Below are 255,692 nucleotides of genomic sequence, written 5' to 3' on the forward strand. Positions count from 1 at the left end.
AAGTGACACATACGGGGACATCAAGCTGCCCAATAATCAGGTTAAACATTGCGGGATTAGTATCAAAGGATTCCACTGAAGTCAATATACTTCCTTGTGAGCAGTTCAAATAAAATAAAAAGCATAACATTAAATTAAAGGGGTATTCCTATCGCAACTAATATAGTTAAAGGACAACTCTGGGGATTGAGGGCGTGTAGGAGGGGACAGGAGATTGGAATGGAGGGGCGGAACAGCACCCGAAAGGCATTCTGGGACTTTGGAACTGCCAAACCAGGAAGTGAAGGAAAACTTAAAGGGGTTATCCAGCGCTACAAAAACATGGCCACTTTCCCCCTACTGTTGTCTCCAGTTTGGGTGGGGTTTTAATACTCAGTTCCATTAAAGTAAATGGAGCTTAATTGCAAACCACACCTGAACTGGAGACAAGAGAGGGGGAAAAGTGGCCATGTTTTTGTAGTGCTGGATAACCCCTTTAAGCTGATGAACGGAGTGCAGCGTAGTCTGCAGGAATTCAAGCGGTAACAGCCCCAGCTTGGACAGTACGCATAAAACTGACGATCTGGAGGCTTTTTTAGCATCGGAGTTGTCCTTTAAACTTGTAAGGTTTTTCAAGTTAAATATTTTTGCAAATACATTAATTTAGCAAACTTATAAAATGTAAATAGAGATAAGCGAACCGGGTTCAGGTTCGAGTCCATCCGAACCCGAACTTTCGGCATTTGATTAGCTGGGGCTGCTGAAATTGGAAAAAGCTCTAAGGTTGTCCGTGTTTGCACTATGTCCAGTTTTTGTTTTTGATACGAAGAAATAAAGCTTGTGAAGACTACTTTGGTGAGTGCACCCCATTCTTCTCTTGTTGGAACTTATGTTAGTCCTAGAGCTTCTAAACAGGGAGGCCTGACTGCTACTCGGGGCTTATTAAGGGGAAGGGCCCACATTGGGGATTCCCCGGCTTCCCGTGGGCCAGTCCAAGCCTGCACATTAGAGGGCCTGAGCCGCTTACTAAATGAGCATCAATCTTGTTGATTGGTGCTTATTTACGGAGAATATAAAATTACTTTAATCAGTCATCAACTGCACATCTGACGGACAATGATTTTTAAGCATCTCACAATTGGGTAATCTGTTGCTGTGGTCGATATTTGGCCCATGTAAAAGAGCCTTAAAAGGATATTCTTTTAAGGCCATTTTATATTGTCTATAGTTTGATAGAGACTCTGTACTGTTCATACTAATGTAGCATGTTAGCACTAGAATAGATATTAAACTTGGAGAAGCAGTCCGTGTCAGTAGTGCTGTAGGCGCAACATTCTGTAGCGGAGCCGGAGTCAATCACTGTTAGGCCATGTTCTCACTGCGTAAGACAACGGCTGTTCTGTGACCCGGCCAAGGGCGCTCCCAAGGTCCCGGATGTGTGGCTTAGGGACCACTTTGTTGTCTCCTGTGTTTACCAGTGTAAAATGGGTTGGGCCCATCAGTCTCTAGATGTGTTTTGGCCCTCCTATGCTGAACCCCTAGTTATGGCTTTATCCACATAGTTTTTGGCAAGTCGTTTCTTTTCTAGTTATACATCAACTATATTTCTGTAGGTAGGCCATGGGCTATTTCAGCATCGTTTGATGTTCTACAATTAGATCACTTGTGCATCTAAAGGAATTTATTGAAAAAACAGATCAACTGATCAGCAATAGATTAAAACCAATGAACCATTGACAGGTAGCATGAAGAACATTGGTTATCTTGTAACAATGGCCCCTGTCTAGTGGCTGGATATATTAGACGGCAAGGGAACAGTCAGTTCTTGATGTTATCGATTTTGAAACAGTGGGCAAGTGCATGGACCTAAGCAATTTTGATACGGGACAAACTGTAATCGCTGGATAACATCTAAGATGGATACACCTCACATATGGTGGATGTGAATGTTACCTTGACATTTACTAACTACATAAAAGGGGAACTCCGACACCCCCTCCTTAATTAACACACACTACAAAGTTATATAACTTTGCAATGTGTGTTAATAAGCTTCATGAAGCCGATCCGCCTGCCTTCTGCCCCCCAGAAGTGAAATAAAGACATATATAAGTATGTACGACATATATGTTGGGCCTGATCTTCCTCCTCTTCAGCATCTTCTGCTTGAATGAATGCGCATTGCAGCCTTTTCATTGGCTGGACAGCATGACATGGTTTTTATTTATTGCCTATCCTCACCATATCTATCACCATCAGTGATTAGTAGGGATCTGACACCTGGAGAGATCGGATGTTTCCCAGAGCCATGCGTCTGTATATACAGAAAATAGAAGTGAAAGTGGGCACAACATTTAATGCTCAAAAAGTGATTTATTGAACAGCAGTGAACTGTTTTACATTTTGGTTATAGTTGGCTTACTTATGGGAAGTGAGGAACAATTGGAAGCATGGAGTTGCGACCTATGAGATCCCACTTGAGCCCCCAGCTTCAACTCCAGAGTGCTGTACAAAGCACTGCATATATATATATATATATATATATTATATATATATATATATATATATATATATATATATACACATACACACACACTCTGATGTGGCCAAAAAATAAATCTATTGTGGCCAGAGGCAGTCATAAGAGTAACTGGCAGAGCAGAGAGCCAATGGCTGCTTGCTCTGTCAGTCCACTGTATTTAACTATAAGGGTCCATTAAGAGCCCTTAGTTGCAGGAGCAGACTACCTTCTGCTTAACCCCTTATGTACTGCAGTGTGTAAGTGACACAAACCTCACTTGCTGCACCACCAAAAAGGGTTAAAAGCAGAAGACAAGGAGATCTCTGCTTCAGCTTGTGCACTGATAACCCCTGAGCTCTGCAGGAGCTCAAGAGAACAGAGGTCAGGGGAAGGAGAGATCTCCCTCTCTTCAGAGCAGTGAAGGAGAGATCTCCCTCTCTTCTGCTTTTTAACCCTTTTTTGGTGTTTCAGCATGTAAGTGAACTTTGGGTCACTTACACACTGCAGTAAATAAGGAGTTAAGCAGAAGGATGGCTCTTATCTTCCCTGTGCATCCCAGGGCCCCTCTGCTGTACAGGCCCCATAGCAGCTGCCTGGCCTGCCTCTATGGTAGCTAAGCCACTAGCCACTACACAATATATGGAGCCATGTTTTTTTGGCTCCCTTCAGTAACAGAGTACTAGAAACCAGAAACCCCTCAAAGGACAACTCCAGTGGAAACTTTTTTTCCTAGTAATTAGAACACATAAAAAGGTTATATAACTTTTTAATGTGTTTTAATTACCATGCTGCCCCTATCCCTAACACCCCCAACGCCCATCCCCGGAAGTATTAAAATGCATACTTACCTGCTTCCTGTCGCCCACAGCCAGTGCCATCTTGTGAGGCCACATTGTCAGATGACTCACAGCTTGCTCAGCTCCAACTGGCGAAGTTGCAGGGAGAAAAAAAATTGCCGGGATCTTTTCTGCGAAAAACAGGAAATTTGAACAAAGCTGGACCCAGGAGTGAGTGTAAGTATAAAAACTGTGTTTGTTGTTGTGTTTTTTTTACACTGTGCTCGAGTTGTCCTTTAAAGGGGTACTCTGGTGAAAAAGGTTTTCTTTTAAATCAGCTGGTGTCATAAAATTATACAGATTTGTAATTTACTCCTATTTAAATATTCAGTCTTCCAGTAATTATCAGCTGCTGTATGTCCTGCAGAAAGTGGTGTTTTCTTTCCAGTCTGACACAGTCCTCTCTGCTGCCACCACTGTCCATGTCAGGAACTTTCCAAAGCAGTAGATGCCTTCTGGGGGGATTTGCTACTGCTCTGGACAATTCCTGCCACAGTCAGGTAGCAGAGAGCAGAGGCAGCAGTCAGACTGGAAAGAATACACCACTTCTTGCACGGCATACAGCAGCTGATAAGTACTGGAAGACTTGATATTTTCAAAGAGAAGTAAATTAAATAGAAATAAATAAGGACTTGTTGATTTGAATGAAAAAACCTTTTGCCTTTAATCTGGTTGATATGTACAATCTGTTTTACAAACAAGTCTGTTCCATGAAGTTCCCAACTTGCAACTTACAGGATCTAACGGGTCCAGTACTAACATCTTGATACCACAGGACTGGTCAGAGCTGTTATGATAGCATATATACAGTAAATTGCTACTTCTTTCCAGATAAACTGAAGAATATCTAAACCTGACCTTTAATTGGAATTCCAAACACCATAGAGTGAAACTTTTTAAGTTCACTAATTTAGTACAGAGGTTTTACAGTGGTGCCTTGGATTACGAGCATAATTCGTTCCGGGACCATGCTTGTAAATTCTTGAACCAAAGCAAATTTTCCTCTAAGAAATCACTGAAATGTAGACAATTGGTTTCACACCCCAAATATAATGATTTTATATTCTGAACAACATGTAGAACAGATGAAACAATTAGAAGCAGCTGAATATGTGATATTATAAGTTACTGTACAATATAACAATCAGCATGTGGAGTATAATGTATAGTAAGTGCATAAACCTGATAACACAGCAGCAGTTTGTAGATACAGGATGGAACTGCAGATCCCCATAATGCAGTAGCGTAGTACAACAGGCTAGAATAGAGAAGCAGGGCTGCTGTCAGAGGTCTGTGTGGTCACATGACAGCAATGGGGAAGGGGTGTGTGTTCAGCACGGACCAATCAGGACTGACAGACTGCAGGGAGCAAGAAAGGGGTTACAGCTATGAAGAGATTACCTTCACAGTCCTGTCCCCTGATGCAAGCCCCAGCCTGAAGTTGATTTGCTATGATTTGGAAGGTGAGGGAGACTTCCTGGATCAGAGTACAGGGCTGTAGACCCAGCTGTTCAGGCCATGCCCCCCCCCCCACACACACCCTCCCTCCTCCCACCCAGTACAGGGAGCTCTTAAACCAAAGCAATGCTCTTAAACCAAGTCACATTATTGAAAACCTATGAGCTCTTCTTGCAAAATGCTCTTAATCCAAGTTACTCTTAAACCAAGGTACCACTGTATTTTCTTTATGAAAGATAAACTTTGTTTGCTAGGACTTTTGTATCATGTCCTAGGACCACTAACTACCTCTAAGAACGCTTCCTCGGCACTAAGAAAAAAGAGAAGACGGACACAGTTCAGGGGAAATGAGTAATGTACCAGCGGTGGACTTGCCTGTGGATGTTCACAGAGGAAAGTGTTTAATATGAATAATACATTGCTAAAATGTGAGCTAGATTATGGAGCTACGCTTTGACCGTCAAATATTTCCGTATTGAGCACCTTATTAACAGCAGTCGTAGGATAGGAAAGTACACAGACTTCAGCTCTTACCATGCTTACAGTCCTAAGTGGGTTATATTTATACAAATATACAGATAAAAGCCGTACCGTACATCCTCCCATGCATTAGCAACGGCCGTGGCCGGCAGGCGTGCATTATGACTTTATTGTTTGCTTCTAGTACATTTTGCTACTGCAGTTACATACATTATTATGGACTTTTTATATTGAGAGAGACTTTATAAATGTATTTGTTTTATATTTTGCTGTGAAAATAATCCGTGTTTGATATTAACACATTGTATCTGACAGACAATCGCCATTCACAGTAGTAGTCACTGGACAGATGTATAGACATGCACCTCTTTTAGCAATGTGGGACAGCTCTTACTTCTCTCTAGCTAGCTGCTCTTAAACTAACTATAAGTCCTCGCCTCCTTATCATACAGGGTGGACAGGAGGGGCAAAGAGGGCAATTTCAAGAGTTAAAGGGCCAGTGAACCTGCTTATATGAGCCAGCCGCTCTTTACCTTATGATTGCAGGGCTCTACTTCTTATTTCTGTGGGGTCCGGTATAGTGGCGTTTTCTGATAAATGCCTATATGGTAATTAGCAGGTTCGGAGCATTTGGGGCGTTTCCCATCTGCCCAGAGCACTCGCTTGGCCTGCCTAGCCTGCCCCCTCACGGCCCACCCACTATGCATATTCATATATGCATAGTCAGGCTGCTTGTTACGGGCTGCGTCCTATGCCCTGCAGGAAGTGGTGTATTCTTTCCAGTCTGGAGAGCAGCAGAGGTTTTCTATGGGGATTTGCTACTGCTCTGGACAGTTCCTGTCACGGACAGAGGTGGCAGCAGAGAGCACAGTGCCAGAAAGTAAATACCGCTTCCTGCAGGACATACAGCACTTGATGTTAGGGCTGCGGCGTGTTCCACGTTGCTGCTGCACCTGCTCTCCCAGCTCCTCTCCTCATGCGGACACCAGAGCCCACGTGCCTGGTCCCAATGTTGGGTCCCCTGGGGTGCCTCCTGGGGCGCGTGTCAGCTTACAAAGACAGCATAATTGGTGCTGCACCCAAAACACTCCCCTATAAATCCTTGCACCTCCCTGACCCCTCTGTTGGGGCCTCTGCATGCTTCCCAGTGTGGTCCCAGCTGCCCGTGGTTGCTGCCCTGTGTCTGCTGCCAGTGGTTCCAGCCAGTGACTCTGTCCCGGTTGTAGCCATGAGTCCTGCTGTATTCCTGCCAGCCTACCTGCCTTCGTGTCTCCAGCTACACCTCGCCCACCGCCGCTGGCAAGCCAAGCCAGGGGTAGCGACCTGGGGGTCACCTGCCGCAGCAAGTCCGTGTCGCCTTGAGGCCCCTTAGGCCCCGCTCCACAACTCCAGTGGTTACAGTTGATAAGTACTGGATGACTTTTAAACAGGACACTGACCACAGGGGAAAAGGGTACAACCGGCCTTATAAAATAAAAGCAGGTGTGTCATCACCCCTGTGTGCCCTCCAGGCACTGGTGTCACAAGTTAACACCACAAGGTCCGGCTGTATCTCGGCCATCCACCACCGGAGTGGAGTCACATCTGACCACCTAACAAGTGACCGACCAATCCTCCGACCAACACCACCGGGGATTACACCACAGTTAGCTCCCAGTTATCTAAATTTACTGTTATATTAATTACAATGCAGCAGTGGGACAGACCCATTCTGGAAAATCCACAGTATGTTGGCTGCTAGCTCAGGCCGAACCACTGTCTGTTATAGTATATAGTAGTGGCAGCGCTCCAAGTAGATGAAAAGATCTGAAATATTTATTGTTCCAATGTAAAAAAAAAGCAACGTTTCAACCTCTCATTGAGGTCTTTATCAAGCAAAGTACAAGTTCTATCTGTGCCTATATATATATATATATATATATATATAAAACAATATGAGGTATAAACAGGATATAAATAAAATCATTGCAAACAAGTGATAGTAATTCCAATTACAGTGACAGTGACATAAGCATAGACTAAGGCCTTATTCACACAAGTGATTTTTATGGTCCAAGAATACCTCCACTATTTTTTCTCTGTGATCCAAGGAGAATTGTCCAAAACTGCATCCGTAGTGCATCCATATCAGTATCTGCAAAAATCTCAGTTAGAAAAAAAAAAAAAATAACTGGTTTGCTTAAGGCCCTATTACATGGGCCGATCAGTGGGAGCAAGCGAGCACCGACCTGTCAGGTCAGCACTCGCTCCTTGTTTCCCGCTCATTGCAGGAGATATTACACGCGCCAACAGCCAGCGAGGGGGCTCCCCAGACAATCTTTATTGGCGGTCTGTTGCCGCCGCTTCTGTTACAGCGGATCGTGGCTATAAAGTCGTTTGTCTTTCAACATGTTGCACATCGGCCATGTCGGCTGATCGTTGTCTTTTATTACACGAGGTGATAATCGCTTTGCGTAATAAAGCCTTTAGATTCGTGCTGTAAGTCCTGCAGGGAGTGGTGCATTTTCTCCAGTCTGACACAGTGCTCTCTGCTGCCCTCTCTGTGTATGACAGGAACTGTCCAGAGCAGCAGCAAATTCCCATAGGTAACCTCTACTGCTCTGGACAGTTCCTGCTATGGACAGAGGTGGCAGCAGAGAGCACTCAGACTAGAAAGAATACACCTCTTCATGCAGGACACACAGCAGCTGAGAAGTATTGGAAGACGTAAGATTTTTAAATAGAAGTACATTACAAATCTGTTTAACTTTTTGAAGCCAGTTCATTAGAATTTTTTTCACAGGAGTACCCCTTTACATTCTCACTGGAATTAATGATTAATGGGCAGCGATTCAACAAAATAAAATAGCAATTGTGTGACCAGATGAACATACAGTTTTTTATCTACAGTTTCCTGTCTTCATGATGTAAATGTAAAACATACAAACTATCTGTTGTTTAGATCTTTACACTGATTTCAAAGGATGCTTTAATTTATAGGGGAGTGTTTTGGGTGCAGCACCCATTAGGGACATGCTGTCCTTTTAAATCTGTGGAAGCCAGCGCGCACCCTAGGAGGCACCCCAGGGGGCTGAAGAGGAAGCTGCGCCGGGACCAGGCACGTGGGCTCCTGCGTCCGCAGGAGGAGAGGAGCCGGGAGAGCAGGTGCGGCAGCAGAGCGAAACACGGGGTGCCATCGCAGCCCTAACATCAACTGCTGTATGTCCTGCAGGAAGCGGTGTATACTTTTCTATCTGACACAGTGCTCTCTGCTGCCACCTCTGTCCATGATAGGAACTGTCCAGAGCAGCAGCAAATCTCCATAGAAAAAGAATACACCACTTCCTGTAGGACATACAGCAGCTGGAAGTAAATTACAAATCTGTATAACTTTCTGACACCAGTTGATTAGAATGTTTTTTCATAGGCGTACCCCTTTATAATCCCACTGGAGTTAATGACTAGATGAGGCAGCGAATATTCAACAAAATAAAATAGCAATTGTGTGACCAGATGACAATACAGTCTTTATCTACAGTTTCCATGATGTAAATGAAAAACATACAAACTGTGGTTTAGATCTTTACATTGATTTGAAAGGATGCTCTACCAGTTGTGTCATTGTTTGGGAATGTGTGCTTTAAGTGTTGAAGGGGCTTCCCATCCCTGGATCCTGTGGGCCCCCCGGTGTCTTACCAATCAGTCCCACTGTCCAGCCGCTTCTAGGTCCTGGGGCCGTGACGTTGCAGGCCTGCCCAGCCAATCAGGGATTGAGGTGGGACACTGCTGCAGCTGCTGATTGTCTGTGCGGGCCTTCAACATCACGGCCCCAGGACCCAAAAGCGGCCAAACAGTGGGATGGATCAGTAACATACCAGGGGCACTGCAGAAGCCAGGGAGGTAAGTGCACTTCATTATTTACAAACGACCTATCCCCACAATATTGGGGGTAAATTAAAGAGGTTGTCCACAAAAGAAAAAAAAAAAAAAAGAGTCCACAGGATAGGAGAAAAATAAGAGATCGTGAGTGTCTGACCTCCGTACCCCCTGCCAATCTCTGTATCGGGCCCCCAACTTCTTTGTTATGAATACAGCTGCGGGTACGGCACGTCACCCACGGCTCTATTCAATCCTATGGAGAGAGCCAAGTAAACCAGTAGAGCACCCCACCCGCGGCTCTATTCATACCATAGAAGCGAGGGCCTCGATATGGAGATCGGCAGGGGGTATGGAGGTCAAACCCCCACTATCTCTTACTTTTCCCTGTTTTGCGGATAGGGTAAAAGGTAAATTTTCACAAACAACCTCTTTAAGCCAAAATATTGAGGTGAAAATATTCGCCATAATATTGGAGTAAGTTGAGCCAACTAGAGGTGGCATAAAGAAGAGTAAAGTGTCTAAAATGTCTAGCGAAATGCACCAAAATATCATTGATTATGATAAATTTCAATCACCCTTCACAATAGACGGACACTACAACAAAGTGCAAAGCCAATGCATGAGAAAAATTAACTACGGGGAGATAAAATATCACATGTAAAAAACGTATGCAGTAGGTAAGAAACGTATCTATATCCTCAGCACCCCACCCCATAGATACTTCTAACCTGCTGATAGTTTCCCTTTAAGTGTTTGGGGCATGTGATACTATAATTTTGTTACTGTCAGCGTTCACCATTTCTGGCTATGTTCACACTGCGTACGAAGTTCTTACGCCGCCGTACATGTGCGGCTGAAACTACGGGCGTGCGAAAATTTGACATGCGGCCGGATGTGTACGCATTGCGAACATACACCTGTAGTACAGTTATGCTTCCCTAGCTTGTTTCGAAGCGATCTGAAACAGGTCATTTGCTTGGAAATCTTCGCCCAGCCCAATAAAACACACAGAACCTTTTGGATTGAAAAATCAAGTTCAATTTGACTGAAATAAGTACTTTGTACGGGACCGCATGGAAATCCACGCCCGTGAGTTGGAACATTTCCGTCCTCAAACAATGGTCTTGTTCATTTTTCACGGTGGCGTATACGATCCGGCCGTAAGTTCATACGTAGTGTGAACTGTGCGGCCGTATATCATATACTTTCAAGCAAACGCATTAACCTCAAAACTACGTACGTATATTTGCGGTTCGCCCTACGAGCGGATATATACGTAGTGTGAACATAGCCTCTATATGTGTCCATGTAAATTGTGTACAATAAAGTGTATTTTTAATGTGCGTCTCAGGCTTTGTATGCGCTCTTTTTCCATTGTGATAAGGCTGGCACATGGGCTTGTCCGGTCTAGTTGTACAGTGTCTTAGACTACATTAATAAATGCCCAGTGTATCCCAGCAACAGGAACAGTTGGCATTATCAGTATTTAGTGTGGTGTCTACGTAGAAGTACCCCCTACTTTAATATTAGGAGGAAGCGAGTATATATACATAACAAAAGTAACAAGTGACAAGTGGTATTAGTAAACAGCTCCGTGTCACCTTGCATCCTTGCTCCGTGACCTCTCTACAGGTGAAACTGATCCATTACTCATGCCAGGTAGCTGAGAAACTTCCTGGCTCTCACCAACACCACCTCCGCCATCCCTCCTGCCGCCCACACTAAATAATTCATGGTTAATAAATACTAGATTGCTGGAGGGAGGAGGAAAAAGAGGAGAAGCACTTGAAGTATTTTAGCAGTCTATCCAGACAACTTGTTACTATAAGGGGAGGTTTGTCCCAAGAAGGCTTAGAAGCTGCTAAGGAGCTCCAGGATCCCGCCAGCTTCTATACAGACCTTTAACCCTAATTATTCTATATATTCCAGGTCTAATTTGAAAGAAGTCATAGAAATACGCTGGAGCACGAAGCAGGAGCTATGCCCATATCACTAGCTCCCTGCCCTGCCCAAGCCACTCCTTCCCAGCAATGTAACTCAAGGAGGGAGGGAATAGTGAGGGGGGAGGCAGACTCATGTCACTATTAAATGTGAAACCACAGGAGTCTCAATAGCAAAGCTGTAGTGTGCAGCTTTCCCAGGGTTGTGCTTCATTCCCTATACACCCTCATGCTTCGTCCCCACTCACCCAGCACTTCTCACCTGCTCCGCTATATTCGTATTCCAAGTGTCCGAGTCACTGACAGCAGCAGACAGGACAGTAGTATAAGGATTTAACCAAGAGGAGGGGGGCTCCCCTTACCAACTCAGTAGCAGCTGGTCCTGCTTGCTCTCCCTATTGGAGCCACTTCCATGAACAACAGGATCTAAAGCTGTGCAAACAGCTTCTTGACTACTACCTTCTTACTTCCATCTCTTTGACTTGGAGCTACAAGTGAATGTGAAGAGGACTGCGGCCACATCAGACCAACTTTAAGGTAAGAGTCATCCTCCTTATCACACCTGCATGGACCTCCATCCACCCTTGAGCTTTCCGACAGGCCTTGGCGTGACTTAAAAGCTGCAATGATGGAAGTAGTAGTAGTTTGCCAAGAATAGCCTGCAAGTTGGATACATCTGCAAAGGTGTAGAACCTGTATAGTTCTAATAGGTTCTTATAAGTCCACCAGAGGAAAAAAGCCTGAGATAAGTGAAATAACTGGTGTGGTGTAAGCTCTTATGAGCCTGGGATAAACATATCTATCCTAAGATAATAAGAAAGGAATTACTAAAAGGTCGGACTAGATGGACCAGGTGGTCTTTTGCTGCCGACAGTCTTCTATGTTTCTATGAGTGTCAAAGTTGTGAAAAGTGATAGAATGTATCTAGTATGGTTTGTCAGCTTTAACAACTGTGATACAGGAGTAGGGAACCTTGGCTCTCCAGCTGTTGCAAAACTACAACTCCCATCATGCCTGAACAGCCAAAGCTAAAGCTTTGGCTGTCCAGGCACAATGGTAGTTGTAGTTTTGCAACAGCTGTAGAGCCAAGGTTCCCTACTCCGGCAAGTGTAACCCATCTAGAGATATGACACACCTGTATACCCAATGCATGATATAAAATATGTCATTTACATCATCTAACAAGCAAACATTTGTTATCCAAACTAACTACTGCTATGGGTAAAGAGATGGACTGACAGCTCTCAGTAGGGACCATGCAACCGGGCTGTCAGTACAAAGCACCAGCCACTCACCCTCCTCCTCCTCCTTCAGCAGCCAGAAACCATGTGCAGACTGCTGCTGCCTGACATGCAAAGCATCGGCATGAGTGCTTAAAGATCATGTGCGGTGTAATACAGCTTTAGGGATCATGTGCAATACACTGCTACCCAGCTCTAATGCCCTGTAAGGCTTTTTTAATATCAAAATAATACACAGTCAACGTACAGTAGCTCTACCAGTGGACACAGCAAAACATCCCCCATTGGCTTTCGCATGTCATAGTCCCATCAGGGGGCCATGTGAGGTGGTGACAGATACGCTAATTTCAGCAATATCTGGTATCTGGGAAGTTGAGTATAGTTTAATAGTGCGATATGAGACTTAAGTCCAATGTATTCATGATCTGTGGGCTCCCCGCACCATGCCGCTCCTGATTGACAACTTTTTCTGTATATCCGATATAGGGAGAACGCGCACAGTCAGCAGTGGGATGGTGGGGGTCCGTATTTCATGAACACATTGGACGCTAGAGTTTATTAACTGACTGATAACTGTCATGGTAAAATTATACTATACAGCAATATAAACCTGATTAAGGGTTACCCTGATTTAAAGAGATTGGTCATTACATAAGAATTAGACAGATGACCTACACCGAGATCTTATAGGTTAACAGAACACCATGAGGCGTGTAAGAGCCATACATAGGTCATGTGCGAGCGACCATAAGACTGATGCCTCCTAGTAATAAAAGGCTTCATTATATGTGAACAGAGACTATATAAAAGCGGAGAACAAGTTCTCAGAGATCACATGTAGTACAAGTCCTGAGCTCAGAGTTCACTTAGTACAACATTTCTCAGAGGTCAAAGCTGTTCTAGAAAGTAGAAGGAAAAAAAAAAAGTTTCAATGTGCTACACATGCCTGGGAACATACCAACATTGTTTGTTGTTTTTGGTGTAAGTCTCGTGCTATATTTAAAGGGGCATTCTAGGAGAAAACATGAATCATCTATCCAGTGTAGGTGGTAAATTGGGGGTCCAAATTTTAAAACTCCTATTATCATATATGACCTATATAGATGGACTCTTCACCAGGAAAGAAGGGAAAGGTTGCCCATTTTATCAATTGACGGTGATTAGAGATGAGTGAACTGAAAAAGTTGGATACAGCCCTAAGGCTGACTGGAAAACATGGATACAGCCATAGACTAAAGGCTGTATCCATGTTTTGCAGGACTCCATAGGGTGCATCCAACTTCTTCAGCCACCGGTATTCAGGTTGGACTCAAGGTTCACTCACTGATAACGGCGATCCTACTAGTCAGAACCTGCTTTTTTCTAACATGTCACCTGTACAGTGGATAGAAAAGAAAAGATTTCTATAGGAATACCCTTTAATATATAATTTAGTGATCTATTTACAAGGAAGCATACAACAGGTAGCCCGGACCATGGCAGTAACATCACAACCTAAAAAGGACTGTATTCAATAAAAATCAGTCAAAAAGTTTCAGAACTCCTGAAAAGACACCAACAGTAACAGTGACAGTATTCCAAAGCCACAGAATCCAAGGCTCAGTATACAGCCTATACAGCAGCAATGTTTCCACCTCAAAATAGCCTTGGTCAAGCCATCCACAATAGATTTCAAAATCTTTCAAAAACTTTGCAATTTAAAACATTGGTTCTATATGTGTTGTTACACAACATAAAAGTTAAGTCTAATCCGGTGCCTTAGATTCTGTGACATTGGGTCAGTTTACAATATGGGAGAGAATCGTTCCAAGTCATAATAATAAGCGGCCCAGAATTATAGTCTGGGCCACTTATTCCTTTATTCCTATCTTCAAGGATGTAATACAATTCTCTCCATGCTATATAGACATACATAGAGTGAATTCCATCGCATACAGTCAATAGCAGTATTGTTTTATCCAACACATTACAAACCATTGCTATATAACCATTCTTATAGGAAAACTGTTTTGTTTAAACACTTATTTTCCATTGGCCTAAATGCCTTGTAGATTGGCGGCTATATGGTCGCTCCTGAGTATCCTGAGGATTACCTAATAATGCAATAAAAGGATAACCACTGCTGTCGCCTACATACACAGTAACACCAATGGACACCAATGTTTAAAGGTTATTATTACTGGTTTCTAACTGTAGACAGTGAGGACATGCTGGGAGTTGCAGTTCTAGGCTACCAAGGTTATAGATAACTAGTGTATATGTGAGTGACTGGAAAAACTTTGCAGTGTCAGGTTGTCGGGCTTTCATCTTTCTGTACTTAAATATTCTTCAACATAATTTTATGAGATATTATGAAAGGTATCAAAGGTTATTATTACTGGTCTCCAAATGTAGACAGTGAGGACATGCTGGGAGTTGCAGTTCTAGGCTACCAAGGTTATAGACAACTGAGTGATTAGAAACACTTTGCAGTCTCAGGTTGTCAGGAGTTCACTTTTCCGTACTCCAATGATCTATGAAGTAACGTAATGCTTTCTTTGTTTATAAGTTCAGTGACTTCCACATAAATCGGTTTCACTGGCTACAAGTTCCTTGTATTGTATGAACAGGCATATGCATGAACAATATAACAAGTACTGGTACACTTTTTGGCATAGACTGAGAAGCGGTGAGCCTTCTTTGGAGATATCCATTAGATGGAAGCTGATGGGTCTGTTGTGTGTCATATTAATGAATCGAGGCTGATAGAATTAACAGAAGCCCGGCACATGTACCTCTTCTAGAGCGAATCTGGTGTCAGAGCAGACAGCTGTATGTTTATGATGTTTATGACCCCCCCCCCCCCTCTGCTCCATTTCTATTCAAGACCCATTACATGGCTGGCCAGAACAAAGTTTCCACATTATCCTTATCTGATTACTATAATGTATAACACTGCTTGTAGGTCTTCAGTACGCAAAAAACGCATCAACAGTCGTCACATCTGTGGCCAGCGTCACCTATATTTGTATTAACTCGTACAGTATGTTGTGTACAAGGCATCCCCGATGACTCCATGCTATATTTTGTATACAATATGGTGTAGACATATACGACAGTTCTGTTCCTATGTTCCAGTTCTTTCCGTAAAAATGCAAGGACACTGGCAGACCTTACTGTCTATTAGAGATTAGCGCAACTCCAGCATGCTGAGATTGATCAACGTTTGAATACCAGTGGCTAGAAGAGTTGGCTGCACAAGTAGGGAAAACATGGATACGTTGATAAGCCATAGGCTGTATCCATGTTTTCCCGGACTCCCTAGGGCTGCAACCATCTATTTCAGCCACTGGTTATCAAATGTCAGACAATCGGATTTGAGCATGCTCATCTCTGCTGTCTATCAACAAGTTGCCATTGTCTGATCTTTCCGGCTGATCCACTTTAGTTTAGACCTTGGATGAGCAGCACTACTATGAGAGTCCAGGGGCTGCTCGCCCCTCCTACTGTCATAGAAATGTCTGACTGAGCTTAAGGTGCCTGTTAATAGAGGCAGCGATAAGATATCTGCTGGCTGAACAACCCAAGTTATGGTCACACCTAGTGTAAAACATTTCCATCAACTTTGTCCAGTATGCTGAATAGTACTGCTATTCATCCAGAATATGGTGAAAAATATACCTGGATAGTTACAGTCAACCACTTTGATGTTTTTCAGGCAGTCCAAGGGCTGCATCCAACCTCTTCAGTCACCAGTAATTAAATGGCGCATACTCGGGTTAGGACAAACCCAATCGGGCTTGAGGTTTGCTCATCTCTAATAGGTACAATGCTATATATATATATATATATTGAGCTTACTTAGATATAGTCCACTTACACTCATGCTTACACGTGAAGACATGTTGCGGCCTCCACTAGAACTCTGAAGGTATTCTGTAGTATAGGTAAAAACATTTTATATGTTGATGCTCTTATGTAAAACATAATAAAATTCTTATCCTTAAAGGGGTACTCCGAGCTGGGGTTATTTTTAGGGTATGGCCGGGGATCTAATTCCACCCCTTGCCCGGCCATACTCTAAAAATTACCCCAGCCCGGAGTACCTCTTTAACTCTCCATGCTTCCCTGGTGTCCTCCTGCAGTGTCTCCAGGTCCCCTGCTGACCGCTGCCTCCATCACTTCTTAGTAGAGACAGCCTGCTCAGCCATTTACTGTTCGCATTGCTGTGTAATCTCAGTCGGTGATTGGCTGAGTCTGCTGTCCCTGCCAGGACAAGTTCATTTTTAAGTGCTGGATAACCCCCTTAAGACATTACTAGAAGATCCTTTAAGGCCTGTAAGTTACAAGATGAGACCTCTGTGCACTGGACTTCTTTTTCCGCGGCCTCCTCTAGATGCTTTATTAGATTGAGATCTGAGACAACTGGAGAGCATATCATCATCTTGAACTCTTTTTCGTGTTACTTCAACCATTCCTGAACAATTTCCGCAGCGTGGCAGGATGTTTGACTGTTGGTCATAAAGTAATCTGGAACAATGTTTAGGTGAAAGGTTATGTAACATTCATCTTCAATGGCTTTCCTTCTTCCCATAGTGCATCTTGATGCCATCCTAACCCCGGGTAATCTATACACATGTACCTGGCAGCTCATATGATGTGAGGGAAAATGGGATTCATGGGTATTATGACCAGTCTTTAGCTAAGCAGCTCCATACACAGCAAATTTTGGTGCACTGTTGGTCCTTTCACTTTTCTTTCATAGGGAATGCCCTTGTTACAGAATCAGCGCATAGAGCTTCAAGCGGATTCTGCCACATGCTCCCGCTTGAAGTTCCGCCCATCCCATAGGCTCCATTCTATGCTTAGGCAGATTCTGCTGCCAGCCCAAACAATTGACATGTCCCCAATCTTGCGTCACATGGCCTCATCCATCCTCCATCCCACAATGCAGTGGCCCTGTCCTCTTTGCAGAAAAGCACCCCCATTGTTTCCACCCCCTTACTCCACTGCTGGGACTATGTTCTTGGGCTTGTACTCTTTTTTCTGCTGCTTGCCTATTGTCCTGTAGCCCATCCCAGCCCTGTGCAGGTCCACAACTTTGTTCCTGGTGTCCTTAGACAGTTCTTGGTTTAGAGGTTGGAGTGTAATTGACTAAGTGTGTGGGCATCTTTTTTTTTTTTTTTCTATACAGGTAACAAGTTCAAACAGGTGCAATTGATACAGGTAAAAGGGGAGCTTCTTAAAGAAAAGTAACAGGTATCTAAGAGCCAAAATTCTTCAAATACTTATTTCATGCAATAAAATGCAAATTATTTAAAAATCATACAATGGCATTTTCAGAATCTTTTTCAAATAGATTCTGTCTCTCACAAATGAAGTGTACCTACGATAAAAAATTACACGCCTCTCCATTCTTTGTAGGTGGAGAAACCTGCAAAATCAGCAGCGTATAAGATACTTATTTTCCCTACTGTACATAAGTTGGCATGTTGTATGTGGGATGTATCCACTGCTGGTGCACACGCCTTTACAGTTTCAGCAGTTGGTGCTACAGCAATGGTCTTCTGTGGGATTGGACCAATTAAGCTATAGCCGTCTATCTCCATGCTAATCAAGGAGCCTTTGGTGCCAGGTTCCTTGCTTGTCCTTCTTTGAACCACTTTTAGAAGGTACTAACTGTGAGCACCCAACAAGACCTGCTATTTTAGAGATGCTCTGACCCAGTCTTCTAGACATCACAATTAAGCTGTTGTCAAAGTCCCTCAGATGCTTCTACTTACTGTACTGCTGTGTGTATGTAATCATTCAGCTGCACTTCCACAGGTGAGGAATATAAATGCTTCCTTTATCCTCTTTTATTCACCTATACGTCACAAGCAAAGCTCCGGCTCACTTTTCAGAGTCTTTTTCAGTCTGTTCATGTTGGACGCCTAACCAGTCAATATGGATGACTTTTGTGCTGCTTGTATATTGTTTTGGTACCTTGATTTAAGAGTAACTTGGATTAAGAGCATTTTGCAAGAAGAACTCACAGTTTGTCAAAATTGTAACTTGGTTTAAGAGCATTGCTTTGGTTTAAGAGCTTCCTGTACTGGGTGGGAGGGGGAGTGGGGGAGGGTATGGCCTGCATAGCGGGGTCTACAGCCCTGTACTCTGACCCAGGAAGTCTCCCTCACCTTCCAAATCATAGCAGATCCACTTCAGGCTGGGGCTTACATCAGGGGACAGGACTGTGGGGGGGAATCTCTCCATAGCTGTAACCCCTCTCTCCCGGGACAGAGAGTGCTGCTATACTGTGCCCACATATGCCCTGCTCATTCCTTAATGCTTCCTGAAGTCTCTGTCCGCCCTTGTGTTTCCCATCCTCTATATTACTGCTATAATGTGTCTGCACTCACACTCAGCTATACACACTGCAGCTGCTATAAAGTGCCTGCACTTACACTCAGCCATTCACACTGCTGTATAGAAAAGTTTCTGTCACTGTCTCTGTGATTCTCACTTCCTGTTTGGTCAATGCTGAACACACCCCCTTCTCCATTGCGGTCATGTGACCACAAATACCTCGGACAGCAGCCCTGCTTCTCTATTCTAGCCTGTTGTACTATGCTACTGCATTATGGGGATCTGCAGTTCCATTCTGTATCTACAAACTGCTGCTGTATTTTCAGGTTTATGAACTCACTATACATTATACTCCACATGCTGATTGCTAGACTTTACAGTAACTTATAATATGACATATTCAACTGTTTCTAAATGTTTGTTTCATTTGTTTTACATGTTATTTAGAATAAAAAAATCATTATTTTGGGGGTTTGGAACCAATTGTCTGCATTTCAATGATTTCTTATGGGAGAATTTGCTTTGGTATAAGAGTGGATTTGGATTACAAGCACGGTCCCGAAACTAATCATGTTCATAATCCAAGGCATCACTATATATATATATATATATATATATATATATATATATATATATATATATATAGTTTTAACATTCAGATGTAGCAAATTGCCACTTTAAAAAATTGCCACTTTCAGCATGTCAAAGAGACGTGTCAAAAATGTAAAATTTAGTAAATCATTAAAAGTCTACAGAGCCCTTCATTCACAGCTGGAAGTCATAAAGGGAGCCCATGTACTTTTTTAGGTATTGCTTTATCCTACTAGGCTGTATTATCTTCATGTTGCCTTCATGTTTTTATATAATTGAATACATCCCAGCCTTACTACAGTGTAAGTGTGTGCACATGAATTCCCTCCTCTGTATCGGTGGCTGCGGCTTCCTTCAGCTGGTTGGCCGGTGAGGTCTATGAATGTGATGTGAGGGAGGAGAGCTGAGCAGTTGGTATCAGTTACACCACTGAAACCCATATGGTGCTGTGTGTGTCCCTGTCTCTAAGGAATACATGATCTCAGTGCGGCAGGCCTGTCCTTGTGTGAATGACTTACCAACTCTGCTTTATTTAGTCCTTTCTTCACTATGGCTGAAAGAGAAGAAGATGTTAATAGAGGCCTTTTTTTCTGGATAGATTTCAACCAGGCAGCACACTGGTGTGGACAGGGTTCACCCTGGTGTATTAATAGACTGTGCATTTACTGCATTACTATAATGGGTGGTAAACAAATGACTGACAGACATAGCAAAATGTACTCCATATCACACAAAATCTGAATTTTGCATTTAGAGCACTTACTATCTATCTACTATCTATCCATCTACAGTATCTATCTATCTATCTATCTATCTATCTATCTATCTATCTATCTATCTATCTCCTATCTATCATCTATCTATCTATCTATCTATCTATCTATCTGTCTGTCTGTCTGTCTGTCTATCTATCTATCTATCTATCTATCTATCTATCTATCTATCCATCTACAGTATCTATCTATCTATCTATCTATCTATCTATCTATCTATCTATCTATCTATCTATCTATCTATCTATCTATCTATCCATCTACAGTATCTATCTATCTATCTATCTATCTATCTATCTATCTATCTATCTATCTATCTATCTATCTATCTATCTATCTATCTATCTATCTATCCATCTACAGTATCTATCTATCTATCTATCTATCTATCTATCTATCTATCTATCTATCTATCTATCTATCTATCTATCCATCTACAGTATCTATCTATCTATCTATCTATCTATCTATCTATCTATCTATCTATCTCCTATCTATCATCTATCTATCTATCTATCTATCTATCTGTCTGTCTGTCTGTCTGTCTGTCTATCTATCTATCTATCTATCTATCTATCTATCTATCTATCTATCTATCCATCTACAGTATCTATCTATCTATCTATCTATCTATCTATCTATCTATCTATCTATCTATCTATCTATCTATCTATCTATCTATCTATCTATCTATCTATCCATCTACAGTATCTATCTATCTATCTATCTATCTATCTATCTATCTATCTATCTATCTATCTATCTATCTATCTATCTATCCATCTACAGTATCTATCTATCTATCTATCTATCTATCTATCTATCTATCTATCTATCTATCTATCTATCTATCTATCTATCTATCTATCTATCTATCTATCTATCCATCTACAGTATCTATCTATCTATCTATCTATCTATCTATCTATCTATCTATCTATCTATCTATCTATCTATCTATCTATCTATCTATCATATCTTCTATCTGTGGTGATGCCCCGCTATGTGGCGTGACCAGTGACTTGCCAAGTGGTGAAGTGTGACGCCACTCCGGTGGTGGTTGGTAGAGATGAGCGGAACTTTTGGTCCGAAAGCCGCTCACTCCAGTGCGATGCCTGTGATCCTGGGTGCATAGTTGTGCTCCCGGGAATTTGGGGCCGGGATCCAGGGAATGTATCTTGAATTCCCTGGAAGATCTTGCCCGCAGATTCCCGGGATCGCAACTATGCACCCGGGATCGCAGGCATTGCAGGCATACTAATTGAGCGAAGATGCCGTCGGACCAAAAGTCCGACGGTTCGCTCATCCCTAGTGGTTGGTCGAGGCACAGCTCATCCAGTTGTTATGTTGTTGTGACGCCAGTGCGGCACACCTGCTTTTATTTTGAGCAAGCTGGCTTAGGCTACAAACCCACTTGCCGGATCTGCAGCGAGTCCCCTCACTGCGTATTAGCAGCAAGGCTCGCAGCAGATCCCGGCCCTATATTTTCAATAGCAGACAAAAACAGTACATCCCTGCTGCAAGTTTGTCCGCAGCCCGCCCCATTACCCCCCCGGCGGCCGGAGCTGATACTTTACCTGATCCCGGCTCCGGCTTGCTTCGGTGGTTCCCGGTGTCTTCAGCAAGCCGAAGTGGGGACCAGGTGAAGTATATGCTCCAGCCAGCCGCCCGCCTGCAGCCCCTTTAACACCTCCCACAGCCCCGGCCGCCCGATCGCCCCCCCCCCCTCGCAGCACCGATCGCTAAAGGTAAAGTATCAGCTCCGGCGGCGGTTAACGGGGCGGGCTGCGACAAACTCGCAGCAGGGATGTACATCTCTGCTGCGTGTTTGTCTGCCATTGAAAGTATAGGGCCGGGATCTGCAGCGGGGATCTATCCAGCCGATTATCGTTCCGTGTAATAAACACAACGATCAGCCGATGACAAGGATCATTGGCTGATCATTGATAAAGAACAGCGCAGTTCTTTCCACTGTTACCGGCCGGTGCTCAAGCACTGGAGGTAGGCCGGCCCGCCCCCATGAGAGGGAATTCCCTCCCCTCTATGACGCAGCTCTGTTAGAATCAAAGGATCCGCGTCATAGAGGGGAGGGAATTCCCTTCCACTGGGGGCGGACCGGCCTACCTCCAGTGCTTGAGCACCGGCCGGTAACCGTGGAAAGAACAGCGCCGTACAGAAGATTCGAAAAACGGACCACGGCACCGGCTTCCCCGTCACGGCGCCGTTCCCCTATCTCTGTGCCGGGTAAAGAGGATGTACCTGGTGGTACATCCTCTTTAAGCAAGGGCTGCAAGGACATCGGTAACGATGTCTATGCAGCCCTTGTTAAACGATTATCGGGCTTTGTAATAGGCCCAGTAGACGATTGCCTATCTAGCAGATCAGCGCTTGTTTACAGCTATTATCGGGCCCCATCGGGCCATGTAATACTACCTTCAGTGTCTGTGTCACTAACGTGCGTTTGTGTATGTTAGTGGGATCTCAAGTGATTGTGCATGGTGTGAGGATGATGGGTGCATAGTGGATTGATGAGGGGCGCGCTGAGGCTCTATTGTCTGAGAGACCGCCAAAACCTGGAGCCGGCCCTGACTGGACTGCAAGTAAATCAGAGCAATATACATAGAAGAGTTCCAGAATGTGACATATAATTAGGTGGGGGGCAGTGATCAAACAATATGTTTTCGCTGGACTGCTTCATGGGAGGAGAACTGTATCAGACATTGTGTGGGTGAAGTTAGGTGGGCTACTGGTAACTATATAGGGAAAAGATGACAGCATCTTGTGGGTTCATTTTGTCCCCTCTACCAGTTGTGTTGTGTTATAGACATACAGTACAATGTAAAGAGAGACTTTATATTCTGGAATAACTAAGGGAACCTTTTTCTCCACAGGTTGCCAGGCTTACCATGACATCTCTTCATGTTCAAGCTGAAGGTGTCATGATGCAAGGGAGGCAAGTCAGAAGAGCCCCTGACACTGGGTAAGATTGTGTGTGTGTAAAATATATAGTCAAAAATAGTGACAAAGTCAAGGCACTTAAAGGGGAACCCAGGCAAAAAAAGAGATTTCTTTTAAATCAACATATGTCAGAATGTTGTATAGATTTGTAATTTACTTCTATTTAACAAACTCAAGTCTTCCAGTACTTATCAGCTGCTGTATGTCCTGCAGGAAGTGGTGCTTTCTGCATAATCTGACACAGAGCTCTCTGCTGCCACCTCTGTCTAAGACAGGAACTGTCTAGAGGAGGAGAGGTTTTCTATGGGGATTTGCTGCTGCTCTGGACAGTTCCTGTCTGGGACAGAGATGCCAGCAGAGAGCACTGTGTCAGACTGAAAAGAAAACAACATTTTCGGCAAGACATACAGCAACTGATAAGTACTGGAAGACTTGAGATTTTTTAACAGAAGTAAGTTACAAATCTATGCACTTTTCTGAAACCAGTTGATTTGAAAAAAAAAGATTTCCGCTGGAGTACCCCTTTAACCTTTTGACTGCATGGACATTTGGATTCCTTTGAATATGTGTTGTATATTTATCAGCCCAGGATTGGATAGGTGATGGTAGGGACTTGTGTATCGGGGTGTGGACTTTCTTCCAGGGAGCTTCTTTTCAGTCTGACACAGTGCTCTCTGCTGCCACCTCTGTCCGTGACATGAACTTTCCAGAGCAATAACAAATTCTCATATAAATCCTCTCTTGCTCTGGACAGTTCCTATCATGGACAGAGGGGGAAGCAAAGAGCAGTGTGTCAGACTGGAAAGAATTCACCACTTCCTGCAGGCTATTCAGCAGCTGATAAGTACTGGAAGTCTTGAGTTTTAAATAGAAGTAAATAACAAATCTGTATAGCTTTCTGAAGGCAGTTGATTTGCAGGTGTTCCCCTTTAAAGTGTCACTGTCGTTTGTAAAAACTTTTGACATGTCACAGAGACATGTCAAAAGTTTTATTCGGTCCGGGTCTGAGTGTTCAGACCCGTACCGATTGGAAAAGCGAGCAGGTCAAAACTTGCTGCAGTGTGCTCCACTCCTGCTCTGTGCAAGAAAAAAAGTCAGGCTCCATAGACTTACATTATAAAGCCGACACTTTTCTAACACAGAGCAGGAGTGGACCACAAGGCAGCAAGTTCTGACCTGCTCGTTCTCCCAATCGGTACAGGTCTGAACACTCAGACCCAGACCGATCAAAAGTTTTGACATCTCTCTGTAACATGTCAAAAGTTTTTTTAAAAATGACAAATACCATCATAATAATATCATGGTATAGAGCAGAAAGAGCTGAGAAGATTGATATATATGTTTATAGGAAAAGACTTGGCATAACTTGATGAAGAGTCCAGTCCATTGAGTGACACCGCCCACTGGACTCCTTAACGCAGAATGGTCAGGGATTTTAATCAACATGTTACAAATTATACTGAATATTTTCCCACAAAAATATATATCAATCTGCTCAGTCTGTCCTGCTCTATACTATGATGGTGATAGATTAGACAGTATTGTCTCGGTGACAGGTTCCCTTTAACATGAGAAAGTGGGAGTGATATCAGTGATACGTGACAATACTAACTCAGACACCTCCCGTTGCATTAGTACGAGGCATTGCTGAAGCTATTGCCTTTCAGTCCTACAATTGAAATCAGTTGTCATTGTACATACTGGGCCAGTTCCAGCTCCATCTGGAAAGTAAAAGGCTTATCTTGTATTTTATTCAGCTTTATGAAGTGGAAATTTCATTGCTTAATCAATGTTTGAAGTCTGTTGGGTTGCATAATATCCTGAATCATAAGATGTATGTGGAGTAGTGACCTGAGCAGAAGTGTCAGATTGGATTGTGTTATTGTATCTGGAGGAGCTCAGTGTAATAGGCCGCCTTATCCCATGAGAACATTTACTCTCTGTGAGGTCTCCGCTGCTTCTAGGGCCAAGTGAGATTAGTTTTTTGATCTTTAAAAACTCTTTGTGGCTTAAACGTATACTGTCTGCAGATCACACATGCCAAGTGACAAATCCTCATTGCTACAGAATTCTAGATTTTGTGTCTAAAATCTATCTATCTATCTATCTATCTATCTATCTATCTATCTATCTATCTATCTATCTCCTATCTATCTATCTATCTATCTATCTATCTATCTATCTAATATCTATCTATCTATCTATCTATCTATCTATCTATCTATCTATCTATCTGTCTGTCTCCTATCTATCTATCTATCTATCTATCTATCTATCTATCTAATATCTATCTATCTGTCTATCTATCTATCTATCTATCTATCTATCTATCTATCTATCTATATCTATCTATCTATCTATCTATCTATCTATCTATCTATCATCCATCTAATATCTATCACCTATCTATCTATCTATCTATCTATCTCCTATCTATCTATCTATCTATCTATCTATCTATCTATCTATCATCCATCTCATATCTATCTATCTATCTATCTATCTATCTATCTATCTATCTATCTAATATCTATCTATCTATCTATCTATCTCCTATCTATCTATCTATCTATCTATCTATCTATCTATCTATCTATCTCCTATCTTTCGCCTATCTATCATCCATCTCATACTTATTTATCTATTGCTGCGTTTACACAAAGCGATAATTCGCTCAATCGATCGTTTAACGATTTTGAAGCAACGATCAGCGTTTAGACCAGGGGTGGGGAACCTCCGGCCGCGGCCCGCAGCTCCCCTGTGATGCTCGCCGCTCTGCTGGGGAAGAAGCCGGCATACACCGCATCCTCCGGTGTCTGTGACAGCTGGCGGACACCGGAGGATGCTGTCTGTGCCGGCTTCTTCCCCAGCAGAGCGGCGCGTGTCTTTAGTCTCTTGCGGGCCGCGCGCGATGACGTCATTTCATCGCGCGCCGCCTGCAGGAGAAGACCGGCACAGAGGACCTGGGAGAGAAGAGGACCTGGACTGCGTGGGAGCGGAGGTAAGGTGAGTGGGATGTTTATTTTTTTATTTGGGGGTTAACTAGGATCCCAGGGACATGACTGATGGGGGGGACAACTAGGCTACCAGGGACATGACTGATGGGGGGGGGACAACTAGGCTACCAGGGACATGACTGATGGGGGGGACAACTAGGCTACCAGGGACATGACTGATGGGGGGGGGACAACTAGGCTACCAGGGACATGACTGATGGAGGGGGACAACTAGGCTACCAGGGACATGACTGATGGGGGGGACAACTAGGCTACCAGGGACATGCCTGATGGGGGGGGGGACTAACTAGGCTACCAGAGACATGACTGATGGGGGGGGGGAATAACTAGGCTACCAGGGACATGCCTGATGGGGGGGGGGGAATAACTAGGCTACCAGAGACATGACTGATGGGGGGGGGAATAACTAGGCTACCAGGGACATAACTGATGGGGGGGGGGGGGACAACTAGGCTACCAGGGACATGCCTGATGGGGGTTAACTAGGCTACCAGGGACATGCCTGATGGGGGGGGGGGGAATAACTAGGCTACCAGGGACATGCCTGATGGGGGGGGACAACTAGGCCACCAGGGATATGACTGATGGGGGGGACAACTAGGCTACCAGGGACATGACTGATGGGGGGGACAACTAGGCTACCAGAGACATGACTGATGGGGGGGGGACAACTAGGCTACCAGGGACATGACTGATGGGGGGGGGACAACTAGGCTACCAGGGACATGACTGATGGGGGGGACAACTAGGCTACCAGAGACATGACTGATGGGGGGGGAATAACTTGGCTACCAGGGACATGCCTGATGGGGGTTAACTAGGCTACCAGGGACATGACTTGGGGGTTAACTAGATTACAAGGGGCATTACTGGGGGTTAACTACAATAGCAGGGGCACTAGGGGAACAATACTATGCCTTGTCCTGGGTGCTGCAAACCCCCGCTACTAACTGCCGCGCACGGTATGCGGCCCTCGAATGATTTTATTAATGCCCGACCGGCCCTCGACATGGAAAAGGTTCCCCACCCCTGGTTTAGACGAATAAATCGTTAGAAAAATCGTAAGAAAATTTGGAATTAAATCGTTAATGCGATCGTTTTTAAGATCGCTTAAGCCCATCTTTTACATAGGGTGAAACTTTAAAAGACTGTTTACACGAAAGGATCTGCGAATTTTTAGCGAATGATGAATGACGATTTGAGAACATGCTGAAAGATCAAAATGAACGATTTTTCGCTCATCGCTTGATCGTTTGCTGTGTTTACACGGAACGATTATCGCTCAAATGCGATCGTTATAGCAAAAATTCGAACGATAGTCGTTCCGTGTAGACGCAGCATATCTCCTATCTATCTATCTCCTATCTATCTATCTATCTATCTATTATCTATCTATCTATATATTATCTATCTATGTATCTATGTATCTATCTATCTATCTATCTATCTATCTCCTACCTTTCTCCTATCTATCTATCTATCTATCTCCTATCTATCTATCTATCTATCTATCTATCTATATATTATCTATCTATGTATCTATCTATCTATCTATCTATCTCATATCTATCTAATGTCTAGTTACTACTGATTATATTTATTTATTTGTTTATTTATTTATCTATAAAAAGAGAAAAAAAAAATCCAACACTATAAATACCCATATTAATGTACGTTTCAAACACTATCTCTAATGTTAATTTGGATGATTTAGGTTAATTATCTTTGGTGATGATGCCTATAAGCTGCATATTAAAGTTATAATATTGTCAAGGATCGCGTCTTTATGTTTTGTTTCCCCCTTATAAAATCGTTTTAATTGTTTATGTGATTATAACATGTATCTTTATTTTAGCTTTATTTGGGTTGACACATGTCTCTTCCTGTTGCCCCAGTGTCTAAACGTCAGCAGAAAATAACAAGGTTTAGCTTGTTAAAATATTTTTTTGTGTGTCAGCAATTTTTGGAGTAACATTATGATGCCACTTCATTCTGAATGATTTGACATAGATTTTTTTTTTTTAGAATTATTATTGTTAGAGGGCTGTAAAGCCGTTCTATAATATAACGCTGCACATTCTGGGCCCATTAGAGCTGGGGTTGTGTACAAGCTTGTTTCCTGATACTTTCAGGCCATACATTTAGTTTACACTTATATTTAATATTTATTGTTCTTAAAGTGTCACTGTCATAATTTTATTTATTTATTTATTTTTGCAGAAATCAATAGTCCAGGCAATTTTAAGAAACTTTGTAATTGGGTTTATTAGGCAAATATGCCATTATCTGCATTCAAAAAGCCTTTCCCCAGCCCCCCCTCCCCCCCCTCCTTTCTCTCTCTCATTCACTGCTCATTATCAGGAAATCTTGACTCTTTTACATCAGTCGGGCCCTGTCTGTTCTATGGAGGGAGGGGGGGGGGAGAGAGATTAGTTGCCAGCAGAGAACAAAGGATTACAGAGTGGGAGCTGTGTGAAAGCCGGTATTCAAAGGTCAGAGAGGTCAGTCCTAACTTCAGAGGGAATAGCCAGTGATGAAGCTGTAAATTAACTCTTTGTTGTCCTGTTTTGGTGCCTCTTCTTCCTCCACCCCTCCCCTCTCCATAGAGAACAATGAAGACAGGGGGAGAGCTCCAAACTGCTTTTTCATGATAAAAACGCATTTTTCGGCTAATAAACCCAATTACAACGTTTCTTAAAATCGCCTGTACTATTCATTTCTGCAAAAAAATTAAATGACAGTCACACTTTTAATTATTTATTATTTTCTCTAACTAGTTTACTATCTTTGTCTATCTATCTATCTATCTATCTATCTATCTATCTATCTATCTATCTATCTATCTATCGCTCTCCAGTTCTGGCCTATCATACATTTTCTGCTGTAAATCCCAGTTCCCCATGCAACTTTTCACCTGTAATATGATACTTGGTGACAAAACTTATTGTGGAACACAAAACCTCCCCGTCTAGAGACAACTGCAATGATGTTTTTAAGTTCTGTTCACATCCCATTTTTTTCTTTGGGAAATGCTCTGGACTTATATGTTTGACTATATGGGCTGGACATGTACAGCTGTATGCTATATAACTGCATACAGTATATTGCCTGTTGACTGCCATTGTAGTCCAAAGTACTCTATTTATAGTACATACAGTATATAAAGAATACCTTTACATGTACAGTATTCTACATGTTTGTGGGATGTATTAAAAAAGTAGTCTATATACGGGGAGATTTATCAAACATGGTGTAAAGTGAAACTGGCTCAGTTGCCCCTAGCAACCAATCAGATTCCACCTTTCATTCTTTACAGATTCTTTGGAAAATGAAGGGTGGAATCTGATTGGTTGCTAGGGGCAACGGCGCCAGTTTCATCTTACACCATGTTTGATAAATCTCCTCCATCTATATCTTTATCAATACTGTGACAAAAGGAAACCAGGTGTTAGCATAGCCTAAACAGGATTTCATCACAATACCATGAATCCTCAGTACGTTTAAAGGGAACCTGTCACCCCCCGTACCGGGGTGACAGGCTCCCGACCCCCCGTTAGAGACCCCTATACTTACCTCATCCCGCCGGGTCCGGCTTCTGGATTCGGTCGGGTCCCGGAGATCTCAGCCGCTGCAGCCCGGCGCGCGCGCTGACAGATGAGTCCAACGCTCATAGAGAATGACGGAGCGCTGGACTCTCCTGTCATTCTCTATGGGTGTTGGACTCATCTCTCAGCGCGCGCGCCGGGCTGCGGCGGCTGAGATCTCCGGGACCCGACCGAATCCAGAAGCCGGACCCGGCGGGATGAGGTAAGTATAGGGGTCTCTAACGGGGGGTCGGGAGCCTGTCACCCCGGCACGGGGGGTGACAGGTTCCCTTTAAGCCCATCCATGAGTGACATTTATTGTTTAGTGTAAGGTGGAACAGAAACTGGCTGACATCTTGTCATCAGTATACTAATATATGTCCAGTAGTCCCCATTGTATTTCAGCTCAGGTGACCCATGCATGGTGTGAACAGACCTCCATAGCAGATGACGTAGGTGGAAGTCTAGGGCGTTGTTTCCACTTACTAATTCTTCTGATCACCTTCCTCTTTGGAAATGTGTAGATGAGGCTCCCTGGAAGAAAGTCCACACACCCCTATAGACAAGTCCATACCATCACCTATCCAATCTTGGGCTGATAAATATACAACACATATTCAGAGGAATCCAAATGTCCATGCAGTCAAAAGGTTAAAGGGGTTGTCCAAAGAAAATCTTTTTCTTTCAAATCAACTGGTGTCAGGAAGTTATATAGATTTGTAATCTACTTCTGTTTAAAAATCTCAAGTCTTCCAGTACTTATTAGCTGCTGTATGTCTGCCGGAAATGTTTTCTTTTCAGTCTGACACAGTGCTCTCTGCTGGCATCTCTACAGAAAACCTCTCCTGCTCTAGACAGTTGCTGTCTCAGGCTATGTTTACACATAGGGGGACATTTATCAAGGGTTTTGTGCCTATTTTTTAGGTGAATAATTGCATTTTTCACCCATTTTTGGTCTGTTTTATTTATGAACCAGTATTCGACAGGTAAATATTTTTAGATCCAATTTTTTAAAAATCTGCCTGTTTTAAGTATTCACCCAAAAGTTTGTATAATCTGGGATTAGCGCCCAATTTATCAATTGCGACTTTTTAAAAAGTCGCATAAACTGGCGCAAGCTTACGTCTGGTCAGAACCAGATCAATAAAACTGCACAATTTTTTAATAGTTGCGCCTTTTTATTTAGATGCATTTACTATGGCAGTGCTACATGTTAATTAATCAGTAAAGAGATATTAGAACAAAATACACACCAATCACCATTAGAATAGTTGCACTTATTAGACTTAGTAAATGTCCCACAATGTCTTTTGAGCTCTGTTTAAAATGACGTCCGTTATTTTGAGTCTAAAATAACGGACGTCATTTAGCTGTTTGGCCACCAATGACTGGTGTATGTACATTATTCTAGTTTGGGGTTACTAATTGTCCTTTGGCTGTGGCTTAATTGAAAAGTCCATTGAATTTAAAAGTAAAAAAAGGAGAAAGAATGGTGGAAAAAGAAAAACTGTGTGTGAACAACTAATAAAAAACGTCCGCTGTTTGCAAAAGACGTCCGAAAATAATAATCATGTTTATTATTTTGACTTCCACGGTAAAAACGTCCGTTATTCAATGCACTGTGTGTAGTGGACGTCCGTCTTCTCATAGACTTCAATGCATTGCCATTGCAGTCAGTTAAATCGCGGCAAAAACAGATGTTATTTTAAATATCAAAATTGGCCGCCTTTTCCCTATTTTTTTGTGTGAACATAAATTCAGACAGAGAGGTCAGCAGAGAGCACTGTGTCAGACTGAAAAGAAAACATTTCCTGCAGGACACACAGCAGCTGATAAGTACTGGAAGAATTGAGAGAAATCTATATAACTTTCTGAACCAGTTGTTTTAAAAGAAAAAGGTTTTCGCTGGAGTACCCCTTTAACACCATCTTAGGAAAGGCCTGTATATTCTATATTTTACAAAAAATTGATAAAAAAGTAACAAACTGTGCAGAGGTTTAGATTGAGAGCTCTTATGGGCAGATGCCTTGAATCTGGACATTGCCGAGTTCCCTCCGACTGCGTTCAAACACATCTTTTAACCCTCGCCCCATTAACCTCTTAAGGACCCATGACATACCGGTACGCGGGTCCTTTAAGAGGGCGCTGCCGACCGGCCGCATGCGTTCGGGAGAGATGGCCTGCAGAAATACACTGCAGGCCATCTCTCCCTGTCTGCATGGGGGGTTGTTAACCCCCCCCCCCCCTATGCCGACAATCGCCGCTATTGGCTTATCAGTTCAGATCAGCCAATAGCAGCGATCGGAACCTTTCCGGGCCATCGATGACCTGGAAAAAATGGGGGTCGGTGCTGTCCGAGGACGGCACCGACCGCCATTACTGTAAAAAGTAATGGTGGTCACGGTGCCACCGGCCCGATCGCCATTCACGGCGATCAAAGTCCCCAAAAGTTACAAATATCTGCTCTGGACCCCTCAGCTGCCTAGCTGAGGGGTCCAGAGCAGGTATTTGTACATTACTCACCTGTCTCGGGGTCCTGATCAGCATCTTCCAGGTTCGCGGCGTCCTCGTCTTCTCGTCGGGTCTTCGGCTTCTTCCGTGCGGGCTTTTTCCGGCTCCAGCGTCGTCTTTTTTCGGATTTTGCGCTCTGCTGCCCTCTAGCGGCTGATAAGTGTAATACACTTATCAGCAGCTATAGGGATGTTCAGTATGTAATAAAGGTTTTTTTTTCCAAATTTTTTTTTTCTATTTTCCGCACCCTATCGCCGCTGAGTGTTGATCAGCATCGCCTGAAAGTGCGCTGCTAATCAGCAACTCCTCCTTTTTGGCGTAGCGTGTTTTTTTTCTATATCCTACTGCCACGGTCTGCTGATAAGTGCCGCACATAAGTGCGGCATTTATCAGCAACACCATTTTTGGCGTAGGTTTTTTTTTTTTTATACCTACTGTAAAAAAAACACGTTAAAAACACTACATTACACCACACTACATTGAATAAAGTTTTACACTACACCACTACATACCCCATATACCAATCCCTATATAAAAGTGGCCCCCGGCGTGTTTTCGGTATCGGACGCATACGCTATTAATGCCTCTGACACCGAAACAGCAAGGATGAATGGGGGGATCCTTCGTTCCTCCATTCATCCTCCAATGACGTATCTGGGGGTAGCGTAGCGTACGCTGCCTCCCAGACACGTCTTTTCCGCCAGTACCGTCCCAATAAGAGTTGACGATATGGCGTGAAATTCTACAAACTCTGTGAGAGTACCTCAGGGTACACTTACAGATTTAGGGTACGTGCACACTGCAGAATGGCGAAGGATAACCCTTTGTGCATTCCGCAGCTGGCACCCGCCGGCGGACTAATGCGGGCGTGTGTGTCTCCACCCATGTCATAGACTCCATCCTATGTATGGGCAGATTCCGTCGTCCGTCCAAAGAATGAATACGTTGGATGGAGAGCGGAATCTGCTCGTGCATCAGTCCGCCGGTGGGTGCCAGCTGCTGAATGCACAAAGGGTTATCCTTCGCCATTCCACAGTGTGCACGTACCCTTCGAGTGTATGAAGGAAGGGACACCCAAATCCAACCCCCAGATGCCCCCCATCCTCCGAGATAAAGGTTACCACTTTTACGGGGATAACTTTTATACCAGCACCCCCTCTTCTGGTCCCTCACTGCCCGAGCTACTGTAGCTTGCAGCACTTTCCGAACATATCAGAAGTAGTAATAAAGCCCTAATATTTAGCAGCCATGGAGCGGACCCAGCGCTTCTGGATATGAAGGACCCTGTATCGCACCAGGGCAACATTTTCCAGGTGACGTCCCCCACACTGGAAAACACGAGACCCCAGAAGAAGTGCAGAGTGTGGCGTAACAGGGGGATCAGGAAGGACACCATTTTCCAGTGTGACACCTGTCCTGATCACCCCAGCCTCTGCATACTGGATCGCTTCAAGGCGCACCACACGTCACTGGGGTTCTACATTATCTAAATTCTGTCCCTTATTCCTATTTCAGGGGTCATGTTGATCCGGGGATTATTCTGATCGCCATTATGGAGTCGGGAAGGAATTTTTCCCCTGTGATGAGGCTACTGTCGTCTGCCTTACAAGGTTTTTTTTTGCCTTCCTCTGGATCAACACAGGTTGAATTTGATGGACACCTGTCATTTTCAACCTTATAAACTAATAATTGGCCTAATACCCCCAAATAAATTAATAATTGTCCCTTTTCCCGAGCTAAATAGGTATGGCCGCCATTCCCATTAGAGGATGCCATGATGCAATCATAAACCCTCTGTGCTGCCAGGGCAGTAGAAACCCCCCACAAGTGACCCCATTCTGGAAACTACACCCCATAAGGAATCTAACAAGGGGGGCAGCGGGTATATGGCCCCCTGGTGACGGCCACATTTGGGACGTGAAAATGAAAAAAATGGTATTTTTAATTTTCACGGCACATGTTCTAAACATGTGCCCGTCACCAGTGGGGTCCATATGCTCACTGCACCCCTCGTTAGATTCCTTATGGGGTGTAATTTCCAGAATGGGGTCACTTGTGGGGGGTTTCTACTGTCCTGGCAGCACAGGAGCTTTGTAATTGCGACATGGCCTCCATCCTCCATTCCAGCCTCTAAATGGCGCTCTGTCCCTTTGGTGGCTTGCCCTGTGCCCATATGCCACATTATGTCCACATGTAGGGTATTTTCGTACTCAGGGGAAATTACCCTACACGTTTTGAGTTTATTTTCTTTTTTAACCCCTTGTGGAAATGGAAAAAAATCAAGGCTAGACCAACATTTAGTCCAATTTTTTTTTAATTTTTACTCTAAATCATTGATCTTGTCATGATTTTTTCATTTTCACAAGGGGCTAAAAGTAAAAAAAAACACAATGTGTAGAGAAATTTCCCCTGAGTACGGAAATACCCCACATGTGGACATAAAGCATCATGCGGTCGCAGGGTAAGCCTCCAAAGGGAAGGAGCGCCTTTTGGTTTTTTAAGGCTGGATTTGGCTGGAATGGATTTCGAGGGGCCATGTTGCATTTAAAAGGCCCCTGTGTTGCAAAGACAGTTGAAACCCCCCACAAGTGACCCCATTATGGAAACTACACCCCTCAGGGAATGTAACAAGGGGTGTAGTTAGCATATGGACCCCACTGGTGACGGGCACAAATGTGGAACAATGTGGCGTGAAAATGAAATATTACATTTTTTACACTATAATGTTGGTCTAGCCTTGAATTTATCATTTTCACAAGGGGTTAAAAGAGAAAAAAAAACACAAAATGTGTAGAGCAATTTCCCCCGAGTCCGTAAATACCCCACATGTGGACATAAAGCGCCATGTGGGTGCAGGGCAAGCCTCCAAAGGGAAGGAGCGCCATTTGGATTTTGGAGGCTGGATTTGGCTAGAATGGATGATGAACGCCATGTCGCATTTACAGAGCCCTCGTGCTGCCAAGACAGTGGAAACCCCCCACAAGTGACCCCATTCTGGAAACTGCACCCCTCAGGGAATCTAACAAGGGGTAAAATGAGGATATGGACCCCTTGATAACGGGCACATTTGTGCCGTGAAAGTGAAAAAATGAAAATTTTCACTTTCACGTCACATTTTTCCACATTTGTGCCCGTCACCAGTGGGGTCCATATGCTCACTGCACCTCTTGTTAGATTCCTTGAGGGGTGTCGTTTCCAGAATGGGGTCACTTGGGGGGGATATCCAGTGTTTTGGCAGCACGATCGCTTTGTAAATGCGACATGGCCCTTGAAATCCATTCCAGTGAAATCCAGCTTCCAAAAGCCAATTGGCGCTCCTTCCCTTTGGAGGCTCGTCCTGCGCCGCTTGGCACTTTATGTCCACATGTGGGGTATTTCTGTACTCGGGAGAAACTGCGCTACATGTTTTGTGTTTTTTTTTCCTTTTATCCTTTTGTGAAAATGAAAAATTGAAGGCTAGAACAACGTTTTAATGTAAAAAATACTTTTTTCTTTTTTCTTGACATATTGTTCGGAAAATCTGTGAAGCACCTGTGGGGTCCAGATGCTCACCGCACCCCTTGTTACATTCCTTGAGGGGTGTAGTTTTCTAAATGGTTAGGTTTTGGCACCCCAGAGCCTCTGCCAACCTGAAGTGGTACAGTCAGAAATGACCAAATATAACGGAGCCATTAAAATTCACTAGGCGCTCCTTTGTATCTGAGGCTTGTGGTTGCGTCAAAAAGCGCAATAGGGCCACATATGGGGTATTTCTATAAACTGCAGAAACGGGGCAATAAATATTGGGGTTCATTTCTCTGGTAATAGGTTTATAATTATGAAAAATATTGGATTACAATAAAATCTCTGCACAGAAAATTAAAATTTTCAAATTTCTTACACACTTAGCTTTTATTTCTGTGACTCCCCTAAAGGGTTAAAACACTTTCTGGATGGGCTTTTGATCAATATCTGATTTTGAAATTTTACTGAAAATTTGGAAATTTGCTGCTAATGTTTTACGCTTTCTATTGTCTAAAAAAAATTAATATAGTTTAATAAATGCTGCCAACATAAAGTAGACATGTTGCTAATGCTATTTAATATATAATTTATGTGGTATAACCATTTTCTGTATAAGCAGAAAAGTTTTAAAGTTGGAAAAATGCATTTTTTTTACAATTTTTCACGCTATTTTGGGTTTTTTCATAAAGATTCGTTATAAGTATCGACTCCAATTTACAAGAAATGTGAAGTACAATATGTCACGAGAAAACAATCTCAGAATCAGCCGGATAGGTAAAAACATCCCGAAGTTATTAATGAATAAAGTGACACTGGTCATATTCATAAAATTTGCTCCGGTCCTTAAGGGGTTAATACAGCCAAGCTCCCTTCTCCGCCTTTTTCCTTAAGTATTCCACAAATTTAACTTTGGAATATATGGCCATAACAGCCTCTTAATTAAAGTGTTTGAACAGAACAGTCAGATGCAATATGAATAACACATACATAACATTATCTAAGCAAATAAAGTAAGTCATACTAGGGAGATCTAGCAGGGCGCTATCCAGCATTACCGTCTCCGAAGGTTTTTTCCAGCTGACTCAAGGGCTGACAATGTGTCCACTAGTCCCCGGGACCTATACCAGTTGAAACCACACCATATCTTTCACTGTTACACCACCAACAAAAATTAGAGGGAGACTACCATCCCTCTGACGGGCCCCCATTTAACAGCTGCCCGGAAGATATGGATACAGGAACTGTCCAGAGCAGTAGCAAATCCCCATAGAAAACCTCTCCTGCTCTGGACAGTTCCTGACATGGACAGAGGTGGCAGCAGAGAGCACTGTGTCAGGCTGCAAAGAATGCACCACTTCCTGCAGGACATACATCAGCTAAAAAGTACTGGAAGACTTGAGCTTTTAAACAGAAGTAAATTACGAATCCAGATAACTTTCTTACACCAGTTGATTTTTTTGCCGGAGTAACCCTTTAACTAGCTGAATGATGGTATGTGAGGCTATACAGTAATATTTTGGCTGTATATTAAGCTTTATGATGGTTACATGTGAGGTTACTTAGAGGCATATAACTTTAAAGGGTGTTATGCTATAGAACTGCCATTGGAATAACCACTTAAAGTGGTATTCCAACAATAAACACTAAGGGGACATTTATGAAGACTGGTGTTAAATAAAGCCCCTTCCCCTTTTTCCTAGCCAAATTTACAAAGAGGCGCATACAACTAAAGGCCCTATTACACAAAACGATTATCGGCCAATAATCGTTTTGTGTAATAGAAGGTAATGATCAGCCGACATTAACGATGTCGGCTGATCGTTGCTGTAGTTTGTCTTACAACATGTTGAAAGACAAACGACTATGACAGCAACGATCTGCTGCCGTCGCTCCAAGGAATGAGCGGCGGTGGCAGCAGACCGCCGCTATCTGCTATGGGGTGCCCAGATGATCTAGCGATCACCCGCTGTACTCACCCACTCTCTGATGCCACGTGTAATAGCATCGGCCGCAAGCAGGGAAAGAGAAGCGAGAAAGCACTGATAGCGCTTGTTTGCTCCTCTCCGTCGCCCTGTGTGATAGGTGCTTAAAGTGTCACTTTAAGTGTCACAATAGTACAGGCGATTTTAACAAACTTTGTAATTGGGTTTATTAGGCAAATATGCCATTATCTGCATTCAAAAAGACTTTCCCCAGGTCCCCCCTCCCTCCTCTATCTCATTCACTGCTCATTATCAGGAAATCTCGACTCTTTTACATCAGTCGAGCCGTGTGTAACCTATGGAGAGGGGAGGAGGGAGATTAGTCACCAGCAGAAAGCAGAGAACAAAGGATTACACAGTGGGAGCTGTATGAAAGTGGGTATTCCGAGGTCTGAGAGGTCAGTGCTGACTTCAGAGGAGATAGCCCTGTGATGTAGCTGTAAATTAACTCTTTGTTGTCCTGTTTTGGTGCCTCATCTCCCTCCACCCCTCCCTTCTCCATAGAAAATCATGAAGACGGGGGGAGAGCTTTAAACTGCTTTTTCATGATAAAAATGCATTTTTCGGCTAATAAACATAATTACAAAGTTTCTTAAAATCACCTGTACTATTGATTTCTTCAAAAATTTATTCAAAAATTTAAACAACAGTGACACTTTAAGTAAACCCAGCTAGCCCTGCGCCCGTCTGCGCAACAAATCTTCACCTGATGGAGGCAGGTGTGGATTTGTATCATGATTTATACATGTGAGCAGGTGTAAATCATTATAAATCAGGCGTAGGAGGCCACTCCTCCTCCCCACCTTGCCACGCCCCCTTCCCGCCCATCATACATCAGGGAGAAGGGGGAACCTGCGCCTTCTCCCTGCCATACACCCAGGACGCAGGCTTTGTAAATGTCTCCCTAAATCTCTTATGATGACTGGAGCGATCTGACCGATTAAGATGTAAAGTTTGTTAGAAAAGGGTGATACATGACCTATTATACATTACATTGTGATCTGCAGTCACATAGTAGGATATATATATATATATATATATTCTTCTCCTTCTTATGACAGGTATAAGTATCAAAAGATACATGATATAAACGTTTGGAATTATCCATAATAATTAGTAACATCATTCTGTATATACGGTAAAGTTGTCCATTTACCACCATGTATACATTTATGCTGTTTAGTGTTTTATATATTTTGCCCTTCCTCCTGCCAATACAGGAATGGTATCTGGTTGCAGCAAGCACGATAATTTGTACTTTCAAATACAATAAAAGCCTATGAGGCTCAGCCAGCGCAGCAATGAGCACAAGATATTCAGCGGAGATATGGCGGCCCTTTCTTAACTTACCAGTTCAATGTGCTGCTTTGATAAGACACGTTATATTACATGACGCTGTTGTACTTTGTCTCCAGTTAGTTAGGTGCACTGGAACAGAAATAGTTTTTTTAATAGGGTAATTTTTTTTCAGATCACAATATGCACCGACATGATAAATCTAACTTGCTAATAGCTCCCTGTGGTGCACAGGGCGCTGAGGATGAATGTAAGTCTCATACCTTCATCCTCGTCACCTTTTCTATGTAGTCATCTAGTAAGGCTGTTTGAAGCTGCTGTGCTGCCCCGGGCGAAACCGCTACACTGACAATCATTAGAAGGAGCGGTCAGTAGCAGTAGCCCCGCCCCCAGTGCTCCAACCGACCTTTCTAGATGCAGTATTAGGCTATGTTCCCACAGCATAAGAGACTGGCTGTTCCGTGACCCGACCCGGCCGTTCCGTGACCATATAGCCAGTATACTTCTATTGTTATTTGTAGTTGTGACCATTATAATATGGATTTTCTTTTTTTATGTACTAAGGGAACATCTTATCTCATTGTACTGATACGTGGCTAATAACTATATAGCTAGAATGGCCATGTGTTATAATGTATAAAGCCATTCTCTGTATAGAATATTCATCTATACATTACTATCACTGTCCTTTTTATTTACCATCCTGGGTGTCACAGGAAGTCTGGGAAAGTAATTAGAAAGTCCCATGACAAACTTTTTAATGGGGCACCATCTTCATCCTGAGCACTTATCACTGTAAAAGTTAAAGGGGTACTCCAGTGGAAATAAAATTTCTTTCAAATCAACTGGTTTGAGAAAGTTATATAGATTTGTAATTTACTTCTATTTAAAAATCTTAAGTCTTCTAATACTTATCAGTTTCTGAATGTCCTGCAGGAAGTGGTGTTTACATTTCAGTCTGACACAGTGCTCTCTGCTGACACCTCTCCGTGTCAGGAACTGTCCAGAGCAGCAGTAAATCCCCATAGAAAACCTCTCCTGTTCTGGACAGAGATGTTAGCAGAGAGCACTGTGTCAGACTGGAAAGAATCCACCACTTTCTGCAGGACATACAGCAGCTGATAAGTATGGGACAACTTGAGATTTTTATAAAGCGGTAAATTACAAATCTATATAACTTGACACCAGTTGATTTTAAAATGCAAGCTGGGCCATGGGAATTGTTTGTACTCCGACCATACACCAAAACAAATTGAAGTTGTTGTCCAAAATGTTTTATTTTCAGTCTGACACAGTGCTCTCTGCTGACATCTCTGGTTGAGACCGAAATTCTGTCTCGGTTTTCTATGAATGCCCATAGAAAACCCTTCCTGGTCTGGATAGTTTCTGTCTCGGCCAGAGATGTCAGCAGAGCGCACTCTGTCAGACTGAAAATAAAACATTTCCTGCAGGACATACAGCAGCTGATAAGTATGGGAGGACTTGAGATTTTTTTAATAGAAGTAAATTACAAATCTATAAAACTTTCTGATATCAGTTGATTTGAAAGAAAAAGATTTTTGCTGGACAACCCCTTTAAAGACAAAAGTAGGGCAATACGTGACCAAATGTAATTTATTGTGCAAAACAAGCCTCTGGCAGTCCAAAAAATCACTGGCGAAAAGCCAAGATCTCCTTTAAATATGTAAAAATATACAGTAGAACAGTCATAAATGTAATTTGTCTCCTCTGCCACTGTGGAGGAGCGGAGCGCGGACGTCTCCACACCTAGGACACGCTGCCGGCACACCACCGGACACTGATATTCACTAATAGCACCACAGATCGGTGACAGCCACTGCTACACTGAATCATAGTGGTCCTAGTCCACCCACCGTGGTATTGTGAGTACTTCAACTATCCATAAATCAATGGTGTTTTCGGAAACTGCATCCTATCAGCATATCCATTTGTTAAACGTATTGCTATTTATCATATGTCAATCCATGTGCTTAGCACCTTATTGCCCCTGATGATGTCACTATAACAAGTTGACTGAAACACGTTGGGTGTAGGTGACAAGGCAACACAATTTCCCAATTAAACTACAGACTAATCACCTCTAAACTTGGGATTGTTCTGTTATGACTCTTTTGCTTTCACCTTGATAGTAATTATATTACTGACCAACATGGGTCATAAACTTATTTTTGTGTTTCATTGTGATACCGACACTGGTCATTGTGGGTGTATGGACCGTCAGGGGTCCTAGACTGGTTACTCTGTCTTACTAATAGATCGACACGGGTCACTTTGTGGACTTTATTGTACTGTGAACCAATGTCTGTGACTTTTTGATGTTTATAGGGAGGGACAGGACATATTCGGACGGTGTATAGGCCGGACTGGTCTGACCAACTGACCTGGAGATGGCCGACATTTATGACTGTTCTGCTGTATATTGCTATATATTTAAAGGAGACTTTGGCCTTCTGCCAGTGACTTGTTTGACTGCCAGAGGCTAGTTTTGAACAAAAAAACATGCATAGCCCTACTTTTGTCTTTATTCTGTATGTTTTGTGAAGGCCCTTATAGAACATTTTGATGGTGTTAAACACATACACTGGATTATATTAAATCAACAGATTATTTTTTTTAAGAAGTTAAACAGATTTTTAATTTACTTCTATTTAAAAATGTCCAGTCTCCCTGTATTTATCAGCTGCTGTATGTCCTGCAGAAAGTGGTGCTGCCACCTCTGTCTGTGACAGGAACTGTCCAGAGCAGTAGCAAATACTCTGCAGCATTGCTTCCTAATTGCAGTCCCGATGGCCCACCGACAGGTCATGTTTTGGGGATATCCTTAGTATTTCACAGGTGATATAATTATAGTCAGGTAATATCCCAGGTGTCCTTTCTATGGGATATCCTCAAAACATGACCTGTTGGTGTACCATGAGGACTGGAGATGAGAAGCACTGCCCTATAGAAAACCTCTCCTTCTCTGGACAGTTCCTGTCTCGGACAGAGGTGGCAGCAGAGAGCACTGTGTCAGACTGGAACGAATACACCACTTCCTGCACGACATACGACAGCTCATAAGTACTGGAAGACTGGAAATTTTTAAATAGAAGTAAATTACACATCTATATAACTTTCTGACATCTGTTGATTTGAAACAATTTTTTTGCAGGAGTACCCCTTTAATTTAAACCAAAGCCCCGAATCAGTGCTGTAGGCAGGACCCTCCTTGCTTGCCCAATACAGATGAAAAGTAACCTAGCCAGTCTCCTTGTTTTTGGTGCTGTCCTTAAGAATGGCTGGTGACCACCATCTTGTCCCAATGTTACCACATTGCTGAGGATCGGTCATCTGTGCGGGCGGCTTGTCTCATTGAATCTTGTGTTTGTCGTAAATGGAAGGCTTCCCATCCTGTATGGTGTGGCCTTCTATTGGAAGTACAGGGGGCATGCAGTGTGGTGAGGGGGCAGTACAGGGCGCATGTAGTGTGGTGAGGGGGCAGTACAGGGGGCAGGCAGTGTGGTGAGGGGGCAGTACAGGGGGCAGGCAGTGTGGTGAGGGGGCAGTACAGGGGGCAGGCAGTGTGGTGAGGGGGCAGTACAGGGGGCAGGCCGTGTGGTGAGGGGGCAGTACAGGGGGCATGCAGTGTGGTGAGGGGGCAGTGCAGGGGGCATGTAGTGTGGTGAGGGGGCAGTACAGGGGGCAGGCAGTGTGGTGAGGGGGCAGTACAGGGGGCAGGCAGTGTGGTGAGGGGGCAGTACAGGGGGCAGGCAGTGTGGTGAGGGGGCAGTACAGGGGGCATGTAGTGTGGTGAGGGGGCAGTACAGGGGGCATGTAGTGTGGTGAGGGGGCAGTACAGGGGGCAGGCAGTGTGGTGAGGGGGCAGTACAGGGGGCAGGCAGTGTGGTGAGGGGGCAGTACAGGGGGCATGTAGTGTGGTGAGGGGGCAGTACAGGGGGCATGCAGTGTGGTGAGGGGGCAGTACAGGGGGCAGGCAGTGTGGTGAGGGGGCAGTACAGGGGGCATGCAGTGTGGTGAGGGGGCAGTACAGGGGGCAGGCAGTGTGGTGAGGGGGCAGTACAGGGGGCTTGTAGTGTGGTGAGGGGGCAGTACAGGGGGCATGTAGTGTGGTGAGGGGGCAGTACAGGGGGCAGGCAGTGTGGTGAGGGGGCAGTACAGGGGGCAGGCAGTGTGGTGAGGGGGCAGTACAGGGGGCAGGCAGTGTGGTGAGGGGGCAGTACAGTGGGCATGCAGTGTGGTGAGGGGGCAGTACAGGGGGCAGGCAGTGTGGTGAGGGGGCAGTACAGGGGGCAGGCAGTGTGGTGAGGGGGCAGTACAGGGGGCAGGCAGTGTGGTGAGGGGGCAGTACAGGGGGCATGCAGTGTGGTGAGGGGGCAGTACAGGGGGCAGGCAGTGTGGTGAGGGGGCAGTACAGGGGGCAGGCAGTGTGGTGAGGGGGCAGTACAGGGGGCAGGCAGTGTGGTGAGGGGGCAGTACAGGGGGCATGTAGTGTGGTGAGGGGGCAGTACAGGGGGCATGCAGTGTGGTGAGGGGGCAGTACAGGGGGCAGGCAGTGTGGTGAGGGGGCAGGGCAGCTGATGTATAGGTGCACACTGTGAGAACCCAAAGCTAGAGAACTACCCCAGCTGGGACTAGTGCTTAGTGTCAAGACCTTGTATATTCTGGAGCCTACAAAAGGTCCTGATGCTGGCCAAGACTTTGGATATCCATCGGTCAGACCCGCCCTGCTAGACTGTGTGACTCCGACAGCATCTTTTTGTTGCCTCTTATAGAATGCAACACTTGTTTGTTTCCCAAACTATGGAGGGGATTTATCAACCATGGTGTAAAGTGAAACTGGCTCAGTTGCCCCTAGCAACCAATCAGATTCCACCTTTCATTCCACACAGACTCTTTGGAAGATGAAAGGTGGAATCTGATTGGTTGCTAGGGGCAACTGAGCCAGTTTCACTTTACACCATGTTTGATAAATCTCCCCCTATGTTTTTAATCTAGAAACTCCTTCCCTGCATCAATGTATAAAGCTCCTGAGCAGTCTGCGGCATGTTCCGACCATGGCTACAGCAGCATCTTTATACGGGAGAAAATTTAATTTTAATCCCTGGGCGTGCGGCAAGCAGAGGAGGGCAGGTAGTCATCTTGGCGGCTCCTCGCCTCTGTGTAGTCACTGCTCTCTCCCTGTCAGGACGCTCGGCAGAGATGATTGACAGGCAGAGACGCGCCAGTAACAAGCCTCTCTGCCTGTCAATCATCCCAGCTGAGCGCGCTGATAGGCACAGGTGGTGACTTCACATGGGTGGGGAGGCACCCAGATGACCACCCGCCTCTTCCTGCCCCGCCTCTGTCTCCTGCTGCTGCAGCCATGGCCGGTACATGCCGCGAGCTAAACAGCAGCTTTATACAGTGATGCAGGAAAACCAGTTGGGCTGACTGGTTCCCTTCAAGGGAATGTTCATACCTAGAATATTGCAGAAACTTAGAGAATATCAAAATCACCATGGCAGTAGCATAAAGAATTGGCATCACCTTTTCAACCCCTTCAAGGAGCTAAATATGACCCTCTGACATTGCGACACTGCACTTGGCACAGTACCCATAAAAGTCCCCTAATCTGGCATCATGCCAGGTCCCAGCATGTCAGATTACGTCTCCTATTATAATCACATCCCACGATTAATACAAACAGGACCTCAGGGTTTCCTGCAGACATATACGCAGACTTAACATTGTCCAGGACCAGGATTCTCATCCTAGATTTCCTCCAACGATTATGCTGCTCTTTAATGACAACCTTTTGCACTTCATCAGATTGATTCTTTCATTAGTTCAGACCTTCACCCTGGCATGGGGCCATAAATATCCTCTTTCATGAAAGCTGCACAAGCTCAGATGTCCATCTGATCTGTTATATAAAACACAAGAGGCTTCCTGCCAAAAAGGTGAATTCTCAGTCACCCATATATCAAAGAGTGACTTAAAATATCCTATCTTAGTGTGTTACTTCTGTATTTTTCATATATATATATATATATATATATATATATATATATATATATACAGTATAGTTTATTAGGACATATACATTGATATACATTGTTAAGGTAAATATTGGAGACCAATGCAAACATATTCATGACCATTGGTATTGGTGACCCTGACATCTGGTTATCTGTTATTGTGTTATAGTGTAGGGAGTTTGTTTTCCGTAGATTAGTTATTAATAAGCAGACTCCATCAGAAATCTTTATGTTATTTCTATGTTACTAAGGATTTTATGTAAAATTTTATAAATGTTGAAGGGATACTCCAGCAGAATTTATTTATTTATTTATTTATTTAAATCAACTGGTTTCAAAAAGTTATATAGATTTATAATTGACTTCTATTGAAAAATTCTCTAAGTACTTATCAGCTGCTTTATGTCCTGCAGGAAGTGCTGTTGCTATCTCTGTCTGTGTTATGAACCATCAAGAGCAGTAGCAAATGTCCATAGAAAACTTCTCCTACTTTGGACAGTTCCTGTCACAGACAGAGGTGGCAGCAGAGAGCACTGTGTAAGACTGGAAAGAATACACCTCTTCCTGTAGGAGATACAGCAGCTGATATGTACTGGAAGACTGGAGATTTTCAAATACAAGTAAATTAAAAGTCTATATGCAGTGTCCCAGAGAGGGCAAACACTGTCTTTTCTAAACAAGTGTAGGTCGGTACAGTTTTATGTATAACCTCTGAGACTGTAGTATGCACCTCCCGTCACTAGATGTCACTGTTTTTTTCCAACAAAGATATATATCAATCTGTTCAGCTCCTTCTACTCTATAACATGACGTTGAAAGATTAGGAAGCATTGTCTTAGTGACAGGTTCCCTTTAAGGGCATAACTGCTTCAAATATTTCAATCTAGTAAGACCTTCAACACCCTCCTAGGAGGAAAACTTTCAAGAGATTCAAGATTTTTTTATTATCAATAGGATAGGATTGGTTTGGAGCCAAATGATGGGATGCCTGCTAAACCCACACTTCATATAATAGTGCAGAGGATCTACTGATGTTGTGATCACCAGGGCTCCTTGTCTTTGCTCCAATATTTAAAGAGGACCTGTCATCCGACCCCCCCCCCCCCCCCGGTGGAGGCCCTTATACTTACCCCGTGCACGAAGTCCCGCTCCCGCCGCTGAGACATTGCAGTCAGAAGCCCAGCGCGCTTACCAACGCTCATAGAGAATGAGGGCTTCATTCATTCTCTATGAGCGTTGGACTCATCTCTGATGAACGCGCACTGGGCTTCCAACGTCTATATCTTGGTGGCGGGAGCGGGACTTTGTGCACGGGGTAAGTATAAGGGTCTCCACCGGGGGGTCGGCAGGGCTCTGCCCCGGCACAGGGGGTGACAGGTCCTTTTTAACATTTATCCTATGGATAGAAGTATAAAAACTGTGTTGTGTGTTACATAGAGGTGAGCAAATCGCACGCTCGGCATACCAGTGGTGGACGGACCTGAGCGTGCTCAAGATTCGTTCATCTCTACTGATAAATAATACTGCCAAAGACAAAGCTGCTGCTTCACACAGAAAGGACAGAAGAACAGGAAATAATTCTCCCCCTGACCCATTGGTACATACTGTATAGTGGTCGGTCATTCCCTGTCTGTATAGATACAATTCAGCGGCTGAAATCCTCTCTCCGTGCAGCGCTGTCATCCGTTTGCCGTGATTGCTTTCTTGGCTGTAATAAAATTAGACACATGTCATGTTAAGTGTATTTCTCCATTTTGATTGCTGGACATAAATGAGGACTACACGTCACACAGCTTCCTTCCTGTCCTGTTAATAAATAGCTGCGTACTCCTGAAATGAGGATATGTGTTCAGCCCCGGTTTCGACTGTATGGATTCAAAGTATGTAACAGCAATATCTTCATAAACGCAGTTATAAAATACTTGTGGTAGTCGCCCTATTTGCTAAACCTGTAACTTTTAAAGGGAATCTGTCAGTTGCAATTCAGGATCTACCTGCTGACACTATTAGGCTATGTTCACACAACGTATCTTTTCGTAAAAGTACGGGCGTTGTTGCAATCAGCACCAACGGCCGTACTTTTTATGAAAAGATATGTTGCTTGGTTTTGTATGGGATCCCGGCCGGAGCGTATACACATAGTATACACTCCAAACGGGATCTCTCGTGGCACCACAAACTGACATGTCAGTTTTCTGCGGCCGCAATTCATTGAATAGCGGTCGTAGAAAACCCTGTCAGTGCACACTATGAAGCGAGCGGCTCCGGCCGCTCGCTTTATAGTATGCAGTGAGGACTTCTGATACGGGCGCACACCGATGCGCCCCCATCAGAACAATGCGGCCAAAAAGATCATCCGGCCAGTACTGCAGTACCGGCCAGGCTGATCTGTTCAGAAACCGGCCTCTCCGTGACCCAGCCGGGTCACGGAACGGCCGGTCTCTTAAGCCATGTGAACATGGCCTTAGATAGCTGTTAGGTCAAGGAGACAGATGGTACCATTTATATATCCATCTGTGTTTCCAGGAAAAAGCCTCTTTGAGGATGACCCCAGACACAGCTTTTTTGTGGCTATTTTCTAATCTTCAAAAAGTTGCCAGAAAAACTGACAAAGATTTTTTTTCACGCAATTGCGTTGTTTATTTTGGCATTTTTTCTGGTGCTTTTGAATTTAGGTGTGACCAGGTTTTTTTTTTTTTTTTTTTGCCTTTGGCATTTTTGAGGCAAACAGAAGAACTTCCATTGAACTCTATGGGATTGAAACGCCACAGATCCCAAAAATTACCAAAGAGGAGAGTAAAACGCAACAGAAAAAAAAATGCCACGCAAGTATGGTATTTGATAAAATTCCATTGACTCACAGCTAACATGTGTCTGTGGCATATTTGCTTCCAAATCATTTAGCCACTGTGAAACCAGTCAGATTGTTTGTACTATAGAATAAAAGCATTTTTCTACACTCTGGAGGCACAGACGGATATATGAAAGGTACAAGGTGTCTCCTTCTTCTAACAACTATCTAACAGTGTCAGCAGTTTTAAATGTGAATTACAGCTGAAAGTTCTATTGTTGCCTTGTCTTCACTTTACCACTAAAGCATCAGTCCAACTTTTACCAGGGATTGTTATGCTGTGTTTACACAAAGCGATAATTCGCCCAATCGATCGTTTAACGATTTTGAAGCAACGTTTTTATAACAATCAGCGTTTAGACGAATCAATCGAAGAAAAATTGTTATTGCGATCGTTTTTAAGATCGCTTAAGCCCATCTTTTACATAGGTTGAATCTTTGAAAGACTGTTTACACGAAGCTATCTGCGAATTTTTAGCGAATGATGAACGACGGTTTGTGAACATGTTGAAAGATCAAAATGAACGATTTTTCGCTCGTCGCTTGATCGCTTGCTGTGTTTACAGGGGGGATTCAACGTAGCATCTTGGTTTAATCTACTACTAATAAGATTATCGCTGAAATGCGATCCTTATAGCGAAAATTCGAACGACAATCGTTCCGTGTAAACGCAGCAAGCGATCAATCGTTCGCTAAAAATTTGCAGATCGTTTCGTGTAAACAGTCTTTCAAAGATTCACCCTATGTAAACGATGGGCTTAAGCGATCTTAAAAACGATCACATTAACGATTTTTCTTACGAATTTTCTTACGATTTTTCTAACGATTTATTCGTCTAAACGGTGATCGTTATAAAAACCAAATCGTTGCTTCAAAATCGTTAAATGATCGATTGGGCGAATTATCGCTCTGTGTAAAAATAGCATTAGTTGATGCAATATAGCGTTATTTGTAAGTAATATCATTGATTTTGCGTTCCATCCTGTAAATGGCCCCCACTTCCTTGGTTTATGTTACATTTCTCTACATTTCCTTGATGTCATTATGCTGCATGTTTATAGTGATCTCTGTAAATTTCAGTAATGATAGGTTCCCAGGAAACTCATAAGTCCTGTTTAGAGACAGGGGGGATTCAACGTAGCGTCTTGGTTTAATCTACTACTAATAAGAAAAGAACAAAAATGGGCCTACAAAGGCACAGGGGAAGTGTGGCCACGTGTTATAACAAAAAAACGTACAAAAAGGGTCCACACAAACAGGCGTATAATGGCCACATTTTTGCAACTGTATTAAAGAGGTACTGTGGCGAAACAAATGTTTTTTTTCAAATCAGCTGGTACCAGAGACTTATATAGATTTGTAAATTACTTCTATTTGAAAAATCTCAGTCCAGTACTTATTAGCTTCTGTATGTCCTGTATTCTCTTCAGTCTGACACAGTGCTCTCTGCTGCCACCTCTGTCCATGTCAGGAACTGTCCAGAGCAGGAGAGGTTTTCTATGGGGATATGCTACTGATCTCTGCAATTTCTGTCATGGACAGAGGTGGCAGCAGAGAACTCAGACTGGAAAGAATACACCACCTTCTGCAGGGCATACAGCAGCTGATAAGTACTAGAAGGGTTGAGATTCTTAAATAGAAATCACTAACAAATCTGTATCTTTAAAATTAAAATCAGTTTTATTCTCCAGGGTACCCCTTTAACTCTATACAGGGTATGTTCGGACACCACAGATGGTGTTTGCTGGTTAGGGTTAATTCACATTATGAATGCTGGGATAGATTTATCAAAACTGTCTAGTAGGAAAAACGATTTCTCACACCAGGCTCATGTGGCTGTAAAAGTCCCCACCAGTATCAATAGCTAAACATTTATCAATTTTTCACCCAATATATGATGAATTTGTGCATTGTTTTCAACACTCCCATAGACTTCTATCTGTCCATAATTTTTGCAGATACATTTTTTGTGGGCTACGGAATCGTATATATTTGTGAACAGCCCAATTGAAACCAATGGGCCCTAAATTTGTCTGTAATTGTACGGAATGTGTGAATGTAGCCTTAGGGTCCATTTACACAGAAAGATTATTTGACAGATTATCTGCCAAAGATTTGAAGCCAAAGCCAGAAACAGACTGTAAACAGACATCAGGTCACAAAGGAAAGCCTGAGATTTCTTCTCTTTTCAAATCCATTCCTGGCTTTGGCTTCAAATCTTTGGCAGATAATCTGTCAGATAATCTTCCTGTGTAAATGGACCCTTATTGGCCTACTCCATGACAGCAATAATCGGCCGAATCGGCCCCATTCAGCCGATTATCGCTCGGTGGAATAGAGAAAACGATCAGCCGATGATTGTGTCATCGGCTGATCGTTTATTTAGGGCCAGACCTAAAATCATCGGTCCCCCACTGCGCATCGCTACGGTGGAATAGCGGTGTGCGGCGGGCGACCGACGATTTGAGAAGCAGCAGCATATATTACCTGGCAGGACTTCTCCTTGGCTCCGTCTTCCTCCATGGGTCCCGCGGCACAGCATCAGCAGCTGCTGATGTGCCCTGGGACCCAGGGAGGAAGACGGAGCCGAGGAGAAGTCCTGCCAGGTAATGTATGCTGCAAGGGCTGCAAGGACATCGGTAACAATGTCCCTGCAGCCCTGGCTCAACGATCATCGGGCCGTGGAATAGGCCCAGTAAACGAGCGCCGATTTAGCACCAACGTTGATCGGGCCCCCATCGGCCCGTGAAATAGGACCCTTAGGCTTCTAGGAATGATGTCAGTTTGCTATGTGGAATATACAGTTGACAAAGGCCATAGATGGGCAAAATGTGAAAATTTAATTTTTTGGAATGGAATAAAAGTACACGGCATTGAAGATATGCCAGTGCCGGGCTCTATCCTAGCTATGGGAAAGGCGTCATATAATAGGTTAGACTTTGATCTTCAGCCTTATGTATGTCCAGGGCACGAAGTAGAATCGAGCAAATAACTAGTTAATGTCACAGTTTCACTTGCTCATCTCTGGTGAATCACAGCTTGAGAATTAGAGTTTAGCATAAGCTGATTAGAAATGTGTATTTGTAGTGAGGTGCTCGGCACTGTAGTATATGTCATTGGACAACACTATAACTTATAGGGAACTGGGAGCTTTTATAGTAAAGTATATTAGACTCGGACACAATGTAAGGACCGCGGCAATTAAAATGGCTAACATCACATATACCCATATAATGAAATCCACTGTACTGTGCACTATAGATTCCTCATGAACATAAAAAGACAGATTAAAGGGCAGTTACTTCTCTTTGTTTCCAATCGGGACCTGGTGCACATTAGTTGTCCCCTTTAAGAATCTGTACAGAGATTCCTTTTCTGTAAAGCCAGTACATATAGTATACCAGTCTACCAGTGCTAGACATAATGCCACTCTTGACACATGACAGACGTCACCCCTACTGACAGGGCCGGGCCCAGGTTTTTGCAGGCCCTCGTGCGACATAGCCTCAGCAGGCCCCTCATCCGTCCACTATGCACCCATCATCCACTCACTATGTACAATCTATTGAGACACCACTAAGGTACACAAACACACATTATTGAAACAGACACTGACTAACCGACTGACTGACAGTTACTGACTGACTGATATGAACTGACTGACACACTGACAGACTGACACAGACATGCAGCACTTACATGCAGTCTTCTCCCTCCTCTCTTTCAGGCTGCTCTCCACACTGTAAGGTTGAGGACCTCTAGGTCATGTGATCAGGTCCTTCACCCTTTTCTCTCTCTGTCCAGGTCCTGCTCCGTCTCCTGTGTCTTCTGATGTTCAGTGCTTACCCTGCACTACAGTGAGCAGGCTGAACGTTAGAACACCCCAGCCCCTCTCCCTTTCTGGGCCCCTGGAGTAGCTGTGGGCCCCGGCACTTGCCCGGGTAAGCACTGTGCTGACACCAGTCCTGCCTACTGATCCCTAGATACAGCTGGGAGAAGTACACAGCAAAGTGCTTCACTCTGTCTCATTGCAGGAGCCCAACTCCTGCAACAGTAAGGACACAGTAGGAAGCTGGGTAGAGAAGCTCTTAGAAGCTTGCTGCTTCTTCAAGCTCTATATAGCGTCTGGGGGGAGTTCGATCAAAACTTTTGACATGTCTGTGTGACCTGTCAAACATTTTATTTTTCAACAGTAACTTCTTTAATGCCCTAGACCATCAGACTGGTGTCATTAACCCTAACCAGCATAAACCATCTCTGGCATCTGAACATACCCTGTGCAAGGCTAAGTTAAAACTGTTTTTAAATCAATTTGTGTTAAAAAAAATTATACAGATTTATTAGTCACTGCTATGTAAAAAAAATCTGACACAGTGCTTTTTTCTGCCTTTACTATCCCATTACAGGAACTGTCCAGAGCAGTAGCAAATCCCCATAGAAAACCTCCCCTGATCTGGGCAGTTCCTGACATGGGCAGGGGTGGCAGCAGCGAGCACTTTGTCAGACTGGAGGGAATACACCACTTCCTGCATGACATGCAGCAGCTGATTAGTACTGGAAGACTTGAGATTTTTAAATAGAAGTAAATTACAAATCCATATAAATTATAAATCCATTTTTTGCACCGGAGTACCCCTTTAATAAGTAGTGTAAGGCAATGCCTAAGCTATTCATCTAAATGATGTGTGTTTTATGACATCATACTGTATTGGATCTTTTGGTACTGCTCTATTAGATCTTTTTGTATTCTTGCCGACACTAGGTTTTTGTGGGCCTTGAGACACCACTAACATCCACAAACACACATTACTGACTACACACATATTTCTGACTGACTGGCACACATTACTGACTGACTGACTGACACACACACACACACACACACACACACATAACTGACAGACACACACACACACAGCACTTACAGTCTTCTCCCTCTGCCGGGTGATCTCCACACTGAGGTATTGAGGACCTGCAGGTCATGTGATCAGGTCCTTCATTCCTCTCTGTACAGGAAGCTCAGAGGTTTTGCTCTTTCTCCTGTGTTTTCTGATGTTTATTGCTCTACAGTGAGCAGGCTGAACATCAGAACACTGGCCTCTCTCCCTCTCTGGGCCCCTGGAGGTGCTGGGGCCCATCTAAGGTTAGCTGCCCATCTAATATCTATATGGGTAATGACTGTTCTCTGACGGCAGTTGTCAGGGAAGAGAAGCTGCATGTATTTTTTACTTTAACACCATAAACCCTTTGTTCTCATAGGAGATTAGCCTCTGCCAGAGATGTCCTGCAGTGGCTTATAGGCGTATTACACGGCCTGACTATGGCTTGATAATTGTGTGGCCAGGATTACATTAACCTCACTAGCGATGTCCGTGCAGCCCCTTTTTCTTTAATCACTTTCAGCTGCGCATTGCTTATTACATACAGAGATGTGCAGCCAACAGCAGGTTATTTTTTGACATGTTGAAACACAGCGATCAGCCGACAAGCGACCATTTGCTCACTCATCTGCTGATCGCTCTATTACACGGGGAGATATCTGCCTGATTTGGTCCCCCCCTTTAGTCGCTTTTCCCATCGAGAACATGTAAGGGTCCTATTAGACGGAGCGATCTTCAACGACTAACTATAAACAATCGCAAATGAGATTAACCTGAAATTATTCACCATACTACACAGAACGATAGTGGTTAGTTACGATCGTTACTATGATCATTATTGCGATCGTTACTATGATCGTTTACTCCATCTGATCCCAGCAAAACAATGAACAATGCACAATTACACTGAACGATTAGCGAACAAATACGGAACTTGAGCGAACAAATGTGGAATAACACCGATTAGCAATGATTTTAGGTTCAGATCTAAATCAATGATCAATGACATACAGTACAAACGATTTTTCAATAGTTGGCTGCAATTACACAGAACGATTATCGTTTAAATTTGAACGATATAACGATTTTTTGCACGATAAACGTCCCGTGTAATAGGGCCCTTAGCTAACCTGTAGAATCCCTTCTAACGTCCCAGGTTCACAGTCATCACTTAGAATTAGAGTTAGAGTTTTCACTGATATTAAATCTAATCTAACAATAATATTATAGCGAGATAAGCGCTCCCAGAAGGAAGTGGCACAGATAGCACTGGCACATAACTAGGGATACAAGTAATATAGCTACAGCATTGCATTGCTCAACACCTCTAAATGTCACGGGGAAGGAAGTTACTACGAACAGACGTGCGTCAGATATTTACTATGTACTGCAGCCGCTATAAGGGTATGTTCACACATGGCAGACTTATTGCACAAATCTCCATGACCGTCCCATTGTAGAACCTACACGTAAGCTACAGCAACAACCTCACTCACATATATAGAGCAGACTTTCAGTCACAGACATTTATTCAATACATCCGAATGAGGAATAAGGCTAATCTGATCTACTGTATCACCAGCTTAAAGGGGTACGTCGTTGATTTTTTTTTAACTTTTAAATCAACTGGTGTCGGAAAGTAATATAGATTTGTAATATACTTTTATTTATAAACGTCAAGTCCTCCAGTACTTATCAGCTGCTGTATGTCCTGCAGGAAGTGGTGTATTCTTTACTGTCTGCCACCTCTGTCCATGATAGGAACTGTCCAGAGCAGGAGAGGATTTATATGGGGATTTGTTATTGCTCTGGACAGTTCCTGTCACGGACAGAGGTGGCAGCAGAGAGCACTGTGTAAGACTGGGCAGAAAGCACCACTTCCTGTAGGACATACAGCAGCTGATAAGTACTGGAAGACTTGAGTTTGTTACTTCTGTCACCAGTTGATTTGAAAGAAATCTGTGACAGGAACTGTCCAAAGAGAGAAAGGTTTCCCATGGGGATTTGTTTCTGCTCTGGACATGACATGTTCCTGTTACATGGACAGAGGCAGCAGCCGAGAGCACTGTGTCACACTGGAAAGAATACACCACTTCTTGCAGGACATATTGCGGCTGATAAGTACTGAAAGCATAGCGTCTAACTATCATATAGAGTGGGACCACAGTGTAGGGGCATACTGTGTTTCTCTGCACAGACCTACCTATCCTAAAAATAAGCCTTAGGCCCTGTTCACACTACAGAATTGATTCCTGCCTTCAATCTCTTTGAACGGGAGGGCTTGCGCGCCCTTATTTTTTTGTTCCCATTTATAAAAGAAGTTGTGAGGAGTGCGGCAGAGTTATATGCTTCTGATATACTAGTGCTTCACCTTTAGCGTTTCTTAGTTAAATTGTGAATACCATAACATGTGGGAATTGCTAGTTAGGCAGTTGCCTAATAAAATTATTAAGATGTCTGCATAGGGCACTCACAGTACACATCACATTTGGTACCTCAGCTATATATTATAACGGTGATTGACAAGCGCTTGAAAGTGCTCATGGAAGTCCTGCACTGTTGTAACTGTGGTAGCTGGGACAGCTCGGCCTAATCCTCATGTCAGCTTTCTGTCATCCCAGCATGTGACACAAAGCTTGCCTCTCAGCACACAAGAATTAAGAGACTGGAGTAAGCCCGGCTTCTTCTTCTTCTTCTTCTTGCATGTGTTTCTGTGTGCTGGAGGACACTACCTGACATGCTTGCCGCCTCTCTTTTTCTGCTGCACAAAGACACCATGGACTACTACCAAGTATTTTTGGAAAAATTTAAAGTGCTAAGATTTTAATCGCATCCTAAAAAAAAAAAAAAAAAAAAGGTGTCAATGTCTTCTGGCTGGGATTATGCTTTTCATACACCTGTCATCATCAATGAAGCTCTAGGATTCCAGTACGGTTGGCTGTCTTAATCGCAAGGCCTTCGGAGGAGGACATATCTTAGAGGGGTTCCAGAGGCCTGAATCAGGAGCGAGGCCTTCGCTTATAATATGTGCAGCGGTGATCAGATTAACCTGCCTAAGAGTAGGGGCTTGTCACTCCAGGAGAGGTCTGAGCACTCTTTTTTTCTCTTTTACTACTACAGAATGGAGGATGAGGCGGTTCTGGACAGAGGGGCGTCATTCCTGAAGCACGTCTGTGATGAAGAGGAGGTGGAAGGTAACAAGAATTTCTTTATTGTACAGATTATTATTATTATTATTTGCTATTGCATTGCAACCATTATGTTAAACTGCATTCCTCGGCTCAGAATAATGGTACTTTTACATGGAGCGATAATTCGCCCGATCGCACAATTAACGATTTTGAATGAACAATGTTTTTTTTATAACGATCAGTGTTTAGACGGAACGATACATCGTATGGAAAATTCGCTATGCGATCGTTTAAGCCTATCTCACACATAGGTGAAATCGTTGAAAGACTGTTTACACTGAACGATCTGCGAATTTTTTGCGAACGACCGACGATAATTTGAGAACATGTTGAAAGATCAAAATAAATGATTTCTCGCTCGTCGTTTGATTGTTCGCTGCGTTTACATGTACGATTATCGTTCAAATATCGTGCAAATTTGAACGTTAAATCGTTCCGTGTAAAAGTACCGTAAGAAGCAAATGCTGTTCGGCTGATTCGTATAATATATACTGTACATACCTCTGTATGTTTCTTGTAAAGGGAAGTGGCCACTAGTATGGCGCCATTACAGCTTAAGGCCATGTTCCCACTTCGGAAACATATCAGGTAAAGGCAGAAGTCTGTGCGAAATATATGGCCGCTAATAATGATCATGATCACTATTAGCAGCTGTCTTTTAGCAATTCATGATATTTTCCCGAAGTGGGAATATAGCTTTTGGCTATGTTCACATAATGGGGGAGATTTATCAAACATGGGGTAAAACGAAACTGGCTCAGTTGCCCCTAGCAACCAATCAGATTCCACTTTCCATTCCTCACAGACGCTTTGAAAAATTAAAGGTGGGATCTGATTGGTTGCTAGGGGCAACTGAGCCCCAGTTTCACTTTACACCATGCTTGATAAATCTCCCTCAATGTCTTTTTTTGGCTGTTCCGCAGCCGATTTTTAGGACGGATGCCATTTTGTCACCAAAATGGCCAAAGAAAGACATTTATCAAACTGGTTTAGGGTATAAACCCACACACCGTATATGCAGCAGATATGCAACAAATACGCAGCAGATTTGTTGGTACAGATTTGATGCTGTGTTCAGTTATTTAGATCTAATCTGCTGCGATTTTGCTGCGAGTTTGCTGCGTATCGCAGCAGTAAATACGCTGCATATACGGTGTGTGGGTTTATACCCTTAAAGTAGACATTGCCCAGTTGCCCCTAGCAACCAATCAGATTCCACTTTTCATCCTTTACAGATTCCTTGGAAAATGAAAGGTGGAATCTGATTGGTTGCTAGGGGCAACTGAGCCAGTTTCACTTTACACCATGGTTGATAAATCTCTCCGATTGGCTTCTTATTCATAAATCACTTCATAAATACCAAAACATTGGGTGGAATTTATCAAGGCCGGAGTACCTGTAGGCCGCTCTTACCTAAATCCTTGCCCCTATGCTGTGCCCCCTTATCTGGCCATGAGGCAAACCAGGCGTAAGCCAGAGAAAATGTGCTGATTTTTTTCTGCGAACTGCGTGGTATGCAGAAAAATCTGCGTTTTTTTCCCTGGCGTACAAAGACGTATTTTTTGATAAATTCCGCCCATTGACATCAGGTGAAACATAGATACAAGTGTCTTATCAATGTAACCTAGGCTAAGAGATGGCTACAATAAAAGTGTTAAATAAAATATAATAAAGAAATCCCCTCCCATCTTACCCCCCCATTAATAAAATTACTTATATTCCCTATACAAAAATGAACTGTTACATTGTACATTAGTCCTAAAATTTGGTATTCCCACATTCATAATTACCCAAGTTATAAAATGTTAACATTATTTATACAGAACAGTGAAAAACGTAAAAAAAAAAAAAAGAACCAAAGTGCCTGGTCACTAAGGCCTAAAATAATCTGGTCACTAAGGGGGTTAAATGAATCCCTGCCAGAGCCCTTGGTGCTGGAACGTCAGTGTCATGTGACCGATAAATGGGATGTCATCATTGATGATGACATGTCACTAGGGCCCTATTGTTAATATATGGCTGTGCGGCATATTTCTGGGGGTCACTAATGCTTCAGCCATGGTGAATGTGCAGCTGGTCAATTCCATAGGAACACCCAGTGTGAATGAGCGCTGCAGCTATAAGAGGGACGGACAGCTGCTTCAGTCCATTTAGTTGCAGATACAGAGGGAGGAAATAGCTACAGGGAAATTTCATTCCAACTACTGTATATCAACATAAGGAAATCTCAGTGAGCGTTTAACAAACATTATATTACTGATAAGGAGAATATATAATTATTGTGTTTACCCGAGTAGAAAAACTCGATTAAAGACATCTTCTAGTTATATACACAGTGCTGTGTGAATACTCATCCCCCTTTGGAGTCTTTCCTGTTATGTTGTATTAAAACCTGTTTGAAATGCAAAAGACAAGCAATATGCCAATCAGGGTCCCCCCCTATATACAGTATACAGTGGGGAGGCTGCCCTACCTGATCAGTGTGTCTGCTATCACTGCTCGCTCTGCTCTTAGAACAGTGATAGCAATCATTGCTCACTGTATATAGGGTGCTGGACACCGCGACCGTGACGGGCAGCCTCCCCCCCATGTAATATAAGAATATATAATGGTGGAGGTGGTGGTGGTGGGGGGGGGGGGGGGAGGGCACTGTAGTTCCCGACAACATATATATTACTGCTGCCAGTCAACGGAAGGGAATATATAAATAAAAATATGTTTATATTAGTTTATTAAAGCAATGTATTAGCAGAAAAAAAAAGATCAGTCATTGGAGTGTGCCTTTAATGGGTGTGTCTTCTACTGTCACTGCCCCCCTCTGACCTTCATTTAGCATTGTCCTCCACACTTCATGTGCTTAGAGGAGCACTCCAGCAATTTTTTAGCCTTCAAATCAGTTTGTGCGAGAAATTTGTCATTTACTTCTATTTAAATATCAACTGGTGTATGTTCTGCAGGAAGTGGTGTATTCTTTCCAGTCTGACACAGTGATCTCTGCTGCCACCTCTGTTTATGTCAGGAACTGTCCAGAGAAGGAAAGGTTTTCTATGAAAATTTGCTACCGCTCTGGACAGTCCCTAAGATGAACAGAGGTGGCAGCAGAGAGCACCACGTCAGACTGGAAAGAATATATTACTTCCTGCAGGACATAAAGCAGCTGATAAATACTTGAAGACTGGAGACTTTTAAATAGAAGTAATTTACAAATCTGTATAACTTTCTGGCACCAATTGATTTGAAAGAAATTTTTGTTTTGCCAGAGTGCCCCTTTAAACCTGTGGCTGGTTCACCAACCTTCCCTTGCACTACCCTAGTATAGAGGGACCTTTTGTCTAAACCCTACTCCTCAATGATTGCAAGCTCTTGTGAGTAGGGCCCTCACTTGATTTAGTATATAATTTACATATGTAGCCTCGGACCCTCTAGAATCTGATTGATCACTATCATCTTCCGCTCCTCTCTTCTTTTGCATAAGGTTTGCTATATCTCCCCCTTTGTGTTCCCATTTCAGTTCTTCTTGTTCTTTACATTCCTCTTTACATTCTGCTGTTGTACAGTTGTACGCCGCCTAGGTAATCCTCTGTGAGCTAAATACAGTACACCAGCAGCAACTGCACAGATGTCTATGGGAGTTTGCTACAATAAATCATCCTGGAGGACTGGCTGCTCAGCTCACAGAGCATTCCCTATCTACTTGACAAGCTATATACAGATTTGCAGTTTATGGCTATGTTCACACAACGTATGTTATGCATAATTCACGGCCGTTGTTGAAATTTGCAACCACAGCGTTATTTATACAAAACATACGTTGTTTGTGAATGAATGGAATCCGGGCCGGAGCGTATACACATAGTATACACTCCGGCTGGGATTTCATCCAGCCGCACAAAAACTGATATGTCAGTTTTCTGCTGCCGGTATTTATTGAATAGCGCCGCACAGGACATGTTAGTTCACACAGTGGAGCGTGCGGCACCAAACCCCCCGGTGTAACATAACCGTAACATCACCTTCCTTCCGCCATACTGCCCGGTGCATCATTTTATCATTCTAACAGGTCCCCTTACCGCCTGGGCCCTGTAGCAGTTGTGTGGTCTGCCTTCATGGTAGCTCTGCCACTGATTATGGCCGATCTGCTATCACTATCACATAAGAAGTGCCACCAGGAGCATGTTTACAACTAGTTACCATATTAGGTATCACTATGTGGGGGTTCTATCAGGCGACCATATCTGTCTTTGCCTGGTTGCTTACCCTTTTACACTCTCTATGTTTACACAGTGCAAAAAAGTATCAAAATATGGTCATAATTTCGGGTGAATATAAAACAATGCGTGAACAGGTGAAAAAAAAAAAGGCCTTTTTGTTTCCCATTTGGAATATAACAGTAGGGTACAAACCCACTTGACGTATTTGCTGTGTGAATCAGTCTTAAAAATAAGCAGGCAAAACGCAGGTTGGCTTTATACAATTGTTCTGCGTTAAAATACGCAATTGCGTATTTTTGAAGTGTGAAGCTACATGCGTTTTTCGCACAGGTTGTTAACAACTGATGCTTTGCTAACAACAAGCTTCACGCTTCAAAAATACGCAATTGCGTATTTTAACGCAGAACAATTGTATAAAGCCAACCTGCGTTTTGCCTGCTTATTTTTAAGACTGATTCATGCAGCAAATACGTCAAGTGGGTTTGTACCCGTAAAGACAACAATGGTTAGTCATGAGAATATAGTTATTATGAAGAGTTCATCTGCTCAGTGTCCAATGGACTGCAGATGCTATTTTTGTATAACATTTCCTACAGTGCATCTTGGAATAAGTAAGATAATGTTATTACTTAGTATTAAGTCGTGCTTTCTGGAAATGCTATCATAATGAATAATCCATATTACACTAGACCTTTATTTTACTTTGGGAAAATGTGTATATTTGGGCCATGTGCAGACGCTGTAAAAGTTCCGCGCCCGCATCAGAACTCCCCACAGCATACTATGGAGCTTGAGGGTGCAGCCGCTTGCTCCATAGTGTGCACTTACATGGGTTTTTGCGGCCGCTATTCATTGATGTCAGTGCACACTAGAGATGAGCGAACCTGGAGCATGCTGGAGTCCATCCGAACCCGATCGTTCGGCATTCGATTAGCTGGGGCTGCTGAAGTTGGGTAAAGCCCTAAGGCTATGTGGAAAACATGAATATAGTCATTGGCTGTATCCATGTTTTCCAAACAACCTTAGAGCTTTATCCAAGTTCAGCAGCCCCAGCTAATCAAATACCGGACGTGGAGCGAGCGGCTGTAGCCGCAAGAAAACTGACATGTCAGTTGTTTGCCGCACTGCTGGTTATCCCGGCTGGAGCGTATACTTTGTGTATACTCTCCTGCTGGGATCTCATAGACGGGAAGGTAACGTATATTTTCGTAATAATTGCGGCCTTTGTATAACGTGGGAACATAGCCTTGTAGTCATAGTCGTATAGAGAGCTTTAGTCCCAGTATATACAAGTACCTGTGTGTTAGTCACATTTCTTGTATATAGTTCTAGTCTGCATCCCCTCTCTACAATACTTCTTAAAGGGGTTATCCAGCGCTACAAAAACATGGCCACTTTTCCCCCTACTGTTGTCTCCAGTTCAGGTGCGGTTTGCAATTAAGCTCCATTTACTTCAATGGAACTGAGTTTCAAAACCCCACCCAAACTGGAGACAACAGTAGGGGGAAAGTGGCCATGTAGCGCTGGATAACCCCTTTTAATAAACTGTTCATACATTACCTCTCCACGCTCCCGGTCTCCTCCTGCCGTCTGTTCTCTTCCCGGCACCACATGCTGCAGCTTCTCTGAGCTTAGAAGAAGACCGGGAGCGTGGAGAGGTTATATATGAACGGTTTAGGGCAGGGGCTGCACAGACATTGTGAACAATCCAGCCACGTTATAGGCTCAGTAAATGAGCGCTGATCTGGCAGATCAGTGGTAACTAACATTATTGATTGTGCCGTCATCGGCTCGTGGAATAGGACCCAATAGGCTTGTGGAATAGGCTGTACCCATGTTTTCCAGGACTCCCTAGGGCGGCATCAAACTTCTCCAATCAAATGCTGAGCGTTCGGGTTCTGACAACATTGCCGAACCCAGACAGTTCACCAACTTTCACTCACAGTGTTTGGCTTTCCACACTGAAGCACTATCTTCTGGTGCAACCTATAACCTTATGACCTTACTGACCTTAAACCCAACTCTATAGTCTTAGTGCTGTTACTGTAAAGAACCTCCATCTGTGAAGATGAACTCTTCTTTCTTTTAGGTGTAGAGAGGATGACCCGTTTGTCTTGGTTATACCCTAGGAATAAAAAGAGCTCTAGAAATATCTCCATTTATCCATTTATATATTTTACCATTGTACTTAGATCACCCCTTACTGTACTTTTTACAAGCTAAATAACCCCAAATTTAATAACGGTACAAATACTGCCCAATTGATTTGTCAAACGCTGCTGATGTTCCGATATGTATTTCCAGCTGCTAAGCATCACCACCCCTTTGTTGAGTCAGTTGCGACTTTCCTGTCTAAACCACCATGTCATGTCACTTGCTCTGTGTGTTCTTAAATCAAGTTCGACCAGTCTTGCTCTGCAGTGGAATTTTTGTGAAAGGGACAAAGGGTAAATGTATCTGATTCGGAGGTAGATCGCCATGACTGGCACCGTTCCATACTTTGTTATGAGCCCTGCGTCACTATAAGTGTACTTACTGGGCTAGATGCCTTGTATTGTTTCCAAGGTTTGTTAAGCATCTGGCTCAGTTGTAATGTTTGTTGTATGTCGGTAAGAAGCAGGATCAGAAGCAATGAGGTCAGAAGCAGCTGAGAATCTAATATACACAATGGTGAAAGCAGCTTCATTAACATGGAGGCTCTGAAGCTAATTATAATAATCCATGGCATTATTAAACCCAAGGAAGAGATCATTGTGTCTTTGCTTTCGGTCCCCAGGACTGTACATTACTCTTCTTCTTAAAGTCACGCTGTCAAAAACACTTTAGGCAAGGACGAGAATTCCCATAGTCTTAAGAGTTACAGAACTATCTGTATGGGAAGCTATATATTATACCTAGTGTACAAATGAACTGGGCCTGGGAGGATCATTGGGATTTTTAGAGCCTTAATACTGATCAATATTGGACTAGTAAAGGGGAAGGCGCCTACAATCAAGAGCAGCCCCCACCTTGTAGCTTAAAGAGGTTTTCCAACGTCACTTTCTTTCAGAGACAGCCACACTCTTGTCTCCAACTTGGATGGGTTTTTGCTGCTCAGTTCTATTGAAGTGAATGGGGCTTAATTGCAAACCGCACCTGAACTAGAGACAAGAGTCGTGTTGTCTCTGAAAGAAGGTGGCCATGTTTTTGTAACACTGGATAACCCCTTTAATCCCCTCCCCCCTCCCTTTGCTGCACAGTTAAAGCAAATGCACCAAATGAATAGACTGGCGCCGACGCAGGGATGCTGGTGCCACGGTCCTTTTTTATTTTAACAGCGCCCCGTTCCCGCACAGAACAAGAGTCTATTCCCGAGCACCAGTCCGGCCTGAAGCACTGGAGTATCGAAACTCCCTCACCTCTGTTAGGGGATTTAAAAATAGATTGGCACTGGCATTCTGGTGCGGGTCTCTTCATGCAAAAAACCTCAAGCAATGTAAATGATGGTACATTCACTTTTCTTAAAGCCATTGCAACCTAAGCCTGTTGCTGCATTGATATTACTGAACCTGCAGTGGATGACACTGGCTCAGAAACGCATGAAGCAGCAGAAATGGAGACCTGAGATGAATGAACCTTGAGCTAGCTTGGGTTTCGATTCCAATTTCAAAAAATCTGACACTCAAAGACACTCAATCCCATAAATTAGTATACCTTATTGTTTGTTCACAAGTACAAAAAGTCCACTATAAAATAGCGTGTAAAGCAACCTGTTTCAACGCAACAGTTTTTTATAAAGACGATCTAGCAGATTGGCACTCGCTTACCCCGTGGGTCAGGCCTTCAGGACTCCTAGGGTGGCATCAAACTTCTCCAGTCAAATGCTGAGCGTTTGGGTTCTGACAACATTGCCGAACCCAAACAGTTCACACACTTTCACTCACAGTTGGTGGCTTTCCACACTAGAGCACTCTCTTCTGGTGCAACCTATAACCTTATGACCTTACTGACCGTAAACCCAACTCTATAGTCTTAGTGCTGTTACTGTAAAGAACCTCCAATCTAGCAGATTGGCACTCGCTTACCCCGTAGGCCGGGCCTTAGCCCATTTTTTGCTCCTTGTAGGCTCTATGACTAATTTCCAGTCACTGATCATAGCTGTGTTGGGCAAATTAGGCAAGTATCAAAACTTGTGAATACTATTCTTTATGCTAATGGTATTCTCAAACTTTCTTGTGTATCATCTTACGGACTAAAGTGATGCTTGGGCCATGAAATTTGTAGTGGATGTCTGTGCAAATAAATCATTAAAGGGAATCTGTCACTAGGTATATGCTGCCTTAAATGAGGGCAGCGTAAACTAGTGATATAAATGCTAAACAGATTGGTGTATTACATTATTTTGTTCAGCCGTTCTCCTAATATGCAGGAGAATAGGATTCCTGCCACACCCCTCTTTCCAAACTCCAGTTATCTATCCACAGCATGGATAGATAACTGCCAATCAGCAACTGGGCGGAGTTTTCTGCTTTTCATGAATATCCAGGACAACTGAGCTTACACACATAATGGAGAGGATTACTTGTTGACCATGTTATTCAGTAGGATATCTCTAGATCCACTGCACAGAGCAATGTAAGTGATACATAATTTTGTTTAGCTTCTCTGACTAGATTATGCTACGCTTAGATAGGACAGCCTAAACCTACTGACAGAGTCTCTTTAAAGTTTTAAAACCAGAAGATGTTGCGGCGAGGGAAGGGACTGTGCTGCTTGAAGTCAATTTTGTGAAAACTCCTTTCCCGGCTGTGCCTCATCAACACTGTTCTAGAACCTGTTACTGCTCTAGTACCAGTACCAGTTTGACAAAGTACTGAATTTAACCTGCTCCTTTCATGGGTAATATTTTATTTTTGCCAGTATCTAATGTTATAGTCCAGGGCAGGGGTAAGGAACCATGACTCTCCAGCTGTTGCAAAACTACAACTCCCATCATTGACAGAGCATGATGGGAGTTGTAGTTTTGCAATAGCTGGAGGGCCAAGGTTCCCTACCCTTTGTCTTGGGTGTCAAAAAAAGAAGCCTTACACTAATGTTACAAAAGTTAATATTTCATTTGGCTTTCACAATTGTAATACATTTTCCCCTTAATGTTTTAGGTTTGCATATCTCATGGTATAAAAATATTTTTGTTGTTGTACCTGTCTGCTACAATCCTATTTACCTTTTCATTGCTTCACGTTACTGTAAAAGTTAAAGTTTAACTTATTTTGTAGTATTTCTCGGGGTCATGCCTGCAACATAAGGCCTACATTGCAACTATGACCTTTATCCTACTAGTTATTACCAAACAGGACATGTGGTTAAGGTTTTCTGGGTCATATTCCTAACCCTTTTATTGGGTTTTATTTCGAATCATGTGATACTGCTAAAAGGTGCCAAAATTATACAACTGTTTTAACATATTTATATACTGCATATTACATATTTTAGTACATTGGGACAAAAGTCTTATAAAATACTAGAGGATACATTAGATTGGTTTCATCCAGTATTTTTGGGATTTACAGATATCTGTAATGTGAAGTTCTTAGATCCCAGTTATAATGTAACATTCATAATACTGGTGTTATATATATATATATATATATATATATATATATATATATATATATATACATACATACAGTATGGCAGTGAAGCCTTCGGCGGTATCCGTGTTTTCCCCAACTTCCTAGGGCTGCATCCAACTTCAGCAGCCACTGCTAATCAAATGCTGCATGCTCTGGTTTGGACGAACCCAAGTGTGCTTGAAGTTTGCTCAACTCTAGTAGACACCAGTTGTGTTTAGTGCTGGAGGTTGAATATTTCCTTTATTATTTGCCCATTTTAATTTGTCTCGTAGTAATGAGGCTAAAAACAGAACTACTACCTCTGTTAGAAAGTGTGTAGTTAATCGCTTAGGCTAAGTTAAAGCCAATGTACCATGAGGTACATCACTTCTGTTTTTTTTTACCATAATGGATCGATGCCAGGATGCCAGTGGCGTGGTCCTTTTTTTGAGCACTCTTTTAGAGAGCAACGACTGCCCCAGAGCACTTGGGGCAGGCCCACCAGCCCCCAGTTTGACAAAACCCCCTCCCCTTGATTCTAAAGGAGTTGCGTCACAAAGGGTAGATCATCACACTGGAGGTCGTCGGGCTTACTACCAGTGATTCGGGGCAGCTGGTGCTCCCGAAAAGACCAGAGCTGTGCACAGGACTCAAAAAAAGGACTGCACCACCGGCATCCCCACACCGCTGTCTGCCCGCTCCAAAGAGAGGGTGGATACAGCCTGAGGACCACCTGGAAAACTGGGATACAGCCATAGCCATAGGCTGTATCCCAGTTTTCCAGGCGGTCCTCAGGCTGTATCCACCCTCTCCACGGAGAGGGCAGACAGCGGGAATCAGAAGGCGAGAGTTAAGGTTCATACGAACCCGAACCTCGGCCTGTCATTACCCCAACTAGCCAGAATCCTACTCCACACTGACGAGGGGCAAATACCCCGTAACGGCTGTCTGTGGATGGAAGCCTGCCTTGGCAAGCCCTTGTCATGATCGCAATACTCGTACCTTGAGTTAGACATTGACAAAAAGGGGCCACCCTGGTATTTCCCTATTTATGTTCCAATACTCGCAACCGAGTGGGACTTAAGGAGCTATTTATCAGGGTGGTGTGGTGCTCTCCCCATCATGGAGGCACCCCGTGGCAACAGGCTAGCGATATCTGTCTATCCCGTGTTTTGAGACTCGCAACCGAGACTCCACAGACTCTTGTTTTGCATATCTATATACGTTCCTATTGCAGATGCTACATGTAGTAGTAATGTATATTGACGTTCCTGCCTTGAAGAGGCTTTTATTGTGTGAAGGGACGCTTCAATGTGAACGGGCCTGCATGCATCAGTGTCCCTGGAGCCGGGGGTAACAACATGCAGTTTTGTAACCCCCCTGCATAATAATTAATGATGATGCCAGGAGCTCCTAACACCGTTCTGTAGCACATCGTCCGTGTTTATGGAACGTGCATGGAACTCATGAATGCCCCCCCCCCCCCCCCAGTCTTCTCCTGTTGCAATATTCTTGATAATATGCAGGATACATGCAGGATATTTTCATGGATTGTTTCTGGAAGCTATGCTATAGTGCTTCATATAAGTTTCCCATGGATAGTGGCTTGCCTCTCGCTCAGTGAGTGGCAGAGCTTGGCAGAAGGGAGTTCATTTGCAAGATGCAGATAACTAGATAATTCCCAGGCGATTACACAGCACTTACTTTCTGCCTGGTAATCCGTGTATAATAGACCTTAATTGCAGAACAGTTATGAGACTTCTGTGTCCTGTAATGCTGAATGTTCCGGGATATGATGTCACATGATTGCCCCTGAACCTGTATTGCAGTAGCGTGCTTAATTACAGTACCAAATGTAAGATGCACAGGATCCTATTGTAAATGTCAGACCTGATGGGCCCCCTGCAGTTAGTTTATTCACAAGATTCACGTAATATGTGTGACTGTTGTTGTTATAGAATGTGTAATTGCTACAATTACCTCTTAAAGGGCTAGTCCAGCTTCAGCAAAACAATTGTATTTATTGCATGAAGCACTGTACAAGTTTCAAATTTACTTTCGGTTTCAATTCCTTAAAGGGGAACTATCAGCAGGTTAGAGCAATCTAACTGGCTGATAGCCCCCTATAGCACCCAGGACACTGAGGAGGAGGACCATTAGGAGCACTGGCATGTCACTCGGCTCGCCCCCTCCATAGATTATCATTAGAAGGGGCGTGCCGGTTGACGCTGCAGTGCTCCTAACGGTGCTCCAGTGCGGAGTTAACCCCGACTAACAGCGCAGGACCAGCGCCGAGGAGGAAGGTAAGACACATACCTTCCTTCTCATCATCCCTGGCGCTATAGGGGGCTATCAGCAGATTAGATTCATCTAACCTTTATAGTTCCCCTTTAAAGTTTTCAGTTTGCTCCACAAGAACCTTTATTATTTACTTCCAGTGTATAAAAATCTTTCCTGGACGGTCTCATTACAGTTCTGTGCATTACAGCTGTCTCCTTGAAGGGTGTGTTCTCACCTTCAGGTTCTTTGATGCAGATTTTCAAGCCAGAGCTCGGAAAGGATCATAAAAGGCGGATAAGTATAAAGAGAAGACTGCATCAAAGAACCTAAAAAAAATGTAACCAAAATTTAAATATGGTGAGGTATTGTAACAGAAATTATATTGAAAAATAATATACCTTCTCATGATGCCAAAACATATATTTGAATGCTTATCACTAGAGATGAACAAACGGAATCTTACAAACCGAGATTCGTTACGAACTTTGTAAAGATTTCTGTTCGATACCAAACTAAACTTTATACAAAGTTCATAAAGATGGTGCACAATTGTATACACACAGAATACAAAAAAAAAGAGGTATGCTCACCTGTCCACACTCCCCCAGTGTCCTTCTTCAGGTCTCCAGTGTCTCTAGACGCCTCCAGCCTGCTCAGCCAATCACTGACTGAGACAACTTTTGCTCCGTCACTGGCTTCTGCGCTGTCCCATCTCAGTCAGTCAGTGATTGGCTAAGCGGGCTGTCAATCTTGTCTTGGGACTGACAACCCACTCAACCAATCTCTGACTGAGACAGGATGGTGCCGCCACCAGTAATTGGCTGAGCAGGCTGTCAGTCCCAAGACAAGATTGACAGCCCGCTCAGCCAATTACTGACTGACTGAGACGGGAAGGTGGCATCACTCCTGAGAATCCACAACCAACAGAATCGGAGATTGTGGTTTTGTGAGATACCTTTCTTCTCTTTAGTATTGGTTTCCTAGCGGTGGATGTGTAATTGTGTTGTCAGCGTCTCCTTCATTTGACCAGCCATGACAGGAGAGTCACTGCTGTTTGTATTGGTTTGTATAAGTGGGGACCTAAGGGGGAGATTTATCAAACCGGTGTAAAGTAGACTTGGCTCAGTTGCCCCTAGCAACCAATCAGATTCCACCTTTCAGTTTCCAAAGAGTCTGCGAGGAATGAAAAGTGGAATCTGATTGGTTGCTAGGGGCAACTGAGCCAGTTTTACTTTACACCATGTTTGATAAATCTCCCCCTCTATGTTTTATTATGGATAGAATTATTAAACGGTTCCTAAGGTCCTAAACCAGTAATAGACCCAAGTCTAATGACCTAAACTCTTGTATAAAAGCGACCCCATAGATATCCAATATCTGGATGCCCAAATCCTTGTTAACTATAATAACTATATTGTATAGCTGACAATTGTTACTGAGGTAAAAATGGCTAGTACAAGGTCAAATGCTATCGTACATAAAGTTACATACGTCATATGTGGCTATAATGGTGTGTACTGGGGCAACATCACCAGCAGACACTAATATGAAAGAATTAAAGCTTTGACATATTAAAGCCCTAGTAAAGAATTTAACATGATTAGACTTGACAACATCTGATGCTTTGATGCTGCCACTGACAATACAGATTTAGAAGGAAATTACTAGAAAAAAAAGGAAACGCTCCATTTCTATAGGAAACTATTGGTAAGCTGGAGAACCGCCATTATTGGCCATTATAGCTCCAGCCATAGATCAGTGGGACATTGATACACAGATGAGTAAAGACAAGAAAATGACATTTTATTTAGTCATAATGAAAAACATCAATAATACACAGGGCACCATAGGAAACCAGGGCTTTAATTTTTAATGTGTTCTACTTCTGCGTGTATTGTGCCTGTTTCTAACCTACATACTGTAGGTGTGAGTAGCTGGATAATAAACCTGCAAATACTAAAGAAATGGAGGCTAAAAATGAGATGGAAACACTTAATAATACATAACCTAAACCATGGAGAGTAGAACAGTCTGCATTTCGTATAAGAGATCCAGTGTTAATGTCAGGTTTAGATATCCCCGAGCGTCCATCTTCCTCATAAGAAGACATCTGTATTATGAATGGCACATAGGGTTATTTTCAGGGTAGGTCTTATTTTCGAAGAAACATAAGGGGAATTTATCAAACATGGTGTAAAGTGAAACTAATCAGATTCCACTTTTCATTCCTGAGAGACTTTCTGGAAAATGAAAGGAGGAATCTGATTGGTTGCTAGGGGCAACTGAGCCAGTTTCACTGTACACCATGTTTGATAAATTCCCCCTATAGTATACACTGTAGCCCCACTCTATACAGTAGTAGCCACCATACTGTATGTCCCAGTGTTGTTAGGCTTCTATACTGTACGTTCCCCTATAGTTAGGCCTCCATACTGGATACCTCCCTCCCCCTCTGCAGGTAGTCCCCATACTGTATACCTCCCTCCCCCCTCTTCAGGTAGTCCCCATACTGTATACCACCCTCACCCCTCTTCAGGTAGTCCCTATACTGTATAAATCCCTCCCCCCTCTGTAGTTGTTCCCCCATACTGTATACATCCTACCTATGCAGGTAGTCCCCATACTGTATATCACCCTCCCCCCTCTGCAGTTAGCCCCCTTACTTTGTACCTCCCTCCCCCCTCTGTAGTTGTTTTTCCATACTGTATACATCCACCCTCTGCAGGTAGTCCCCATACTGTATACATCCACCCTCTGCAGGTAGTCCCAATACTGTATGCATCCACCCTCTGCATGTAGTCCCCATACTGTATACTGTACATCCACCCTCTGCAGGTAGTCCCCATACTGTATACATCCACCCTCTGCAGGTAGTCCCCATACTGTATGCATCCACCCTCTTCAGGTAGTCCCCATACTGTATACATCCACCCTCTGCAGGTAGTCCCCATACTGTATGCATCCAGCCTCTGCAGGTAGTCCCCATACTGTATGCATCCACCCTCTGCAGGTAGTCCCCATACTGTATAGCAAAAAAAAAAAAAAGAAAAAAAGAAAACCGTCAGCTCACCAAAGTGGTAATGTGCACATAATCCAGTAATGAGGCACAATAGGATGAATAGATGGGGCCGATTCCTGTTTGGAGACAATAGCAGAAAAGTATGGAAATCCTCTGGCTCCAGAAAAAGTGCAGTGATATAAAAAATTTATTGGAATCATGTTAAAAAAACACATAAAAACAGACATTGATGTCTAGAACAAACAGAGATCTGTTTGTTCCAGACATCGATGTCTGTTTTTATATGTTTTTTTTAACATGCTTCTAATAAATTTTTGATATCACTGCACTTTTTCTGGAGCCGGAGGATTTCCATATTGTATACCTCTCCTCAGGCCCGCTTCTGCCATGAGGCGGAATGAGCCTTCCGCCTCAGGCGGCAGATTTTGCGGTCCGGCAGGGGGGCGGCATTATGTCCCCCCTGCTGTCATTTTTGTTAAGTATCATTTAACAAAAATGACAGCGACCGCTCACCTGTCCCGTCGCCCGCGCTCTCCACATCCCGTCAGGTCCCGCGATGTCACCCTGCAGCTGTCACGGACCTCCAGGCTGTGGTGAGTGCCCGGGGTCGGTGGGGGACGCGCTGGGGTGATCGGGTCGCGTGGGGCCCCACTCACTCACCACAGCCTGGAGGTCCGTGACAGCTGCAGGGAGACATTGCGAGACCTGACGGGATGTGGAGACAGCGGAGAGCGCGGGACGGCTGTGGCGTGGGACAGGTGAGCGTCTGGCTGCGGGGGGGGGGGGGGCTCTGGGATGCCGGCCATCACCCGGGACGGCCGCTTGAGGTTTGCCTCAGGCGGCAGAAAGCCCAGAATCGGCCCTGCCTCTCCTACCTCTCCTTCCATGCTGTAGTTGCCCCTTGTTCCCTCTGTCTCACATATTCAAAGTCCCCTACTGTACATCTTCTTACCCCTCCTGCCTCCCCTGCAGCTTATGTTGAGCAGGTGGCGGTGGAGCATAACAAGTCTGTCCCTGATTGGCTGATGCTCAGCCACCCAGTGTCAGGGATCTGGTCAGCTGACTAACTAGGGCTTATATTTGGAGTAGGGCTTATATTTTTAAGACTACTTCACAAATCTTGCACAATGACGCTGCAAATTTGTGGAGGGCAAGGTTTTACCTTCCCCATTGATTCCAGTGGGGAAATCTGCAACCAATTCACAACATAAATTCACATGCTGTAGATGTTAAATCCTGCACCACATGTTAGTTTTACTGTGTGTGAATGAGATGTAAAAAATCACATCTACTTGGAAAATCCTCAGCAAATCTGTCTGTCATGCATTTACCCTTAGGTTACACCAAAGTGTATGGGAAATATTTCACACGAGACCACACACAAAGGCTTTCTGACAAGTGCTGTTGGGGGTCAGAGCTATTTACATACATTTAGTAGTGATATAATAGTGTGTGCATGAGGCGAAATTGATACAGTGCATTCTATGTGTATTCATGTTTTTTTTCGCATTCAAACATTCCATAAATACAGAAGATGTGCTGCATACAGGATTCGTGGACCTCCCGGCATCATGTATCATTATGATGCTGAGAGCGCCACAACTATCAAAATCTTCTCAGTACTTATCGACACAGCTGTGTGACTGTGTCAGTACAGTACCGCAATAATTTGAACAGTTACGGCACTCTCAGCATCATAATAATACATAATGCCAGGAGGTCCACGAATTTAAAGTTCAACATGTTTAATAAATTAAATTTTAAAAATAAAACAGCGGATACAAATAAGATGTGTTTTAGTAACACAGTAGTGAGATGATGGAAAATGCGATGGCATTGAGAGATAACACTCTTTTCCTCAAACAGATCCACTTTATATTTATATACAAAGAATTAGTGGCTAAAAATTGCTATTAATGGAGTATTCTGCTCAAACATAACTTTTCAAATGTTGCTCCCCATAGTGAAACTAAAACTTTCTTCCATATTTGTTATTATCTCTTCAGTCTCCTTCCCCCAGTTCTAAGCTGCTGCTTTCTGCTGAAGAGGCAAAAATCTGTGTGTGAGCTTTTCTCTCCGTCTCCCCCTCCTCCCCCCTTCCTTCTGAGACGGATCATGTAAACAAGTCCCTATCTGCAACTCTGTAGCTTCTTTGTAATGCTGGGAGGCATAATCACGAGGAGTTCATCAACAACTTGACCTCAGATTAACCCTCCCAGCACTACAAAGAAGCTATAAAAGTTGGAGATAAAACCTGCCAGGGACTTGTTACATCAGCCGTTCCAGAAGGGAGGGGGAAACAGAGGGAACAGCTCACACACTGTTTTTTGTGTCTTCAGCAGAAAGCAGCAGCTCAGAACTGGGGGAAGGAGATTGAATAGATAATATTAAGTATAGAATGAATTGTTATTCTCAGCAAGACAAGTTATGTTTGAGTGTAAAACCCCTTTAAGGCCCTACTTATTATTATATGACAAAAGGCGAGGGTCACTTTAATTTGCAGCAATAGGCCAGCATTTTGTTCATTGTTACTGAACGCATTGGGAGTCAGTGCTCGGTTGTTTGCTATAAACAAACCGCTCTTGTTCCTATATATATGGCTGCACAGAGCTGGCAGATCGCTCCATTTATTTATTTCTTTAGTTTTTTTGGCTCCATGCCTAGCCTCCTACAATAAGCTTTAGGAAACCCAGTGTAAATCTCTGGGTTAACAGCCGAACATCTCATCTTTGCTGCCAGCTCTGTGCTTTGTAGGTCACTAGAAGGGATGGTAGAATACACGAAACTTCCCATATGGGTGTGACATTTGCATGTTAGGCAGTTCCTGTAATATTACCACTCAAGAATTATCAGCGCAAACATCAGAGATCAGGAAGTATATTAAGCTGCCCACACAGAATAATGATCACTAGATTAAATTTACCACTTATGGAACATCTGGCATTAATGTAATGGAAACAATTGTATCGCAGCGTTCAGATTGGATTTAGATTAGTAAATGACAGAATGTTATGTGCCTATCGCTAACATTATAGGAGATCTACAGGAGAAATGACCTATAGAAGCACTAGACTGCATTGTTCATACTTATGGTGCGTTTACACGTAACGATTATCGTGCGAATTTGCGCGATAACGATCGAATTAGAACGATAATCGTACGTGTAAACGCAGCGAACGATCACACGACGAACGAGAAATCGTTCATTTTGATCTTACATGTTCTCAAATTGTCGTTCGCAAAAAATTCGCAGATCGTTCCGTGTAAACAGTCGTTCGCCGATTTAACCAATGTGTGAGATAGGATTAAGCGATCGCAAAACGATTTTCCGTACGATATAATGTACCGTCTAAACGCTGATCGTTATGAAAAAAAAAATCGTTACTCCGACATCGTTAATCATACGATCGGGCCAATTATCGTTTCGTGTAAACGCAGCATTAGGCTATGTTCACACAACGTATCTTTTTGTAAAAGAACGTCCGTTGTTGCAATCGGCAACAACGGCTGTACTTCTTTCGAAAAGATAAGTTGCTTAGTCTACTATGGAATCCCGGCCGGAGAGTATATACATAGTATACGCTCCGGCTGGGATCTCTCGCGGCGCCATAGTAAACTGACATGTCAGTTTTCTGCGGCCGCTATTCAGTAAATAGCGGCCGCAGAAAACCCTTTCAGTTCGCACAATGGAGTGTGTGGCTCCGGCCGCACGCTCCATTGTGTGCTGTGGGGAGTTCTGATGCGGGCGCGCTAGGATACGCCCGCATCAGAACTCAGCGGCGCTAAAGATCATCTGGCCGGTACTGGAGTACCAGCCAGGATGATCTTTTCTGAGACCGGCCGTTCTGTGACCTGGCTGGGTCACGGAGTGGCCAGTCTTATGCAGCTTGTAAAAATATCCTTATGGTGTAGTGCACTGTATATTAAGGAATTCAGGTTCTGTACACAGTCCATATATACAGACAACAACAGAACAGATTATCGGAGCTCCCGGAATCATGTATTATTATGATGCCGGGAGCTCTGAATCAGTTTAAATCTTTGTAGTACTGTACTGACACAGCTGCGCAGAGCTGTACTGACATGTTCTGTTTCATTGCACACGGTCCGTGCACAAACATGTGCATGAGGCTTTAGTCTGTTGTGCAAAAATAATGTTTATAATGAGTTAGCACAAGCAATACCTTTCTCAATATTAATTTTTTGTTTTTGGAGATAAGTGTTTCAGTTAAATTATAATGTTATGGTTGTCGTCAGCCTCCACAAAAGGAAGCTTAAAGGGAATGTGTCATCAGAAAATGGATTTTTGTTTAAGGGTACAGTCACACATTCAGAATCCGCAGCAGGTTTGATGGTTCAGATATCAATGTAACTCAATGACTCAACACAGCACTCCCACTCTGTGTTTGAAAAAAAAGTCAAGCTCATAATGCACGTCTATGGAGCCCAACTCTATGTTTTTCTTACATAGAGCAGGGAGAGGAACTGTCCAGAGCAGTAGCAAATCCCTATAGAAAACCTTTTCTGCTTTGGACAGTTCCAGTCACGGACAGAGGTGGCAGCAGAGAGCACTGTGTCAGACTGGAGAAAATACACCACTTCCTGTAGGACATACAGCAGCTGATAAGTACTGGTAGATTTTTAAATCGAAGTAAATTACAAATCTATATAGCTTTCTGAAACCAGTTGATTTGAAATATTTTTTTTCTTTACCAGATTATCCCTTTAATTATGTATGCAGGGCAGTCTACACTGTATACAAAGACAAAAAGTGCACTGAAATGGTATAGAGCTGTATCTTGAGAGACCCCGCCTCTCCAGTACTTTTGTTACATAGACATTAACTACACTGGTCTGAACAGAAGACTTAAAATAGATTTTTTTTTCCACAAACCTAATTTAGCTGGCCTGACACCTAGTCTCTTGCGTCCACCTACTGACACCTCCCATAGAACCTGTTGATACAAGACAGGCTGCCTGTGTTGCAATATTCACGATCTTTGGATCTGCTGAATATTGTCATGTGTGACAACACATTCACAATGATTCTTTGTTCACAAAGGAATCATCATCTGGTTGTGTTGGGCCTATCTTACAATGTTTGTGCTATACAGTGAATATCTGCTCTCCGCACAATGACATGTTAATTTTTTTTTTTTTACCATAATCTTAGAGGAAAAGCTTTATATGCTCTAGGACACTGGTTAGAGCAGCGACCGCCCCTGTGGTCATGTAAAGGCCGTATAAGACGGGCCGACATTTTCTGTTAGCGCTCGCTTGCACTTCTCAGTATAGTTATACTTACCTCTCCATGTTCTTAATGTCCTCCTGGCTTTTTTCAACTCACAGTCCTGTCTCTGCAGTGACAGGCCTCTCAACCAATCACTAACCAAGACAGGACCAGTGACCAGGACTGTGGCCAGTGATTGGCTGAGCGGCCTGTCACTTCATATAGTTTCAGCAGCCGCAGGAGAACACTGGGGAAGGCAGTAGGACACTGGGGAAGCCTGGAGAGGCAAGTATAACTTTATTTTTTATATACTTTCATCAGACACCAACCGTGCACCTTCTATAACACGGAGCGATGCGTGGTCAGTGGCCGATGAATTTGAAACTAGCTGAAAGAGAACAATTAGCCGGTGATTGGGAAACAAACATCATGCCCTTATTTTGAGTGCCATAATGGGTGGTCCATTTTGATCTTTGCTATGGGGGGTCCTTTTCTTCTTGGTATTCCACTGTATAGTAGTATTTATGTACATACTGTTATAACTATATATAGTTATATATAACTTATTGTAATGTATTGCAACCACTATTGGAGATACACTATTGTAAGTAGAATAGCACAGTATATAGATGTAGCTGTAGACAGCTATTGTTCTGAAGCAGAGCAGTCTTAGTGGGTGGCATACGCTGTAACTACTCAAATAACAGAAGACAGTTCCTGGATATTCAGCTGTACTCCGCAGTGATATCATGTAATAGGTCTCCTCTGGCATCACTGATCACTTCTCACTAGGTGAACTGAGCTCCCAGACAACATTGCCCAGGGAGAGGAGCTGGATGTATACTGCTGCTCCTCTACTCCGGAGATAACAGCTGGTGACTGTATAGTATAAGCACAATACACTGTACATAGTATAATGTATAGTATAAGCACAATATACATAGTATAATGTACAGTATAAGCACAATATATAGTATAATGTACAGTATGAGCACAATATATATATAGTATAATGTACAGTATAAGCACAATATACATAGTATAATGTACAGTATAAGCACAACATACAGTATATCGTATAATGTACAGTATAAGCACAATATACATACAGTAGTATAATGTATAGTATAAGCACAACATATATAGTATAATGTACAGTATAAGCACAACATATGTAGTATAATGTACAGTATAAGCACAATATACATAGTATAATGTACAGTATAAGCACAATACACTGTACATAGTATAATGTATAGTATAAGCACAATACACTGTACATAGTATAATGATAGTATAATCACAATATCCATAGTATAATGTATAGTATAAGCACAATATACATAGTATAATGTATAGTATAAGCACAATATACATAGCATAATGTATAGTATAAGCACAATATACATAGTATAATGTATAGTATAAGCACAATATGCATAGCATAATGTATAGTATAAGCACAATATACATAGTATAATGTATAGTATAAGCACAATATACATAGTATAATGTATAGTATAAGCACAATACACTGTACATAGTATAATGTATAGTATAAGCACAATATACATAGTATAATGTATAGTATAAGCACAATATCCATAGTATAATGTATAGTATAAGCACAATACACTGTACATAGTATAATGATAGTATAAGCACAATATACATAGTGTAATGTACAGTATAAGCACAATAAGGTAGAGTATAACTATCCCAGGGCTCACATATTATACTGTTATGTGATTGGACGATCATTGAACTCTTATGCAATAGTAGGAAAAGGAAACTAAATGTTGCTAAATTGTGAAATCCTGTACTCTAAGCATATGTGTGTTTCCTCCCCTGGGGGTTTTCCCGTTATTTCTTCTTCTGACATAAGAGGCATTAGTATCAGTATGAAGAATTGGTATAAGGAGTCAAAATGTCATAAAGTCTTAGACACCCATCATTGTTAGAGATGGAGCAGGTTCCAGTAGAGCAGGTCACACTTGAGTCAGAGGAAGTACAGGATTTTTAGGGATTTCAGTTTATATATTGTAGAATGGTGATGTAGACGTCACAGGGTTTACACTGTCACAGCTGTCATTCATAGCCTGTCCCCTGCTATTTGTGTTACACATTGATGTGGTTACCGCCTCAAATAAATGCATCTGAATTAAATGGAAACCAAAGAATAGAATGAGGATAGTTGTTCTTTTTTTTACCTTCATCCTCAGCACTGTTTTCACTAAATCTTCTGTTTGATAATATGTAAATTAGGGATGGGGCTATCAGTGCACCAATCTGCCTTGCCTGCCAGCTGCCTCCCCATATATACTGGGGTGACACTCTAATGTGATGTCACTGTGATGTCCAGCCAAGTACAGTACTTATTTTTTTTTTTTAGGCAGGAGGTGAACATAAAAAAATTATCTTAACTCACCTCTTCCTGAGCCTCTTCAGCGCCGGATCACCACTCTGGGACTCCCGCTGGTCTCGGGGATCTCAACCAGAGCTGATGTCACGACCCTGTTTATTGACTGGCCAGTCCATTAGCTGGGACAGACCTTATTCCCCAAGTCGTGACATCATTACAACTCTGCCTTCCGGTGGGGGTCCCGGGGCCAGTCACGTGGGGGATGGCAGACATGGGGAGGAGTAAATAAGGACTGGTTATTATATTTCCCCCTGATCCCCTACTTGACTGGACTTCTCCAACTTCTTTAACTGTGCAGATCTGTGCACTCAGGGCAGTAGCTCCACCCCAGTGCACCAAGCCGTCTAATTTACAAATTAATTAAACTGAATATTTAGCAAACACTGTGCTGATTATAAAGGTAAGAAGACCACCTTTATTCTCAGCCTCCCGTGCTATGGGAACAACAAGTTAGAGTCGTCTTAGTTTCGGTTAAAGGAACTCATAGACACAGACATTTCTGTCAGTAACCTCATACTGGAACACACCGCAGGGATCAATTTATATCCAGATCAGTCAGAATTTTCTATTGCACCCACAATATCCAAAAAAACTTGTACTATAATGTAACAGTGGATTTGCGCTTAAAGGAGAAGTCCGGCGAAAATTTTTATCAAACTATTGTATTACCGCCCAAAAGTTATACAAATTACCAATATACACTTATTACGGGAAATGCTTATAAAGTGCTTTTTCCCTGCACTTTCTACTGCATCAAGGCTTCACTTCCTGGATAACATGGTGATGTCACTTCCTGAATAACATGGTGATGTCACTTCCTGGATAACATGGTGATGTCACTTCCTGGATAACATGGTGATGTCACTTCCTGGATAACATGGTGGTGTCACTTCCAGGATAACATGGTGATGTCATTTCCTGGATAAAATGGTGATGTCACGACCAGACTCCCAGAGCTGTGCGGGCTGTGGCTGCTGGAGAGGATGATGGCAGGGGGACACTGAGGGACACAGGGCACTGGAGTACACTGAGCATCCCCCTGCCATCATCCTCTCCAGCAGCCACAGCCCCCACAGCTCTGGGAGTCTGGTCGTGACATCACCATGTTATCCAGGAAGTGACATCACCATGTTATCCAGGAAGTGACATCACCATGTTATCCAGGAAGTGAAGCCTTGATGCAGTAGTAAGTGCAGGGAAAAAAGCTCTTTATAAGCATTTCCCATAATAAGTGTATACTGATGATTTGTATAACTTTTAGGGGTCAATACAATACTTTAATAAAAAAAAATTCCCAGACTTCTCCTTTAAGATGCTGTTGGATATGGCATTATGCTTTCATTAGCTGGGTTTACAAATCTGTGTCCAAAAATACGGTACCACCCCTGATGGGAATGCATGGGGATTCAGGATGCCACAAGCTGGATCCCTTCCATTGCTCCATAGGCATAGAAGGGGCATGGCGGCAGACCTATGTACTATTCAGTATTTGCCATCAAAAAACCTTACACTGAGTAGTTTTTGATCAAGGATATAGGAGTGAGCCCTTACTACTTTGTTAAAGGGATTCTTTGAGTAAGAACACTCATCCCTTATACACAGCATAAGGAATAAACTTCAGATTACACAGGGTCTGTCTGCTGGTAGCCCCCCGCAAGCTCTAGAATGGTAAAAAAAAAAACAGCCAAATAGACTAAGGGCAATCAGTCACATAATAAATATAGCAGGATAAGGAAGAAACCCCCTAATGTTCAGGCATATTGAAAACCCAGCAGTCTTAGTAAATCTGCTCCATTGTCTAGTTATTTTCCTCCTCTGATGATTTTAGTTGATATTCTTGGAAAAGTAAGCGAAGGTTTATGAACGTCCCATAAATCTCCCAGGAATAATATCATAATAAATGTATTTGTCCCTGAGCCAAATCACATAGCATAAAACAGTGGGTGGGTGGCACAATATTTTAACAATCACTCCAGTAATTTAAGGGTGGGGTGGGTGGCGAGCTTGTTGAGTCTGATCCAGCATGAATGAAGTTGTGCACGTTCAGTAACTCACATTACTACAGGCTTTGATGTGCAATTATTATCTTTAGACCTCGGCAAACCTTAATACATATACGTTTTTTAATAGTACATTATAGTAATTGTGGCATAATCACCTCAGTATAGCACTGAAGTTAAAGGGGTACTCCAACTAAAATATTTTTCTTTCAAATCAACTGGTGTTAAAAAATTATATAGATTTAGTCTTCTAGTACTTATCAGCTGCTGTATGCAGTGCAGGGAGTGGTGTATTATTTCCAGTCTGACACAGTGCTCTCTTCTGCCACCTCTGTCCGTATCAGGAATAAGGAGGTGGCAGCAGAGAGCACTGTGTCAGACTGGAAAGAATACCCTACTTCCTGCAGAACATACAGCAGCTGGTAAGTACCGGAAGACTTGAGATTTTTAAATAGAAGTAAATTACAAATCTATATAACTTTCTAACACCAGTTGACTATTTTATTTTGTAGAGTTCCCCTTTAAATCAAATGCCAGGTCCTATCCCTCACCTGTTAGATACATGTATCAGCAACATTGCTTTGGACCATGCATCTGTATACTTGGATATCCTATCTATCTATCTATCTATCTATCTATCTATCTATCTATCTATCTATCTATCTATCTATCTCCTATCTATCTATCTATCTATCTATCTATCTATCTATCTATCTATCTATCTATCTCCTATCTGTCTATCTATCTATCTATCTATCTATCTATTTACTTTCTATCTATCTATCTATCTATCTATCTATCTATCTATCTATCTATCTATTATCTATCTATCTATCTATCTATTATCTATCTATCTATCTATCTATCTATCTATCTATCTATCTATCACACGAAAATCCAAAGCACTCCAGCATAAGGTGAAAAAAGGTGGTGGTTTATTACAAAAATGTGCAAAAACACAGGATGCAACGTTTCAGTTCTCTCACAGAACCTTGATAATGGTTCTGTGAGAGAACTGAAATGTTGCATCCTGTGTTTTTGCACATTTTTGTAATAAACCACCACCTTTTTTCACCTTATGCTGGAGTGCTTTGGATTTTCGTGTGATACTTGGGGATCCCCCCTGCCAAGGGATTTGCATCCAACTGCACCCGCTACACCTGTGAAGAAGTGCGGCTCCTTTCTCCTCTGTATCTATCTATCTATCTATCTATCTATCTATCTATCTATCTATCTCCTATCTATCTTTTATCTATCTATCTATCTATCTATCTATCTATCTATCTATCTATCTTTTATCTATCTATCTATCTATCTATCTCCTATCTATCTATCTATCTATCTATCTATCTATCTATCTCCTATCTATCTATCTATCTATCTATCTATCTATCTATCAATCTATCTATCTATTATCTATCTGTCTATCTATCTATCTATCTATCTATCTATCTGTCTATCTCTCTCCTATCTATCTATCTATCTATCTATCTATCTATCTTCTATCTATCTATCTATCTATCTATCTATCTATCTATCTTTTATCTATCTATCTATCTCCTATCTATCTATGTATCTATCTATCTATGTATCTATCTATCTGTCTAAAGTAACAAGATGACCGCAGCACTCCAAAATGAGGTGAAAAAAGTAGCATTTTTTTATTTGCCCATGAAACATCTATCTATCTATCTATCTATCTATCTATCTATCTATCTATCTCCTATCTATTATCTATCTATCTATCTATCTATCTATCTATCTATCTATCTATCTCCTATCTATCTATCTATCTATCTCCTATCTATCTATCTATCTATCTATCTATCTATCTATCTATCTATCTATTATCTATCTATCTATCTATCTATCTATCTATCTATCTATCTATTTATCTATCTATCTATTGCTGTTGCTCATATAAATTTCTACAGTATGTGATCTTTTTTATATGTAATAGTCCTTAAGCCTCCTTAAAGGGAACCAGTCAGAATGATTGTGCTGATATGGCTCCCTGCAGCACAATATACAGTAGATCTGCTGTGCGGCTTGCGGAGCACACCAGCCACATCTGCAGCAGTAGCTTCACATGGGGGAAAAAGATGTTCTATTAGGCTGCACAAAGCCCTGAGAGGGGCGGCAACTAGTCATCTGGACGGGGAATCTCCTGTAACTAGTCACTGCTCTCTGCCTGTCAATCATCCCTGCACTGCACGCTGACAGGCAGAGAGCCGTAACTAGTCACAGGCGACTCCCTGCCCAGGTGACTAGTTGTTGCCCCTCGTGTGTTGGAATAAAACATCTATTTCCCCTTTGTAAAGCTACTTCTGCAGCCGCGGCTGGTGTGCTCCGCAAGCTACACCGTAGATCTATACTGTGCTGCTGGGAACCATATCAGCACAATCATGCTGATCAGTCCCCTTTAACCTGTTTATCCCCCTTTACCTATTCTACTCTCTGGCCAGGCCAGCGGTAGCGTGCAGCATTCTATAGCTTTGTTTTGGGCTTTAGAAGAGACACGCTGTTGGTTAAGCCAGAAGGCCTAATGCCCTAATGTGTTGCAAACAGTACAACAATCTCTGTAATCTTCTGACCACATGTGCGCATTATAGATTATCAAAATAGGAAGCTTGACCCATTCACTGCCAGAAAGCATAGGGGAACTGGCAGTCAGTGCTATTAAATACATGAAACATCTATTACATAGGAAAACCTCTGTACATAGATCAATGTGTATGATCAATGTACATGTAAAACTAGCTCCGTGGTCCCTATGTCTTACAAGGAGGTTAGATGTAAAAGTCTGCCTGCCTAAATTACAGATGCTAAGCAGGCTTTATACATGCGGGGGAGGAAGAGTTGTGGACAATTATTGGACTTGGGTGCGGAGAGCAGCTGGAGCTGTGATTTCTCATATAAATACACTTGAGGTATTTACTGACACATATTCACAGCCTTACCAGTCCCTTTCAGTAGTGGGCATTATACATTGCTCCGCAGATAGTACAGCAAGACCAGCATAGTCATAGAAACATAGAAGATTGTTGACCACCTGCTCCATCTAGTCTGCCCTTATATAATTTCCTCTCATATTATCCCAGGATAGTTATATGTTTATCCCAGGCATATTCACATGTACTTTAGATTTACCTACCACGTCTGCTGGAAGTTTCTTCCAAGCAACTACTACTCCTTCAGTAGAGTAATATTTTCTCATGCTGTTTCTGATCTTTCCTCCAACTAACATTTCACTGTGCCATCTAGTTTTCCCCACTGCCTGGTTGCACTGGTGACTGATTTTAAGGCTGTAAGAAATCACTACCCCTAAATCCTTCTCTTCTGAAGTCTTATTTAACACAGAACTGCCTATATGATACGCCGATAGAGGATTCCTACTTCCCAAATGCGTTATTTTACATTTGGAACATTTCTTACATTTGGAAATTTTACATTAGGAACATCAACCCTTTTGTGTCACCAGCAAACTGACAAACATTACCAAAACTCTTCCTTAGATGTCCTTTTGTCACTTAGGCTGGGTTTACTGTACGTTTTTGCAATCCATTTTTTTCATCCATTTTTTGCAAAAAAAAAAACGGATTAAAAAAACATATGCATTTGGGTGCGTCTGTTTAAATCCGTTTTTCCATTGACTTCCATTATAAAAAAAAACAGATCAAAACGTATCCGTTTTTTTTTTACATACACAAAAACGTAGTTGACCTCATTTTTGTGTCCAGTTTGATATGTTTTTTTTTTTTTAAATGGAAGTCAATGAAAAAGCGGCTTAAAACGGGCGCAAACAAAAGCATACTTTTTTTACATCCATTTTTTGCAAAAAACGGATAAAATAAACATATTGCAAAAACGTAGTGTGAACCCAGCCTTAGTTGCACAAACATTTTGGTCAAGCATGTTGCTGTGTGGTCCTAGCTTTATCCAACTTTCATGGTAATTTAAAGTGTACCTCTCATGACATATAAAAAATATGTGCCCCCCTTCCCCCGTAAATATTTAGTTAATACTTGCCTTTTGTATTCTGTCTATTTTTATTTTAATATCAAAGCTTGGTTGTTTAGTGCTCCATTGTGCTGCTTGTGCTTTTGCATTTCACTCTGAGCCGGTGGGCGGTCCCTTAGATCAGTTAGGTTACTCAGTTGCAGCATTGCACAGGGGCGTGTACAGGGGCGTGTACGGCTGCTGGCCAGTCAGCATTCATCTTTACTGGGCAAGTCTGTGCAGAACAGAGGGACAACTGAAATCACTTCCTGCATTTTGTCTTTGTTTTGCTGTTGCAAAAGATCTAATGGCCTTAGTGACGAAGCCTCAGCTGCAGTTTCCTAATAAGTGAGACACCTAGTGGCTGATTTTATAGCAATGTATTTTGTATAGAAAACATTGTATAGAAACATTTAACATTATTAGTAATGACAATGCCCATTTAAAGTTGGCTTAAAAAAAATAGATAACTTTTGGAGTATCTAGGTTTAGTTTGTTGCATGTTTAGCCACACCCCTTTATCACACAGCCACACCCCTTGTGTTTACTCAATATATATAGCATTTAACATATTATAATAAGATTTCTTTTTTGCATTGTAATCTTATACATCTGTCCCTTCATGTATTTCCCAATCTAATTGTAACTAGAATAGGAACTGTCATGACAGCATTTTGGCATTGCCTGACTTGGGAAACATATGGCTAATAATTGAAAAGAGGTAAATATTAATTTGCAGATTATATATAGATAGAATCTACATAAAATATTGTGTAACCCCAAAGGCACCATGTAGCCCTAGCCTAAAATGGAAAGTCTAAGCATGTGACTTATCGCATTGACTCATCTGGTTGACAAATTTGGCACAGCCTTAGGCTAGGGCTACAGTACATGGTTGCACTACAGAAAGATTGGGCAGACAATTTGCAGAAACATGTTAGGCTTAGATGGTATTTGCTGTCCACTGCGTAGTAAATTGTAAGGACCTAGATGGAACTAGTGGTCTTTTTCTGCCAGCAATTTAGTTGGTTTCTATGTTTCTATAATTCCTCAATGTACGCAACCCGAAGTAAAATATTATACTATGTTGAAGAACCGTTTGAATTTATCACAGCGTTAGGAGTCTTTGAGTATGGCGCATCTAGATTTGGCAGTTTTTGCCCAGCTTGCCCAGGTGCTATAAATCTGTCAGGTGGTGAGAGGATCTCCCGTGTACAGCGTCCTTGTCAGCTCAACTGTGCTTTTGGCACAACATAATCGGACTTGCACTTTTTTTCATTTGTAAGGAAAGGCTTCCGTTTTGACACTGTACCACACAGCCTCAAACATATGAAGAATAAAGGAGATTGTTGTCACATGCAGTACACAACCAGTACTTGCCAGAAATTCCTGCAGTTGTTCTTTTGTTGTTATAGTGGTATGTTTTGGGTAATTGTCCTGCTAAAAGATGAAATTCCCTTTTCCTTATCTTCAGCTTTTTAATGGAGGCCTGAAGGTTTTGTGCTTTTGGCACAACATAATCAGACTTGCACTTTTTTTCATTTGTTAGGAAAGGCTTCTTTTTTATTCAGATATTTTTTATTAAACATTTTACAATTTTACAACAAACCCCTCCCCAACCCCTCCACCCCTTCCCTTCCACAACTCCCCCCTCCCCCCAACCCTTAGGACTACATGTCCCTTCCCCGTCACATGTTTTAACAAGAAAACACATTCATCACAAAAATATATCTTGCATAAATATATCAGTACGTTCTGTTACATATCCGATCATCAATTTGCATCTTCTCCAGGCAGGGGACCCCACTCACACACCTTATTCACACTAACATTCTCTCCAGCACATCTACAATGTTAGGAAAGGCTTCTGCTTTGACACTGTACCCCACATCCTCAAACATATGAAGAATATAGGAGATTGGTGTCACATGCAGTACACAATCAGTACTTGCCAGAAATTCCTGCAGTTCTTCTTTTGTTGTTATAGTGGTATGTTTTGGTTAATTGTCCTGCTAAAAGATGAAATTCCCTTTTCCCTATCTCCAGCTTTTTAATGGAGGCCTGAAGGTTTTCTGTTTTTGGCACAACATAATCGGACCAATAAAAGGCTTCCGTCTTGCCTCTCTACCCCACAGTCCCAAACATACAAAGAATACAGGAGATTGTTGTCACATGCAGTACACAACCAGTACTTGCCAGAAATTCCTGAAGCTTCTTCAATGATGCTGTAGACTTCTTGGAAGCCTCCTTGACCAATTTACTTCTTGGTTTTATTATTTTTAATTATACAACAAAAATCTGGCATTTTGACGGGGGGTGTAGACTTTTTATATTCACTTTATGTGTGTATATGTACAGCTCTTGTATGTGACCTGCTATACCAATAACACAGTAGCAAAAAGTACCATGTGCTTTATAAAATGCATTGTGCACTGTCACTAGTGTTGGCACCTGCTACAACTATATACAAAACATTATACTTTGGGGCCTGTGCTTCTGATCTTTATGGACCCTAGAAAAGTCTTTCAGGCCCCCGTGTGTCTGGTAGGAAGCTGGTGAATTTGTCCATAGTTATATCACTGGTTGCTGCAATCTCTATAGCCATGTCACAATATTAAAGGGGTTGTCTAGCGAAAAAAAATTTATTTCAAAAAGTTATATAGATTTGTAATTTACTTCTATTTAAATATCTTGTCTTCCCATACTTATCAGCTGCTGTATGTCCTGCAGGAAATGGTGTTTTCTTTTCAGTCTGACCCAGTGCCTTCTGCTGACATCTCTGTCCGAGACAGGAACTGTGCAGAGCAGGAGAGGTTTTCAATGGGGATTTGCTACTGCTCTGGACAGTTCCTGTCTCAGCCAGAGATGGCAGCAGAGAGCACTGTGTCAGACTGAAAAGAAAACATTTCCTGCAGGACATACACCAGCTGATAAGTATGGGAAGACTTGAGATTTTCAAATAGAAGTAAATAACAAATCTGTATAACTTTATGACACCAGTTGATTTAAAAGAAAAAGATTTTCGCTGGATAACCCCTATAAGGCTTTGGGTGGGAGTTTTTCAGTACATGATTTACATTCTCATATCCAGAGATCAGCTAATAACCTGTCGCTCCCCCGGTGACTTGCAGGAAACAATCTACACTGCTTATTCTGCCGGGGTATTCCTAGCACACTTCCTATCTGCTATACAATAATGCTTTCTCATGAGAACAATCTGCTTCAAATAGCTGAACGCAAACTATCTGGACCCATTCCAGGCCATCGTATTTCATTTATATTGTTGTTTTTTTTGTTCTCCCTTATATTTGCTAAAAAACCTTGTCCAAGGCCGGCATAGCCGACTATTTTTAGAAACAGACTGTTTACCCACAATGAGAAATGGAATGAATGTTTGCAGAACAGATCTAAGACACCTCGGGACTACCTAATATCCAGTGCTAAGTGGCATTTACATCAGTCAGGGTGATACTTGTCATGCTGCCTCTTTAATAAAGAGTGCTTACCTGGAATTAACCCTTCATATGACTGCTGAAGATAATAGAGCCAATAGCAGACAAGGATTTTATGAAAGGTTAACCTGGAAAACGTGGGAATATGCTCAAACAATGATGGACTATTATCAAAGCCGTACTCCAGCAATTTTTTTTCCTTTCAAATCAACTGGTTTCAGAAAGTTATATAGATTTGTAAATTACTTCTATGTAAAAATCTCAAGTCTTCCAGCACTTATCAGCTGTGGTATGTCCTGCAGGAAGTGGTGTATTACTTCCAGTCTTTTCAGGCACTCTGCTGCCATCTCTGTCCATGTCAGGCATTGCCCAGAGTAGTAGCAAATTCCCATAGAAAACCTCTCCTGCTCTGGATACTTCCTGACATGGACAGAGGTGGCAGCAGAGAGCACTGTGCCAGACTGGAAAGGATATATCACTTCCTGCAAGACATACAGTAGTTGGTTAGTATAGGAAAACATTAGTTTAAAAAAAAAAAAATAGAAGTAAATTACAAATCTGTATAAGTTTCTGACAGTTGATTTGAAAGATAAAGATTTTCACCAGAGTACCCCTTTAATTTTTCGGAGTCCTACATTATTAAAGAAATGCATGAAAGGCAGGGTTCACACTGCGTTTTTGCAGTTTGTTTTAGGGATACATTTTTTAAATGGTTACTTTTAACTTATAGAAAAACATGGTTAACCACGTTTTTGTGTGGGCAAAATAAAAAAATGATCAGTTACTACAACATTGAGGCTTCACTTCCTGGATAACATGGTGATGTCACTTCCTGGATAACATGATGATGTCACGACCCGACTCCCAGAGCTTTGCGGGCTGTGGCTGCTGGAGAGGATGATGACAGGGGGATGCTCAGTGTCCCTCAGTGTCCTCTGCCATCATCCTCTCCAGCAGCCACAGCCCGCACAGCTCTGCGAGTCGGGTCATGACATCACCATGTTATCCAGGAAGTGACATCACCATTTTATCCAGGAAGTGACTTCACCATGTTATCCAGGAAGTGACATCACCATTTTATCCAGGAAGTGACATCACCATTTTATCCAGGAAGTGACATCACCATTTTATCCAGGAAGTGAAGCCTTGATGCAGTAGTAAGTGCAGGGAAAAAAGCACTTTATAAGCATTTCCTGTAATAAGTATATATTGGTGATTTGTATAACTTTTGGGGGGGCAATACAATAGTTAAAAAAAAAAATTCTCCGGACTTCTCTTTTAAGTATTGTCACTTGGCTTTACTTTGCTTTATGTGGTTTCCATAATTTTGTAGCTGTTGCAGTTATGTGCAATAACATGGTCATTCTTATCTGTACTCTTTTTTTCCCCAAGGTCATCACACTGTCTACATCGGAGTTCACGTTCCTAAGAGCTACCGAAGGAGGAGACGTCATAGACGCAGAACTGGCCACAAAGACAAAAAAGAGAAGGAGAAATCCGAAAATTATTCAGATGTCGACAAATCGGATACAGAAAATGCAGATGATCAAAGCTCCAACATCCTCAAACCCCTGAGTAAGTACAGTGTACTGCCCCAGTGTTCATCAGACCCGGGACCATTTGGATATGTGTAAATTGATGAATGGGGAGAAGTACCATGGGGGAGTGCTGCATATGGTTCCATTGATTAACGTCCCATTTATCGAACCATATTGATTGTCATAACCAATAATCTATTAACACCACTATCGATGTTATACAAAATGTATGCACTGACTTGCTATTGTTTTAAAATGAAAAATTCTAAATATCATTTGCCCTCGGCTCGTTAAGATTGTTTGGTAGGTTTAAAGGAGTTGTCCAGATGAAGAGAAAAATACTTTTTTTTAAACCTTGGGACAGCATTTGTCCAGCATGTGTCTAGAATCACAGCCCATCTTATTCAATTGACCAAACATATCCCATGGACAGAAGGGGCCTTGTTTCTGGAAAAAAAACATAATCCTTTACCCAGTTGTCTGGTTAAACGTAATAAAATTGGCATTACACACATCCTCCATCCCCCACCACTACTATTCTGATTAGATAGAGTGAACCGGGCCGAGGTTCGTGTTCATACAAACCCGAACCATCTGCATTTGATTCCTGCTGTCTTCCCATTCTGTGGGGAGGGTGGAGAAAGTGCGAGTCCCACCTGGAAAACAGGGATACAGCCTATGACCTAAGCTGTATTCTTGTTTTCCAAGTCAGATTCAGCTCTCTCCACCTTCCCCACGGAACGGGAAGACAGCAGGAGTCAAATGCAGATGGCTTGGGTTCGTACAAACTCGAACCTCATCCCTGTTCCCTGCTTATTGTGTCATCTCTTAATTCCTACTCTTTCTGGTCCCCTCTCAACACACAGAAAGTGCATGCTCAACTCCTACTTCCAATATAGCTACCCACCTACCTCAGTAACCTCATCCCCCTTTCAATCCACGTTGCTATTGATTGGCTGGGTGGACATTTTCTTCCTTTTCCTGTGTGTCCCGATAGAACCCGGAAGTAGAGATCACTGGGTACCTAATGAATGTTATATATGATTGGGTGGTAAATACTTTTTTTCCACCCAGTCTACCCTTTTAAAAATTAGATAATCCCACCAGAAAACCACTGTAAATGACATAAAAAATTAAGTAAATATATAGCCAATTCTTGCCTTATGTATGCTGTCAGTTTTTATTTTAATTTTGCAGCTCCAGAGGTCCATTTAGTGCCCTAATGCGCTGCTAAAACTTGTGAATTTAAAGGGATTATCCAGCTTTACAAAAATATGCCCACTTTCTTCAAGAGATAGCACCACTCTTGTCTATAGGTCAGGTGTGGTTTGCATTTAAGTTCCATTCACTTCAATGGAACCATGTTGCAATACCTACACTCAAACTGGAGACTGGAAGTTTGAGTGTATAAATTACAGTTGCTTTAGTTCAGTTAGTTAAGTACACAGGGGCATGTACAAGGGCATATCTGGCCAATCAGCATTCATCTTCACTAGGTCCCTCTGTGCAGAGCAGAGGGACAACTGACATCTCTTCCTGTATTTGGTCTCCTTTTTGCTGTTACTAAAGACCAAATAGCCTTAGTGATGAAGTCTGGACTGCAATTTTCCAGCAAGTGAGACACCTAGTGGCCATAAATATCTCATTGCATTTCATACAGAAAAAAGGCAAAAACATAAATGAAGTCAATTGCAAAGATGTAGTATATCACCTCCCCTGCTGATTTACCATTATTTATAGGTAATGACAGTGTTTATGTGATACTACAGTGTCAGAAGTCATAGAGCCAATAAACCTGACTTGTTCCAGTATGTTCTCACTAATCTAAAGTTGTCACCCCCTACACATATTATGGATGCTTGTATCAGCAAATATCTATATGTCTTTGGTTGTGCATTCACTTCCAGCCACTTTAAAGGGGTCTACAAGGATCACTGATTCTAAATGTCTCCCTTACATTAATATATATGCTCTGTCTTTCACTGTCTGCACAATAGGACGATCTAGAGGACATTTAGTAGATATGGGTTTAACCTTTCGAACGTCTTCTTTAAATTTAAAGGTGAAGCTTGTTCTTAGTAAATTTAGTCTGAATGGATCCTATTGTTTCTTACTGCAGGGCCTAAATAAGAGCTTGGTGAGGCCTGTGATTATTTCATTACATGACTAGGAATAATGATGTATCTCCCATGCGCTCAACCATAAGAGGCTGCATATTGACCCATACTTGTAGGTCCGGTCTCAATGATGTCCAGCATCCTGTGTGTCTCTACTCTTTAATCATGCGTTGGTCTCTCTAAAGAGCAGCCGGTCTGTCTCAATATTTGCTCATCTTCACAGACTGTTTATTTTCCCCTCTATATTTAATTATGTGATAATGAAAACCAGTCATGTGTCCTTACTGTGAATTATATTGGACGCAGTGGAAAGTTCTCATTCATCACTGCTCACGCTGCATCACCGCTTGTACACAGTATTGCCAAGCGCTGTATTTATTTAGTTTTATGAAGATGGCTGAGTTCATAGGATTTTATGGTATAAATCTTTTCATTCAGTTCACTTCTATACACATCTGTTCGGAGATTTAGAAATAACAGTGTATATTTTTAGGCATGCAATAAAAACATGTTACCAGTGGTGGGGGGTTCAGGAGCCAATTGCAAGTGTCATGACCATTGAGATATAGTAGCCTGGATAACTGTTTAAATTTACTAGAACCTCAGTGATGACAGTGCTGAGAAGATCAGTAATCCATATGAGATACAGAGAAGTGATGAGATAAAGCATACATATTGTCATTTATCAGCATACGTATTGTCATTTATCAGCTTATCAGTGATAGGCTGTGTGTCTGACGCATCATCCAACCACAAAGGGAACAGGTTATCGATATACCTGCGATACAGTTATGGGTTCCTTGGACAATTATATTCGTTCAACCCATCCTGAGCCTCAAGAAGACTTATATAAAGGTTAGCATAGTCTGTTTTAAGTTTCAATCCCAATGTGTGTTTGTATCAGGACTGGAGATGAGCGAACATCGAATGTGTGGTATTTGATTACCGGTGGCTGAAAAACATGGATACAGCCCTAAGGCTGCCTGGAAAACATGTATACAGCCAGAGGCCATAGGCTATATGTATGTTTTCCAGGACTCCCTAGGGATAAGTCCAATGTCTTCATCCACTGCACGCTCGCTTGGGTTCGGATACACCTTAGCTCATCCCTAATGAGGACAACACATTGTGGTCAAGGGTGAAGAAAATGCTGTCCAAGGGAAGCCTCGTCTTTGGTAAAGGCCTAGACCGGGTATTGGGAAATTTCAGTCCTCCAGCTGTTGCAGAACTACAATTCCCATCATACCTGGACAGTCAAAGAAAAAATCTTTGGTTGTCCAGGCATTATGGGAATTGTAGTTTTTCAAGTTTTTCAACAGCAACAACATATTCCTTGTTTCCTTCCCTCAATGGCTGCATCTGTGCAAGACTGGTCCAAGAAGAAGCAGCAGCTGGGTTACTTTTCATAAGCCGTCGTACAGACTGGTGCCTGTTATCTGCACATCCCTCAGGTCATCAGATCGGCACACTTTTCACTACTTCTTTTATCCTGAAGGCTCTCTACTACAAAGTGACACTTATTTGTTTTCTTCTTATTAATGGCTCCTGCAGTGCCTGCATATTGCTTGTTTTATCCGCTATTTAAAGTGGTTATCCAGTGGTTATACAAAAACATGGCCACTTTTACCCCACTCTTGTCTCCAGGTCAGGTGTGGTTTGCAATTAAGCTCCATTTACTTGAATAGAACTGAGTTTGAAACCCCACCCAATCTAGAGACAAGAGAGGGGGAAAAGTGGCCATGTATTTGTAGCACTTTTGTAACCCCTTTAAAAGCTTGTAGGTCTATGTCCATTGTACAGATTTGGACATTAGTAGGGGTCCATCCTGCCCGCCCGCTCCACTGATAATCATAAGAAGGGGAAGGCCATTCATTCGTCCATCATTTGTACCTATTACATTTTTTCCATTCTAATTTTTGTATATTTCGTCCCTGGGAGCGAAATATACAAAAATAGAAACAAAACAATGCAATAGGTTTCTGCAAGACACATTAGAACTCTGGCAATATGCTGGCAATAGCTTGCATACCACTAGTTCTAATGTGTCTTGCAGTATCCTATTACATTGTTTTGTTCTAATTTGGTCTTCAAGAGACCAAATATACAAAAATTAGAATGAAAAAAGTAAAAGGTTAACGAGGCACTCTCTGCTTTGCTGAGCAAGGGACACCTGGTTAAATGCTCGAGCCTCCCATTAATTTCAATAGGGTTTATTACTCGAGTATTAAAGCGACTCTGTACCCACAATCTGACCCCCCCAAACCGCTTGTACCTTCGGATAGCTGCTTTTAATCCAAGATCTGTCCTGGGGTCCGTTCGGCAGGTGATGCAGTTATTATCCTAAAAACAACTTTTAATCCAGCAGCGCTGTGTCTAACGGCCGGGGCTTACATTTGTATATGCATTAGGCTGGCACACCCTCTCTGTCTTTCCTCCCCACACTCCTCATCATTAGGAATGCTCCAGGAACATTTACTGCTGTTTGAGCTTTGCACAGGTGTATTAACGATCCAACCCATGTTCATTATACACACAGGTGGGGAATAGGGAGCAATCTGCCTGGAGCATTCCTAATGATAAGGAGGGCGGGGAAAAGGGACAAAGAAGGTGTGCCAGCCTAATGCATATACAAATTTAAGCCCCGGTCGTTAGACACAGCGCTGCCGGATTAAAAGTTGTTTTTATGACAATAACTGCATCACCTGCCGAACGGACCCCAGGACAGATCTTGGATTAAAAGCAGGTATCTGAAGGTACAAGCGGTTTGGGGAGGTCAGATTGTGGGTACAGAGTCGCTTTAAAAACTTCTCTACTCAAGTAACAAACACTTGAGCATTTAAGCTCTTGCTCAACACTAGCTGTAGTTTAATTATCACAGACTTCACCAATGGAATCTTCTAAAGAGTATATATGTTTTTTTGGAAGGTGGATTTGACTAGATTTCTCTTTCAGAACCCCTAAAAACATCCAGCTACCAACTTCCCCCGACATGATATAGCTCTGGCAGGCAGTAGACATAAGCCTCCCCTCCTGCTTATTCGCCATATCCTATGATTACAGCTTTTGAGAGACCAGTACTGTACACATACATGCCTGACTGCTGCCATAGTCAGAGATAGGCCACCACCTCCCCATTAGATCATTGCTCACCGATTCAGCAGTATTCTGTCAGATATCGTTTTTCATCATTCAGACACAGATTAGAAAATTAAAGCAGCAGCTTGGCTGGTTCTTATGGGAACTTTCCCACTTTTAGTCATCCTTTAATACATATACACACGGCTCATAGTCCTTCATTTAGCTGCAAGCCAATGGCAGCGCACCCTGGCCAGTATAGACTGTTGACCTATTTGTGTCACTCACTCTCTTGTAGGTCTTCTTCTTCTTCTGGACTGGGTTATGCTGTATATTAGACAACATCCTATGGTTTTGACTCCTCATTGAATCGCACAAGCTTTAGGCTGAATACGGGAGGAAGGATGTGACTGATAGCTTCTTTGATGAGAGCCAGATCTGAGGATGTTACATGTAGAGGCCTTGCAGGGGGAGCTGAGTAGAGAAAATAGGTTAATAAGTATTTTCAGACGTCTTACTGTGCTTGTCTGCGTTCAATGTATTTATATCGCGCTGCAGAGAAAATCTTGTGAAATATGTTCCTGCATCGGCACATTACCGTCTGCATTCCCTTCATGTACAATGCATTTGTTGAAGAATTCCCGTCTGTTGCTGTGACATTGCATTGTGACTCTTACATGAGCCTGAGTAATGCGAATGTTGCTTTTAACATTTTCACACCGAAAATCCAGCTTTCCCTTGAAAGTAAATTCCACGTAATCTTATTTGCAAAGTTAGATCTAACAATAGTCGTCTTTCATGATTTCAGCTTAGGTTGCGGTTTAGGCAGAAATTGTGTTAACGAGTTTGAGCCAGTAGGATGGATCTCATCTCGGCCGCTTTGCATTGTGATACTGTGGGCTTCGCGGTTCATAGCAGAGGTCATTCTGCGGACCTCTGTTACAAAGCCGTGTCTAGGACTGGGGAATAGAGATCATTTTTATAGGGAGCGGTTAGATGTAATTCCTGCTTTGTTTCAGAATTGTTGGACAGTTCTCCGATTAGGGAAATGCTACTTGGTGAAATGGAACAGAGATCAAGTACACTTGTAATGAACATGAAGTAGAAGCCAAGATATTTTACCTGAAAATGACCTTAAAGGGGTAGTTCACCCCCAAAAATTTTTCTTTCAAATCAACTGCTGCCATGAAGTGCCAGAGATTTGTAATTTACTTCTATTAAAAAATCTCAAGCCTTCCAGTACTTATCAGCTGCTGTATGCCCAACAGGAAGTTGTATTATTTCCAGTCTGGACAGCAGGAGAGGTTTTCTATGGGGATTTGCTCCTGTTTTGGACAGTTCCTGACATGGACAGAGTAGGCAACAGAGAGCACTGTGTCAGACAGGAAAGAAAACATCACTTCCTGCTGGACACACAGCAGCTGATAAGTACTGGAAGACTTGAGATTTTTTAATAGAAGTGAATTACAAATCTCTGGCACTTTATGGCACCAGTTGATTTGAAATTTTTTTTTGGTGGACTACCCCTTTAACGTAGATTTTTTTTTTTTTTTTTACAGACAAAGCAGAATTTGTTACTTAACTGTATAATCTAGGAATTACATTCCTTGAAGACCTTTAGAAAGTGAACTTCTTATAAGATGTCAGAGTCCCGGTCCAGGGAGTGATTGGACCAGCCCTCTGACATCCAGATCACACAATGCAAAGACTGGCGGGGAGAGATGAGTGGAGAAGGCAACTGTCCATCACTACTCAGTCTAAGGCTTCTTCACACGCTGTATAAGAACGGCCGGTCTCAGAAAAGACTCCAGGCCGGTACTGCACATCCCAGAACTCCCCTCTGCACACAATGGAGCATATGGCCAGAGCCGCTCGCTCCACTGTGTGAACTGACAGGGTTTTCTGCGGCCACTATTCACTGAATAGTGGCCGCAGAAAACTGACATGTCAGTTTCTCGCGGCGCCTCTAGGGGTCCCGGCCGGAGTATATACCATGTGTATACACCCCGGACGGGATTCACTCAGCCTGCAGAACTACATAAGTACCGCAAGAAATCACGGCTGTTGTAACAATGGCGTGACTTCTGTGGAACATACGTAGTGTGAACATAGCCTAAACCAGTGATTTTTAATTCCAGTTGTCAAGGCCCTCCAACAGGTCATGTTTTGAGGATCTCCTTAGTATTTCATAGGCGATATTATTTATTATATCAGGTATTATCACAGGTGTTCTTTTTATGGGATATCATCAAAACATGACCTGTTGGTGGGCCATGAGGACTGGAATTGAGAAGCACTGGTCTAAACCATCTGCAGCCTGGCTAGGCTTATCAGAAGAAACCAGACGGGTGTGGTGGAAGGCTGTCAATCACCAGACAGCAAAAACTAGCATAAAATACAGTTCAGACTGGTGCAAAAGAAACATACAACTCAGGTCTCCATGGTCTATGCTCAGTCTTGAACAGACCTTTACTCAGTGTGAACAGCCCCTTAAAGGTGTACTTAGCAATATTAAAGGGGTAATTGTTTTCAAATCAACTGGTGTCACAAAGTTAGAGAGATTTGTTGATTACTTAAAAATCTCAAGTCTTTAAGTATTTATCAGCTGCTGCATGTCCTACAGGAAGTGGTGTATTCTTTCCAGTCAGACACAGTGCTCTCTGCTGCTACCTCTGTCTATGTCAGGAACTGCCACCTCTGTCCATGTCCAGAACTGTAGCAAATCCCCATAGAAAACCTTTCTTGCTTTGGACAGTTCCTGTCCCGGACAGAGATGGCAGCAGAGAGGATTGTATCAGACTGGAATCAATACACCACTTACTGCAGGACATACAGCAGCTGATAAGTACTGGAAGACTGGAGATTTTCTAAAAAAAAAAAAGAGTACATTACAAATGTATATGACTTAAATTGAAATTACTTTTTTTTCGCCGGATTACCCCTTTAATATTTATTGGATGCTGTTTAGTATTTTTCAGCTTAGAGGGAACAGTACTAGATCTCACTCAATAGCTACAAACCCATCTACTTAAAGGAGAAGAACAAGTATTGCATTGCCCCCCAAAAGTTAAACTTATCACCAATATACACTTATTACGGGAAATGCTTTTAAAGTGCTTTTTTCCCTGCACTTACTACTGCATCAAGGCTTCACTTCCTGGATAAAATGGTGATGTCACGACCCGACTCCCAGAGCTGTGCAGGCTGTGGCTGCTGGAGAGGATGATGGCAGAGGGATGCTCAGTGTCCACACAGCTCTGGGAGTCGGGTCGTGACATCACCATTTTATCCAGGAAGTGACATCACCATGTTATCCAGGAAGTGATATCACCATTTTATCCAGGAAGTGACATCACCATATTATCCAGGAAGTGACATCACCATGTTATCCAGGAAGTGAAGCCTTGATGCAGTAGTAAGTGCAGGGAAAAAAGCACTTTATAAGCATTTCCCGTAATAAGTGTATATTGGGGATTTGTATAACTTTTGGGGGGCAATACAATACTTTAATCAACATTTTATACTTTAATAATAATTTAATAAAAATGTTCACTTTTTTTTTAAAGAGAAAATTACCAGTGATACAAGGGATGGAAGTTACGGGTGGCCACAGCTGTTAGCTGTGAAGAGAAGTTGCTGCTTAGGGTCCCCACATGAACTTTAACCCCAGGGCCCATGAGTCTTTAGCTAAGCCCCTGGCTATCTGTAACTTTCTATTGTAAAATAGAAAGATTTATCCCAGGAAACACCGAAGCAATCTCAGAGGAATGCTGAATGATAAATGCGATTTGGAAATCACTTGATTTGAAGCCAGAGCTTTATTACCTATTCTTACTTGCAAGGTATTTAGTGCCAGTATCTTGCAGCATATTGAAAGGCCCATAAATCAAAGTGTCCGTGCAGAACACTTGACCCCTATTCCTCTGTCACTATTGTCTACTGTGAGAGCGGCAATATTACAATATATACTTTGGTGCTTGGCATTGTTCAGATGATTTGTATGTTGGATACTCAATCACGGTACCGTCACATGATGGGGTACACTAAACACTGCCGCTATACTCTCCATGCTTATCCTAAATAATGCCTTTATATGCCCTAGTCAAACTTTATTTAATGTTCATATGGAACAATGACTGTCTGTGCAGTTTTCACACAGGAAGTGAACGCCAAGCTACTGGCAAACAGTTTTTTGTGCTGTCACACAGTGCTGTCTTTGATAGTTGCCAAGTCCACTCATTCTTTATTTCCGCCTACTGTTTTCCACTTTTCCCCCTTAGATTTTTCTTAGCCTTTCCACATCAAGTGGAATCATTTATTTAGTAAATGTAAACTCTGTCTTTAACCAGAGAAAGAATCAACCCGAGTGAAAAGATCGCTCATTCTTTTCGTCTGGCGTCTTTGCTTAGTCAAAGAGGCATCAGTGATGTGAAAGCAAATTAACAAGGGTATGAATTGGTCTAGAACATACAAGGCATAGCAGATTTGTCTCTATTGTACATTGTCATGGTTTAAAATGAAGTTTTTGCTGAAGGGATATAGTTATGATAAACAGTAGCTTAAGAAACTATTCCTATAAGAAACTTTGTGATATATCTTATTAGATAAAAATGCCTCTTTCATGTGCATGGTCACGCCCCTTCCAGTCTGCTTGGCAAGCATTGCCCAGACTGGGGACGTTTCACGCGCATGCACAGCGCACTTCTTTCAGACCTTAAAGCAGCGCTTTTAAACATAATGTTGTTCTGTATTGATTTTAGTATGGTAGGAAGAAGGAACGGCACCATTACCTGCAGCTTTATACATAAAGAGCACAGTATGGCTATAATAGAAGGTTTATCTTACTGTAAGAGTCCACCCTCTGCTGAATACATCAGTCACTCTGAAAAAACATATTTTTAAAAGCACTATTAAAAAAAGCCCCAATAAACATTTATATTACCCCCTTTCTCATTATTGAAATAAAAAGAAATAAATATATATATATATATATATATATATATATGCATATATATTTTGTAGCGTGCACAACTGTGTGATCTATTGAAATTTAACAATATTGTTCCTGCATGGTGAACAGCATAAACGAAAAAAGAGAAAAAAAAAACACCAGGGCTGCTGTTTTTATATATATATATATATATATATATATATATATATATATATATATATATATATATATATATATTTTATATATATATTAGGAAAAAAATTGACACCCCAAACAGCCCTGTAGGTGGAAAAATAAAAGCGCTATGGCTCTTAGAAGGCGAGGAGGAACCTTGCTTCAATTTGACCTCTGACATCCGTGCATCAATGACCTTTGGCATGAAGGGTTTAAAACAATTAAAAGTTTAAATCCCACAACTAGGCTTAAAACTAAGATGGCTGCCCCTATAAATGATTTAAAAAAATAAATAAATAAACTAATTACAATCTGAAACTAGAAACAGATTATAACAAAAGAACATGTCTCAGTATCTGGCTCTGATCTGTGAAAAAAAATATCTAGGTATACATTCCCTGTAAAACCTGTATTGTTCTCTGTAAGGGTCATGCACCTTTCAGGTTTTTGGGATAATGATTTACTCACAGTCCATATAATCAAGTTATGTAAGTTATCTGGTGAGCAGAGTAAATCCTCCGGTAATCTAATGTTGATGCAAGCTTATGTGTGATTCATAGGGCCTCACCTCGTGGGTGTCAGATCAGTGTCACTGTATAGCCAGTGGATGTCACTGTGGACACCTAACACGCTATTACACCATGTCACTCTCTTGCTTTTACGCTGGGTTCACACTACGTTTTTGCAATCCGTTTTTTTTTTTACATCTGTTTTTGCAAAAAAAAACGGATGAGAAACGGATGTATTTGTGTGCTTCCGCTTTGATCCGTTTTTCCATTGACTTCCATTATAAAAAAAAGGATCAAAACGCATCAGATTTTTTTTAATGTACACAAAAGTAGGGTCAACTATGTTTTTGTGGAGGTAAAAAAAATACGGATGCGTTTTGATGCGTTTTTTTTATAACAGGAAGTCAATGGAAAAACGGATCAAAACGGATGCACACAAATGCATCCGTTTTATCCATCTGTTTTTCATCGTTTTTTATTTGCAAAAACGGATGAAAAAAAAAACGGATAGCAAAAATGTAGCGTGAACCCAGCCTTTCACTTAGCTTTCTATTATACAATGGGTGCACCTTCATTGAAACAAATATCTTAATGATTCTGGAAACAATATAATATTCACAGTCAGTTTTGTATTCCGAAATGTTTTGTCGCCTTGCACGCTGCATACTGTTCTTAACCCTCCTTTTGAAACAATTCTTAATTGAAAAGAGCACAGTGTGTGCTGCCAGGTTAAAATATCCATGTAAATCGATATTGCTTGTGTTATAGTCCACAATAAAACTACTGTGCATGCTTCTAGTTTGTAATTTCCATAGAATATGTTTGTATAGAATAATTTCGGGTTCTCGGACTTCACAGGACATGATGTTTATTTATAAGTAAGCAATGGACAAGGCATGTGCACAAAGGCTCCTACTGTATGTCTGTAGGAATTGTGCAAGGATGTGTTTTTATGTTATGTATTTACTGGCAACTATATTCACAAAAGCCAGGTTAAAAAAAAAAGAGCAGTCACCACAGTCATCCCCAGCTGCCCCAGTCACCACCATCTGCCCCAGTCACCCCCAGCTGCCCCAGTCACCCCCAGCCTGCCTCTCATCTATACCTGTACTACTACTACTACTACATCATCACCTAATTATTTCTGTACTACTACACCCCTCATCTGTTCCTGTACTACTACTACTACACCCCTCATCTGTTCCTGTACTTCTACTACTACTACACCCCTCATCTCTTCCTGTACTACTATTACACCCCTCATCTGTTCCAGTACTACTATACCACTCATCTGTACCTGTACTACTACACCCCTCATCTGCACCTCTACTACTACTACACCCCTCATCTGTTGCTGTACAACTACTACTACACCCCTCATCTGTACCTGTACTACTACAACACTTATTTATACCTGTACTACTACCTGTACTACAAATTCTTGCAGGTTTTACCCACTGCTTTCAAATCAACTGGTTTCAGAAAGTTATATAGATTTGTAATTTACTTCTATTTAAAAATCTTAAGTCTTCCCATACTTATCAGCTGCTGTATGTTTTGCAGGAAATGGTGTTTTCTTTTCAGTCTGACAGTGCTCTCTGCTGCCACCTCTGTCCGAGGCAGGAACTGTACAGAGCAGCAGCAAATTCCTATAGAAAACCTCTCCCGCTCTGGACAGTTCTTGACATGGACAGATGGGGCAGCAGAGAGCACTGCGTCAGACTAAAAAGAACACACCACTTCCTGCAGGACATACACCAGCTGATAAGTACTGGAAGACTTGAGATTTATTAATAATGGTAAATTACTAATCTATATAACTTTCTGAAACAAGTTGATTTTCGCTGGATAACCCATTTAATACTTTTTGGATAACTTTACGATGCTGTGTCACTACACCCAATATGAATATTCATTTTGCATGTGTTTTATTCTGCTGCTGTTTCCAATAAATCCCTATTTTCTGGAATGAATGATGTCATTGGCATACGATAAGCGTATCTGGAAGCTACTTTTATTTTTTTGGCTTGGGTCTGCTCTGTCCACGCTTGACCTAGTGTAATAAACTACAAGGAAAGAATAAATCTGAAATCCCACACTGATAAGAGATCAGTGTATGGAGAGGAGAGGAGGGTTAAGAGGGTAGAGCAGGACTCTTACAGCATGGAACTGCAAAGTGAAACCAGAGACACACCTCATTTCCCTTCCATTCATTGTTTAATGTTCATGTTCCCATATGAATGGTACAGTCACAAAGAAAACAATTGAGAAGTAGTGTTACTGTAAGGCTACTAGACACTGAGAAATCAACATACTAGTAGTATAAAGACGTATACGTTTTATAATAGTTTCCTCTAATACTAAAAACTAGAGAAGAGTGCAGCTTGAGCATGGTCAGGTCCATTCGAACCCCTGAGCGTGGGACATTTGATTACCGGTGGCTGAAAAGTCCCTGAAAAACAGGGCCTATGGCTGTGTCCATGTTTTCCAGGCAGCCTAAGGCCATGTTCACATTCAGTAAGAGACTTGCCACCGGGTCACGGAACGGCCTGTCTCTAAAAAAGATCATCCCAGCCGATACTGCAGTACCAGCCATATGATCTTTCACGCCGCAAAGTTCTGATGCGGGCGCATCTGAGCGCGCCCGCATCAGAGCTCCTCACAGCACACAGTGTGCACTGACAGGGCTTTCTGCGGCCGCTATTCAGTGAATAGCAGCTTCAGAAAACTGACATGTCAGTTCTTTGTGGCGCCGCAAGGGGTCCTGGCCGGAGCGTATACTATTGTAGCGTATACGTGTATACGCTCCGGCCGAAATCCCATGGGCAGCAATGGAACGTATATTTTCGTAATAATCACAGCCGTTGTTCAACGGCCGTGATTTTACGAAAATATACGTTGTGTGAACATAGCCTAATGCTGCGTTTACACAAAGCGATAATTCGCCCAATTGATCGTTTAACGTTTTTGAATCAACTATTTGGTTTTTAAAACGATCAGCATTTAGCTGAATAAATCGTTAGAAAATTCGTAAGGAAAATTTGTGTGGACCTGAGCATGTTCAAGTTGTGCTTTATTACCCCCTGTGCGCTCCCCCCGTTTATATAGACCCCAACTGCAAAGTCATGTCCGGGATACCCTAACCGCCCCCCCCCCTTGACATGCGCTTCCCCCCCCCCCCAGTAGTCCTCTTATAACCCTCCTACCACCATACAGAGGTTACATATTTCCTCAAAACTGCTCTGAACAAAACAGGAAGATATCACCAATGATGCCATAACATAATACTGCCACACCATGACCCCTATCACTACAAGCCTATAACAGAGTGCAGTTACATCCAGTCACTCACAGGTGGCGTCTTCTCTGATCAGCGTCTTTTACTTCTTTTTCTTTCTCTCTCCATCCACCCTGGGCCACCTTGAAGTCTTCTCCCGGCTGGGAATCTTCCCTCCAGAATCTGTCAGAGAAATATTTTAGGCTCCAACACATACAGTAGTTAGGTCCCCTGTAGCCCTATATAGTAGTTACACCTCTCAGTGCCCCCACAGATTGAAGGTGTCCCTGTGCCCCTTCTTAATAATTAGGTATGTTCTGTGTCCCAGTATAGTAGTAAGGCATATAGGCACTTCTGTGCAGTCCCAATGTAATAAAGACCGCTGTTTGCTGCCCCCAGTTATATAGACCCCTTGTGCGCTGCCGCCAGTAGTATATACCGCTTGTGTGCTGCCCCCGAGTAGTATATACCCCTTGTGTGCTGCCCCCAGTAGTATATACCCCTTGTGTGCTGCCCCCAATGGTATATAGGCCCCCCTGTGTGCTCCCCCAGTTATATATAGCCCCCTGTGTGCTCCCCCAGTTATACATAGCCCCCCTGTGTGCTCCCCAGTATACTATATAGACCCCCTGTGTGCTGCCCCCAGTCGTATATACCCCCTGTGCGCTGCCCCCAATTGTATATACCCCCTGTGCGCTCCCCCCAGTTGTATATACCCCCTGTGTGCCCCCCAGTTGTATATACCCACTGTGTGCTCCCCCACTAGTATATAGCCCCCCTGTGTGCTGCCCCTAGTTGTATATACCCCCTGTGTGCTGCCCCCAGTTGTATATACCCCCTGTGTGCTCCCCCACTTGTATATAGCCCCCCTGTGAGCTCCCCCACTTTTATATAGCCCCCCCTGTGTGCTCCCCCGTTTATATAGCTCCCCTGTGCGCTCCCCCCGTTTATATAGACCCCCTGTGCGCTCCCCCCATTTATATAGACCCCAACTGTGTGCCCCCCCGTTTATATAGACCCCCGCTGTGTGCTCTTCCTCCCATATAGTATATAACACAAAAAAAACAAACACTTTTACTCACCTGCATCCGGGCGTCTCCTCTTCTATTCCCATTTGTGGCCGCAGGAAGTGTTTTCCCTGCGGTCACAAGAAGCCGCTCTCCCGTTGTCATGGTACTGGCGCTCCAGTGACTCCTGTAGAGCTCCGGCACCAGGGACACAGAGCGGCCTCTTGTGACCGCAGGGAAACACTTCCTGCGGCCACAAGAGTGTCTGACAGGAAGAGAGCCAATGGCTCCCGCCCTGTCAGTGCCGCTACTGCCTGTAACTATGTGCGCTCGTTATGAGCGCACATAGTTACAGTTAAGATTGCCGCAGCAGTCTTGGGCACCAGAGTGGGGCCCCCCTGGATGTCGGGGGCCCCACGCAATTGCGTGGGCTGCTTGGTGCCCAAGACCGCTACTGCATACAGTATATTATTGTGCTCACAAAATCACAATCCCGCCAACTTTTATGGGGTGTTCCCGGTCATTTTGTGTCTAACCTATACTTGTATTTGGGCTCTTCTCCTATACTTTGGCATGGCTTTTAACTTTGGTATTACTGTCCTTGCTTACTTAGGGCTACATCCTAGTGTGTTCTTGACTAATAATTGTTCAGTGTAAACATGTGATGGTGATCATCCAACATGTTGAAAGAATAGCAACGGTCTGCAGCATGTTGCTCCGTGAAACAGGAGCTGCCACAGCAGACTGCTGCTGATTTCAATGTGCCACCTGAAAGATCTAAGGATTGTTTGAGCGGCCCCTGTCGCTGCTTCCCCGCTTACTGTCTGTGCATGTAATAGCACATTGAAGCAAGCAGGGAACAAGCAAGTGCTGAGCTGCAGGTCAGCGCTTGCTTCTCTGGCATAGCAGGCCATGTAATACGGCCTGTACTTTGTTTTTTTCCCCACTCCCCACACATCCCACACCAATGACCCCCCTGGCACACCAAATTTGCAATAATCACAATATACTTTATTAAGTTACAAAATAATTGCACATCAACTACATAGAAGTACTCATTCCACCAATTTAAAAACAATTAAAACCATGAATCCATCGGAATGCTTGGTATAGCATATCTCCATATGTATACAGCCATTAGGTAACACATTCCCCCCAATGTAAATGCATGTCACTGTACCGTAACTGTAAAGTACAAAAAAAAGTGTAAATAAAAATTCCTTTACAAATGAAATGCAATGCATGGTGAGTAGCACATTGGACAGAATATGTGGGGCTCAGCAGATGTATCTCGCATCTCCCTCTTTGTACCGTATAACTACTTACCCGTCTTTTTCCTCTACTCTACTTTTCCTCAACTGGTTTCAGAAAGTTATATAGATTTGTAATTTACTTCTAATTAAAAATCTCAAGTCGCCCAGTACTTAACAGCTGCTGTATGTCCTGCAGGAAGTGTTGTATTCTTTTAAGTCTGACAGAGGGCTCTCTGCTGTCACCCCTGTCCGAGGCAGTAACTGTCCAGAGCAGGAGAGGTTTTCTATAGGGATTTACTACTGTTCTGGACAGTTCCTGTCTCAGACAGAGGTGGCAGCAGAGAGCTCTGTGTCGGACTTAAAAGAATACACCGCTTTCTGCAGGACACACAGCAGCTAATAAGTACGAGAGGACTTGAGATTTTTAAATAGCTGTAAATTGCAAATTTTTATAACTTTCTGACACTAGTTGATTTGAAAGAAAAAGATTTTCACCGGATTACCCCTTCAATAAAGTATATATACTTAATAAAATAAATTGTGATTATGGTGAATTTGGTGTGCCAGCTCTTGTGTTTCACTCTTATTTTTCAATAATAAGCAGGCTAAATGACTAATAAACATGCCAGATAACTCCGTTAATTCAAGGATATGCAATGTAAGACCCAAAAGAGTAATGTATATGAGTTGCTGCCTTTATGATAACTACAACAGCAGTCGATTGGTTAATATTTATTATGTGCAAGATGGCACATTCTTAATTCAAGGAAATTGCTCAATCAGTAGGACATACTATATGCAGAGCATCGCGTCTTTCCAGCAGGTACTCATTGACAGATTAATGTCATATTATAGTTAATTATTGAGTTTTTTTTCTCCAAAGAACAAATTCCTGTATAGAGTCCTGTCTATCCATTAAAACTGAATGAAGATCTTTGATATGCTTTCTACATTACAAAAACATGTAAAAACATGGGAATTTACATAGGGAATTTAGTAGAGATGTCAAATGATCCAATTCACTTTAAAGCACAGCACTGCTTGAATTCTGGAAAGGATAAATATTTATCCACAATGAAAAGTTATCACTTATCTGCTGTATAGGGCAGGGGTAGGGAACCTTGGGTCTCTAGCTGTTGCAAAACTACAACTCCCATCATGCCTCGACAGCCAAAGCTTCTCCAGCTGTTGCAAAACTACAACTCCCATCATGCCTAGACAGCCAAAGCTTTTCCAGCTGTTGCAAAACTACAACTCCCATCATGCCTTGACAGCCAAAGCTTCTCCAGCTGTTACAAAACTACAACTCCTATCATGCCTAGACAGCCAAAGCTTCTCCAGCTGTTACAAAACTACAACTCCTATCATGCCTAGACAGCCAAAGCTTCTCCAGCTGTTGAGTAAAATACAACTCCCATCATGCATGGACAGCCAATGCTTGTCCAGCTGTTGCAAAACTACAACTCTGATCATGCCTGGACAGCCAAAGCTAAAGCTATGGCTGTCCAGGCATGATGGGAGTTGTAGTTTTGCAACAGCTGGAGAGCCAACCTTCCCTAGCCCTGGTATAGGGGATAACACAATGATTGTTCACAGGAAATGTAGGAAAATTGTCGATGAAAGAAACTTGGCAAACCCATTAAAAATAAAACATTCTTAAATAATATAAATAATAATGGGGGAAAAAATTATAAAATAATATAAATAGTTCCATATAAAAATATGAATAAAGTAAATAAAGAAAAGTAAATAAAATTTGAATGAAATAAATAAATACAAACAATTATGTAAATAACAAACTTTTACACTGTGCTAAATAAATAGCAAACAAACCATTATCTTCAATGCACTATAAGGGCCTCTATATAAAAAGAATACATAATTTCATAATCTTATGTTATCCAGATGCCTTTTTTTTCTATTGCTCAGTTTATATAGTAATATTATCAGGTATTACATTCTCTAATGCCTTATGACATATTCCTTACATTGACTTTATAGAAAAACATCTATTCCCACCAATACCTTCCCACAGGAAATAGTACTGGGAGTAATGAAGGAAACAAGCAGTGCCATACTTACCCTCAGTCTCTGGCAATAGGCTTAGCGTTGCCTGCTCCTTCATTTGCAGGTGTACAATACATCAGACTCTCAGGGATAAGAGGCTGGCCACCATATGAAAGGCAGAACACAAGGTCACAATGTAGAAGGTGCTGTGCACGTTTACGACCTGCAAACACTATAATCTGCCTCCATGAACCGGTCATATGATACGCGTCAACCTAACAGCAATTCTTTTCCGCTAATTACAAGTCGTCCTTTCTAAGATTACTAGAATTGGTGAAATCACCTCGGGCTTTCCGAGTTACTTTTGAACAATTTAACAATAATTAACAATGGTTTTAATATGTTTCTAACAGCTCCATTAGCCTTAGTCCATTAAAGCCATGTAAATGGCATGTTAGATGGGCAGGAAAAAGAGTAAATGTGCATTAAGCTGTAATTAAAGTTGTTCTTAGTAGAGAACTCTGATTACTGACAAGCCATTTTACATTGTTCACAAAATTAGTTTTAGTTGGAACAAGTGGCACTAGGGACTTTGAATACATTGTTGCATCTAAGGTCAGGATAATTTGATGTCTCACCATCCAGGTGACTATTATGTCCCTGAATGTGAGTTTAATTTTAGTGCGTTTAGTGCATGTTTACCAGCTACATTATGGGATTTTATGTAATGTAAAGAACTGACTGTTGGGTGATATTTGCTTACAGACATGTCTTTGATCAGGGGAGTAGCTAAAGTCCCACGGGCCATGGGGCAAACGGTCAATTTGACGCCTACCCCCCCCCCCCCCATATGAGATTATGACATTCACACCATAGCCCCATCCATCTATATTGTGTCCCCCCTAAGCACGTCCCCATCATGTCCTATTTGTCCTACATGTCCTCCCATGTCCTATTTCATCATGTCCTCATTCCTTTAGTATATCCTGATCCATTTACACCGTGTCCACCTTTGGCATGTCCCCATCTGTCCATACCCTGTCGCTTTAAGCGTGTCCACATCCATTTACAATGTGTTCCCCTTAGCATCCCCATCCATCTATCCCATGTCCCCCCTTAGCATGTCCCCATACACACCGTGTCCACCACCTCAACATGTTCCCCTTAATCCATACCGCCTCCCCTCATCCATCCACTCTGTGTCCCCACAACATGTCCCCCCATCCTGCCACACTGTGTCTCCCCCTCAGTAAGTTCCCATTCATATTTACACTGTCTGCCCCAATCATGTCCTCTATCAATCCACACTTGTTCCCCTAAACACTGTGGGGGAGATTTATCAAACATGGTGTAAAGTGAAACTGGCTCAGTTGCCCCTAGCAACCAATCAGATTCCACTTTTCATTCCACAAAGACTCTTTGGAAAATGAAAGGTGAAATCTGATTGGTTGCTAGGGGCAACTGATTCAGTTTCACTTTACACTTTAGATAAATCTCCCCCTGTGTTTCTCCTCTTCCTTAGCATGCCCCCAGATGTGGTGCTATAGATATCAGTGTAACTAAATGATGGAACACAGCCTCAAATCTACCGCAGATCCTGTGGGTGAATGGACCCTTAAAGGGGTATTCCGGGAAAAATTAACGTGGGGGGTCTGCCCCTGAACCCCCCTGGCGATCTTCATATTGGGTTGGCATGTGACCCGCGTCTCTTTCCTACCTATGGAGCGACCAAAAGAGCTGAGTACATCGCTCTTCCGGCGTACTTGTTTCTTTCCGACGTTCCATAGGAATGAATAGAGCCGCGGGTAACATGCCAACCCGGGCTCTATTCATAACAGAGCCGACCACTGAAAACCCCATACCATCTCTGTATTGGACCCCGCTGGGGGGTTTCAGTGGTCGGACCCACCTCAATCTCTTACTTTTCCTCTATCCTGTGAATAGGGGAAAAGTAAATTTTTTCCCCGGAATATTCCTTTAAGTTTATTACCCATCTTTAACAGTGGAGTCATTGGTTTCACACCTCCTATAACCCTTTATAGCCTTCTACATTTTTACTTATTTACTTGGTAGTTGTATATTGTCTAGAATTTACACATACAGGAGCATAGTCCTCACCTTATGGTATTTTAACAAGGTGTAAAATGCAACAAGAAGTTGTCACAAGACACCTTCCATAATTTGTGTGTGGTGGTGGTGGTATGCAGGTACTCACATAAATGGTGTCATATTACTGGTAATAGCAATCAGTAGGCAGGTCATAACAGGAGGGCTTCATACACCCATCTTTAGCAATGTTTGGATATCAAGCCTTTGTGGTAATGAGGACTTTTGGTTTGACTTTTGGAATACTGTAAATTAGGGGATTTCCAACGAAAGTTGACTTGTCAGATATGCTGTAGGTCCAGGGCAAGCATTGTGTGGATCAGATGCTATTACTTTGTGGCTCCATACTCCACACGCTTATAAGGAAGAATTGTCCAGGAGTCATCTTAGACCTCATTCAATAATTTTTCAAAACCGTATAGTATGTCCGCAGTTCAATGTCTTCATAAGGGTACCATGTTAGCTTATGGGTGCTGGTTAGAGATGAGCCAACCTGAAGCATGCTGGGGTTCGTGTGAACCCGTACACTTGGCTTTTGATTACAGAAGAAGTTGGATGCAGCCTTAGGAAGTCCTGGAAAACATGGATACAGCTATAGGTCATTGGTTGTATTCATATTTTCTAGGACTCCCTAGGGTTGCATCCAACTTTTTCAGTCACCAAGAGTTTGGATTTGGAAGAACCTCGGCGTGCTTAAGGTTCGCTCATCTCTAGGGCCGGATGTCAATATAAATGGTATCTGTCCCCGCCACCCGTTTAAGGATTATATATCATCATGAGCTTTTTTCATGATACATCCCCGATACAATTATGGTCTATATATAATTGGTTTACCATAATGGTATCAGCATATGTCATATGCATATGTTTACTGATCCATCGTGTACAAGGGATCTGCTAAAAGTCCAGAAATGGTTATGTACAAATGGAATACCAGATGATGAAGTAGATTTGAAAGAATGTATTTTCTAAATAGGTTGTATGTATAGAAGTTGGAGTATTAGTGTAAGGAGTATGGCTGTGGAGTAGGTACTGTAGGTTTTATTTGCAAATACTCTACGGCCATAGGATACTTTCATAAAGATCTGTTGCTTTAGCATGAAGTTAAGAAAGCATTAGAGGACATGAATTCAGAGAAGGGGTTATCCACCTAAGAGTTACAAGTTTTTCTATAAACCGTTCTATATCCAAGATGGCGCCGGACAGGAAATCTCCCTTATTTTGCATCACATCACCCCAGTGTGTATTCCATTCTAGCTAATGATGTAGCAGAGCTGACGCAGGCATGGTGTAGCTAGGTTTAGGTGCAGTGTTGAGTTAGATCTCTGCTTGCTGACTGTGAATGAAAACATTCCAGTTCCATCCAGGCTCTAAGGACATCCATAACACTTACAATATACAGAGCTGAGACACAAAGACAGGTACATATGCCTGCATTCTCCGACAGCAAGCAGAGATAGAACTATAACTTTTCATATTACAGAAACCTAGGCTCAGGGACACATGTAAGGGCCTGTTCACATTGCGGACAACAGGTGGAATTCCTCGCCCCGTAATTGCACCTTCCTCACTGCCTCAATATTAAGTATAGGGCACCTCCGCTCTCTGTGGCTCTCCGCTGTAAGAATAGACTTGTCTATTATTTCAACGGAGAGCCGCGGAGAAGGGAGACACCCTTTACTTAACAGTGAGGCAGGCAGAATTCCGAGCGGAGTCCGGGACGGGAATACTGCTTGGAATTTCCACTTGTTTTCCACAGTGTGAACAGGCCCTAAAGGCCCTATTCCACCAACAGATCGGACGACAGATTATCTGCCAAAGATTTGAAGCCAAACCAAGGAACAGACTATAATCAGAGAACAGGTCATAAAGCAAAGACTGGATTTCTCCTCTTTTCAAATCCACTCCTGGGTTTGGCTTTAAATCTTTGGCAGATAATCTGTAGTCAGATCTGTTGGTGGAATAGGGCCTTAAGTCTATGGAAGTCTCCCAGGTGTCAGGTTACCAAAGTTAATAGACAGGTAACCCAGCCCCCCAGAGAGGAGATCCCTATCCTGTGACTAGAAAGGGAGGGGGAAGAGGGAGCTGAGCGTGGTCAGAGATGAATTTAGATACCCAGAGTGAGTAAATATTAGAACAAAACAGGGGAAGGGTGCAAGATAGGTTATACATGTATATTAGACGTAGAGTGGTGTTGGGAAGGGGGATTGTTTAGAGTATTGTTTTTGTTACCCGGAGAACCCCTTTTAAGATACCTTATTGTGGCATTGTGATTTTATATTGAGTAAGTGGGGGTAACTGATAAAGAGGATTGGGGGATTTCATTGAAATTGATGCTTCTTGAGCTCTATGTTACGCAGAAAATCATTATTTACAAAATTTTCTCTCCTATCCATAATATTTGTCTGTAAGGTAAAAAACAACAAAAAACAAAAACAAAAAAACCCCCCTAAAAACTTGCATTAATGATTACAATACACAGTAAGGCTATGTTCACACTACGTATATGTCCGGCCATAGTTCGTACGTGGCCGGACATGTGCAGCTGAAACTACGGCCGTGTGAAAAATAGACATGCGGGCGAATTGCGAACATACGCCCGTAGTAAAGTTATGCTTCTCTAGCTTGTTTCGAAGCGATCTGAAGCAGGTCATTTACTTGGAAATCAAGTTCGATTTGGCTGAAAAAAGTACTCCGTACGGGGCCGCATTGAAGTCCACGGCCGTGAGTTTGAACATTTCCGGCCTCAAACAATGGTCTTGTTCTTTTTTCACAGCGCCGTATACGATCCGGCCGTAGGCTCATATGTAGTGTGCATTGTGTTGCCGTATATCGTATACTTTCCAGGGTACGCATCAACCTCATAACTACGGGCGTATATTCGCGGTTCGCACTACGGTCGGAAATATACGTAGTGTGAACATAGCCTAAGAAAATTGTACCTAAACTGAAAATATATTGCACAAAGTAAAAAAAAGCAACACAAAAACAACAACATAAACCATGTAAAAATGTTTAGAGGTGGTGGACCCTTGTTCTGTTCAAGTAAATCTAGAAAATAAATAAATAAATAAAACTGTAGTGGAGCAGATTTGAGATAATATATTGCTATGTAGTGGGACATGTACAGTGCTAAATCTTCCCGCACTGATGATATCCCATTTGATAACAGCCGCAGTCTCCATTACATGACATTTTGCTCTTTGACCAGTCTGTGATTTTGTATTTTTAGCATGAGGGATGAGAATGGGGTGTTCTTTAGCTTGAACATATCCAGCCTATAAATGGCTCATTGTCTGGTAGATTTAACATGGTACATTATGTGACAGGAGACAGAAAACCTGTGAACTAACAAATCCCTTAATAAACTAGAACTACACCGTACAGACTTCCTATGTATTATATGCGCTATAGCTCACATTGTTTTATCCATTAATCAAATTTATTTAGTTGAAGCTAGTGCTATTATGGTAAATGGCTGGGCCTGGTTTTTAGAAAATGGGACTGTCTGCAACAAGTGGATCGGCCCCCTATTGAGACTATTCTAATAATTACAAAACACATACAATTAAGCACATTGGGAGATTTATCAAACATGGTGTAAAGTGAAACTGGCTCAGTTGCCCCTAGCAACCAATCAGATTCCACCTTTCATTTTCCAAAGAGTCTGTGAGGACTGAAAGGTGGAATCTGATTGGTTGCTAGGGGCAACTGAGCCAGTTTCACTTTACACCATGTTTGATAAATCTCCCCCACAGTGTTTAGGGCATGGGTCTCCAAACTGCGGCCTTCCAGCTGTTGCGAAACCACAACTCCCATCATGCCTGGAAAGCTAAAGCTGGATTTGGCTGTCCAGGCATGATGGGAAATGTAGTTTTGCAACAGCTGGAGGGCCGCAGTTTGGAGACTCATGGTTTAGGGAAACAAGTGTGGATTGATAGGGGACATGAATTGGGCAGACACTGTAACTATGGATGGGAACTTACTGAGGGTAGACACGGTGTGACTGGGGGACATGTTGTGGGGACGCAGAGTGGATGGATGAGGGGAGGCGGTATGGATTAAAGGGAACATGTTGAGGTGGTGGACACGGTGTGTATGGGGACATGCTAAGGCGGGACATGGGATGGATGGATGGGGATGCTGAGGGGAACACATTGTAGATGGATGTGGACACGCTTAGAGGGGTAGGGGTTGGATGGATGGGGACATGCCGAAGGCGGACATGGTGTAAATGGATCAGGCTACACTAAAGGTGTGGATGAGGACATGATGAAATAGGACATGGGAGAACATGTAGGCTGGTTGTACATTGCACTTGCACTTTATTTATACAGGGTGTATGATATACCTATTTTGGGGTGTCATTGTGGGAGATACCACACCGGGTACCTCCATGTTTGTAATTTTTTAATTGTTTTTAAGCTTTGGGATCATTCTTTTCTAATATTGTACCTGTTATAATAAAGTACTTTTATTTACTTTATATTTTGGTGTGCTATGGTACTTCTTTTTGGCATAAGCTTTTTCTTTGGTGTAATAGTAGTATGTTTGATAAATCTCCTCCATTGTTTCTTATTGTTTCTACCTCACTACTGCCCAAAAAATCACTAAATAATACACAGTGGGAAGTATTTATTTATTCAAGTCTCCCTGTCAACGTTCGCATATAGGAACTTGCAGCGTCACAGAGGGGCCTAAGGGGAGATGCTACCAGGGAGACATTATTGCCTACTAAATTATCAGACCTATCAGTCGGGCTCCATAGAGCTCCATTATAAGTCCTACTGATCACGTGAAACAAAGCCTAGAGAGGACCGCACTTAGCGTGGTCTTCTCCAGGCTCTATCTCCCAATCGGTGCTGGTCTGAACACTCAGATCCAGACTGATCCCAACTTTTGACATGTCTCTATAACATGTCAAAAGTTTGGTAAAACGATTGTGACACTTTAACTAGGGATGGTCCGAACCGAGTTTGGTTCGGGTTCGTACGAACCCGAACCCTCGGTAATGATGCCCGCTGTCTGCCCACTCCGTGGAGCGGGCGGATCCAGCGGGAGGACCGCCTGGAAAACTGGGATACAGCCATAGCCATAGGCTGTATCCCAGTTTTCCAGGCATTACTCCCGCTGTATCCGCCCCCTCCACGGTGCGGGCAGACAGCGGGAATGCCAAGCGTTCGGGTTCATACAAACCCGAACCTCGGCAGGTTCGGACCATCCCTAACTTTAACTATTACCTTCCCCTCCTTTGCTGATCCACAAAAAAATATGTACTACTGATGCAATACAGATGAATTACGTATGATATGAATAATTGGAGACATTATATACTATCCCGAAAAACAACTGTGCATGCACTTATTGCCTAACACTCATTTTTTTCATGGAATAATTTTGTCACACTGAGTTTCTTCCTATAAAACCTGGAATGTTTAAAGTCACACAGTAGCAATTCCGTGTTTTGTGAGAGGTTATAAAGATTTGAAAGTCTAAGAGATAGAGTCATAAATAGAACTGTAAAGGTACAGAAACGAAAACAAAAATGATGTGCTGCCCTTTATATGCACTTTATATGCACTTTATATGCACTTTATATGCACTTTATACATTGGATTGTTAGAATTGCGGGCCGTAAACCGATGAAATATGTAACAGGAGAAATGTAAAAAGGAATATACTGGAAAGGTTAAACTTTATTATTTTTCTCTGTGGCGGTCCATCACTGGTAACTAAAGATTAGAATGTAAAAGGATAAAGCTATCGGAGAGAGGACATTAATCCTGTGAGTACTGTCATACTGTAATGGACTTATAATTGGAGATTTAAAATGCACTTTTCTGGTAATTGTTTGATTTCACAGATGAAAAAACTCCATCTTTTTTTTTTTTTTTTCGTTGCATGTTTTAGCATTTGTTTTTGTCAACTCATCGAAACAAATGTTTCTCGGCTTTGCTGGGTTGTAATACAGTAGTCAGTGTTTCTGTTATAAAATTACAAATAAAAAAAATATACGTTTTTTTTTCTTCTTCTAAATGTATTCCAGGACGTTTGTTACCTTTACTGTTGATTTGCTTTTTTGTACAATTTTATATACTAAAGCACAGTTCTTAAATATTGCAAATGACCTTATATTGACAAAGTAGCGAAACTGTATTCACCACAGTCAATGCTACAGGCCATTAGTCAGGAGAAGGGCTTGTAGAATAATTTAGGTGTGCAAATTCTGTACTGTAGTTGTAACATTTGGGGAGTATGTGATGGAAATACAAGCTTCTGACTCTGTACTGTTACAAGTAGGGATTAAATAGGCTTTAAAAAAAATAAAAACTTTTCAACTTGAAACTTTGTAAACTCCAATTCCACTAAAGATGTAAAAATGTTGACTAGTTCTATTGTTTAAGACAATGCAATTTTTTCCATGTATTGTTTAAACAAAAATTTTAAAAACTTCTGCGGTCAGCTGTATAAAAGTTGACCCCTAGCTGTTTTGCAAGTGCACTGATGCCTAACATAATGAATTCTGTCCTATTCCACATGTAAAGAGCAGACTGTCTCTTGTTAAACATTGCCATATTGGTAATAAGTCCCTAAGCCACCAGACCAATGAAAATGCTACTTCTTACTAGGGAAGGTGGAGAGCCTTTCGATGGATGCTCCTATCCACTCCTATTGTCCAAGTTGGTTTGGTTAGAACTGGTTTCCTGCCATATAAATATTAAGTTTGCTTACCTTAGCTTATTAAGTTGGTTCCAATCTTTTGTACATACTGTATATCAAAGAGTTGCCTGCTGTGTAGACTTAAGAGCTAACATTGACATTTGAGGACACTCAAGCCAGTAGATTCAGGCAACTTAACTGAGGGTAATCATGTCCTCCGATAAGGAAGATCTGGAGAACGTATTGAACGCCTGTAGGGAGATGAAGAGGACGCAGAGTCGTGTTTCTGTTGTTATTAACCAGGCTGTTAATCGGAGCATTTTCACCTCTACAGTCTCCCCAGCCGCAGAGCGCATCCGTTTTATGTTGGGGGAAGATGATGATGGTCCGGCTCCCCCACAACTCTTCACTGAACTTGATGAACTTTTATCGGTTGATGGACAAGAAATGGAATGGCAGGAAACGGCAAGGTAAGATCCCTAATAATTATTCTATTCTAATGGTCTATGTTGTAAACTTTTTATAAGATAAATTTAATAGCTTGTACTGTATGAATGTAGCTGTATAGGTTATAATTTTTATAGAACAATCATAGTCAAATCCACATCAAAATCAGCACCAAAAATTTACACAGCGAATTCCATGGTGATCTTTTTTCAGGGTGATTTTTACTTGTGTATAAATATCCGTAGTACTATTGCCAATTATGTAACTACCCCTAGGACTTATACAGTGGAAAAGCATTAAAAAATATAAAAATTAAAAGACAACTCCGGCCAAAATGTTTTTTTTTAACATGTTATTACATAAGCAAAGTTTGACAAATTCCTAATATACACTAATTATGGGAAATGCATGTACAGTATAGTGCTATTTCCCTCAATTTAATAGATCAGGCAGGCTTCAATTTCTCTAAAAAAAATGTGATGTCACGACTCCGTCTATACCTGAAGGGTCCAGCAGGGGACGCAGTATATGTAGAAATCACATGTAAAAAATTATAACTTATAATTTGTTACATGTAATATCTACATATACTGCGCCCCTTGCTGGACCCTTCAGGTATAGTCTGGGTCATGACGTAATTTTTTTTGGAGAAATTGAAGTCTGTCTGATCTACTAAATTGAAGGAAATAGCACTATATGTGCATTTCCTATAATTAGTGTACATTAGGAACATTAGTGTACATTTCTTTATGTAATAACATATTAAAAAATACATTTTGGCCGGAGTTCTCCTTTAAAAATATAGTACCATCAAAATCTCTACATAGAAACAAATCCACTATTTATGATTATATTAAAACCTCCATAGTCTGCATACACTGTATACTGCTTACATCCTCTACAAGCTGTCTGGATCCTTTTAAAGTTGATTATAATACACAAAGTTATGAAGCGATAGGTGGAATATCATTTGTGAATGTCTTTTTGGAACTTTCAGTAAATGTGACATTTTTTTAAATGAATAGCGTTTTCCATTGTGGTCGTCTATGTGCTGTAAACTCCACTAGTTTGCAGCGTCCCTTTTCTTCCTTCTCGTAATAGTAGACGTGATCCAATTGCATGCAAAAATTTTGTTGATGTTATATCATTTCAAGCCAACCTTTATAGTTTTTCTCTATTTGTGTATGTATTTTTAGTGGCTCGGCCTATTGCATTACATGGGTGATGTGTGACAATGTGTCTGTTCCTATGTACTCACATACATAGGTAACACTGAACTAGTGCAGTTGCCACCTACGCACAACAAATCATGGTCTGTAATTTCATCTGGGAATTATTAGTTAACACCTTGGCAGCCAAATCACTTGCTCTTTAGGAGTCTTTTGGACTTGGAGAGTAAAGTGCAGTAATGTCATTACGAATCACATTCCTAAGCTCACATGTTAAGCTGTGCAGAGTATGCGGCCATTGCTCAGCTCCTACCCAGGACGCTGGTGCATTAGGGAAAGACCTAAACATTACATATACACACTATTACCTGTACATAATTATAGAAAATAGAAAATCTTTAACTCTTTACATTCTAGCAAGATCTGTAAAGAAATTAAATAAATAAAAAACACACAAAAGCCACATTGTAATACCTAATAGAGACCTTAAAGGGAATCTGTCCGTAGTTTTGAGTGCTGGCAGCTCTCAGAGAGGAATGATACCTGGTATCCTAAAATGCTGCCGCCGCCACCACGGGAAGTGGCGAGTGGGCTTGCTTTTCTAGGTAGGTGCATGAAGTTTTGGATCTCCTTGGCCCCTCCTCTCAGTTATGATAGACAGATCTAGTGTCCAAACAGAAAACCAGGGAAGCACTTAGGACACCAGGTATCACTACACCCCTCTCCTTGACCGTTGCATAAGGCATCAGCACTTTTGATAGCTCTAAACTGCTGACCCTTTAAGAGTCCTAGGCTGGGATAAACATTTATTTGTTGACGTATTGCAAACTCTACTAGTCTGCTGTGTTCCCTTGTCATGATAGTATTCCTCCAGGGACGTATTCGATATTTACTGAAAGTGGGGGAAGGATTAAACCAGTCTTGGTATATAAAGAACCCTGTACTATCCATTCATATATTTGTACATTAGATAGCCTCTAAGCCATTGTTTTTAAACAAATAGCCCCAAGCTTTATTATCTGTCTTTGTCCTGTAACCCACCCATTCCCCATATGACCCTGGTCGCCCTCCTCTGCACCCGCTCCAGTTGTTATATACAGGTGCCAAAAACTGTATAAAACATTCCACGTGTGATCTATACAATCTTTTCCCATTGGCGAGAAGTATTATTAAAAGATTATTGCGTAGAGATGAGTGAACTTCGAGTAGGTTCAGGTTTGTTGGAACCCAAACTCTCTGCATTTGATTACCGGTGGTTAAAGAAGTTGGATACAGCCCTAGGGCTTCCAGGAAAACATGGATACAGCCAGAGGCCATGGACTGTGTCCATGTTATACTGTACCCCGGTGGTGCTGTCCATTTTTCAAAATCCATTCGGTTCCTGCGATTGGCGCCAGTTTCTTCATGTACGCTTCGGCCCACTCTATGCAGTGGGGGTGGGCTTAGCGCCCCCAGTGTAATGATATCCCCTCCCCTTGGTGACGTGGCTGGACTTGATTCTGATGAAACATCACTGAGGGGGAGGGGATATTGTTACACTGGGGGTACAGGGCCACCTCCACTGAATATAGTGCACATGAAGAAACCAGTGGTTCCATTCAGGACCCTTTTTTTTAGCAACACCCGAGGGGTGAAAACAATTACATCTTCTTACCTCCTTGGCTCCAGCTCTGCCACCTAAATTCCGCTGCTCTGCTCCCTTGTGCATTCTAGTCTTGAGACGTGATGTTGCAGGCCGGCTCAGCTATTTAGTGCCAGTTGTGGGACACTGCTACAGCTGCTAAATGGCTAAGCGGGCTTGCAACATCACGTCTGAAGACCAGGAAGTGGCAGCACGTTGGGGACCGAAGCAGCGGAATGTGAGCTGCAATGTTGAAGCCAAGGAGGTAAGGGGATGCAATTGCGAGAACTGGACCCAGCGGTGCTGAACTGAATGTCTCCATTGCACATGTCTCCATGGACAATCCAAGTCCTGGAGACATGTGGGATGTCAGAGGGAGAGATGAGATAAGGGAAAATATACTTACCAGCTCCTAATCACCAGTCCCGTCACTGACCGGCCACCACTATCATAGCTGCTAGCGGTAGTCGGGTTCCTAGGCAACTGCTGTCAACATGACAATGAGAGAAGAGGGCCAAACTAAAAAAAAAAAAATAATTTTTACTAATACAGTTCATTTTCAAAATTGCTTTCTAAAGCATTATCCATCACCTACCAAATGTTTAGGTCATGGGAATACCCCTTTAAGCCTATTGCACTCGGAACCACAAGTATCTGTAAAGTACTAACTGTATATGTGCTGATTACACATTATTACACCATGCTAGTATCTTTCTCTCTATAGGTCCATATAAAATTCAATGGAAAAGTGCAAATATGTGGACTACCATTGTCATTTGATCCATAGAGAATAGATTTTCGGCTAAAGGCTTTCTTAATAATTTTACTTGCCACCGCCAATATACAAAAATCAGTCATCTTTTTAGAATATTTTAATATAATAATATATTTTCTGTACTTTTTAGATGGATAAAATTTGAAGAAAAAGTCGAGCAGGGTGGAGAAAGGTGGAGTAAGCCCCATGTTGCCACACTTTCCTTGCACAGCCTCTTTGAACTGAGGACTTGTATTGAAAAAGGGACAATACTACTTGACCTAGAAGCCAATTCACTCCCACAAGTAGTTGGTAAGTATCTCACGGATAACTATGCTTTAATATTATATAATATGCAATAATGCTTTGTAATCAAGTAGATATGATTTGTAGATACAGAAAACATATGGCTTATACATGCATGTAGGTTAACATTTCCATTTAATTTTTTGTCAGAAAAAATCCTTGATAACCAGATCGAGACAGGACTGCTAAAGCCGGAGATGAAGGAAAAGATCACCTATACTCTTCTTAGGAGGCATCGGCACCAGACGAAGAAATCCAACTTGCGTTCCTTGGCTGACATAGGGAAAACAGTCTCCAGTGCAAGTAGGATGTTTACCAGCCCGGATAATGGTAATATAGATGCTAGCTTTTGCTTCTGCCTATCCATTATGTTTGCTATATAGGTTATATGCAGCATTTGGCTATACACAAGTACTGATCATAACAATAAAACCACCTGCCTAATATTGTGTACGCCTACCTTGTGCCAGCAAAACTGTGCTCATCTATAGTAGTGTGTAGAGAGATATCCTTGCATGTGATGCAAATGTGCAGCTGGGCGTATTGTGGACTAGTGCCAGTTAAGAATGGGGGTGCTCCTCATGAATGCACGTATACATAGTGATACAGTCCCATATGGTGTCTGGAATCAAGATCCTTTAAGCACTGTAATTTGCAGGGTGGCACCTCCATGGGTTAGACTTTTTATTCTTGTACAGGTGGTCACTGAATTTGTAGACCAAGTCAATATCTTGTACTCTTTGTCATGTTCCCTAGTCTGCTCCTATACAATCTTGTAAGAGGCCATGGCTAAGTCATTTAGGGTGGCACCTGGTTTGCAACAATGTTTGGGTACTAGGTACGTTTGACTGTAGCAACCACATGAGTGACATGGTCCCATGGCATGGTTTACCAGCAGAACATTGCCCAGAGCATCACATTGCCTTCATCCTATAATGTTTCCTGGTGCCATTTCTTCCCTAGATAAGCAATGCACATGCACTTGGCCATCCACATGATGTAAACGGAAACATAATTCAACAGACCAGGCCACCTTCTTGCATTGCCCAATGGTTCAGGTCTGATGTTTATATGCTCAATGAAGGTGTTTCTGGCAATGAGCAGGAATAAGCATAAGTACTTTTTGGAGATCCTCTTACCCAGTTATCTTACCATCAAAATTATACCCTTTGTTCCTGTCTCCATCACATGGACTATTCACAATGACTATACACTTGCTTTATATATACCTTTCCTTGACAGGTGTCATTGGACAGTGGTTTTAATGTTATGGCTGCTTCAGATTTTATTAAAGGAGAACTCCCGGCTAGTGCCGGTATCCTGCAGCTTTGATACCCCAGTCCAGGACGCTTGTGGGTCTGAGTGAAGACCTGGAATGTGACGTGTTAGGCCCACTCAGCCAGTCAGCGGCCATAGTGGGGTCCTGCCTTGGCGCTGACTGGCTTAGAAGGCCAAACACGTCACTTCCCAGGTCCCCACTAAGACCCAGAAGCAGCTGCAGGATGCCGGCACCAGTGCTGGAGCAGGGAAGGTGAGAGCAGGTTACTTTAATGTTCTTTCATGCTCCCCCTCCCCTGCACTCTGCCAAAAATCACCCCAGTTCTCCTTTAACTCAAGGGAATGTATCACTACTTTTTTTTTTTACTGATCAGACACAATTCTTTCTTTCTAATCTGTTTCTATTTTCTCATTGGAATTATTATTATGTGGGCTTCCATATTGCCTGAGCTATTTTAACAGCATTTAGACATATGCTTTACAGCAAGCCCCAGATGGATGAGAAAGGCTTCTGGGCATGCCCAGTGACCTTTATAGATGTCATTTTAAGTCCCTGAGCAATTGGGTGTTATCTATATACTGGTGTCACCCGTCACCGTACTTTGTTGATAAGATGAGAACTGCTGGAAAATGATCTGTACAGAACAAAAAGTCTCAGCTAACCTTACAGCTAGACTAAAACGGTACGATTTCAGGAACATTTATCATAAAGATAGAAAAAAAATGAAAACGGCAAAAATTCATAATATGTTTAAATTAAAAACTTAGTTGAAATAATCTGATGACACATTCCCTTTAAGTACAATTATATCAACGTTTGCAGCTGAAAAGAGCTTGTTCTTAGAGTTGTTACGGTTTACTTGACATTGTATTATTCATAGTTGGCTGCATTGTTTCCCACCATAATGTTTTATCACCTAATGATATGGTAGGTATAAATAAACAGATAAAATAAAGGACTGTGGCATCCCAGCACTGCGGAGTGGGCTGGTTTGGCACTATTGTTGGTAGCACATAGCTGAACTACCCTGAATGAAATTGATGAGAGACATGGAGAATGATTTATTTCAGTGAATTCTATATCAATAGGGAGAGACCACCCATGCACAATGCTTTCACAACGCAACAGCATAAAACATTTTGGTGGGGAAACCTCTTAAAAGAGGAAATGCTGTGAGAATAAAAAATCCTCTGCAGGCAGGGGGGTGCGGAAACATAATAAAGAAAGTATACTTACCCACCCCCGTGGGTAATTTTCGGCTGATGTCATTTTCGTCTGGCTTTCTCATTTTTGGCCCTGGATCCTGCTGCTGGAATATTACAGCCCGGCTGATTGCCTGCTCAGCCAGTCAGTGGCTGCAGCAGTGTCCCGCCCCCTTCACTGATTGGCTGAGCAGCCAGGAGTTGCACAAGGCTGAATGTTGTCAAATATGGATAAGGCATTATTTCGTGGGCATGTGGACTGGTAAGTATGCTTTCTTTATTATCCTCCTGCACCCTCTGTCTGCAAGCGATTTTTAATTTCTCAGGACTTCTCCTTTAAGGAATGACACAAAATAGTAGAGTATTATTCTGAATATGACATGTCATGTTACCTTCCTCTTATTTAGTTCTGTTACCATTTCTTTACCTTCATGAATTAATTTTAGCTTTTCTTTGTCTTCTTCTTTAAACTTTAAAAAATGTGAACGTTGTAGGAGGGAGAGAGGAGGGCTTGATGAAAAACTCCTTCCTGTCAGGTGAATAGCATGGTACTTCAAGGCTTCCTCATCTGTGTGTTTCATACAAGAGTTGGCAACTTGAGCCTCTACTTGTATTTTAAAGTTCCCAGTCCAATCTCAACCACCTCCCGTACATGTGGAAGTTGTAAGCTTCACTTTCACCATACCTGTCTCAGTATCACCTTAGCAAGGACTGGCTACATTTTCCCAGCATGATGCTATGCAATGAGTCCTGTTGCATACAATACTCATGTTCCATACAATGTTCATATGATATTGTTATTGTGCAAAGATTCTAAAAATCTGTTACTCATTCATGAGCATGGCTCTACCATCATCCTGCATCACAAGAGAAGTGTGTAATAGTGACCATTCATTGTATGTCACCATTACATGGGGCTTGTTTGTTAAATATTGATTATATCTCTGGGTAAAATTATGGAATCCCTACGCTTTTTTTTTAGGCTATGTTCACACAACGTAAATTAACGGCCGTTGTTTTCACCGGCCGGACTTTTGCCACCGAAACTACGGCCGTTCAATTACGATCGCACGGGCTGGTCGTAAAACTACGGCCGTTGTTTAAATTTGCTTCCTAGCAAGTTTTCAAGCGGGCTGAATACTGCGCCCAGCCCAAGAAACCACTCAAAATTTTTTTTACATCAAAATCAAGTTTAATTTGGCAGATATAAGTTTTATGTCCACAGCCGCATTTAAATCCACAGCCGCTATTGGAGCATTACCGGCCGGAAAAAAATTGACATGTTCATTTTTCACGGGGACATATAAACAACGGCCATTATTTTATACGTAGTGTGCATACAACGGCCGTAGTTCCATTGAATTACATTTATTTTAGGGAACCTCAAAACAACGGCCATAGTTTTGCGGCGAAGACTACGGTCGTTGTTTTACGTTGTGTGAACATAGCCTTACTTTGTAGAAAATGCATGAATTACAAATATGACCCTAAACGATGTTTAGCAGCTGAACATTCTGGTTTTGTAAAAACATTCCTCAAAAACACATGAAGGTAAATTAGTGTTATTAGAGGGGAACTAGACGAATCTAACCTGCTGATATGTCCCATTGTGCAGAGAGAGGCGCAGAGGAGGAAGGTACAGTATGTCTCTTACCTTTATCTTCTGCGCCGTTCCCTTGCACTTAGTCGTTTACTTCACGGTCCTATAAGACCGTTAGGAGCATTTCCCCGTCCCCATAGCAAAGATATGCCCTTTTTTTAATGATTTTAATGACACTGAGTAATTCTCAAGGAATTGTAGAGGAAAGTTTTCTGCTTACAATTCCTCGCCTAGGGCCCTTGCACACTGAGCAATTCTCGAGGAATTGTAGCTGAAAGTTTTCAGGCAGAATTCAAGCAGAATTTAAGCCCCCCATTGACTACTATAGGATTCCTCTAGCAGATCTACAGCAGAAAATTCTGCTCGGAAATTCTGCAGTGGGAACAACAGAGCAGAAAACCCATTGAACACAATGGGACTTTGCTCTGCACATTTTTTACGGGAGGAATTTCAAGCTGAATTTTGAGCTGAATTTCAAGCTGAATTCCTCGCCTTTTCCTCAGTGTGCACATACCCTTATTCTGCTCTGGCAGAATAGGAGCAGAATTTGAGCAGAATGCAAGCGGAATTCAAGCAGAATGCAAGCGGAATTTAGGCCCCCATTGACTTCTATAGGATTCCTCTATCCGAATCTGCCCAAAGAATTGACATGTCAAAGCAGATCAGCGGCAAAAAATTCTGCTCAGAAATTCTGCAGTGTGAACAACAGAGCAGAAATCCCATTGAACACAATGAGACATTGCTCTGTACATATTTTACGGGAGTAATTTCAAGCTGAAATAAGAGCGGATTCCTCTTCAATTCCTCGCCTAATTCCTCACCTATTCCTCAGTGTTAACCTACCCTGACTGCACAGGAACGGCACCAGGATAAAGGTAAGAGACATACCTTCCTCCTTGGTGTCTCACCAGTTATCACCAGTTAGATTTGTCTAATCTGCGAACGGTTCCCCTTTAAAGGGCAATGTTCTTCCAGATGAAGTAGAGGAAGCAATATGGAATCACCTTGTCATTTGCATTTCTATATTTTTTTTAAAGTACCATTAGTTCTAATTTCCTTTGAGTTATTTGAGGGATGTTTCATGATGCCAGAATGTCCATCTGTTAAACTAACATTGTTTCGTGTCCTATCTGTGCTGTGTATTTGCTATGAAATAAAGACGCGATTCTGTCAGTTTTGACACCGATTGTACACCTGTACTAGTCCAGCAATGTTACAGGAGGCTTTGTATGCATCTTTATACAATGGTTTGATCAGTTATTATAATCCTCATAAAAAGCTTCAGAATAGTAGAGTGAGGCGTCGCTCCTCGAAATGAACCATGCTAGACAGATAAATAGATCCAGTGGGTGTGAATTCCTCCTACCATCCAGATTTCACCTGCCAACCCTAAACATTATCATGCCTGTTGCCAACTTCAAAACTTCTCTTAACTCTCTCTGGTTCTAACCTCACTGTGGATTTGAAAGGTAAATTGTAGTTGTTCTGTGCCCCAATACAGTAAACATGAATTAAAGGTTTTTTTTGCTTTTATATAACATTTCAAGATCCCTGCCTGGATGGCCTCTTACTCTAAAGATAAATGTTTTTGTCACTGACAGTAGGCAGAGGATCATGGGAAATACATACTGTACCTTTTTTATTGCAAATATTTACATAAAATTGGAAAACTCTTTAAATTTGTTGACATGCCTTTATGGCCAACATCAAATTGATCTTCGACCTGTTTTTGAAAATCTACTGCAAAGTTGTTTCTGCCATGACATCTCTTTAGAACCTTTGTATATTTCTTTCTATACTGCATTTAAAGGTGAAGTCCGGTGGATTTTAAAAGCCGTTCCTGACAGGGGGGAAATTGAAGTACTAACTTACCCCCTCACCATGCCCATGGTGAGCGGCAGGGCCGGCCGCTAGACCCCTGCCAGGCTTCGGGATCTCTGGGGCTGACACGTCACGACCTGGCTGATGGACTGGCTGCTCAGCCAGCAGGTGACTGAGGCGGGACACCGCTCCAGTCACTGACTGGCTGAGCGGCCAGTCCATCACTCGGGACAGGCCTATTCCCCCCGGGACAGGCCTTCCTGGGGGTCCCGCCGCTCACCCCGGGCATGAGAAGAGGTAAGTTAGTACTCAATATCCCCCTGCCCCTGCTTCATGATTTTATCATCCATCGAACTACTTTAAATTCCCATTCAGATCAGTGTTCATACTATTTAACTATAACATTTACAGTCAGTCTGTGAAATAAGGCATTGTATAGGCCGCCTAGACAATCAATAGAATAACCACACTGGGACATCAAAGTATGAAATGCTTTAAATTTCACACATTTAGTATGGCAAAAGGCAAACTAAAAAAAACAAAACAAAAACTTTTGATTCAGTCTTTAATGCCAAAATTAGTGCAATCTGCTATAAAATACCCCTGTCAGTGACCCCCTTTAAAGAAGGAATGGGCTGCTAATCTCAATGAACCCTCATTGTGGCCACTAGTGGTTGTCAGATTTGGAAACATATAGAAACTAAAAAATAACTATAGCTATGGAAGGGTTACTTCAGGACGTTTTATTAAGGTAAGCTCTAAATTGTTGATTGTTGATGACGCTTAGAGCAGCTATGGTTGGTAATGCATTTACAGTACTGTCAGTTCTCTGCTTCTATTCTAGCCTTTAGCTGTCTTTCTCCCTTGTTCTTCTGACTTTTATTTTGCTTTCCTTTTGCTCTTCCTGCTGCCGCTGCTTTTGCACTTTCCTCGCCTCTTTGCTTACTACACTAGCACGCAGCCCTCTAGAGAACTCTGTGCCCTGCCTGGCAACCCGCATGTCGGATGACGATCTCCGAGTGCGGCGCAGCCCCAGCATGGGATGGCTCAGTAAGTTGGGGGAACTGGGTGTTGGGGGAAATGTATCACATTCACGGTACAGCAAAACAATACTTACAACTAAGGGTGTTGGACTATGGATTCATGATGTCATTACATTTTACATAGTATACAGTACATTGATACTTTATTTTAGAAATGAATACAGTCAACTTTTCTGCACTTCCTGATCCCTCCATGGAATGGGACCCTCAAAGCTGAGTAACGCTTGGATGAGCCTCCTATATATTTTCAACAACTTATTGTTATTTGGTTCCATTGAAAAAAGTAGAGTAACTTTAACTTCTACTTTGTTCCCAGCAGAGATGAATTGAAGAAAGCCATTCTGAGCATGGGGATATTGGGGTCAGGGCAACTGAAGAATAATTGGAGCCCTGTATTATTTCATTAGAATCTAGTGTTGAGCGAGCACTTAAATGCTCAATTGTGTGTTATTCGAGTCAACGTTTTACAATGTTCAAGTGTTCCACTCAAGTAACGAACCCCATTGAAATCAATGGGTGTCATACTTACCTACCTTGGTCCACCACAGCCACCACGCCAATGTTCCTGGTCCTCAACTGGTCATCTCTTCTTCCTGGTTCTTGTGATGAGCCGACCCTGCAGTAACAGCCCAGCTCACCCAGAGAGGAGGGAAACCGATACATCCACTGATGGGCTTAGATGGTGCTTACATGTCACAGAATCCAGGAAGACGCAGTGAGTAGTCGATGACCAAGAGAATTGGTGTGGCAGCTGAATGAAACTGAGGTAGGTGAGTATAGCTTTTTTTTTTAAATATCTCAGGCTTGATTTATTTTGTTCCCCCAGACAACACTTTTTTTCTTGTAGGTTGTTCTATGAACTAATAGTTTTTGTGGTTGATCTTAACACTGAATCTACTGATCCTGCCTGATGGGCTGAAGGCACTTGAAATGATGATTGGGAATAAACATGGATCATGTGGGTAAAACAATTATTGTAGAGAAGACAAAGGCACTGGCAGGGATTATTTTCTATATAACAATAAAATGGGATTTTGGGTGATTATTAAAAGTAGTCATTAAGGAGAAATCTGGTGAATTAGCTTTATGTTTTGCACATAGATAGAACGGCACCGGTCTCTAAACCATGGCTTGGTTCCCAGCCAGGGCACTGGCTGGGGGTGAAGCACTGAAGGTGGACCGCCCCCCCCACCCGGCTCCATTAGAATGAATAAACAGAGGGGTGGGGGTTTCCTTCCACTTGGGGTGGGCCGGCCTGCCTCTAGTGCTTTACCCCGGGCTGATGCCTGAGAATAGAACAGTGCCGTACGCGGGAACCAGGCTGTGTTTAAAAAAAAAAAGGCTGCATCACTGGCATCCCTGTGCCGGTGCTGTTCTATTCATGTGCAAAACTTGGTACGTTCGCTTTAATACCTCTTCAAGGGATTAAGATATGCTTATATTATTTTCTTTTGTTATTGTCACATTGGATATAACATAAGATTAAATGAAATCCATTTCAGCTTGATGGAATTTACCTGAAACATAGTACCTCAGTCCACATTCAGGTCTAATAATAGAGTACTTTTGAAGTATCAGCACGGTACGTAATCTACCGTCAAGATGTTTTCCTAGCGAGCTGTTAATAAAGCAATGTTAATGCATCTGAAATTAAAGTCATCGGCACAAAACGCTATCAACACCATGTATATACAAGTCCTACCTGGTGACACTCTCGAACTCCAGCATGAAAATGGCAGGGTTATATAGAACCTGAGGCGTAATTGAATTGGGGGTGGGTGGGCATGGGGCTGTATTTGTCAAATCCCACTCTTCCCTACTGTTTTGCTGTACTTTTGTGGGATAATGGTACAATTGTAATAATTACCATTTGGAGCAGTAAAAGTGCATATTGTACCTGCCCTTATTATAACTGTGGTGGGCGAGAAAAGCTTTCCCGGCACTTCTTACAGTCATTGTAAAACGTAGTCAAACATTTGTTCCTGTTTATTAATTTGCTAAAAACAATTATACTCGCTTATGCTGTTAATATTGCGGTAAAACCTATAGGAGCAAAATGTTATGGGAGACAAATAGGTTGAAAAGGCTCGATATGTTCAAATGACAGATTTTCACAGCAGGCCGGCGGCATTGTCGCATTGTCGTACAATATGCATTAAATACGTAATTTGTTATTGCATATTAATTGCGAGTACATTTTTATTCTGCCTTTGAAATCCATAGAAAGCTGCTTTCTACTTTTATGTAACATAACACAGTGTAAGCACTCTTGGGGTCTTTTCACAGGAGTTATGTCTGTACTTAATAAAAGCAAAAAAACTATTATTTACAATGGATTATGTCTTTGCCGCTACAATGTCTCTGCAGGTCATCTGGGGGTCTAGAGCTTTAAACATACCAAATGCTAAAAGTAGGAAAAAATTCCTACTAATGTTAGGTTTAAAGTGTCACAGCTGTTATAAGTTTTAAATTATAAATCAACAGTAGATGTGAAATGAAGCAAGTTTGCAATATACATTCATAATTTTTTTCGTTGTTATCATGCTATAAAACAAAGCTATACTTACCAGAAATCCAAGTCCAGTCTCCTAAAGGCAGCTATATAGCAGCTATACTTACAGTATCCAGGTCCAGTCTCCTGAAGGCAGATTTGCTGACTTGTACTGGTTGAAAAAACAGACTAAACACATGAAGTTTGACCAGTACAAAGAGTCACAGCTCAATGTGTCCGTCAATCACATGACTGCCTTCTCTCTGTGAGCGCTCAGATGAGCTGATATACACTGGACTTCCTGTTTTCTGACTGTTTCCTGTTTTTTTATTAAATAAAAAAGAAAACAGGAAGTGCCATGTTTTCCATTATATTAAAAAATAATAATAAAAATAATAATTAATGTAAATTGCAAACTTGCTTTATATCCCATCTACTGTTAATTTAGATTTTGAAAGTTATAACACCAGAGAAACTTTAAGCTTCTTATAGGGGTCTTCCTGCCACAAAATATTGAAGGCCTGTCCTCAAGATAGGTGATTAATATCAGGTTAGTGGGGAGCCGACACCTTGCACCCCAGTTATCGGCTGGATGGGCCAGTGCTCTAGAATAGACTGGTGCGGGAACCGGGCGGCGGTTCAAAAAAAGGACCGCATCACCGTCATTCCCCTGCCCCCGCCTGTCTGTTACTGTAAAAAACACAAAACAATGTACCTGGACTCTTCATGGCTCTGGACTCTTCATGTTTCTATTAAAACAAACACGGACACTAACTGTGTCATCAGATTTTATAATTTGATAATTTAAAGGAGCTGTGCACCCAGGAGATTTATCAAACTGGTGTAAAGTAGAATTGTCTTAGTTGCCTCTAGCAACCATTCAGATTCCACCATTCATTTTCAAAGAGTCTGTGAGGCAAGAAAAGTGAAATCTGATTGGTTGCTAGGGGCAACTAAGACAATTCTGCTCTACAGCAGTTTAATAAATCTCCCCTTTGTGTTTGGGCTTGGGCTAACACAAAAGACAAAACTAATACTTACCTGCCCTGATTCCCCACTACTCTGCCCTCCCACCTGTGGGTGGAAACAGCCGAGCAGTGCTTCCTGCTTTCATTTCGGCATGTAACAAGCGCCACTCAGTAGCATATCAGTTAATGTCCCTTTTTTATTTTATTTTCGCTTCTTAACCCCCACATTTTTTTTTTTTAGTCAGACAACCCTGTTAGAGCTTTATGATATTTTTAGTATAGTATTAATATATTATTGAATTTATGGTTTATGTTTATAGCAATGACTTGTTTGTCTGTCTGGTACAATATAGTGTATGTCCCTGTGTGTTTACATTGCTTAGATTTGATATTGTGTCTTTCCAATAGCCTAGTATATGTTATATATCTACCTTTATAGAATACTTGAGACGGGGGCTAATATGCCTTTGTGTGTTTTTATAGGCAGCCCAACGATGACCCACCGAAACATGACGTCTTCTAGTCTTAATGACATTTCAGATAAGCCTGACAAAGATCAAGTAAGTGAGCTGACATCATACTGTATATAATCTTTATCTATCCACTATTTATTTTTATTTGGACAGGCTTATCATAAAAAAATAACCTGACTAGTATAGTAAGTGATGTAATTTCTAGGATATACCATCACTCATCAGTATGGTTACAACTTCTAGAACACCTGTTTATCTTAAGAACAAAACGCCAGTAGATCTAGTCAATCACTGTGGCTTCATCACAGATTTTTCCTGAAGCTCCAGGCTACCACCATGCAGGGACCTAAAACAGAGCCTCATTCACTGACTGAAAGTGCCAGTGTGCTGGATAACTTGTAAGTAAGGGTGGTATTACACTGGCTGGACTAATAATAACTGTAAACGAGCGCCACTCTGCAGGATCGGCGCTCGTTTACTGGGCCTATTGCACGGCCAGATAATCATTAAACACGGTCGGCATGGACATTGTTACCGATGTCCTTGCAGTCCTTGCTTAAACTGCATACATTACCTATCCATGGTCCAGGGCTCCTCTTGCGGTCCTCTTCTCCCTGGGTCCCGCGTGCTGCAGCTTCAGAGCTGACAGGCCGCTTAGCCAATCACTGGCCCAGACAGTCCCAGACAGTGATTGGCTGAGCAGCCTGTCAACTAAGACAGACCGCTCTGAAGATGAAGCGAGCAGGACCTGGGGAGATGCAGAGAGCAGGAGGAGCCCTGGACCATGGTTAGGTAATGCATGCAGTTTTCAAATCGTCAGCAGCGCTTTTACACGTAGCAATGCGCGGTCGGTGCCCGACAATTATAGGTCCAAACCTATATCAACGATCATGTATGGGCTATTAAACTGAATAGCATATGTTGCCATACATTATTGACGGAATGTTTTAAAATTTACCTATAAATGTGTCTTTTCTGGATTGATCTCTAAACTCAATACATTCTGAGATAATTTTGGCACGAGATGCATATGCTGTATTTGTCTGTGTGCTGACACCTGGTGATTGTTATGTAAATAAAGCTCTCTGAGTATTGTCATAATGTGTCATGATATTGTGTTGAAAGGATTTAATGAGAAATTGGAATCTGCTGATCTGATCGCTTGTCAGCCTGTGGTTGCTTAGGCTAGGTTCACACTGCGTTTTCAGCATCCGTTTAACGCATCCGTTTTTTGCAAAAAACGCATGAAAAACGGATTGCAAAAAACGGATTCATTTGTGTGCATCCGTTTTTCCATTGACTTCCATTATAAAAAAAAACGGATCCGTTTTTTTTGGCGGACCAAAACGGACCAAAAAACGTTGCTGACCCTATTTTTCTGGACGTTAAAAAAAACGGATCCGTTAAACGGATGCTGAAAACGCAGTGTGAACCTAGCCTTAGAAACAAAACCTTGTGACCTATGAGTCATCCGTATTTTTTTTTACAGAAATATTGAAATACGGATGCCAAACATGTTGCAATCCGTAAACATTCCGTAAACAATTGATTTTAATGAGAGGATCCGTAAAAAAAAATCTGGGTCCGTACTAGAACATGTCCTTTTTTTTCGGCATTGATTTTCATCCGTTTCATCTACTGATAGTGTGAATAGCCCAATTGACATCAATGTGCACTAACTCGGATACGGAAATACGGATCCGTAAATTACAGGACGTGTGAATGAGGCCTAAATGCTGTGTGAATCCAGCCTTATACAGACATTACTTATTACAGTTAGAACTCCGTGAATTGGCCAATGAATATGGAATATGTTCAGTAAGTAGAGGGCACCAGAATAGATTATGCTGCTTAGGGTCCGGCCTATTTTTGCATGTGCTAACATACTTTGTCAGACTATAATTACAATGGGAATACAGAAATGTGAGATGTAACCACAGAAGGTGTCAGCGCTTCAAAAAAAACACTTTAAGTGATTACCTTATGAGCAGGCATTTGCTGACTGTTTATAGCAGAAAGATATAAGGGAGTTGAGTCCAGTGTGATTCTCTCCTATTGACATTTCCTGTGAATAATTCAGAATTCAAAGGCTAAGTGAGGTCATGTTGATAGATTTCACATGCCATAGGTGTTATTGGAGGTGAAGTGATTTCACCTTCAGAGATGGAGGCAGCTGCTGAAAGACTGCTTTCCATAATCCGATTATAAGCACTAAGCAGCATGGCTCTCATATACCCCATAGAGAATAAAGCAGCCGGGAAGCTCATTGTGCAGGGGCAGCAGAGAGATGCAATGGAGAATTTCCTGTGCTGTAGTCATGTACCAAGGTGAAAAGATAATGCGATAAATACAATTAAAGGAGCGATAAACCAGATGTACAAAGCTTTGGCAAATGCAGCATTAAAAAGATGCTAATATCGTTCACACATGCATACAAATAGATCCAGAGATTACTAGAATATTCCTATATAGAAAGACTCTCTACATATGCAAAGTAATGTTGTTTTGGACAATATAAATTGAGTGACAACCACCTTACAGCTACCCATATAACCAAATAGCAGATACATTCTGCATGTGGATGTAGAATTACATTTCATAGCATTAAAACTTATGTGCAGATTCAATTTGTCAAAACATGGATGGGCATTAGAGATGAGCGAGTATACTATTCGCTCGAGTTTTGTGGTGCTCAGGAGTACTCCATACTGTAATGAGTACCTCATGGTACTCGTGAAAAATAGCAAATCCCCTCCCTGCATGTTTGGTTACTTAAAGGGGTTGGCCACTTTATAGTAAAATAGTTCAGTGTACAGTATTAGGCTGGGTTCACACTATGTATATTTCAGTCAGTATTGTGGTCCTCATATTGCAACAAAAACCAGGAGTGGATTAAAAACACAGAAAGGATCTGTTCATACAATGTTGAAATTGAGTGGATGGCCGCCATTTAATGGCAAATATTTGCTGTTACTTTAAAACAACGGCTGTTGTATTGAAATAATGGCCGTTATTTACTGTTATATGGCGGCCATCCACTCAATTTCACCATTGTGCGACCAGAGCCTTTCTGTGTTTTCAATCCACTCCTGGTTTTGGTTGCAATATGAGGACCACAATACTGACTGAAATATACGTAGTGTGAACCCAGCCTTAGTAGGTGTACTCACTGTATATACTGACAGCAGCTCCCTGTGTACCTCATTGAGCTAACATCAGGCTCCCCTCCTCCAGGCTGTACTACCCTGCTCAGTTTTTTTTTTCTGTCCATAAAATGGCCGACATGAAGGAGCATGTGACCATGCCCCATGACCTGTGTCCTCCATAGACATATACAGACTCAGTGGTGGACACTGGGGGGCGGGGTGTGGTCACATGCTTCTCCATGTCGGCCATTATATGGACAGGAACACCACAGAGCAGAGAAGCACAGCCTGGAGGAGGGGAGCCTGATTTGAGCTCTAAGAGGTACACAGGGAGCTGCTGTCAGTATATACAGTGAGTACACTTACTAATATTGTACACTGAACTATTATTCTATAAAGTGGCCAACCCCTTTAAATTAGCCAATAAACATGCAGGGAAGGGGATGGCACATCATGTTAAGCTGCAGCCATGTTGGCTGCTGGTCTAGCTGTGATTGGCCAGCTACATCAGGTGACCTGAGTGTGTATGGACCCAGGTCACCTGATGCTTGATTCACTTGCAACCTATTAGCTGAGAGGGAGAGCTGTTGGAGCAGGGACAGAGGTAGCGTATGGCTCAGTTTTAATAGTTAGGTAGGCGGCTAGCCAGCAAACACCCAATAGTCCTTTTCAGGACTGGTAATCTTACATTGTGACACAAAAAAACTCCAAACCTTTGTATTAAATACAATATACTAGTATTATACAGTATAATAATACCGATAGTTGTACAGTATACAAGTACTGGTATATATGTAGTATACACACTTATATATGAATACTGTTTTGCAGTTGGTGTTATTGGAGTATGCCATAGGAGTACTGGCATTAATCCACAACTACTCAAAAGTGCTATTTAGGACTAGTCATATCCCTGCGTGACCCAAAAATAAATCACCTGACATACGGTATAGTATTCCAGTATTAGGTGGTATACTCAGTCTGTTAGTGGTACAGTATACAGGTAGTAAAGCTGGGAGTTTTAGATGCACCCATACATGTTCCCCCTGCTTTTTCTGTTCCATTTCCTTGGCGTTTCCATCACTTTCTGAGGTCTTCAGGTGCACCAGACACCATTCCCTCTGCCGAGTAGGGGCTCCTGAAAAATTTTCCTATTAACCTTAACCTATTAACCTAGTGCACCTGTGGCTCCTGTTATGGCAGAGTCAAGCCCCCCTTCTATGACATGGATGGTCATTCATTTGAATGGTCAACATGTAATATTACAATTTTCCTGCCGCAGCCGCCAAAGAAGTAATTTGCTTATCTTGTATTTTAAAAGGGGCCGTCTCTGTAAGCAGCATATCTGTGTATACTACTGTAATATATCTGTAATGCTGTCATTCTTGGCATACTTTTAGCTTCTTTACAAACGATATTACTGTAATCTTGTACTTTCCTTAACCTGTTGGCAGAAGAAGTTATTTTTCCATTTAGCTCCGAGCAAAGTACAGCCAGCCTTACTTGAATAGAGTAAACTCTCAGAGATACTGTTCAAAGTTTTATTTCTTGATACAGAGCACAAATCAGCCCAGATTACTATTATGCTGTTTTTTTTGTATATTTTATTTATATAGTTATTTTTAGTTCTGTTGTAGTTATAAAGAGACAGAAACAATGATAATACATTTGCTATAGATATTACGAATCTCACTACCCAGAATTATTCTTTAAAGGGATTTTTAGGTTTTACATAGAATAAGATAAAGCATTGTGAAATGGAAGATTCTGCGATTTTATTTTATTTTTTAAAAATTGCAAATGCCTGCTGATCAGCGAGATTGGCGCTCCTTTGCAGTGCTTTTAGAAGACATTATGAATGGAGTGGCCGATCCACACAAATGATCACACAAGGAGATGTGAGGCCAATATCAATATATATTTTACTGTAGTTAAAAAAAAAGAGATGTGTTCGCTGGGGATCGGGCGTTTTCACACTCTTTGACTGATCGCTTTCAATTTTACATGACTGATTAACGTCCAATTAAGCGTTTCCAGCAATGTTTCTGGACAATAATAAGCCAGTGTAGAAGGGCCTTTATGCCAGAAGCCCCAAAGTCTTGGCCAGTAGGTTTCAATTCCCAAAAAATGGCTGTCTACTGCTTGTTTTTAGGGGAATTCCATGTCTAGCAGCAGAGCGATCAGGAGAATAATAATAATAATGCTTTTATTTGTATAGCGCACACTTAGGGCCCTATTACACGGGGCGAATATCTGCAGAATAGGGCAAATATCAGGTGCTGAGCTTGCTTCAGTATGAGCCAAGACTATCAGCAGCCAGGTCCTCACCCTTATTGATAAGCCCCAGCGATACCGTCCACCATTAACCCCATGAACACTGTGATTGTGGCATTTAAGTGTCATTGACAGAAACAGGGCTCCTGTCACTGTCTGATTAGGATCTCCGCAGTGTGACTGCGGGGGTCCTCATTATTTTCCCTGACTGATAGTCTCAGGCAGACTCTATGAAAGGATAACACTGAATAAAACTATGCAGTGTCATAAGTGACATAAGTATAAAAAAAAAATATAAAATCTATAAAAATATACATCATAGCCCTTCCCCCAATAAAAGGTTAAAATCACCTCCAAGTGGGCGTGGTGTGGGTGTGTCATGGGTGTGTCTCTTAAAACTTGCCACAACCGACAGATTTATGAAGCAAACCACCATTTTTTTACAGGTTTTACTTTTTTCCCGTAAAAAAAACATTCCAGATTTACGGAGGTCATGCGCCACATTAATGAATTTGACACGAAAAGAAACAGACACAAAGCACAACCTAATGGCTTCAAATGGATGCATTATTAGTAAATGAGTTGGTATACAGAGATTATCTGTCTATCGTATCTTCTCCCATTCAGTGGCCACCTCTATGGGTTTCAGATAAGCTAAAGAGAAACAAGCAACATGTTGAATAGGCTCCAATGACACAATGAATAACCTTTAAACAAGAAGATCCCAAGTCTGAGAAACAAATAGCAGTAACACACTGAGCAATAGACCAAAATATGCCATATAAACAGATACAAGGTCCCAGTCAATACCAAAACGTTTGTGAAATAACAAGATACTAATCTATGAGCCCAATCTCTAAATAACAAGGTTTTAGTACAAGCTGTGTAACTTCTGTTACTTATACACAGAGACACAAGTTAACCCTTTGAGGACCAGGCCCAAAATGACCCAGTGGACCACGCAAATTTTCATTTTTTCCCCTTCCAAGAGCTCTAGCACTCTCAGTTTTCTATCTACAAGCCATGTAAGTGCTTGTTTGTTACAGGAGTAGTTGTACTTTGTAATGGCGTCTTTCATTCTACCATAACATGTATGACGGAATCCCAAAATATTATTTATGAAGATATAAATTGGTAATTGGTTACCAATATGGTAACGTTTGGGGGGTTCCTGTGTCTACGTAATGCACTATATGGTAAAAGTGACGTGATACCATTATTCTATAGGTCAGTCCGAACACAACCATATGCAGGTTTACACAGATTCTCTAATATATATGTTATATATTTTTTTTTATGAAATCCTTTTTTTTTGTGCAATTAGTTATTATTAAAATGGGCCTATTGTGACGCTTATAACGGTTTTAGTTTTTCACCTACAGGGCTGTATGGGGTGTCATATTAATACCATATTTGTGTAGATCGGACGTTTTGATCACTTTTTATTTATTTTTTTATATATATAATATAAGAAAAAAATCAGTATCCTGACGCTTTTTTCCTCTTTTCGTTTACGCCGTTCGCGATGACGATTGTTATATTTTAATAGATCGGACAATTACGCATGCTACGGTATATAATATGTTTATTTATTTATTTATTTTTATTTGTTTTATTTTTTTTACACATTTTAAGTCCTCCTGGGGGACTTTTACCAGCAATCATTAGATTGCAGACACTGTACAATGCTATGCCATAGGCCTGCCTATGGCAGACTCAATGATCAGAAAGCCGATCGGACCACATGGAGGAAGGTAAGAGACCTCTGGTGGTCCAATAAAACCCCCGCAGTCACAGTCTGAACACTCACTAACAGTGACTATATGCTACCGAATAAAGGACATTTATGAGGCTTCAAAGTTTAAGCAGTCAAATTAATAAGTAAAGATATGGCCAATATATAAGGCAACATATGCAGCATTTCTCTCTATATTGGTTACTGTTCACTAGGACACATTAAAGTGAATCAGTAGGGCCCGACACCGCCCCAAAGCTTGCGCACCGTTCGGTAGTTCTTTTCAATCGAGACTAGGCCTTTCCTTCTTTCCTGGTGCCGGTATTGTGGTAAAAAAAAACCTTCTTTTATGCCAGAACCACAGTGAGGTGGGGCCTAGAGCATCTGTTCCCTAGCCCTGGTGAAGATAAATGGGCGTGGTAACACAATAAAAGACAGGAAGTGAGACACTGCAGGCCTATGGCACAGACTCTAGGCTCCGCCTCTTTGACACCCTGTAATATCTCTTTAAATGTGAACCATATTTGGATCTTAGCGTTAGCTGTGAACACCATTATTTTTGGAGTCCTGGGACTCTATTGTAAGCCCACAGGGAATAGATTGTTCTCTTTTAATTTAGCTACTCGGCATATGAACAACTTTAAACAGTCCAGACTACAAAGTAGTTTGATGTAACATCTAATTCTCGGTGGTCGCCTCAGAACGCTGACAGCTTACTTGCAAACTGCGGACCTATACAAATAGTCTCTTGAAGATACAAAAGAAGGTTTTTGGAAGGATGTGAATAGAACGAGGGAGCCATGTCAGCCAGTAGTATAAAAGAAGAGATGAAACGTCTCCATGCATTTGTTTTTCTTATACTTTTTCATCAAGTGTTTCCATATCAACGCTTATTTATAATTCAAGTAAAGTGTTCCTGTTAGGCCAGGAGAATTAATCACACATCCGGAACCTTCTAAACAGTTCACATCAGTTGTGTGTCTATCTTATGTGTTGAAATCCATTTTAGTTAGAATTTATTAACTTGTGGTTTAATATAAAGAAACATAAAAAAGTGTTTGTCTTCCGTTATTGTACAGTATCCATCCCTCTGAATGGGAACAAAAAGGGGTTTTAGACAAAGATATATAAAGACATAAAGACAAAGATATATAAAGAAATATCTATTTAAAGGGGTTGGCCATTTTATAGTAAAATAATTGTGTACAGTATTAGTAGGTGTACTCACTGTATATTCTGACAGCAGGTCCCTGTGTACCTCATACAGCTAAACTCTGACTCCTTGCCTCCAAGCTGTACTGTTCTGCTCTGTGGTAATTCTTTCCATAAGATGGCCGACATGGAGGAGCATGTGACCATGCCCCGCCCTCAGTGTCATAGGCATATACAGGCTCAGTGGTGGACACTGGGGGGTGGGGCATGGTCACATGCTGCTCCATGTCAGCCATCTTATGGACAGAATCGCCAAATAGCAGGGCAGTACAGCCTGGAGGAGCGTTTAAGTGTAAGTGATAGGAGCAGCTCCTGTCACTTACCGATCAGGGCTCCCACAGTGTGCCGATCGCTTTCACGGACCGCCGGAGGTCTGTTACCCCCCTCTGTACGGTCCGATCGGCGCTCTGCTGATTAATATTATTCTCATTCTTCGTTTTTGGATGCAATTGGTCTTAGAACTGCTTATGGTGCTAAGGACTGTGAAGTGATTTTACAAAATTGCCATAGTTTCAACATGGAACCAATGTTATTTTTTTCTGCTTATCTGTGGGTGGGCCATTGATCTGAATAGTAGATAATATGCTTTTGTTTTATTTTGGGATACATATATATTACTGTGATACATCCTGTAGCTTAACTATGGCATTTTCTAGGCCTACAAATGTCAGCTTGTCAAGCAGAAGCAGGTGAGAGTTTTTGCATGTTTCACACTGCATGATAACAATAGGCAGGGTGAACACAATGCAACAGGTCATTAAAGTGATTCTCCGGGACCCTATAAATAAGGTTTACAGGGTGATGTATGTGATTACATTAAAAGGCTTATATGTTATTATAGCAAAAGCTTTGCCTATTTTTCCAGGAACAGCGTCCCTCTTGCCCAAAGGCTGCGACTAGTGTTATTAGCCAGAACCATTTCTCTTGATTGGGATAAAGTGCAGTGGTGCACATGGCACACAAACAAGGGAGGTGCTGTTTCTGATTATATTTTTCCTGATCTTATACAATCATTTTAAAGTGAATGTACCAGAATTACTAAATAAAGTTTTGTACATAACCTGATCGTCTCTACTGAGCAGATTCTAACAGCGCCATTGTAACAGATTTTAACAGTTCCACTCCTCACACTGCCACCCGGATTCCGAGGTCTCCTCCATTTTCTAAATATGCAAATGTACTAGTTTGGTGTCCTGGAGGCGGGCTCGGCACTCTCCAGTGGACTGATATCCCACCCCTTGGTGACGCACCTCCTTCAGAATCAAGTGCTCACGTCACCGAGGGGCGGGGATATCCAGTGCACCAAATGAGAAGATTTGCATATTTAGAAATTGAAGGAGACCTCAGGATCCGGGGGCACTGGGCCCACCTCCAGGGCACCGAACAGGTACATGTGCGTAGTTACAAAACGGAGGAGATCTCAGGAAGCGGGCAGCATTATGAGAAATTGAAGGCACCATTAGAATCTGTTCCACAGCACAGACCAGGTTTTATAGGAAATTTTATTTTGTAATTCTTCTCATTCACTTTCAAGTATTTTCTGTACCAGTTTGGTCCATTCAGTTTGCGAACAGTTGCTATAACATAGCATTAATGTAAGCACTGCCCCCATAATATTAAACATTGTAACTACAGTGCTTTCTTCAATAAACTTTATTTATAACGTACTTAAGTAACTCTTTAATTTCGGAACTGTACAGATATACCCGTCATCCGTACAGTTCTCATTTTTATGTGACTTCCTTCAATGTTCCTATTTGTAAAATGTTTGTATGTCAGGGACCTGGTGCATCAAGTTCTTGTGATGTGACGTTCTTAAGTGATTGTTACAGATAAGAACCAGATTGTTGCTTCAGTGCTACATACTAACTTTTTTTTTTTCATTTTTATTTATTCCCACCTATTTAAAAGACATTGCATTGTGCATATTGTATTGAGCTCACATTTCTTGGCAAATCTGTGCTTGCATTTACTGAATGTGTGGTATAAGACACATCTGTAATACACAGAGTTCGGAAATACATGGAATCAGAAGAGTTTAAAATGGAAATATCTGTGACATACAAATATAGATTTACAATGGTCAAAGCTTTCCATTTAATTGTCTGATACTGTACAACCAGGTTAAGACTGGCCTAATGGATCCAGGCTTGGGCACAATAATGGCTCCCCCATTCGGAGCTAAATTTGCAGCCAGTAACTTGTCAGTAGGGTTTATGTCTTGTGGGGGGATTCACAAATAACTTATTAGTTTACAGTGGAATTTACTATATGAAAAACAATAAAACACCACAGGTGGTAAAATAGCTGACAGTTCACATTTATACTCCTTCAATGTCTATGGACTGATTCTAAAAATCTAAAAGAAATAGATGATTCTTTAACATAACTTTAAAAAGGAAGTTACAGTGTGCAGCCAAAAAAATATGTTGCTGGGGCAGAGGGAAAATAGCAAAAAAGTCTCTGTATGCATAGCCCCGATCCCCGCTTGTCCCCCATAGCTCCTGTTCTTCTCCCTATCTTCTCTCATGTGTCTGATAGAAGCACTTGGTGCAGGAAATGCCACCATAGCCAATTGCTGCCCGAGATGTAGTCAGCGATTACTGAGGTGGCAGGTCCTGTACCAAGTGCTTGTCATGGATACAGGAAATGAAGAAGATTGGGGGATCAGAATGAGAAAAATAGGTGGTGTGGAGGAGCAGTGCTAAATAGTGGGATACTATTGCATAATGTACAATGTAATGTAATAATATAATGCTAATAATTGTATAATGAAGGTTAGAGATGAGCAAATGGCTCATCTAGACGAAGCGAAGCGCTTTATTCGATCTTTGCTCCGCACATCAAGTTGGTTGGCTTTCAGCGCAGCTCTGCTTCCGTCTGCTCCTCCCAGGATGAAGGAAAAGCTGGATCCAATCCTGGGAAACTTCTCCCAGTTTGGGACACCCAGGGTGGAGTGGCAAGGGGCAGAGCAGCGCCTCTAATGAAGAGCATTAAAATTCCACCACACATCATTAAAAAAGATCGTTAGAATAATGTAGAATAAGTTATACAGGCTTTAAATTTTTGGTATTTAAGGTTCCGTTACACAGGCCCATTGTCTACTCAATGAGGGCCAGCGTCGGCTGATCACTAACTTTTGATGTTGGGCCGATCTGGGAGATCTGCGCTCGTTTACCTCAGGCCTTTAGAGATGTCTTACATAGGCTTAACAGGTACCATCTATAAGTTTGGAAAAAGGACCAGAACCTTTTGACTCTTTTCCCTTGATCGGCCTATCTTTGGTCAGCAGAGACATTATGGTTTATAGAATAAATCATTTGGATAACATGGGTTTATCTTTTCTGCAGTAATAGATACTTGGTCTTAGCCTTGTTTCACAAGGGGTGACATCAAGCACAGTTGTCACTCTTTGTCTTGTCATACATTTGACCATTTGTCCTGACATTTCATATCGTGGTCTACTGTATGTTGACTCAACATCTATTTGCATATGTCTCCTGCACTTATTTAATATATTACATGATATCATGGTTGTTGCTAGGTATGTTTATGTTGGTATGTTTATCTCTTCATAGCTTTGCATGCACTCATGCATGTTTAGAAGTTTGGTGACTGCTTCCTATCAATTCATCCACCAACTGGCATTGTGGTGACTAGCAATTGACTAATTCTCTTTTTTATCTTCTAGCTAAAGAACAAATTTATGAAGAAACTGCCAAGAGATGCTGAAGCTTCCAATGTCCTTGTCGGAGAAGTTGACTTCTTGGAAAATCCTTTCATTGCATTTGTCCGGCTAAAGGAGGCCGTAATGTTTGGATCGCTCACAGAGGTCCCTGTGCCCACAAGGTATTGTGGTACTCTTGACTTTCTTTTCCTGTGTATCACAATTGACTGGTAAAATAATTTGCCAAACAATTACGAATTACATTGGGGGCTTGGTCAGAGATAAACATGTCTGAAAATGTTTGCATGTGTGAACATAGTCTAGATCCATCTCCCAATAACCCATCAAGACAACATATGGATGGTGATAACCTGTATAACACATACAGTACAGTACAACAAAATAGTCAAATGTATGGGCACTGTGCACTCTTAAGAACCATGAACTGATATAGGGCTCATTCACATTTGTGTTATTGAAGATACCTTATATCAGGTATGGACCTAATCTCCCCTATGTTGGCATCCATTCCTGCTTTGTCCTCAGACATCTACAGTAATTTGAATTTACTTTATATAGTGGTCCCTCAACATACAATATTAATCAATCCAACCTAAGAAAACATGAAGAATAAAAACAAACAAAAAAAAAAAACTCAAAAGGTGTAACATACACTGGTGTAAACTGGTATAAACTGCCCACAGCAACCACACAATCACAGCTCTTCTATTATTTTAACAGGGCTGAAAGCTGAGCTGTGGTTGGTTGCTGTGGTTAGTTTACACAAGTGTATATTTTACACCCGCTGATAAATCCCCTCCATTGTCTTAAAAAATTGCGGTAAAAATTGACTTTTCTGGGAGTCCAACCCCTGAACTCCCTGGCGATCTCTGTATCAGACCCGCCGGCTCTGTTATGAATAGAGCCTTGGGTCGGCACACGATAGGGGATAGGGGAAAAGTTAATTTTTCCCAGAATACCCCTTTAACTTTTAGTAATCAGAAGGAACAACCGACAACTGGTTATTCACTTTCTAGAAGGATGGGACATGAAGGAGATTGGCTAAAACTATTAGTCCCATAGACTGTAAATGGAGCGGTGAGTATTTAGGTTTTCTACTGCTCCATTCACACAGGGCACTCTTAGACTGATATTCACTTGACTGATCTGGTGGGGGTCCTGGTAGTTAGACCCCCAGTGATTTTAGGCTAGTACTGCCATTTCTACCTCCACCTGGCAACAGCTACAGTAGGATAACAGCTGCTTTAGTTAGGGATCCCTCCTATGACCTACAAGAGGCCATTGTAAGTTGAATCCATTGTATATTGGGGCCATTGTATGTTGAGGGAGCACTGTATTATATGTATCGTACCAGTTTTCTGACATGGCATCATGTCATGGTTAACGTTTTGCAAGTAATACGATTCAGGTAAAAGGAAGTTCTTTCCTTACTAGCATTTGGAATAAAGGGGAACTCTTTTTTCTTTCAAAGCAACTGGTGTCCGAAAGCTATATAGATTTATATTTTACTTCAATTAAAAAAATCTCAGCTGCTGTATGTCCTGCAGGAAGTGTTGTATTCTTTCTAGTCTGACACAGTGCTCTCTGCTGCCACCCTTGTCTGTGACAGGAACTGAACAGAACAAAAAAAAAATTGTGGATTTGCTACTTACAGCTGATAAGTACAGGAATACTTAATATATTTAATTGGAAGATATTTAAGAGATATTTAATAAGATATTGGAGATATTTAATTAGAAGTTAATTACAAATCAATTTAACTTTCTGAAACCATTTGATTTGAAAGAGAAAATGCTGGAGTACCCCTTTAGAAAGTACTCTGTGACTTTCTCCTGTATTGAAGTTTAAACCTTTTTCCTCAGGACGGTTCAGTTGTTTTCAGTGTAACACCAGATATTTTAAATCTTTATACAATATTCTAGCTGATTATTATCACATCTTGCACATTTTAATTCCCAGGGAGTCTTCAGTTATAGGGATTTAACATTGACAGATACACTCTAGTGAAAAAAAGCCGAAATACTCTAATGCATACCCTTAATGGAAATAAAGCCACGCGCCTTTTATGTTATTTTTTTCGTGCTCCAAAAATCCATTATGTATTTGTTGTCCTTAGCACCGAGTTTTATCTGTGATTTAACAATTCAATTAAATTTACATTTGTGAGAAATGTGGAGCCATTTGCATTGTCTGAATCCGGTGAAAATCCGATATGTAAATCCCCGGGGAGCAGTGTGTTTAGCGGAGAGTCTCAGCATTCAGCAAGCCGCCATTTGTGTAAACCTATCAAGCTCTCATCTGCTGTTATAAATACCAACTAAAAGCTAAGGAGTACAATTCTCAAATTCTCACTATCATGTTGGTTATAAAGCTGGGAATTTACTGCAAGAAAATTCTGTACAACTATAATCAACAGCCAGATCCTATAATGGAGAGACTGGTATTATAGAGAGATAGGTCTATTACTATTAGGCTGGTTTGTTCTGCCATGAAAAGGGTTTAAATTGCAGATTTTAGCATATACTTCTTATCAAGTTTAATGTATAGTTATCTTTTTTTATATTTATTATATGTAAAGTGGTGCCTAGGATTACGAGCATAATTCGTTCCCGGACTGCGCTTGTAATACAAATCTACTCTTAAACCAAAGCAAATTTTCCCATTAGAAATCACTGATGTGCAGACAATTGGTTCCACACCCCAAAAATAATGTTTTTTTATTCTGAATAACATGTAAAACAAATGAAACAAAGATTTAGAAACAGCTGAATATGTCATATTATAAGTTACTGTACAGTATAGCAATCAGCATGTGCAGTATAATGTATAGTAAGTGCATAACCCTGGAGAAACAGCAGCAGTTTGTAGATACAGAATGGAACTGCGGATCCTCATAATGGAGAGGATCAGAAACACAAGGGCTGACAGAGACTGCAGAGAGTATGAAGGAATGAGCAGGGAAGAATAGGGTTACAGCTATGGAGAGATTACCTCCCCAGTCCTGTCCCCTGATGTAAGCCCCAGCCTGAAGTGGATCTGCTATGATTTGGAAGGTGAGGGAGACTTCCTGGGTCAGAGTACAGGGCTGTAGACCCCGCTGTGCAGACCCTGTCCCTACCCCACTCCCCTCCCACCCAGTACAGGGAGCTCTTAAACAAAGTTACAATTTTGAAAAACAGTGAGCTCTTAAATCAAAACGCTTTTAATCCAAGTTACTCTTAAACCAAGGTACCACTGTATTATAATAAAAAATTATATATATATTTTTTTTTTCTTTATTGCTCATTTAAAATGATTTTTTTTCTTCCCTTTATACCCTTGAAAAAACGTCTTACCCATAGAATTCTGTGCTTTTAAAATGAAAAAAAAAAAAAAAGTCAAGAAGAATTAGCAAAAATGCAACATTGGTGCTACAAACCAATGACAACCTCTTTCCCGATGACAGCCTCTAAAAATCTTTTTTTTTTAAATCCTGTTTACTTTTTCGTATACCATAGTGTTATGTTATATTTGCTTTCCTTCAGTACATAATAAGCTATTAGTAACTTCTGCAGATATTTCTTTTTTGCCACTGTTTAGACTTCATAGAGCGTAGCAGGACAAGTAGCTACCGTAGTAGAGATGAGCAATCTTTGCTCATCTCTTGTAACTAGCCTACCAAGCATCTTCTCTATTGCCCTCCCAGTCAATAAATACAAAGAAAAAAGTAATACAGGTACAGTCCTCTATGAAAATTGTTTATGAGGAGGAAACTAGATCTTAAAGGGGCATTCTGGAGAAATATGTTCTCTGGGTGTCATGCAATAACATTTAGAACAGGGAAGGGCATAGTTAACTGAGAGAATACCATGTCCAAGTCATATACTTCTTTGTCATGTAGAATTAAAAAGTGTCTCCAATGTATATGTTTAGTTATAATGTTAGTTATTAGAGATGAGCGAACCTGGAGCATGCTCGAGTGGATCCGAACCCGAACTTTCGGCATTTGATTAGCGGTGGCTGCTGAACTTGGATAAAGCCCTAAGGCTATGTGGAAAACATGGATATAGTCATTGGCTGTATCCATGTTTTCCAGACAACCTTAAAGCTTTATCCAAGTTTAGCAGCCCCCGCTAATCAAATACCGAACGTTCGGGTTCGGATTGACTCGAGCATGCTCCAGGTTCGCTCATCTCTATTAGTTATCTCTAGGGGTAACATTTCAGCTTCATTTCTTTGAGTCTGTCTTATTTTATATATTTTTTTTCTTTTAGATTCCTTTTTATCCTATTGGGACCAAAAGGAAAAGCCAAGTCATATCATGAGATTGGAAGAAGTATAGCCACCCTAATGTCTGATGAGGTAATGTTAAATAAAGATGCATACAATTGTGATCAAAAGTTTGCATACCCGGCAGAATTTTTGCTTTCTTGTCCTTTTTTCTGAGAATATGAATAATAGCTTAAAAACTTGCTCCCACTCATGGTTAGTGGTTGGGTGAAGCCAGTTATTGTAGGACTACTGTGTTTTCTCTTTTTAAATCATAATGACAACCAAAAACATCCAAATGACCCTGATCAAAAGTTTACATACCCTATATTACCATGTATTGCCTCCTCTAGCATCAATGACAGCTTGAAGTCTTTTGTGGTAGTTGTGGATGAGGCTCTTTATTTTCTCAGATGGTAAAGCTGCCCATTCTTCTTGGCAAAAAGCTTCCAGTTTCTGTAAATTCTTGGGCTGTCTTGCATGAACTGCGCACTTGAGATGTCCCCATAGTGCCTAAATGATATTGAGGTCAGGAGACTGAGATGGCCCCTCCAGAACCTTCACTTTGTTCTGATACCCAAAGAATTGATAATGCCGGTCAGCAGTGTTCAAACTGTGATTAGCAGATGGAAAATCGGGGGCTCTGCAAAAACCAAACCACTGTCAGGTAGAGCAACAAAAAGCTATTTGTTTTGTGGGTCTCTTCCTATGTCAGATAATTACTGTACTTCCTGGTTTAGCAGTTGCTCCATACTACAATTCCCAGAATGCATTGCTTTCCTTCAGTTGTTCATCAAAACCCTCCACCCTGCTCACTACCCTCCCACAGAAGTCCTTCCAGTTCCCCTACCAGAGCTGATGCAGAACATTGCTCTACTCAGCACACACGCAGTTTGATACATTTGGTGCATCTGTAGACTGTCTAGTATATGTTTGTACTGTTTGGTTTACTTCACACTGGAATCATGAATCAACATTTTTATGCATTTTCGTTGAACAGTGTTGCGTTTAGGTCTTTTTGATGAAACCATAACCCTTCAATGTAAAATTCACACTCAATGCTCTGGATATATATGCTAGTTCCACTTTAAACGCCTTTTTTTTAGACATTTTCATAAAGACTACCATGTATATATCATTATAGGTTTTCCATGACATTGCCTATAAAGCAAAAGACAGGCAGGACCTGGTTGCTGGAATTGATGAGTTTCTGGATGAGGTCATTGTGCTTCCACCTGGTGAATGGGACCCTACAATAAGGATAGAACCGCCAAAGTCTCTTCCATCTTCTGATAAGAGGTACAGCTCTAAGCCACTTATTTTACACATTTAATAAAGCTTAATATATATATATATATATATATATATATATATATATATATATACTCTAACTAATGTCCTGCTTATAGGAAAAACATGTACGCAGGTGGGGAGACTGTACAGATGAATGGAGACACTCCTCATGATGCTGGCCATGGAGGTGGTGGACATGGAGACTCCCCAGAGTTGCAGAGGACTGGACGGTCAGTGATACAATGGCAAATGTTCAATAACTCTGTTCTGCCATATTGTAGAGTTCTACCAATATTGTCAGGACTAAAGGGACAAATGCTTGGATGCCCCAATACGCACACTTCTTCCCCTTTTGACCCCGCACCACACTCCGTCCACTTTTATTACTACCCTTTTAATTTGTGGTACCATGATGCTATATTTCACGGCATTTCTCATCCCTTATTTCTCTTTCCATTTCTGTTTGTAATGTTGACCTTACTATTGCTTTCCATATCATGGCTAACCTCTTATGACACTGTACCAGAGAAGCATGCGGTTGAGCACTTCTTTCCCCACTCTGTATGCATGCGACAGTGATGGTCCTAGTTGACGAACTCACTTGGCATTCATTTCTCCTGGTTTGTTCCAGTTTTATTTCAGGGTCTTAACACCCAGACCTTAACCGATTGTCATCAGGTATAGTTGTTTAGGGATCTCTATGTCATCAGGTAGTATTGCTCAGGGTTCTCTATGTCATCAGGTAGTGTTGCTCAGGGTTCTCTATGTCATCAGGTAGTGTTGCTCAGGGTTCTCTATGTCATCAGGTAGTGTTGCTCAGGGTTCTCTATGTCATCAGGTAGTGTTGCTCAGGGTTCTCTATGTCATCAGGTAGTGTTGCTCAGGGTTCTCTATGTCATCAGGTAGTGTTGCTCAGGGTTCTCTATGTCATCAGGTAGTGTTGCTCAGGGTTCTCTATGTCATCAGGTAGTGTTGCTCAGGGTTCTCTATGTCATCAGGTAGTGTTGCTCAGGATTCTCTACAGTCCTTGATCTACTATTGGGAGCTGTTGATGGTAGTTGGCAAATAAATTGAGATTATGCAGTGTGAATGCTCAATATAGCTTTGTGTAGAGTATTAAGGAAAACATATGAGATAATGGCAAGGAAAATGGTATAACATTTGTCCATTTTCATTTGTACTTGTATGATCCTGTATGTTTTCTTGGTGCTCTGACTATCTTAAACTAGGAATAAAAAGTTAAGGCCCTATTACACAAAACGATTATTGGCCGTACTTGGACTTGGCCTCTTACTGCCCATTCCGAACGATAACTGTTGGGGAAATAGGACATGTTAAAAAGGTCACGATCAGCCAGCATGCACGATGTCAGCTGATTGTGTCCTATCGTGTCATTGAGAGGCAGCAGACCACCACTAACTTCAATGGGCAGCGTGAACGATCTAAAAATTGTTAGGGTAGCCCGTCCTGCAGCTTCCCGTGCCAATAGCATTGAGTGGGGAACGAGGGGGAAGCAAGCTCTGAACTGACAGGTTGTTGCTCGCCTCCCCCTCAATATTTTGCCATGTAATTACACTTTACAGTTCTGTCACCTTCAATATAAAATATTAAATTCACAATTTTTTTCATGTCAACAGGTTTTGCGGAGGATTAGTTGAAGACATCAAAAGAAAGGCGCCCTTTTTTGCCAGTGACTTTTATGATGGATTAAGTATCCAGTCCCTTTCAGCCATGCTTTTCATATACTTGGGAACTGTGACCAATGCTATTACTTTTGGTGGACTTCTTGGAGATGCCACAGATAATATGCAGGTATTATTTTCTATGCAGCCATAGTCTGGAAGCTTTCTAAACAGTGACAGAGCATCTATACATAAAATATAGCAATATAACTGGTATCAAAGATAAGAATGGAGCTAGAAGCGACAGCTATACTATGGAGCTAATGGTGGTGGTGGGGAAATATACTATTGCAGAACCATATTTTGTATTCTTTTACATACTGTTCTCTAATTCATGGCTCTCCAGTCAATGAAGAACTTGTGGCCTTTAGGGAAATTGGGGTTTTGTAATAACTGGAGAGCCACAGGTTGGAGATAGAAGTTACCAAGTCATGTCATGGATAGAGATGAGCAAACTTGTTGAAAGTTTGCACGAACCCAAATGATCAGCATTTGAATCCCGCTGCCTGGAGAAGTTGGATGCAGCCCAAGGACTGCCTGGAAAATGTAGATACACCCATAAGCCATAGGCTGTATCCATGTTTTCCCGGCAGTCCTTGGGCTGCATCCACCTTCTTGGCAGCAGATTTCACATGCTGATCATTCGGGTTCGCGTGAACCCGAACTTTCGCCAAGTTCACTCATCTCTAGTCACAGAGAAATAGAAACGTTGAGATGTCTCATTCTTTTCATTACAAATGAATTTCTCATTGACTCCATTGTGTCACCCCTATTAAGTGCTATTCTAGTTATCATTTATAGCTTGACCAATCTTCTTTGAACCTGGAAGTATGTAGTTGTTACAATTTATATTTTTGAATGTTATACCGAAAGTTATATAAAAATGTTCACATGCTCCTATGTCTTCTTACTGTTATTCCAGTTTTGCTCTTAATCTCATTCCGTTATGGTAGAAGTGCAGCATAGATAACCTTCTGTAAGACATGATTGTATTTCCAAAGTATACTACCATTTGCATGGAGACAGGCGCCAATAAAACCTCATATAATGATTGTTCTTTCTATTCATTAATATTCATGTGGGAATTAAATTGCAGACTAACCTACTATAATGGAGTCTTAATCTAAAGCCTAATATTACTGCTGTCCACTAGGCCGGTGTCCCCTAAACAAGGAAAAAGCCTTTAAGATTCTGTTTACAATTATGTTCTACTGTATGTATGCAGTGTTTTACGTCATTCATGGCAGTAGTAAATAGGTAATAAAAGCAGGTCAGTTCACTGCTTTGCACTGAAGCAGGTAAAGGGTCTGGTGAATGAAGTGCCAAGGTAGTAGCCAGGCCGACTGATGGGTGAAACTTTAAGCAGAAAAAAGTGGAGAAGTGTTGGCTTCAAAAATATAAAAACATAAAGAGGTATTCCGGTCAGGTAAAATACATGTTTAACCATCCCCCCCTCCTGGAGACTAAAAATTTCTGTCATACTGCTGTCTGTGCAGTCTGAGATGCTGATAGTGACCTCACTGTGACTAACCTTCCTGGCATTACAGAGTGCAGAGAAAGCCAGCCAGAGATACTGTTTACATAATCCATCTCAGAAGGGAGGGGGGAGGAGAGAGATCAGACCAGAGATTGAGTAAACAGCTCACACACAGTTTTCTGTGTCTTCAGCAGAAAGCAGCAGCTCAGAACTGGGTGAAGGAGACTGATTAGATAATAACAAGTATGGAACAAATTGGTAATCTCAAGGGGGCGGGGTGAATCAACATGTATTCTATCTAACCCGAATACCCCTTTAGGACACACATCAACATAAATAAGTAAAAAATTACATTTTACAATTTGGATTTAAGATTATATGTTATGAGATATTTTCTCAACCCCTATCTTTTGTCAGGGAACATGTCCATTCTTCACATCATTATTTTTGCTAATTGGCCAAAAATAAAAAGATAGCTGAAAAAGTTTGAACTTCCTTTTACTGCCCTGCCTACCTGACTAGTTATTTGGGTTGACAGGAGCTTAATACAATGGGGACATTTATTAGGCTGACATCTTTCTTCAATTCTTTAAAGGGGACCTGTCATAAGTCTGTCCTCAGGCTGTATATGGTATTACAACTCGGCTCTATTTACTTAAAGTGAATCTGTCAGCAAAAATTCAGGATCCAAACTGCTGACGCTGTTAGATCAAGGAGACATGTGGTACCTTCCATGCCGTATATCAGTCTGGTAGAATGTAGAAAAGTGAGGAGCGTCCTGAGCTTTCTGAGGGCTGTAACACCTCCTTTCTTTCACCCCTTACCCTACTTGGAGCACGGCTTGCCTGTCAATCAAGCAGAGTCAACTACGGAATAGATAGTTGAGAGGTATTCCAGCTTGTAGCAGATAAGGAGCTTGGAAAAGCCTCTCTGACACTTTTTCACTAGAGAATAAAAGCATTTCTCCATGTTCTGGAAGCACGGCTGAATATATGAAAGGTACCATCTGTCTCCTTGATCTAACAGTGTCAGCAATTTGGAACGTGAATTAAATTTAATAGATTTACTTTAAGTGGAAGTAAGCTGCTATACCACACCACACAAACTGAGGACAGGTGTGGCTCTGTTTCTGGAGGAATATTAAAAAATTGTTTTGTTTTGTTTTTATAATGGATACCCCTTTAAACCACCACCATATCCTTATACTGGTAGACAATAGCTTTCCAAATGTGCCCCAATGTAAAAAGTGTCTGTTTTAGCATTGGTTTTTTATTAGAACTATAATAGAGCCCATGCTGTATGTAAATTAACAGGGGACATGTCTTCTGATGAGTCATGTAGGTTCCATGGGTTGGCGGGCCAGTGGCCAGAATATGTAATTGCTAGTCAGCTCCCGCAGCACCCGATACACTGCATAGACAAAGCCAAGGCCAGTACTCCCTGCTTCTCTGTGCACGTGCTGCTGAATCTGGCTCATAATGCCGTATCCTAGTCATCCCAGCCATCTAGTCAGGACAGCATGACACCGGCACCACCCACATAACTTTTCTGCTTTATTATCACGTTCTTGTTATATACAATGGTAAATCAAATACTATTGACAAGGCATGTATAGAACGCCATTTTCCATAAAGAAAACAACATTATGTGGTATAGCGTATGGATTCTCTATGTGGAACACCTCTGGAATGAATACATGTATGTGACTTCACCAGCTGTTTTACTTTCTTAGGGCGTTCTGGAGAGCTTCCTGGGCACTGCAGTCTCCGGTGCTGTTTTTTGCCTTTTTGCTGGCCAACCTCTAACAATTCTGAGTAGTACAGGACCTGTCCTCGTGTTTGAAAGGCTTTTATTCAATTTCAGCAAGTAAGTCTTTATTTCTATCTCTAGATTTCATGGTGAATTGATAAATGTCATAGCTAGCTTGTATTTTGTAACTCTCCATTCTTTCTTTACTTTATTTTGCCCTTCCTATGGGATGACCTCATTCATGTTTCCTATTCCAGAGATAATAGCTTTGATTACTTGGAGTTCCGCTTATGGATCGGCCTGTGGTCAGCGTTCTTATGCCTCATCCTAGTGGCCACAGATGCTAGCTCACTTGTCAAGTACTTCACGCGTTTTACAGAAGAAGGTTTTGCCTGTCTCATCAGCTTCATCTTCATTTACGACGCTTTTAAGAAGATGATCAAGTTTGCAGATTATTACCCGATCAACTCGCATTACAAAGTGGGTGAAGTGACACTGTTTCACTGCGCATGTCTACCACCAGACCCAGGTAAGCATTCACATCCTCCTGTTTATAGAATTCCAGATTCTTAACTGGTGCATTATAACTACACTTATCTAGCTACTGGAGTAGGGTCATTAAAGCGACTCTGTACCCACAATCTGTCCCCCCCCAAACCACTTGTACCTTCAGATAGCTGCTTTTAATCCAAGATCTGTCCTGGGGTCCGTTCAGCAGGTGATGCAGTTATTGTCCTAAAAACAACTTTTAATCCAGCAGCGCTGTGTCTAACGGCCGGGGCTTACATTTGTATATTCATTAGGCTGGTACCACCTCTCTGTCCTTCCTCCCCACCCTCCTCATCATTAGGAATGCTCCAGGCAGATTGCCTTCTATTACCCACCTGTGTGCATAATGAACATGGGCTGGATCGTTAAGACACCTGTGCAAAGCTCAAACAGCAGTAAATGTTCCTGGATCATTCCTAATGATGAGGACGGTGGGGAAAAAGGACGGAGAGGTGGTGCCAGCCTAATGCATATACAAATGTAAGCCCCAGCCGTTAGACACAGCGCTGCAGGATTAAGGCTACGTTCACACTACGTAAGTTTCCGGCCGTAGCGCGTTCCGTGAATAAGCGGCCGGAGACTTACGTAGTTTGCGTACAATGGAAAGTATACGATCTACGGGCGCACAGTTCACACTACGTACGAACTTACGCCCGGATCGTATGCGGCGCCGTAAAAAATGAACCAGACCATTGTTTCAGGACGGAAATGCCGTAACTTACGCCCGTAGCGTAACATGCGGTCCCGTACGTAGTGGTGATTTCTTCATTTTGCCAGCTTTTTGTTCCGATCCAAAAGGTTCTGTGGGGTGTCCGGGGCTAGTCGAAGATTTCCAAGTAAAAGACCGCTGTTAGATCGCTACGAAGAGCGCTCGGGAAGCGTAAGTACGCTACGGGCGTAAGTTCGCGGTCCGTACGTATCCGGCCGCAACTTGCGTAAAGTCCCGGACGGAGTTTCATATGTATATGTCTGGCCGCGAAAAATATGCGGCCGGACATATACGTAGTGTGAACCTAGCCTAAAAGTTGTTTTTAGGACAATAACTGCATCACCTGCCGAACGGACCCCAGGACAGATCTTGGATTAAAAGCAGCTATCTGATGGTACAAGTGGTTTTGGGGGGACAGATTGTGGGTACAGAGTCGCTTTAAACTCATCACATTCACTCCTACTACTCCTATACTACTTGAGGTTGTGTTCACACAACGTCTTTTTTTAGGCAGAAAAACAGCCGTTCTTTGATATTGATGGCTTTTAATAATCATGATAATTATTTATGGCTACCATTATAAAGTAACAGAAATAATTTAACCTAAAAAGACATAGTGGGAACATAGCCTAAAGGCCATATAACATGAAGCTATTATCTGCTGTATTTAGGCGACATCGGCCGATGATCACTTTGTGTAATAGAAGACAACGATCAGCCGACATGCACAATGTTGGCTGATCGTTGTCTTTCAACAGGCTGAAACGCTAACGATCAGCCTAGCAATGGTCTGCTGTCATCGCTCCTTGTAACAGGATCGGCAGCAGCAGACCGCTGCTATCTCCTATGGGCTGCCTATGGGCAATCGGATAATCGCCCAGACAGCCCCCCGCAACTCCCCCCAACCCCCCCCTCCCTTTTACATGCTTGCTGTCAGCGCTCGCTTGCTCTGAATCGACCTGTGTAATACGGCCTTAAGACCCACTTAATAATACGTGAAAACAAATAAAACCAATGCACCCAGAGCAAAACTAAACATAGAAAGATCACACACACTAACAGAAAAGTTGTCTAACATTGCCAGGCAGTGAAAACAAGTTATACTGCTCAAAGTAGCCTTTTCAAAGAACTATGCAGGAGACCTATACTTTCCTAACACGAAGCATAGTGGTGACCAAGAAAAAGAAGGGGCCTCATAATGTAAATGAACTCCTGGTTATGGTTTTGTGGTTTACTCCACAGGAAATAAGGACTTTGAGGAAGATTTAAAGTGAAACTGGCTCAGTTGCCCCTAGCAACCAACTAAACACACTAATCACTGAACTCAGGGAGAACAGTGAAAAAATCCAATGGAGTACTCATTTAAGAGTCTCTATTGATTCCCCCCTACAAAATTTGAATATGCAAAGAAGGGGTCCGTGGAGCCTCAGTTACGAGTCTCAAAACACGGGAATAGCCAGGTATCCCTCTCTCCAGAGAAGGAAGCCTAATGCCAAGGGGTGCCTCCTAGTGGGGAGAGCACCAAACCACCCTGATACGTAGTCCCTCAGGTCCTCACTCTGTTACGAGCATTGGGACCCAGATAGGGAAACACCAGGGTGGCCCCTGCAAGTCAAAGTCTAACTCTGTGGCGAGTATAACGACATAAGACAAGGGTTACCAAGGCAGGCATCCATCCACAGACTGCAGTTTTGGGGTATTTGCCCCTCGTCAAAGTGAAGCAGGATTCTGGCTACCAGGGGCAATGAAAAATAGACCAACAAAACACACCAATCACTGAACTCAGGGAGAACAGTGAAAAAATCCAATGGAGTACTCATTTAATAGTCTCCATTGATTGCCCCCTACAAAATTTGAATATGCAAAGAAGGGGTCCGTGGAGCCTCAGTTACGAGCCCCTAGCAACCAATCAGATTCCACCTTTCATTTTCCAAAGAGTCTGTGAGGAATGTAAAGTGGAATCTGATTGGTTGCTAGGGGCAACTGAGCCAGTTTCACTTTACACCATGTTTGATAAATCTCCTCCTATGTCCTTCATGGTGTTTTCTTCAAGTCTTTATCTTTCTTTAAACTCTGTTAAATACATTAAAAAAAATAAAAAATATATGTTTGAAGTTTTCATTCAATTTCTTCCTTTAAAACTACATGTAAGAAATGTTAATTATTTTTAAGTGCACAAAGTGTTCTGCGTTTCCTGTTGTTTGTAAGTGAAGCATTAGGGTTCATTTTACTAAAAGGAAAGAGAGAACAATCCACTTTACTAAGTTGTGGGGAAAAAAGGTTTGTTCCACAACAAAACATTAGTTTACATTGATCAAGTATGAGAAACATCCAGAAACAGCTGACAATAGTCACTATGAAGTGTGTGTTCTGCAATGGTGGAAATAAACCAACTAGGCCACTCAATCTTTATGTATACTGCTGTTCTGGTTTATATGCTGGCTTCAAGGACCAGTCTAGCCAGAACAGATGGTATGTCTAGTGGAGATCTTGAGGGGGAACTACATGACATCAAGATTGTCTCCTTGTTCTCTTCTGGTCCTGCACTAAACTAAGTATTAAACTTAGTTTATATTTAGTAGAGTGTTCCTTTAAAGGTGTTCTCCTCAGTTTGCTCATTGATGTTGTTGGGGTTCCATTTCTGCAGATTATGTTCTATGGTAATTTTTATTTTATTTTATCTAAAATATTCTTTACTTCTTAGTTAACAGTTCATTGTATAATGAGACCACAGAATCCACTTTGGACTTCCTTTCTACTACTCTTGCCACCACAATGGATCCAGTAAGTGCTCCGTTGAAGACGCTAGGAAATTGTATTAAAATGTTTTTAAATTAAAAATTAAATAAATATCCAATAAAGTCCATGGACTGCCCACTTCTGCTGCTCATAATTCCACTTAACCTGTTTTATAATTTATGAAACTTGGCAATAGCCAATAGGCCTCCATCATTGCTCCCACAGGGGGTTGTTAACCAGATTCATAAATAGCCAGTCCTTCCAGTTACTTGGCAACTTGGTTACTTGGAGAGGAGAGAAAAGCTCACATACAGTTTTTTGTGTCTTAAGCAGAAAGCAGCAGCTCAGAACTGGGGGAAGGAGAAGGAATATATAATAACAAGTATGGAATGAATTGTTAGTCTCACTATGGGCAGCAACATCTGAAAAGTTATGTTTGAGCGGAATACCCCTTTAAGTGAACCCAAAAGTTCCTTCTGCAATATAAGAGTAGAACAGTGCTATGAATGATGTGTGATCATTAGTGGTGGTTGTGGTGTGGAGGATTGGGGCTGGGGGTGGGGGTTTACTGATTTAGTATCAAGCTACACTTCTGCTGACTAACCTTTACTAACCCTTGGTGTATATTATATTTTATTGAACACCTCTTTTATTTGCAGCATCACAATGAAACAATTGTCTGGTCGTCCCTCACGAAGAAAGAATGTATAAAGTATGGTGGAAACCTGGTCGGCAACAACTGCAAATATGTCCCCGATATCACTTTAATGTCCTTCATCTTGTTCTTTGGCACATACACATGCTCTATGGCGTTAAAGAAGTTCAAAGCCAGCCGATATTTCCCAACCACAGTAAGTATCTTGCTATAGAAGTTAATAAACATCTGAAGATTATCCTCCTTCAATAATATGCAAGCATGATTACTCTATGATTGCTGTCTTCCATGCTTGGCCACAAACATATCCTTCACCAGTTTAGTCCTAATATGGTTAAAGTAAATGTACCATCAGGTACATTTGCTTTAACCTCCTCCCACCGCTGGGCTGTAAATTAACATAGCTATCTGCAGCCAATGCCTGATGCTGCAGCGACGTTAATTTACGATCCAGGATGACACAGGCGCAGGAACTGCGCCTGTTTCATCCGCAGCGGGTCCCAGCTATTAGTGATAATAGCTATTAGTGATAATAGTGATATTAGTGATATCACTTTATATATTATATTATTAGTGATATAATATTAGTGATATAATAGTGATATTAGTGATAATAGCTATTAGTGATAATGACCCGCCGCAACTTTCAGCACCGGCGCCGCTCTCCGGTGCTGAGAGTTAACCCTATAGCTACTGTGGTTAGCACGCCCACAGCATCTATAGGGCTCCAGACAGAGAATTCTCCCTCTACAGAGGGAGAATTCTCTGTCCGGTGTACATCTCTTTGCAGAGCCCCGATGGTAGCTATGGAAACCGGAAGCCTCAGGCTTCTGGTTTCCTGGCTACGGAGGCCGGCGAGGGGAGGGGGGGAAGGCTAGGCGCCCGCCCATTAGCTCTGTAACAGCGGCAGGGGACAGAGGAAAGGGGGCAGACATAGGGACATCAGCTTATGGGATCATTATGATCCCATAAGCTTATATCCTAAAACGACCTGGACATTGAGGCATCAACGACCCCAGATTGTGAAAGGGGTTCTGCACATGTATAGAACGACACCAGCGCGGAGCATCGGTCCTTACGCGGGAACCGGGCCTACTTCAAAGCAGTGGGCACAGATAAATATTTAATAGAAGGTGCAGCTCCAAAGACTTGCAGGGGGTAAATAAAAAACATAACAGTATGGGTGGATACTAGATGAAGACCCTGATACACCAGGGGTAGGGAACCTTGGCTCCCCAGCTATTGCAAAACTACAGCTCCCATCATGATGGGAGTTGTAGTTTTGCAACAGCTGGAGGGCCAAAGTTCCCTATCCCTGCCCAGGGCAAGTGAAGGGATAATTCACATTAACACATATGGGGAGATTTATCAAACATGGTGTAAAGTGAAACTGGCTCAGTTGCCCCTAGCAACCAATCAGATTCCACCTTTCATTCCACACAGACTCTTTGGAAAATGAAAGGTGGGATCTGATTGGTTGCTAGGGGCAACTGAGCCAGTTTCACTTTACACCATGTTTGATAAATCTCCCCCATAAAGCATAAGGACACCATAATGTGAAACCTCCCACTCAGAGTGCCCCTTTGTTAGCAATGCCTTATTTCTGATTGTACTGGCCTAGTCATTTATTATATTTTCACCATTTCTTTGAAATACCACATTTTCCCTTTAATAGTAACTGCAGAAGAAGTGTTTGACCGGATGAAACTTTCCCCGCTATCACTTTTCACCTAGGGCTTTAGAAGCTACAAAATTTATGTTCAATCTGCCGGATCTATGTTAGAAGTCCATATATAAATGGAAAACTAGCTCTTTCCATTCCTCATTCTCATGAATCCTATGCATAGACCACCTACAGTAACAATGGATTCCTTTAATGAGCCGGACCCTTTTAAACTGCAGCGGTTGCTTCTTTGTGTGTGATCCAGAAAGCGATACCATAATTTTACCAGGCGGAAATGTGTGTGATCACCCAGTGCTCTGCGGAGCCGCTGAAACAAAGCCGGCATACAGACGTTACTTGTAGTCAGTTCATTAAAGTATCAGGTAATAGAGAGTTCACTCAAGCGCATTTTTGCCTACACCAAACTTTTCCTTTTGAGGTCATTTAAATAGAAATGTTGCTTTGAGAAAAGAAAAGTTGCTTTAAGGAGATGTGAAAAGAAAGAAAATGTTCTCGATTAACTATAAAAACACGACTTCCTGCGGATCCTATTTTCTCACATACCGAGCCACAGGATTTTAATATTCATAGTACAAACATGTGGAATAATGTGAGATTTACCTATTGTTAATAATAACCCCTATCCACAGGATGGGGCATAAGTGTATGATTGTTAGGGGTCAGACTGGTGAGACCAAGCTATCTTGAGAATAGAGCAAGTAATTCTTTCCTGTCTGACACGGTGCTCTCTGCTGCCACCTCTGTCTGTGACAGGAACTGTCCAGAGCAGATGCAAATTCTCAAAGAAAATGTTCCTTCTTTGGACAGTTCCTGACACAGACAGAGGTGGCAGCAGAGAGCACTGTGTCAGACTGGAGAGAAAACATTACTTCCTGTAGGTCATACAGCAGCTGATAAATACTGGAAGGCTTGAGATTTTTAAATAGAAGTAAATTTCAAATCTATATAAGGATATGTTCACACACTGTAAGAGACCGGTCGTTCTGTGACCCGGGAGAGTCACGGAAAGGCCGGTTTCTGAAAAGATCACCCCGGCCGGTACTGCAGTACTGGCCGGATGATCTTTAGGGCCGCAGAGTTCTACACACTGCCGCTCGCTCCACCGTATTCACTGAATAGCGGACGCAGAAAACTGACATGTCAGTTTTCTACGGCGCCAGGAGAGGTCCCGGCCGGAGCGTATACTATGGATTCTATGGATTCCATAGAGGCCAGGTAATGTATATTTTCGTATTAATCACGGCCGTTATTGCAATCGGCAGCCGTACTTTTACGAAAATTTACCTTGTGTAAACATAGCCTAACTTTGTGACACCAGTTGATTGGAAAAAACAAAATTATTTAATAAATTGAGTGAGAGAAAATATTCTTTAGTCTGAAAATCCTAGAAAAGAGTCCTTGCAATTGGTAAACTCAAACTGAATGCAAAACTGTTAGGGTGCGTTTACACAGACAGATTTATCTGACAGATTTTGGAGGCCAAAGCCAGGAATGGATTTGAGAAGAGAAGAAATCCCAGTCTTTTCTTTATGACCTGTTCTCAGTTTATAGTCTGTTCCTGGTTTTGGCTTCAAAAATCTTGTCAGATAAATCTCTCTGTGTAAACGCACCTTTACCTTTTTCTATTCCACACCTTAAAGGGGTTTCCCCAAGAGACACACTTGACCCTCTTCATCAGGCTTATAAAGTCGAATGGAACTTGTCCAACCACCACTCCAAGCAGGAGACACAAGGCCCCTGTCTGATCAGTGATTAAGCTATTTAGTAATGAGTGTCCTTCATGGAAAACTATAACTGGCACAGTCATCATGAAAAATAAAAGCTATAAAAAATTATTAAAAAAAAAAAATGTTTTCTGGTTTAATATTTTGAGTGGCCCTAACATTTTTTTTTCTTATTCCAGGCCAGAAAACTCATCAGTGATTTTGCCATCATCCTATCTATCTTGATCTTCTGTGGAATTGATGCCCTTGTTGGAGTTGATACACCAAAGCTTATTGTTCCAAGTGAATTTAAGGTAAACTAAGTGGTATAGCTAAGATTTTTTATGGCCGTAAATAATGATCACGATTATGAACATACCCCAATACGAGAATTTCCTTTATCTTTTAGCCAACGAGTCCTAACAGAGGCTGGTTTGTGCCCCCATTCGGAGGAAACCCTTGGTGGGTCTACCTGGCTTCAGCTCTTCCAGCTCTTCTGGTCACCATTTTAATCTTTATGGACCAACAGATTACAGGTGTCATTGTCAACAGGAAGGAACACAAGCTCAAGGTTTGTCTTCTACGATTGGTTTGCTACGTTCCTCAACGACACGTCCTCACGTCTTTATTAGAGAGAGCTGAAACATTCATCATGGTGCTACAGACACCATTTACTTATTTATGGTTGGACGCCGCGCTGCTTCCATACACACACAGTAGGGTTGGATTACTAAAGATTTCACCAGTAGTTTGCAATTTCATCCTCAACTATGTCTTCGCTAGTAGAAGTTTTTATTTCATGCTCTGATAGTTTAGGTGGTGTAAGGTGAAGGAGACATTGACACGTATGTTTCCCTCTCCTTTGGATACATATATACTGCAAGAACCAGTAATGAGCGGCAGGTGGGCATAGACTATATGATCTATTCTCTTGTGTGTTTTATTGATTATATAGTAAAGGCATGTAATAATAGGCATGTAAACAGATAATATATGAATACTGTATATAGACAGGTGAATTATATCAGGGACCAATTATCCCTTTAAGAATCGGGGCAATATTTTTCATTTTTGCTTTTTTATTTTTTTGCTTATTACATTCTAAAAACCATGACTCTTTGATCATATTGTCAATAGACAGTCTGGCTACAATATTGCTTACAATATTTATAGTGTCCCCAAACCAGGAGGTTGTTTTAAACACCCATATAATGCCAACTGGTGTAAATGTAACAAAAATGTTTAGTATAATCATATGGTTAATATTTTAATTTGACCCTGTTGTTTGGAAAAAAACTTTTGTCATGTCAAAAGTTTTGATCAGTCTGGGTTGGTCAGACCCATAGCAATCGCAAGAACAAGCCGAGAGAAGAACGTGCTAAGCGCAGTCCTCTGCCGGCTATGTGTCACGTGATGAGTCGAGCTCCTAATGTAAGTCTATGCAGCACGACTCTGGCACAGAGCGGGGAGACTCTCCCTGCTTTTTCTCATAATCGGTATGGGTCTGAACACTCACTCTCTTTTACAAACAGAGAATTGCTTTGGGCATTTTAGATGAAAAAACTGTCTTTTTTGAGAATGATGGCCGTTTATAATTATCAATGCTCAAAGAGATGAATGCAGTACATATGTCCTGCATTGATCCATGATCTCGGCGCTCAATTGCTTAAGCCTGCTGGAGATTGGTTGAAATAATCACAGATGACAGACAGACTGAGAGGCCTTAGGCTACACTGACAATGGATTGGATCCCTGAGGGGTCCGATCCAGACCACTGACCACCAATGAGGTATTTTTAGGCCATTTAAATGCTGTTGTTATTCTTGCAGCGACTTCTAAATAGCTAAATACGGCAGGGCATGGACAATCGATCCATGCTGGCTATTAGTGGTGGCCCCTAGCAGCCAGGAGGTGCCATTTATGCAGATCTGAGCCCACTCTATACTAGATTGATGGAACCAGGACAAGCATGCTCCTTCTATGTCATCAAACGGATAGCATTTACAATTTAGCAGAATGGGATGAGGGCTGCTGTCAAGGTGAGATTTGCTTTTCATCTCCCTTATTCCCAAGTGACTATCTCTGTCCAAATTAAGTAAGCTGAGCCCTAGCGGCGTGGACATGACACCAGGCAAAAAGACAGTATAACCTCCTTACTCAGCTGAGCTTAGGAGTGCCCAATCACACTTTATTTGGTTTCACAAGAAATATATATAACTTTTAATACAGGCGTGGTTTCAAGTCACAAGACACATACATGTCACACTCTGATTGGTCAGCCCATAGATGGTCAGTAGCTTCCTGCCCTGTGCAGTCAGGTTGGCACAACGTGATGTTTACCATATATATTGTTTATATAACAGTCTTGTTCTTATGTCTGTGTTATGGCTACGATGTAGGTTCATGGTACTTTTCTCATCTACGTGCTGCCAGCATTCCTCTCCTTCTAGAAGCCATTTTAAGGACTACAATGTTTTTACCCAAAGTAATAACCCCTTCATGGCCACCTTCACACTACCTCTTCCCATCTCTGTCCCTGCTTGATTGACAGTCAGGTTTCAGCCTCTAAACTTAATTCCTGTGCATATTAAGGCCATGTTCACACTATGTAAGAACAACATAGTGCAAGTGCATGATTTGCAAACAGGGCACGGTTTCCAGCTGGAACAGGGTTAAAAGTAGAAGCAAGGAGGCAATACAGCTCTCAGCATTTCAAGGGCTATTTTCTGCTTTATGGAAGCACAGACGGGTCTATGAAAGGTACCATGTGTCTCCTTGCCATAGCAGCTAACATTGTCAGCAATTTAAAACATGGATTGCAACTGGCATTCTCTTTAACCATCAAATTGTACCCATCTCCTTGATCCGTCCTCTACCAACTAGTGGATTATTTTTTAGCCAGTGGACACCGGTAGTACGCTCATCTCTTTTAATTATTGCCCATGAGGCACAGCACAATAACGTTACCATGTCACTCATGTCAGAGTTATAGAAAGGTGGATTGTCCTGGGTAAGCAGCATGGAACAGAGATGTTATGTGCTCTCAGCATACAGGAAGATTTCTTCTTCAGATCACTTTCCAGGTCATGTAGTCTATGTAGCCCTTTGAAGAATACACATAAAGTAATAAAAGAGTAGTTCAGGCCCACCCATCATTTCTTCAAATCTCTGTGTCCCTATTAATAGTCTCCTCTATTCAGTGCAAACATCCATTCACCTGAGATTGTTTGTGGATAGTGTTACACGCTGTTTCCCGGACGCTCACATTTCCTGATATGTATCTTTCACCTTCTATAGGGGTATTTTACTGATGGAGCAATGGTTGCATGTTACAAGCCCTCTTGTCATAATGGGGACCATTGTCTTATGTTATCATTGAATGGTGCAGACATAGCCTGATCTTTTTTTTTTTTTTCCTTTTAGAAAGGAGCAGGGTATCACTTGGACCTGTTCTGGGTGGCAGTCCTTATGATTGTTTGCTCTTTCATGGCTCTTCCTTGGTATGTAGCCGCAACCGTCATCTCTATTGCTCACATCGACAGCTTAAAAATGGAAACGGAGACATCAGCTCCTGGAGAGCAACCTAAGTTCTTAGGAGTGAGGTAAGGTGCAGGGCACACGTGAACGTATACTGTAAAAGTGTGAAAACTGGAAATGTATTCATCATTTAACCATTATGGTCATGACTATAGATGATCGAACATCGGAAAATCGTAGGTTCGATCGAACCCGAACATTCTCGAACCTGCCGCATTTGATTGCTGATGTCTTCCCGGTCCGTGGGGAAGGAGGTAAGTGCCCGGGGACCAACTGGAATTCCGGGATTCAGGCTGTTACCTAGGCTGAATCCCGGAATTCCAGGCGGTCCCCTGGAACGCTCCTCCTTCCGCACGGACCGGGAAGGCATCAGCAAGCAGGTTCTCGAATGTTCGGGTTCGATCGAACCTACGATTTTCCGATGTTCGATCATCTCTAGCCACGACTACACAACGCCTTATTTTTGGTCGTTTTTTTTGAACAGCCGTCCTTTTGTGCCAAATAACAGTTGTTATTTCAAAACAACTGCTGTAATTCCAGAAATACCGTCCACTGTTTAGAAACTATGTCCGTCCAAATAAACGGTCGTCAAATGGCGAAAAAAAGACTTGTGGTCGTGGCCTCAAATGTATACCATGTACAGATGCGCCAAAAAGTAAAGCAGTTGCACAATGTTTTACAACTCTTTATGCAGGGTTTGCCCCCAGGCTACCAATTGGTGGGGCAAGGGGGCACGGCACACAGGTCACATGGCCTCACCCTGCTCCTAATTTACGCCTATGTAAATTGTATAATTTAAAGCTCAGAGCAGGAACAGATTTCTAAGGCTGCCGCACCAGATTTATTGGAAGATGTGCGTCTCTCAATAAATCCAGCATGGGTGAAGGGGGGGGAATCGTTGTAGTTTGGTCCAACATATGGATATACCACTCTTAATAAATTCCCAGCATGATGATCAAGATCTAGAAGTTAAAGAGTACCTGTCATTGGAAAACTTTTGACACCATGTCACAGAGACATTCCAATAATCTAGAAAGTCCATCAACGTCTATTGTTCCAAGGTAATGGCAGAATATCCTGATGCCTGCTGGTGGCCATCAATCCCTGGCTAGGTGGCCCATATACCAGAGCAGAAGAGTCCAACAGCATGAGTGTAGTTCAAAGGGTTGCCAAATTTATTGTGTGACCAGGTACAGACTTGACAATTCAACACTTGGTAAAGATTAGTGTTTGAAATGTCATGTTTGTTCCTGGTCACACAATAAATTTGGCAACCCTTTGAACCACCACTGATTCTGTTAGACTCTTTCTATTATGTCACTGTGACATGTCAAATGTTTTGATCGGTCTGGGTCTGAGTGTTCACACCGTGACCGATCAGGAGAAAGAGAAGTCTGTTTGCAGCGTCTTCTCTCCCAACTGTGTTATGTGACCCAGATGGCCACGACTGGTTCTCCTGATTGGTTGTGCTCTGAACAATCAGATCTCAACTGTTAAAAACTTTTCACACATCTCTGTAACATGCCAAAAGTTTTCTAATGACACTCTTAAGTCAATAGTGGCCACAGTCTGACTGCCTCTCTTTGAAGAGTTGTCTGTTGTTACTCTCTTTATCCATAAGCTCAGGTCTTCATGGATATTAACATGCAATGAGGCTATAGTAAGTGCGACCCCCACTGGATCAGAATAGGGATTGAACACGTTATGATCTCAATGTGTGTTGGTATCCATTGAGACCCAAACTTTTAAATGAAGATAGGAAATCATCCGTGCTGACAAGTACACTATGAGGCTATGTTCACACTATGTATGAGACCGGCCGTTCCTTGACCTGGCCGGGTCACGAAACAGCTGGTCTCATTAAAGATCATCCCGACAGGTACTGCAGTACCGGCCGGATGATCTCTAGCGCCGCAGATGCATCAGAACTCCCCACTGTGGCCGTAGCCGCTCGCTCCATAGCGTGCACTGAAAGGGTTTTCTGTGGCCGCTATTCAATGAATAGCGGCTGCAGAAAACTGACGTGTCCGTTTTGTACGGCCCGCTAGGGATCCTGGCCGGAGCGTATACTATGTGTATACGCTCCGGACGGGTTTCCATGGAAGGCATAGTAACGTATATTTTCGTATTAAGCACGGCCGTTGTTGCAATCAGCCGTACTTTTACGAAAATATATGTTGTGTGAACATGGCCTAACAATGTACATCTAGGGGAATCTGAACAATATATACAAAAATTGATTGTCATATTGATCATATTGTCAATAGACAGTCTGGCTACAATATTGCTTACAATATTTATAGTGTCCCCAAACCAGGAGGTTGTTTTAAACACCCATATAATGCCAACTGGTGTAAATGTAACAAAAATGTTTAGTATAATCATATGGTTAATATTTTAATATATTTATTGGTTATAGGGAACAACGAGTAACTGGAACAATGGTGTTCATACTGACTGGCGTATCTGTTTTCATGGCACCCATACTAAAGGTAAAAAAAAAAAATATTTTATAATGTACGTGGGGGGGGGGGGGGGTGTTGAAATCTGAGAAATTACACTGCACATTATGTGCTGTATTTAATAACACTAGAATAATAATACTATATAAATAAATAATTGAACACAGCATAAAATCTGCATTCTATAATCTTCAGCCTATATGCTATGTGTGAATACACCCTAGGGTGTTCTGAAATTCAACATGCCTGATTCTTCTTTCCCCCAATATCTGCCATAAGGGAAGAGTCAGGACACTGTCATATACCTGTGATAGCTGCATCTCCTGAAACAGCAGGTTCAGCCAATGTTCCTCTAAAGGGTATGAGCCCTTTACAAAGCAGATCTAAATACAGGACACATAGGGACATTGACAGGAAATCCAGTCCAGAAAAATGTATTTCAAATCAACTGGTTTCAGAAAGTTATATAGATTTGTAATTTACTCCTTTTTTAAAAATGTCAAGTCTCCCAGCACTCATCAGCTGCTGTATGTCCTGCAGGAAGTGGTGTATTTTTTCCAGTCTGACACAGTGCTCTCTGCTGCCACCTCTGTCAATGTCAGGAACTGTCCAGAACAGTAGCAAATCCCCATAGGAAACCTCTCCTGCTCTGAACAGAGGCAGCATCAGAGAGCACTGTGTCAGACTAGAAGGAATACACCACTTCCTGCAGGACATACAGCAGCTGATACTGTTGGCAGTACTGGCAGACTTGAGATTTCTTTTTCTTCTTTTTAATTTTTTTTTAAAGAAGTATATTACAAATCTATATAACTTTCTGAAACCAGAAAACTACCCCTTTAATAGACAGCATATATTTTGTGCTATTTGTCAACTACTGTATGTGCTGTATATATTAACAATGCCACTCATACAAGCCTTGGAGTGCCTAGAGGCCCTGGTCCAAAATCTTTACTATATCCCACTCCAAAACAATCATATTCTGTTTTATACAAACACAACTCCATGTAAGATCTTTATACAGGGTGGTCCAAAAGTAGGTGGACAGTATTGTGTAATAGGGTTATGCATCATGAAGGGGAGATTTATCAAACATGGTGTAAAGTGAAACTGGCTCAGTTGCCCCTAGCAACCAATCAGATTCCAACCAAACGGATGAAAAAAAAAAGTCCTAAGCCAAAATAAGTCAATATATATTCACTAGCTTTAATTCTAACTATTCCACTGTGAACCATAGTTTTACAGTTACCTAATGTTGTCAGGTGTGTTGCTGCTGCCACCATGTGGTAGGCTAAGTAGTTGCAGGCTTAAGTCCTGACAAAATAACTATATGCCTGTACTAGCAATCGCCTATCATTTAAGGTTTAGCATTAAACACACACACACTTGATTTACTACTAGTAAACACCAGGATCCTGACTCCAGCTCTATACAGCTTTGTTGTCAAGGCCACAAGGATTTGGCAAGTGGATTAATTAACTTATTGTGCAAAGTAATTTCTGCTCCGGTCTGGAGTTAGTGATCTCAGGAGCGCTGGAGCAATAACCACATGCCTTGGAAATTACATCTTGGCCATGAAAGACTAAACTTTAATAACTTATTAAAGTGTTTAGCTCTGTGATTTTCTGGTCGTTCGACTTTTCGATGTTGAACACAACAGAAAACAATTGGTAATACGTCTGTGTCCTACTTTCTGAACGTTTAAATTATTCCTTTATTGTAGTGTCTACATGTACACTATTATCTGTGTTCAATGGTGTGAGGCACTCTGTTATAGGTGATGTGCTATCATGGCAGCCTGAATGCCATAAAAAACTGCTAAAAACTGTGACTGTCAGCTGCTGGAGCTATATTAAAGAACAACCCTTTAAGGATACATTCTAAGGCTATGTTCACACGTCGTAAGAGACCAGCTGTTCCGTGACCCAGCCGGGTCACGGAACGGCCGGTGTCTGATCTTTGCAGCCGCAGAGTGCTGATGCATGCACATCCGTGCGAGCCCGCATTAGAACTCCCCACAGCACACTATGGAGCGTGCGGCCAGAGCCGCTCGCTCCATTGTGTGCACTGACAGGGTTTTCTGCAGCCGCTATTCACTGAATAGCGGGCGCAGAAAACTGACATGTCATGTTTTCTACAGTGCCATAAGAGATACCGGCCAGGGCATATACTATGTGTACATGCTCCGCCTGGGATTCCATAGAAGACTAAGCAACGCATCTTTCAGTAAAAAGTACGGCCATTGTTGCCGATTGCAACAGCGGCCGTACTTTTACGAAAAGATACGTTGTGTGAACATAGCCTAATGTTGTAGGTGCTGCGCATGGCTGACTACATTAAAGCCTGTGATGATGTTTATTACTTTAGTCATCCAAACAATTCTTATTATGTTGTCTATAAACATGTTTTGTGTTTTTATTCTATCTTCTAGTTTATCCCTATGCCAGTTCTGTATGGAGTTTTCTTATACATGGGAGTGGCATCTCTTAATGGAGTACAGGTATGAAATGAATCACTGCTACTTAGTCATCCATCTGCAAAGCTGAAAAGAAATATGTTCATCCTAAATGTAACTAGTAAACCAGGGGTTGTTGTAGCCACATTTTAGTAAGTCGATTTAGAAGTGACACTCAGTGTGGCAGTATTCCCTTAGTCACTTTTGTTTAAAGGGGTTATCCAGCGCCACACAAACATGGCCACTTTCTTCCAGAGACAGCACCACTCTTGTCTCCAGTTCAGGTGTGGTTTGTAATTAAGCTCTATTCACTTCAATGGAACTGAGTTACAGAACCTACACCTAAAGGGTGGGTTCATACTGAGGAATTGTCGCGGATAATATCCGTGGAATTCTGCTGTCTGTCCGCGCGCATGGCCGCGCGCCTTTCCTCCGGCTCCATAGACACCATTCTATGGGACGGCTTATTCCGCTATTCCTCTATCCTCCGAAAGAAGTGTAGAAATCTTCTTCCCTCTAGATATAGAGGATGTCCCTTTTGTTATACATACAGTCCTGAGTACACTATGACATGGATCACACTAGTAGTAGACATTTTTGTTTGTTGTGTGCATCTATGGCCCTTGTTTTGGCACCATATGATCTACTTTGCCTTGACAGCTGCTGCCTGACACTGGTTTGTTCCTACAGTACATTTACTGTCAGCTAAAAAGTCCTATTCTGTGTCGGTTTTACCCAGTGTTCTCCAATTTAGTATGTCACCTTGACATGGATTTTGCTTTCCCATGTACATAACTTTAAATTCGTTGGTGTGGACCCCCAATGTGGTGTGTTGTGGAGCCCCCGTGTGGTGTGGTGGGGAGCCCCCGTGTGGACCCCTGCCTGTCAATTCTTTGAGCGGATAGCCACAGAGAGTGGAGGCACACAAGGCCTCCTATTGAAGGAGATAGCAGGCGGGATTCAGCATGGAGTCTGTGGGTGGGGTTACGTGCGGAATCTCTGTACCGATTCCGTAGTGTGCGCTGCATTAAAACTGCATGGCAATGGTGCTGAAGATGAAGGTAAGACACATACCTTCATCCTCAGCTCCCCACGCACAATAGGAAGCCATCAGCAGGTTAGATCTGTCTCACCTGCTGATAGTTCCGCTTTAACTTGTCACCAACTTAGAGTTTTTTTCTTTGTAGCTAGCAGTGATGAATTACAAGTACATCAGCAAGGCTCTGGTCACATAGGCTTAGTACTGCCAATATTTTTAGTGGGAAGATTAGCGTAGCCAGCATTGATATTCTCGTCATTAAATCACTGGGGCCTCTATGGAAACTGAAAGGACCTCATTATAATTCAGTTGGGATCCGTTTAAAAACAGATCTATTGTAGCGGCCGTGGCTTTCCTAAGAAGTAGTGGGAACAGAGCATTATTTTGTTCTCATCTACAAACATCAGTGACATACTGTACTCCCTCCACGCAGTCTATTAGGAGACTGACAAGTTACATGAGTGACCTAAGGCGACTTACTTTTACATAACTTGGCTTTAAAAAGTTTTTTTTTTTTTTTACTCAGAGTGCTCTGGCTTTGACAGATACATTTTCACAATATGTTATGACCTATCTTACTAACCTGAAATACTGTAGGAATTGCAGGAACTTTCTATGAATAATTTATTACAAGTTTCCCCTGTGTTTTTTTCCCCTTACATCTGACTTTATCAGCTTGTTTTCGTATTGCTGCTATAAAACAGTATAAAATAAATCAGATACTAAACTAATATAATTCACTTGAATTCCTTTCCTCAAAGGAGAAATCCAGGGAAATAAAAAATATTCAGTATGATGGTACATCCTCTTTAATCTGACACACTGGTAGATCGGCGCTGTCACGGGGGAAGCCGGTGCCGCGGTCCGTTTTTTGAACCGCGGCCTGGTTCCTGTGTACGGCGCTGTTCTATGCACGGGTACCGGGCCGGTGCTGAAGCACAGGAGGTGGGCCGGCCCACCCCCAGTGGGAAGGAATTCCCTCCCTTCTATGACGTGGCTCCCTTAGAATCAATGGAGCCGCGTCATAGAGGGGAGGGAATAAATAATAGACAAATCTGTTTAACTTTCTGATGCCAGTTATAAAGATCCAGAACGTTTTTTCTCTCTGGAATACCCCTTTAATAAATTACCGTGTTTGAAATATTCATCTCTTTACCATGCAATTCCTCTTTGTGTTCTTCTTTCCTAGTTTATGGACCGCCTGAAGCTGCTCTTAATGCCAGCTAAACATCAGCCAGACTTCATCTATTTACGGCATGTTCCTTTGCGAAGGGTCCACCTGTTCACTTTCATTCAGATTGTTTGTCTAGCCCTTCTCTGGATTCTGAAATCAACAGTGGCTGCTATTATATTCCCAGTTATGGTGAGTGACCCATTTTAGTGCAATTCCCTTTGTCTGGATCTGTTACTGCTGTTTTTTTTTTTTTTTTCAAAGACTGGGATATACATACAGTAGCTTTATAGAATAACTTGAGTACAGTAAGGAGTGCAATATCATATAGACCTGGTAGGCATATGATTGATAGCTTAAAGTGAACCTTTTGGCATAAATGATACATGATGGCAGGAGGTCTAAATTGGTTTAAATCTTCGTGCTACTATACTGTCAGTAAAGTACTGTGAAGATTTAAACAGTTTCAGAGCTCCCAGCATCATAATGATACATGATGCCGAGAACTCTGATCTCCATTCTGTACACATCCGTATTTACAGACTTGCACAGAACGTGTCAAAATAACATAATTCGGGTAAGCAATACCATATCATAAAGTGGCCATATAACATACAACTACTAAGTAATCAAATAACACCTGGTAGAAAGTTGACTTTATATGGTTCTCTTGAAAGACAAAATACTAAATACAAAATACTAAAAATGTACACTAAGTGGGTATTGTCAGTTAAAAGGAAACCTAGCATGTTCTAGAGACATGTCAAAAGTTTTGATAAGTGAGTGTTTAGGTGTTCAGATACCCTTCCCCCCATTACTGGATACGGTTGGGAAATATGCTCGGCCATTCGCTTCACTCCTTGCCTTGCTGTCTTCTCAGTCTTATGGCAAATGGCAGTTTCCATTGTAACACAGCTTGCATTGAGTGAACATAACCATTTAAGTAGATCCAGCATAGGTTTCTTATTAGAGAATTGGGTGTAAGCCCTAGGAGCCCAAGCCATTAGGCATTTCTTGTAGTAGTTACCCCTAAGGTCATTGTTGTGCAACGGGAAGGTACAACTCTCTAGACAGCTTACAGCGACTATGCTATGGACCACAGCCTTCCTGTGAACCCCCACCCGGGTAAGTAGCATAATGTAATCCTCCACTCTAATGGTTCATTCACATGAAGCGATAATTCGCCCAATCGATCGTTTAACGATTTTAAAGCAAAGATTTGGTTTTTATAACGATCAGCGTTTAGACGAATAAATCGTTAGAAAAATCGTTAGAAAATCGTTTTTAAGATTGCTTAAGCCCATCTTTCACATAGGGTGAATCTTTGAAAGACTGTTTACACAAAGCGATCTGCAAATTTTTAGTGAGAACTTGTTGAAAGATCACAATGAATGATTTTTCGCTCATCGCTTGATCGTTCGCTGTGTTTACACGAGCCGATTATCACTCAAATGCAATCGTTATTGTGAAAATTCAAACAATAATCGTTCTGTGTAAACGCACCATAAGAAGCACAGATGTATCAGGCATAGGTCACCTGCACCTGATACGATACACCTGTGCTTCTTGGAGTGGAGGATTACATTCTTCCACATATGATGGGCACACAGATGCTTGGTTCCTTATGGGAAAGAGTTCTAATAACTGCACTGTAACCTGCCATGCACCTGTGTGTCCATCTTATGGCCAGAGCCCATTCATATCCACTGGAAGTAGGCTATAATGGTTTATTAGATGGCCGCCATTGCACTATTGCAGAAAGTGTTTGGAAGAATAATAACATTTTTCATCATATAAAGAATAACATTAAACAATGATTATGGACAATCACTGTGCGAGTCCCTTCTAACTCTGATACCAGTAGTCCCAGTGAACATCAGCATATGAGACAGCCTGTATCCATGTGTAGTTTCTATTATATGGGTTCTTCCTTATACTACCATTACCCTCTTGCAGATTTTGGCTCTTGTAGCAGTAAGGAAAGCCATGGACTACCTCTTTTCTCAGCATGATCTCAGCTTTCTAGATGATGTCATCCCTGAGAAAGACAAGAAAAAGAAGGAAGATGAGAAGAAAAAGAAAAAGAAGAAGGGAAGTGTGGACAGCGACAATGAGGATGTGAGAAAAACTATTTCTTGTTCTTCTTTTTATAAAGTTATTCTCTTCCTCTTATCATAAATTCATGGGATATTCCAATCTCACCAACAGGAGTCCTCCAGCCACCTCTGGCCTGATTGTAAGTGCTGGAGGTGGCTGTTTTTACACATGTTACGGGCAATGTCCTATAGCTGCCCGATGTTACAGATGTTGAAGCCACATCAGGCAGCTATTGGACATTGGGTGTGGGCATGGTTTTACACACACACAATGCCCGCAACTCCAGAAACATGCTCCCGCCCTCCTCTCAATTATCCACACAGATTGACAGAGGAAGAAGTTGAGTGCCGGAGAGCAAAGGAGGCGGAAGCTTTTTTGCTGGGTGGACAACCCCTATAAAAACCCTATCCCTATTTTCTGGTATGTGCGGAAAAGGAAATGACAATGGCTGCTGTTTTCTTACTCCAAACTGTAGTTACAAAAAAGTTATATTATACAAAAGTAAGTAAATCTTTAAAGTGACTCTGTACCCACAATCTGCCCCTCCACCCCTTCGGATAGCTGCTTTTTATCCAAGATCTGTCCCGAGGGTCCGTTCAGCAGGTGATGCAGTTATTGTCCTAAAAAACTACTTTTAAACTTGCAGACTTGTGTCAAATTGGCGTGGCCGAGAGTGTCCGTGCCCTCGGCTTGCAACTACTCTCCGTCCCTCCTCCCCGCCCTCTTCTTCATTAGGAATGCCCCTGGGCAGTATTTTTCCTAATCATCACCTGCCTGAACACTGCACATAACAATCCAGCACATGTGCAGTGTTCAGACAAGTGATGAATAGGAGAATACCTGCCTGGAGCATTCCTAATGATGAAGAGGGCAGGGAGGAGGGACAGAGAGGCGTCACAGGCCTAGGGCACAGACACTCTGGGCCACGCGAATTTCACACAAGGCTGCAAGTTTAAAAGTTTTTGTTTAGGACAATAACTGCATCACCTGCTGAATGGACCCCAGGACAGATCTTGGATTAAAGGCAGCTATCTAAATATACAAGCGGTTTGGGGTGGGGGTGGGGGGGGGGGCAGATTGTGGGTACAGAGTCACTTTAAATAGGTACTTCAGTCTTAATAACAGGACCCCACTGGTCTCCTCCTGCCCCTTTAAGTTGAGTATAAGTACTGTTGAGTCTTGTACTCCTTGCCGAAAAGTCAAATCTCAGTACCTCAATAATTGCTAATGGAATTCATTAGCGGTCAGAGACATATTATCTATGGGGCACAATGCTTTTTATTATCTTATAGTTATACCATGATTCATTACATAACCCATGATTCTGCTGAGAACTTGCTTTTTTGTAACGGCCATCAAGCCTAAACACTTCTCACCTTTGCCTCGATAAGGGATACTATATTATAATAGCCTTCCACAGTCCATTACATTACACACATTACCCATTCTAAAATTGAAAATGACAACGTCGACTGTTTGGATGATTATGAGATTTGAAATGGCATTTCGATGCCTTGTATTATAATCCCAGCTTAACATTTAAGCTTTGTATATGTGTCTGTCCATAGTGGGGCATGAGAACTAATCTTCATGTTTGCATCTAAGTAATGAACTCTAGCTTGCTAATGAAAGTATTAAATGGGATAATCTAACTTAATGGATATGGCGTAATTTTTTTTTTCAGGTTTACACATAGCTTTATGATCTTAAATGTAATGAATTTTGCCGCAGCTACATTCATTCTCTTTGCTATGCAAATAAGATGACATTTAAAGTGCTGTCAATGAAAGTTTATGAAAGTCCTAGTAATCCTAGATGTTAGAATAAATGTTTTTTTTTTATTCCGGTCAGTCAGCAGTATACTAGAGAGCTTGGCTAAAGTGTCGAGAACTTGAAAGGCTTTCTGGAAATTATGATTTCTACTTATTTATTTGACAGATATGTAGAGAAATAGAATTATCTTTTTGATGACTGTGTACATTAGCAAAAGTAATTTTATGTTTGATATCCTATCACTGTGGTAGGTTACATTATTATTATATTAGGTTATGTGCAATTTCAGCCCTTACCCCAGTATATTGTCCTCAGCAAAGTTGCAGTATAGCTTCTATAATGCAGCAACTCACAACAGTATATGTAGACAGACAGTAAATGCCTGTCACACACTTCCATCTGTTATTTTATTACTCAAGAAGTATCTCAACTCCACATCAGGCTGAGCATTGGGAATCTATGAAAAAGGGATGCCTGGCATGGGGCCAACGGGTAAGATACAGTCATTATGCGACTGGGTTCTGTCCATTTCCCCAATGTCGGACCATTTTGTTGAGTTCTGCACAAAAGAAGTTTACATCGGGAAAATGAACAGGGTATAGTCGCAAAATGACTATGTCCTGCCGATTAGGCTGCACGTCGGGCATCCTTTTTTCATAGATTCCCGTGGAGTTGAAATTGTGATGTAAACCTAGTCTAAGCTGGCCACTAAGATAGAAAGACACAGATAATAGCTGGGTATCATGGGGAATGTGTAAAATATAAGTAGTTACTCATTTCCATTGTACAGCTTTTAACAGGAATCTGTCATCACTTTCATACTACCTAAACCACAAGTCCCCAAATGGTCCCCAGTGGCTTTTGCTTGCCCTGTCAGCCTTGGTTTATAGATTTTTCCTTATATCCAAACAGGGATAGATCTATCAATCAAGGCTGGAGGGGCAGGGAGAAGCAGGGACCGCCCTGATGATTCATGGTTGGGGCAGCAGGAAAGTGATGACAAGTTCCCTTTAAGCCTTGTCGTCACTGGTTCTATATGTTTATTACCAGTGTAACATAAGTGATTTTTTTGTTCACAATCATGGACATAACTGTACGTCTATTTTTGCGGTGTGTTCCTGCTCATGGGCGTACAGTTACATCCGTGGATGAAACGGGCACAGAAGCTGTGCCTGTGCCATGTGCAGCGCGGTCTGAATGTCAGTAATAGCCGGGCCACAACGGCCAGGAAATGAGCCATGCCTCCAGAAGTTCACTTAATAGATATTGTGGTCAGTGCAACCGCAGTGTCTATAGGGAGAACAGAGTAAGAAATCTTCCTCTGTTCACTATGGCAGCTATGACAACCGGAGGCCTCACTGAGGCCTCCAGAGTCATAGCTACGGAAACCAATCAGACTCTGCAATGTAGACAAAAAAAAGTACACATATTTGTTATCTTCGCATGTGTAACAATGCCGGCAATAAAATTATCACATAATGTAACCACATAGAAAGGGTTAAGTGTGGAATTTCCTGTTCTTGCATGTTATAGACCTATAACTATAACTATAACTAACATAAAGTATCAGATATAACATTTTCTTGCCTTCATAAAATACAATGCTACCAAATAAACACTGTTATCGAATAAGTGTGATTTATGGCCTCACTACTGTAAAATCCTCTTGAGTGCTTCGTGAGAAGGGCAAGGCTACAGAAGTGGATAAGGCAAGATATGACGGGGTGATATATGCTGCTTTTGTATAGATCTGTTTTGGCTGTTGTTGTGGTAACTTGCCCTTAAAGAATTTCCTTGCTGTTTATGACCTGGAAGCTGAACATAGTCCTCAGTGAGTAGGACGGTCATCTACCTTTAACTGGGTGGCTTGATTTTCAGGATGACTGTGCAGGCCGTCTGAGGTCATTTATTAGTTTTCTTGTTAGTACTGGCAATTATTGTTTTCAGTGTGTAATGTGACCCAGGTATATTGTTATTCACCGCAACTAATATACCTAGACGCTCAATAACTAATATATTTTGGTCCATAGTTATTGACTGGTTATTTGCTAATGTTATTCAGAGTAGTAAATCCGAATATTTCATTGGTTATTACATTGCTCTTACTGTATATAATATGTTTTCCTTGATATTTTACTTATAGTAGTAACACTTATACAATGCTTTACAGGAATTAAAGTACTGTATGGAATGTATTTCATGAATTGATTGTTTTGCTAATAACCATGTGCATAAAGTAGAATCTTCCTCTTCTTCCGTGTAAGGTTGCCTGTACATCTACCAATCCGCAATAAGGATGGTCTGCTATACACAAAGAAGTCACAATGTTTGTTCTAAGAATTATTGCACGTTTCTTTCACAGTCTGACACACCTTATTCAGAAAATGTCCCCAGTATTAAAATCCCAATGGACATCATGGAACAAGAACCATTCCTATCTGGTAGTAAACCTGGTGAGAGTGAGTAGATCTAACCGCTTGCATGCCACCAGTGAACAGTCCTCACAAAATCACTTTCTTGTCTCTTCTAGTAATCTTTTGTCTTCACGTTTCCACTAAAGATCTTACCTGAGCTTCTAACTTCATCCTTGTTTGTCATAAATTAACCTCTGTAAACATCTGTGAGCCTATTAACTAGATACTGCATAAGGAATTCTAGAAGATCAAATAGAGTACAAAATTATTTTCCCAAAAATTATTTTCCAAACTCAACACATGGACAGTTCGACTCGTCTACTTTGCTTAGCAGTAAAAATTATGCGATTCCTTAAAAGCTAGTATAGAAGTAAGCTGTCCTCCACAAGGAAGAAAATTATCATGTATTAGCCAGACTAGAGTTTACTCCAGAAAGAAGAATCACCCATCCGTAGACAGTTGTTCTTGCCCTCTGTTAGTACAGAACATATTATTGTTTGTGTAGAGAGATATCAATTATTAAATGATCAAACCTTGCACATGGTTTGAAGATTGGTCCACTTTCTTGTTTCCTCAGTGGGTGGGCACCTTCTATTTGTTCCTCTTCACCAGCAGCACTAGGCTGGCATCATGGCTTCTGGCCTGTGCTCTGCTGTTCTGTGCTGAGCTCTGCTGTTCTGTGCTTAGCTGTGCTACACCAACTCTGACAGTTCTACGAAGCTGGGAGTTGTCAATGTGATGTATTTCTGCAAATCAGGTTACCTGCAAGGGAGCCTGTAAGCACAGTGTGCTCACTAGCCAGGGAGGGAGTCATCAGCCCGGCCAGGCCATTGCTGATAGCAGTGGCTAGGAACCTAAACAACAGTGGTCAACACATCAGAGGGCCTAGCAGGGAGCCAGAGCTAAAGCTGTAATAAGAACCAATTGCAAAGTTTCTTAACTTTTAATTACCTAATGTTTTAGATATAATGTTGGAGATAGAAATACCCCTACATGGTCTAATGATCTATCAAAACTTTCCCCCTGTGACCCCTTTATGGTCTAATGGTCTATCAATATTTTTCCCCTTAGCTTAAGCTCGGGGAAAAGTACTGACAGACCTTTGGATCAGCTAGAAGAAGAAAATAGCATGCTATTATATAAGTCATATTTTATAATTGCCTAGTTTGGGCTTACAGTATGGCTCTTCTTTTGTCAATTAACCCACATATCCAAGTGGGAACTGCATCATTTTGAATCTAAAAACAGTAAAGCACTGATGCATTTTAAGTTCCAAAAAGTTAGTGTCCCTTAGAGATCAAGGCTTGACATTATTTTTCTTTGTAGACAAAGTAAATGACAACAGATACAACATATATTATGCATATTGATTGCCACTATGGCACTTATACCCCACATTGCCACTATGGCCTTTATAGAGTACCCCAGACATTGTTATTCAAGGCATGCTCCATAGCCATTTGCTTTCTTTTGTAATGATCCCAGCTTAGGTTTAGTATATAGACCTATTTGCAGTGCCCCCTCACAATTCTTTATGATCTAACTACCATAAAACACATACAAATGTATACCATAGACGCACCACTATTCCTGATGACTCAGGACTATATATTTCAATGCCATGGCAGCCGTAAATTATAACTTTTATGAAGTGTATGCCATTTACAGGATATTTTAACCCATTGATTTATGTAAGGCGATCAGATTATCTTTAGCATCACAGTCTCGGAGATTTGACCTCAGTAGGGTCTCTCCAAAACTTTGTAGTTCGTATTAAACCATAGTAATAGTTCTAATCCTTGAATGCAAGTGACATGCTAATCCTGTTCTCAAGAACCATGCAAATCACTGACCTCCTTTCACATTAAGCAGAGCACGATGTACAAACTAGTCCAAAACGTTCCTTCTTTTACGTGGTTTGACTGGTGTGCTGCCCTCCTGCTATGTTTCTTCTAATACTAATTTTAACGTTTCCAGATAATCCATGTTCTCCACTAATTCTGTTTTTCCTTTGCTTCTAAAAACTATCAATAATCCTTATTATGTTTGATCATCAATCCTCATCATCTTCGGGACCTCCTTATTCACCATGAACAGATGACTTGTCATTGCGTGTTATCGACTTTTGTTCCGTTTCCCTCCATCTATGATCATGCCGTGTAGACATGTGATCCAGTGTTTTGTACTCCGATACCATTATATACACAAATTATTATCTTCCACCTTTTTTTCATGATTTACTGCATGCTGTTATTTCTCGAAGGTGCGGGAATTGTCTACAAGCTATTGGTTTCCATCTTTATTATAAGGATATTATAGCTTCTGTGATGGGATTAAAGTATTAGCTGAGCTATGAGCTTATATGCATTGAAAGAATTTCACAGTAGGCAGAAAAATAATTGCCTACTATTACTTGGCTACATGATCCATTTACACCATAGGCTTTCATGTTAAGACACTGTAGCTTACAAAAGAAATTACTTTTTTAGTATTGGTGGAGTTGTCCAACATAAGTTCAGTTTAAGCCCAATACTGATTGACATGACGTTCTTCAAGTGGTTACTATTTTTAAAGTTTTTATAAAATGGAAACCAGTATCTTTCGAAATAGGAGTACATATGTCTTTTGAGGACTATGAACCCTATTACCTTATTGTGGCTTTTCCTGCAGGTACGGTGGTTTGTTCTCAATGACTGTATATATAATTAAAAATCATCATACAGTATGACTCCATTTTCACCCCCTTATACCTTTCATGTGTTTATGTGTATTCAAATGATAACAGACTAGGGGAATTTCCAGGAGAAAATGGCTATATATTTACCCAGTACCTAAAATGTTAACAATATACAGTGTACAGTATATATATTTTGCTTCTACAAGCAGAAAAATAGTGGTTATAGAATGTAGACATAGACTATACTTTGATAATGTACGGATTAGAGATGAGCGAGCACAAAAATACTTAAGTCAAGTATTTTTGGATGCTCAAATGCTAACAAGCCCCATTGAAAACAGAGCAGAGCGGAGGGTACCTGGTTAATCTGAAAGTAAGGGTCCTATTACACGGCCCGATCATAAAGTGTAAACGAACGCCGATCTGCTAGGTCAGCGCTCGTTTACTGAGCAATTACACAGGCGACTATTGGGCAGCAAGGGCTGCATGGACATTATTAGTGATGTCTGTGCAGCCCTTGCCTTACATACCTTACCACATTCCCCGGTGTTCTTGGATCCCGGTCTCTGCAGCTGCAGCTCTGCCTTCTGTTTACTTCTATTCCAGTCTCTGCACTGACAGGCTGCTCAGCCAATCACTGGCCACAGTCAGTGCAGAGACTGGACCAGAAGGGAACAGAAGGCAGAACTGCAGCTGTAGAGACCAAGGAAGGCCCCAAAGAAACCCGGGGAAGAATTGAGGACACCAGGGAAGGCCTGAGGACACCAGGGAATGTGGTAAAGTAAGTAAATATTTTATTATTTCGTACTACAATCATCATCAGCCATCAGCCGCACATCTCTATTAAACGTAGCAATGCGCACCCGATGCCCGATTATTTTAGGTCTCAACCTAAAGAAATGATCAGCCGGTGATCGTTTCATCGGCTGATCATTCTCTCTATTACACATAGTCTGGCCCTTACCAGCTACCCTTCACTCTGCCGAGCAGGGGCACCTGGTTAAGTACTTGAGTTAACAATTTTTTGTTAATGACCTCCTAAGCAGCAAGTAGTACTTTTGAGTAGCCTGATACACGAGTAAGTACTATACTCATTAGAACGTGCTCGCTCATCTCTAGTATGGATGTTTACATGATGGAAAATTTTTAGTGCCCGTTTATGCAATAATTTTCCCATATAGTATAACATAATGCTGTGGTCATGTTGCCAATAACCAATGTTATCATTGTGAGTACCAGTCATCATTGTGTTACTAATATTGTGCATATCTGTTACACACTACAGGCTAACACATGTTACTAAGCCTGCCATTAATCAATATCCTTTTTTTTTCTTACCCATAATCAGGAGAAAAGCCATTTACATTCCTTGAACGACACACATCTTGCTGAAAGACATCCATTTATTCAGTCGAATATGCCAAGGTGAGCCATCTGTTGTACAATGGCCTTGCTTTATGGTTTTATTGGGTTTGTTTCCTTTGTCCAGGAAATAAAGAAAAAATTATGTCATAGCGAAAATGTAAACTGTAGGGCTTTACTCTCTGGGCTAGAGAGTTTATATTGTAGAAGTGTTAGGGTATGTGGACGCTATGGAATTCGTGCGGATAACTTCCAGCGGGTTCCATGCGCACTCCTGCTTGAAGTTCTGCCTGTCCCATAGGCTCCATTCTGTGTTCAGGCAGATTCCGCCGTCCGCCCAAAGAATTGACGTGACAATTCTTTGTGTGGACGGCGAAATCTGCCTGTGCATAGAATGAAGCCTATGGGACTGGTGAAACTTCAAGCAGGAGCGCAGGGGGTCTAGCGACGGAATCCACTGGACGGAATCCAATACTCTGTGGCGAGTATTGGGACATGACAAGAGTACCAAGGCTAGGCATCCATCCAAAGATAGCTGTTTCGGGTTATTTGCCCTTCGTCAGTGTGGAGCAGGATTCTGGCTACCAGGGGCAATGAAAAATAGACCAGCAAAACTCAAGGAGAGATAGACTTTGACGCAAAAGGGGCCACCCTAGTATTTCCCTATTTATGTTCCAATACTTGCAACCGAGTGGGACTTAAGGGGCTTTGTATCAGGGTGGTTTGGTGAACTCCCCACTGGGAGGCACCCCTTGGCAACAGGCTTTCCTTCTCTGGAGGGATATCTGGCTATTCCTGTGTTTTGAGACTCGTAACTGAGGCTCCATGGACCCTCTTTGCATATTTAAATTTATAGGGGGCAATGTATCAGTGGAGACTCTTGAGTGAGTACTCCATTGTTTTTTTCGTCGCTGATCTCCGTGAGCTCAGTTATTGTTTTGCTGGAATCTAATCAGAAAGTCGCGCCGACAATTGATGGGTTAAGGAGAAACTTCTAACATAGGAAAGATAAAGCATTGGGAGTAAAAATAGTGAAAGAATAAATTGTTCACAAAACCTGAAAAATAAATAAATGGAATCGTTTTTGGAACACATTCATAGTATACACAGGGACATGCCCCAAACCAAACACCAAAAGCACCAGAATTTGTGCCAAAGGTGTGACCCGTCCTTAGAGCTTCATAGGACAATGAGCATCAAAAAAAGAAATGTAGAGGATATCAAGATGAACAGAGTAAAAAGAGTTGACCTTTAAGAATGCTATAGACATGCTATAGTTTCATGTTCTATAGTCCCAATAAACATTGTTCAATTAACGCACGTAATCCACTGAAATATGTTAGAAGGTAAATAGGATTAGCAAAATCTCCATGATGGCGTTAAAAAGCTGCTGATGGATTGCTATACATGCACTTGCGTGCAAGATGTTAGCCTGGATTCTAAGAAGCTATTATTTGGTAGTGGATGCGTGAATCGGTATAACAGGGTTGTGTGGGTAAAAGGTGAGGGATCGTTAGACAGATAACGTACAGCAAAGAAGACAAAGTAAATGTATATTAGACACAACGTTTCAGGCAGAAATGTTAGCTGGATCCTACAGACCCATCATGTGGTACCTAAAACGGTTTTCTTGCCTTCCAGCCCACCAAGTACTCCCATACGACTTGTGCCTCAAATTAGGATAGAACTTGAGCCAGATGAAGACACTTACTTCTGGAGAAGCCGGGGAATAGAGACCACATTGTGAAACAGTAAACCACTTTGGACTTTCGCTAGCCAAAAAATGAAATCTTCACTCCACTGACTTTGATGCTTGTCTGTGTAGCATTCTGTAAATGGCTTCTGCTGACTAAAGTGCTTCCACTGTGACCTATACATCCAGGCTAGTACACCAACCGATCCTATATTAAAAGATGTCCTCTTTGCCTTTATTGACTGTATAGCCCAGTACTAGACAGAAGACGAATGCCTGACGAGGTTCACTCTTCTATGCAGGTCTTTTTGTCTTGGTAAAACAACTATGCAATATAACGTAGAATGATAGAAGATAACACTCCGTATTCTCCAGCTGCTTATATGTTTCTTGATATTCTAGAACCATAGTATTAACCACAGTAATTAAAGTATATTGGTACTTGAGTGATAATGTATTGATTATAAAAGAACCAATTGCCATAAGGTAAAATGCCCCATTGTTATGCATCTTATATCTGAATACACTATGTAAACTCTATAGAGTATTTAATATATTCTAGCGTATGTCTTTCTATTATGGGGCCTAACCTTCAATTTATATATTGTTAATTTTTTTTTAACTTTTTTTAATGACTGTAAAAAAAAAATGAATCATTTTTTTTTCCTGCAGCAGGAAACAAATAGTTTTGAGTCGTAGGACTACCTCTTGTTTGTAGAAACTGGCTTTTCTGTATGAATGTCTTGTATACAATGTGATTTATATTATATTAACACGTTCTTTAGGACTCAATGAAATCTTAGCATTTTTTTTGTACTCGTTTGAAGCTGATCAATGAAGTCATTTCAGAGGTAGAAGACTATTTTTTAATGATGTGATGAGGGAGGCTGGGTTAACTTATAATCCATTATTTTAAGTGGTGTGAAAAGTATTTATAAGTATGTAGGCAATAAATAATCGTAGCGACCGGTAACAGGGATCAATAGGCAACTAGAGATGTTGATTATTTTACCGAAGAAACAATTACTTATGGTATTGATGGAACTCCTGCACCATTTATTAACACTGCTCTGTGCTGAGTCTTTGCTCTTCCTTATGTATCCTTATTACACGATTTTGCTGATAATACATATTTTCAGTCATTTTGTAAAAAAAAAAAAAATTAAAAATTCAGGTAATATCAATGAGTAAGTTATAGGAAATCTGTGAACACTAGAACCCGACCCGAATTGTAGGTCACGGCACTCTATTGAACATGGTGTCTGTAGCTTATCTCTCCATATAGCAGAACATGTAGAATCTTAGTTTTTGTACTGTAACCGAGTGTCAAAGAGAAGTTGCAGCTCTCTGGCTGTGCCGCGCTCTGTCACGCCTCATCTTATGTTCCTTCTCCCTCCTCCATTTGAATATTAATTTAATCTCCACTTCCAGTTTGTGCACCGCTGATGATGCGCATGTCCTGTGTCCTAAACTCGTTCCAGTGTCATAGCCAAGGAGCTTGAACGAGTTTAGGACGCAGACCGTGTGCATCATTAGCAGTGCGCAAACTGGAGGTAAAGAAGAAATTATTTTTCAAATGGAAGAAGGAGGAGGAACCAAGGAGCGTGGCCCAGCACCTGGTTACACTAAGAAAACGAAGATTGCGCATTTTCTGCTACATGGGCGGATAAGCTACGGGTACAGTATCATATTCAGTAGCGCACTGTGTCCTTTATAAATAACACTATCGGTCAAGTCCGAGTGCTGACAGATTTCCATTAACTGTATCTGAGCATTAGGCTATCCTTCCTATGTATCTCTATTTAGCACTTAGTGTTAGGTATTAAAATATTCATTAGGAACTTCAGGACTCGCCCTTTTGGAGCGGTTTCATGCAGCACTTTTTCAAAAAATACCTCTGCTGTTTTTGCAACAGTTTTTGAGCCAAAGCCAGAAGTGTATCTATCAGGGAGGAGAAGTATAACGTTAGCTTCACACTTGCATTGTGACCTCACTAGGGGCCTCCATCACAGTCCACCACGCCACAAAATGGAGCTGGGCTGTCAGTTCAGCAATTGACACCAATGGATCCAGTTTTATCTTGAGAGATCCCGTAGATCAGTAGGGTCTTTTGGTTTCCATCTGTTGTCCATTTATTCTCAGTATTTCAGCAGACCAAAAATGGAGCTCCAATGCAAGTGTGAACTAAAGATGAATGAACCTAAATACCGGTGGCTGAAGAAGTTGGAAGCAGCCTTAAGGCCGCCTGGAAAACATGGATACATAGGCTTCCTTTATGTTTCTCATTCCTATTGAACCTAGAGCTGGCCTAAGAACTAAATTAAAAACTGTCATTGGCAGCATTTATAAGTAAGCTGGAGTTACCAGCCACAGCCTTTATGAATGGAGAGAACCCCAAAAGACTACCTAAAATAAATAAGCCTATAAGCACTACCCATAATTGAACACCAATATAGTAAAAAAACCAAAAACTAATTATAAGTAAAAACAGCATAAAATGTAATAAAGAGACAGGAAGAGACAATATTACATTTTCTGTTAAATTGGTTGGAGTTTCACTTTAACACCATTTTTGTAATTGTTAAAACTTTTCAAATCTATGTGTGTAAAATAGAAAAAGACATAAAAGGACAAAAATGTAAATAGTGTGCCATGTGCCCATGAAGTTTATTATTATACCAATATGAAGAAATCATAAAACAAGTGATGTATAATGTAGCATTCTAATGTCCAGCACAATGGTATATAATCCATTATTAGTGTTGCGCAGACTTGCCGGACTGTTTGGGTTCACCATAGATCCCCAAATCTGAATGCTTAGCAGTTGACTCCCGGTGACTGGAGAAGTTGAATGTAGCTCTAAGACTGCCAGGAAAACATAGATACAGCCTTATGGATGCATCCATGTTTTCCAGGACTTCCTAGGGCGGCATCCAACTTCTTCAGCCACAAGTAATCAAAAGCCACAGGCTTGGGTTCGGAGAACGTTGCTGAATCAGTTTGGCAAGTCCGCTCAACTCTATCCATGATTCATTTATATTAGTTCTTAACTGCTTTATTTTACCGTGCTGCCCATGACATTCCATGACAATCTAAGTAAAAAATTATATATTTTATTGATATAATGGTAATGTGTATCATTCCATAATTACTAAAGAGCTATTCCCATCAATATCAAAAGATTCCCTTGTTATCTTGCTATCGGATAAGATATAGCAAGATAATTGGTGGGTCCAACAGCTGGAACCCCCATCAGTCCTGAGAAATAAAAAAAAATTGTCCTCTGAGTAGGGATGGTCCGAACCTGCCGAGGTTCGGGTTCGTACAAACCCGGACTCTCGGCAATGATTTCCGCTGTCTTAAACCTCCGTGGAGAGGGTGCATACAGCCATAGGCTGTATCCCAGTTTTCCAGGCGGTCCTCCGGCTGTATCCATCCTCTGCACGAAGGTTTAAGACAGCGGGAATCATTGCCAAGAGTCCGGGTTCATACAAACCCGAACCTCGGCAGGTTCGGACCATCCCTACCTCTGAGGGAATGGATTGGGAGCAATTTTTGATGTTGGGAATACACCTATAGACTATGTTCACGCACAGTCCAAATGACAGCCGGTATTATTTGAACATTATTTATCGGCAAATGATATCTGTTATTTTAGAGCAACGTCTGTTATTGGTACATTAACGGATGTTGTTTTAAAGTAATGGACATTATTTGCCTGTAAATGATGTCCATCCAATAAAAACAGTGGCATTTGGACGATGTGTGAACATAGCCTTAAGTGGCAGATTTAATCAATAACCAGAGGTTGCAGCAATGAGACCTCTTGCAATCTTAATGGGGTGCAGTCACTGAACATGTGGCTTTCCAAGGTGGATAATCTCCTTATGCGTTAAATTATGTTAACAGATTATTGACATCATGGGTAGAAAGAACCTAAGGGCCCTATTACACGGAGTGATTATCGGCCAAATTAGCTTGTTTCGGCCAATTATCGTTCCATGTAATATAGACAGTGATCAGCTAATAAAACGATCATCGGCTGATCATTTCTTTAGGCCCAGACCTAAAATCATCAACCGACGGCTGAAGATTCAACAAACAGTTTCTATTACCTGTCCACGTTCACGGTCCTCCTGCGCTCTGCTTCCTCCTCAGTCCTACGTGCTGCAGCTTTAGAGCGTCCAGTCTGAGCTGACCGACGGCTCAGCCAATCACTGGCCACGTTGGTTCCAGACAGTGATTGGCTGAGTGGCCTGTCATCTCAGACAGGCCATTTTGAAGCTGCAGCTCGTAGGACCGGGAAGGAAACAGAGCACAGGAGAACAGGGAAAGTGGACAGGTAATGTAAACTGTTTGGGCAAAGGCTGCACGGACATCGCTAACAATGTCTGTGCAGGCCTTGCTAAACGATTATCGGGCCGTGTAATAGGCCCAGTAAACAGGTGTCAATCTGACAGATCGGCACTTGTTTGCAGTATTGACAGCCCGTGTATTAGGACCCTAAGTCTATTAGATAGGGTGGAACCATTGGCTATTTCCTCTGCTCTTATTGATAACAGCTAGCTATAAGATACAGATACACTAGCAAAAACAGTTAAAAAAAACACTATACAGGTTTTTATTGCCAAAATATCAAGAAATAAAATGTCCATATCTCCTTTTCTATATCACACACATAATATAATAGGCACACTGAAAGTTTTTTTTTCCATAATTTAATGATAAAGTCTTCCAAATAATTTTTTTTATTGTACTTGAATTGTGTGAACTGCTGATTTTTATCTTAATAATGTATTATTTTAAACTGACAAGCAATGTGAGCTCTTTGGTGTTAACATTTCTAGTGATGGGACAAAGCTTTTCTGTTCTCTGTTTCTTTCCTATGTCGATTTAGAAGCACTAATGACTTAAAGAGTTCTGTAACGGCCTCCTTACCACACGATAAAGCCACGACAGACCTCCCCCCCATCACCTTGTTCTTGTAGCACTTTTTACTTTTTGACTTGAATAGAAAATATGAAGTAAATAAATATTGGTGTAAATGGTGATTTGGATCCACCAATGGCCCCCATGACCACCTGTAAATCTCCAGAAGGTGTTGTGGAAGAGATTTAGAAATAGTTGACACATCCTTGAATTAGTTATATTTACTAGACATGAGTGAACATTCAGTACCAAACCCAATTTTTTGCAAAGTTCGGATTGAATTTGTGAAGATGGTGTCTGCTCATCTAAAAACAGTAAAAAAAAGTATGCTCACCTGTCTGCTCCCCCAGTGTCCTCCTATGGGTCTCTGGTGTCTCTGCTTAGCCAATCACTGACTGAGACAAGAAAGCACCGCGGCCTAATATTGGCTGAGCGGGCTGTCACTGTTATCTTGAGAGTGATAGCCCAATCAGCCAATCACTGGCTGCTGTGCTTTCCTGTCTCAGTCAGCGATTGGCTAAGCAGGCTGGAGGCAGGTGCAGGGACACTGGAGACTGGAGAAGAAGGACAGAGGGAGTGTGGACAGGTAAATATAGATGAGCAAACTTTGTAAACTGCACTAAAACACCTAATCGCCTGCAATTGTTTAGCTGTTTTAGTGCGGCTACGTCAAAGTTACGCCAAACTGAAGTTTTAAAAAAAATTTACTCATGGAAATAAAGTAATACGGGTCTCTCCTACTTTAATGTGTAGTAAGTTGGCTTTTATATAATGCTTTAACTCGTCTTTTTTACGCTCTCTACCGTTACTCTCTATAATGTTTATTTTTATAAACACTTAAAAGCTGTTATTTTTGTGCTGCCTTTATCCCCAGAATTGCCTAAAACTGTGCAATGTATGCATTTCAGACTGATGTACGCGTGACCTGCTCATAGTGGGATCGGCCATTTTGCTGTTCACCAATGACATTACGCATTTTTCTAGTTTTCGAGTTATTGCTTTGTCCTATTCTTCGAAAATAGTTGCGACCACTATGACATGGTGCTGGTGTCCAGAGAACCCACTTTTGTCTCCACTTTTCTCCTTTGTCCTTCAAGAACTTTTCCTAAGCACAACTAAGAAGGGCAGAATACTGGCTGCAAAAGCAACATAAACGGTGGATTTTTGGGGAGCTATTTTTTCATCTTACTTTATAGATCTCTTGTATTTATTACTTACGCTTGTCCCTTATGTACACTTTTGATCTAGTGTTAACACATCTCCTAATTTATAGCCATTAATATGGCTAATCTTTGTATTAATTGTGTTATTTCGAGCTGGGGGGGGGGGGGGGAGGGAGCGGTGAAGGTTAAAAAGACTGTACTGCATCTCCCTACTCTCTCGTATCCTGTAAACAGCTCGTGTGTCTTTTGTTAGACACGTTGGCTTTTATATCTCTTGAGACGCGATCAAACATGGAGCAGATGAAGAAAGCAGCAGAGACTGTAGTGATTTTTTTTTTTTCTGGTAACAATAAGCATTACTTATGATGACAATAGTGTTTTACAATTTTATGATGCTTTCTATTGTGACTTTTATGGAATCAAGAAAATGAAGATATTTAGCATTTATATTTTTCAAAATTAAATGTATATTGAAAATAAAGTAACTTTATGCAGCGCTGTGTACTGAGTTTTTTTTTTTTTTATTCTATTTGTATGTAAATTATTTAATAAAATCTTTAGGAATTCTGGAATAAATTTGAGTAATGCAAAAATGTGCCACTGGTTAAAATCAGGTCAGCTATTGTATGAGTGCGGTAAAGGTACCCACTAGAAATGGGCGCAACTCCAACATTTTAGAGTCCAATCATATGGCATTTGATTACCGATGGTTAGAGAAGTTGGATGCAGCACTAGGGAGTCTGGGAAAACATGGATACAGCCATATAGGCCATAGGCTCTATTCATGTGTTTCAGGACTCCCTAGGGCTGCATCCAACTTCTTCAGCTACCGGTATTCAAATGTTGTACGACTGGACTCGAGAATGCTTGAGTTGCACTCATCTCTAGTAGTCACAACTTCTGACACATAACATACAAGAACAAATATCTAAAGATGGCCATACACCTTTAATAATTGATGGCGGAATAATCGTTCTGCTGTCAGTTATTTCCCACCTCACCTTCCCTGTACACAGTTCTTAACTGCCATGCATTCCTGTGCTCTCTATGGAGCGGGAAGAGTTAAAGGAAAATAATTTTTTTTAATGAAAATATTGTATTGACCCCCAAAAGTTATACAAATCACCAATATACACTTATTATGGGGAATGCTTTATAAAGTGCTTTTTCCCTGCACTTACTACTGCATCAAGGCTTCACTTCCCAGAGTTGTGCGGGCTATGGCTGCTGGAGAGGATGATGACAGGGGGATGCTCAGTGTCCCTCCAGAGTCCTGTGTCCCCCTGCTATCATCCTCTCCAGCAGCCACAGCCCACATAGCTCTGGGAGTCGGGTCGTGACATCACCATGTTATCCAGGAAGTGACATCACCATGTTATCCAGGAAGTGACATCACCATGTTATCCAGGAAGTGACATCACCATGTTATCCAGGAAGTGACATCACCATGTTATCCAGGAAGTGACATCACCATGTTATCCAGGAAGTGACATCACCATGTTATCCAGGAAGTGATAACAAGATGCAGTAGTAAGTGCAGGGGAAAAAAGCACTTTATAAGCATTTCCCGTAATAAGTCTACATTGGTGTTTTTGTAAAACTTTTGGGGGGCAATACAATACTTTAATAAAAACTTTCTCTGGACTTCTCCTTTAAGCCGAAGCCCTGACCAGTAAGTTTGTTTTTCAGGATTATTTTCATGGAAATTTCCACAGAAACTCTGGGTTGGGCTACCGGCTCTGATACGGGCAAGTAATCTGCAGTACATCAACCTTTATAACCATTCTGTGTAATGACACCAATCAAGTTCCCTTACAATATATTGCATTCACTACCCTTGAACCCATTTCTTTAACTGCAAAAGAAAAAATGCCAACCTTGTTCTTTCACGTGTCAATTTTCATATTGATTTTATTTATTTTTTTCCTCTCCTCTACTTCTTGTTAATATTAAACCTTGAGATTGGAAAATGAGTTTAAGTTGGATAGATGCACTTGTAGGAGAGATTTCCACATCGCTTTATCTCACTAGCTCTTTAGAAAGAATTCTTCATCTCGGTGCTTTGATATTAGCTATCGAGCAAAGAGCGTCACATAAATACCAGGAGGTAATATATAATCAGAAAGCAAACCCGGAGCTTAAGGTCAATGTGCAGATAATGTAATATTAATATCAGGGGTATAGACAAGGCAGATATGTCATCAATACATCTCTACCAGACTTTGGACTACGTGTTATTGACAGAGTTTCTCACCTAATACACACATGCTTGAGGACACCTGATGAATCAGGCTGGGGTTACATACTTTTCGGATACATACATTTTATACCGTTGAAAGGAAAAAAAAAATACATTAAATAAATGCTATAAAAATGTAGAAGCAGAATCTCGTGGAAAAGTTACATTAGTTGAATCTGTCTTTTCCTACTGCAGTCTTCTGCTAGAAGGGCTTAGGGAACAAATATAGCTGACTGCTTTTAGCCGTTTGCACAGGTCTTTAAACCGAGACCACAGTTTCAAAGGATTAGCTCTAGGGATGAGCGCATTTACAGTACTAGCAAAGCGCTAGGCTTGGCGGTCAGCTTGTCAGATAGCTGCCCTTAAACTCTTTGCCGCTCTATTGCCTGGAAAATCTGAATACAGTCCTGGGTAATTTCTCCCAGTTTCCCAGGACTGGATCCAGATTTTCCAGGGATCCGGAGCAGCACAGAGTTCAAAGGCAGCCAGCTGAGAAGCCAACCGCCGAGCCTAAAGGTGCGTTCACACGAAGCGATAATTGGCCCGATCGTACGATTTACGATGTCGGAGTAACGATTTTTTTTCATAACGATCATCATTTAGACGGAATGATATATCGTACGGAAAAGTCGTTTTGCGATCGCTGAAGCCTATCTCACACATTGGTTATATCAGCGAACGACTGTTTACACGGAACGATTTGCGAATTTTTTGCGAACAACGAACGACGATTTGAGAACATGTTGAAAGATCAAAATGAACGATTTCACGTTCAGCGTTTCATCGTTCGCTGCGTTTACACGTACGATTATCATTCAAAATCGATCATTATCACGCAAATTTGCACGATAATCGTTACGTGTAAACGCATCTTAACGCTTCGCTAGTGCTGTAAATTTGCTTATTCCTAATTAGCTCTCAATACTACCCGAGTACACACGTCTACACTTTCTTCTTCCACAAGACCTATTTCTTTCATCTCTATGTATCATTATGATTCCAGTTACATCAGGTTTTTTGGGGTAAATTGATAATTTGTAAATGAAGAAAAGAGAAACGAATACAGCTCACCAGTTAGTAGTGGATCCACAACAGCAGTTGAACCATGGGATGGGGGCACTGACTCCTGGGCGTTGGCCAGACGCTTAAAGCGGAGATAGCCAAAATGTGAAGCAGGGGAGCCGGTACTCCACAATTAAAATATAATTTTTATTAGTGCATTTAAAAATTAAAGTTCCTACGCGTTTCCAGGAACCTCAAACAACGCATTAGTGAACACTTGTCCAGCATTAGGAATTGCAACAGGGTTAACGTTTCGGGGGCAGAAAAAGACTTCATAATAAAACATAATGGAGACACAAAAACTTTTGCTGTTTATAGTATTGTGAAAGATAGCAAACCAATTAGGGGAGGCGATTAGCAAAAAAAACTTTACATAAACAAGCAGAGATGATACATCGCCTAGACACCAGGTATCCGAAAGGTCTCAATTTTAAAAATGATCTTCTTTTTCATTGTTAGTAGCAGCAATACTTTATTTATACAGTACATTTTGTTCATAAAATCATGTTATTATAGCTTTGCTGTTATGTACTGGATCCTTAACTCAGTGCACTTTACCTAACTAATTACTATAGAGTCAATGTGAACAGTCGGCTATTCAGCCTCTTTATTGTCTGAATTGTAATGGGTTAGGGTCCATTTACACAGGAAGATTATCCGACAGATTATCTGCCAAAGATTTGAAGCCAAAGCCAGGAATGGATTTGGAAAGATGAGAGATCTCAGGCTTTCCTTTATGACCTGATCTTTTTATAGTCTGTTTCTGGCTTTGGCTTCAAATCTTTGGCAGATAATCTTTCTGTGTAAATTGACCCGTAAGGTTGCACCTGTGCTATGTCTTGAGCACATGATTGTGGACACAGCTCAATTTCATTGGTTGGTCACCTGTTTTTATTCGCTTGAGATTGCAATGTTTTTAGACCATGATTAAAGGGGTTATCCAGCGCTACAAAAACATGGCCACTTTCCCCCTACTGTTGTCTCCAGATTGCGTGGGGTTTTGAAACTCAGTTCCATTGAAGTAAATGGAGCTTAATTGCAAACTGTACCTGAACTGGAGACAACTGAAGGGGGAAAAGTGGCCATGTTTTTGTAGCACTGGATAACCCCTTTAAACACTACCATGCAAAACACGTAGGTCCTGTCATGAAGAACTTAAATTTTTAAATACACAAATAAAAGTTATTTTTTAATCGCTGACGTCCGGGAGTGCTGGCTCCACCACTTTACATTTCAGCTAAGTTGATAATATTCATGGTATACTGGCAAAAAGATTTTACAACATATACTGTGATGTACCCACTGACTTTATTAGGCTGAACATAGTCTACTAGTGATTACTTCTATTCTAGTTCTATTTTCCAAAATAACGCTTTCATTTTTTGGGACTGAAGTGTAGTCTTCTTTATTGAAATACCTTTTTTGCAGACATGTCAAATGTGACATTGTTGGTAAACATAATAAACATGTTATGCTTACCTCTCTGTGCTCCCCCGGTTTCCAGATGCAGCCTCTCCGGTGCCCCCCACTGATTGCAGCTCTGCTACTTCCGAGACAAATTGGGAGTGACAGCCTGCTCATCCAATTACTGGCCATTGCGCTTTCCCATCTCAGCCAATGATTGGCTGAGTGGGCTGTCACTCGAGACAGGTACGTCTTAGAAGTAACAGGGCTGCAGTTGGTGGGGACTACCAGTGACACCGGGGGAGCATGGAGAGTTAAGCATACCCAGGGCCGTATTTACCTCTATGCACCCCGTGGTCCGGTGCCTATTGCAGCACCTTGCAGGGGGGCAGCACCTGGAGCAGGGGAACGGAAAAAACTTTTATTTTTTTAGTCTCCCACCTCCCAGACTTGACGGTAAATCTGGTGTCTTTTCAAGGGGTGTATGGTGGTACTAGTCAGGTCTGGTATGGCAGTGTTATGTTTTTATTTTTTAACCTCTTAAGGACATATGACGTACCCGTACGTCATATGTCCTCATTAGCACTTCAAAGCGGGGCCGCGCTGCGACACGCGGCACCCGGGACCGCCGCTATTAGCGGGCACGGTCTGATCTCCGTGCCCGCTAATTAGCTAATCGGAGGCAGCTGTCAAACTTGACAGCTGCCTCCGATTACCGGAGGCAACCTTTCCCTGGGGTCTAGTGGGGGAGATCGCTCCTCCGGGACGAGTGATCTCCCTGTCTGATGCCGGCCGGGGACTCATCCAAGATGGCCCCGTCCCCGCCTCGGCACTCTTTTGTTTCCAGCTGTAGCAGCCGAAAGCAAACGAGTGCCTATCTCATTGATCTTTGCTGTATATCTATACAGCAAAGATCTCAATGAGAGATCAAAGTATATACACTAGAAATCCCCTAGGGGGGCTTCTAGTATATGTGTAAAAAAAAAAAAAAAGTGTTGTTAATAGTAAAAAGCCCCCTCCCCTAATAAAAGTCTGAATCACCCCCCTTTTCCCAGGTTTTAAATAAAAGTAAACAAATAAATAAATAAACATGTTTGGTATCGCTGCATGCGTAGTCACCCGAACTATTAATTAATCCCATTCCTCATCTCGCATGGTAAACGGCGTCATCGCAAAAAAATCCCAAAGTGCAAAATTGCGCATTTTTGGTCGCATCAAATCCAAAAAAAATGTAATAAAAAGCGATCAAAAAGTCGTAAATGTGCAATCAAGGTACCGATAGAAAGATCACATCATGGCGCAAAAAATTACACCTGACACAGCCCCATAGACTAAAGGATAAAAGCGCTATAAGCCTGGGAATAGAGCAATTTTAAGGAACGTATATTTGTTAACAATGGTTTGAATTTTTTATAGGCCATCAGATACAATATAAGTTATACATTTTATATAGCGTTTTAATCGTAACGACTTGAGTAACATGCATAACAAGTCAGTTTTACCCCAGGCTGAATGGCGTAAAAACACAGTTCCCCCAAATAAAAGAAATGCGTTTTTTTTTTTCAGTTTCACCACACATTGAATTTTTTTCTGGTTTCGTAGTGTACCAAATGCAAAAATTCAGCCTGTCATTGCAAAGTACAATTAGTGACGCAAAAAATAAGGGCTCATGTTGGTTTCTAGGTGGAAAAATGCAAGTGCTATGGCCTTTTAAACACAAGGAGGAAAAACCGAAAACACAAAAACGAAAATGGGCCCTGTCCTTAAAGGGTTAAGCAGTTAAAAACCATGAAAGATGCGATTCAGACAATGTTTTTTTTACATGTAGAGAAATGCATGAGGCCAAAACCACCCTCCCATTTCTTCCCCAGTAGTCATGTGCTGTTACCAGGATTATCGGCCATACGCCTATTGGTTACCACATGAGGGTCTGGCATCTGCTGCATGTGGTGACGTACAGTAAATGTGGGAACGCGGCCTAAGACTGATCAGATATTAATATGATGTTCAGAAGCTAGAAAATCATGATGCTAATTGGTGAGTGAAGATGGAGGGTCGGCAGGTGTAGTGCCCAGGGCAGCAGCAGCTAGTAATACGGCCCTCAGCATAACATGTAATTTCAGTATCGGTATAACACAAATCTGTGTTCCCAAGCTATTTTCCATTCAACAAATACACCAGTTACTTAGTTCAGAAATACAGTGATGGTAGATTTAAACATGAGTTTTTCAAGCAAACTCCACTGCGATACTCAGCAATATTATAGTCTTTGGCTCTGCATTCTCACAGAAGATTTTCATTCCGCTGCAAGAATATAGTAACAGCCATGTTTAACTATTTAGCTGCTGTGCCTGTAAAAATAATAAACTGCCCATGATTACCAGCACTCCCTCCCCCGATGCACTCCTGCTTGAGTCTCCGGGTCCCTGCTCACTGACAGCCCACTCAGCCAATCAGTGCAATGTCCCACCACAGCCATTGGCTATGTGAGCCATCAGTGAGCAGGAACCTAGAGAAAATACATGTCTAAATACTTGACTTTATACTTGTATAGATTGCAAGCCCTCGCGGGCAGGGTCCTCTTCCCCCATGTATCAGTCTGCTATTTACCATCATGTAATGTGTTTTTGATCTTGTATTGTTTCTGTTTGTTACCCCCTATCTCTTGTATAGCGATTTGGAATTAAGGGCGCTCTATAAATAAATAAGAAAAATAACAACAACAACAATAATAATAATAATAATAATAATAATAATAATAAAATAATAGTTTATGTTAAAACGGCCAGTATTAGAGCTGCTGGTAGTGAAAGCACTTTAGCTTTTGAACAAAGAAAATACTATTTGCTTTCTCATACTAGATAAATACTGCCATCTGCTGGCACAACAGCTTTCAGTATGACACAAACAAAACACTTGGGCACTTGAGAAGATGGTTACATTCCTTAACCCTTAGACGACCCAGGGCGTATAGTTACGCCATGGAAGTCTGTCCCCAGACGACCTAGGGCGTAACTGTACGCCCTGGGTGTTTCTCACGCTATGAAGCGTGCTCCGGAGCGGAGCGCGCTTCATAGCAGGTGGGGGCCGGCTGCAATCAGCAGCCGGGACCTCACCGGTAATGACACGCTGCAGCGATCGCGCTGCCGCGTGTCATTAACTCCTTAAACGCCGCGACGTTTAAGAGTAAGTGACACAGTGTGACTGCGGGGGTCCCGATCGGTAAAACGGACCGCCAGAGGTCTCTCACCTGCCTCCGTGCGGTCCGATCGGCGATCTGCTACTCTAAGCCTGCACAGGCAGGCTCAATGAGCAGATCGCCGATAACACTGATCAATGCTATGCCTATGGCATAGCATTCATCAGTGTACAAATCAAACTAGTGTATGTACAAGTCCCCCAAAGGGACTTCAAATGTGTAAAAAAGAAACAGTTAAAAACACTAACACACTACCCCAAAACCCCTCCCCCAATAAAAGTTGAAATCACCCCCCTTTCCCATTACATAAATAAAACATATAAAAATAAATAAATAGATAAACATATAATATACCGTAGCGTGCGTAATTGTCCGATCTATTAAAATATAACAAGCGTCATTGCGAACGGTAAACGGCGTACACGAAAAGAGGGAAAAAAGTGCGCGGATTACCGATTTTATGTTACATTATATATATATAAAAAAAAATTATAAAAAGTGATAAAAACGTCCGATCTTCACAAATATGGTATTAATAAAAACTAGAGATCATGGCGGAAAAAATGACACCCCATACAGCCCCGTAGGTGAAAAACTAAAACCGTTATAAGCGTCACAATAGGCCCATTTTATTTATAATTAATTGGCAAAAAAAAGGATTTCATTTAAAAAAAATATATAACATTAGAGAATCTGTGTAAACCTGCATATGGTTGTGTTCGGGCTGACCTATAGAATAATGGTATCATGTCGCTTTTACCATATAGTGCATTACGTAGACACAGGAACCCCCCAAACGTTACCATATTGCATTCTTTTTTACGATTTCACCAATTTATATCTTCATAAATAATATATTTGGAATTCCATCATACATGTTATGGTAAAATGAATGACGCCATTACACAGTACAACTATTCCTGTAACAAATAAGCCCTTACATGGCTTGTAGATAGAAAACTGAGAGTGCTAGAGCTCTTAGAAGGGGAGGAGGGAAAAACGGAAACACTAAGATCAAAATTTGCGCGGTCCACTGGGTCATTTTGGGCCTGGTCCTCAAAGGGTTAAAGCTTATATACTGTAAGTAAACACTAGTGCTATGCAAGTAACTCTTTAACTCTTTTTGTTCCTTAGCCAATAAAGTACTGACACGAGCCTTAGTAGAAGAACACATGCCCCCCAGGGGATATGGATATATATACAGTATATATATATATATATATATATAAATATATATATATATATATATATACATTCACCGGCCACTTTATTAGGTACACCTGTCCAACTGCACGTTACCACTTAATTTCTAATCAGCCAATCACATGGCGGCAAAAGTGCATTTAGGCATGTAGACATGGTCAAGACAATCTCCTGCAGTTCAAACCGAGCATCAGTATGGGGAAGAAAGGTGATTTGAGTGCCTTTGAACGTGGCATGGTTGTTGGTGCCAGAAGGGCTGGTCTGAGTATTTCAGAAACTGCTGATCTACTGGGATTTTCACGCACAACCATCTCTAGGGTTTACAGAGAATGGTCCGAAAAAGAAAAAACATCCAGTGAGCGGCAGGTCTGTGGGCGGAAATGCCTTGTTGATGCCAGAGGTCAGAGGAGAATGGGCAGACTGGTTCGAGCTGATAGAAAGGCAACAGTGACTCAAATAGCCAACCGTTACAACCAAGGTAGGCAGAAGAGCATCTCTGAACGCACAGTACGGCCAACTTTGAGGCAGATGGGCTACAGCAGCAGAAGACCACACCGGGTGCCACTCCTTTCAGCTAAGAACAGGAAACTGAGGCTACAATTTGCACAAGCTCATCGAAATTGGACAGTAGAAGATTGGAAAAACGTTGCCTGGTCTGATAAGTCTCGATTTCTGCTTGAACATGACAATGAGTTCACTGTACTCCAATGGCCTCCACAGTCACCAGATCTCAATCCAATAGAGCATCTTTGGGATGCGGTGGATCAGGAGATTGGCATCATGGATGTGCAGCCGACAAATCTGCGGCAACTGTGTGATGCCATCATGTCACTAGGGACCAGAATCTCTGAGGAAGCTTCCAGCACCTTGTTGTATCTATGCCACGAAGAATTGAGGCAGTTCTGATGGCAAAAGGGGGTCCAACCCGTTACTAGCATGGTGTACCTAATAAAGTGGCCGGTGAGTGTATATATTGGCTGCCTTTAAATTGTTAATTCAGGACAAAAAGTCAATATGACAGCACTCTCGGTGCATTCTTATCAAGGGGACATCAAGTGGCCAGTGGTATCTTGGGGTCCTCTCGGTATTATGCGGGTGCAGGTCACACCAGGTCACTGGGAGCAAGAAGAACAAGGCAAGGTAGGACTGAAATACAATGGGTATCTTTATACAGGAACAAATCATTCACATACATGGAAGCTCAGTTCTATAACAATATTATACCAGTATATCGTGGAGGTAAAAGTAGTCTGAACCTGACCTGTGGTCTACTATGGTCCCAGACTGCTGAGAGGTTCTCAAAATTGCTACCGTCTCAGACCAGAAGAAGTGAGAACAACAGGCCAAGGCAAGACTGGTACACAGAAGTAGGCTTGATTCCAAGTGACCCAGAGAAGGCCTTGGCAACTAACTCCTCACAGGCTCTCCATGCTTGTTCTCTGTCGCTTGCTACCCTATTCCATCTTCTTTACCTTAGACTACTCCATACTACTAAACACTCTTTCTCTCAAAGGGGTACTTGATTACGCTTTTTTTTGTTTTAAAATCAACTGGTGTCAGAAAGTTGTACAGATATGTAATTTACTTCTACTTACTTTACTATTTAAAAATCACAAGTCTTCCAGTACTTATCATCTGCTGTATGTTCTACAGTAAGCGGTATATTCTTTCCAGTCTGACACAGTGCTCTCTGTTGCCACCTCTGTACGTGACAAGAACTGTCCAGAGCAGTAACAAATCTCAATAGAAAACCTCTTCTGCTTAGGACAGTTCCTGTCACTGACATAGGGGACAGCAGAGAGCACTGTGTCAGACTGGAAAGAATACACCACTTCCTGCAGAGCATGCGGCAGCTGATAAGTAGAGATGAGCGAACTTGCCGGATTTCTGGTTCGTATGAATCAGAAATCTCGGCGTCTGATTGGCATTGGCTGTATCCCAGTTTTCTAGCGTTCCTGACGCTGTATCCACCCGCTGCACGGAGGGAGCAGACAGCGGGAGTCAGACGCCGAGATTTCTGATTCATACGAACCAGAAATCCGGCAAGTTAATTACAAAATTACAAATCTATCTTTACAAGTAAATTACAAATCTATATAACTTTCTGAAACCTGTTGATTTGAAGGATTTTTCTTTACCGCTGGAGCTCCCCTTTAACACGGTTTAAATAAAGTTTGATTTGAATAACACTCCCCCTGTCAGAAGGTTGTGAATACTAATTTATAAACTATAACTCATACCTCTGAAATTAAAAAAAAAATCAGGACCACGGATATATGATTTTTGAAAACAAAACATGTCAAATCTGCAAAATAAGTCAGCGCACATTCCTAAATGTCAGTGCAGTAGCTTCATGTTCCATATACTCACCAATAAGAACATCCTGGATCCCTGAAAGTATAAAAATGTCACATAAAAGCTTGTTTAATTACAAAATTTGTCTGAATTAAAAAAAAAATGGCTGGCAAACAGCCAAAAAAGAAAGTTTGTGAATATAGCCAAATACTGGCAGAAATACTGCCCAAAATGCTGTGTGTGAACATAGCCTTAATATCGGGAATTACCATAGGTGTTTACAGCTCCACCTGACATCATTTTATGTATAGATCTACCTATTAGTATATAGATAAATATACTGTATGAACAATGGCTCATATTTAGTAAAAGTGTATAATCCATAGACAGTATGAAGCTATATTCCCACAACCTCTTTTTTGCCCCCCCCCCCTGTTGGCTTGCACCCCCCCCCCATGTCCCAAGGCTGCTATAAATAGATATCATTTGGCTCCTATCTGCCCAGTTGTAGGCTTGTTTAGCCCAGGAGAGGCCATTGCTAGTGTGAGAATGCTAGAGTAGGGACCATGTCACTGAGGACACCTTAAGGCTATGTTCACATGCAGTATTAGTCCGGCCGTTCCGTTACCCAGCCGGGTCGCGGAACAGCCGTTCTATGAAAAGATCATCCCGGCCAGTACTGCAGTACCAGCAGGATGATCTTTCGGGCCGCAGAGTTCTGATGCAGGCGCAGCCATGCGCACCCGCATTAGAACTCCCCACAGCACACTATGGAGCGTGTGGCCAGAGCCGCTCGCTCCATTGTGTGCACTGACAGGGTTTTCTGCGACCGCTATTCAATGAATAGCGGCCGCAGAAAACTGACATGTCGGTTCTTTGCGGCGCCGCCAGGGATCCCGGCCAGAGCGTATATTATGTGTATACGCTCTGGCCGGGATCCCATAGATGTAACGTATATTTTCATAATACTCACGGGCGTTGTATAACGGCCGTAATTTTAGAAAATATACGTTGTGTGAACAAAACCTAACATGGTGACATGGTACGCTCTGTTTAATTAAATAGTTTGCTAAGATCTTAATTTTTTTATATCTATAGAGCAGGTTTTTATCGTGTGTACACCGGGGGGAGTATGTACAGTAAGCACTTGCACCTGTAGGTTGCTGTTGCACTTTTAGTTTTTTTTGTCAGAATTCAGTTGTATCCACAACAGTAAATCTGTCTAAACAGAACACTCAGAGCAGCAAATCGGTCACTGAAACTGTCTGGCAGGGAAACTGGCCTGGCACATTGGATATAAATAGATCACAACATTTTACTGGGATTCACAGTTTTGATCAATGAGGCCGATTGAGAGAAGATTATGAAAGACATAACATGACTGCCGGCAGTAAATCCTCCACGTTCCATCTTCTATCACATGAGTGGATGTGCTGTTCCAATGTGGGGCTGGGATTGCTCCTTTGGAATAACATATTATATTTAGCTTCACAAACATAAATATTTCAGACTATTGTATCCGTCTTCTTCTGTTCGAGAACCTCAGCATACTAATAAGATGGATTCCAGCTGTCACTCAGCAATATATCATGATATGTAAGATAATGCCTTAAGTCTCAAGTTCATTGCTTGCAAGGCTGCAGGGTTCATGGAGAATGAAAAAAAAAAAATCCTAGAAGTATAATATGGTTAATTCTTATACTATAATAAAGCAGAGAGTTTATTCCACACTATGATACTGGCACAAGATAATGGTGATTTTATTTAAAGGGTATTTCAGCAAAATAAATAAATAAATAAATCTTTCATATAAACTAGTGTCAGAAAGTTATATAGATTTGTAATTTACTTCTATTAAAAAATCTCAAATCTTCCAGTACTTATCAGCTGCTGTATGTCCTGAGGAAGTGGTGGATTCTTTACAGTCTGGAGAGCAGGAGAGGTTTTCTATGGGTATTTGCTACTGCCCTGGACAGTTCCTGTCACAGACCGAGCTGGCAGCAGAGAGCACTGTGTCAGACTGGAAAGAATACAACACTTCCTGCAGGACATACAGCAGATGATAAATACTGGAAGGCATTTTTTTTTTATAGAACTAAATTACAAATCTCTGGCACTTTCTGGTACCAGTTGATTTGAAAGATTTTTTTTGCTGAACTACCCCTTTAAATACAGTTTCTTACAAGTTTAGGCTATGTTCACACTACGTATATTTCAGTCAGTATATGTATATTTCAGTCAGTATATTTCAGTCAGTATTGCAACCAAAACCAGGTTTTTAATCCTCCTGGTTTTGGTTGCAATACTGACTGAAATATACGTAGTGTGAACCCAGCCTAAAAGGATGTTTTAATCTGAACTAATATAGTTGAACTTGTGGGGCCCATCAAGTTAAAGTGGCACTGTTGTAAATTTTTTATTTTATTTTATTTTTTTTAAGAAATCAACAGTTGTGATTACAAGCAGTTTTTGCAATGTAATATTTTTTTTTAATGTTTTCTACATTTAAATTAAAGGGGTTATCCAGCGCTACAAAAACATGGCCACTTTTCCCCCTACTGTTGTCTCCAGGTCAGGTGTGGTTTGCAATTAAGCTCCATTTACTTCAATGGAACTGAGTTTCAAAACCCCACCCAAACTGGAGACAACAGTAGCGGGAAAGTGGCCATGTTTTTGTAGCGCTGGATAACCCCTTTAATGTTTTTTCTCTGTTAAAAAAACAAGAGACCAAACACAGGGAATCCCAGTTCTTTGCACACTCATAGACATGGCTTTGGAGCGGGACAAGTCTTCACAGCATATGTTTACAGCAGCTGTTTTTCCTTCTTCAGTACCAGAGAGTTCTAGGGTACTCGCATTGTGTGGTCAGTTCTCCTGTCACACAGTCCCAAAATGTCTGTAACCACACAGTGATATTATACTGACTGAATTGTTGCATAACAAAGAGCATTGTCTCCTGGTAAGAAGCATGGTTATCTATATCGTTAGCAAAAGTTATTAATATAATTAGCCTAAGTTAATTAATATAATTCCAGTTAATATTGGCACGGAGGGAGCAGTGGCGGATTAAATGTACCATGGGCCCCGTGCTGTCCACCCAACCTGGGCCTTTACCCCCCCCCCCCCATGAACATATTGCCACCTGGTCCCTTGCTGTTGCCCTAGCCCCCCCCTAAACATATTGCCACTTGCCCCAATTGCAGCTGGTTCCACTGCCAGCCCAGCCCCCCTCCCCTAAGCCCTGGTCCATGTTCCGGTCCCAGCACCCCCCATTTCCTAAGAAAAATAACTTAAATATTAAAATGTCTCACACAGACACAGGCTGCTCCTGAGCCGGGGGCGGCCGCTGCTGCTCCTCTTCGCATGGGCGGCGCAGACTCAGTCAGCTCACGTCACGTGACTCACGGCGCCAGCTTCTTCACAATGCAGCGCCGCGTCCCGCCCACCTGGAGCAGCGTAGTAGTAATACAGTAGTAACTGCACTGTTTGGTGTCATGTGCAGTAAAGTAAGGAGGTATGTGGGTCCCGTATGTAGGATCCCGTGCTGTGCCCCCCATATAGTAATAATGTCCGCATGCTGTGCCCTCCATATAGTAAAAATGCCCTCTGTCCCCATAGTAATGCCCCCTGCTGTGCCCCCATAGTAATGTCCCCTGCCCCCATAAAAATGCCCCCAGTTCTCCCTCAACACAATAGAATAAAAAAATAAAATCATACTCTGTAATCCGGGTGGGGGACGGGTCCTCCTCTCCCTTGTGTGCGCCTTGTGGATCCACCAGCAGGCGTGATGACGTCATCGCTCTGTGTCTGCTGGTGAGATCGCATCCACGCAGGGTTGAGACTAGAATGGAGTTGTTAGAAGGAGGTCCTCCCCCTGGAGTCTGTATTCTAGCTGCTTCACCATAGAGCAGGCCAGAATGGAGTTGCTAGAAGGAGTTGCCAGACATTATTACAGGAGGCATTACATGAGGTATACCAGGGGGAACTACAACTCCCAGCATGGCCAGCCTGTTATTATGGGAGATCGAAGGACATCACAGGTGGAGAAATAATAGGACTACAACTCCCAGCATGGCCAGCCTGTTATTATGGGAGATCGGAGGACATCACAGGAGGAGATATAATAGGACTACAACTCCCAGCATGGCAAGCCTGTTATTATGGGAGATCGGAGGACATCACAGGAGGAGATATAATAGGACTACAACTCCCAGCATGGCAAGCCTGTTATTATGGGAGATCGGAGGACATTACAGGAGGATATATAATAGCACTACAACTCTCAGTATGGCCAGCCTGTTATTATAGGAGATCAGAGGACATTACAGGAGGAGATATAAGAGGAGAACTATTACTCCCAGCATGTCCAGCCTGTTAATATGGGAGATCAGAGGACATTACAGGAGGAGATATAAGAGGAGAACTACAACTCCCAGCATGGCCAGCCTGTTATTATGGGAGATCAGAGGACATTACAGGAGGAGATATAAGAGAAGGACTACAAATCCCATCATAAACAGTGGAGGTTTAGTGAGCCCCGCCCCCTCATGTCACATGACAATGATCACAGGTCCTTCATCCATTAGCATCCTCTCCCGTTCTCAGCCCCGCCCCCTTACGACATCACCACAGGCCCTTCCCCATTGCTCTGCACAAAACATGGCAGGTCCGTCTAACAACTCCATGCTGTCATGTAACCCCCTTCATACTAATAATGTGGGCCGCCCAAACCGCCCACATTATAATCCGCTACTGGGAGAAAGCATGGACCACAGTTTGGCTGTTTGTATAACATTGATTTAAACATAAAAAACCTAAAACAAAACAAAACAAAAAATACAATAAAAATAAATAAATAAATAAATAAAGCAAGTATATTACCTGCGAATGGGTCTAACCACTATATGGGGCAAAAGGGGGCATAACACTATACTGGAACCAGAGGTAGGTAGGTAAATTACTATAAAGGGATGTAACTATTATATTTATGGCACAAAGGAGGGTGTAATACTATATTAAGACACATAAGAAGGCTTTATACAGTCTGAGGGCAAAGTAGAGCCTAAATATTATATGGGGGCACAGAAATGGCCTAATACTCTATGAGGGCACAGAAGGGCCTAATACTATATAAGAGCACAGAATGGGCCTAACTCAAATACGGGCACACAGAAGGGCCTAATACCATATGAGGGCATAGAGGGGCTTAACACTTTTTGAGGGTATAAAGGGGGCCTAATAATAGATATTGAGGTATAGAGGTGGGATTAACTAGTATATAGGGGCAGAGGGCACTTAATACTATATGGGGGCACAAAGGGAAGCCTCCGGGCTTGCAACCACACCCAATAAAATGATCTGGAGTGACAGGCGTACAGCCCCTCTGGGCAAGGGGGTTGTCAAACAGGCCAATAGGAGGGCCAGGAGGCCACACCAATCATCTGTGGGGGAAGATGATGTGATCAGTAGCTATAAGTAGCTAAAAAGTCAGGGCACATTCACACCTTCCGTGAATTCACACCTTCCGTAAATATAGTCCATGCACAGAAGATGTGAAACGCACTGGATTCTCGAACCTCCCAGCATCAAGTATCATTATGATGCCGGGAACACCATCCGTGTTTAAACTTGGCGGTACTGTACAGTACTGGGAAGATTAAAACACTTTTTTAACTTTTTTTTTAATTTATACCGTTAGTTAATAGCAAATTTAATCTCTCTTTGACTTCTAAATTACTGATATCTTTCTCTGTGAAAATAAAGTAATTAGTTTATATTAAGGGATACAGTGGAAAATGTGGCATCTATTTGAACAGGATAATTACATTAAGATGTTAGCTTATTAAAGGTATTTTTGAAAAAAGGTTATGCAAATTGGTGTAATTAAACCTTAAATGATGTTTTTATGTAATTATGTTTTTCATATTATTTGTCAGCTCTCAGAACAGACATCTAAACTGTGACTCAAACAAAACACTTGGGTACATAGAGGGAACTCCGGGCTAAAATTACTATTTCCAGTAATCAGAGCAAAGCTTTATGGATGTAATGCCTGTAATACTCCTGTAGTGGCACATTATATACACACAAACAAAAAAAGTTTTCCCGCCACCAATCTGCACATAATACCTCTTAGGCTATGAACACGCACTGCATGCATGAACAATGACCGTTGCTCAGCACTCAAAAACAACAGCCGTTGCTGCAGTGAAAACTGCATTGATTTCAATGCACTACGGACGGAAATAATTGACTTGTTAATTATTTCCACGGCCATAGCGAACAACGGTCGTTGCTTTATACATGGTGTGAACAACGGTCACTGTTTGCATTGTTTTGAATGCAAGACATTTTTAATGACAAGATTGGATATTGTTTTGATTGCAAATAACGACCGTTCTTGTCATAAAAAGTTTTATGAATAAACATATGTGGTGTCCCACTAGGGGTGTTGGATACACCCTTCACAAAAGTCTGTACTTTTTGTATAGTTATTAAGGTAAAAGTAGTACTGAAAGTTAGCCACTAGATGCTGCTGTATTATGTATGTACATTTGGAAGCTGCACAGCTGAAGGATCGCAAAGGGTTATTGTGTTTGTGTGTTACCAGAATCTGTAGACCAGTAGGATTTTTGCTTTCTTCTTTCCTATCGTCTCCCTCCTTTCTTCTTCTGCTGCACTCTTTCACCTACTCGCAGCTCATGATATCCGCTGTGGAGGAGGTTGGCCCCATGGGTGGGGGAGGAGCAAGGGTCTTTCATTCTGGACATTGTGGAGGAAGGACACTTGCTAGATAGCTCTCCGCGGTGGTCATATTTGAGCCCTGGCCCTTTGCCATGTCCCCATACCTCAGGTCAGTCTTAGTCAGTACCCCACCTGGGAAGGACGCAAGACAGCACACTGTTATCAACTTCTTTACAAGTGACTTGAAAAGCACTATGCACTGTTAAACCCTTCTTAAGAGAGGACTAGCCAGAGATCACCTCAACCTACGCCGAGGACAAGAAGAAGTCACAATGCAGGACAGTATCCATACTAGAGCCACAGAGCCAGGAACTGATCCGGGCAGAGCAAAGTTGTAGTAAGCCTATGAACTCTGCCTCGAAGCGCAGGTGTCAGCAGGGAACCCTCAGCATTCCACTCATCCCTGGTAACAAGGTCTGGGGCCTGTGCCACCCATTAGGAAGGTTCAGCTGAGTTTAGTGGGCATAAGGTGGTGTGAAGACTGAAGTCAAAGGTCAATACACGGGCACAGGTGTTCTTATTATTCTGCTTCTCATTCTTCTTACAAGTATTCTACCTTATCCTCCAACATCCTGGCAGAGGACAACACTACCTGGGTTGAGACTCTCACACGGCATCCTCCTCTCTGCTACTCTATCTTAGTACTCAGCACAACTCAACCAACATGACTAACTATAACATCGGACATAACCTTACCCTCTTACACATAACCTTAACCCCTTAGTGACTTCCATGCTGCCTTTTCACGGCGGCCACTAATGGGATTTATTCCAATGCGTACGCCTTTTAACATCGGGCGCATCGGAATAAAGTACCGCCAGACGGCGGCTGCAGGACGGGTGATCAGCAGTCAGTGTGACCGCTGACACCCTCCTGTAACTGCCCGGAGCGGAGGATTCTCTGCTCCGGGCAGTTTAACCCATTAAATGCCGCTGTCAAACCATGACAGCGGCATCTAACGGGTCCCGGTGGATCCCGGACGGCGCCGTGGGTCACTTACGTGATCGCGATGTCCCGCGGCGTCGTCCGGTCCACCGATGTCTCCATGGTGATCCCGGGGTCCTAATGAAGGTCCCCGGGGTCACCATGGAGATGCCTCATGCTGACAGGGGTGGCCGTGGCTATTGCCTGTCAGCATGAGGCATGATACAATACATTGCAGTACATCAGGTACTGCAATGTATTGTATCAGTGATCAAAGTATTTTACACTAGTGTACAGTAATGTACACTAGTGTAAAAGTAAAAAAAAGTGAAAAAAAAATGTGCACCAAACACAACACAGCCCCCCCAGCCCCCCCCCCCCCGATAATAAAGATGCATTACATTCCCTATACCCAATAAAACGTGACATAAAAGTGATCAAAAACACAAATCCTATACATATTTGGTATCGCCAAGTCTGTAACGACCAAATCTATAAAATTATATCAATAATTATATTGCACGACACACACTGTAAAAAAATTAATAAAAAAACAGTACCAGAATAGCTGTATTTTATCAATCCACTTTAGAAAATATGTCATAAAAGAGATCAAAAAGCCCCAAACCAGCTCTGTCGCGCAAAAGATGAGAACACTATGGATCTTGCAATGTGGCGACAGTTTTTGTGGGTTTTTGCTAGGAAGATAGTTTCTATTGCGCCAAAGTGATAATAGTTAAAAAAAAACTACACAAATGTGGTATCGCCGTAACCGTAGTGACCCAGAGAATACATGTATTATGTTATTAGTGACCGCCGATACAGATTTTTACGGTAATCACTAATGGGCTCTATTCTGCTGCCATCAGCTCTTTATGGCGATGGTGCAGAATAGTGCAGCGGCGCCAGTAATGCCTGCAGCCCCCTCCGGTAGCTGAGGGGTTGGGGCAGAGTGTGGGGTCAGTCCCTGCAAGTCCCCTCACCGGCGATCGCCGTTATTATCAGTATAACGGCGGCCACCGGTAACAGACATTGCCAGCACAGCTGAACGCTTTCATCTCTTCTCACCGTGAATCCACAGTGAGAGGAGATGAGAACATGTCCCCCCCCTGTCCCCAGAATTAACCCTAAGGACCTGGTCACTGACACTCCCCTCCCAGGGCGGCCATCTGATCCAAGATGGCCGCCGCCATCTCTGTGAACAGACTCTGTTCACAGTGATGGATTCCTAAAAATGATCAAAGCTTCATTCTCTCCACCACCGGAGGTGGCGATGAGCATGGGGCAATGATCGGTGACCACCCGGTGTGGTCCCAGTACAAGTGATCAGCGGTATATACTATATACCACTGATCGCTTGTTCCAAATGGTGCCGGCACTTTTTTACGCCTGTCACCAAAGTCAAGTGCCCTGGATTACCCGTAACCACCCCGGATTACCTGTAACCACCCCAGATTACCTGTAACCACCCCAGATTGCCCATAACCACCCCAGATTGCCCATAACCCCACCAGATTGCCTGTTGCCACCTCAGATAGCCAGTAAACACCCCGAGATTGTCTGTTACCACCCCAGATAACCAGTAAACACCCACATATTGCCTGTAACTAAAATGACACTCCTTCTCTTCTGAGCCCTTCTGTGTGCCCATACAGTGGTTTATGCCCATATATGGGGTACCATTGTACTCAGGAGAACCTCCATTACAAATTTTGGGGTGCTTTTTCTCCCCTGTTCCTAGTGAAATTGAGAAATTTCAAACTAAACAAACATGTTATTGGAAAAATTAAATTTTTTTCATTTTTACGGTCTAGTTTTGAATACTTTCCTCCACCAATACCTGTGGGGTCAAAATGCTCACGACACCCCAAGATGAATTCCTTGAGGGGTGTACTTTGCAAAATGGGGTGACTTTTGGGGGGGGGGTTCTATTCTGTAGACATTACAGGGGCACTGCAAACGCACCTGGCTCTCAGAAAAATCATGCACTGAAAATGCTAATTGGCGCTCCCTTCCTTCTGAGGCCCGCTGTGTGCCCACACAGTGGTTTATGCCCACATAGGGGGTTCTATTCTGCTGACACTACAGGGGCTCTGTAAACGCATTGTACTCAGGAGAACCTGCGTTACAAAATTTGGGGTGCATTTTCTCTCATGTTTATTATGAAAATGAGATACTTTAACCTTAACAAATATATTATTGGAAAATTTCTATTTTCCATTTTTTTCCGGCCTAATTTTGAATACTTTCCTCCAGCCCCTGTAGGGTTAAAATGCTCATTATACCTCTAGATTAATTCTTTAAGGTGTCTAGTTTCCAAAATGGGGTCACTTATGGGGGTTTTCCTAACAAATATACAACAGTAGGAGGAAAAGTGGCCATGTTATTTTAGCGCTGGATAACCCCTTGAATGAGGATGTGAAAACAGAATTCTACAAATCTTTGCAGATTTTTAAAAAAGTTAAAGATTTTGTATGGACATAAGAATTCAGACCTGTTGCTATGACACTTGAAATGTATCTCTCATTTCTCAATATCATTTTTGAGACATTTTTACACCTTTATTGGTGCCACCTGTGGTAAATTCAGTTGACTGAACGTGATTTGGAGAGATACACCCCATACATATCAGAGCGAATAACAAACAATATAAGGTGGAAAAAAACTCAGAGAGAGAAAAGGGCACAAAAACATTTCTGCTGCACTGAAAGAAATATAAAGTTCCTAAGAATCTAAACTATTTTTGGAACCACCAGGACCTTCCTAGAGCTGTCCGCCCCACCCAACTAAGAAAACGAGAGCCTTGGTAAAAGAGGTGACCAAGAACGCAATAGGCCCTGTGGCTCGGCTCTAAAGATCCTGTGGGTACTTGGGAAAACTTTCAGAAGGCCAACCATCACTGCAGCATTCCAACAATCTGGGCTTTACTACGATGTTGTGACTGGATAACACTGTCATACCAAACCTGAACAATTCCACCATACTGGGACTGCCATACTAAACCTCAACAGTACCACCATATCGTGACTGCCATACTAGACCTGAACAATACCAACATTTTGTTACTGGATCACACTTTTATACCAAACCTGAACAATACCACCATACCGTGACTGCCATACTAAACCTGAACAATACCACCATACTGTGACTGGATAACACCGCCATACCCGACCTGAAAGTCATTGCAAAAAAAGAAAGAAAAAGGGGTGTACTTATTTTGCAGTGATTGCATACCACACCTGAACAACACCACCATACTGTGACTGGATAACACCGCCATACCAGACCTGATACCACCATACTGTGACTGGATAACACCGCCATACCAGACCTGAACAACACCATACTGTGACTGGATAACACCGCCATACCAGACCTGAACAACACCACCATACTGTGACTGGATAACACCGCCATACCAGACCTGATACCACCATACTGTGACTGGATAACACCGCCATACCAGACCTGAACAACACCATACTGTGACTGGATAACACCGCCATACCAGACCTGAACAACACCACCATACTGTGACTAGATAACACCGCCATACCAGACCTGATACCACCATACTGTGACTGGACAAACTCATCTCAGGAATGACAGCCCGCTCAGCCAATCACTGGCCCCAGGGCTGTCCCATCTCAGTAAGTGATTGGCTGAGCAGGCTGTCATTCTTGAGATGAAGTCGTCTAGGAAGTGGCGGCTCTGCAGCTAAGCATAAGATGTTTATTGCTTTAGATGCACCAGCAGTGATGTGTTGAAAAAATGCTTGATGCCGGACAGCCCCTTTATTGGTCAAAAATGTATGAGCAACCATTGTTACCTATCAAAAGAAGAAAACAATCTGAAACTGCTAAATTTATTTTAAAATATTCTGACTCTGCTACATCTATACCTGCACATCACCACTTTATTCTCAGTCACCAACAACTCCCTGAAGGCACCCTTATATCACAGGGCGGTACATGTGTCCAATCCACTCTACAACTGGGATTCATACCTTCCAATTGCATTCACCATTCCTGCTTCATAAGATCCTCCTCCTTGCTATAACTGCTGCTGTAATATATAAATCTCAGAACCGATATGCTTTCAACCAAAAGGCAGCTCGTGTTTCTTTATCATCCTACATTCTTCCTATGAATATCCACCACATATGCCTTCCTTCCCATGTGACCACAATCCCTTTCATGTATCAACCCATTCAAATTAACTTTGCAAGTTTGTGGTTGCATGTTCACAATCCAATTTTCCTAAAAATATTGCATAGATATATACACTGGGTAGCCATTTTGGAAACAACTGTATGTATGTGTGTGAAAACTGTGAGAAACCCAGGTACCCACAGCATATAGGAACATTAGGCCTCATTTACCAACAATGCGTCAATTATAGGCAGTTATGCTGCCATTTGTGTTGGGTTTTCTCGCGCCAAATTTATGTGTAAATCTGGAAGGTTTTTTACAAACAAAACTAAAACGCGACCCCCCCCCCCCCCACACACACACACACACACACTAGAAGTGGCTGTTTAAAAAGAAAATAAAAATGACAGTATGCTTAGTAAATCTGTCGGTTGGGGCGAGTTTTAAAGGACACACCCACGACACACCCACTTGACAGGTTTTTGGACAAATTGTGTCGCGCACCTTTGGTAAATGTGTCAGTCCACTAAAAATGGACAAAAAACTGACAATTTACTGCTGGGAACACCTTAGTAAATCAGTCCCATATAGTATTTACAAGCATCCTACAATTTGTAAGTTTAGTGCAATATAACAAAGAACACAAATGCGCTAGGTTTCCAATCCGCTCTGGCCTTGCATTTATCTTCTTTATCTTAGATTCTAATATGTCAAGAAAGGACGGATGAACTTTCCTTGTAAAGAATTTAAGCCTTGTGCCAACGTGATTTATTTCAATGTATGATGTGTTAATTGTCATCACGCGGCTCATTTAGCATTTTAAATGTCAAGTAGCGGCTCAGCATGGGATAAAGCAAACACTATTCCCTCGTGACCTTACATACTTTCTAGTGCAAATCTCATGTTTTATACACTGACGAAAGGTCATGACTCCTAATGATAACATATAATTGCTGTATTTGCTCCTTTACATGCAACTACTCAACTTTTTCTTCATGTCAATTTGATACATTGTATATGAACAGCATGATTGGTTAGGAACCACCATAAATTGACATTACAGCGATGGCGCAGGCTGAGAAGCTCACCCCATCGTCAGCAGGAGTCAGCGGTAACATACAGTAGACACTTAGTTGCAATGCCTGAGATTGGACATAACCTGTGAGTTTAACCCCATAAGAACCTATGACACACCAGTACACCAGTAGGTCCAGAGGCTCTATGAAACTAGCTCAGGAGCTATGAGCAGCCGGGTCCTCCATGCTATTGACGAGCTGCTTCGATCGTACAGACGACAGCCATTAACCCTATCAATGCTGCGCTCCTGTCACTGTCCCATCAGGACCCCCGCAGTGTGACTGCAATCTGTGATCGTCCACAGGCAGGCCACTGTGCGAAGATCACAGATAACGCTGATCAAAGCAGAAGAGAGCACAGTGTCAGACTGGAAAGAAAACTCCACTTCCTGCAGGACGTACAGCAGCTAATAAGTACTGGAAGGCTTGAGATTTATTTTATTTATTTATTACCTTTCTGACACCAGTTGATTTGAAAAAGAAACATTTTCTTTGGAGTATCCCTTTAAGAAAGAAGAAAATAAAGAAGAACACTAATCTATGTGATTCATAAAGTCATAAAGTCATAAAAAAAGTGGTATGTCCTGGTACTTCAAAGGAAGAATACATTGCCTTAAGAAGGTGCCATACAATAGCTCAAGGAGTAATAACATTATAGATTCTTGACGCGTGCCCAACCCTTACTTAAGTGTCAAACCAAAACACACTATATGCATTATGTTACTTATAGTACTTATGTGGTCACTATTGCATACAGTTTATTTCCATGACACCTTGGAACATTTTGAATAATTTAATAATATCCCCTATTCGGTGAGGACCAACTTATCTTTTTCCTACATGTTAAATATTAAAACAATCGGTCAGGGACTCCTAGAGAACGTGCACCCATCAGTATGCAGGTCCAACACAATGAACAAGGCGGCCTTGTGTCCATTGACTTTGTAACAAAAGGTGACTGGTAGTGTGCATGAGAACCCCTGCAGGAGAGCAGTCGTTTCCACCTTGTGACACGGCTCTCTACCTGCCTTCCCACATTTGTAATGTCACACTGACTTGAGAAGCTACAAGATTATTTCAATGGTTTGTAATTAGGTGAAATTAGAGAAAACTTTGATCTGGTTCTGACGTTCTCAGGTCTCTTCTCACGCTCTTACATCTCTCATTGGAGGTTACTGTTACAATGTATTAGATCACTTATGGGATGTATGGAACTTGTTTAGTCTCTTAACTCTTCATTTCTAGCCTATAGACTAGAGTGAGCGTGTACATAAGTTCCGTAAGGTCACCCGTTAATATTATCTACTAAACATCGAAAAGATTAACACGTCTAGATTTATTTTAATTAAATGAATTAATGTAATAATCCTAGAAATGCTGCTGCAGGGGACATGTTAGGACAGCAATAAGAAGCTTGGTCATGTTAGCTGGGGACTGGGTTTAATCTAGGAGGACTCTCTAAAACAGAAATGACTGTTCAAGTTAAAGGGGTTCTCCGCAGGATAGTAAGGGATCATGACCTCTATACCCCCCGGCGATCTCAGATCAGACCCCAACTCCTTTGCTTTGCATACAGCCAAGGGTCAGCATGCGACCCATTGCTCTATTCATTCTCTACGGAGCCGCTCTTTCATTCTGAACTGTGCAAAAAGTTTGGTTCGGTACCGAACTGAACTTTTTGCAAAGTTGGGAATAAGTTTGTCCCAGGAGTGACAGTCCGCTCAGCCAACCACTGGCCAAAGCACTGTCCCATCTCTGTCAGTGATTGACTGAGCAAACTGGAGAAATATGCGGGGTACACTGGAGAGTGAAAAAGGAGGACGACAAAGACTGAAGAAGGAAGATGCCCTAGAGTGAAGTAGGAGGTCGCCGGAGACTGAAGGAGGACGCCGGAGACTGAAGAAGGAGGACGCCGGAGACTGAAGAAGGAGGACGCCGGAGACTGAAGAAGGAGGACGCCGGAAACTGAAGAGGGAGGACACCGGAGACTGAAGAAGGAAACTGGAGACTGAAGAAGAAGTACACCAGGGGAGCACAGACAGGTTAGCAGTGATGAGCGAACAGCTAAACCACACTAAGATACCTAAATGCCTGCAATTGTTTAGCTGTTTTAGTGCAGTTCCTTTAAGGTTCAGTTCTGATGCTTCAAAGTTCAAACCAAACTTTTAAAAATGTTCAAATAATATATAATGCGAGGTCTAATATACAGATGTGAGCCAGACAAACAGTCCCTGGATATCTATGGGTGTCGAAGTGCATATATACTGTGTGTGTATGTATATGTATAAATATGTGTATATGCTCAGTATGTGTGACACTCTCTATATTATCTATCTATCTATCTATCTATCTATCTATCTATCTATCTATCTATCTCCTATCTATCTATCTATCTATCTATCTATCTATCTATCTATCTCCTATCTATTATCTATCTATCTATCTATCTATCTATCTATCTATCTATCTATCTCCTATCTATCTATCTATCTATCTATCTATCTATCTATCTCCTATCTATCTATCTATCTATCTATCTATCTATCTCCTATCTATCTATCTATCTATCTATCTATCTATCTATCTATCTATCTATCTAATCTTTGAAAAATGACTGCAGCACTCCAGACATGGGTGAAAAAACTGAGTGAAAAATTTATTACATGTGGAAACACACATCATCTGTTTTACCTGGAACTTTGAAATTAAATATATTAACATTATTTTATACATTGAAGTTTTGTTGTTGTTTCTTTTATACTTGCACTATGTATTATGATGTTGGGAGATGAGATACCCAGATTTAGCATTGTCAATTTCTCATAAACTTTTACCAACACAAATGAACAGTCAAAAACTTTTTTGTACAATCCGAACAAATCTCATTTAGAAATCAAATGCACAAACAGTGAAGCTGTTCATAAAAATGTCAAGCTTTTACTGATATTAAGATGGATTAGTCATATTACCAAATACAGTATGTGAAGCCATATGGTATGGAAAGTACATTCTAAGCAATGTTCCGTTACAAGGTAGATATTAAATGCAGCAGCACTCTGTAATGTTCTTCCCAATAACTACTCATTTTCTTACATCTATATCTTTGCTACACAGGCTGAGGAGAAGATTGCTGTATGTAATCTAATCAATAGCCTGAAGGGCCTGTTCTCTGCAGAGCGACATGTTACATACAGAAATAATCTACATAGAAAATTCACTAGCATTGTTTATTCATATTGAATTACAGTCTCTACTATGGTCCAGAACTGAATACTGTATAATGTAGAGGAAAAATCTCCCAGCATGCAATGGTGCATCAATGACTGCAGGGGACTAGGTTATATTATTGGCTATTACTCATTTCATATAGATTAGATCCATAAATGTAATGTAAAGTAATGGAAAAATACACATACATTGTAAATGTTCAATAAACATACAGAATGGGAGAACAAATATTAAGACCTGTTTTTCAGGTTATTTATTTAGTGCTGCCAACTGCAGGGCAGGATCCATCTGACAGCCTAGAGGGATGCCACTTATAATGGGCGCAGTGCTAGAAAGAGCAAATTGTGGACAGGCTGGGATTTGTTTTTCCACAGCCTTGTCATGATTTTGTCAATGGTATATACAGTTGTGCTCAAAAGTTTACATACCCCGGCAGAATTTGAATATGAATGATAACAAAAACTTTTTTTCCACTCATGGTTAGTGGTTGCTAGAGATGAGCGAACACTGGAAAAAGTCAGGTTGTATTGAACTCGAACCTTGTCGGACCTTCTGCATTTGATTCCCGATGCCTTCCTGTTCTGTGGGGAAGAAGGAGACAGCCCGAGTATACCCTGGAATTCCGGGATACAGCCTATTACCTAGGCTGTATCCCCGAATTCCAGACGGTACTCTGGCTGTCTCCTCCTTCCCCATAGAACCGCAAGGCATCGGGAATCAAATGCAGAAGGTTCGATAAGGTTCAAGTTCGATAGAACCTAACTTTTTTCGATGTTTGATCATCTCTAGTGGTTGCGTGAAGCCATTTATTGTAAATCTACTACGTTTTCTCTTTTTAAATCATAATGTTAAAAAAAAACATCCAAATGACGCTGAGATTACATACCCAAGTTCTGATTACCATGTATTGCCCCCTGTAACATCAATAACAGCTCAAAGTCTTTTGTGGTAGTTGTGGATGAGGCTCTTTATTTTCTCAGACGGTAAAGCTGCCCATTTTTCTTGGCAAAAAGCCTTCAGTTCCTGTAACTTCCTTGGCTGTCTTGCATAAACTGTGTACTTCAGATTTCCCCAGAGTGGCTCAATGATATTGAGGTCAGGAGACTCAGATGGCCACTCCAGAACCTTCACTTTGTTCTGCTGCAGCCACTGACAGGTCAATTTAGCCTTGTGTTTTGAATCGTGTTGGAACGTTCAAGTACGTCCCATGTGCAGCTTCCGGGCTGATGAGTGCAAATTTGCCTCCAGTATTTGCTGATAATGTGCTACATTCACCTCTCCTTAAAGGAGAAGTCCGGAGAATTTTTTTATTAAAGTATTGTATTGCCCCCCAAAAGTTATACAAATCACCAATATACACTTATTACGGGAAATGCTTATAAAGTGCTTTTTTCCCTGCACTTACTACTACATCAAGGCTTCTCTTCCTGGATAACATGGTGATGTCACGCCCCGACTCCCAGAGCTGTGCGGGCTGTGGCTGCTGGAGAGGATGATGGTAGGGGGGTGCTCAGTGTCCCTCCAGTGCCCTGTGTCCCTCAGTGTCCCCTGCCATCATCCTCTCCAGCAGCCACAGCCTGCAAAGCTCTGGGAGTCGGGTCGTGACATCACCATTTTATCCAGGAAGTGAAGCCTTGATGCAGTAGTAAGTACAGGGAAAAAAAGCACTTTATAAGCATTTCCCGTAATAAGTGTATATTGGTGATTTGTATAACTTTTAGGGGACAATACAATACTTAATAAATATTTTCACCGGACTTCTCCTTTAAACTTTGACCAGGTTTCCTGTGCCTTTGTAGCTCATACATCCCCAAAACTTCAGCGATCCAGCGGTCTCATCACTCTAACTGACCTTGTTCCAGAAGTTTTGAGGCTTGTCTCTGTGCTGTTTGGTGTATTGTAGGCGAGATGCTTTGGGGCATTTGCGCATTACTGACTTTCTTCTGGCGACTCAGAAGAAAGCAAAAATTCTGCCGGGGTATGTAAACTTTTGTGCACAACTGTAGGCACAAAAGGTCCTCACAGGTGAGCTTGCTCCCTATTGTTTGATGCATGAGGTGCACAGGAAAATAGCAGGTTTGGAGTTGGAGAACCGGTGTAAAATAATGGCATATGACCCCCAGCTTAGCAACAACAACAATTCCTTCTTTAAGTTATGTTCCCACATAGTATTTTTGGTCAGTATTTTGCAACCAAAAACCAGGAGTGGCGTGAAAACACTGCATTAGGACACTGCGTTACTGCATTGTGACTAAGAAGGCTTTGGCTACTGGGACATTAATAATAATAGTTATAGTAGAAAGTGGAAGCATAGCCATAGCACACGGTGTCTTCTTATAGCAAAGAGAAACCTTTATGATCTCCTCCTCCCGGCACCAAGGACATGATGCAATTGTTATCTCTGCAACCCTTACGGTTAGGCCCTAAATTATGTCTATAATGTGTACGAACAGCGTGATCAGTAATAAAAGTTGTCACCTGGACAAACGGAAAGTGAACAGTTGCATGCTATCCAGTATTTTTATGTTCTTAGTTCTTGTAGTCCTGGATCATATACTTTCTGATGTAAACTACATATAGCCTAGATGCAGAATATTGCAGAACACCATTTATATTAACTCAAAATGTTTAAACCCATGTTTAGAGCTCAATTCCATCCCACACCTGGTCTTGTAAAGAAAACAAATATATGTACCAAGACATAAGACATAGACATTCGCTAGAAACAATGTTTGCACCCCCAAAACTACTGAATTTTACCATTTTGGATAACTTGCCAATATAACAGAATGCCATAGCTGACAATGTGAGGATTATAAACAGGGTCGGAACAAAGAATAGGCATGGGGCAGGCGATGGTTCACAATTAGAGTGAAGTGCCGTGTAGGTTATTTCTTGCTATTAGTACCCCTAGAGGTGTTATATCGGAGGAGCCGCTGGTCACTTGCCAGATCGTGATGTGTGACTCCACACACCGGAAGTGGTTGGCCGATATACAGCCAGACCTTGGAGTGTTACTTCGTGAGGCCAGTGCCTGGGAGCACACAGGTGTGATGGCTCGCCTGCTTTTATTTTACAAGGCCGGTTGTACTCCCCTGTGGTCGGTGTCCTGCCGGGATGCTACCAGGTCCCTTGGGTTAATGTGATCACGGATGGCCAGAGCGGTGTAGTGACCCTCCCGGATTATCAGAACCGCCACCCACAGAAAGGGGAAGTGTCCCAAGGTTATGGTGTGTGCTGTGTAGGTGGATAACAAACAATCTCAGAGTCTAGTTAATGTAGATAACTTGGGTTTAGTAGATGCAAATGTGCAGCTGGTCATATAGGATCAACGGTATGAGGTTTCTCTGGGTAAAGCACTTGATAATACACTTGACAATAGTCCTGAATAAATACTTGACAACACAGCAACCAGATCTGTGGTAGAAGTGCAGTGTAGGATATAGACGTGCCGACTGAGTAGTGTTGAGTAATACCAAGGAACAGAGTAGTAGAGAGGAGGGTGCCGTGAGATTCTCAACCCAAGTAGTACTGTGCTCTGCCAGGATGTTGGAGGATGAGGTAGAATACTTAGAAGAATAAGAAGAAGAAGAAAAAGAAGAACTCCTGTGCCCATGTATTAACTAGTCTTCACACCACCTCCTGCCCACTAGCTTTGGCCAAACCGTATTAGAGGGTGACACAGGCCCCAGACCTTGTTACCTGGGATGAGCGGAATGCTGAGGGATCCCTGCTGACAACCGCGCTGCGAGAGTTCAAAGGCTTACTGCAACTTTTCTCTATCTAGATCAGTTCCTAGCACTGTGGCTTTTCTGGATACTGTCTGTGACTTCTCCTTGTCCATGGCATGGCTTGAGTTTGTTTCTGGCTGGAGGAGATTAACAGTGCATAGTACTGTGTAGCATTACTAGTAAGAAAGTGGTTAGAGGTGTACTGTCTTGCGCCCTTTCCATACAGGGTTCTGGCTAAGACTGAACTTCGCAGGTACGGGGGACCTGGCAGAGGGTCAGGGCCCAGATAGGATCACTGTGGAGAGCACTCTAGCTTGCGGCCTTCCTCCACAATGCCTTAACACGAAAAGACCTAGTTCCTTCCTCACCCATGTGACTTACTTCCTCTAGCGTAACTAAGTGCGCTGTGAGTGGGTGAAGAGTGCAGCACAAGAAACAAGGAGAGAGGTGATAGGAGAGAAGAAAGCTAGACTCCTACTGGTCTTCAGATTCTGGGGACACATAAAGAAACAATAACCCTTTACATCCTTCAGCTGTGCGGCTTCCAAATACACACATATAATATGACATCTAGTGGCGACACCTTATTCTACAACCTTCATCACCACAAAAATGCAATAAGTACAGACTTTTGCGAGGGGTGTATAATACTGTAACACCTGTGGTAGGACACCAGATATATACAACTGGGGGAAGCACACAGGGGGTCTATATACTACTGGGGGAGCACACAGAGGTCTATATACTACTGGGGGCAGCCCAAAAGGGACATATATATACAGCCAGGAGAAAACTTCAAGGTGGCCCAGGCTGGATGGAGAGAAAAAGAAAAAGTGAAAGACTCTGATCAGAGAAGACGCCACCTGTGAGTAACTGGATGTAACTGTACTCTGCTATAGGGTTGTAGTGATAGGGGTCATGGTGTGGCGGTATTATTCAATGGTATCATTGGTGATATTTTTTTTGGTTTTGTTTAGAGGCAATAAGTAATCACCGTATGGTGGTAAGAGTGTTATAAGATAACTACCAAATGTATTGGGGCTCGTAATACAGTGTGGGGGCACTTTCAGGGCATTATACTGTCTGAGGTGCACCAATGCTGATAACACAGGGTTCGGGGGGGGGCAGGGGGAAGGGGTGCACCACTTGCCTTCTCTGCCTAGGGCACCAAAACTCCTTGTCCCGACGCTCATTATAGAGCGATGTATAATCCAAAGTATAGGCACTTAACTTTGCAAATACAGTGACCACACATTTATGACGAAATTTTATAAATAACACTTTTTTCTTATTAACGATAATCAGTTTAATCAGTTTTTATAGTTCTCTCTCTTTAGTTCAGCATATTTGTTCTCACTCCCCAAGATTTGTAGAGATGTAATTTCACAGTTTTTTCCTCTCACGATATACCCTCTAAGCAATGTGTTGCATTTGACATACACTAATTTAAATGGTTTATCTGCACAATAATAGGAAAGTTGATTGTAATGCCTACAGTAGTCACTGGTGCTTTATATTACATCTTACACTCTAATTAAATTCCAGAGAGCAGAGCTTGTAGACTATGATTAAAGGCACTACACTGTCTGCATAAATCCAGAACATGCATAGTATTATGCGCCTAACTAGAAAAAGTTAACAAAGGCACAAAACAACTAGAAAAGTTCGGGCCCCATAGCAACTTTTTTTAATGGGTCCCTCACTCAACTTTTACTAGCCCCCCCACACACACAACTTCTGCCATTAATCGTTCACCTCTTATTCTAATGCTGCATTTACACGAAACTATAATTGGCCCGTTTACACGGTACGATATATTGTACGGAAATTCGATCTGCGATCGTTTTGTGATCGCTTAAGCCTATCTCACACATTGGTTAAATCGCTGAACGACTGTTTACACGGAACGATCTGCAAATTTTTTGCGAACGACGATTTTGGAACATGTTGTAAGATCAAAATGAACGATTTCTCGTTTGTCGTTTGATCGTTCGCAGCATTTACACGTACGATTATCGTTCGAATTCGATCGTTATCGTGCAAATTCGCACGATAATCGTTTTGTGTAAACGCAGCATAAGAACATCTCATTGATTTCTTTGACTATATCACTAAAGTGCTGGATGGAGTGGGTGCTGTGGATATCGCCTATCTGGATGCAGTTCCTCATAAATTGCTGATGGAGAAGTTAGTGAAAATTGGACTTAATTCCTGGATAGTTCAGTGAATTTGTGGTTGGCTGAAGGATAGATATCAGAGGGTTGTTGTTAATCGGCAGCTGGAGCGGTGTCCCACCTCAGTCATGGATTGGCTGGCAGGCCTGCAACCTCATGGCCCCAAGACCCAGAAACAGCTAATCAGCGGAATGGAGCCATAAGATAGCAGCATTGAAGCTAGAGGCAGGGAGGTAAAACAATGGGGGTATATGTGAAAAAAAGGAAAAACAGATTTCAAAATAGCAGTGTCTGTCTTTTTTCTCATACTTCCCCGCTCTGGATGTCTACAATCATCTTCTCTGTGTCCTCTCTGACAACGCTTAGCTCCCTCTTCCCTTTGTAGACACAGGACATGTGATCTCCTCTCTGGGGACCCAGGAGACATCATCTGCACCTGTTCGCTGCGAGTGAATGTAAAAGTGCTGCTTCCATAGACTTACATGTATCCCTGAGCTAGGTTTCTGTAATATGAAAAGTTATAGTTCTATCTCTGCTTGCTGTCTGCTTGTGCCACAGCTCTGTATATTGTAAGTGTTATCAATGTTATTAAAATCTGGATGGAACTAGAATGTTTTCATTCACAGCCAGCAAGCAGAGATCTAAAGCTACACTACACCCTCCCCCCCCCCTTAAAGGAGAAGTCCAGTGAAAATTTTTATTAAAGTATTTTATTGCCCCCCAAAAGTTATACAAATCCCCAATACACACTTATTACGGGAAATGCTTATAAAGTGCTTTTTTCCCTGCACTTACTACTGCATCAAGGCTTTACTTCCTGGATAACATGGCGATGTCACGACCCGACTCCCAGAGCTGTGCGGGCTGTGGCTGCTGGAGAGGATGATGGCAGGGGGATGCTCAGTGTCCCTCCAGTGCCCTGTGTCCCTCAGTGTCCCCCTGCCATCATCTTTTCCAGCAGCCACAGCTGCACAGCTCTGGGAGTCGGGTCGTGACATCACCAAGTTATCCAGGAAGTGACATCACCATGTTATCCGGGAAGTGACATCACCATGTTATCCAGGAAGTGACATCACCATGTTATCCAGGAAGTGAAGCCTTGATGCAGTAGTAAGTGCAGGGAAAAAAGCACTTTATAAGCATTTCCTGTAATAGGTGTATATTGGTGATTTGTATAACTTTTGGGGAGCAATACAATACTTTAATCAAAATTTTCACCGGACGTCTCCTTTAAACAGATGCCCGTTATGCAGCACATCGCTACACCATGCACGCATCAGCTCTGCTACACCATGCACACATCAGCTCTGCTACATCATCAGCTAGTATGGAATACATACTGGGGTGATGTGATGCAAAATCAGTAAAAAAAACATTCCTGTGTTTTATTTTTTAGCTCTTAGGTGAATAACCCCCTTAGGTGGATAACAAGTGGTTGTCTGCACAGTTCCCTCCATATAGAGTATAGAGTAATTACAGGGAAGGAAGCTCTGATACACAGGTGGTCCGATCTGACTTGTTCTTTATAGAACATTATATTGTTTGTTTTCTTCACTAACTAGTTAATTGTCGCTGCATTATTACTGAAACGTTAAAGACCGCCTCGTGTTGCTTTTCTGATAGGAATTTCTGCTTCCAATTTAGATTTTTTATTGTGTTTATACATTTCTATTTGTTCCTATTATATTGTATTGCCTACATATGTGGCTGCAGTATGATTCAGGAGATGACTTCATGTCACACTCTATTAAGCACTGGGTAAATTTGTTTTGAATAATTACTATTTTTCTTTATGAAATAATGTGTTTCTCTGTGTGAAACTTCCACTATGAAGAACGTAGCCTGGAAAAGTTTTACAATGGATATGGAACAGTATGGGGGAGATTTATGAAAGGGTGTAAATATACACCTGGTGTAAACTGCCCACAGCAACCAATCACAGCTCAGCTTTAAGCTCTGGTTAAATATAAGAGGAGCTGTGATTGGTTGCTGTGAGCAGTTTACACCAGGTGTTATATTTACACCCTTTCATAAATCTCCCCCTATGTGTTCTTTGTCTACTTTGGATTAGGTGCACTGATGGGATTGTCGCATTGTTTTAGGAAATCCTCTTGGTTTCCAGGGAAGATTTTGATAACATTGTGGAATATTGAAGTCACTCTAAGCTTGTTGAATTGGCCTTATACATATAATGCAATGTGTTTACTCTTGTTACATACACACAGTGTATGACAGCAGCTATTCAAAGAACGTCCGCTGTCTTTGAAGTTCACGCCGGCCGGTATGGCAGTACAGACAGGACGAAATTCACTTCTTTTGAATTGGAATGCAGACACATTCAGGCGTGCCCGCATTTCAAATCGCCATAGCAGACAATGTAGTTGCAGCTGCACTTTACGTTGTCTGCACTGTCAGTTTTGTGCGGCTGCTATTCAATAAATAGCGGCCGTATAAAACTATCATGTCAATTTTCTATGCGGCCTCATGATATCCTGGCCGGAGTGTATACAGTGTGTATATACTCTGACTGGGAATCCATAGGACACAATGTTATTTTAATTTTTAATAAATAACGTCTGGTGCTGCAACGGCCGTTATTTATTGAAAATTTAGACATAGATAGCCATAGGCTGTATTTTAACCACGCCTTTTCTTGGCTGTTTTACCAATGTTATTTTGAACGGTAGTTATTTTGATGGGGTAATATGCAAATTTTAATGTCATTTTGGATGTATTTTGCCCTTAGCTTCTCAACACCCATCTCTTCCTCTTTGTGTTTCCCCCTCACACCTTCCCCTGTCATATACAATGAAGATGATGGGTGACAGCAAGCCATGAGTTTTACCAGTGACATCTCATTACTTGTCTCACGTTGTATTTACATGATTCTTATTTTCACATGTTGCACTAGACTTGTTACTTCTTCTCTGTGATGGGGTTGGCACTTTCCATGGTAATTTCCATGTTTATAAATAAAGAATGATAAATAAGGGACATTTTAGCTTTTGAATAGGTTATTTGAATGAATCAATATTGTTCATAATGGCACCTGACTGCCACCAAGTGGTGATTTGCAGAACTGCAGCCCGACACCCAAGAACTTACAAGAATGGCAATGTGAAGTGTCCACTAGGAAATAAAATGTTTAATATGAAATTTACTACTGAATCATCTGAGAGTTATTTTTTTAATCTGACATTGGTCAATAGATTGTATATTTACGGAATAATATAATATTGTCTAACAGCTTACGGTGCATTTTTCGGGCTCTTAGATCAGCAGAATCATTGACATAATGTAAAATTATTATGACAAGGTATGCAATTTTGTTAGATTGTGATATATAATTCACAGCGATGTGGAAAACAGCTGAGTTAGTTTCCATTTTGTGTGCAGGGCATAGCTGTATCTGAGTTTATTAGATATTGGAGTGGGAATTCATCATGGCAAAACAAAATCGACAAAGCTTTAAAATAAATGAGTGTACTGCACAATGCATCACCACAAAATAAGGACAAACATATTGTCATAATAATAATCATCACTGTGCAATTGGGAGAAGTAATAGTAATGTAATACAGGTTCTGATGCACTCTGCAAGGCCAAGATGCCATGTCTATAATAAGGGGGGAAAAAAAAAAAACTAGAAAAAACAAACAAACAACAACAAAAAACAATTATTATGGCTGTTGAGAGAGTCTTTATATACATAAAGGTAAAAGGCTCACTGTCATTTTAACACACTTTGCATAAATCAATAGTACATTTATGACACCACCTTCCTGACCCACTTAAAGTCATTACTTATTCTGAATAAACTCATCAGGTCTGTCTTGAGAGAGAAGATATACTTGCAGCTTACTGAGGGCTAACATTGTGTTGTTTTTAATCAGCAGTCTTAGGGGGACATTTATTAAGTCTGACGTTTTTTACGCCGGACTTAAAAATGTCCCCGCATCTCCGGCGCTACGGAGATTTATGTAGAGGCGGACTGCCTCTATATAAATCCCGTGCGCTCCGGTGCGCAGAGCCGAAAACCTACGTCAGCTAAGGACTGGAGTAGGTTTTCGGCGTATCTTTTAGAGAAAAAAATAGTGAAAAACTATAAGTCTGTGCCCCCCGTTCCGCCCCCTCCCCCCCGGCGTACCCCGCGTAAAGAGCCGTTTTGCGAATATTTTATTCTCAAAGCGGCCATTTTGCGAATAAAATATTCGCAAATTGGCTCTTTACGCCGAAAAACATATGTACGCCACTTAATACATGTCCCCCTTAGTGTAAGAGATTAAAAAAATAGACATACTCTTTTCCAGGAACTACTGCCCTCTATGGACAATGTTTGATATTGCAGCTCTATCCAATTCTGTTTAAAGTGTATCTATAATTTTAGGTGACTTTTCAGGATGTACTTTCCTGTGTATGAATGTGAGGAGCAGGACTTTATCTGGTTATCTGGTTTATGCCATTCCCCCTGGTTATTACCCTGCAAACTCCATCTCTGTCTCTGTTTTCCCTGTGCTCAGTTGCACTGTGGATGCAGAATAGCCTCTGTGCTGCCACCTATACACTATATTGTCACTAAAACAGGATCCTGCAATCCTACTTCACTGTAGCAAACCTTCAGAAGTTCCCATACAGTACCAGCACTGAGAATTCTAACATGTGAATCCAGCGTTTTCTGTGGCCATAAAGTCTGCAAAATACACAGGCTGTTTATCTTCTCTTCCTGCTCACTCATCCCCCTTGGCCCCTCCCCCCTCCATAGGCTATAATGTGCAGTGCAAATCCACCTTCACTCTGCTTCTCTCTTCGCTTTGCTTTAATAATGAACAGATAATAAGGGAGGGAGCAGCAGAAGGAGGAGGAGGAGGGAAAATAGCCTTGTAAAAACAGAAGGCAACTCTTTTACCTGATAAAACCTATTATATTTACTTGTACTATTCATTTCTGCAAAGTTCTTTGAAATGACAGTCACACTTTACCAATAGAAATAAGTGAATCCCTAAAAATTTACTTTGCCAGCATTGTGTTAATTGCTGAGTTTTCCGTTATGGATTTTTCACAGCAGCAACTTTTCAAAGACTCAATCATCTCTATGAAAAGAAGTGTTAGGCTTCCAGCTGTACTTGTCTGCACATAAGGATTCACCAAATAACAACAGACACCATAGCTGCAAATCGGAGCTGACATACTGGAGAGCTGCTTATAATAGAAAATGTCGCAATTGCAACATTTTAAGAAAAGAAGACAGAAATATTTATTTCTATATTATTAGCCCTAGATAAGTCTTATAAATATGTTCTAGGCGTTGGCCATGTGAAAAATATTGCTACAGATCTAAAACTACCATCTTACATAACTCCTGTCTCTAAGATTTTGCTTGTGACACTCCAGCTGTTTCAACTAGCTTAAAAGGGAATCCGTCAGCACTCGGACCCGACCCGAGTTGCTGACAGTGTTATATAGGTCACAGCCACCTAGTGGATATGGGACCTTTGGTTTATCTGTACGTGTAGCAGAAAATGTGCAATTTTCTTACAGTAACCCAGTGTCAAAAAGGAGTTGTGGCTCTCCGGCCATGACGTGGTTTGGCACACATCCTTGGTTCCTCCTCCGTCTTCCATTTGAATAATAATTTTATCTCGGCCTCCAGCTCATGTGTCGTGGATCCACGTACTAGTAGCAATAGTAAAAGCCCAGAGAAGCACAGAAAGTAGGTACTCTGCACTTTAAGTTGCAAAATAAAGTAGTTTTATTCACATTGGTGGTAAGGCAGATGTAAAGTAACGTCTCGGTCTACACGACCTTCATCAGACTCATCATGAACTGTTGTGGTGGGAAGTCCTGGTAATACAGCTTTTTTGGACAGCTTCAATGCTGGGGGGGGAGGTCTTAGTAGAGACACAGTTCCTGGCATCCATAGGGAAAGTGTGCTGGCTGTCAATGTGAAGGCGGTGAGAGACGTGCCTGGACTGGGAGCCTCCAGCTCATGTGCCGCTGATTAGAGATGATCGAACAGCAGAAAATCTTAGGATCTATAGAACTCGAATCTTGTCGAACCTTCCGCATTTGATTCCCGATGCCTTCCCGGTCCGTAGGGAAGGAGGAGACAGCCCCGGTACCGCCTGAAATTCCGGGATGCAGCCTTTTACCTAAACTGAATTCTAGAATTCCAGGCGGTACCCGGGCTGTCTCCTCCTTCCCCACGGACCAGGAAGGCATCGGGAATCAAATGCGGAAGGTTCGACAAGGTTCTAGTTCTATAGAACCTAAGATTTTCCACTGTTCGATCATTTCTTACACTGATGCCGCGCACCTCCTGCATCCTAAACCTCTTCAGGTGCTTCAGCCAGGAAGAATAGCGCATGCATATTGACGGATATAAGTATCAGCGGCTCAACATCCATCTGCCACTCTTCCTGGCTGCGTTGCTTAAACAGGTTTAGGATGCAGAATGAGTGCGGCATCAACGTCACATGAACTGGAGGCCAAGATGAAATTATTATTCAAATGGAAGAGGAACCAAGAATGAGTGTGCCAGACCTGTTGGCAACTTGGGTCGGGTCTGAGTGCTGACAAATTCTTTTGAAGGCTTTGGAAATGTATAATGCATTTCTTCCACAGCCTTAAAGTATACCTGTCATGATCGCCCCTTCTGGATCAGCACCAAGACCCTCTGCTAATCCAGAAAGTTGTTCTTTTTTTGGACATGGAGAGGCATATCCATGGAGACCAGCCCTTCTGGAATAGCAGAGTAGCCCGCTGTGGAGCTGGAAGTGCCAATTGCAGTAGGTACACTTTGAGGCTATGTTCACACTACGTAAGTTTCCGGCCGTAGCGCGTTCCGTGAATAAGCGACCGGAGACTTACGTAGTTTGTGTATAATAGAAAGTATACAAAGTACGGGCGCACAGTTCACACTACGTACGAACCTACACCCGGATCGTACGCGGCGGCGTATAAAATGAACCAGACCATTGTTTGCGGACGAAAATGCCGTAACTTACGCCCGTAGCGTTACATGCGGTCCCGTACATAGTGGTGATTTCTTAATTTTTGCAGCTTTTTGTGCCGATCCAAAAGGTTCTGTGGGGTGTCCGGGGCTAGGCGAAGCTTTCCAAGTAAAAGACTGCTGTCAGATCGCTACGTAGGGCGCTCGGGAAGCGTAAGTAGACTTCGGGCGTAAGTTCGCGGTCCGTACGTAGCTGGCCGCAAGTAGCGTAAATCTCCGGCCGGAGTTTACCGCGTATATGTCCGGCCGCGAAAATATGCGGCTGGAGATATATGCAGTGTGAACATAGCCTAAACCTAATGGGGGTGGGCAAAAGTATACTTACTGCTTTGGTCTTGTGTCTATCTTCACTGTCATGGTCTGCCAATCAGCGGCTGCAGTGGTGTCCCGCCTGAGATCCTGATTGGCTGAGTGTTGATAGTCAAAACAGATATAAGATCGGAGCAGTAAGTATACTTTCAATGCTCCCCCCGCTCCACCAAAAGAAAACAGTCTGGCCCCTAGGGGTTTAGGATAACCCCCTGAGAGCCAGGGGGCACCTGGTTAAAAGTCCCCCAAAATGTTTCAATGGGTCTCGAACCTTAAGTTTTTTGTTACTCGCTCATCTCTAACTATTATTATAATTCTTTTTACAAGGGTAAGCCATTGCCAGCAATGTCAACTGTCCTGATTGTAGGTTTACAGCAGCACAACAGAGCAATCGTTCCCTTCACAGCAGGCCTGTCTTTAAAAGATAAAAAGATCAGTACAGATTCTGTTTTTGATAAATTTTTAAATATCAAATAAAAATGATGAACTGTAGAGAAAACTGTTAGATGATATAAGACAATCTGCCGCCTTTCCTGCTATTTCTGTCACAGAAAATAGTAAATAACGTGGAATATCCTAAGTCCATTAATGTATTTTTCCGTAAAGCTCTACGTCTTGTTTAATTGTAAAATCTCCTGCTAGATGGCTTTTTATTAGCTGTACTAAGCATATATTATTAGAAAGGACACAGCAGGACAAGTCCATGTTAATTCTTTGGGGCTTTTTTTTTCATATTTTTTTTAACAACATAGTCGGCTTTCAGCTTAGATCTTATTTCCTGCAGGGGGTAATGTGATTGTTCTTTGCAGTGTCACTTAAGTGTGTGCAATAAAAACTGTGTAAATAGCTGCTGTGTATCAACTTTTGATACACAGCAGATATTTGCACCATTTACCTTTTTAAAGAGGTATTTCGGCCCTGTAAAACCTTTCATGTTTGCTGCCCTGGCAGAGAACATAGCAAACATGTTAGTCTTAACTCTTTGTTCTCCCCCGGTGTCCTTCTACAGCATCTCCGGGTCCAATGCTGAATGATTCCCCGCCCCCCCACTTCCGAGATGGACTCTACACAGTGACAGCCCATTCACAGACGCCAATCACGAATGGGACAGTACCACGGGAAGTGATTGGCTAAGTGGTCTGTCACTGCCAAAACAAGTAAGTAAAGACAGGATTATTCTGCCGCACAGGTCTTAGGTCTCTGGGCGTAGCTAAGTCCTCAAGATTTATGAAGGTAGTCAAACATTGTCAGTAGGATACTTCAGCTCTCAGCAACTTTGTCCTACTGGGGATCAGTCCCTCTTCTGTTCTTTTAGAGGGTGACTATCCTTATGTTAGGAAGGATCCCAGGAGTAGACAAGGGTTTACGCAAATCACGGCTACCCCACTTCTAAAGGTCTACCACTGTATACTGGTAGTCTCAGTCTCTCCTAAGAAAGTCAGTCTCAGTCCCTCTCAAGGGCTCTGGCCTAGGCTTTACCTGCTTAGTCACTGCAGCTGGAACTTTTGCCTTGTCTGTCTCCCATACACCAAGTAGAAAAAGCCCTCTAAACAGGAACTAACTGGATTATTATACGGCTGTGTAACAGGAAGGAAGAAAGAGAGAGGTTGTGAGGGTAGAAGGTCTGCACCTGTTATTGGCCAGCACAACAGCTAGCTAAACCTTTACATACACTGCTGTTCAGCACAGGGGGAAAAGTGAGACACCTAGTGGTTCGAGTGGAAATCGCAGCTCCTAGCTCTTAGTGTGACACCTGACAGAGGTACTTTCACGAAGGCGGTAAATAGCTTAGTGAACCACCCGTACTGAGACACTACAGTATGATGCTTCTTCCAGCCACAACCCATCTCTTTAGAGAATCAAGTTGACCCTATTTTGACTATTAGGGCCAGTTCACACTGAGCAAGTTCGTCAGAATTCTGTGGCAGAGATTTCTGCCGTGGAATCCCACCGTGCTCAGTGTGCTGCTGTGAGTGAATAGAGAGGGTGCGCACTTATCCACTGCCGCTGCTCTCCGCTCAGGGAGCTAACATGTTCATTCTTTGAGCGGAGAGGAGAGGGAGCGGACGAGTGCGCGCTCTCCCATTCGCTCAAAGCAGAACACTGAGCGCGGTGGAATTGCTCAGTGTTTTCTCAGTGTGAACTGGCCCTACGCTTTCCTATGTCCAACAGTGCTGCTGTGGCTCTCTGGGATGCTGTTTACTGCTACAGCCTGCTAGCCAAGGCTAAGCAGGGCTGAATAAGTCAATTAATATGGAACTAGATAGTGTCGTAGTGGGTCTATTGGACTTTTCCTTAGAAATTCAGTGTAGGGTAATTAATACCCCATAATGGCAAGCAGAGTGCCAACAACATTAATCATGTGCAGTATCGCCCAAATAATTATGCCAAGCATGGTGCTACCAATGTACCATCAACATGAATAGATCCCCATGTGCCTCCAAAATAATAGTTTCCAGGTGACATTTTGACCCCTTTTTTGATTTTGTGCCAGTCCTGTGGTACAATCCCTGTCATTATAAAATCTTTAACTAGTAGCGCCAGTTCACACAGAGTAAAATTGGCGGAATTCCGTGGCGGAACTCTCCGACTCGGAATCCCGCCAGCCTCCGTGTCATACAGGCAATCTGGTGTCTGTTTCCCCCACTCCATTGGGTACATGGAATTGTGGCAGGAAGAAACAGGGTAATGAATACTAGAGGCTCAAAAGTGGAGAAATAGGGGAAAGGGAAATAGAAGGAAGACATGGAGGCTTGACTTTCTTTGGATGTACAGTAAAAAACACATAAAAAAAAAAGAAATCACATTTACACAGTATTTCTGGATACATTATATTATCACCAATTGTTTATTTCTACGAGCGACTACGAGTTCACCCACTGAAAGCTAAATCTTTGGAATACCTTATTGTGAATGTTTAACAGCTTGGCTTTGTTTGTACAATTCTATCATACAACACGCTTTTCTTTTTTGCGGAGTAAACCCATTGTCCTTATTGTCTGCCATTAGACAGGTAATAGTATAGGTAATGTATAGTTTCATACATCACCACCCAGCTGCTGTACTTTGAGGCCATAATACCAGTTTTCTATAAGCCTCCCTGAAATGTGACAAGTGAGAACTGATACAACAAACAATTCCAAGAAAGTAGTTGTCATGGAACCATTTCTCCCCTACTATAAATGCCCAGGTGGATAATAACGGGAGCTTTTTCATGTTGGCCTCCCATGGCAGTATTCTGCTTCACTCTTCTCTTGCTCGCAGTTGTATATAAGAGGTTTGGCAGTTTAATAAACTAGAATAGTTATAGAGGAAAAAGTGTCACTGACAGGATGGAATTGATTACCGGTACTACTCCATATTTTCATTACTGAATAAGTAATATTGTACTTGCTGAATAGCTTGATTTTGTACCTGACTCTTTATGACATAGGGACAGTTGCGTTCAGTTCTAAGGACATCCCCCCCCCCCCCAAGAGTACTGACTAGTTTACCATGCACCTTTCCCTGTGGGTTCTACCACCTCTTAAAGTGATGCATCTGATGCATCTCTGTCCCTCCTCCCCGCCCTCTTCACTATTAGGAATGCCCCAGGCAGGATTTCTCCTATCCATCACTTTTAAACACTGCAAATGTGCTGGATCGTTAAGATCAGGATTAGGAGAGATCCTACCCAGGGGCATTTCTGAGGAGGCTCACAGGTGGACTAGTATGGGTGCCCAGGGACTGCAGACGGTCCGGTGTTTTGGTCTGGTTACAGCAGAGTGCTATGCAGGGTTAGTTTGTCCCATATATAATTCTCCTCCCTCTCTGCTCCTCTGCCTCCCCGGATATAGGCTGTAGTAGGCATTCCTGGCCACCCTTTTTTTAGACCCACATGACCTGGTCAGCCAATAGCTCTCTTGTGGAGGATATATAAACCCCCCTGACAGTTAACCTCTTCCTCTTGTGATCCGGGAGGCGAGCTGTAACTCCCTCCCAGGGTTTTATATATATATATATATATATATATATATATATATATATATATATATATATATATATATAAGAAATCTGCAAGGACACGACTGTTTTCTAATGTTTGCATAGTGATGGCTTTTCTTTGGGCTATACTACTTGAAGCCTAATGCTTGTTTCTCTAAGTAACAGCAGGCGGTCATGGTGGTTAAAGTTCTGAGAAATTGAGAGCCTGGAAGGTCGAGGTGCCCGCTGGGAGTCCGCGTCCAGCCTGGTTATGATGTCTCCATGTTGGAAAGAGTGCCTTAAGTTTAAGACAAATAATAAATGCTGTGGTCGACCCTCGTCCAGCAAAGTTAAAGGTTGTGTCTTTTTTCAGGTGTTTTTAGTTGGTAGCACACTATCGGGGTTACAAGGCTTACCTGACTGCAGTCTAATGATGAGGAGGGTGGTGAGGAGGAATAGAGAGGTGGTGCAGGCCTAGGGCACAGACACTCTAGGCCACGCCAATTTGACACAGGGCTGCAAGTTTAGGACAATAACTGTGTCATCTGCCGAGCTGTTCATATGGGAATAGGCGCTTACCATAAATAATGCAAACCAGTAGCTAAAAACATGATATAGGCAAGATAGCACTGCCTCCCTGCCTCTCATTGTGTGGTTAATTACAATTTACAGCAGCCTCTCTTATACATATCTGTATATTTACTTCGGGAATGCTGAAGTCTTTCTATAAGAAAATGCCAATCTTATATGTGTCTAATCCAAATGAGATCATGAAAGTGAATATGGTTTGACATTGGCTTTGTGTAGATGTTGTCCAATTGTTTATGCCATGTAGATCATACACAAATGATGGCTCTGTCACCCCACAATTTACCAAGCATGTTATCATGCTGCGTACATTTTCTTTTATGGAATCAATGAACAGAATTGTATTAGCTTATTTAGCGCATACAGTATAGTCTATGAGCAGTATAAACCAGGTACATGTTTGCTCAGCAATTTCACTCAACTCTATTATTTTTTTTAGTTACAGGTTGTTATAGATTCCTATTACCGGTGTTCTTGAGAAACAATGAATCATGCCCTGCACAATATAGCACAATTGAATATATATAAAAGCTAGTTACACCACCGTTTGTAGAAGTCAATGCAACAATGTAATATACCTGATTAGGATAGTTATAGTTTTTCTTTGTAATGCTATTTCTTCATAAACATTAAATCATATAAAACACAATATAGTGGTATACCATAAATACTGTATAAGTATAGTCAGAGTAACCTTGTAATATACCTGATTAGGTTGTCTATATAATGTACGATTTACTTTTAAACATTATTTATTTTATTATAATTAGGTTGGATACGTAGACATCAAAGCAGGTTTATTATGGTTTGTTTGGAAACACTAATGGGGAAATTTATCAAGGGATGTGCGCCTATTTTTAGGTGAATAATTGGATTTTGTAAGTTCTTTTTATGAACCAGTATTCGATGGGTGAAACTTTTTTAGATGTGACTTTTTTTTAATCTGCCTGTTTTGAGTATTCCCCCCAAAATTCCCATAATCCGGGATTAGCGCCCAATTTATCATTCAAGACTTTTTGAAAAAATGCACAAACAGGTGTAGGCCTAAGTCTGGTCAGTACCAGGTGAATATGTTTGTGCAATTTTTGCATTTTCTGTGACTTTTTCTGCGACCTTTCACTAAGATAAATTCACTATGGAAGGCCTTTATTTTAATAAATCAGTCACAAGATATAGGAACAAAATATACACCAATCTTTATTAAAAGAATCATACAAATTAGACTCCTCAGTAAATGTCCCCCTAAGTGCTTGTCATAAAAGAAACGGAGCTTCATCCTAGCAGAGTATTGGTCAGACAACCCCTTTAATTACCAGCTTGCACTCTGACTGCACAGACATTTAAAGGGGTTATCCAGCGCTACAAAAACATGGCCCTTTCCCCCCTACTGTTGTCTCCAGTTTGGGTGGGGTTTTGAAACTCAGTTCCATTAAAGTAAATGGAGCTTAATTGCAAACCGCACCTGACCTGGAGACAAGAGTAGGGGAAAAGTGGCCATGTTTTTGTAGCGCTGGATAACCCCTTTAATCTCCCCTAGTTTACGCCTGTACACCTTCAAATTGACTATATCTCTTGCTAGATGCCTGACACCGCAATCTATACAGATGGCTGCTTACTGTAGGCAACTTAGCACAGACCCCTCCTCACTCCTGGCTGTGTGGCTCAGCATCCTCCTCAGTTGTGCCTGTGATGGTCACTAGAGGCTGCAGTGCAGAGAAAGATGCCAGGCCCTAGAGACAGGAGCGGGGAAGGCTGACTATCAGGGTGTGTTCTCACATTGTGTTTGTGATAATAATGCACTTTCTGTGTGTTCTTACCCACTGAGTAAGTAGCGTCGTTCTGCTAGATTGGCGCTCGCTTCAAGAGCCTTTTATAAGGCTGGATCAGCCATCGTTCACACATCACTATTAAACGAAGCGATGCACGGCCGGTGGCAGATTTTTGAACATGTGGGGACATTTTGCTAGGGAGAAGCAGTGTGGGTATTATGGCTTAGAGCAATATAGTCTAACATTTTTTTTATTTTACCCCGGGGCACCCCTACCTAAAAAATACAAACAAAACATCATTCAGTGACTCACAGGTGACGTCTTCTATGATCTGAGGTGTCACTTTCCTTTTCCTCTCCATCTGGCCCGGACGACCAAGATGAACCTGCCAGACAAACATCTTAGGCTCCGCACTTGTTCAACAACTTACTTCCTTGTTTCCAACCTATAAGGTCTCAAACAGTAGTGATTCCACTTTTTGGTGTGATTTCCAGTAAAGTGAGTAAGTACTGTATGTGAGTTGCCCGTGTATGTAGAATTCCCCTGTTGTGCGCCCAAATAGTTATAAAGTCCCTATGTCCCCATATAGTAGTAATGTCTCCCGCTGTGCCTCCATATAGTAATAATGTCCCTACATATATATAGCAATATATCCTCTGCTCCTGCTGTGTCCGCACTTAATGTTATACTGTGTGCAGATGTGCTGTATGTGGGTTAGCAGCACCTGGGGCCAGGGGCGTAACTAGAAATAGCTGGGCCCCATAGCAAACTTTTGATTGCCCCCCCCCCCGACTGACCACTAAACGGTCAAGTGAAGTCATAACTACATAACTGCTAGCTCGGGTCAGGAGTGCTTGCAGTTAAAGGGACATTTGCAAAACCCAGGAGACCAGCAGGGCCACCAGGTGCTGCAAATGATGACGGCTCAGGGGGCCCAGTGTATTGCAGGAGCAGGCCATGGGGCCCCCTGATGTGGCGGGCCCCATAGCAGCCGCTATGGCTGCTATAGTGGTAGTTACGCCTCTGCCTGGGGCAAGGAAAAGTACTTGCGCCCCCAATGCCCCTAGCATTGTAATTAACGCTTTAGTGGTGCTCATGTAGCTATCCCCTGTGGTGTGCTGATAGCTGTAGTTCTCCCCCCCCAATCCCCTGTGGTGTGCTGATAGCTGTAGTTCTCCCCCCCAATCCCCTGTGGTGTGCTGATAGCTGTATCTCTCCCCCCCCCAATCCCCTGTGGTGTGCTGATAGCTGTAGTTCTCCTCCTCCCAATCCCCTGTGGTGTGCTGATAGCTGTATTCCCCCCCCCCCATCCCCTGTGGTGTGTTTAAAGCTGTATTCCCCCCCCCCCCCCAATCCCCTGTGGTGTGCTAATATCTGTATCTCCCCCCCCCAATCCCCTGTGGTGTGCTTATAGCTGTATTTCTGCCCCCCCCCCAATCCCCTGTGGTGTGCTAATAGCTGTATCTCTCCCCCCCCCCCCAATCCCCTGTGGTGTGCTAATAGCTGTATCTCTCCCCCCCCCCCCCCCAATCCACTGTGGTGTGCTTATAGCTGTATTTCTCCCCCCCCCCCCCCCAATCCCCTGTGTTGTGCTGATGGATGTATTTCTCCCCCCCCCCCCACAATCCCCTGTGGTGTGCTGATGGACGTCTTTCTCCCCCCCCCCCCAATCCCCTGTGGTGTGCTAATAGCTGTATTTCTCTCCCCCCCCCCCGCCCCAAATCCCTTGTGGTGTGCTGATGGATGCATTTCTCCCCCCCCCCCCCAATCCCCTGTGGTGTGCTGTTGGATGTATTTCTCCCCCCCCCCCCAATCCCCTGTGGTTTGCTGATGGATGTATTTCTCCCCCCCCCCCCAATCCCCTGTGGTGTGCTGATAGCTGTAGTTCTCCCCCCTCCCATCCCCTGTGGTGTGCTGATGGACGTATTTCTCCCCCCCCCCCAATCCCCTGTGGTGTGCTGGTGGACGTATTTCTCCCCCCCCCCAATCCCCTGTGGTGTGCTGATGGACGTATTTCTCCCCCCCCCCCAATCCCCTGTGGTGTGCTGATGGATGTATTTCTCCCCCCCCCCAATCCCCTGTGGTGTGCTGATAGCTGTAGTTCTCCTCCCCCCAATCCCCTGTGGTGTGCTGATGGACGTATTTCTCCCCCCCCCCCAATCCCCTGTGGTGTGCTGATGGATGTATTTCTCCCCCCCCCCCAATCCCCTGTGGTGTGCTGATGGATGTATTTCTCCCCAATCCCCTGTGGTGTGCTGATGGATGTATTTCTCCCCAATCCCCTGTGGTGTGCTGATAGCTGTAGTTCTCCCCCCCCCCATCCCCTGTGGTGTGCTGATAGCTGTATTCCCCCCCCCCCCCACAATCCCCTGTGGTGTGCTGATGGATGTATTCCCCCCCCCCACAATCCCCTGTGGTGTGCTGATGGATGTATTTCTCCCCCCCCCCCCCAATCCCCTGTGGTGTGCTGATGGATGTATTTCTCCCCCCCCCCCCCCCAATCCCCTGTGGTGTGCTTATAGCTGTATTTCTCTCCCACCCCAATCCCCTGTGGTGTGCTGATGGATGTATTTCTCCCCCCCCCCCCAATCCCCTGTGGTGTGCTTATAGCTGTATTTCTCCCCCCCCCCCCCAATCCCCTGTGGTGTGCTTATAGCTGTATTTCTCTCCCCCCCCAATCCCCTGTGGTGTGCTGATGGATGTATTTCTCCCCCCCCCCAATCCCCTGTGGTGTGCTTATAGCTGTATTTCTCTCCCACCCCAATCCCCTGTGGTGTGCTGATGGATGTATTTCTCCCCCCCCCCAATCCCCTGTGGTGTGCTTATAGCTGTATTTCTCTCCCCCCCCCCAATCCCCTGTGGTGTGCTGATGGATGTATTTCTCCCCCCCCCCCCAATCCCCTGTGGTGTGCTTATAGCTGTATTTCTCCCCCCCCCCCCAATCCCCTGTGGTGTGCTTATAGCTGTATTTCTCTCCCCCCCCCCAATCCCCTGTGGTGTGCTGATGGATGTATTTCTCCCCCCCCCCAATCCCCTGTGGTGTGCTTATAGCTGTATTTCTCCCCCCCCCCCCAATCCCCTGTGGTGTGCTTATAGCTGTATTTTTCTCCCCCCCCAATCCCCTGTGGTGTGCTTATAGCTGTATTTCTCCCCCCCCCCAATCCCCTGTGGTGTGCTTATAGCTGTATTTCTCCCCCCCCCCAATCCCCTGTGGTGTGCTGATGGATGTATTTCTCTCCCCCCCCAATCCCCTGTGGTGTGCTTATAGCTGTATTTCTCCCCCCCCCCCAATCCCCTGTGGTGTGCTTATAGCTGTATTTCTCTCCCCCCCCAATCCCCTGTGGTGTGCTGATGGATGTATTTCTCTCCCCCCCCGCCCCCAATCCCCTGTGGTGTGCTGATGTAGTAAAAACAAACAAAAAACACTCCACTCACCTTTCCTTGCTCCAGAGCTGGCCGGGCCCTCTGCCATCTTCTGCAGCGCACGTCTTCTCCGGCAGGCGGCGCGCGATGAAATGACGTCATCGTGCGCAGCTCGCCAGAGAGAAGAGGCGTGCGCCGCCTCACAGGAGCTCACAGGCACAGCGCTCTCCTGTGTCTAGCAGCAACCGGACACAGAATGCAGCCATAGATGCACCAATCTGAACCCGGAACTGTGCTTCCGGGTTCGGGTTGGTGGGGGCCCCTTTGTGGTGGGGGCCTAGAGGCCCCTTTGCTGTTGCCTTGTCACTGTCTCTGCTGTGCTATGATGGACAGGTCTCTCCTCCTCTGTTTTGTGTTTTCTCTGCCAGGACCTATGAGCCTTGAGTCCAGGACTTTGTCTCGCTTATAGGGTTCTCTCCTTCCTGACAGTCAGTGTGTTTAGTTAGCAGGTGTCTGTGGTTGGAGATCAGGGGACTAGTCCATTTATGTTCTGGACCAGACCCCTGGTCTTGTGGTGCACTGCTGTGAGGCGCGACCGGTCACTTGCTAGATGATGCTGTGTGACTCCACTAGTGTAGTAGGTGGTTGAGATATAGCTCAGCCAGGTGTTATGCTGTCATGACGCCAGTGCCGGTTGGGCACACAGGTATGGAGGCACACCTGCTTTTATTTTAGTAAGGCTGGCTATACCCTTTCCCTTGTGGTCAGTAACCTGATGGGCTGTTTGGGGGTCCCTTGGGCGCTTATCACGGTGGTCTGGAGTGGAGTTGTGACCCACCCGGACTATTGGTACCCCCACCCACAGAAAGGGGAGATGACCCAAGGAAAGTGTAATGACTAAGCAGGTGCTTAGATAAGAATCACAGAGTCCGGTTACAATAAATAAACTCTTCTTTACTGCAGAAATACTTGATACAGTGATACACAATAGACTTTTGCCTTGATAACACACTTAGGACTTGACTGACAAGACATGTGCTGAGAGCTTAAGAGGTAGAATAGCTGTGCTGGCTTAGTTGCGTGCTGAGAAGTAGAGTAAGTTCAGAGAAGTAGAGAGGAGAATGCAGAGAGAGTTCCAAACCAAGGTAGTACTGTGCTCTGCCGGAGCTTTAGAAGTAGAATAAGTAGAATATTTGAGAGTATAGAGAATACTTGTGCCCGTGTTTTGATCCCTTGGTCTTTGCACCACCTATTGCCGCCCAGTGTTGGGCAACTGGTCCTAGAGGGTGACATAAGCCCCAGATCTTGTTACCTGGGTTGAGCAGAGTGGTCAGAATGTTCTGGTTACACCCGCGCTGCGATATTGAGTACATAGGCTTCTAGCAACTTTGCTCTATCCGGATCAGTTACTCTTTCTTCAGGATACTGTCTTGCACCTTTAGACTTGTTTGCGGCGTGGGCTGGGATGATCCCTGACTTTATCCTCTCTGTGAGCATTTAGCACTGCATAGTGTGTACAACTGCTACTTTTAAGAAACGAGTGTCTGTCTGTGCGTCTGTCCTGCACCACACCTCAGACTACACTGGACTTGTCCTCTAACAGGGGACCTGGCATAAGTCAGGGCCCAGCTTGACTGCTGTAGGGACTGTTCTTTCTTGCGTCCTTCATCTACAGAAACCAGAGTAAGACTAAGTGTGGCTACACTTTCTCTCCCCATGTGTCAACTTCCTACAGCATGTAACATGTGCTGTGAGTTGGTGAGAAGAGAGTGCAAGAGAAAAAAGGAGATAGGTAGAGAAGAGAAAGAGCTCTTATAGGTGTACAAATCACACAAATAACCATTTAGTTACCTACAGCTGTGCAATAAGCATACAATTAAACATACAATATACATACTAGTATCTAGACATCTAGTGGTAAAACTTAGGTACTACTTCATTACCACTACCACTTTGAAGTACAGGCTTTTGCGAGGGATGTAAAGACAAGCAACACCCGTGGTGGGGTGGCTTCTCTGACCCCTTGCATTTGCTCTCTGACTATCCTTGCCTTCCGAATGCCCTCACCATTTGCTATGTGACCTGACTATCTGTTTGCCTCTGATTTCACACCTCCGCTGTCCTCTGTTTTTGACCCAGCTACCTGACCCTCCGTTATTGTGTGTGTCTGTCTTGTCTGTGTTTTGTGTGCCATGTACAGTAAGTACAACACGTTTCAGCTCTAAACCTATAACAGAGCCTTTCTCAAGTTGTTTAAGAAAAGCTCTGTTATATGTTTATAGCCGAAACGCGTTGTACTTACTGTACATGGCACACAAAACACAGACAGACAGACACAAACAAAGACAGACACACACAATAACGGATGGTCAGGTAGCTGGAAGGATCTCTCCCATTCATCACTTGTTGGAACACTGCACATGTGCCTTAATGTTTCAGCACATGTGCAGTGTCCAGACAAGTGATGACTAGGAAAAATCCTGCCTGGGACATTCCTAATGGTGAAGAGGAAGGGAGTAGGGACGGAGGGGTCGTGCAAGCCTAGGGTACAGAAACTCTAGGCCACGCCAATTTGAAACAGGGCTCAAAGTTTAAAAGTTGTTTTTTAGGACAATAAATGCATCACCTGCCGAATAGACCCCAGGACAGATCTTGGATTAAAAGCAGCTATCCGAAGGTACAAGCAGTTTGGGTAGGGGACAGATTGGTGGTACAGAGTCGCTTTAAATATATATTACTGATCTCCCATTTGATCTGGATATACTACATCAGAAAGCGCCCCCCCCCACCCAAATTTGTTCTCCTACAATTTATAAAACCAAAGGCTGTCAACCAGCTCAGGGTGAGGTGCAGAAGCATTAACAGCATAATGCAGCTTCTAGAGATGAACTATTAAAACCAACAGCATACATAGGGCAAGCATTAACTATATATTTGCCGGGGGGGGGGAGGGGGGGAGGGTGTTACCTTTGTTATGTCATGACAGACACACTTTAACAACACCTTTAAAAAAAGTATTCTAATTACCAGATAAATCCCTGCTTCTCCAGAACCAATGCCCTGATGGTCCCCATTGTACTGCCATATTATAATGTGACTGTTTTATACAATCATCGGCCTTAGAAGTGATGCTGACATCTATGCCACTTGACTGCCAGTGGTCAATGATTAGTTCTAGTGGTAACACGCTGGTACATCATATCATGGCTTCAGGAAAATAAACAAAGACTGTTGAGAACCACCAGAGAATCAGTAGTGGATTTCGCAGGTGGATATTTTTAATTTAAATTTTTATTTTTATTTTAGAACATTTCCTGTAGCTAAGGTAATTTCATGAACTCTCAGTCAATCTCTCTAATATAAATCTACCTGTGGTGAATGCAGAATAGGATATTAGAATTAATGAGATATTGAAATTACTTCCATGAGTAAAAGGACATTCTGATAAATATCACACTGGACTGTCAGTTATTAAAATTCCTCCGCATTGGGCGGAGACGTCTTTAGTAGTATGATGCACTTATAGAAGGTAAATCTATATTAGTCATTAGAATCTTAATTATTAGTGCTCAGTGAGCAGTAAAATGCTTGAGTTCTCATTACTCAAGTCAAGTATTTTTCAATGCTCGTGTCCAGGGCCGATTCTAGCTCTTCTGCTGCCTGAGGCGAGAACTGAATTAGCGCCCCCCCCCCCCCCTCAACTGAGATCAACATCATATAAACACCAAATAATTCCACCACATGATGACTGCATATCAGCACTCCATAGTGACTAAATACTATTACCAATATTGCGACTACAAGGGAAAAATTCCACCACTGACTGATCAATACCACCAGTAGTGCTACTGAATAAAAAACACTGTATAGAGTCCAGCATTACCCCCACACAGTGACAGTATAGTGATCAGGGTACAGTTACATCCAGTGACTCACAAGTGACGTCTTCTCTCATCAGAGTTGTTCACTTTCTCTTTTCTTCTACATTCAGATCCGACTCCATCATGAAGACTTCTGTTAGCCATGACTTGTTCCCGCAGCATCTATTGGACAGACATTTTAGGCTCCACAATTTAGAAGATCCCTTCTGCATCTCCACACTATTATAATCCCCATTCTCCTCATGTAGTCATAATCCCCCTTAGGCAGTTATAATCCCCCCATCTCTTCTTGTAGTCATAATCCCCCGTGTCCCCCATCTCCTCATAATCCTCCAATCTCATCATAATCCCCCCCCATCTGTGTCTCACCATCTCCTCATATTCCTCCTGTGCCCCCCATAATCCTCCCATCTCCTCATATTCCTCCTGTGCCCCCCATAATCACCCCCTGTATCATCCATCTCCTCATATTCCTCCTGTGTCCCCCACAATTACCCCCTGTATCATCCATCTCCTGTGTCCCCCCAACAATTACCCCCTGTATCATCCATCTCCTGTGTCCCCCCACAATCACCCCCTGTATCATCCATCTCCTGTGTCCCTCCATCTCCTGTGTCCCCCCATCTCCCCACAATCACCCCCTGTATCATACATCTCCTGTGTCTCCCCACAATCACCCCCTGTATCATCCATCTCCTGTGTCCCCCCAAGTCCCCACAATCACCCCCTGTATCATTCATCTCCTGTGTCTCCCCATCTCCCCACAATCACCCCCTGTATCATCCATCTCCTGTGTCTCCCCATCTCCCCACAATCACCCCCTGTATCATCCATCTCCTGTGTCCCCCCAAGTCCCCACAATCACCCCCTGTATCATCCATCTCCTGTGTCCCCCCAAGTCCCCACAATCACCCCCTGTATCATCCATCTCCTGTGTCTCCCCATCTCCCCACAATCACCCCCTGTATCATCCATCTCCTGTGTCTCCCCATCTCCCCACAATCACCCCCTGTATCATCCATCTCCTGTGTCCCCCCAAGTCCCCACAATCACCCCCTGTATCATCCATCTCCTGTGTCTCCCCATCTCCCCACAATCACCCCCTGTATCATCCATCTCCTGTGTCCCCCCAAGTCCCCACAATCACCCCCTGTATCATCCATCTCCTGTGTCCCCCATCTCCCCACAATCACCCCCTGTATCATCCATCTCCTGTGTCCCCCCATCTCCCCACAATCACCCCCTGTATCATCCATCTCCTGTGTCCCCCCACAATTACCCCCTGTATCATCCATCTCCTGTGTCCCCCCATCTCCCCATAATCACCCCCTGTATCATCCATCTCCTGTGTCCCCCCACAATCACCCCCTGTATCATCCATCTCCTGTGTCCCCCCATCTCCCCATAATCACCCCCTGAATCATCCATCTCCTGTGTCTCCCCACAATCACCCCCTGTATCATACATCTCCTGTGTCCCCCCCATCTCCCCACAATCACCCCCTGTATCATCCATCTCCTGTGCCCCCCCATCTCCTGTATCTCCCCATAATCACCCCCTGTATCATCCATCTCCTGTGTCCCCCCACAATCACCCCCTGTATCATCCATCTCCTGTGTCCCTCAATCTCCTGTGTCCCCCCCATCTCCCCACAATCACCCCCTGTATCATCCATCTCCTGTGTCCCCCCCATCTCCCCACAATCACCCCCTGTATCATCCATCTCCTGTGTCCCCCCCATCTCCCCACAATCACCCCCTGTATCATTCCTCTCCTGTGTCCCCCCCATCTCCCCACAATCACCCCCTGTATCATTCCTCTCCTGTGTCCCCCCCATCTCAGCAAAGTAAAACAAAAAACAGGCCAGCAGCTCCTCACCTCACCAATCGTTCCCACGCAGTCCCTGTGGCCTCCTGGATGCTTCCTGGTCACTTCCTGGTCAGGCTGATCACAGATCTCATGGAGCAGCCTGACCAGGAAGACATCACTGGCTGCTCCAGATCACTTCTAGATCGCAGCACTAACACAGCCTGCGACCTAGAAGTGAATGGCACAGAGCAGAGAACTCTTAGTTCCCTGCTCTGAGCCTCCTGTCAGCTGTGTGTGCCTCCTAATAAGGACACAGACACAGCTGACAGCAGGGGGCGCTCCTATAGTGCAGAAGCAGGGAGTCCGGCATCACACTGGAGTCCCTGCTTCTGCACTATAGGAGCGCCCCCTGCTGTCAGCTGTGTCTGTGTCCTTATTAGGAGGCACACACAGCATATAATATATGCATGAAAGCTCACTGTGCAGGGGCGGCCAGTGCCGCCCCCTGCAGGGTCGTGGGAGCTGCCGCCTGAGGCGAAGACTTCACTTCGCCTCATGGCAGATGCGGGCCTGCTCGTGTCAGGAATCTGCAGTAGCCTGAGTGAACTGGACCTGGTGTTTTTCCTTTGTGTGCCACACCCGATTGCTTCTCAGCTTCTGGCTATGCAGGAGTTAAGCTGAGAAGCTCCTGGTCTTGATTGTACACCTGTGTTGTTGCTGTGATTGACAGGTTTCTCTGCCTGTCTGTACCTGGAAGATCAGAGCGCCGGTCCAATGAGGATCCGGACCGGGCTCTTGGTCAGCATAAAAGCTAAGCACAGACTGAGTCCCAGCGCTGGCTAATTAGGTGTATTCCTGGTCCCAGCTCTCCCTTGTATATTCCTGCGCTCCCCGTCCTATCCCTTCGACTGCTCGACTCGTTTTTCTGACCTCCTGCCTGACTTGTGACTACTCTTTTGGATTACTGATTTTGTACTACGTTGCCCGTGTGGTTTGACCCGGCCTGGTTTACTATTCCTTATTGTGTTCGTCTGTCCGTATTGTTTTGTGTATCACGTATATAGCGCAGGGAACGTCTCCGTGGTTGTCCGCGACCGCCTAGGGTCGGCTGAGGCAATTAGGCAGGGACAGTGGGTGGTTCAGATAGGGCCCACTGTCTGGTTGTGTCTGTGTTAGTCTGACAGCTCGAGTGCACGACTTGAGTACCGACCTCCATTAAAATCAATGGGAGACCCAAGCATTTTACTAAGGTGCTCCCTGTTCGGCAGATGCCAGGGTGCCTGGTCAACCTATTTTATTTTTTCATTTTTCGCAGATCGCTTACTGTAAACAGTCTTTCAAAGATTCCCCCTATGTGAAACATGGGCTTAAGCGATCTTAAAAACGATCGCAATAACGATTTTTCTTAAGAATTTTAGAATGACATTTAGAACGATTTATTCGTCCAAACGCTGATCGTTATAAAAACCAAATTGTTGCTTCAAAATCATTAAAGGATGGATTGGGCGAATTATCGCTTTGTGTAAACGCAGCATTAAGTGATGTTATTGAAGGTGTATGGCCACCTTTACCCGAGCATTCTGATGCTTAATTAACACTAATAATTATCTTCCTAGAGTTTTGGTTTACACTTCTCCGACCTGCTTGTTGGAAAGGTCCTTGACATTAGACAGATCACTGGCACCTGCAGCGATCTGCTGTAATTAGTGGGAAAACATGTCAGAAAGTGTTGTTTTCCTGCAATGCTACCACAGGAAGAACAATTAGGGTTTTCCTACTAACAACATTTATCACCTGTACTATAAATACTTGATATTCATTGTGGTGTACGTATGTCAATGGACTCAGTTTCTCGTCACTCCTTGTGACCCACTTTTCCCCATGATATGAAAAATTCCAGATACATCATTTATGACTAGAGATGAGCGAACCAGCCGGATTTCTGGTTTGTATGAATCAGAAATCTCAGCGGCTGACTCCCGCTATCTGCTCGCTCCATGCAGCGGGTGGATACAGCGTAAGGAACGCCTGGAAAACTGGGATACAGCCATTGGCATTGGCTGTATCCCAGTTTTCTAGGCGTTCCTTACGATGTATCCACCCGCTGCATGGAGCGAGCAGACAGCGGGAATCAGCTGCTGAGATTTCTGATTCATACAAACCAGAAATCCGGCTGGTTCGCTCATCTCTATTTATGACTCGAATGGCGCATTTCGCTCATCTCTATTTATGACTACAATGGCGCATTTCATTCCACAAGCTAGTTTATCCAATGCAGCTTAAAGAGGACCTGTCACCCCCCGTGCTGGGGTGACAGGCTCCCGACCCCCCGCTAGAGCACCTTATGGCGCCGGGTCCCGCTTCCTGAGACAGTCTAGTGACAGAGATTTCAGCGCCCTAAGCCCGGCACGCGCGCTCCTGAGATGACAATGATGGAGCGTCGGACTCACCAGTCATTCTCTATGATAGTTGGACTCATCTCAGGAGCGCGCGTGCCGGGCTTAGGGCGCTGAAATCTCCGTCACCGGACCGTCTCAGGAAGCGGGACCCGGCGTTATCAGGTACGAAAAGGTGCTCTAGCGGGGGGTCAGGAGCCTGTCACCCCGACACCGGGGTTGACAGGTTCCTTTTAACTAGCTTCAACTCATTCTTTTGGACAGATGGGTTCAATTCATTTCCAAGTTCTAGCATGCACTTTGTGGATTACTAGACATCGAGCTCCATTTCTCCTTTGCTTACCCTCAAAGCTACAGTCAATCAGAAAGTGTAAATTCTAGAACATTACTGACACTTTAAATACTGTGATTTTCTCCGAGTCAGGCTGGTTATCACTTGATTCGAATATCGGGTGTTCAAAAGTCTCCTCCCCACATGTTTGGCAGCTTAAATTACCCAATAAACAGAAGAGGCTGGAAGATCCTGCTATGCTGCAGCCATGTTGGCTCCTTGTCTAGCAGTGATTGGCTGGTCGCATCAGGTGACCTGATGTTTGATTCACTTGAGTTCTGTTAGCTGACAGGGAGAGACCCTGGAGAAGGGACAGAGGTGGTGTACGGTTTAGTTTTAAAGATAGACAACTAGCTAACAAACACCCAAAGTTCTTTTCAGGGCTAGCAATCTTACAGTGTGACACAAAAAGCCCTATATTACATACAATATACCAGTATCATACAGTATACAGTACAGTGTACTGGTTCTGGTACTGTATATCGCTAGTATACGCAGTTGTGTACTGTGCTACAGTTTGTGTTATTGCAGTGTCCACTAGGAGTACAAGCATAATCTCGCAACTACCAAAAAGTGTTTTTTAGGATTGATGATATCCAGGGACGGTCTAATGGTAAATGGCGCCCTGTGCGAAACCTTTCTTTTTACCGCAACCCGACCTTAAGGTAACATAAAGTTCCTTTAGCCTCCCATGCCTCCAGACAACAGCCATCACCTGACCCCCCCGACCACAAACAAATAGCCCCCCAGCCATTCACACAACTACCACCCCCAGTCCCCAAACAACTAACACCCCAACCCCCCAAACTACAGCCCCACCCAACTACAGCTCCCCAAACAATTACCCCTAGCCCCCCAAACTACCACCCTAGCTCCCCACCCAAATACAGCCCCCCAAACAACTACCACCCCCAGCCCCCCCACACAACTACAGCCCAAACCCAACTACCATCCCGAGTCCCCCAAACAACTACCACCCAAGCCCCCAAACAACTACAGCCCCCACTCAACTACCACCCCCAGCTTCCCACACAACTACAGCCCCCACCCACATCATATACGCTCCGGCTGGGATCCCATGTGGACTCACAAATACAGATGTAGCCACTTTCAACATGATCCCTGACTCGTGAAACTTTTTTTTTAAAGCGTCAGGATGTTGGTGCTTGATAGTAATGTAAGTGTAATTCAACACTTGGCCAGTAGGTGGCAGTATAACAGCTAAAATTAATTACAGTAGGGTTTTAGCCCGACAGGATCGCTAGCTTCAGACCCGGACCCCCCATAGAAGTCTATGGGAGCGCCTGAATCCAGATTCCGGATTGATGGAGAGCCCGCCGGCACCCCTGCAACCACTGGCAGACCCCCGCTGTTCGATCAGCCCGCCATGCTGTCCGTCCACCCGCCTGACCTCCCCTGGTTCTCCCGATCTCCCGCATCCCCCGCCTGCCCGATCTCCCCATCTCCCTCATCCTCTGCTCGATCTCCCCCATCCCCCGCCTGCCCGATCTCCTCATCTTCCGCCTTCCCGATCTCCCCATCTCCCGCATCATCCACCCGATCTCCCCATCTCCTGCCTTCCTGATCTCCCGAATCCTCCACCCGATCTCCCCCATCCCCCGCCCGCCTGATCTCCCGCATCCCCTGCCCGCACGATCCTCCCATCTCCCGCATCCTCCACCCGATCTCCCCCATCCCCCGCCCAATCTCCCCCCATCCCCCACCCGATCTTCCCCATCCCCTGCATCCTCCACCCAATATCCCGCATCCCCTGCCCGCACGATCCTCCCATCTCCCGCATCCTCCACCCGATCTCCCCCATCCCCCGCCCAATCTCCCCCCATCCCCCACCCGATCTTCCCCATCCCCTGCATCCTCCACCCAATATCCCGCATCCCCTGCCCCCAATCCCCTCATCTCCCGCCTTCCCGATCTCCCCATCTCCCGCATCATCCACCCGATCTCCCCATCTCCTGCCTTCCTGATCTCCCGAATCCTCCACCCGATCTCCCCCATCCCCCGCCCGCCTGATCTCCCGCATCCCCTGCCCGCACGATCCTCCCATCTCCCCCCATCCCCCACCCGATCTTCCCCATCCCCCACCTGATCTTCCCCATCCCCTGCATCCTCCACCCAATATCCCGCATCCCCTGCCCCCAATCCCCTCATCTCCTGCATCCTCTGCCCGATCTCCCCCATCCCCAGCCCGCCGGATCCCCCATCTCCCGCATCCTTTGCCCGATCTCCCCCATCTCCCGCCTGATCTCCCTATCTCCCGCATCCTCCACCCGATCTCCCCATCTCCCGCATCCCCCGCCCGATCCCCCATCTCCGATCTCCCCATCTCCCGCCCGATCTCCGCATCCCCCGCCCTTCTGATCTCCCCATGTCCCGCAACCTCCACCCGATCCCCCATCTCCCGCATCCTCCACCCGATCTCCCCATCCCCGCCCAATCTCCCCATCTCCCGCATCCTCCACCCGATCTCCCGCATCCTCTGCCCGATCTCCTCCATCCCCTGCCCACCCGATCTCCCCATCTCCCGCATTCTCCACCCGATCTCCCGCATCCTCCACCCGATCTCCCCCATCCCCCGCCCGATCTCCCCATCTCCCACCCGATCTCCCGCATCCTCCGCCCGATCTTCACATCTCCTGCTCGCCCCATCCCCCCATCTCCCGCATCCTTTGCCCAATCTCCCCATCTCCCCCATCCTCCGCCCGATCTCCCCATCCCCCACCCGCCCCATCCCCCCATTTCCCGCATCCTTTGCCCGGATTGCGGCTGCAGAAACCCATGTCAGTTCACACAATGAAGTGAGTGGCTCTGGCCACAAGCTTCATAGTGTCCTGTGGGAGGTTCTGATGCGCCTGCATCAGAACACTGCGGCCAGAAAGATCATCCAGCCGGTACTGTAGTACCGGCCAGGATGATCTTGGCAAAGACTGGCCGTTCTGTGACCCGGCGGGGTCACGGAACGGCCGGTCGTTTACGTAGTGTGAACATAGCCTTAATGTGCAATTTAAGATTTTATTGCTGACGAAAATGTGTGTACCCCTCACCAAATATATATTTATGCTATCTATGTAAAACTGTATGCTTGTCATGTATTTCCTACTGGGTTAACAGAAAGTAAAGCTGTACTAATATTATAATATTAATATTAATATTATTAATGAAGTCTCCATAATTTAATAAGTTACTGAAGACATATTGACTTGTACAGAACATTAGGTCACAAAGTCTAAGCTTGAATTCATTGCTGCTGGTGTAACGTAATGTAGTGTTTTACAGTTTTATTAAAAAGGAAAAACTTTTGCATGGAAAAAATATTTAGATCTCTTGCTATGACACATACAATTCAGCTCAATTTAGAGACTTCTATTTCTCTTGATCATCGTTACATGTTTTTACACCTTAATTGGAGTCACCTGTGGTGAATTCATTTAATTGGACATAATTTAGAAAGACGGCAGCATTAAGTGGTGGTGTGGTCAGGGTCATGGGAAACGTTAATGGAGCTTAAAGGGAACCAATCACACTAAAATTGGGCATAAAGGTAAGGAAACGTGCTGGTATATCAGCCAACATGATTCCTAACCATCCCCCTGTCCCCTCCGTCCCATGAACATTCAGCCCGCAAAGTTAGTTTAATCGTGTCCCGCGCTTTATGCAAATTACCATACAAGTAGTCACGGTGGGCGGGATGGCTGTTCGAGTAGTCACGGTGGGCGGGGTCTTCATCAAGTAGTCACTGGGTCCTGGGCCGGCTCCTGCGCTGTAATCATGCCCCTCCGGGCGTGTTGTAAAGCGGCGCCTGTTGACGTCACTCGGGGGGGGGGGGGGGGGGCGGCATTGCATGATGACGTCTTTACTAAGCTGCGCATGCGCAGTACAGTGGGTGAAGCCGCTGCTGTACTACGCTGCGCAAGCGCAGTACAGCAGCGTCTTCTCAGGCTGCACTGCGCATGCGCAGCTTAGTAAAGACGTCGGCGTGGCCGACGTGCAATGCCGCCCCCCCGAGTGACGTTACCAGGCGCTGCTTTACAACACGCCCGGAGGGGCGTGATTACAGCGCAGGAGCCGGCCCAGGACCCAGTGACTACTTGACGAAGACCCCGCCCACCGTGACTACTCGAACAGCCGTCCCGCCCACCGTAACTACTTGTATGGTAATTTGCATAGAGCGCGGGACACGATTAAACTAACTTTGCGGGCTGAATGTTCATGGGACGGGGGGGGGGGACAGGAGGATGGTTAGGAAGCGTGTTGGCTGATGTACCAGCACGTTTCCTTACCTTTATGCCGAATTTTAGTGTGATTGGTTCCCTTTAAGTATAGAGATTTTGCTCTGGGCCTCAGGCTGGGCTGAAGGTTCATCTTCCTACAAGACAATGGCTGTAAGCACACAGCTAAGACAACAGCAGGGGCTTAGGGACAACTCTGTAAATATCCTTAAAGCGTAACTGTCATATTTTTTTTATTGCAGAAATCAGTAGTATAAGCGATTTTAAGAAACTCTGTAATAGGTTTTATCAGCCAAAAAAGCCTCCTTCTGTAATCTCCCAGCCTCCCCCCCTGACTTCTTATCTGTGCATTATCAGCCAAACATGTCTTCATTACAGAGAAGCCAGTGAAGACGGGCTCTGCTCTCTCAATACTATCCTTATGGAGGGGGGAGGGGCCGAGGGAGATGAGTGAGCAGGAAGAGGTGACATGAAGGTCAGCTGTTTCTAGACTGTTTGGGCACCTAAACTGCAGGATTCTGGGGTCAGAAAGGTCAGTGCTTATCTATGAACTTACTGAGAGAAGATTGCAGGGTGTTGTGCTGTGCAGGGCTGCTCCGTGCTCAGTCACTCCTAACAACCCCTCCCCTCTCCATAGCCACATAATGGAGACAGAAATCCTGCTGCTTCTGCAGTGAAGGGGGAGGCTGGGAGATTGCTTTTTCAGTCCAGAAGGAAACTCTTTTGGTTTATAAAACCTATTACAGAGTTTCTTAAAATCGCTTGAACTGTTGATATTTAATGTTTTAAAAAAAATGGCTCTGAAATGACAGTTACGCTTTAAGTGACCCAGCAAGAGCCCTGACTTAAAAGACTGAATTGAACATCTCTAGAGAGACCTGAAAATGTCTGTCCACTGATGGTCCCCATCTAACCTGAGTGGGCTGATGAGGATCGGCAGAGAAGAAGATCAAAAAATCCCTAAATCCAGGTGTGTAAACCTTGTGATGTCATACCCAAGAAGACTGAAGGCTGGAATCACTGCTAAAGGTGCTAAGTAAAGGGTCTGAATACTTACGTCCATGCCAAATTTAAAAAAAAGAAAATTCTAACCTTTTGTTTTTACTGTTCCTAGTGCCTGTAGAACCTCTATGTTATCTTTTGCTACATTTCATAAAAACATTTAGAAACAAAACAGTAAGAATCAGTAAATGCGTGATATATCCATATTTAATATCAACGTAACCTTAAGAAATATTAGAAATATAATCATGGTGCAGGTAACCACCCTCAAAAAGAGATTTTCAGCTCCACCCATTTGTCTTTAAAGTCATTATGAAAGGGGAACTATCAGCACGTGAGACAAATTAAACCTGCTGATAGCCCCCTATACCCCCGGGACACTGAGGAGGGAGGTATGTCTGTTACCTTC

At 42.5% G+C, this 255,692-nt stretch overlaps 1 protein-coding gene and 1 long non-coding RNA gene across 5 annotated transcripts; one reads left to right on the forward strand and one right to left on the reverse strand.

Moving 5' to 3' along the window:
- The first annotated feature begins 10,997 nt into the window (after positions 1-10,997).
- Positions 10,998-191,677, forward strand: SLC4A4 (solute carrier family 4 member 4). 4 transcript variants are annotated; one of them, XM_069978290.1, is made up of 27 exons: positions 17,871-18,118; positions 22,896-22,984; positions 55,746-55,819; positions 89,413-89,595; positions 117,029-117,164; positions 120,837-120,997; positions 121,142-121,321; positions 131,879-131,955; positions 143,927-144,084; positions 148,177-148,264; positions 149,316-149,470; positions 149,581-149,694; positions 151,102-151,276; positions 154,356-154,489; positions 154,630-154,901; positions 158,335-158,414; positions 159,029-159,220; positions 162,612-162,725; positions 162,821-162,982; positions 165,835-166,013; positions 168,368-168,440; positions 170,842-170,910; positions 173,094-173,267; positions 175,032-175,193; positions 179,308-179,404; positions 183,385-183,461; positions 185,040-185,128. In XM_069978290.1, exons 1-26 carry the CDS (start codon positions 18,062-18,064, stop codon positions 183,426-183,428), a joined length of 3,399 nt encoding a protein of 1,132 aa, XP_069834391.1. In that variant the 5' UTR covers positions 17,871-18,061; the 3' UTR covers positions 183,429-183,461; positions 185,040-185,128. The 4 variants fall into 4 exon arrangements, with proteins under 4 accessions (XP_069834394.1, XP_069834391.1, XP_069834393.1 ...); XM_069978292.1 differs by having other exon boundaries at positions 179,308-179,398; XM_069978293.1 differs by lacking the exons at positions 17,871-18,118; positions 179,308-179,404 and adding an exon at positions 10,998-11,609 and having other exon boundaries at positions 185,040-191,677.
- Positions 94,972-109,268, reverse strand: LOC138797727 (uncharacterized). Its single transcript, XR_011363981.1, has 3 exons — positions 109,200-109,268; positions 108,004-108,086; positions 94,972-95,224 (listed from the first exon to the last, which is right to left on the reverse strand). It is a non-coding gene; the product is annotated as an uncharacterized lncRNA (long non-coding RNA).
- Positions 191,678-255,692: the final 64,015 nt, after the last annotated feature.

Source organism: Dendropsophus ebraccatus, chromosome 7 (assembly GCF_027789765.1).
Source record: "Dendropsophus ebraccatus isolate aDenEbr1 chromosome 7, aDenEbr1.pat, whole genome shotgun sequence".
Taxonomy (NCBI): domain Eukaryota; kingdom Metazoa; phylum Chordata; class Amphibia; order Anura; family Hylidae; genus Dendropsophus; species Dendropsophus ebraccatus.

Excerpts from the sequence above, each read along its gene's own strand:
- SLC4A4 (XM_069978289.1), top strand. The coding sequence starts at position 18,062 with ATGCTTCTACTTACTGTACTGCTGTGTGTATGTAATCATTCAGCTGCA. Across the intron at positions 120,998-121,141 it reads TTCACTCCCACAAGTAGTTG|AAAAAATCCTTGATAACCAG; the intron begins GTAAGTATCTCA and ends ATTTTTTGTCAG. Across the intron at positions 183,462-185,039 it reads ATTCAGTCGAATATGCCAAG|CCCACCAAGTACTCCCATAC; the intron begins GTGAGCCATCTG and ends CTTGCCTTCCAG.